Source organism: Chionomys nivalis, chromosome 8 (assembly GCF_950005125.1).
Source record: "Chionomys nivalis chromosome 8, mChiNiv1.1, whole genome shotgun sequence".
NCBI classification, from domain to species: domain Eukaryota; kingdom Metazoa; phylum Chordata; class Mammalia; order Rodentia; family Cricetidae; genus Chionomys; species Chionomys nivalis.
The window spans coordinates 55,829,835-56,090,688 of record NC_080093.1 but is presented as its reverse complement, the minus strand read 5'-3'; the positions used below and the strand labels follow the sequence as shown (position 1 = coordinate 56,090,688).

Sequence of the window (260,854 nt, the reverse complement as noted above, 5' to 3'; positions counted from 1 at the left end):
GCGTATGTGTATGTGTGCATCACAGAAGAGCCTGAGGCCAGAAGATGGCATTGGATCCTCTGGAACTGTAGTTAAGAAATTGTGGAGGGTCAGCATAGGAGTGCTGGGAACTGACCCTAGATCCTCTCGAGAACAACAAGTGCTCTTAATCTCAGAGCCATCTCTCCAGCACCATGCACTTGTCTCTCATTGCCATAACAGCTGCTTTCAACAAGGTAAGGTGACATCTTACTTGTTGGTTGTGTGTGTGTTTGCTTTTTGGTTTGGTTGAGACAGGGTTTCTCTCTGTAGCCCTGGCTGTCCTAGAACTCACTCTGTAGACCAGGCTGACCTGGAACTCAAGAGATCCCACCTGCCTCTGCCTCCCAAGTGTTGGAATTAAAGGTATATGCCACCACTGCCAGGCATCTTACTGGTTTTGATTTGCATTTCCCACGTGACCAATTATAATGGACATTTTTCCTTCTTGGTTTTTTTAAAGTTATGTCTGCTTAGATGTACTGCTCATTTTTAATCAGGTTATTTATAAATTCTGATTAAAATGGCAAAAATTAGTGGACATGGTGGTTCATGCCTATGATCCTAGCACTTCAGGCAATTTAGGCAGAACTGCTATAACTTTAGGGCCAGCCTGGGTTACAGTGGGAGACTGGGTTACTGCTGCTTTATTGATATTCTTGATGTTAACCCTTGGGTTGCAGCTGGTACACATTTGCCACTGGTACACACGTACAAGTAAATATAATTTTAGCTGGGCATGGCAGCACCTTAAGGATGCAGAAGGGGGTTGATCTCTTCAGAGGCCAACCAGGGAAAACATAAAGAACCTATCTTTTAAAAAAAGAAAAGTAATTTGGGGGCTGGAGAAATGAGTGAACAGTTACGAGCATTTACTCTTGCGGAGTACCCAGGTCCAGTCCCAGCACCCACGTGGTTAGAACTCAGTTCCAGAGTACCACTTTCTTCTAGCTTCCGTAGGCATGCACATAGTGCAGACATACGTACTGGAAAACATCCATACACATAAAAATAAGTTTGCCACATGGAGACACACACTTTTAATCCCTGCACTTGGGAGGCAAAAGCACACAGATCTCTGTGAATTCAAGGCCAGCCTGTTCTATTTAGCAAGTTTGAAGTCAGCTAATATGTAGTGAGAACCTTTTTTAAAAATAATAATAATAAAGTAAAAATAATTTTTAAGTAATTTATTTGTATTTTATGTACATTGGTGTTTTGCTTGCGTGTATGTCTCTGTGATGGTGTTGTATCCCCTGGAACAGAAGTTACAGCTGTAGCCGGGCGGTGGTGGCGCACGCCTTTAATCCCAGCACTTGGGAGGCAGAGGCAGGCGGATCTCTGTGAGTTCGAGACCAGCCTGGTCTACAAGAGCTAGTTCCAGGACAGGCTCCAAAACCACAGAGAAACCCTGTCTCGAAAAACCAAAAAAAAAAAAAAGTTACAGCTGTGAGCTGTGATATGGGTGCTGAAAATTGAACCCAGATCATCTGAAAGAACAGCCAGTGCTCCTTACCACGGAGCTATCTCTCCAGCCCCAATAAAAGTAAATTTTAGTGGGGTTGTGGTGCACACCTTTAATCTCAGTACTCACAAGGCACAGGCAGGAGTCTAGAAAAACCCTGTCTAGAAAAAAGAAACAGAAAAGAAAAAAATTTAAAAGTAATTTAAAAAATAAGTCAGGAAGCTAGGTATGCTAGTGCACACTTTTAATCCCAGTATTGGGAAGGCAGAGGCAAGCAAATACCTGGGAGTGCGAGGCCAGCCTGGTCTATATGACAAGTTCAGGTAAGCCAAAGCTGCAATAGGAAACCCTGTCTCAAAAATCCTTCAGAGGTGGCTCAGTGGTTCAGAGGAGTAGCTGCTCCTGCAGAGGGCCTGGGTTTGGGTCTCAGCATCCACTGGCGGTTCACTGCTATCACTTATGCTACGTAAAGACAAATCTTACAAATAGCCGGATGCTGCTGATGCTCAGGAGGCAGAGGCAGGCAGATCTCTTGAGTTCTAGGACACAGGAACCCTGTCACTAAACACCAAAATAACTAAGTCCCTGGCTTTTCTATTTGCCGTGTCACATAGCCAGTCTCTCCTCTAGAATTTGACCAGCCACCCTTTTCTCATAAGCACGTTTAGTCATGATAATTATTGGCAATTTCACTTTGAAGATTTACCTTTTATAATTTGAAGATTTTAGATTTCAGAGATTTTGATCTCTTGGGATTTGTTTTCAACCCTTTTTGTATTAGGAAGAGCTCCACCACTGAGTCTTACCCATCTCTGGGATTTCAGGTATGGGAAATGAGTTTTCCTAAGTCATGCTTGACCACTGCAAGCAGAGGTCATCCTCGCTTATACTACCAGTGTAGGCAGGGAGAAGATCCAGCTTTGAAGGTCCCTTTAAGACCTGCCTTGGAGCAAAGTGTAATGGCGTACATCTGGAATCCCTTCTACAATGCCTGTAGTCCCAACACAGAGACAGTAGAGTATGCCCAAGGTTCAAGGCTGTCCAAGTTTTTTTTAAGAAAGGCCATATTGGAGATTAAGGGCCCACTGCTGGGGTGAGCACATGAATAAACTACCCCACACACAGGAAGCAGTCATAGATAGCATCATGGGTCCATAGCACAACTACACCGGTTCACAAAGAATGACGAGGACCTTCCTTGTCAACAAAGTGTTTTAATAGTTATAAAGTGTCTAAAGTTTTCTGCTAAAATAAGATTACAATGCTAGAACACCCAGAGCCAGAGTTCTGCTGGCTGGCCCTGGGGCTGGGTTAACATCATGTCCAGAGAGGTGCACATCTCAGGAGATGATCCTCAAGGATGGTCTTTCCTCCTCCAGGGCCCGCAGCTGCTCTTCCACCTCCTCCGTCCAGTAAATGTCATACAGGCTGTGCATGGGCAAGCAGGAGTGAGTTGGAATGAATCCCTGAGCCCAGGCAGCCCGTGTCCCACCACCTTCACCAAGAACATCCACTTACACTAGCTGCTGAAGGGTACAGCTGGGCTGTTTGAGGCTTTCCATCAGTTGCAGGACACCCAAGTCCCCCATGCAGTTGTTACTGAGGTCCAGCTCCTGCAGGCTGCGGTTAGCCAGCAGAACTGCGGCAAGGCTGCTGCAGGCATTGTCTGTCACATCACAGTCCCCCAGCCTGGGTAGAGAGGGCAGAGTTGTTCCACTTTGGCAGGAAGGCAACCCCTTGGTGCTTCAACTGCAGCTAGGTTTCCCTCAGCTGGATACAATAGCAAGAACCCTAGCTCCCCCTGGCAGGGGCAGTGTGCACCGCTGCAGACCACCAAGAGCCTGGCTAGATCAGAACCCTGCACATCAGGTGCCTATAGAAAGTGACAGGGCAGACAGGTTCCAGATGGAGGAAGATTAGGGTACAGGCCAAAGGAAGAACAAGTGAGCAGGGCCATTACTCATCCCCATCAGATGGGACCTGGGGAAGCCAGAGGTACTGGGGAGGTGACATTAAGAAGCTGCTATGGCTTGCCTCCCCAAGGTGGGCCTGAAATCTACAGGACCCATGTCTCCTGACCTCCTTTCCCTTAGACTACAGAGTGTCCTACAACTGTGGCACACGTATAGTGCCCTGGTCCACCCTTCAAAATGTCCAGAAATGACCAGCAGTCAAGATGCAGCATCACAGAGGGCAAGGCTGAGATAAATGGGAAGAAAACGAGGACAGGAACTGAATTGCCCTTAAAACTCAAGTGCTGACTCCTGCGCACTGCAGAGAAGGGAAAAGGAAAAAGATGAGGAAAGCACACAACTTCTCGGGACCAAGACCCACATAAAGGCAAATCAGTAGCCCAGAGCACAATGGGTAGAAAATTTTAGAAGCTGCCAAAGAGAGCTGGGCCTACTTGCTACTAAGTTTAACAACCTGAGTTCCATACTTGGAACCCCATGGTAGAAGAACCAGCTCCTGAATTATCTTCTGATCTCCACATGGCACATGGGTTTGGGGGCATGCACACACAAACAAATGTAAAATAACAAAAACCTGCCAAAGAGAACAAGCAGACATATAGGAAATTTGGGGTGGCAGAGACCTCCCTGGAACCAGAAAGAGATGGGAAAAAAATGAGTGGCTCAGATTCCACATCTAGCTCAATGACCAGGATACACAAGGTTCTGTACAAGATGAGTTTCTAGTACTCTTGGAAGCTGCTAGAATGTGACTAAGGATCCAGGCTTGGTGCATGCTTTACCTACAACACTCAACAGACAGATCTCTGTGAGTTTGAGCCCAGCCTGGTCTACATAGTACCTGGGATACACAGACTATCCAGAGGGAGATGGGATGGGGGAAACCTTAGGACGTTCCTAACTATGGTTCCTCACAGGAGGAAGGTAGCCAGACCTGAACTGTCCCGACCTCCCAGCACATTTCCCACCCCTGCACACTCACCAAAGCACACGCAGCACAGTGTCTGGTTGGCCCAGGGCCTTGCAAAGCTCCAGTACTCCCGAGTCCCCCAGTGGGTTGCTGCTCATTTGCAGCTCCAGCAGAGAACGATTCTTGGTCAACACGGAGCAGATGTGGGAACAGCAGGCAGCTGTGAGGCTACAGGTCTTTATCCTGTAGGAACAGCAAGGCTGGAGCCAGTAGCTCCAACTAGCCCTTCCCTTGGAGGTCTGTAAGGAACCCAGGGGCTCACTCACTCCCTTTCCCATCCCTCAACCTCTGTACCACCACCTCAGCCAGCACTGGCCTCTTCCTGCCATCCCAACTTCCAGAGTCCAACAGCAGCTCCCAGCCATCACTCCACCCTAGCTTTTTGCATTTCTGCTCAGGCCCCCTCACCACAGTGACTCCAGCTGACAGCCAGGCTCCAGCAGGCTCTCGCACAACAGCTGGGCACCTTCATCCCTCAGCTCATTGCCAGCAAGGCTGAGTTCCTTCAGGCTCTGCTTGGCCCTGAGGACACGGCACAGGTCCTTGCAGCCCTCTGCAGTGATGTCACACTCCCACAGCCTGTGGGACACCAACATTCTCGAAGGATGTCCCTCACTCACCTCCATGTCCTCCATCCCCACGGAAAGAGGCTGGGAGCTGACTCACCACAGAGTCTTGAGCCGACAGCTGGGGAGCAGCAGTCCCGAGCACAGGGCTGCGATGCCTGCATTGCCCAGCTTGTTGCTGCCCAGGTCCAGGTGCTGCAGTGAGGCTTTGGAGGCCAGGACATCGCACAGATCCCTGCAGTTGGCTGATGTGAGACCACAGTTCTCCAGCCTGGAGACACAGGATATAGTAAGAGGAGCCCTGGTGCCTGCTTCTACCCCTCAGCCTCTGTGGCCTGGTACATACTTGAGTGACTCCAGTTGACAGGCAGAGTCCTTCAAGCCCTGGCACAGCGTCTGGACACCAGCCTCATGGAGGTCGTTGTTGCTCAACACTAACTCCTTAAAGTCGGCTTTTGCCCTGAGCACTGAAGCCAGGGGCTCACAGCTGGTAGCTGTGAGGTTACAGTATTCCAGTCTGTGGGGAGACAGGTCTCAGGCAAATCAAAAGGATCAAGGATGGGCCTAGACTGTGTCAGGGGAACATAAGGGATTCCTGGTATCTCATTTTTCCCATTGCCTCCTTAAGCTTTATCTGGTGAGGCTCATGTGGATACCAACATCGCTTAGGGAACCTTTCCTGAAAAGAGCAATCCCAAGGTTCTCCCAGAATCAGCAGAAAGAAAACAATCTCCTACCAGAGAGTAGCTTCAGCTCATCTGAGGTCACACTACAGAATCAAACCAGACTCCACCAGTATCAGTTCCCACTCTCAGAGGCTAGGTCAGCTGCCAGTCCCTAGCAAATCCCAGGAGTTCCCTCCAAAGTTGTTTGGTTGGTTTTTTTGTTTTTGTTTTTGTTTTTTTTGTTTTCTGAGACAAGGTTTCTCTGTAGCTTTGGGGCCTGTCCTGGGACTAGCTCTTGTAGATCAGGCTGGCCTCGAACTCACAGAGATTCACCTGCCTATGCCTCCCGAGTGCTGGGATTAAAGGCGTGCGCCACCACTGCCCGGTGTTTGTTTCAAGACAGGGTTTCTTTGTGTAGTTTTGGTGCCTGTCCTGGAATTCATTCTATAGACCAGGCTGGCCTCAAATTCACAGTGATCCACCTGCTTCTGCCTCCCGAGTGCTTGGGCAGCTGGCTGGCTGGGCTTTGGGTCAGGGGCAGCAAAGATCTCGGGGATCCTGACAAGATATACACTCACTGAAGCTTCTCAAGGCGGCACTGGGGGTCCAGAAGTCCTTCACAGAGCAGCTTCAGGCCTGCATCCCCCAGAGGGTTATCACTGAGATGTAGTTCACGCAGGGTAGGCAAAGACCGCAGCACGTCAGGCAGGGCCCGACAGCCAGCCTCTGTCAAGCTGCAGTTCTGAAGGCTGAAGCACACACCATCAGCAGCAATCAGGAACAGACCCAGCCCATACCATGAGCCCATGCCAGAGCTCCCAAGACACTTCACAGGGTTCCTTCTAGATGGGGCTCCAGGCCAAAGGAGGACACCAGTGTGGCTCAGCCAGATTCTTGGGGATGGAACCTGGAACAGCGCCACAGTGTGGCCTGTCCCAGTACTGCACACTTCACCTGTGTTCTGGATGAAGCTGGGAGTGCCTATTACCACAGCCTGCCCCTTCCTACCTCACCCCCTCTCGGTGGCTTTCTACATCACAGGCTGGGCTGAGCCCCTGAACTTACCTCAGCTTCTGAATCTTACAGGTGGGATTCCGCAGGCCCTGGAGCACCAGGCACACACCAGCGTCTCCCAGCTCATTGGTGCATAGGCTGAGCTCTGTTAAGGTAGGGTTGGCCTGGATCGCTGAGCTGAGGTCTTTGCATCGCACCTCAGTGACACCACAGTCATCCAGCCTGTAGACAGGACCCCTGGGTCAGCATGGCGCTGGCCTCAGATCCAACAACTATCTCACACAACCCACCAGGAGCCAAGAAATCCAAATATGGATAATAGCTATCATGTTTAAACTTGAAATAGGCATTTGTGGTGGCAGGTAGATACCAAGCCCCAACTCAGTCTGGGCTAGAAAACTTTCTCAGAAAACAAGAACTAGCGCTGCCTGCCTAGCAGCACTGAGAATGGGGGTGGGAAGAGAGTAGGAAGGGATGTTGATAGCAGGCAGAGGAACTCAGACCTGGTCAGAGCTCCAGCAGCATGAGTACATGATGAACCATAGCAAGTTATGACTCAGTTATGTCCACACTAGGAGAGGCCACACCTATAATTTCTCCACACTCTTCAAAAACACATGACCACCATGAAAAGCCCTCAGACTAGCCAAGGGAACACGTGCAGGCTATCTAGACTCAAAAGCCAGGGTACTAGGAGAGGAAGTGAAACCCTACAGAAAGGGCTAAGGGGATGATCAGTCAAAGTCACATGGGATCCTAAGCAACTGAGAGTGGGGAAAAATCACAGGGCAAGGCTGGAACCCATATCTGACTAGAGTTGTAGGCGGCAGGAGAATCTTGGGACATGGACATGGAAGCTGACAGAGGGCTACAGGTGCCTGAATGACTTTTGGATTCTGTGGCAAACCTAAAACTATCTCAGGGAAAATGAGGATGAAGCAGGTGCCTATCTCTTTCCTGGGAACTGGTACCACTCCCTTTCTCAGTCAGAGATGCACGTGGACAGGCACCACCACCTATTCCGTCTAGACTAGAAGGAAAAGCTGAATCATAAGGGTCCACGCTGCCAGACTTGAGGTGTCCACCACCTGCCACTGCCATCAGTCTCCACACCAAGCCTGCCCGCTCCACCTGAGCCTGCAGTGGTTCACATATGCTTCTCTTTTTTTTTTTTTTTTTTTTTTTTTTTTGATTTTTCGAGACAGGGTTTCTCTGTGGTTTTGGAGCCTGTCCTGGAACTAGCTCTTGTAGATCAGGCTGGTCTCGAACTCACAGAGATCCGCCTGCCTCTGCCTCCTGAGTGCTGGGATTAAAGGCGTGTGCCACCACCGCCCGGCTCACATATGCTTCTCATACCTGCTACAGGCCTGGCTCTCAGCTGTTTTCAGGCCCCTGTATCTCAGGCTAACTTACACTAATTATGTAGCAGAAAATGCCGTTGGGCTTCTGATCCTCCTGCTTCCCCGTCCCCGGTGCTGGGATAACAGGCTTGTACCATCAAGCTCATTTATATTTGGGGAAATCAACTGAACCCAAGGCCCTGGGCATGCTAGGCAAGTGCCCAATTATTGAGCCATGTCTCTAGAGCCCAATTCCTGGCCAATATGGGCTACCGAGTGAGACCCTGTCTCACAATGCACAAACAAAAAGGTTGAAGTAACACCTCATGAAAATTATGCAAGACATTTTCGTGTCCATGAGTAGCATCCTTTTGAAACACAGCAAACCCTTGTCAGGTGGCCACCAAGCTGCAAGAACCACCCACCTCCACAACAGAGTTCTGCCCTCCCAGCCAAACCCAATGGTACCCACAAGGTCCCCAAGGCTGCCTCTACCTGACCACTTGGTATTGCTGGATCAGGGGAAGGACCTCTGTCCATCTGGCATCACTCAGTTGCTCACACTGGATGTCAAGACTCATGGTAGGTGCACAGTGTAATCTGGGCAGAATAAGAAAGAGAACTCTTGAAATTTCCACAGCTTGACAGGATAGAATTTGCAACAGAAAGAGTCCAAAAGCAGAAAGAGTACATTTTCTTTTCAGTAGGGGCCCAGTCTCCCCCCAGCAAGTGTCTTCAGAAATAAACAAGGTGTCAGGAGAGGAGGCCACTTACAGGTACCCCAGCAAATACCACTAAAAGCAGCAGAACATAAGGGCCAGCACCAGGGCAATTAGAAGGAGCCCAGTCAGAAGCAAGCACCACCTCGCTGAAGACAGCATCAGCACCGAATCCGGCCTGGAACTCTCCTGCCTCTTTTTTATTTATTTGTATACAATATTCTGTCTGTGTCTATGCCTGCAGGCCAGAAGAGGGCACTAGACCCCCATTACAGATGGTTGTGAGCCACCATGTGGTTGCTGGGAATTGAACTCAGGACCTTTGGTAGAGCAGGCAATGCTCTTAACCTCTGAGCCATCTCTCCAGCCCTCTCCTGCCTCTTATGTGCCTGAGCATAGCTGTGTCTGGAAACGCCAGCAGGGGGGTTTCCTGCTCACTCAGCCCATGTCCCGAGAACAAGTTGGTTGGCAAGCAGCACCACCCTACTGTTGCCAAGTCATCCACAAAGTCAGATGCCAGGGCGCCAGGTTCCTGGGCATAAGCAACTACCTGAAAGGTGGGGGTGGGAAGGCACAGGGCTCTGGGCTCTTTCATGGCTTCCTTCTGAGGCTAGGAGCTCAGCCAGGACAGGATTATCTTCTGCAAAATCCCTCAGCCAGGACAGACCCAGCCCACAAAGGATCCAGGCTGTCCATCAGGCTGAGAAAAAAAGAGACCTATATCCAGGAAAGCCGGGACAAACAGGTCACAGGCTCTGACAGGGATGGGCACAGAACCTGAATAAACAAGGCTGGCACTGGGGCACAGACATCCATGGCCCCGTATCTCCTGAGCCTGTCAAGCAGGCCAGTCTGGATAGCATGTGGGGTCCTGGAGGACTCCTTGGAAGAAGTGGTCTCTGCTTTGCTACTAGCACAGAGATTGAGGAGGGGGTACTGGGTTCTGTTTACGAGCAACAGAAACACTCCAGCCGCCCTCTAGGATGGTCACAATGACCACAATTCTATGTGAGTTTACAGTGCCTGAAGGGTGCCTTCCCTTTCCTTCTCAGAGCTGGAAGAATGCCGCACCCTTAATGCCAGCCAGGGAAAAAGATTCACTTTGCACATCTTGACACGAGGGTTAGTGGTGGGGAAACGGAAGCAAGGGAGTAGATAACTCACTGTGGTCACAACAGCCACCGCGGAGCAACCAGTTATCCCCACCCACAACGAGCCAGTGACTAGAACCAGCAACGACTGGATGCCAGGGTGCGTCATCCAAACAGCTGTTGCTGGGGTACTCCAGGTGGGGTGGGGCTGCTCCAGGACTCTCTCAGCAGCCCTGGCCCATAAGGCTTGTCCTCCTGTGCACTACAGACCAAGGGGTCCTAGAGTGTCTGCCTTATGGGAAAGCACAGGGCTGGGCTCTGAGGCAGGGTGTCAGCCAGTTCCGTGATCATCTGAGGTCAGGGACAAGGGATGTGAAAGTAACCGGCAGCTGGCTCTCCTCCCACGCTCCTCCCCTTGCTTAGCCTTGGGACCAGGCCCTTGGTTTCTCTGGACCCTTGATCCTTTGGAAGGAACACAGGTGACCAGGCTGGAGGCCCTACAAGGCTGGTTTACAGGCATTATTCTGACCTCGGCTTAACTCGGGGGGGGGGGGGGGGGGGGGCCGCTAGCTAGCGCCTCCTAGCTGTAGCCCAGTTTGGTTAATTCTGGGATCTGAAGACAGCCCCCTTTGGGTCTTTAAGTAAGCCAAGAGGCCGCTGGCGGACGGAGACATGAGCTCAGCCTTTAAGCAGAAAGAAAGGCGACCCTAGGGCACATCTGTGCCACCCTAGGAAGGAAAAGGCCTCAAAGGCTCACTGGGCCAGCGATCCCGCCCCCGCCCTATTTTTGGTCCCTCGAACCTTCTGGTCCAGACGCTCTGCCACGTATTAAGAGGGCCAGGAGGGGACTCGAGAAAAACCCTCAGAGCCAGCCGGGCGCCCAGAAGCATGGCCTAGCTCACCTGGCTCTGCTGCAAGAGGTCCCAGCCGCTCCGTTCCTTCCGCCTAGGGCGGGGCCTCGAGACTCAGGCCGTTCTTCACTCTCTGGCCCCACGGCTTTCACTTTTTGCCTTCAGGAAACCTCCCACCAGGTCTGCCCCGCCCACATGCAAACTGCACTTTGGAAACAGAACTAAACAAACCTGAGTCACTTCTTTTGGGCCTGACTAAATGACTAAAAATATGTAAAATGACCCACAGCTGACGCGAAGTGGGTGCGACTGCGACGAGAGATCTGGTACGAACAGCACACACCCGCGTCTCCTACGAGTCAACCGGGCGTGGTGGCGCGCACGCCTTTAATCTCAGCGCTCGGGAAGGAAGACCGATCTCTGTGGGTTCGAGGCCAGCCTGGTCTACAAAGAGAGTCCTGAACAGCCAGGTCTTTGTCACACAGGAAAAAAAGAAAAAAAACCCTGTCTCAAAACACGACCCCCCTCAAAAAAACCCTTTATGGCTCGGGATGTGGCTGAGGGTGGTAAACAGAGAGCCTCTTATGCATGAAGCTCTCAACACTCCGAAAGGGCAAGCATTTTGTCACTGTTTAATCATGAATGTTTCGTTTGCATATGTCTGTGCATCGTGCCCAGGGAAGCCAGAAGAGGGTATCAGATTCCCTGGGACTGGAGTGATAGGTGGCTGTGAGTCACCATTCAGATGCTGGGAATTGAACTGGGTTAAGCAGCAGCCAATGCTCTTAACTGCTAAACCATCTCTTCAGCCCATGTTTAAACTTTGTAACATACTCCCAAGTTACAGAATTTTGCCTTTTGAAACAGGTCTTGATGGACAGCTGGCCTCGATCGCAGATTTGCCGCCTGAGTGCTGGAATTCTAGCACTTGGAAAAGGTCAGCAAAGAGTTTGAATGTCACTAAAGAGCCCCGTTCTCCTGCACAGAGAGCCACACTTGTCAAGAAACCAGCATTTATCCACCTATTTTTTGCACACCTACTGTGTGCCAGAGTTCCGCCATCTTTACTGAGGTATTCCCTGCCTAGTTCCCCAGTGTTAACTCTGTTACATGAGTGACCTTACCACCATCTTAACTGAGATCAGGTGACTTCACCGCCATCTTAACTGAGAGCCAGGTCAGGTGACCAAGTTCTGCCATCTTTACTGAGGTATTCCCTGCCTGGTCCCAGTTTATTTATGTTTATGTCTCTAAATTCCTCTTGCTGACTCTGTTGCGTATGTGTTTTACGCAGTGCCATGCTTTGGTAGGGCCCACCAAGAGCATCCACTTCACCCAATTCCTGTTCACTCCATGTGTATGTGTGTTCATACATGTAACTTAAATGCACCTATGTTTACTGTTAAATGTTATAATTGTCTATTCATTGTATCTCATTCCAGACTACAAATCAATAAGTCTCATGTTTTAAACTGGGATGTACTTTTGAGTCTCTTACAAAAATACTTTATATTTAATCCAAGCCTCATTTAAAATATATTAAGATGTTCTCTACTGTTGTCAGTTCTGCCGTTAACCTTCTATTGCAAGCAGTTTTTTCTTCTTTCTGTCTTTTTATGAGTGCAAATCTTACCTGTTAAGAGCCAGTACAGTGAAGCTCAGACCCAGTTCTCCAGGCAGATTCTATACTGTAGTCACACCTAATAATCAGCCCTCAACTGCTTAGGGATCTGGGGAATATGGCATTTAAATATTTAATTATTTAAAAAAAAACTTTTCATAACAAAAAGAGACAGGTTGGCTCCTAGCAGCAGCACTCTATTTCCTCCAAAGAAGACAGAAGACAAACGGGCACAGTTTGTCCATATGCAGTTTGCTTCAACTGCCAGGCGCTGACCACTGGGAAAAACTGCCTTTCATCTAAACTGAAGCTCTCCAGACGTGGACAGAATCAATGGAATCGACAGCCTAGCTGCACAGGTCAAGGTAGGCTTGTCTTCCTATAGGTTTCTTAGCCCACAGGCCTTGCACTAAACAGTAGAAGGCAAATAAGACCTTCAGCAACCATGGAGGGCCCTGAGGAGTAGCTCTAGGTGCCAGCTAAGTAAGTTCTCTGTCATTTTTTAATCAATAACTCAAGTAAAATTTTATCCTTATCAAAGATCTCTGATGTAGTTTGACACCTGAAAGGTTTTGTCAGTTTAAAAGGACAACCTCACCATACAAATTTCACAAAACACAAATACAATTTATTAAGATGTGTGCCTGCAAGTTATAAAGGTATGAGGACAGATACAAGTTAACAAAATTCTCTCTCATGCTGCCTTCCATAGTTTTTAAAATACTTTTCATTGTACAAAAACATCTGTCACAGTCATTCTGATATAAATATGCTACTGTTTAAAACTTAAGCATTCATAAACCCAAAGAATTTTTGTGAGTTCCAGGGAGCTGAATTAAAGGATCCACCTTAAACAGGTCAGATACACCTCTCTCAATTCCCTAAAATATTTTTTTTTCCTAAACTTAACTTTGTCCTCTGTTTTGCCAATACCTTAAACAGGTGTAAGAGACCAGACATTTCCATACCACAAACAGTGGACAGGAGCAAAGAAACTAGCTATGCCAAGATGTGACCAGCACCCAGCTTTCTCAGGTTCCCCCCAAAGATGACATCCACAAATAAGCAGGAAGCAGTCTTGAGAATCTGCCACCCCAATTCCTTTAACCTGTGGTGCCTAGCCTCCCACCTTTTTATTATAAAAAAAAAGAGATGCGAATGTAATGATGTCCTGTTCCTTTAAGAGACAAGCCCTGCCCACCCCCTCCCCCATCCATCACTGAGGCAGGCATATCTTCCTTTCTGCCTGCAGCCCAAGTCTCTTCCTTTTCTGTCTCTCTTGAAGAGGCAGCTTCTGAATCTCTCCCTTCTCCCCATTTTCCCCTTCTCACCTTTCTGTCTCTGCTCTTCCCCCTTCTCCCCTTCCCCCTCCATAACCCACTAAATAAATATCCAACCTCACTCTGTATGGCATGCCTATCCATGTCTCTGTCTCTCGCCCACCAGGTAGCTCCCTGCCTGGGACTTGTGGCCCGATGCAGCCACTCAGGGAACTGTGCCTTCTCTGCCTGGGCCTGGCAGCTCTCAGGACCCCACTGCCCACTGCCTGCCACCATTTTGGAGACCTGCAGCTTGGTCTCATGGCCCGCAGCCTGCTGCAGCCACTTGGGGATTGGCAGCATTTTACTTAATCCATTACACCAGCCTTCCTGGGGTTTAAGTAACACAAGAAAAGGAGACTCCAGCACAGCAGCGTGGGAGGTAGGGATTGTTGTCCCAAAAAGTCCTGGTACAGGGGTCCCTGAAGAGGGAGAGGGAGAAAAGTGAGGCAGGCAAGAAGGTAGCCTGGAAATCAGCTTCCTAACATCCTGCACAGTGGTCGCTACAGACCTAGCTTAATATTCCGGGCTGCAGGAGCCATGAGAACTCAAGACACCAGCAAGTATGAGTGAGGGGAAGGTAAAGGCTGCCAACTGGAAGGGAAGCTTTGGTCAGGTCAGTCCATTCTTGGTGATGGTGTGAAGAGTTCCTGATAAGAAGCTGTATCGTATCTACAGAAACTGATCCAAGTTTCAGTGCTGCCGGGGGACTGGAATGGTGCAGTTCCAGAGCCTAATCACCTTATCTTGGGCTGGTTCTAGCCCTCCCAGACAGCCCTTCCTTGCCCATCTCTGTGCTGGAACTAACATCCTGTGACTAATAGAAACCTTCTAGAATCTATCAACTTAGCAGACCAACGGCTTCCACTAGCCCAAAAGCTAGGCGTGTCATCAGATAGCATCTTGGGCCCATAGAAAGCTCCCTCCATCTTGCTGTAACCACCTCTCTGCTGTACCTGCGGCTGCCAGTGTCTTTTAAACTTCCCTTGATTTATGTCTTTGTCCTGTAAAACTACAAAATTCCATGAAACTGCTTCCATATTGGAACATGGAATTTGGGGCAACCTAAATCTGTGTTCCCAGGCCATGGTTGCTAAAATGACTCCAGAATAAATTATCTCTCATTCCCTTTAGGACAAGAGCTGTGGTTTTGCATGGGCACTCTGTACTCACAAAGGAAAGGGCACCAACTTGGGGTCCTGGGTTCCAGACAAGCCATGTGTCTGGCAGGTACAAAGTGTTTCTAGCACCCCACCGGCCCTCAGGACAAACTGTGAAGAGCACCTCTCTTCCTGCTGCTGGCATGCAAATGAGGGTTTCTACAGAGACCACTTCCACTGAGGGAGATTAAGAAGGGAGAGGAGGCCGGGCGGTGGTGGCGCACGCCTTTAATCCCAGCACTCGGGAGGCAGAGGCAGGCGGATCTCTGTGAGTTCGAGACCAGCCTGGTCTACAGAACTAGTTCCAGGATAGGCTCCAAAAGACCACAGAGAAACCCTGTCTCGAAAAACCAAAAAAAAAAAAAGAAGGGAGAGGAGGGAGCATGGGCTCACTGGATATGCTGCCTTTCCACCAGCTTTACTGGACCGCCGTATGGGAAAAGTACCACGGGTGGATCCGGTGTCTTAAGGAAGTGGCAGAGACAGTGGGGGGAAAGGACAGAGGCATTTGTCTTTTGGAGCCTCCAGGAGGAACAAGCCACAGACACTTGACTTCTAATGCCCTTGGACTTCTCTCCAGAAGTGTAAAGTAACAAACAGATTTGCAATTTGGTTACAGCAAATAGAAACTGGTATTTTTACAACTATTCCAATTCTGGGTGTTTCGTTTTCCTTCAAGACAGGGTCTCACTATGTAATGTAGTTCAGGCTGTCTTGGAACTCACTATGTAAACCACAGGCTGTCCTGTAATTTACAGAGATCCACCTGCCTCTGCTCCTGAGTGCTAGGGCTAAAGGCATGCACACTACACATGGCTCTGCTACATTCTTTTTTAATTTAAAAGAATTTTTTTTAAATGTCTTGCAGCAGGACATGGGCTGCCTTTAATCCCAGCATTCTACCCCAGAGGCCCAAGCAGGCAGATCTGAGTTCAAAGCCAGCCTGGTCTACATAGTGAGACCGTCTCAAAAAAGTAACAAAAACAAACGATACAGATAGCCCTGCTATGTAGTCCGGGCTTACCTTGAGCCACGTATGCAACCAGAGTTGGCCTCAACCTCATCCTCCTCCACAATAAGTTTGGAAGCCTATGTCACCACACACAACCTACTTTATCTGTGTACAACCACAGGAAGAAGCCCAACTTTACGTTAATCCCAGCACTTCATTCAAAAGGCTGAGCCAGAGAATCAGGATGAGTTCAAGATTACTTTGTGCTACATAGTGAGTTCCAGACTGGGCTGGGCTACAAAGTGAAACTTTGTCTTACGTTCAATTATCCGTTTATGCTACTGAATCAATCATCTCTACCGTGGGCTGTTTTCAGATTTTTCACTACCCTGTAAAGATAACTGCTTCTATCTCCCAAAATGACATAAATTGAGGCAGAAATCTGGCTGTCTGCAAAGCGACTCTCACGAGGAGTGGAACCAGTTACGTGCCCTCCCACGGGAGCTGCTTCCACTTTCCCTCGAGTCCGGGAGACCTAGGGCTCCCTGCTTCAGGCCCCACTGTGAGTCCGCAGTTCTCGGAGGACCTAGACGATCGAGCGACTGTCCACTTGAGTTCTCGCTCCACCGAGGTCCTCCACTACCCCTCGAATCCCGAGGAAGTGCTTTAGGGGGTGTGAAGGGCAACGCCGCTGATGTAAGGGAAGCAATTCTAACTGGGCGGACCCTTGTTTCGGTGCCCTCAAGAGAAGGCTACGCATGCGTACACCGACGTGCCAGGACCCCACCCCAGCCGACCGCAGGGATGACGTCATCCACGTGCGCAGACACCGCCTCATTCGTACCTCCTCGCCCCGAGTCCTGCCCGGGAGCGCCCGGCTCGCTCCAGCTCTTCCCCGGCCGAGCGGGGCACGGACAGCTGAGTAACCACGAACCTTAAGACAGAGAGTGAAACTGACCTTGCGATGACGAAGGCCTGGAGAACACGGCGTGATGGCGGCCTTCGGACTTGAGTGGGCGAGGCGGGGCGAGGCCCTACGAGGCGTGTCAGCATTGGGGGCGGGGTTTAGTGTGGAGGCGGGGCCTACCGCGTGGTACTTTTCGCTGGGGAAGAAGTCCATTTCCAGTGATGGGCTGTGTAGCAGTGCTGATCCACGGGTGGTTGACGCCTGCGCTGGAGCTTACGCCTTCCCTGTGACAGATGGTGCTGGCCGATTCCGGAAGCGGCTCTTTGCCCACACGATAAATCTTGACGGAATTCTGTTAAAATGTGTTGGAGAGTTTTTTGGTTTGTTTGTTTGCGTGCATGCTTGCTTGTTTCGGAACCAAGGTCTCGTTATACAGGCTCTTGATGAACTGAAACAATTCTAAGTAGCCAGGGTGGTCTCGAAGTCAAGTCGATCTTGCCTCAGCTTCCCTGGGTTCTGAGATTACTATGCCTAGTTTGCTTGATATATTTTTGAACAAACCTCATGTGTCCGGCACGCCTGGCCTCTGGGTTGTATTATTATTAACTTGTGTGCGTGGTATATGTAGACTTGTCCAGTGCCCTGCACTATCACATTCCACCCTATTGCCATCCGACAAGGTCTCTCACTGTCTTTCTACTGCTGTGAGACTCCATGTCCAACTTTTGTGCTCCAAAGGTGAATTCATAGGGGAGCATGGTAGCAGGCAGGCTGGCCCGACTGTGGAGCAGTGGCTAAGAGCTTATATCGTCTTCTGCAAATAGGGGGCAGAGAGACCTAACTAGAAACGGTGTGGTGGGGTGTAGAAACCTCAAAGCCCACAGGCGGTGGTGACAGATGACTTTAATCCCAGCACTTGGGAGGCAGAGGCAAGCAGATCTCTGAGTTTGATAGAGTGAATTCCAGGACAGCCAGGACTACACAGACAAACGTCTCAAAAATAAAAAAGCAACCTCAAAGCCCACTCCCAGTGACACTTTCTCCAACAAGGCCATATGTTCTAACCTTCCAAAGAGTCCCCTCTCCTCCCCAGCCCCGGGCTGGAGCGATGACTCAGGTTAAGAGCATTGGTTGCTGCTCTTCTAGAGGTCCTGAATTCAGTTCCCAGCAACCACATGGTGGCTCATCCATAATGAGATCTGATGCCTCACGTGTATGTTATACAGGCAAACATACAAACAGAATACTGTTTAAAAAAAAAGTTTCCCCAACTGGGGACCAAGAATTAAAACTTAAGAACTTATGGGGATCCAATCTCATCCAAACCACCACACTCACCCAACCTGAAGCTAAGCTGGAAAGAAAAAAAAAGACAACCCAACAATCCTCCTGTCTCTGCTCCTCACCACTATAGGGTTCCAAGTGCAGATGTGCTGAGTGACCTGACAGCCTCAGCAAATCCGTAAGTCCACCCCCCCACACACACACAGTAAGGCTTTCAGGCACAATCCTAGAAAAATCCTACCCACTGTGTAAGAGCCGGAAATTGATTTTCTTTATCTTACAAGAAATTATTATAGACAAAGCCACATAAGCCAAATAGTATCAATCTTGTGATCTAGATGAAAACATTGGCATTTTGACTGCTGTTCCTGGGATTTGTTGTAGACCAAAATGGTCTAAAGAAATGCATTGTGCCCACGAATGTGATGGAACAGGACCTAACAGCAGGAAGATTTTATGAGAAAAGACTTCAGCAGAAACAGGTGACGGCTCAATTGGTAAAGCCACTTATTCTCAAGTCTGACACCTTAGTTCTATTCTGGGAACCCACATGATGGAGGGAAGAAACCAACTCCCCTCGGTAATTAGTATTTTATAAATTAAATTGAATATGCTTGTTCACATTCTTTAACGCTCAGTACTTGAGGTCCTATGGTGATTTTGTCCATGGACATCTCAGTTCAGGTGAGCCCTATTTCCGGTGCTCAAAGTCTCAGAACTTTTTTCTTTCTTTCTGGTCTCCCCCTCCCCCCCCCCCCCCGGTCCTTCTAGACGGGGTTTCTATCCCTGGCTGTCCTGAACTCACTCTATAGACCAGGCTGGCCTCAACTCAGATCTGTCTGCCTCTGCCTCCTTAGTGCGGAGATTAAAGGCCTGTGCCACTACTGCATGGCCAACTTTTTCCTTTGTGTGTGCGTGTGTGTATTCATCTCACACACAGAAAAACGCCTATTTTTAAAATTTGTATCATCTATTACATTCTCATCATTTGAGGAAGTAGATGTGTGTAGGCTGTTATAACAGGTAGAATGCAGAGATTGAACAGGCTGCCGGGTGGTAGTGGCGCATGCTTTTAATCCCAGCACTCAAGAGGCAGGGGCAGGTGGATCTCTGTGAGTTTGAGGCTAGCCTGGTCTACAAGAGCTAGTTTCAGGGCTGGAGAGATGGCTCAGTGGTTAAGAGCACTGACTGCTCTTCCAGAGGTCCTGAGTTCAATTCCCAGCAACCACATGATGGCTCACAGTCATCTATAATGAGACCTGGTGCCCCCTTCTGGCCTGCAGGCACACATGGAAGGAATGTTGTACACATAATAAATAAATAAATAAATAAATAAATAAATAAATAAATAAATAAAAAGCTTTTTAAAAAAAAAAAAGAGCTAGCTAGTTTCAGGACAGGCTACAAAGCTATAGAGAAACCTTGTTTCGAAAACCCAAAAAGAAAAAAAAAGAAAACAGAAAAGAAATAAAACAGGCTGCTCCTCCCTGATCACTGCTCTTTGGGATTAGTGAAACCATGGCACAGGCAGGGCCAGCTGCGCAGGGTTCTTGCTCCCTCTAGTGGCAACGTTTAAGGAAGGTGTGTCCTGAATTTGAGGTTCCTAGGTCCTATCCTGAAGCAGCAGAATATGAGAACAGGTTGGGGCACATCTCTGAAACCCACCTCGACACCCAGGGAGCTGGGACTGCTAGGAAGAATTGATGAAGTTCCCTCCACTGATTCATCAAAGCCACAGAGGATCCACAGCCTGACGTGTGAGTGGTGCACAGAGGCCCAGGCAGCACGTACCAGCTGCTCCACAGACGGCTGAGCCTGAGTGCTGAGTGATGTTTCTATAGAGGGAGTGTGGAATTATGGGAATGAGGAAAGATTTCCTTCAGGAAGCCAGAACATACCTGCCCTCCCCTCAGCACTGTGGGGCTATTGCCTATCCCCTGAACAACTTTTAACTTTTTTTTTTTTTTTTTTTTTGGTTTTTCTAGACAGGGTTTCTCTATATAACAGCCCTAACTGTCCTGGAACTAGCTCCGTAGACCAGGTTGGCCTTGAACTCACAGAGGCCTGCCTGCCTCTGTCTCCCAAGTGCTGGGATTAAAGGTGCGTGGCCTTAAAATGACTTTCTTAAAAACAATTTTAATGTTTCTTTGTATAGCCATGACTGTTCTGGAATTCAGTCTGTAGACCAGGCTGGGCTCGAACTCAGATATGTGCCTGCTGCTGCTGGGATTAAAGGTGTGTGCCACCACCGTTCAGCTCCTTAAAAACCAGTTTTATAATCTTTTTGCTTAGGTAGGAATGACACACGTGCTGGAATAAATCTTAGAGCTTACAAGTACAAATAATTAAAATGGGGCTGGAGAATAAAAGTGGGGTGGCTCGGCCGTCGAGCGATTCCTTCTCATGCAGAGGTTTCAGTCCCCAGCACCGACTGGGGGCAGCTCACAGACATCTGTACCTCCAGCTCAGCTGCCCCATACCGTCTTCTGATTCCAAGCACATGTGTGGCATACATTCATACAGGCACAAACACACACACACAAATAGAAATAAAAATAAGGGATTAGAGAGATGACTCAGTGGTTCAAAGTGCTTACTGCTTTTCCAGAGAACTCAAGTTGGTTCCCGGCACCCATGTCAGACCACCCACAACTGCCTAAAAGCCTAGCTCCAGGGAACCTGACACTGGTGGGCTTCTTCAGATACCCACACCCATGTGCACAAACCCACATGCGTACACATATTTACAAAGAATAGAAATAAATCTTATTTTTCCCGAGACAGGGTTTCTCTGTGTAATAGCTCTGACTGTCCTGGAACTTGCTTTGTAGACCACGCTGGTCTCACAGAAATCCACCTGCCCCTGCTTCCTAAATGCTGGGATTATAGGCATGAGCCACTACCGTGCAGCTAGAAATAAATCTTTAAAAGTTAAGGGCTGGAGAGGTGGCTCGGGGGTTAGGAGTACTGTTTGCTCTTCCAGAGGTTGACGGTTTGATGGTGGGTCACAGTCACAACCATTTGTAACTCCAGTCCCAGGGGATCCTATGCCCTCTTCTGACCTCAGGCACCAAGCATGCATGTGAAATAGATATATCATGGAAAAACAACCATAAACATAAAATAAATCTAAAAATATTTTTTGAAAAATGAATAAATTTTTTAAATAAATAATTTTTAAAAAATCAACCCTAGTCTCATTATTCCATAGAATACCTCCTTCTCTTCTTCCTTCTTCTCATACCCTGACTGTCCTGGAACTCACTATGTAGACCAGGCTGGCCTCCAACTCACAGAGATCCACCTGCCTCTGTCTCCCGAGTGCTGGGATTAAAGGCGTGCGCCATCCCACCACCATGCATGGCTCCATAGGTTTGGTGCATTAAGGCCAATCATGGTGATGCAGGCCTTGAATATCACCATTGGGAGGCAAGAGACAGGCAAATTTCTGTGAGTTCAAGACAAGCCAAAGCTATGTAGGGAGATCCTGACTCGAAGATATTTTTTTTTTTAGGAAAAAAAAATGGTGAGTGGGCAGACACACGCATGAGCTTTGTTGCATATTTCAAACATGTAAGACCTAAAAATGTTTGTGTGTTTATGCGAACATGTATGTTTCTGTACTTGTGAAACCGGGGTCAGCCTTGGTGTCATCCTCAGGAACACCACCAATCCTGGGTCCTTGCATTAATAAAGACAACCACCCCACCAGCCCAGTGAACTGTGTGTGTGTGTGTTATTTATTGATTTACTTTGGGTTTTTGGTTTGTTGTTGTTGTTGTATTTGCCTGGGTGTGGGGTCAGGGTCTCTTTATGTAGCCCTGTCCTGGAACTTGATATTGGATCAGGTTGGCCTCAGACCTACAGAGATCGGCCTGCCACCACACCTGGCTCTAATATGTTTTCATGTATATTGTGCATCCTCCTGCAGGCTACTTATTCTGAACAATAAAATTTGGGATGAGATCTGTCCCGGTTAATAAAAGTTTATTCATTTTAACAGCTGTAAGGTATTCTGCTGCATAAATATGCCAACATTTAGTCATTTCTACTCCAGGCTTATCTGATTTTTTTTTCTGCTACAGCAAATACACTTTACATTTCTTCGTATCCTTGTTGGGTCAGGCATGGATGATCGGTCTCATCCTGTCACCCAAAGATGGCATAAGAATCCACCTTCCCAGAACTGAAGTGACGGCACAGGGGTTAAGAGCACTTGCTCTTCTTCACGACCTGCGTTCACTTCCCAGCACCCACACGGTGGTTCACAACTGCCGGTAACTAAGTTCCAGGAGAACTTACACCCTCATCTGGGCTCTGTGGGAACCAGGCATGCTTTGGCACAAATACATACATGCAGGCAAACAGTCCCACACATTAAATAAATAAATAAAATCTTTTATAATCCACCTTCCTAAGAACATTCAAGGATCCTCCACTGAGGTAGACCTTCACCAGTAATTGGCTGCCAGTCTCAGTCTTCAAACAGCTGAGCATGGAGCACACACCTGCAGTCCCAGAATTTGGGAGTAGGAGACAGCCTGGGCTATATGGTGAGTCCCAGGCTAGTCTGAGATATGATGTAAGCATCTGTTTCAAAAAAAAGAATAAAGGGCCCGGGCGGTGGTGGCACACGCCTTTAATCCCAGCACTTGGGAGGCAGAGGCAGGTGAATCTCTGTGAGTTCGAGACCAGCCTGGTCTACAAGAGCTAGTTCCAGGACAGGCTCCAAAGCCACAGAGAAACCCTGTCTCGAAAAACCAAAAAAAAAAAAAAGAATAAAGAGGATGGTAAGCTAGCTCGGTGGGTAACGGCTCTTGCAGTCAAATCAGATGATCTGAATTTGGCACCCTGAACCCACATGGTGAAAGAAGAAAACAGCCCTAAGTCAGCCTCTAGGCTCCCACATGCCACCACCACCCACACACAAATATAATAAAAGAATGATGGAGGAAGGTCATTGGCTAATAAAGAAACTGCCTTGGCCCATTTGATTGTCCAGCCTTTAGGTGGGTGGAGTAAACAGAATAGAATGCTGGGAAGAAGGGAAGTGAGCTCAGACGCCCTGCCGCTCCAGTCCAGGGCAGACGTGATGAAGCTCTGACCCAGGATGGACATAGGCTAGAATCTTCCTGGTAAGCGCACCTTGGGGTGCTACACATATTAATAGAAATAGGTAATCAAGATGTAAGAATTAGCCATTAAGAAGCTAGAGCTAATGGGCCAGGCAGTGTTTAAATGAATACAATTTGTGTGTTGTTATTTTGGGGCAAAGCTAGCCAGGCGGCCGGGAGCTGGGTGGCAGAACGCAGCCCACTGTTCCTACAACAGAATGGCGCCCAACGTGGGCACCAGATGATGAAGGCGTAAATCACAAACAATCCCACACCAGTTTGGAATTATAATTAATAGAATGGTTATTTATTTAAAGGGGAAAAAACTTACAGATCACCGTCCCAGACAACAGCCCTCTGAGCAATCAGGAAGGGAGTCTAGTCGCCGAAAGCAGAGCAGGAAGTAAGAGAGAGCGAGGAGGGAAGTGGCTGCTTTTTTTTTTTATTTATTATGTGTACAATATTCTGTCTGTGTGTATGCCTCATTACAGATGGTTGTGAGCCACCATGTGGTTGCTGGGATTTGAACTCAGGACCTTTGGAAGAGCAGACAGTGCTCTTAACCACTGAGCCATCTCTCCAGCCCAAGTGGCCGCTTTATTAAAGAGAGAGACCACGCCCCAATGGGCTGGTATCTCAGCAGCTATTGGCTGGAGGAGCGGAAGGATCTCCCGCAACACCATAATATAAGGCCATCTCTCCCTGTGGCTCTAGCTGGCTTTTCAGCATGTACCAGTGAGAGAGGTAGAAGCTATGTTCGTCTGCTTTCATACATGTACTGGCCATCCCTATTTCCTTTATGTTCATGTTCTTACATAGAGTCTCATGTGGCCTAGGTGCACCTAAAGCCAAGGATGACCTTGAATTCTTTTTTATTTTACATTATTATTATTATTACTATTTTGGTTTTTCAAGGCAGGGTTTCTCTGTGTCCTGGCTGTCCTGGAGCCTTGAACTCTCTAAGATCAGCCTGCCTCTGCCTCCCAAGTGCTGGGATTAAAGGCGTGCACCACCACCGACTGCCTGGCTCTTTTTTTTTATTTTTATGGATGCTTCACAAATCTGTATGTCATCCTTGTGCAGGGCCCATGCTAATCTTCTCTGTCCCCTTCCAGTTTTAATATATGTGCTGCCAAAGTGAACAAGGCCTTTAACTATTGATCCTTCTGCCTAACCCTTCCAAATACTGGGATTAAAAGTGTGTTTCACTAACCAACACGGTGGTGCGTGCCTTTAATCCCAGCACTCGGGATGCAGAGGTGGGTGGATCTCTGTGAATTAGAGACCATCTTGGTCTACAAAGTCAGTTCTAAGGCAACTGAGGATACACAGAGAAACCCTGTCTTGAAAAGCTAAAAAATAAAAGCTAAAGTGTGTGTCACCATGCTCACTTTTTGTGATGACAGGAACTGAACCAACGGCTTCAAACATGCTAGTCAAGCACTCTACCCACTTAACAGTATCCTCAGTCATTTTTGCCAATATTTATTGTCTTGTTTAGAAAATCCCTACTAAGGAATTTCCCCCAATTTTCATGTATGTATGTATGAGTGAAATGTTCATAGGTATGCATGGTTTTGCATGTGTGAGAGCCCACATGCGTGCATGTGTGTGCACATGCGTGTATGTGCATGTGGAAGCCTGAGATTGCTGTCAGGAATCATCCTCCATTGCTCTTCCACCTTATTCCTTGGAGGCAGGCTCTCGGAGCAAACCCAGAGAGATCTTGGCTATAGCTAGTATCACTGGCCATCTTGCTCTGGGAAATCCATCTCTGGCTTCTGAGGCTGGAATTAGAGCAGAGATGCCACAGCCACCTAGAATTTAGGCAAGGTCTGGGGATTTAAATTCCAGTCCTCACACTTGAGCAACAAAGGCTTTAACTGATGAGCCATCTCTCTAGGCCCAAAAAGATACTCTCATTCCAGGCCGGGCAGTGGTGGCACACGCCTTTAATCCCAATACTCAGGAGCCAGAGGCAGGTGGATCTCTGTGAGTTCGAGGCCAGCCTAGACTACAGAGCAAGTTCCAGGACAGACTCCAAAGCTATAGAAAACCCTGTCAGGCCGGGCGGTGGTGGCGCACGCCTTTAATCCCAGCACTCGGGAGGCAGAGACAGGCGGATCGCTGTGAGTTCGAGGCCAGCCTGGTCTACAAGAGCTAGTTCCAGGACAGGAACCAAAAACTACGGAGAAACCCTGTCTCGAAAATAAATAAATAAATAAATAAATAAATAAATAAATAAATAAATAAATAAATAAATAAAAGAGGGCTGGAGAGATGGCTCAGTGGTTAAGAGCATTGCCTGCTCTTCCAAAGGTCCTGAGTTCAACTCCCGGCAACCACATGGTGGCTTACAACCATCTGTAAAGAGGTCTGGTGCCCTCTTCTGGCCTGCAGACATACACACAGATAGAATATTGTATACATAACAAATAAATAAATAAATATTAAAAGAAAGAAACAAAGAAAGAAAGAAAGAAAGAAAGAAAGAAAGAAAGAAAGAAAGAAAGAAAGAAAGAAAGAAAGAAAACCCTGTCAGGGCACACAGACTTGAGTTTGGAAGGAATGACGGCAAATAGAGATGCAAAAATACAATTCCTAGGGTAACTGCTCTTTTTATGAAGTGTCAAAAATACAGCTTTGCTGGACTGGAAAGATGACTCGGTGGTTAAGAGCACTGACTGCTCTTCCAGAGGACCTGGATTCAATTCCCAGCACCAATATGGCAGCTCACAACTATCTGGTTTGTTTGTTTGTTTGTCTGTTTTGTTTTTCGAGGCAGGATTTTGGTGTAGTTTTGGAGCCTGTCCTGGAACTAGCTCTTCTAGACAAGGCTGACCTCAAACTCACAGAGATCCGCCTGACTCTGCCTCCCGAGGGCAAGGATTTAAAGGCGTGCGCCACCACTGCCCGGCTCTCACAACTGTCTGTAACTCTAGTCCTAGGGGATCTGATGCCCTCTTCTGACCTCCTCAGACACCATGAACACATGTAGTACACGTTCTTACATGCAGGCTAAACATCTATACACATAAAATAAAAAGAAATCCTTTTTGAAGATACAAGTTAGGGGGCTGGCAAGGTGGCTCAGCCAGTAAGAGTGCTTGCCAGGAAGCCTGATGACCTGCCCTTAATCCCTGGGTCCCAAACAGTAGAAGGGGAGAACTGACAACTGATTCCCAACACCTCCACACAAAATAAGTAAATGTAAAAAAAATAATAATTTTAATACAACTTGGAAGTGGCAGGATGACTCAGTGAGCAAAAATATTTGATGCCAAGTCTGACAACCTGAGTTCAATCCCTGGAACCCAGTGGAAAGAGGAAACCAATTCCCACAAGTTGCTCTTTGACCTTTATACATATACTGCCATATCACATACACAGAGCCCCAATGAACAAACAAATAATAAAATTAAAAGCATTAAAAAATGAAACAGAACATCCAAAATATTTTACATAACCCAAATGAGGGCAGGAGAGGGTGGTGAATCCAGCTTAATTTGAGCACAGGCATCTTCAGTTGTAACCACCATGATGCTCTGGGTAAGCCTAGTCTACTTTCCCAGTTTCCTAGAAAACTATAAACTCAAAAAATAAAAATAAATCCCAGCACTCAGGAGGCAGAGACAGGCAGATCTTTGTGAGTTTGAGGCCAGCCTGGTCTACAAAGTTCTAGAACAGGCTCCAAAGGAACAGAGAAACTGTCTCAAAAAACAAACAAAAATAAAACATGTACACACTAAAGTGGTGTACACTGCTTTCATCCTGGGCCCTGCTCCCATGATACATCTGACTTTGCTATCACCTTCATATAAATCAGACATATTCTAGCAAAATGAAGTCATCTCTTTCTAACCAATATGCACACTTGGCTTTGACCCTGAGTACAAGGAGCCAAGAGTCTGGCTGCTACCCAGCGCCACCCTTCTATCAGTGCTGCTTTGCAACAAAGGGAAAACAGAGAAATTAGAAACAGACAGCAGGAACAGAAAGCAGTAAGAATGTAACTAAAGGTTGACATCTCAATAGTTACATTAAATGAAAACAAATACAGCACATTAATTGTTGGGACCTAATGGAGTCCTGGCCTTCCCACTCACCTCCTGTTGGTGACCTTTCTTGCCCTTGCTGTTCTGGGTTTCTGAGAAACTTGCAAGATCCCTGCTCTCAGAGTTGTTTAGCAACCCTGCTTCCTGAGTACACATTGCCTTGGTCCTAACCCAAGGATCCGGCAATGAGGTCTCCATCCTGTTGGCCCACCTGTCTGGGTTAGGTATAAAACCACCTTGGTGATGTGGTGCGGGAAAATTGTCTGTATTCTGTCAATCATGTCTTAAATAAACGCTGATTGGCCAGGCAGGAAGTATAGGTGGGTCAACCAGACAGGAAGTAGAGGTAGGGCGATGAGAACAGGAGAATGCTAGGAAGGAGGAAGCCCATTCCTCCCAGTCCTGCCCAGACCATGGAAGAAGCTAGATGTAACCAACCGGGCGGAGAAAGGTACCAAGCCATGTGGCTAACACAGATAAGAACAATGGGTTAATATAAGCTATGAGAGCTAATAAAAAGCCTGAGCTAATGGACCAATCAGTTTTATAACTTATAGAGATCTCTGTGTGATTTTCTCTGGGACTAAACGTCTGGGGGATGGGGCAGGACAGAAACCCCAACAAGCAGCCTGGCCCTCATGTTACAGTGATGTACAATAAAGGCTTCCGATTCTGCAACATCCAGAGTGTGTGTTTTTTTTTTTTTTGGTTTTTCGAGACAGGGTTTCTCTGTGGTTTTGGAGCCTGTCCTGGAACTAGCTCTGTAGACCAGGCTGGTCTCGAACTCACAGAGATCCACCTGCCTCTGCCTCCCAAGTGCTGGGATTAAAGGCGTGCGCCACCACCGCCCGGCCAGAGTGTGTGTTTCATTAATCCTGGCATCTTTCCCTTGGACTCAGCATCTAGGCTGCACTGGTGTGGCAATTAATCAAAGGAAAGATTGGCAGGACGTCTCCAAAACTGTGTATTATCTGAGCATGGCGGCATGCACCTGCAATCTTAGCACTCAGGACACTGAGGCAGGGTGATTGCAAGTTCTGGGCATGGGTAGTTATTGGTGGGAGGGTCACTAAGCAGGATTCTATCCCTAAAGGCCATTTATACAGCTCAGGAGTTGCTGCCTGCTGCCTTCTAAGATCCTATGGCAGAATGTCCTGCCAGCTCTAGCGAGATAGCAAGCAACTCCCCTGGGCCATACTTGGTCTAGCTCTGTAGTTAGTACCTTTTGTTGCCCTCTGTATTCCCTAATCTTGTCCAAGAGTTTCCCATGGATTCAAAGCCTATGCAAAACTCGGTTAGGGGAAACCCCGGAAAACCATGGTACCTCATGAATTACACACACCCACGCCACATTACCTGTGACAAGATCCAGTTGGATCTCAAGATTCCATGGGCCGAGAAAGGTGCATCCCGTGCCATGAAATTAATCCACCAGCATGACCTGGCCAGGGTCTGCACCTTTCCTGCTTTTTTCTAGCTTGGTTGCCTCAGTGTTCTAAGTAAGAGGGCAAAGCTGCGTCCTAGAGCCACCCCAAGAAGGAACAACTCAGCTAATGCCGTCATTTCTCACGTTCTGGCAAAACTGACAGAAGTTGACACAAGCAGGTAGCTAAGAGCTGGAGTCAGTACAGGATGAGCACAGGGTGACGTGCTGAGCTGAGAGGCCCTGAGACCACCGGCTGCTCTCAGGTGCGTAGAAGGTTCCTCAGAAACGGAGTACACTGTTTTGACCCTGAGGACACAGGGCTTGGTTTCCAGGTTTCTACCATTCCTCCAATGTTACCTTGATGAGGAAGAACTTGATGCCAAAGCTTGGGCCACCCCAGTTCAAGGGTAGCAGTGCCACCTGGTGGAAAGGAGGAATCAAAGTTTGCAATCTGAGCCCTTGTTCACTCTTTAACCATGGAAGGCAAAGTCCACTTTGAGGAGGACTGACCTCTCCTGAGAGCTATAAGTCAATGTCCCCATACCCTGGTCCTCCCATGCTCAGCCTAGGCCTGCCACTCAGAATTATTATTCTCCCTACATACTCAAGACCCATTGAGGGTCCGGGGACAAATTCGATCTCCTCTGCCAGGAATCCAGAAAGCCAAGAACCAAGGGAAATACCAGACACTATGTTTGTATCCTAGCCAGGAACAGCATAAATAAGACAGGTTCAGTCAGGAGCCTAGGTCTCCCACTAACTGGGGAAGCAGACAAGGACATGGCCAATTCCATGCCCTGGACACTAGTCCTGCCCTAGTGGCAGCAATACCTGCTATGTCTCCACCTGATATCTCCCAGGCCCGTATTTCTCATTTTGTGAGAAGCTTGTCCCCAAGCCCATCCCACACTTAGGATAAGGAGCTGAGCCACACCTTTCCAAGGAAGAACATTAAGTGTCAGTGTTTGGGAAGAGCAGGAGCAGGGACAGCAGAATCCCAGGAGGTGTCATGAACAAACCATGTTAGCCTGGGTTAGCCTGGCTTTCTCCTCCCAGCACCAGGAACAGGATAGGCATGGCATGGGTACAGCCTTTTCTGCTAAACAGGGATAGTTCAAGGTAGCCCAACCCTGGCAACTACCTGGGTATCTGAATTTTAGGAAGAGGTTTATAAATGGAAAACAAAACAACAAAACCAACACACACACACCCAAAACAAACAAACAAACAAAAAAAAAACAGAAAAGAGAGAAACAAAAAGACTCTCTGGAAGGTCAACATTAAAACTGAGCTTCAACTATACATGGTGGCACATGCCTTTAATTCCAGGACTCAGGAGACAGAGGCGGATAGATCTCTGTGAGTTTAAGACCAGCCTGGTCTACATGGGGAGTCCTAGGCTCGCCAGAACTATGCAGTGAGATCGGCCTAAACAAACAAACAGGACTTCTTCCAGCCTGATTAACGGAAAAGAAGGTATGATGCAGATTTGGGGTGGGGGTAAGCAACAGGCCAAACATTCATAGGAAGTACAGCAGGGGGACCCAGAGTCACAGCCTGTGCCAGAAGGCCTGTAGGGAGAGGACAGGGGCAGGGTCCCAGGAGGACAGGCAGGAGTCTGAAGCAAGATTTAGGAGTCCAGAAGGAGGGGTGATACTACCAAGGGACCTTTCTTTATAGAAAGTAGCCACATCTGTCTGCTGGGTACCATAGGCATCAAACCCTAAACAGGAGGGGCTGGGACCTAGGTGGCACCCAAGGAAAATGATACTGGGAACAAACAATGGTGCATGGTGAAAAGCACTCTCCATGATGCCCTACAAAGAGGGCACCAGGACAAGGACTCCTGGGCCTCCACGTGCAAGTAAAGACCTATAAAGTGACAGAGCTGGCCTGCCAGTGGGGGTGCAAGGTTAAAGGGCGTGCACTGCCTGCTGTAAGAAGAAAGTACTCCTGAGGGGAGACAGGAACAGACTGGAGGTTGGGCAGGGACTCTAGCAGTGTGGAGGCCAGGTGCGTAGCTTCCCCATCAAACACCTACTAGGCCTCCTCCTTGGAAGACACTGTTTCTTACAGAGCCAAACCGATGACTAACACATGAAGGCTCTACATTCTGGCTCAAACCCATGGGACTATATATTCCAAAGACTAAAACCATATGCACCAACAACAAAATATATCAACCAGAATGAAACTTGAACTTCATCCACTGGGTCCCTGACATGGTTTACCCTCAAAAGTAGAAAAGAGCTGTGCCCAGAGAGGCTTGCTGCGTGCTTGGGGCATGGTCCCAACTCAGCTTGGGTTTCCTTGCTAGGGACTGACATAGTACCAGTGGGCACGGACACTTTCAGGCAGCAGCCTTACTACTGTGACATCTCCTATGGACAATACAGGGCCCTGTGACATGGGTCACACTGTGTGACCATGGGTAGGGTGTCCCATCACCACTGCTGCTTCCACAGTCTGTTTCCCCGTCTCCCTTGAGCAGTACTTTTCTTCCTCTTACAGGAAGTGGTTCATTTCCTCCCCCAGTCCTGCAGCGTCACCTCCAGGCCAGCTCTATCACTATGTAGGCAGGACACAGCAGTGAGGGTTAACCAATCACTGCGGTGTAGCAAGGAGCTAGGGCTTCCTGGTCTAGGACAGGGATTGAAAGGGTGTGGGGGTTCTAGCTTCTGGTTACCCCTGGACCTGACTCCTTCCTGAGTGTACCCCAGAACCCCACAAGCGTGGCAGTGCTGCAACATGCTATCCCAGAAGCAGCACGTGGCAGGCTACTGAAATACCCAATGGACACTACTGGTCCTCAAGCCCGGATCCTGAAAGTGCCATGTTACTATTCCAGCCGAGGAGACTCAGAGGTTTCTATGTGCCTGAACCCTGTAAGAGAACAAGACCAGGCCGGGTGGTGGTGGCACACACCTTTAATCCCAGTACTTGGGCGGAAGAGGCAGGTGGATTTCTGTGATTTCAAGGCCAGCACGGTCTACAGAGTGAGTTCTAGAATAGCCAGGACTGTTTCACAGAGAAACCCTGTCTTGAAAAAAACTAAACAAAGAGAACAAGTCCAGTAGGCAGTCCCCAAGGTGGCTGCTCCCCTCCCCAACCCACTTTCCAGACCTCCTTCCAGCCTCTGTCCCAGGCAGGGCTCCCTGTCCTCTGGCCAGAACCCTGGTGTGTGTGTGGAGTGGGGCGGGGGGGATGCAGAGGCTGCACATTCAACTTCCCTGGGACCTCTGGCAGCCTTCCAGGGATCACAACCCTCTTGGGTGATCTTCTCCCACAATGACTTGACTCCTGAAAGCAGGGACCACTGCCTGGGCATGGGCCAGGTTGTCACTGTCCTGATGATGGTCCTCAGTAAGGAAGATGCCTTTTGGGCATCGGCCCAGCTGCCAACCCACTAATGAGTGGCATACCGTCCAAGTTCAGTAGACAGCTTCCCGTGGCACCAAACAGCCAAGCTGGGTGACAGTCATACTGATTAATGATGGCAATTTACAGTCACAGTACCTTCCCTTCCCTACTTGTCCTGAACCACTAGACTGTCTGCTGTGGTCAAAGTACCCAGACCTGTCAAACGACTCCCTCAAGTCCCTCATCAGCCAAGAGCCCTCTATGCATAAGCAAACCAGGTGATGTGTTCCAGTCACTCATTCTGCATCTCTCACCATCTATGGCCAAATTCCAGGAGACAGCATCAGCCTAACCATGTTCTCTCCTCATCCTGAGCCCAAGAGACAGCCACAAACCTCCCACCCTGTCCTTGTTCCCTACTAGCTTCACGGGCCCAATAAGCTGCACAAAACCTATCGGCCATAGTCTGCCTCAAAGGCTACCCTGCCCTTCAGGAAACAGGACATAGGAAGGCAGCAAGTCCAGCTAGGACTTGTGTGGGTGTTCCTCCTTCCTTCTCTGAGGCTGCAGCTGCATAATGGGGATGCAGAGTACGATGAAGGGAAGCCTCAGGTTCCTGGGACACCTGCTACTGTCTCCAAGCCATGGCTCCACACCTCTGGAATAAGCTCTATTTGTCGGTTATAGGCTCTCAGGAATCTGCAAATAGTTCCAGCCACCACCTTTTGGCTCTCAGCTTATGAGAATGAGGTAAAAAAGCATTAGTGAGTGAAGAGACTTGCCTCATCCCCAGAGGTGCTGGGTTGGATCTGGAATAGAAAGGTTTGGGGACCATGAAGAGCAGGAGACCCTGAGGGACTCAGGACAGTAAGGAGATCCTAACTGTCCAGGGCTCCTGCAGTGTTACAGCAATGAAGAACAGATAGGCAGGGACCTTCCTTGCTCCACAGTGGCAGTTTCACAGTCCAGGGGTGTAGCTGTCCCAGGAGCTCCCCAGCTTCCAAGAAGGCCAGGAGAGTCTGTATCTAATAGGTGAACTAGGCCATAGACCTCCTGGCTTCCTGCCACACATCCCACAGCACAAGTCAGAGTTTGAGCAAGTGCTGTTGGCAGACCCGGCCAGGACAGAACCAGGGAGTCTCGGCAAGCCCCTTATCCCAGGGTCAGAGCTGCTAAGTCCAGCCCTGAGCAGCTACAAACCTGATAACAGCCTCATGGAATCACCTCTACAGAGAACCAGAGGTTGTGTGCAGGTCATTGGTCCCACCTGGACAGGTGACACCCTCACATGCCTGCTGTATTTGCAGACGTCAAGCCCCCTGCATGCCTGCTGCATTTACAGACATCAAGCCCCCTGCATGCCTGCTGCATTTGCAGACGTCAAGCCCCCTGCATGCCTGCTGTATTTGCAGACGTCAAGCCCCCTGCATGCCTGCTGCATTTGCAGACGTCAAGCCCCCTGAAGCTCTGGGATATCTACATTCTGGAGGATGAGGTTGTGGGTCATGACCATAGCAAAAAACCAGCCCTCAATATACATGGAAGTCACTTCTCAAGTATGCAAGACAGACCTTGGCTCGCTGTGGGCCACACTCAAACCAGTCATTTGTGTTACCTCTCCAGCCCTGAGTGAGCCAGCCACAAAGGGTGGGCCAGACCAGCTGTGGTCAGCTGGGTAGGGTGCAAGATATTGTCCCACGCCCTAAGCCCACCCCCAAACACAGATAAAAGAGTTGAGGCTATTTTCCTGGCAAGATCTCTCTTTGGCTGTGGTCTTATGTATACAACAAGACCAGAGTTAGAAACAAGGGGCACAGTAGCCTTTGCAAGATGGACCTGGGCTCAGGCAGGACATGGACGATGACCTTTCCCAGGGCCCAGCCCAGAACTGAACTCAGTACCTTTGAGAACCTCCCGAAGACTCTGTAGGACATGCTGCTTCAGGCTGAACCACACAATGCTAAAGCATCTTCAGGTCTCCACTGTGGAGTCTTGAAGGATGGAATATGACATTCTTCCCATATTAGCTCCAGTGTGAGGTCTCTTCCCAGGGCAGGCAAGTCTAGGCCTCACAAGCTCTATCCTATGTTCCCCACCCTACTGCTTCCAGCAGGAACACTAAGCTCCTGTCCACCCTTACAGTCATAGCCCAGAATGTGCCCAGCCTACTAAAACCCCCAAACAGGGCCAAAGACAACCACTAGCATAGCAGGCCCTGTCTCCAACCCACCTATGACCAACATAGCTTCAAAGGAGCCACTGAAGCTCCAGATACCTCAGGAGCCTCAAATATACATGGACGGAGAAGCCGAACATTTGGCTGTTGTGGAAGAGTACAAGTGGGGTGTCCCACTAACCAACTTACTCAGCAGCAGCCCCTACATCATGCTTATATGGGAGACCCCTTATATCCTAAGTGTTCTCCAAAAGAGGGAGTTCACCCAATTCCACCCAATTGAGAGGGTAAAGCGCACCCACCAAGGGCTCCAGCAGCCAGGATGAGGACCAGGATGAGGAGAGAGAGCCTCCTATAGCCATGACCAGTGCTAGAATGAGGCCCTGGGCATGGCACGCCCTTTAGGAGCAGGGAGAAGCTACCTGGCAGTCTTGTGCCTCTCAAGATCATACAGGTAGCTGGGCAGCAGTGGCGCACGCCTTTAATCCCAGCACCTGGGGGGCAAGGCAGGAGGATCTCTCTTAGAGGCCAGCCTGGTCTACAGAGCTAGTTCCAGGACAGCCAGGACTGTTACACAGAGAAACCCTATCACAAAAGACCAAAAAAAAAAAAGCCAGACAGGTGACTTGGAGAACATCTGTACACTTCAGAGAGGTGAGGCAGCTTTTACCCTCTCAGGGAGTTAAGATTGCCAGACTCTAGGCACTGATGGGACAGAGGCCTGAGGCCACATAGAAAACACTAGGGCCCTATTTCCAGAGTCCCCCATCATTGGTCAGAGAGATGCAGGATACTGGGGTAGGGCAGGTCTTATACTCTGCAATTCTTGGGGCTATATTTCATGGAACCCAGAATGCAGGAAATGTGTTTCCTGCTGAAGACAAGGAATACCATACCCTTTTACTCTTAAGCCCCCCTCCTCCCATTACTTAAAGGACAATGGGTCACTTTTCATATCACCTGACTATTCTTGTGTTGCCTAATGCTTTCTGCAGGGGCAGACAGAAGGAAAGGGCCGCCACAGTCCAGGGGCCCAGGCTGGCCACCCTAGCCTCTTCTCAGAAACAAGAACAAGGCAGATGATGAGGCCCAGGTTCCCAGTATCTTCTGTGAGGCCACAGGCACTACACCTCCTACTCCCAGCCAGAGACAAGTCAAGACCATCAAATAATTTACTGTGATTCAACCTGTGCCCCATAGGCACCCAGAGGGAACTGAAAGGGGTTGAGGGCTGGGGTGCCAGTGGCAATAGGGACAGTTCATGACAGTCAGTTCAAATTGTCCATGCGAAGGTCTTGGTCATCTCTGTCCACCATCCCTGGACTGGACTGGCTCCAGCATCGCTTCCTTCCTTCCTTCCCTCCTCTTTCCTTCCTTCCGTCTGCACCTCCTCCCTGCATCCGGCACCTCCACGTCCTGAGCCTGTGCCGAGATGATAGGCACAAAGGACACCACTGACCGCAGGCAGGGAGATTGGCAGGATGGGGGGGAGCAGGGACATCAGAATGGATATGAAGTTCATCTGGCTAGCTGGGGTCACTGCCCCAGACGTCTGCTGGTCCCTGCCTCACCTGGCGTCAGGACAGCACGCACTTGCAGCTCATGCAGCCGGGGCCACTCTCATCGGGAGGGTTCAGCTTCCGCAGTTTATGCTGCCGGATCTCACGTACTAGCGTATAGAAGGCATCCTCCACACCCTGGGAACAGAGGGGCTGGATCAGAGGGGACTCTGAGGATGAAATGGGTGCTATCTGGGTAAGAAACTCCCTGCCTGGATCAGGGAACACCCCGACCCTGGAAAACAACCCTTCCTCAGCTGCACAACCAAGACAAATAGGGAGCTGGGCTCTGCCCATCTAAAAGGGACAGGGTACTCTCCTTAAGCAGACTCACTCCAGAATATCCTTGAGAAGTCAGAGCCATTCAACTGAGGACTCTCCCAAGCTCCCAGTATGGCTCAGATATAAACACCCTGACGACACTTAAGGGCTCAAAACTAGCAGGTACCCATAGGACACTATGGGGACAGGAAGGACTAGGCCCCTGGGTCACCGCTCCGGCCTGGCTCAGGGCAGCTCTCTCCATGGACCCCCTCTTGCCCTGGTGCTGTGTCAACTCAGAACTGCAGGGCATAAGCCTAGATCCTGGCCCTTGCCTCCCTCACAGTCCTGCCATCTGGGAGACTTACAGCATGGGGGCCGCTGGGTCACATGGGTCCCGGGGGGGTCCCTGAGGGTCCCGGAGCTGGAGCCAGAGCCAGAGCGGCTGCCCTGTGTTGAGGGAGAGGGCGATGAGCTCTGCTCCCTGGCTGGGGTAGGGTGGGGTAAATCCCTGACTAGCTGCAGAGAGTGAGGAGCAAGCTCACCTGCCGGGTCTTAGCTGATGTCTCAATGTAGGGGATGCCGTAGCTGCGGGCAAGGTCCTGGGCCTGCCGAGACTCGACAGTACGAGCGGCCAGGTCACATTTGTTCCCCACAAGCACCATTGGCACATCGTCTGAGTCCTTCACCCGTTTGATCTGCTCCCTGGAAGGGGATGAGGAGTGTGTGAGCCAGCTAGCAGGCTACAGGAATGGCTGTATCCAGGACATTCAGGAGAAGACATAAAGCCTCAGTGTGCACACAGAACCTTCCTCACCTGTGGCATGGGTTCATGGGCTAGCCATAGGTGGCTTACCTGTACTGATGGATATCTTCAAAGGACTTGGTGTTGTTGATGGCAAATACACAGAGGAAGCCCTCCCCTGTGCGCATATACTGGTCCCGCATGGCACTATACTCCTCTTGACCTGCTGTGTCTAAGATGTCCAGCAGACACGTTTCCCCATCAATGACCACCTGCTTCCGATAGGAGTCCTGCAGAAGAACAGAGCTTAGGGGCTCCACCTCTCCTCAGACAGACAGGTCCACAGAACCTGGCCCACCCTTGCACCTCTCATGCCCTGACAGATCAGGCGGGAGCCAGACCTATACCACCTGCAAGCCTTGGCTGTGTGGGCCTGTCCCGACTCTTATCCATGACCCTGCCAGAGCCTAGGCAGGTAGCTAGAGCTCACCTCTATGGTGGGGTCATACTCGTCCACAAAATGGTTCTGAATCAGCTGGATGGTCAGGGCACTCTTTCCCACGCCTCCAGCGCCCACCACCACAAGCTTGTATTCTGTCATCGCTTCTATAGGGGCTGCCACTCCAGGAGCTCCTGCCCCACCTGCCAATGAGAACCATACTTAGCCAGGCCCGGGCCACTTGAGACTGCTAATAGGTGCCTGACCCAAAGGCCCTCTCCAGCATTGAGCAGACAGGCCAGCCACAATAGCGGCCCAGTCACTCACCTGTGGCACCTCCAGCTGGGACAGGGAGCCCCCCACCTCCTCCAGCAGCACTTAATGGCTGTGTGAGGAAGCAGGGAGAGGCCCCCAAGGCAGGGCTGACAGCTGAGAGCTTCTCCCAACCACGCACCCAAATTAGAAGTCGCTAGGTAGGCAGAAAGCCTCAACTGGAGGCGCCTGAGGGCTGAGGCCACCCCCCCAAAAAACAGGTCCTGCCACGGCGGCCTCAGCGTGCCCAGGCAGGCCAGTGCCAGCCTACAACCGGCTCTGGCCCGCCGGCATGTGGGTGCAACCGACAAGTATTTACTGAGCGCCTACTGCATGCCAGGCGCGGTCCTGGCAGCGGGGGAAGGGAAGGGACCCTGCCCTCCGCTGAGACAGACCTTCCACAAGGGGCCAGGGAGCCTTCAGCAAGCAGGGGGAAAAAGGCGGCTGAGGGTGTGAGAAGCAGGTGACTGCGGGAAAGACTCACAAGGGGCGCGAAGGGTAGCTGGGGAGCAGGAGGCCCTGACTGGGGCCAGGCGCGGGTGTCCTTGTAGCCCCGAGGCCGGAGCGTGATGGCCGCGGGGCACAGAGTCTCCGGAGGCCCGGGCGGCGCCTGGCCGGGAGGGCGGCCACAGGCGGGGCGGGCCGGGCCGCAGAGGCGGGCAGCCGGGCGCTAGGCACGCTGCCGGGCTACGAGGAGCGAGGAAGCACCGATCACCTGCGCCCCACGCCCCACCCCGCGCCCGAACTCACCGCTTGCTGGAGCGACTGCCCCCGGGGCCGGGGCCGGGGCAGGGCGGGGGCGCGGACCGGCGCCGGCTGGGCCCGCGCATGGGCTCCGTCCGCGGCGGGTGCGGCTCGGGCTGCGGGCGCCGGGCGCGGACGGCGGGGACTCGGCCGGGCCCGCGCTCGCCCCGCCCCGCTCCGCCCCGCGCCCGTCCGTCAACTCTAGACGACCGGTGATTGGTCGAGCTCTGCCTTACCGCGACCTGTCGTGGTTGGCTCAGCAACCCATCCGTCAGGAGCCGCAGCTAGGCGGGACTTCCTGGAGAGGCAGTGTAGCAACCTGGGTGCAGCACTCAAGGAGCGACGCCTAGTTCCGAGGTGCGGAAGAGAGTGAGGGAGCCCGTGCTCCGTGCTTAAGAGCCCGAGATTCCTCCGGAGAGAAACTGGCGTACGCTCGGATTGGGTCGCAGGGCCTGTCACAGAGCTCCCACCCTGCACCCTCACCAGAGCCCCAAAGGCCCAGGGAACGGAAAAGTCATTTCGGTGGGCACCTAGTGTCGGGGACAGTCAGCACCACGGACGCCGGATACCAGAGGAAGGCAGAGTCCGCCGGAACCCCGAGCTGCCTGTTCCCGTAGGCCGAGGTGGAGCGAAGGCCCCATCCCGGGGCAGCGTCGGCTCATTACACTGCGCTCCTTGTGCTTTGGAGAAGACCCCGCCCCCCCCCAAAAAAAATAAAACTCGAGGTCCCAATCCTGCAGCAGCTCATACTTGCTCCCATTTGAAGAAAGACCCAGAAAGTCAGAAAAGTTGGTATTAGGGCGAAATGAAGTGTTCCACCCACTCAAGTAAGTAGGGTACATCTGTGTCAGACGCAAACAATGTTTCCAATACTCTGAAATTTCAAAGAAACAAGTAAGCACGTCCTCAGAAAACCGACAGGGCTTTACTCAGGTGATGCAGGCCTGGGGGCGCGCGTTCAAGTGTCGTCCGGAGCGCGAGCTCGGCTGGGCCGATGCGGCCAACAGGCAGATAGCCCGCTCGGAGCCTGCCAGAGCCCCTCACGGGTGGCTCTCGGGACCACTGTGCGTGTCTTCACTGCGTCCAGCAATCCGGCTTGCCTCCCTTACTCTGGGGAGCCCTCCCACCGGATCTGCCGCGTGTCCCGGCAACCGTTGCTAGGGGGCGGGGCTCATCTTGCCGCGGCCCCGGATGCCCGCGGCTTACGAATATTTGGATATTCAAATGAGACCCCGCCCCCGTTGCCATGGCGCCAGGGCCGCAACCCCTCCGCGGTGGAAAAAAGAAAGCCCTCACTTAAGAGAGCGACCGCCGCGGTGGAGGGGCCCAGGGATGCGCCCAGGACTTGGGCACCCTGGCCCACCCCTCAGGTGAGAGCTAGGTACCGCTTCTCCATGTCCTTTGTGCTAGGGGAAACCTGGGCCGAAGAGTGGGGCTTACATCTTGTGGGGCAGACACACTGGACTGAGTAAGCAATAAGTCATGAAGTGCAGTGGAAGGAGACAACTCTTACTTCTAAGTAAAGACAGTAAAAAGTGAAGAAGTTTGGGGTCGGTCAAACCTGGATAGAGGTGTAGAGAGGCACCTGAAAAAACTCCATAGGTATGGAAAGGAGTTCAGGAGAGGTGGGCCTACAGAAGATTCTGAACCACACACCCAGCATCCCCTTTAGGAGTGGAAGAAGCAGCAGGATTTGGGTGAGGACCGTGTCTTAGTTTGCACTAGGTGACCCAGAGGGACCCTGACTGTCTTCCTCCTTGTCTGAGCCTCATCCACCACTAAAGTGGTCACAGGAGGTTCAAGATCAAGCCCCCAGCTAACAGCACTCCATTCTTCTACCTGTTTGCTTCTGAGCTGACTTTGGCCAGCTTAACCAGGTGCTACAGAGCACAGTGATATAACCAGGAAGCTAATCTAACTCTCTCTTACAGGTATTACATGTAGACACATGTGGCCCTCTTGCCCGGATGTTTGACCTACAACAGGAGCCAGGAACCTGCAGGTGGGGCCTCAGCCAGAGAAGTGGGTGGTTGGAGGGAATGTCTGCTATCTTGGTCCTGACCTTGACTCAAGAGACCATTAAGGAAGAAGGATTCACAGCCAGATCTGGAGTAGCCCAGGGAACTGTCAGTAACAGCTGCCTGCTGGTCCATATAGGCATCTTGCCCAGTATCCCTAGTCTTACAACCTTAAAACAATATTCTTTACCATATGTGTGTGTGTGTGTGTGTACCACAGAGGCCAGAAGAGGGCATCTGATCCCTTGGTTACAGGAATTTGTGAACCACCCACTATGGATGCTAGGAATCAAACACAGGTCCTCTGTACGAGCAGTCAAATGCTCTTAACCACTGAGCTATCTTTCCAGCCCCAACTCACAGCCTTTGTGAAGCCCAAGATGGCAGAGACTGGAGCCAGTACTCATTGCATGGACACTGTGGGAAACAAATACAGAACCAAAGAAAGGAATAGAGAAATCACTCAGACAGTAAATTGCTTGCTTTGTAAGCATGAAGACTTGAGCTTGATCCTCAGAATTCACATATAAAATGTCAGGCATGATAAAGTGATCCAGTAATTCCAGCACTGGGGAGGCAAAGACAGGCAGGTGCCTGGAATTTGCTGGCAAGCCAGCTTGGCCTATTTGGTGAGCCACATGCCAGTGGGAGACTTTCTCTCTCTCAAAAAAAAAAAAAAAAAAAAAAAAAAAAAAAAAGCCAGACGGTGGTGGTGCACACCTTTAATCCTAGCACTTGGGAGGTAGAGAAAAGTGGATCTCTGTGAGTTTGAGGCCAGTCTGGTCTACAAGAGCTAGTTCTAGGACAGGCTCTAAAGCTGCAGAGAAACCCTGTCTCAAAAAACTAGGAAAAAACAAGGAGGATGGCACCTGAGGAATGGCACCCAAGGTGTCCTCTGGCCTTCACATGCACACACACATATGCTCACACACATTTACACATACAAATTATAAAACAGTTAAATACATCTGTCCCCCAACATATAGAAGGAAAGGGAGAGAAGTTATTAGCACAAGCAGAAAGTTTGAGCTGAAAGTAGGGGAGCAGACATGTGCTGTCCAGTTATCTAGACTGCTAAAGTGGCACAGGCCAGGCCATGTCAGGCTGGGTTGTGGGGCTATGTGAGAGTTGACCTAATGGCTTTGTGGGCCATTGATGTGAACTAGAGCCTTGTAAACTAGGAGATTTGGCTCTCTGCCTCTCCTAACAGGTTGGATGTGGATGGACCCAGCCTGGGATGGATCCCAGGGACCTCGGCCAGGCACAGCTAGTATCCGGGTACGGGAGCTGAGCTGGCAGGGCCTAACCAACCCCTGCCCACAAAACAAGAGACGGGGCAGCCATGGGGATATCCACAGGGAGCGGCGGGTGGAAGAGCACCTTTCCCCTTCTCGGCTGGTAAGTGATTGGGGCCTGAGGCTCCACCATGGGTCTGCATGAGATGGCATCCTGGCACCCTTTCTGCTGGTATCCAGCTTTCCCTCTGCTAGGTATCTCTTACCTTTCCACCAGTAGGGTCCCTGCCAGCAGCCCAAGTGACACAAGCATCCCCAGGCATTGAGATCACAGATGGCACTGTTGGGGCAGGATTCCGTAACCATTGGCTGAGGCCTGTGCTCAAGCAGACAAGAAGCCTCTTATTCATGAGCTAATGTTGCAACAGGGAGAACTAGGAAGTGGCATATTGGGATGCTGAAAGGGCAGTTGGTCATGGCGCATGGCTCCCCTCCCAAGGCTAGAGTTCCTCAGTCTCCTCTCAACCTGCCTGAGGTAGGATCTGTCCTTGGTATGCTGGCTATATTGGCATCAGGTAAAGACTATTCTCCCCATCCAGTGTGAGAGCTTATGAGTCCTGAGGTTTTGTAGAGTCCATCTGGACAACCCTGAAGCTCCCAGGATTTAGAGTTTGCTATCCACTCGTGGCTGACCACTATGAAGGAGAGAATCATGGTAGTTGGTATCACCAGGGACCTCCTCAGAATAACTGTTTAGCCTGCTAGGCCAGAGCCTGCATGTGTTCTCCCAAGGTGTCCCTTGATGCCGTAGCAGGTGTGGCCCACGATCCTGAGAGATCATGCTTACATTTCACATACAAAAAGGTCTTGCCCATCTACAAGAACAGATAGACCAGTAGGGCCCCACCCCTTGACTTCCAGCTTGAGTGTTTTTGTGTGTTCTCTGGTTCAGGTATGCTGGGTGCTGCTTACCAGGGTTCTGGGCTCCAACTGCATTGTTGAATCTATATGAAGGTCTCACCTGGAGACTGGCACCTCAAGGGCAGGCCCTTCCCTGATAGTCAATTACAACCTCTGCTCGTGTCATGCCCACCAGCCAAACTGTTATTGCAAGCCCAACCTGGATGAGGCAGGGGAACATTTGCCACCTGCTCCAGTAGGCACCTTTACAGAGTCCTCAGCCAAAAGCATGGAGAAAACCGGAAGTGACACCTGATGATTTCTGCAGCAGGCCCTGGCCCAGGTAGATGACCTCCAACTGGTGAGGGTGCTGGAGATGTGTGTGGACACCCGTAAGAACAGCCTGGGGAACTTCGGTGAGAGCCACCAGTCACACCCATGCCCCTGTGACTGTCACAACTAGACCTTTCCATGAGCCAACTGTATTTTCTGGTTGTAAATGAAAGCTAGCCAACACTCCGGACAGGATGTCCCTTTCCTTAAGAATGGACCGTAGAAATAAGACATATACTCGACTTAGAAGTTTTAGCCCAGGGTATGTATTCTGAAAGGACTTTCCAAGGACCACACCCAAACACCAATACCAATATGGACAAATAGCAAAGGTACTATGCTCCCATGCAAGGTGCTCCCAGAACTTATCTGGAATGGATTTGGATTATAGACACATTGCACAAATGTTATATTAATCCCTTATGTACTCTTCCTCCAGAATCCCCTCTGCAATTGCTACAACAGAAATCTTTCCATTCTCTCTCTTTCATCCTTGTGCACACTCACGCGTGAGCACGCACGCACACACACACACACACATTACCTCTGAGACACTTGTTTTTTAAATCTGAGCAACCATTCTTCTTGTTCACTAATGCTTCAGTGCCTGCTACTTCCTAGGGAGAACATTATCTTAAATACTTTCAGTGTAATTATCTATGTCAGAAAAGAACACTGACCGAGCACTCTCATCTACGTCACAGACCTTGTTCAAATTTCACCAACCATCCCAACAGGAAGGATTCTTGCTGTGCAGGATAGTTGTGCATTTTCTTTACTTTTCTCTGATTACCAGTAAAGTTAAACACCTCCAATCCCGGTTAGCTTGTTTTTCAATTTTGCATTTTAAGTGTTTGACAGCTCAGTGCAGTATCTCTGTGCACCTGTGAGATCAGGGGGCACCAGCTCTTTGTTGGGGCCTTCTAGGACATCCTATACACCTCTTTACATCATTCAGGGATTCTGTGTCTAGGGCCAGAGTCTTACCCTAAGAAGCTTTAAGAATGGGAGCCTGGAGCTTTAGGCTGTGCAGGACACTGGCAGGGCATTCCTGAGACTTGTTACCTAATGTTGCATGTTGAAAGACCTCCAAAGGGGTACTTCAGGTCCTGGGATCGATGAGGGGATGTGCTCTGGGTTCACCTTATCCATGCCAACTTTGCTCCCCTTCTTCGAGTCAGGTCCTTGCCAGTGTGTTCACCTTTCTACACCTGTTTTACATGTGCTAGGCTGCACCCGGGTGGAAGGACATGCAATTCCTACATGGCGAGGGGAGAGAAGGCTCAGAACATCTGGGCCAGTTCCTGCACAGGCCCCACAGAAACGGCCCCTGTATGAGCCAGAAAAGGCCATGTGCCTGTAAACAACCCCTCTTGGGGGTGTGGGGAGAGCTGCAAAGAGGTGGGCAGGATTGTTGGGGCTGGGCCAACCTCTCCTTCCTGTGGCCCACAGGAGTGCACCTCCCTAACCTGATCCAACTGAAGCTGAACCACAGCTGCCTGGGCTCCCTCAGGTGAGAGCCTGGTCTTGGGCAAGCAGGGGCTGGGCCTGGAACTCAGCTGCTGCAGGCTGCCCCTACTGTCAAGATTCTGCTCCACCCTGTCGACCCTTGGAGGGTGAAGGCTGCCATCAAATGGTTTTAGAGACATTTCTTCAGGTGTGGGCTCCGTGGAAGGGAGGGAGGGGAGACTCCAGGGTAGGATCCTTTCTGGGTGGGTCCCATGTGTCCCGCCTTCAAAGTATCTTAGGGTCTCTGGCTCCTATTTTGACACCCTGCAGTGAGGCATGTTCCCCTTCTCATCCTCAGGGGGAAGTACCTACCATATGAGAGTGATACAAAAAAGCCAAAGCCAGGGTTCTAGTCAAGGTGGTCATAACCAGGTGCTGTGGCTGATAAGCCAAGTGTATGCTTCAACCTTCAGCAAAGTGAGGGGTTTCTGGCAGATAGCCCAAACCAGTCTATATTTGGAGGCTCCGGAGCTCCCTTACCTCATATTGCAACCCAGGCATCAACTATACCCTAAGGGCCAGGAGCTGAAGGAAGTGGCTAGTGCCCCCAGGAAGAAGAGAAGGTAGGAGCTGCCTCCAAGCCGACCCTCCACTAGAAACCAGACCCAGCAGAACATGTATCCCCTGGTCGAGAAAGCTTGGTGTTCTCAGAGTTCTTAGGAACTAGCTTAGAAGATGGCATTCAAAATGCAAGGCCACCTTGTGATTCTGTCCCACTGGACTAGAAAGAACAAAGGTGGGGCTGGAGAGATGGTTCAGCAGTTAAGAGCATTGCCTGCTCTTCCAAAGGTCCTGAGTTCAATTCCCAACAACCACATGGTGGCTCACAATCATAAGTAATGATGTCTGGTGCCTTCCTCTGACCTGCAGGCATATACACAGACAGAATATTATATACATAATAAATTTTAAAAATTAAAAAAATAAAAAGAACAAAGGTAAGAGAATGGCAGACTGTATCTGGTGGTTTGAACAAAGGTGCTTGTGAAGATGCTGCTGCCTCAAACCTAGAAGTGTAAGGCAGAGAAATTATAGTTAAAATTTTAGAAAGAAGCTAGGGATGTAGTTCAGTTAGTAGAGCAAAGTCCTGGATTCAATTCACCGTAACACACACACACACACACACACACACACACACACACACACACTGTCTCCTTCTCTCTTTCTCTTACGTTTTTAACTATCTGAATTGGACTCGAAGTGTAGCATCCAGTTGTTCCCAGTTGATTTCCTTACATTGCTGGTTAACAAATAAAACACTAAACAGAATTCAGCAAAGCAATGAAGATGCATGCACAAATGCAGGCAAAGACAAGAGAGCTGATGCTTCAGCAGCAGCCATGGAGGAACAGATGTCAAGGAGTCACCTGGTCCTGAAGCCCAACAGCCCTTTCTGGGGATGATATGGGACATAAGTTCCCAGCTGTGCACCTGGAGTCACATGATGTTCTAGCAGATGGCTCTTCCCCCAGATTAACAGAGAAGTTTTCTAGGTCTGAGTAAACAAATTTTCTCAAAGAACAATAAAGGTATGTTTTTAAAAGGCAGCTAAAATAAAATAAAGGATGCTGGGAATGGTGGCACATATCTTTAATCCAGCACTCAGGAAGCTAAGGTAGTTTGATTTATGTAAATTCAAGGGCAGCATGGTCTACAAAGTGAATTCCAAGCCAGCCAGGGCTACACAGTGAAACCCTGCAAACAAACAAATAAATGATGGAAAATATGACCGAGAAGCAAAGATACTATAAAACTAAGAAATAATGAGACTGGGTATAGTGGTACAGGCCTGTGACCTCACACTAAGTCATCCTCAGCTCCATAGATAGTGAGTTCAAGGCCAATCTGGAATACATGAGAGCCTGTCTCAAAACAATGAAAACCTTAAGAAACAAAAAATAATCCCAGAGGTGGTGGTACATGCCTTTTAGTCCCAGCACTAGGGAGGCAGAGACAAGCAGATCTCTCTGAGTACCAGTCTGGTCTACAGAGTGAGTTCCAGGACAGGCTCCAAAGCTACATAGAGAAACCCTGTCTTGAAATACAAAAAGAAAAAAAAGAACATAAAATAGTACTTAAAACAAAATAATTCTACAGGAAATACAGTCAGATCACAAATGTTTTGAAAAGACCCTCAGCAGTTTGATTACAGCAATGAAAAACAGCAGAATTTTGAGTTCTTTCAGTTATCTAATCCTGCAGCTAGGCTAGTTGGTGTTTACCACCCTGTAGTGATTAAAAATGAACAAACATTTGTAACAGGAAACTGAATAACAACATCCCATAAACTGCTCTTGTAACATAGATGGCTGCAAAGATGAGCATTAAATATTAAGATCACAGGCAGTGCTGTAAGAGATGGGAAATAATTTCAATGTAGTTTGTCATTTCACCCGAAGCTGGGATAATTTAGCCCCTGAAAATAACCACCACCATGCACACAAATGTTCTGAATACATGGGCTGGAACTGCCACCAAATGAATGGCTTCATGCTAGCAGGGCTGGGACAAGCATCTTTTACTCAGTGCCACTTATATGTTCTGATACTCCACAGATAACAGGGTACTGTTAAAAATTATTTGGATGCATCCATTTCATACACTCCATTGCTCATCATTCTGTCCTTGCTAGAGATGCTGGATTTCGATTCCTGTACCATGTGCTAATTTAAGGATGTATTCTCTTTTCTTGTTGATTAGCAGGAATTATCTGGTGCATTTTCAACTTTGCAGTATGTCCTTTCAGCCTAGAGATGGCCACCTGTGCAGAGCCCTTTGTTTAGGAACTCTGATCATTAGCTAGTCTCTTACCTCAGTGCCATCTTACCTGTATAACTTGAGTCTGAGCTAGCTCTCCTCTGCTGCCCTTACTCCAGGCTGACCCTGACTGTCCTGAGCACTTCCTCATCCTTGCGCTTCAATCTTATAACCTGGTCATGCTAGTGGGCTTCGGACACTCGTGCATGCAAATCTTTTGTGGTTTTAAACCTGGAATTTAGAAAGATTTATGTACTAGTTTTGGCATACTTGTTAAGTTAAATACATCCATGAATATGGCCTCTTTCCATTAGTATATTTTGTGTATTTAAATGGAGTTTTCAAGTTTGCTTTCTGTAGTGTGCCAGTGAGCATGCTCACAAAAGACTATATCAGCTTATTTCATATCAGCCTAAACTAGAGAAATTATTCCATACTACTCTAGAGCAAAGCCCAGGGACACACCAGTGAGAAGACATCACCATCCCCAGCTTGCTGTGGTGACAAGAAGTCCTGGGGTGGGTTAGCTCAGTAGTCAGACTCACAGCAAAGGCACGGGATCATATAGGTGAAATAAGACCCTTTGTCACTTTGCCTGTGCTATCACGGGGCAGTTACTACAGCCTTCAGTAGAGGTGACTAGGAGAGTATAACCATTTTTCCTGGGGCCACTTCGTAGGAACATAAACACAGGAACACAAATGGGCTTCAGCAGTACATTTGCCTAGGTTGGGCTGGATGCAGGTAGGGCAGGATGTTCCTTCCCAGGCTAGGGGGAAAATCTGCCCAGTTTGATCACCGTCTGCATGTACTGATCATTCTTGTCTTGTAGAGCTATCATCAACCTCCAACTTCATCTTCCCATGGTACCCTTCTGGTATGTCCATTTTTTCCCCATTTCACTTATAGGGTCTACTCTGCTCCAGTATGACCTCATTCCAACTAACTAGAGCCACAGTGACCTTGTTTCCAAATACAGCCATGCTCTGTGGTTCCAGGGGCCAAGGCTTCAATTGTGACCTGGGGGGCACCTTCATCTACAGCAGGGGCTTTTTACCCAAAACAGTATAGGTGATATCCCCAGAACCCCTTTCCACACCGCTGGTAAGAACTGTATCTGTCACAGTCTCTTCTTCCCTAGTTATTATCCAGGAGATCCACCTGCCTCTGCCTCCCTGAGTGCTGAGGTTAAAGGCAAGCGCCACCACTGCCTGACTGACAGAACCTTTTTAAACAGCAGCAGTGAGAGCAGCCATCCTTAGCTTAATCCGGATTCTGACTAACGTGTGCCCAGTGTCTCTCACAAGGATGATATAACTGGCATTCCTCCTTTAGTATTGTTAATGCTGTCTTCCTCCTTCATGAGTTTTTTTGTTAGTGATGGTGGTGGGTTTTTGTTTGTTTTATTTTTGGGTTTTTGGTTTTTCCAGACAGGGTTTCTCTGTGTAGCCTTGTCAGTCCTGGAACTCACTCTGTAGACCAGGCTGACCTTGAACTCACAGAGATCTGCCAGCCTCTGCCTCCCAAATGCTAGAAATAAAAACGTGCATCACCACACCTAACCCCCCTTTTTAAAATTTTATGTGCATTGGTGTTTTGCCTGCATGTGTGTCTGTATGAGAATGTTGGAACCCCAGGAACTGGAGTTACAGACAGTTGTGAGCTGTCATGTGGGTGCTGGGAATTGAATTCGAGTCCCCTGGAAGAATAGCCAATGCTCTTAGCCACTGAGCCATCTCTACAGCCCTTACAACTGACCCCTTAATGAGTTTTAATGATAATCTTTGCATCCCAATGTCAACACTACTGGTGGATTGTTCTTTGTTGATTTTGCTTTGTTTTGTTTTGTTTTTTTCTGAGACAGGGTTTCTCCGTGTAGTACCTGGAACTTGCTCTGTAGACTAGGCTGGCCTTGAACTCAGAAATCTGCCTACCTCTGCCTCTCAAGTGCTGGGATTTAAAGGTATGTGCCACCACCACCCCATCTGGATCATATTTTTATTTTTTCATTATTATTTATGTGGATGGGTATTTTGCCTGTATGTATGTCTGTGTACCAGGTATATGTCTATGTCTGGTGCCTGAGTAGGGGCAGAAAGAGGTATTTGCATCCCCTGGAACTAGAGTCACAGACAGTTGTGAGCTGCCATGTGGGTGCTGGAACCCAGGTCCTCTGGAAGAATAGCCAGTGCTCTTAACTTCTGAGTGTTCTCTTGAGTCCTGTCCTCCAACTTTGATCCTCCTGCACCTGCCTAAACCTCCCAGATGTTGGGATCATAGGCATGTGCTACATCAGGCTAGCCTAGAATTCTGTGTAACCTAGGCTATACTTAGACTCATGGTGATCCTCTTGCCTCTGCCTCACAAGTGCTGCGATTAAAGGCTTGTGCCACCACTGCCACCAGTTTTATAACATACTTTAAAACTTGGCTCAAACTAAGAGAGTCCTACTTTCAAATCAGGTTTTTGTTGTTGTTGTTGGTGGTGGTGGTGATGGTAGTATGGTAGGGCTGGCGTGTCTGTGTCTGTGCACATACATGTGTAGGTGCTCTTGCCCATGTATACACATATGGAGGCCAGAGTCAGCTCTAGATGTCTTCATATATCACTATTCACATTATTTTTTGAGAATGGGTCTGTTATTAAACCCAGCAATTGCAGTTTCAACTAGGTAAGCTGGCCAGTGAACCCCTGCCTGCTTCCTCCTAGTGCTTAGACTATGGGTTCAGGCTGCTATACCTAGCTTAAGTGATTGCAGGGGATTCAGACTCAGTTCCTCACTCTTGCAGAGCAAGCACTTTACTCACTTTGCTACCGCCCAGTCCTTGAGCCAAGTTTTCTGTTCTGTAAGTGCCGACCTTGTTAAGACTTAAAGCTGTTAATGCATGCTTTCTTCATACTGGTTTTTTATCATCTTACATTGCTGCTATGGTCACCTTGATTGTCTTTTCAGATGCATTATAATTTCAATCTGTCTGTCTGTCTATCCTTCTATCACCTGTCTGTCTCTTTATCAGTCTTGCCAGTTAGAAATCAACTCTGGGTTGTTATCCTTCTCTAATTGTAGCAGATTCATCCTTATCTTGACCTCACTCTTCCTCCTTGGCTTCTGTTACTGTTCCTTCTCCTTAAGCTAAGTGCTTGTCACAGTTGTTCTAATTGTCCAGCTTTTTTCTTTTTCCAGACAGTCTCGAGTAACCCAGGCTGACCTAAAACTTGCTATAACCAAGCCTGGCCTAGAATTCCTTTTCTATTATTGTATTATTTGTTTGTTTGTTTATGTTTGTAGGTATTTTGCCTGCATGTATGTCAGTGCACCATGTGCATGCCTGGTTCCCTCAGAGGCCAAAAGAGGGCATCACATCCCCTGGGGCTGGTGTTTTAGATGGTCAGGAGTTGCCATGTAGATGTTGGGCATTGAACTGTCATCCACTGGAAGAGCAGCCAGTGGTCTTACACTGAGCTTTCTCTCCAGACTGTGGTCTTGAGTTCTTCGTCTTCCTGTCTCTGCTTCTGCTTCTCAAGTGCTGAGAATACAGGCGTGAGCCACAGTGCTTGACTTGGTTTTATTTTGGGGAGGGGGGCAGAGCTTTTAGAGACAGGGTTTCTCTGTGTAGCCCTGGCTCTCCTGTACCTCAATTTATAGATCAGGCTATCCTTGAACCCAGAGATCCACCTGTATCTGGCTCCTCAGTGTTCGGATTAAAAGTATAATCCACCACACCCAGCTCATTTTGTTTTAAATGACGCGGATCTCACTAGGGTGCCCAAGCTAGCCTTGAGCTGAGGTCATGATGTTGTCTCCTTCAGCTTCCTGAACTTCAATACAGGTATGACACCACACCAGATATGGAAGTTTGAATGTAATTGGCCCCCATAAGCCTACAGGGAGTGGCACTATTAGGAGGTGTGATTTTGTTGGAATAGGTATGCCTTGTTGGAGGAAGTGTGTCACTGTGTGGGTAGGCTTTGCAATCTCCTTTGCTTAAGCTATGCTCAGTGTTACACTCAGTCCACTTCCTGTTGCTTCTGATTAACTACCAAGACATCACCATGTCTGCGTGCTTGCTACCATGCTCCCCACCATGATGATAATGGACTGAACCTCTGAACTATAAGCGAACCACCCCAATTAAATGTTTTTCTTCATAAGAGTTGCCATGACCATAGTGCGTCTTTACAGCAATAGAAACCCAAACTAAGACACCAGGCTAGTCTAACTTTTTGATAAGTTCATTTAAAACTGTAGACATTTCTTTGTGTCTGTTGTAAGACTCTACGAATGGTATATGCTTTACTTTTTGCATTTTTCCTATTATTACAAAGTATGGCAAACTCTAATTATTTCCTAATACTTATTCCTCTACAACAAGAAGAATCTATTTTCAGCTGGATATATGGTCCACAAAAAGACATGGAAGTTGCCTGACTCCCTTGAAGCTCAGTCCAGTCATGTTAACTCTTCTGAGCTACAGGTTGCAAGAAGAAAGAAGTGGGCAAGCTCTGAAAAGGAATAGGCCAAAACAACAAAAAACGCTTCAGGGACAAGACAAAGTGAAGGCGACCCCTCAGAAAACCAATGTGACCTACCACAGACAGCAATGATGAAAACTAAAATTAACTGCCCATGACAGTTTGAGAGAGAGAGAGAGAGAGAGAGAGAGAGAGAGAGAGAGAGAGAGAGAGAGAGAGGGAGGGAGAGAGAGAGCGTGCAATGAAGAACACTTGATGCTCTCCCAAAGAACCTGAATTTGGATCCCAGCACTCAAGTCAGGGGGTTCACAACCATCTCTAACTCCAGCTCCAGAGTAGAGGTCTAAGCCTCTCTGGCCTTCCAGGATACCTTCACACACATGCCATACACTCTGATGCACGTACACATAAATGAGTAAACTTTGTTTTAATAGGATCACGAAGGAAGGACAGAACCAGTTCTAACAAGTTGTCGAGAGAGAGAGAGAGAGAGAGAGAGAGAGAGAGAGAGAGAGAGAGAGAGATTGCTAGTATGGTGGTACACACCTGTATTGAGAGGCTGAAACAGGATAACTGTCTCAAGTTCCAGGTCAGCCTAGACTACAGTGTTAGATCATCTCAAACACTCAGGCAGGCTGGAGGGCTGGAGAGATGACCTGCTCTTCAGAGGACCTAGATTCAGTTCCCAATACCCATGTCAGGTGACTTGTCACCATCTGTTACTCTAACCCCAGGGGATCTGATATCGTCTTCTGGCCTCCATGAGCACCTGCACAAATGTGCTATATATTCACACACACACACACACAAATTTTAAAAAGAAAGCATGGTGATTTAAGGCAACTGATAGGGTAAATGCTGAATGAATCTTTGCAACTGAAGGACAAAGACTAAAGAAAATATATAGCCTAGAGCAACAGCAGTAAACAAGCCCCAGGCAGGCAACATGGTAGATGAGTCCTTACCAAAAAGACTTAGGGCCATGGAAAAATAGCGGCAGTTGATGAAGCCTGAGGTCAGGTGGCAATTGTACTATGAGGCAAAGAGCAGTTCGGTGATACAAGAAGAGCATCACAGCAGGCGAGAGCAAGGACAGGTCTTCAAACACACTATCTGTGTACACTGCAGGGAAAAGAGGCCCCATGGGTACAATAAGCCAGACAGGGATGGACAGCAACAAGTAGCCCATAGGGCTGCGTCAAGGCATCAGGTTGAAGGCAGCTCCTCATGGTCAATCTGGTATGCCTCAGGCTGGCCCCTCACCCTTCCAACAAGGTGTGGGTGCTGAACAAGTGTTTGAGAAGGGGCCTCCACATGCCAGGGACCTCTGTGCCCACAAACATAGGCTCTCCAGGGACACACTTTAATCTTGCCTGGGATGCTAGAGCAGGGAGAAGAATAGGAATCTCTGGAGCACATCAGCTGGAAGCTATCACAAGCAAAGGCACAACCATCCCTGCACCTGAGGGCAGCCTAAGTGGGTGGTAGTTTGGCATTGGTTTTTGTTGGCTAAAGACAGAACCCTCAACCCCATGACAGCACCGATCACTCATAGTAGTTACTTATTGCTGCTTCTATGGCTAAATACCTGACAAGAAACAATGTAATGGGAGAGAGGTTTCTTTGGCTTATGGTTTATGGGTTACAGCATCATGGCAGGGAAGACATGACAGCAGGAGCAGCTCATATCTGTGGACGTGGAAGCTTGCTCACATCTGAGCAGATTAGAAAACAGAGAAAAGGGAGTGCTAGCAATCAGCTGGCTTTCTCCTTTTCCCTATTTTTTCTTCAGGTTCCCTGCCCATGAGGAGATGCCACCCACATTCAGGGCGGATCTTTCCTCCTCAGTTAAACCTTTCTGGAAATGCCTTCACAGACACATGTTCCAAATGTGTCTCCTAAGTGATTCTAAATCCAGTCAAGTTGACCCTGAAGATTAACCATCACACCACTCTGCCTGCCTTCTGCAGAGACCTGGGCACTTCTCTGGGCCACCTGCAGGTGCTGTGGCTGGCTCGCTGTGGCCTGACTGACTTGGATGGCATTGGTTCCTTCTTGGCACTGAAGGTAAGTCTGTAGCACTTGGGGACAAGGAAGAGAGATCAAGTCAGACCCCAGCTAAGACTCCCCCATGTGGTCCTCAGGAACTCTATGTCTCCTACAACAACATCTCAGACCTGAGCCCACTGTGCCTGCTCGAGCAACTGGAGGTGCTGGACCTTGAGGGCAACAATGTGGAAGACCTGGGGCAGATGCGGTACCTGCAGCTGTGTCCACGGCTGGCCACGCTCACACTGGAGGGCAATCTGGTGTGCTTGAAGCCAGACCCTGGCCCTTCCAACAAGGTATGGGTGCTGAACACCCAGTCAACATATATTTGGGATGGATACCTCTACCCAGAATGGGAACCTCTGGGCCCACACGCGCCTTTTAGCTTGTTCTCCTTAAGAGCTATCCCTTCTGCCACTGGAGGCCTAAACAGCCTAACTGTTTGGCATCAGGCATATGCAAGCTCTGTTGCAGCAGGTAAATCTACTTGCACCCCCACAAAGGCCACGCATGCTCCATGTGCACTATCCACCTCAATAACTGCTGCTTGATGTTGACCCATAATCAGTTCCACATATTAGAAGGCATCCCTGAACCCTGGCTATGGGCTTGGAGGGTGAAGGTACCCATAGGCTCCAGTAGGATGAGGCAGTATCTACCCTGTCTCCTCTGTCCTGCACCATAGCAGTCTGGAAGAGGGAGCCCCAGCAACCAGCTGGCCTGCAGGGCCCACCAGACCCAACCTGCTGTCCCCCTCCCTCTACCTTTTAGGCACCCCAGGACTACAATTATAGGGCAGAGGTAAAGAAGCTTATCCCCCAGCTCCACATCCTAGATGAGATACCCACCACATGCACCAACCTGCCTGCTTCCCAGAAGCTGAATCAGGACTGGCTGATGGTGAAGGAGGCCATCAAGGAAGGCAGCGTGCTTGACATTCTCCTCCCTCGGCTGGGTATGCCAAACACTTACTATGGACCTTGATACTATGCCCCAGTCTCCGACTCCAGAGGAGACCTCCTCTAGCCCTCCAGGAAGACAGGCTTCTACCGGTCCCCTAAGAGGACAGGCTTCACTCAACCCCAGAGCAGAAGACCTCCACTAGTTCCCCAGGCCTCGCAGAGATGGGTGGCTGTATTTTGTTCCCTTTCCCAGCCTTAGCTCCTCGTCTGCAGAACCACGCAGACTGAACCCAGGTCAGGATACTCCCATTACAGCACCAGCTGGCTTCCCCTTTCCTATGTGGAAGAAGAGGAGGGTATAAGCCTGAGGGTCTTTCAGGAAGGAAAAGGAACCCTCACAGGCCAGTCCCTAGGTCACACAGCTTCTTGAGTGACAGGGCTGTGTTCTGTGGTCTGAATTTGAAACATGCTGTCTATAATGAGCCCAGTAATCTCTGGATCTGACCCTGGACAGATTGTTCCCATGGAACCACTATACGGAAACTTGACCCAATCTTGCCTGTGCCTGAGACCCAACCATGGGCTCTATCTTTGCTGGTCCCTGAGGGCCCCTTGCCTGAAGGTCTGCTTTCTGAGAATCCAGCCACAGAAGACCATTCCAGCAGCCTCACCCATGGTAACTAAACCTATTTGGCCCAGAGCTGACATGGCAAGTACCTTGACCCCAAACCAGGCATAGCCACATCCTCTTCTTCAGGTGCTTGTCAAGTTCTCTGTGGGAACCCCACCAAAGGCCTGAGGGAGCGTAGACACCAGTACCAGGTATGCCTTCCCCACATATGACTACAGCTCTCCTTCCCAAAGTAGTCCATCACCTATTGCCCTCACCCCATGGTAGACCATTCCCCAGAGCTCCCCCATCATACATCAGTGTTCAGGACTACTGGCATGTCCATGCTCTGGCCCTCCCACTCCGGGGGTCAGGGTCCCCACAGCAGCCTTTTCCCTCCCTAGGAATGGGCACCCCTGGAGCAGCTGCCCTCACATAGGCCAGATCTGGCCACCCACCCCTCTATCCCAAGGCCTGACCCTACAGAAAGCTGTGACCTGGCCATGATTGGGCTCCGGGCCTGGAGGGAGCCTGGCCTGCGGTTGGTGTCCCTTACCCTGCCAACCCTACCACCTTTTGCCCTCTCTTGAGGGGGGAGGGATCTGGGCTGGAAGTTTCCTTTGCTGAGCAGCCATTGGTCTCCCATGGTGGTCAAAGGGGCCAAAGGCTAGAGATCCATCCCAGTGTGATGGCCATTTGTCACTGGGTCTGAGACAGACACGGTTGCAGCTCTGCCTTCTCCTGCCTCAGTCCTCTCCTCCACAGGCAGGTGGAGTTCCAGCAGGAAAGGCTTGCTCCAGCTCCAGCTCAGGACCCACAGAAGGCTCCTGAAGAACAGGAAGACCAGACTGGACCCAAGCTTTCCCTAACCCCTCCACGCCTGGCCTCAGGTACTACCTCAGTGCCTGAGAGTAACCTGACCCCCCATCTGGGAACGGCTGTCCCCACTTCAGACTAGGATAATATAGTCAGCCCCCTCCTTTGCCAGGTTCTGGGAGGGCAGACAGTCTTCTTCTTGGAGGAGTAGGGGTGGGTAGGTTTCACAACCTAGAAAAGGTCAATCCCAGCTCCTCCTCCATATCATGACACTTTGAGGGCACCTGGGCTAAAGGAGAGAGGAAAGCATTCCACAAAAGAAGGCTACAGGGCAAGTCCAGAGGCAAGCATCTGTTGGGAGCCTCTGGTCGCCAAAGATATCCAGAAGCAGACACCAATTCTCAGGAGAAACTGACAGGAATCCAGGGGTGGGAAAGTGATGAACAAAACCACTAGGAGAGCAAGGCAGAGAGGGTTAGAAACTTTCAGTGGCTTCAACCCAGGCAGGACTGACCTGTGCTGGCATAGGGGTGCAGAATTAAGCCAGGCAAACCCTTTCTAAGGGAGCCAGAGTGACTGCTGCTTCATTGGAAAGACCCTTACTTAAAAAGGCACACTGTGGGCAGGGACAGACATTGAGGGTATAAAGGTGGTCAGTGGCCATTTCTGAAGGACCACACAACCACACTTTTGCCTCTCTGTAGACTGGCTGGTACCTGGGGCAGTGGGTGGGAAGAGGACCCTGAGAGTGAAGCAGGATCAACAGCTGGCCCCCCAGTGAACAAGAATTGCACAGGTTAAAGGGCAGTAGAAAGGTGACCAGCAGAAGGGTTGACTGGAATGGTGTCTAGCCCTCTTGCTACAGATGTCAGGCCTAGAAGGCACTGGTGACCCTAGCCATCTACCTTATACTATTACAGAAGCTTAAGAACTAGCCTGAAGCCACCAGGGCCTCAGGGATGAACACACACTCAAGAATGGAGGTCAGATGACCCAGGGCCAGTGCCCAATCACTTTGTTTGCCTTAGAGCAGTGGTTCTCAACCTTCCTAATGCTGCAACCCTTTAATATGGTTCCTCATGTTGTGGTGACCCCCCCCCAACCATAAATTATCTTTGTTGCTACTTCATAACTGTAATTTTGCTACTGTTAGGAATCATAATGTAAATATCTGATATGCAGGATGCCTTATATGTAACCCCTGTGGGGATGGTGACCCTCAGATTGAGAACCACTGCTCTAGGGGCTGGAGAGATGGCTCAGTGGTTAAGAGCACTACCTGCTCTTCCAAAGGTCCTGAGTTCAATTCCCGGCAACCACATGGTGGCTCACAACCATCTGTAATGAGGTCTGGTGCCCTCTTCTGGCCTGCAGGCACATACACTGACAGAATATTGTATACATAATAAATAAATAAATAAATAAATAAATAAATAAATAAATAAATATTTAAAAAAAAAAGAGAGAACCACTGCTCTAGAGGCAGCCACAGGGCTGAAGCTGTATTTTCTCTGGAATGCAGATGAAGCAGAGCATCTGTTTCACTGTAGGCTCCACAGTGAAACAGAAAAGGACACTGAAACCCTCTCCACTTGGGGTTGCACTGCCCCTAGCCTGCCATCATCTCCAGGCTGCAGCTAACTCTTCCCTCACCTCGTCTGACAGGTCCTCTCTAACATGCTGTTTTCTTGTTTTCTAGGACTTTCCAGGACACCAGGCTTTCACCTGATCCCTTCTCCCCCAAAGTACCCAATGCCACCTGAGTCAGGCAGCAGCTCCTCGGTGAGATCTGCAGACCTGCCCTTTAGAGGGCGTAGGCTTAGAGTCCTAGGTAGCTTGGGGCCTAGCCTGGGCGAGGGGTCTGGCCTGGGTGAGAGGTTGGCTGCAGTGACTGCCCTGAGAGCACTGGACCACCGAGTCCAGGGATGCCCAGACCCAAAGCCAGCACTAGGTCCAGCAGCTTGCCCTCCAGGCCTCCACCGCCTCCATCACCTGAACCCTATCCCTCCAGCCCACTCTCTCCCTTAATGTAACCCTCCCTTGTTGAGATCTCTTGGCCTGGATGGGGCCAAGGTTGAATGGCTGGAGCTGGAACTGAGCTCTTTAGATGCCCCAGGACCCTGGGTCACCTATGTGGTCCAAGTTCTAAGCCTGCTTGTCCTAGTCCGCAAAAGGGCGTAGTCATTCTGGGTGGATTTGCAGGTTTCCCTATGTGCGACTGGTCCTTTCTCTTGAGACACCAAATACTCTGTAAAAGCCAAGTGAATCATTTTCGACTCTCAGGTGTGCAGAAATGTGCTTTACTTTGTAAGCAACGGTTGGTTCAATAAATTATGCAGCTGGCACTGCCTGCATGGCCTGGCTGCTCTACAACCGCCGACACAAGTCCTCAGTGATGGGAGGGTAGCAGAGGAAGCGGAACCCATATCTGCTCTCAGCTGTGCTCTGTACTGACAGGGCCACCATGGGGCAACTTAGGTCCACGCTTTTCCGGCATACCTGCAGAAAACACTGGGGCCTAAGAGCTGCACGGACTGGCAGAGCAGAGAACCCGGGGCCAAAGCATCACACTCACCTGGACCTTGCGCTCCTGCCGACACAGCGAGTCTTCGAGGCACACTCTCGAGGGACACTCTGGGATTGCAGGCAGGAGCTCCACTGTCTCAGCCTTCACACCTTCCTGCTGTGCGGGAACTTCCCCGGGGTGAAGAAGCTTGCGGGTGCTCAGGAGCGGCAAGATATCCCGGGTCTCGGTGGGGCGAAGCGATCCCGAAGTCCTCAGTCTGCTAGTGCCAGTGCGGAAGTGCCTTTGCTGGTGAACACCTGGCCTGGAGATGTGGGAGGGGCCTGAGAAGTATCCTAGTCAATTCAGGGCAAGTGTAATGCAAGATAGTATGGGCCAGGGTAGTAGTCCTGTCCAAGGCGACATCTAAGGAAATAGGGGCGGGTTTTGCGAGGCAGAAAAAGGGGTTTGCACCTACCCGGGCTTCTTACGCCTGGCCCCAGAGTCCCGCACCCTGCCCTTGTGTGGCGATGAAGGACGACACTGCTCTTCACCAGAGTCAGCATTGGGCTCAGACTCTGAGAGAGGGAAGCGGTCAATGGACCAGTCAGTGTTGTTGGTGAACATCTTCGAGCCCAAGGTCACGCAGGGTGCAGCTTGATGTTCACTGAGGACCTGCAGGGCCATCGTGTTACTTACTCTGACCCTGTGAGGCTGGCCCCTGGGCTGCTCCTAGGCTGGGACCAGCACTGACCTGGCCGTGGGGGTTGACTAGCACTGTCACACAACCTAGGCTGGACTGGAAGTGGAAGGGTTTCTGGCCCGAGGACACTGGCAGCTGCTTCTTGGTCCTGCTGGTTCCTTCGCCCCACACCTAGGAAAAGGCTGGGTGCTAAGTGAAGAACAGTGTAGACCGGGGCAAGGCAGTATTTGCTGGCAGCAGGGCTCACCGTGATGTGGTGCTGTGGGGCTAGCAGAATACCAGGTGGGAAGCGGTACATGCACACAGGGTAGTCCCTCACAAGCTGCTGCACTACAAAGCCGCCCAGGTCCACAGTCTCTGCCTGAGACTGATTGAGGATACGGATGAACTTCTCTCGGTGGCTGACCGCAGCGATCTTCAAGCAGCAACCAAGTGGGCTGGAGCCAGAAAGGGATGCTGAGCAGGGAATAGGGGCCCCATCCACCCACGAAGCCCACCCATCATGCAGCCTCCCTGCTTTTCCTGGTGTGCTCATGGTTGGGCAGCCCTCACTTCAACTGGGGCCTTGTGTGTTGGTGGTGAAGGTCTGCACAGGGCTCCAGAACAGTCTTGCTAAGCGAGGGTGAGCGGCTTTTATGAAGATCTGGAAAAAGAAGTCCTTTAGAGGAGGGAGAACACAGAGAGTTCAGTGGGGAGGTTCCCCAGGAGGCCAGACCAGCGGTCTGCATAATAGGGAAACCTCAGTCGGGTTCAGATCTGGGCAGAAGCAACTGGACCGTGGGGGGCTGAAGGACCTGAGAGGACTTTGGGCAGAGGCTATAAGTTGCTAAAGGGTGAAAGGGAGAAGCAGCCAACTCCACCTTCTGTGTGTCTGCTGAAGCTCCTAGTGCATTCCTGCGTCTGCTCAGAAGCTAAGTCTGTTCCCTGGGGTGGGTGGCCTGTCACCTTCTTTGCTCCAGAATGCAGAGCTATCTGGCAGCTGCTGGAGTCAGAGTCGGCACCCTCTGAGCTGCTGGTGTTTGCCAAAGGCAAGGTGCCCCACCCCAGGATCTTGCTAGGCTTCTCCACATGCTTGAAGGTACACTCGGAGTCCCAGGTATCCATTTCAGAGGACTGGTGGGGCTGAGGCAGCCTGGAACCATGATACGTTTACTGACTGCTTTGGCTCTTAAACCCAGGACCCATGCCCCCACCCTAGCCAGCCTCCCCAAGGCAATGGGCACCCTGGTTTGTGCTCCAGGAACTCAAGAGTCAGACCCAGCTTGTGGAAAATTAATAAAGTTAATGATGACCTTGGAGCTCCTCCCCTTGTCTTGAACCCATTCCACATATTACATATCAGAGCTGAGGCTTTGAAGGGGTTACATGACTTGTTTGGGAACACTTAAGGATACAATGGGAACTGGTCCACCTCTGTCAAGCCAAGTCCTCCCTTCCCCTGATCCCTGGGGACTCCCTGTCCAACGCAGTTACTTTTCATCTGTGTGGAAACTCATGTTGGAGAAGAGGTTGGGATATCGGCGGGCAATGCTGTTCCAATCTACATCCTCCAAACGGAATTCCTGGCAGGAAATAAGAGCTGTGCAGCTCCCCGACCTTTCAGGGCTTCAGGGGCCTTGTCATATACATGGAATGCCTCCTGTGGCAAACCTTGCTTACCTCCCTAGAAGTGGGACCCTCAACAGAGTCAGTAGGGTCCCTTAGGACCTCTGCAGTGACCACCTACAAGAAAGAACCATAGAGAAGCTGACAGGGAGCTTGAGGAAGGACACCCTTCCCCCACGGGTTCTCTCACTTTTGACCTTAACAGTACTTGGTGTATACTAGATGAGGAGGCTGCTGGTCATATGAATCCTCCTTATGGAAACAGCCCAAGGGAGACAAGGTTTCTCAAGCAGGCCAGGACCTAAAGAAGCATGCTGGCTGCCCAAGGATTTTTTGTTTTGTTTTGTTTTTTTGGAGGGAGTGCTGCCTGACAGGTATTGAGCCAGGGAGGGGCACAAACTCACCTCCACACTGCCAGTCTGAGACCGAATCACGCGTCCTACCCAAGAGGAACGAGCCAGCTGTAGAAGGCACGACTTCTGGAAGGTCTGCAGCTCAGCCTCCATCTGCTGTATTGTACGGCGGTTCTGCCGCAGTTTCTCCTCCAAGCGTTCTTTCTCCTGATTGAGAGTGCCTGCTAGTACTAGTGAGAGAGGCCTCCAGCAACCCCACCTTTCCAGCCAACCTCAGGTGGGTAGCTACTGCTTGCCAAGGCATTGCCCCCTTCCCTGACCCTACCCCCTCACCAGCTGGGCTTGTTCTTTCTGCGTTTTCAGCTCCAGCGTAAGCTTCTGGACCTGGTTCTGCAGGAATCTGTCTTGACTTTTGGAGTTCCTGGTAGGAGGAGCAATCTCAGTGCTTCTGGGGCAGGCCAGGATTCCAGAGAGTAGGTCAGCAATAAAGGACACCCCACAGCCACCAAACCCTGAAGGCACACATTATAGCAGGCCAGGGCAGAGTAAACCCTAGCAGGTCTGGGCAGAGGTCTACATGCTCAGGGGTAGGGTTACATTTTCCGCACAGGAACTTATTCAAAAGTATGGTGGAGTGTCAAGTCTTGCAAAGACTAAAGTCTGAAGTAGGCAGGTATAGGGCTCAGTGCTTGAGATTGGTGTCACACAGAAACTTGGAGCTACGACAGGATAGGGCATGGGTTAGGCTGAAGGTTTCACTACTGACCGCTCAGGGGGAATCCCTGCCACCTCCTGCAGGATGTGGTAGTATCGGGCATTCTGGCCATTCTGGACAGCCCACCGAAGTGCCCGGATCTCTAGTTCTCTCTGTTCCCATAACAGCCTCAGGGTACGTGGGTCCATGGTTTCAGGGGCTAACCTGCAATTCCAGCCCCTTGTGGTTTGATCAGGCCTGGCTCTTTGGCTGGCCCAACCCAGGAGGCTGCCCCATCCCCTGCCTCCTTACTGCTGCTTGATAGAGCAGCCCACTGGGGTAGGTGCGCAGTAGGGCTTACTGCTCCGGGAACATGAAGGAGCCTCTGTGTCCATAGGTGTACCGACTGCAGACTCTAAGTCACTGCCGTCTGGCTTTGCACCTGCTGGAGCTGGGGATACCTGCTCATCTTCAGACTCCTGGCAAGACTTAGGGGCCATGCTCGATGTTGGTCAGGAGCTGGGATGGAAGGAGGCAGGATGGGGTCTGCTGAGTCCCAGGTATGAGAACCACATGGGACTCTCTTTGTGTGTCAGTGAAGTCCAGAAAGCGCTTGCCAATTCCCTCTGAGGAACACACATGTGTCCACCCAACAGGACATTAGGACTGCTGGTCATATGAGAGTATATTTCAGGCTAGGACAGCAGGTCACCTCCCAGGAAGCATGTCCCCAGTGTGTACATATATTCCCTGCTGTCTCCTCTTTGTCCCCTAGACCCCAGCCTAGAGCTAAGATGAGAGGTTCTAAACTTTTGCTTGTTACCCTGTTCATGTCCCTCCAACCCAGGAACTCTCCCGCACACTCACCTGAGGCCTAAACCCACAGAAGGTCTAGGGAGGAAAGTGTTCTATACTGTTGCCATGGATTTCTGCACCTGGGGGGAGGGTGTCTGTTACTAGGAGCCTCCAGGGAGACGATGCCCAGGGCCATGAGTGCATTCTGTGCCAGTGTGATTCGGATATGTTGGCTAGACCTCCCAGCTAAGCTGAGGAGGGCCATACTAATCAGGCCCCTGGAACCCGGCCCTAGCCAGTGATGATAGGCAGGTCCTGGGGAATGGTATCCTGTGAGTGAATTCAGTATCCATGTGTGCCTTAACTATGTAAACTGTCCTAGGGATCTGCGCTGATTAATGGAGCAGTTGAGGGTGATAAGATACTGGCGTGGCTGTGCTAACTCTAGCCACTAAGCCAGCCTGTGTCTGACAGCCTAACCTAACTCTTGGAACCCTTATCTCCATGACTCTGGGCTCCCAATGGTGGCTCCATTAGTGAACCCTGGGGGACATTGCTTCTGCTTCAGAAGTGAGCCCCCAGGAGAGGCTCCTTCTACTTTTTGTCTCTTCCACAGCCTCGTACTTCCAACATTTGCTGCCTTATGGCACAAGGGCATGGGAACCCCCCTCCCACAGCTCTCTGTGATTGGGACAGAGTACATGGAACTGGCCTGGCTTGATTTAGCCCACCGAGTCGCAGGCAAGATATGAAAGCAGGGGCCCGCTTTAGGGAGAGAAGGGCTGCTCTGGAGGGCACTGGGCCCATTGGGGGAGGGGAGAGGATGGCGCTTCAGACAAAGCCCCTAGGGTCTTTGTCCCAGGCAGACTCAGGGACGGTCCCCTCCCCCACCAGGGCTGCAGCGCCCACCAGGTCAGCCGGCCCCTCAACTCCACCTCCCTCGGATAGCGGGCGAGAGACGTTCACGGCCTCTCTTCTCGGTGTTCTCGAGTACAGATTTAAGGGAGCAGGGCTGAAGGGGCTTCGCCGACGGGGCTGCTGAAGGGAGGGCGAATGTCGCGCCCGGGTGCATGTCAGAGTTGCAGGGTTCCAGTCAGGAGCCCTCTCGGTGGGCGGAGACCAGTCAGTCACACTGCCAGCCTGTTGAGGAAGTCCGCTCCGCAGCTGGGAACACACCTCACCTGGGCCAACCAGCCCCGAGCGAGCGCAGCTGCAGACGCGCTTCCGCGTCGAGCATCAGCGGGTACCATCCCCGGCGCCCAGGCGCTGCCCCTACCCACTCCGGGCCCCGCCCACACCTGGATGCCTCCGGGGCGGGACGGAGTTAACGAGCCAATGGGGCGTGGTGGGAGGAAGGCCGCCAATGGGAGTGGGCAGGGGGCGGGAGGCACACGCCTCCGCTCTAATGGGGTGCCGGGGGGCGGGGCGCGCGGGCCGCGAGCCAATGAGACCGTGAGGTTGGGCGCGCCGCGGCGCTGGGACAGCAGGTTGAGGCGGCGCTGAAGCGCCCGAGTCCCGGAGGCCGGCGGGCGCCCAGGTGAGCTGTGCCGAGCTCTCGAGCCTCCTGAGCCCCGGGTGCGGCACCGGGGAGCCATCTCCGGCCAAGGAGGAGCGGATCTGGGCAAGAGGGCGCGCGGCGGCTGTGCTGCACCTGCGTCTGCCGGCTGCGGAGTGGGACGTCTGGATCCCGCGCGGCCGGAATCAGCCGTGAGGCGGGCTGTGCCCCCAGCGGGGCGGGACCACCGGAGCCCAGAGCGCTGGCCGGACGGGAGGGACTGCGGAGGCGGACTGGGGACTGGCGGGGGGCTGCTCAGATCTGGGGTCGGTTCGGAGATGGAGGTCTGTCTGGGTCGTAACTCTCAGCTCCTCCCGGCCCCAGACTGTTCCCTCCCTGGGGGGGCGTTCCCATGACTCTGGACGGCGTCGTATTTGCGTTTGGTCGGTGTTAGGTGCCAGGGGACAGCCGCCCCCGCTTGAAAAGGGTAGTGGCCTTTGAGCCAGGTGACCGGGGGACAGGAAAACCTGGCCCTGGTTAATGATTCGCCCTGTTCCTGGAGTGGGGTGGGTGGGGCAAGAGGAGGCTGGTGCAGGAGGGGGACGCCTCAAAATGCTCAAGAGGGCCAAACTAGTTCCCCAGCCACTCCAGGAATGTGTGGCCTGCGGGTGGGGCTGGGCACAGGAGGGCAGGGCCGAAGGGCCACAGTCCTGAGCCGGTTGTTGTGGCAAAGCCAAGAGAAGAGGAAGGCCAGGCTGTGGTGGAGGCAGGCCTGGCCTGATCTCATGGCCCGTGTCCTCCCCACAGGACAGGGATGGTCTTGGAGCTTGTGGTAATGGAGCTGAAGGTGTGGGTGGATGGCATCCAGCGCGTGGTCTGTGGGGTCTCGGAACACACCACCTGCCAAGAAGTAGTCATCGCGCTAGCCCAAGCTATAGGTGAGTTCCCTGGGGTCCCAGAAGCCCCATCTTCCCTGTCAAGGAGGGTGGGGTCGACTCCACCCTTGTATTGCTCTCTTCCTCAAGCCAGGGGCATAGAGGGGCGATAGAGACTGACTCTGTCTTTCCCCCACAGGCCAGACAGGCCGCTTTGTCCTTGTGCAGCGTCTTAGGGAGAAGGAACGGCAGCTGCTGCCGCAGGAGTGTCCAGTAGGAGCTCAGGCCACCTGTGGACAGTTTGCCAACGATGTCCAGTTTGTCCTGAGGCGGACAGGACCCAGCCTGTCTGGAAGGCCCTCCTCAGACAACTGTCCACCCCCGGAGCGATGCCCAGTTCGGGCCAGTCTTCCCCCAAAGCCATGGGCCGCACCAGGCCGAGAGCCACACAGAGCACTGACCTTTAACCTAGGATGTCCCAAGCTGGTCCCCAGCCCCTCGATCCCTGAACCTACAGCCCTGGTAGGACCCACGCCAGACTGCTTTGCAGACCTGCAGAGCCTGGAACTCAGGATACAGAGGAACGCTGAGGAGTTGGGCCATGAGGCCTTCTGGGAGCAGGAGCTTCGGCGAGAACAAGCCAGGGAGCGTGAGGGACTGGCGCGCCTGCAAGCGTTGAGTGCGGCTACTGCTGAGCATGCTGCCCAGCTGGAGGCCCTGGATGCCCAAGCCTGTGCCCTGGAGGCAGAGCTTCGGCTGGCTGCTGAGGCCCCTGGGCCTCCTTCAGCTACAGCATCTGCTACTGAGCGACTGCGCCAGGACCTGGCTGTCCAGGAGCGGCATAGTGTGGAGATGCAAGGCACTTTGGCCCTGGTGAGCCGGGCCCTGGAGGCTGCTGAGCACGCTCTGCAGGTGAGCCCAGGAGATCTAGCCCCTGTCAGCTCCCTGCTGCACAGCCAGTCTGTTAACACTCCACCTGCTGTATGGGCAGTTTGGGGGTTTGGATCAGACCAGGAAGCGTGCTTGGCCTGGGAAAGAAGGTCAAAGCCTTGTTCCTGAAGGTCCTGTGTGCCCCCAGGCTCAGGCTCAGGAGCTGGAGGAGTTGAACAGGGAACTCCGTCAGTGCAACCTGCAACAGTTCATCCAGCAGACAGGGGCTGCTCTGGCGCCACCTCCACAGCTGGACAGAACCATCCCTAGCACACAGGTCAGAGTAGTTCTGGGAAGAGGTGACTGGTGTCTGGGGCCACCCTAGTTCTCAACTGACCGTTGGCTTTCTCCACAGGACCTTCAGTCTCCAACCAGAGAAGAGCCCCTCCAGGGAGTCCCCGAGAGCCATATCCTAGTGTCCAGCCTGAGCCCCGAGGGTATGTTTGTCTCCCTACCCCTACCCCCAATCCATGGGAAGGGCCCAGCTCTGGTTTCAGCCCATTTAGCCTGTGTCTTTCTCACAGTTCCCCCCATGAGACAGAGCTCCTGGAGGTAGCAGTTCCTGCTCAAGTAGGGGACACTGAGGACAGATGAGCCAGCACAGCTGGAATGAGCCACCTGGACAATGGGAGAGTATGATCACAGGATTCTTCCCCTAAAGTGGGGAAAGCTATGACATCCCGGGGTTTCTGCGTCAAGGGGCGGGAGTGCTAGCCACCTGTTGTCCTAGTCTTTTTCAAGTCTCCCAAGCCCTCTGAAGAAACAATGGACACAGTTCGGAACTTAACCAGGCCCCAAAGGCCACTCCTTGTTGGAGGAGAGAGTAGTGTGGACAATGCATTCATCCTGTGGGTGTGTGCTTGCTCTTTGCTACACTGCATGTGTGCTGCCTTCCTTGCCCTAATAAACCTCAATAAACTACCTTTCAAAGGTGCTTAAGTATATTCTGAAGTTGTACCACTGGGCAGTGTCTGTGGTTCAGAAATTGTCCACATGGCGGTTCCTGAGAAAGTAGTGTTTTTAGAGGCCAGTACTCAGTAGGGTTCAAAGCTAGGGCTCCCAGGGCCCCGTGTCCTGACTGTTGTTCCTAGGGGTGTTTATTTGTAACCCCTAGCCCGGTGAGGCCTGCCAGCTCAGCCCTGGGCTGGGTTTTATCTGGACCCTTCTTCCCTGACTTTCCTTGTTTGGCCTGTGTGCCACCAGCAGCAGGAACTGAGGATGCCTGGACAAGCTAGACCCGCCCGTCAGGTTTGCTGAGAACTTGTGGGGGCGAGTCCTGAACTCTTGGGTCAAGTCTGTGACTTCTGGGTTGGCCAGGTCCAGGGAATTTTCCCTAGAAAACTTTGCCAGCCTCAAGGTGGATATGGGCATTGAATTGTAGGGGTTGTCCCTCTCCTCCCAGAGTGGGTGTGAAGCCTGTTTATGAGCCTCCAGCCTTGACATTGGGGCAGGGACACTTCTACAGCCCAGCCCAGCTGCTACTCTGGCTCTAGAGCTGATAGTGACCTCTTCCAAAATCCTGGTTACCCAGGCAGGCCAGGTGTTCCGAGCCCCTGGGACTAGAAATCTTTGTGAGGATCAGAACTTTGGGTAGAATTGAGTGACAAGTTGGGAACACTATAGAATATGAGGGTCTTTATACCATATTGAAGAGAACATTTGGGATGGGTTCAGCTTTCTCTCCTGCTGGCTCCTGAGCTACAGTCAGTGCTCCCTGTTTCTTCTGGGGCTGACTGAAAGGGACATGGAACTCCTGCGCTGGAGGAGCAAGGAAGACTTTTTGTTGTTGTTCTTTGTTCTTTTGGTTTTCAAAACAGGTTTCTCTGTATAGTATTGGCTGTCCTGGAACTTACTCTATAAACCAGGCTGGCCTCAAACTCAGAGGTCTGCCTGTCTCTACCTCCCAAGTGCTGGGATTAAAGGCCTGCATGGCCATCACCCAACAGACCATATTCTTCCCTGAAGCAGGAAACAGGGAAGGGGAGAGGTCAGGTAACAGAGGGAGGTTCCTGATCTGGTGTCAGCAGGCCGCAACTTCCTGCAGACTACTCCTGTCTGCATTCCAGACTGAGCCTGCTGCAGCCTAGACCTGCCTGACCCATGGCCGCAGACAGGCAGGGCCAAGGAAAAGGTCACGTAGATCCTAGAGTGCAGAAGCCACTAGGGCAGTATCCTTGTGGGAAGATGGGTCTGAGGAACCTGCTTCCTGAACCTAAAGCCCTGCCCACACTCAGGAGAGCCGAATGGACCTCTTGGCACTGGTCCTCAGCTCATCATGGTTCATCTCCCAGGCTAAGCACACAGTCTACTGGGTGCACAGAGACCACCTGACACAGGAAGCTAGGCAGGGGTAAGCCATAGCCTCCTCAGTTGAGTCTTTTCACATGTTTCCCGTGTCATGACAAGCACCCGTTTCTCCTGAGACCTCTGCCCAGGCCAGGTCCAGTTTGTAGTACACTGTTGCTGGTGGCACTGAAGAAGCTACCAAGCCCTCTTCTTCACGTAGCCATTTTGCTTTGACGGGGAAGGCTGGTAGAGATCCACTCCTCAATGGCTGTTTCAAATGGACAGACTTCCGTACTCCAAACAGTTGCTAGACTGCTTTGAATCACCAGACAAGCCTCTGAGTTAATGAAAAGTTTACTTTGGAATTTGCAACTTTACTTTGGAAACAATGGTGTGATGTGTGCTGAAACGAGAAACAGACAAGCTGCTCACAAATATCTGGTCCGTGACAGTGCAGGACCTACCTAAGTGAGCTACCCTACAAGGGTGATGTTAGGACCTTACCGGCTATCAGTGTGTGGTAGGCAATCTCCTTGTCTGGGCAGTCCAACCAGAAGTCACGGCCTACTAGGTATCCTCCTAGTTCTGAGGATCTCCCCAGTAAGTAGTTGTCCAGCAAGCAGTAAGAGTCAGCTTTGCAGTTTCTCAACCCAGAGGCCACATAAGCCTCCCCTCATCTGCAGAACACTGAGTTTGGTACCACTGTGATGACAAAACAGAGTCCCTTCCAGAAGCCAGTGTCAGTCCAGAGAGGTCTAGACTCAGCCTGCTCCTCCATCTCCAGGGACCGGACCTGCTACAGATATCCTAGGCCTGTAGCTTATAGCTTCCCTGGATGTCCTTTTCCGCTTCAGGGTGGACTTGAGGACACCTAGCAGGAGCATCCTGGCGAGAGGCTTGTCCCAGGAACCCACAGAGAGATCCATGGTACTCCCTCACTGAATGGCAGAAACAGGCAGAAGCACTCAAACTCGCTATCTTCCTGTAGGAAGTTCCAGAGGTGGCCCTCGGGAGGTGGGTCCTTAGGCTCTGGTCCTGTTGGCCAGAGATTCCTTGGATGACTTCGAAAGTGGCTGTTCTGAGGTCTGCACAGCCTCGAACCCAATACACATAAGAAAGTTTCTTCCAAAGGGTACCTGATCCAACCTCAGCCCCACACGTGAAGGGCAGAGAAGCCCCCAGAGTGCTCCCACACTCAGGCCTGTCTGTAGGTGCAAGCCTCTCCTAGTGGCCTGCTACCCTGCCTCTCTGAACCCAGGTGCTCCTCCTCCCCACAGTGCTGCCTGCCTGCCTGCCTGCCAGACCCGGGTCACTGAAGGGCCAGGGGTTCGCGCTGCCCAGGGACAGATCAGCCGCTGTCACACGCACAGTGGGTCCAGAGCAACGCAGTGTGCGGTGGGCAGTGGCTGTCCTGAGCCTGGAAGAACTGCCCCGGCTGGCGGGCAAGTGCCTTCTCCATCCCCGCCTCCGTCCCCTCCAACTTGGACAACAGAGCCACTCCTCTCTTGTCCCGCCCAATCCCCATATCCCCCAGGGAAAGGCAGCCTCGAAGATGCTCCCCCATCCGCCAACCTTGTAACCATCCTGTTTCACCTGCGACCCCGGCACAGGGCCATCGCCAGCTCTTGAATCAACTTCAGTGGCGGCTGAGGCCACTCTCACACCCAAGGCGGGCCCCAATCGGGCCCAGTTACCCCGCCCATATGCAAATAATCTATCCTGCAGCCAATGACCGGTCAAGTCGGGCCCACCCTGCAGGGATGCAGCCAGTGAACACGAGGGGGAGGCAGCACGCCCCGCCCACCGCCGCGCAACCCTTCGCGGGCGAGGCCGGCGCGTTCCTTTCTGCACGTCTGCTTGGGGAGGGGCCGCCACCTGCTGGGCGGGGCTTGCGGGACGGCCTCGCCGTAACCCCGTGGCTAGTTGTTGGTACAGTCCAAGGCATGTACCCTGTCCCTCAAGCGGTGGTACTGTCCGGGCTCACTTGCTACTGGGCCTGAAGTTGGGACCGCTGCTGACAGTGGAGTGCTTCATCGGCGCTGCGCGAGGAGACAGCTGGATAGACAAGGCGGACCGTTTGAGGCAAAGAAGAGGCTGCCCCGCCTTCCAGCCTGATGTTGGGGCGGACTGGTTATCCCTCGCCTAATCTAAGGACAGCCTCTCTTCGGGAACTCGCAACACTCCAGGCGCACGTAGTCCTGGCAGTGACCCAGGAGTGGCTTGGATGGCTAGGGACACCATGCCCTCGGGAGGCACGTACGCCCCTGCTTTTCTCCAGCGCCTGTAGATCATCAAAGATACGTAGGTCCGTCTGACAGTGAGCAAGGGACTGTTTCTGACTAACCTGCCCGGAGATTGCCTTTGCCACAACCTAAGCGACCAACTCTGGAGGGAGAGTCCCGCGGAGCGCTGAGCTCACGGAGGGCTTGCTTCTATGTTTTGAGAAATAAGCGAGCGTGCCTCCTAGGGAAACTGTCACCTTCCTTAGGATAAGCAAGGCCAGTTATCGGACTCCTGGGAAGAGATCCAACGAGATGGGATGAGGGTGCAGCCAAAAGAGACTCACTTCTCTCCCTCCACACCTCCCTCAACCCAGGTTGTTCCTGCGGTGGAATCATGGGGCCGCTGTTCTTTTGCTTATGAAGCAGAGATCCTTTTTTCTTTCTGCTTTCCTGTCTTCCTCAACCAATCTTCCATACCATCCTCATATCCTTACAACCTTTCCTTACTCTAGGCAACTCCAAAAGGCCCCTTTGTCTACCACAGATACCCTGGTCCTTGGCTCAGGGGTCAGTCTCCTCCTCATCTCAGCCTCCTGTCCTTCAACCCTCTGCCCTGCTTTTGTCCTCTCTGTTTCTTTGGCCTCCCTATATCCTGAATCTCATAAAGTCTAAGCTGGAGCCTGCCAGCTGCCAGAAACCAAGCCTAGGCATCTAAGTACTGAGGCCCTATCAGGGAGGTATCTGAGCCAGGCCAGAGCTCAAGGGCTTGGAGTCAGGGAACAAATTCAAATGCAGAATTTTGTGCATTGTGGCCATCTAGGGATGTAGCACAGAGAAGCCAGGAGCTGACTCAGTTTCCACAGAGGATCAGAAATTGAAGGATCAAGCTGGATATGTTGATGGCACCCCGTTAGCCCAGGAGAGAGATTATACCCCTGTAACCTTGATCAGAGGCAGAAGCAGAAGGATATGATGTAGGTTTCAGGCCACCCTTGGTGGGGGGGTGGTTGAAGGGTCAGCAAGACTTGGACCATGTGGATCCTGAAAAAATTCCTAAAAGTCATTGGGAATCCTGAAAAGGTTCATGTCTTGCGAGCAAGGTCTGGGTTCAGAGGACAGATGTCAGGGACTAGGAAGAGAGAGGGAGAAGCTTGGTTCCTTGCTGGCTTTGCCAGGATGTTTCCCCATGTGCCTCAGAACTTCCCATCTGAAATGTATTACTTATCATCCTGTGTGGTGGGTATATGGTACCATCCAAAATATGTGTCTAAGTCCTATTACTTATGGCCTATAAATGTGACTTTGCAAAAAAAAAAAAAAAGTGTATGTGTGTGGGATGTCTTTGTAGATGGTTAAGGGAAAGATTTTCCCACTTATTTTATTATTTTTAGACAGGGTCTCATTGTACCTGACTGACTTGGACCTCGCCATGTAGACTAGCTGTCCTCAGACTCACAGAGATCCACTTGCCTTTGACTCCCAAGTGCTAATATTAAAAGTGTATGCCAGGGGCTGGAGAGATGGCTCAGAGGTTAAGACCATTGCCTGCTCTACCAAAAGTCCTGAATTCAATTCCAAGCAACCACATGGAGGCTCACAACCATCTGTAATGGGGTCTGGTGCCCTCTTCTGGCCTGCAGGCGCACACACAGACAGAATATTGTATACATAATAAATAAATAAATAAATAAATAAATAAATAAATAAATAAATAAATGTGTACACCAGGGCTGGAGAGAAGGCCCAGTGGTCGAGAGGCATTGCTCTTCTCCCAGAGGACCTGGGTTTAGTTCCCAGCACTCACACAGTGGCTGCTCAAAATTGTCTATAACTACAATTCTAGTAGATCAAATATTCTTCTGGCCTCTGTGCTACATGCACGTGGTAAACAGACAAACTTGAAGGCAACACACACACACATATAACAAAGTATACTCCAGCATGCTAGGCCAAGGATGGATTTTTGAGACCATTATGAATGAACTGGGAGGCCCTCAATCCAACAACACTTACAAATGACAGCAGAGAGAACACCGACACAGAGGAAAGTCCACAAGGAAAAGTGATGTTGTCAGAGCCAAGGGAAGCCTGGAGCCCCCAACTCAGGAAAGCAGCCAAGATTTTCTCACACCCTGCCTGGCTTGAACTCCGACATCTGGTACCCAGAACTCTGAAAATAAATTGTTTCTTTTAGCCACCCGATTTGTAGTCAAAGAACACAACTGCTTCCTGGTCTGAGGAAGCAGCTCCTTGTCTCTTCATCATGGAGTTTCGAGACAGGGTTTCTCAGTAGCTTTGGAGCCTGTCCTGGAAATTAGCTCTTGTAGACCAGGCTGGCCTTGGACTCATAGAGATCTGCCTGCTTCTGCTTCCCAAGTGCTGGGATTAAAGGTGTGCGCCACCACTGCCTGGCCAAATCCCTTGTTCTCACCAGATCACACTCACCACTGCCCTTGCTTCAGCTTCCTTCAGAAATCCCTTGACTGCTCAGCATTCCTGTTGCCAGGGATTGGGTAAGGCAGATGGCAATGCCTAGGCTGTGTTCACCCAGCTCTGGCAATGCCTAGGCTCAGTGTTCACCCAGCTCTGGCAATGCCTAGGCTGTGTTCACCCAGCTCTGCATTACTTAGTATTCAGATGACAAGGGAAGGGCTAAACCCTCTGAGAGAGGCTGATTTGGACTGGGCAGAATAGGGGCAATACACAGCCCAGTTACATTCTTCTATGGATTCAAGAAAACGCATGCCATTTCTATGTCTATTTATGCAAGAGTTAGGAGCACTGTGTGCCAGCAAACATTAGGAATCCAGTAGGTATCTCCTGGCACAGGTCTAGATGAGCAAGTTGCATTCTGATGTGTGCACTGGCAGGAACATGTGAGAAGTGGCCAGTAGAAAATTCATGGCTACTAGGTAGCCATGTAGGTAGGTCATAGCATTGATGTTAGGGCAGGGTATGTATGACAGTCCACTATGCTGGCCGCCACCGTGTGTAGGGACAGGTGAGAAGTTGTTTTCTAACACCAGGGTTTTTTAGGGGGGCGGGGTGAGTATATCAGCAGGTAGGATGTAGAGATATTTGTCTGTGTTCTCAAGAAGTACTAGTGCTGGCCATGGTTGGTCCATACCTCTGTTACTTGCACTTTATAGGTAGAGGCAGAAGAATTGGGAGTTCAAGGCTGGCTTTGGCTACATGGCAAGTTTAAGGCCAGCTTGGACTACATGAGGCCCTGTCTCAAAACAAACCAATGAAAAAGGTACTATTTATGCTGGGTTTGGCCCAGTTTGACCATGGGCCACTCCCTACAGACACCTCTTCTCCCATTCTTGATGATAAGTGGATTGGCATGGCTGCAGAGGTTGCGTCCTGCTCAGAGATGCTGAGGAAGAGTTCTTTATGCCTTGCTATGGTTGCATTTGCTTATTTTAACAGTTTTTCTTTTTCTGCAGCTGCCTCCCCCAACAAAGGCAGCTGCAGAGGGAGGGAAAGGGAGTGGCTTTTGTCTAAGGGGGCTCTAGTTCTTTATAGGCTGCCTGTCTTCCCCCTTCTAGGAGATTCAGTGGGCGTTTAGAGGCATTCCTATATCTGATGATCTTCACCAGGTAGGCAATGTTTCTACAGAGAGACCAATATGTGTAGAGAGCCAAGCTGGGAGGGAGGAAGAGGTGTTTGGTTCAGGATGAGGGTGGCCTCCCAGGGCCCCCCCCCTTTTTTATCATGCTGGACCCCCAAATGAAGCTTTCTCCCAACCAGTCATCACAGTGGCCTCTATAGCAAGAATGATCAACATCCCTATCTTAGACACAAGGACATTAAGACACAAAGAGGGTAAGAAGCTCACCCAAGGCTACACAACTGATAGCCAGATGTACCTGAGTCCAGATCCTGTCCGTCTGGATACAACTGCATGGGTTTCTCCCACAGAAAGGAGAGGACTTGTTCTGAGGGGCCCTCTTTGACACCACCCTTCCTTCTTTGCACTCTGCCAGTAACAACATTTTTAATTTATTATTTTCAGTTGTGTGTGGCGGTATGTGGGTACATACACGTGAGTGCAGGTGCCCTCAGAGACCAGAGGCATTGAATCTCCTGGAGCTGGACTTGAAGCTGCACCACCACGTGGTTGCTGGGAATTGAACTCTGGTCCTCTGGAAGAGCTGCAAGTACTCTTAACCACTGAGCCATCTCTCCAGTCCCAGACAGTAGCACTATTGATGCTTCTCCCACTTTGAACTCCCTTGAGTTATCTCTTCTCAGATACTTCTACTTATCTCTCCCTTCCCAGCAAATCTACTGCAGTGACTGCCCTGGCTTTCCCTCCCTGTTCAGTCTCCCTAAGTTCTCTATTCTTCATTCAGACAGCCCCGCCCCTCGAGAGGGCTAATACTGTCAGTCTCAGTAGCCTCTACCTTACTCCCAGCACCATCTTTTTTGCACTAGCATCTCATGTGTAGCCAAGGATGTTTATGAGCGCCCTGTAGTGACCTTGAATTTCTAGATACTTCTGTGCCTATTTCCCAAGTGCTGGTGTTACAAGCACTCACCACCATGCCTGGTTTATTTTTTTTATTTTTTTTATTTTTTTTGGTTTTTCGAGACAGGGTTTCTCTGTGGTTTTGGAGCCTGTCCTGGAACTAGCTCTTGTAGACCAGGCTGGTCTCGAACTCACAGAGATCCACCTGCCTCTGCCTCCCAAGTGCTAGGATTAAAGGCGTGCGCCACCACCGCCCGGCTATGCCTGGTTTATTTTGTGCTGAGGATACAGTCATGGCTCTGGGTATGCTAGTCAAGGACCCTACCAATCTAACCACACCTCCAGTCTCCAAGTCCCTTATTTATTTATTTATTTATTTATTTATTTATTTAGAGACAGGGTCTCTTTGTAGCCATAACTGTCCTGGAACTTACTATGTACATCAGGCTATCTTTGAACTCACAGAGATCCACCTGTCTCTACCTGAGATTAAAGGTGTGTACCACCATGCCCTGTCCCGGGTCCCTTCTCGATGCATGGGTTTGCTTTTCCTCTCCTTGCTCTCTTCAGCTCCTCATCCTTGAATTCCTCTGCAGAATATGGCCTCACTCTTAGCACTGGAGGTATGAGGTGGTGCTGGTCCCCACTACCACATTTTATCCCCAAGGCGGCCTTTTGTCCCTCTGCGCTCTGGGGATACCCTAGCTGCCCATTTCCATATTCTTCCTCTTCTCCCTGCCCATTCCTGTCCACTTTCTCAGGAAATCCACAATCTCTGTCTTCTATTCCTATCAAAGGCCTTCCCTTCTAAATCACAGTGGTCCCTGAGCCACAAAATGGACAGTGGAGTCCAGTTAGCCAATACTGCCACCTGATCAGGACCCAGCCCTCTGAGTCCCTCAGTCTCTAGGTCAATCTCATTTTTGTGGTCCAAATTTTCCCCTCAGTCCTTCTTAGCTCTTTATTCACCCTGGTCAGTCCTCTCGTATTTCTGTCCCTAATCCTACTATGCGCCATACTTTCTCCCCTCTCCCATGGCTTTAGGCAAGCTAGGCAAGAAAGTGTTTTACTAGCGAGTAGAACACTCTAGTCCCATTCCGTCTATTAATCACCTCTACCATACAGTTAAGTTCTCTACAGTGTTTACGATTTACTGTGCCTCGTCTCGCGGGACTGAAGGAACGGCGGAGGCGGAGACCGTATATACAGAATTCATCCTGAGTTACAAGCCCCAAGAGATAACCAGAAGCTTTCCTCCGGAGTTCCCTTCGGCAGCCGCCGCCAGCGGCTAAGCACGACGTCCAGGAGACGGCGCTCACGGGAGGGCGGGACCGTCGGGGGCGGAGACGGCAGGGGGCGTGGCCCTGGTGCCACTCACATCCATCTGGGCGGTGGGCGGGGAGTCGGACCGTACCAATTGCCCAGGGTGGAGGGGACAGCTTGGCCCGGAACACTGTGATAGCTCGGACAGCAAATGTCCTGCGAGACACCGGTCTCCTCTCTCGGACAGTACTCCTGAGATAGTCACTGTTCCGAGGGGACGGGGCCGTCCCGACGTCTCGACATCCTCGGCGGCGGGTTCCTCCCCGTTTTGGCCTCAGTAGTTTCCACCAACGGGCGGAGCAGAAAGTTCCGGAAGAGTGTCCGTGTACTTCCGGGTCGGGGAGCGCGCGGCTGCTGCAGTCCGGCCTAGTTGCGGTCGCGTTCGGACAGAAGCGGGATCGTCTGGGAGCGTCTGGGAGACGCGAGGTTCCCGGGTACGTGAGTTAGCCGGTCCGGCCTGGTGTCCCCCGTCGCGTCTGTCCGCGCGGGAAACCTACGGTGGCCGTGCGCTTTGTCTGCGGCCTTCGGGGCGGGCGAGGCCTACGTCGCGTTGGCCGTGGGTCGGTCCGGAGGACGGGAGGGCGGCCGAGGCCTCGAGCAAAGCCCCGAGACGGCCGGCTGCGGTTGGGAGGTCCCTGGACGTGGTGCTGGCCACTTGTCTGGTGGTGCGAGAACCTGGCCTGGTGCATGAGAAAGGTGTGACCCCTAGCTACCTTGTTCTCTGTCTTGATGGCCCTCGTCCGGGTCAGCACCAAGTTGTGGTTGGTGTCACGGTTATCATATTCCTTAGTTCGAAGAGCCTTCGCAGCGGTCTCGAGTAGGCAGCGCTGTTTGCTGGGGTTTTACCGTCGGAGTTCCAGAGATGAAGTCAGTTGTCAGTGATATATTGCTGCAGAGTGGTAGAGTCAACATTGCTCTGTTAAACCTTCTATGTCCTCTGTTCTGTATCTGAGACCCGTGTTGCCCCATCGTATTTTCCAGAGTAGTACTCCACAACAAAAACAAAATCAGTAACGTGTCTGGTCATTTTGGCTCTGAGTTTGAGATTGGGCTTGACTTGCAGCTCAGCAGTTCTTTCTTTCCGTCGACCCCTCGGTTTTCACTCTTTTGGGAAGACTGTTGAGTGAAAACAGCAGCCTGTGGCTCTCAGCACTGAGAGAGAAGCCTAGAGTTGTATGCTGAGGTTCACAGAGTTAGTTAAATAGGTTCTCTTCTCTGAGAACTGGAGCCGTGCTCTGAGTCATCCCATAGGAAAGAGGCCACCGTCCTAGACGGGCCATAGCTCTGTATCTCTGTGTCTCAATCTGTCTTTTTATTTAAGAGGTGGTGTTTCGCAGGAGTCTGTGGCCAGGACTCCATTCCAACTTGATAAATTCACCAAGCATCAGGTAAAAGTAAGATAGTGTATCAAAACTCTTGTCGCTTTTCCTTTCACATCCAGTAGCAACGTGTGACCATTGGCGATCAAGTTAGCATGCCTTCATTGTTTAGAGAACATAAGCTTTCTACTGGGCCTTGGCAGTCCTGGCCCTGATCTGGCCTTTGTCCATGTAGAGAAGGGTTGCACTTTTCCCTGTACCTTTGAACGTACAGCCCATGTGTTCTCTTGAGGCTGATGGGACAAGTAAGCTTGGATCTGTAGGAACCAAGTGAGACCCGGATCTCAAGCCTGCATTTCAGCGTCTTTATGCTGTGTTTGGGGTTCTTTTTTTTTTTTTTCTCCTTCCCACTGTGGATACTAGGCTTGGAGGAAAGCACGTACCATGGCATAGGCTGGTGAATTCTTGAATGAATTCCCTGTGGGAAGTGCTTCCTCTGTAAGTGACTGGGGAAAGAGGTGAATATCATTGATGAGGAAAGACCATGTATATGGATAGGTTATTATTTGGGAAAACCAAAGTTTGAGAGCTTGGTACACAAGGAAGGTCATGTTAGTGACACTTACGAAGTCTTTTTTTTTTTTTTTTTTTTTTTTTTTTGGTTTTTCGAGATAGGGTTTCTCTGTGGTTTTGGAGCCTGTTCTGGAACTAGCTCTTGTAGACCAGGCTGGTCTCGAACTCACAGAGATCCGCCTGCCTCTGCCTCCCAAGTGCTGGGATTAAAGGCGTGCGCCACCACCGCCTGACTTTACGAAGTCTTTTATTGCAAGGGAGGACTAGTAGGTGTTCCCACAGACAGGTCAGGAGAGGGAAAGCCCCAGCATCTTCTGCCTTTCAGCCTGGGCCACCGCAATGCCGTAGTCCCAGGAACTTCATTTGAGTTTTATAATCTGATGGTAGCCAGCTAAGCAGAGGCCAGTGGGCCAGCATTGGCCAGTAGTGATGTGCCCACTTGGTGGCAGCAGGCAAATGGGCTACTCCTCACTGGAGTCCTTGTGATGGCCTGCTCTCAGTTGAAAAGCACTGCTCTGTCTCAGCTCAGAGGTCCATTTGACTCGTCTTTAGGACTCTCCAGGAATGCTCAAGTGAAAATATTGCTAGTCCTTAGGAATTAAAATCTTGTTTTGCATGTGGTTCTGGAAATGAGTCACTTTTCTTTGTATGAGGATATTAGTATCTTGTATTATAAAAACATTTTATATATTTGTTTTTCTTTTGTTTTTAGCTCTGCCCATCTTGGAACTCACTCTGTAAACCAGGCTGGCCTTGAACTCAAGAGATCCACCTACCTCTGCCTGCTGAATACTGGGATTAAAGACATACACCACCACTGCCCAGCTATATGCTTTTATTTTTTTATATTTGCAAATAGCTTTATGACTAGGATCCTGTGTATTACGTCTCACAGATAAAATTCCACATGTGTGGTGATGCTCGAGGCACCAGGGAAGTTACCTTTCAGAGGGGACTCTGTAGCCAAGGAAGTTGGGAGTTATTTGACTCTGGTCTCTTTCAGAGGTGAACTCCAATGTGTAGACATGGATGACGACAGTTTGGATGAGCATGTGGCTCACAGCCCTGGGCCAGATGGACCCTCACGAGTTGGCCTCTCAGAACTGACCAGTGATGCTGGTAAGTCCTCACTGCTGGCAGGGTATCTACAGAGGATTAGCACTTGGTACTTTCTGCAGGTTGCTTGCTCCCCTTGGAAGCTTGAATGTCAGCTTTCACTTTTAACCTTTACAAAAAAAATTTGAGGGGCTGGAGGAATGGCCTGGTGCTTAAGAGCACTTGACTGCTCTTCCAGAGGACCCGGATTCAATTCCCAGCACCCACTTGGCAACTCACAACTGTCTATAACTCCAGTGACAGGATACAACACTCTCACATAGACATGAATGCAGACAAAACGTGAAAATATAACTAAGATCTTTTTTTTCCAAAGACAGGGTTTTTATGTGTAGCTTTGGAGCCTGTCCTAGAATTTCCTCTGTAGATGAGGCTGGCCTCAAACTCACAGAGATCGCCTGCTTCTGCCTCCTTAGTTCCTGAGTGCTGGGATTAAAGACTTGCACCACAACTTCCCAGCTAAATTAAATAAAATCTTTTAAAAATAAATTCTTTTGTTTTTTTTGTTTTTTGTTTTTTTTTTTTGTTTTTCGAGACAGGGTTTCTCTGTGGCTTTGGAGCCTGTCCTGGAACTAGCTCTTGTAGACCAGGCTGGTCTCGAACTCACAGAGATCCGCCTGCCTAAAAATAAATTCTTAAGTTATAGAAGTGTACTACATTCATTCTTTTTGTCTTTTTTTTTTTTTTTTTTTTTTTTTTTTTTTGGTTTTTTGAGACAGGGTTTCTCTGTGGCTTTGGAGCCTGTCCTGGAACTAGCTCTGTAGACCAGGCTGGTCTCGAACTCACAGAGATCCGCCTGCCTCTGCCTCCCGAGTGCTGGGATTAAAGGCGTGCGCCACCATCGTCCGGCTCTTTTTGTCTTTTTGTTTGGCTTTTTTGTATTGTCTTGTTTTTGAAATGATGTCTGTGTGGTCCAGACTGTCCTTGAACTTTTTTTTTTTTTTTTTTTTTTTTTTGATTTTCGAGCTTTTTGGTTCCTGTCCTGGAACTAGCTCTTCTAGACCAGGCTGGCCTCGAACTCCCAGAGATCCGCCTGCCTCTGCCTCCCAAGTGCTGGGATTAAAGGCGTGCGCCACCACCGCCTGGCTTTTTTTTTGGATTTTCGAGACAGGGTTTCTCCATAGCTTTTTTTTGGTTCCTGTCCTGGAACTAGCTCTTCTAGACCAGGCTGGCCTCGAACTCCCAGAGATCCACCTGCCTCTGCCTCCTGAGTGCTGGGATTAAAGGCGTGCGCCACCACCGCCTGGGCTTGTCCTTGAACTCCTCCCCCGCCCCCCAATCAAAGCACTTTATTCAGAGGCTTGGGGAGGAAAAAGGCTGGAGAGTTTCACGCTGTCTGCTGTCCTCCACTGGGCAGAGCTCGCAGGTCTGCTGCCTAAGCTTATCCTTGAACTTTTTAAGACTTACTGTGATCAACCCACCTCAACCTCCCAAATGGCTTGTAGATTGTGGTAAGACCACAATCAAGTCATTGTTTTTTTTTGTTTTGTTTTTGTTTGTTTGTTTGTTTTTTTTGTTTTTTTTTTTGTGGGGGAGGAGGTATTAGGGATGGAACCTAAGGCCTTGTGCATGCTTGGTAAGAAAGAGTCTACTGCTGAGCTGTAATCTATGTTTTTTGAAATAGGGTCTTGCTGTGTAGCATAGGATGGCCTTGAACAGCAATCCTTCAGACTAAACCTCCAGACTGTAGGGATTACATTTTGTTTGTTTGTTTTTGTTTTTGATTGATTTCCTGTATCCCATTCTGGCCTTTGACTTGATGTATAGGTAAGAATAATCTTGAGCTTCTGATTCTTCTGCCTCTACCTCTCAAAGTGCTGGGGTAACAGATGTGTACCACTGTACCCAGTTTTGTGTGGTGCTGGAGATAGAAACCTGGGGCTTGATCATGCTAGGCATACTCTACCAGCTGAGCTGTATTCCAAGCCACGGTGTCTTATTTTTAATACAGACAGCATAAGTGCAGAGTAAGAGGACTCATTTTGCCCATCATATGCCTCTCTAACATCTCCACCCCGCTCTGGTAGCCTGACAGTCCTTATAGTTACCTGTCCATTCCTAGAACAGTTCTGGCCCTTTGATGCTTGGTTTGTGATGATGCCCTCACAGGCCTGTGCTTTTCACTTTGTGATCTAGAAGAAAGCAGCAATGGCCACAGTGGAGACTCTGAAGATGATACAGGTAGTGAGCATGAAGATGACACAGATGGGGAGGACACAGAGGGTCTGTCTGAGGAGGAAGACCCAGAAGATAGATCTGGTAAGATGGGTGGCATTTGAGCCAGTCCCCATGAATTTCTTAGTGAGGAGACAGCTTATGTTAGACCATCCACAGCTGTCTACAGTGGTTGTCACCACTGGAACAACTGACTCCTGCTACAGTTTTTAGTGCTTGTAGGGTTTCCCCCCCTTTTAATTTTCCAAGACAGGGTTTCTCTGTGTAGCCTTAGTTGTCCTGGAACTCTGTAGACCAGGCTGGGCTTGAACTCAAAGATTCTCACCTGCCTTTGTCTCCTGAGTGCTGGGATTAAAGGTGTGTGCCACCACCGCCCGTCTGTAGTTTTTAGTTTTGAAGTTTAGTTTAGTAATAGGATCCTGTGGGTATCTCTTCTGGGAGAGACAGAACATTGAGTGGCATAAACTGTGGGATGATGTGGATAGACTGGAGTTCTAAGGTGATGAGCAGGAGGTCTTGGTAGCCCCTGCTTATCTCACAAGGGCTAGTTACTAGCATTATCCATGTCTGGGACAGCTTAACATGCCATAAAGGGCGTACGGCCTGGGACCGCCTTTAGGACATAGCGTGTTAGTCCCCATCTTGTGGCTTGTTCTCTGCTCATTCAACAAGCTCATTGTGTAGCATTATTAAGAAATCCCAGGCTTATGTACACTGGTGAAAGTTTGTAACTTTTTAAACTTCTGCAAAGAACAGTGCTTGAATGGCACACCTCTGAAAAGCCTTCGTGGCCACCCTGACCAAGGGCAGCCTATGAGGACTCTGTGATTGGTTTGGCCCCACCCACCTATGGCCACCTTTTTCAAAGTGTCTTAGTTAGGGTTTCTTTTTTTTTTTTTTTTTTTTTTTTAATATTTATTTATTTATTATGTATACAATATTCTTTCTGCGTGTATGCCTGAAGTCCAGAAGAGGGCACCAGACCTCATTACAGATGGTTGTGAGCCACCATGTGGTTGCTGGGAATTGAACTCAGGACCTTTGGAAGAGCAGGCAATGCTCTTAACCGCTGAGCCATCTCTCCAGCCCCCTTAGTTAGGGTTTCTATTGCTGAAATAAAATACCATGTCCAAAAGCAACCTGGGTAGGAAACAGTTTAATTTCATCTTATGGTTTGTAATCTATCGTCTAAGGATGTCAGGTCAGAAACTCAAGTCAGTAGCTTATTTATAAAAGGGTATGGAGGAATGCTGTTTACTGGCTTGTTCCCTAGAGTTGGTTCAGTCTGCTTTCTTACAGCAAGCAGGACAACCAGCCCAGAGGTGACACTCCCCACAGTGAACTGAGCCCTTCCACATCATCAATAAAGAAAATGCCCCACAGTCTTCTCCATAGGACAGTCTGGTCAGACATTTTCTCAAATGAGGTTCTCTCTTCCCAAATGAATCTGGCTTGTGTCAAGTTGACATAAGACTAACCAACACACAAGCAAAGGGCTCAAATGGACTGGGATTCTGGTCTCTTCAGGTTTCCTTCTGACGTGGTCCTGAAGCTAGGAGGTCACAATCCCAAAGTACCTACTATCACCTGGATATCAGCCTTTGATTATATGCCTAAAGCTGTCAATGTTAGAATGTTCCAGAAAGGTAACCATTATAAGTGGGACAGTACTCATCATAAAGGAGTAGAACTGATTGGTAACTTTGTAATTATACTGACTGCCTCACTCTATAGCCAAAGCTGGCCTCAAATTCTTGGCAGTTTTTCTGTGTTAGCCTCCTAAACATGTTACTACCATGCCTGGCCGGTGGGTGGGTGGGGGTGTGTACACGTGTGTGTGCGTGCGCGCTATTCTAATTCTGAGTGTAGACTAGAGAGTATGTCTGTCCTTGGCTAAAGTCACAGATGTTCCTGTTTCCAGCACTGAGGTAGGCTTGTCCTATTCTCAGCTGGGCTGTCAAAGCAGGCGGCACCAGAAACTGATTATAGACGAGATTGGAGGCGGGACTCACTGAGCCAGGATTCCTGGTATTCCAGAGCTCATCATGTAGTGGAAGAGACCAGCTGTGGAGCAGCAATCAGGGATAGATGCCCAGAGTGTGATACTGGGGGTGTGAGGAACTTCAACAGCTGGATGTAAAAAGGTTTTAGAGAAAGACATATCTAAGCCACAGCTTAATGGCAGGAGCTAACCATATGTCTTTCTCACAGAAACAGAAAAGTAGCTAAAACAGTATCCAAGGGAGGTGCCAACAAGTGCTAGTACCAACAGTGTAGTAGACAGTTAGCCTGGAAACCAGGTGCTTCTAAAGATAGCATCTCCAAGAATGCCAGGGCTCAAATGCCAGTGTCCGTTCTGGAAAGAGATAGGATTGGTGAGCAGAGAACAGAAGGGCTGTCTTAGAATAGAATCTTTGGGCTGATTGGTAGTGGCGCACGCCTTTAATTCCAGCACTTGGGAGGCTGGCGGATCTCTGTGAGTTCAAGGTCAAGCTGGTCTACAAGAGCTAGTGCCAGGACAGGCCCCAAAGCTACAGAGAAACACTGTCTCGAAAAACCAAAAAAGAATAGAGAGAATCTCAATTGAGAAAAATGTCCCATCATTGTGGAGGTTGGGCTGGGAGCAGAGTATTGATTGGTAAGGAACAGATGATGTAGAGCCTGAAGCCTCAGCTGAGCATTGTGAAGGGTAGGAGAAGGCCTATGTGTTCCTAGTGCCAGTCTCTGGTTCCCACACTGTGTCCTGCTGCTAAGGTGGACCTGCTTTGCTTCTGTTGGTGTCTTTCCCAATTTACATAGTATTAATCTCTTAATATCTTACTCTGAGGAATGAGGATGACTGATGCCTCATACTCAGTACCCACGTTTTCTAGCTCTCCCAATGGTGTCAGTTATTGCAGCATGTGTGGATTGTTTTGAGTGAACAGAGCCTTCCACAGTTCCTCTGCTCACCAATCCTGTCTCTTCAGAATGGACACTATTTGGGCCCTGGCACTCCTGGAGACTGTCAGGCTAGCTGCCTACTGCACTGTTGATACTAATACGCACTAGCACTTTCCATGGATATTGTTTAATTATTTTTCTCAAGGCAGTTAATAGAAGACTTCGTTAATATTAATAGAAGTTGGGGCTTACAGTTCAGAGGGTTAGAGTCCAAGGTGGGGAGCAGGGTAGTAGGCAGGTAGGCATGGGACTGGAGCAGTAGCTGAGAGCTCACCTTTTGAAATATAACCATGAGGCAGAGAAAGACACTGGGTAATGATGGACGTCTTTTGAAATTTCAAAGCCTGCTCCCAGTAATGCACTTCTTCCACTGAGGACACACCTCCTAATCCTTCCCTAACAGTTCCACCAACTGGAGAACAAGTATTCAAATATATGATCCATTCTCTTTCAACAGCATATTTTAAGGGTGTTACTTGACAACCCAAATGAGAGTTCAGTGAGGGAAGCTGCTCAGGTCCTTGGCCGTTTGTACCCTTTTTTTCTTTACCTTCAAGTCAGTAAGGTCTGTAGTTCTCAGTGCACAAAACATTGCTTTGTAGACTGTGGAAATTGGTCAAAACAAGATGGCCAGCTCCCTACATTCAAATTGCATAAGAAGAATCAAATTACCTGTTTGGATTCTGCTGCCATGAGCTTTTAATTACACAGGAAAGCTGAAGTTATATATGTCATTCTGCTTTGTACTTAATATTTCAAAATGTTATGGACATCTCTTTCATCAATTTTCCTCTGTGGTATAACAAATGGCCACTAACTTAGCTAGGAACAGAGTGTTTATTGTTTGTGTGATTCCATGGATCAACTGGGTCTTTCTCTTTCCTCTCCTCTCTCCTTTTTCCTCTCTCTCTCCTCTCTTTCCTCTCTATGTCCTCTCTCTCTCTCCTGGTTTTTCAAGACAGGGTTTCTTCTGTGTAGCCCTGGCTGTTCTGGAACTTGTTTTGTATACCAGGCTAGTCTTGAACTCAGAGGTCCTTCTGCTCTGCTTTCCAAGTACTATGATTAAAGGTGTGCTCCACCACCACGTAGCTTCAACTGGCTTCTCTTATTCAGGTATCACTAAGTAGTTTCACGGTGTCAGACAGGCTATGCGTTCTTTCTGAACTTCAATCCTCTTCCAAGCCCCGTCTCTGCCTGCATGAAGCCCTATTTACTAGCTGATTGTTGACAGATCATTTTTAGCTACTGGTGTTGGCCCCTCCCTTGGGAGTGCATGAAAATGCTTGCCTGTGTCCTACCAGGTAGAGACAGAAGGATCACAAGTTTGGAGTCATCTTCATCTACATAGTCAGTTTGGGATATATGAGACCCTTTCTCAAAAAAAAAAAAAAAAAAAGGAGCTGGTGGATTAGAGTGTTTGCCACCAAGCCTGATAGCTTGAGTTCACATGGTAGGAGAGAAGCAATTCCTATAACTTACCCTCATCTTGCCCGATAAGTAAACAGTTTCTTCTCTCTCTCTCTCTCTCTCTCTCTCTCTCTCTCTCTCTCTTTCTTTCATCTTTTTAAAAGAGCTCACCTGGAGGGATTTCAACCAGCCAAAGATAGTTCTTTTTTGTGGATTGGCAGCAGGGCATGGAGAAGGGCAGCCTAGTACCTTTGCTAACCCACCCACCTACTCACAAAGAACTGAAGTGCACGCCCTTAATCCCAGCACTTGGGTGGCAGAGGTAGGCAGATCTCAGTGAGTTTGAGGCCAGCCTGATCTACAGCCAGGACAGTCAAAGGAACACAAAGAAACCCTGTCTCAAAAACACAAAACGGGGCTGGAGAGATGGCTCAGAGGTTAAGGATGCTGACTGTTCTTCCAGAGGTCCTGAGTTCAATTCCCAGCAACCACATGGTGGCTCTCAGCCATCTACAATGAGATCTGGTGCCCTCTTCTGGCCTGCAGTCATACGTCATACATGGAGGCTGAACACTGTAATGTATACATAATAAATAAAGTCTTAATCAAACAAACAAAAAAAGGAACCAAATTCTGAGGCCTAGTGAGAATCTGCTTCTCTGGTCCCTGTGATTTATGTGTTTAGTAGTTCACAGAGGGATGTTGCTAACTTTGTATTGAATGCATCTTCAGTGTTCCACTGGCTAGGCCTCTGCCTCATACTGCTGAAAAATTGACCACATCTTTTATAGCCATTGACCCAGTTAGGATCTTCCGGCTGTATTCTACAAAGGAGGAGAGGCCCAAGAAGGAGGTCTCATCTGATCACAGATATTTGTTGTCCTTGTTTTGAAAGACTTGTGCAGCCATGTAAGGGTTGTTGTTCCAAGGTGGCATTCTTAGAGGTTTAGTCAGTAGTTTGTCACGTGGTGTGTTCACCCCAATTCCCCCAAAGTTAAGAACTGAGGACTAAACCCAGGACCTTGCACTTGCTAGGCAAGTGCTCTAATGCTAAGTTAAATCCCCATCCCCTGGTGGCTTAGTTGCTAGCTCCATCTTCTCTGAAGTCTGTGCTAAGTCCTGACACCTAACTTCTTGGATGCTCTGTCTTTATTCTGAGGCTCAGGTGTTAGAACTTAGTGTAATTACTTAGCCAGTATCCCTGTCCCCTTAGCTCAAAGCAGCTTTGGTCAAAGAGTCTTTGGGTGAGGAGACATGGTTAGCTTTGCTATTCGGAGTGCGCACTTTGTGAGTGTGGCCTTGCAGGTAGATGGGAAGCATGTCCTGAGAGGAGCTGGAATTCTGACTAGAGGCTGACTTCCTGAGTACATCTTGAGTCCTTAAGTATGCACTCGTGCCTATACTTACTAAAAGTTTAATATTTCTCTTCACCCAAGGTTCTGAAGATTCAGAAGATGGCGTAGAAATGGCAGCGGCAGCAGTGGAGACTCAAAGGAAGCTCGAAGCTAGCAGTGTACCCAATTCTGATGATGATGCAGAGAGCTGCCCCATTTGCCTCAATGCATTCAGAGACCAGGCTGTGGGCACCCCAGAGACATGTGCCCACTATTTCTGCTTGGACTGCATCATTGAGTGGTCCAGGGTGAGCTGGCTTTACACTGTGCTACTACTACCTATAATAAGTAGGCCTGGGCTACTCCTACCTGTAATGACTAGGCCTGATTCTCTACAGTAAAGCTGAACATAGAACTGAGTCCTGGGCCCTCAGCGCTGTCTGGGAAGGCTTATTCTTGGGGTATGTCTATGGATGACAGAGCTCCTGAGGAGGACTCTGAATTTTCTGAGGATCGGGATACTAATCCTGAGACCACCTCACATAGTGTGAAACAGCCTCTTTAGATACTAAAATACTACTAAAATACTCAGTTCTGACAGTCAGTCAGTAATGAAGAGACAAAATTGTGTCAGCTGCCTATCTCCCCCATGAACTTTCAGGAGCATTGCCTGACTCTTCTCCCAGTGGCAAAGAGCTATATGTATGCATAGGTATGTGGTGTGTGCCTGTACTTACATGTAGTTGCTAAAGGATGCTATGTATTCTGCTCTGTCACTTTCTATCTTACTCCTTTTTTTTTTTTTTTTTTTTTTTTGCTTTTTCGAGACAGGGTTTCTCTGTGGTTTTGGAGCCTGTCCTGTAGCTCTTGTAGACCAGGCTGGCCTTGAGCTCACAGAGATCTGCCTGCCTCTGCCTCCCTAGTGCTGGGATTAAAGGTGTGCACCACCACTGCCCGGCTTATCTTATTCCTTTTGAGACAGGATGTATTACTGAAGTTAGAGCTAGATCAACAGGCAGTAAGCCCCAGAAGTTCTCTCATCCTCTATGGAACCAATAAGAGGAATTTTTAAATTTTTTTGAGACATACTCTCTGTAGATCAGGCTGGTCTCAAATTCACAATCCTCCTGCCTCCCAAATGCTGGATAATGGGTAGGTGCTCTAACATTTAGCTTGAAATTGCTGATTGTTAAATTCTTTATTTGAAGATAGTAATGATAAGTGAAGGTGATTCTGCAATATTCTGATGTAGTCTTTATTTCTTACAGAATGCCAACTCCTGTCCGGTTGATCGAACAATATTTAAATGTATTTGTATTCGAGCCCAGTTTAATGGTAAAATCTTAAAGAAGGTAAGTGTTGTTACTGCCTACTCCTGCCTGTGTCCTCGTAGGAAGGAACATGATCTTAAATGGTGATTTGCTTTTCTCAATGGGGAGGATGTCAGTCAGTTTAATTAAGCTTTAAAAGAGTAACTGAAGCACACATTTTGGCCCTGAGCTTTGCTCAAGGCTAGTAGGGCTGTCCATATTTTCTGGGGCACAGGCGTCATGGTGGAGATGTTAAAGTTTCTGGGCTTCTATTCCTCACCCCCTCTTATTACAGAGCTTCTGTTGGCCTGTCTCCTTACGAGTTAAAGTCATGGTGTTGCACTAGGATAGGTCAAAGAACCATGGGAGCTAAAATGTAGAAAGTACTGTACGGATAGAAAGAGAGGTGTTTCCTCCTCTCACAGAAAGCCTTGGCATAGTTATTATTTATTGTCCTCTTCTATCGCCCCCCTTCTCTATCCTTTCCTTCTTTCTTCCTTCCCTCCCTTTCTTTTTCTTGTCTCTCTTTCCTTTCTGTCCCTTCCCTTTTTTTCTCTCCTCTTTCTTCTTCCCTCTATTCCTCCTTTCATCCTTTACGTGGATCTCTGTAACCCTGGCTGTCCTGGAACTCACTATGTAGACCAAACTAACCTCAAACTCAGATTTGCCTGCCTCTCTTGGAGCTCTTTTATCTGCCCTGCAATGGAGAGAAAACAAGTCACCATGTGTCTTAGTTAGGGTTTCTGTTGCTGCGACAAAATGTGACCAAAACACAAGTTGGGGAAGAAAAGCTTTATTTGGCTTATACTTCCACATCACTGTTCATTATTGAAGGAGGTCAGGACAGGAACTCAAACAGGCGGGAACCTGAAGCAGAAGCTGATGCACAGGCCATGGAGGAGTGCTGCCTACTGACTTGTTTTTCATGGCTTGCCCAGACTGTTTTCTTTTTCTTTTTTTTTTTTTTTTTTGGTTTTTCAAGACAGGGTTTCTCTGTAGCTTTGGAGCCTGTCCTGAAACTAGCTCTTGTAGACCAGGCTGGCCTCGAACTCACAGAGATCCGCCTGCCTCTGCCTCCCGAGTGCTGGGATTAAAGGCGTGCGCCACTACTGCCTGGCCAGATTGTTTTCTTACAGAACCCAGGACCACCAACCCAGGGGTGGCACACTACCTACTACAGTGGGTTGGCAAGAAGATGCCATCCAGTCTTTGCTCATAGGCCTATCTGGTAGGGATACTTTCTCAGTTGAGATTTCCTTTTCTAAAATGATGCTATCTTAAGTCAAGTTGCCATAAAACTAGCCAGCCTAGAGCCCAAGTAGATCTTGGACCAGTGGTTTTACTCTAGATTAGGAACATGTTGTCCTTTGAATTGACCACTCAGATTCTGAGGGTACAACATTCAGTGACCAGCAGTTCTGTCTTCAGATTCCAGTGGAGAACACTAGAGCCTGTGAGGATGAAGAGGCTGATGAGGAAGACCCCACCTTTTGTGAGGTGTGTGGCAGGAGTGACCGTGAGGACCGACTTCTGCTCTGTGATGGCTGTGATGCTGGGTAAGGGCGATGGTGCCTTCTACCTGCTTTGCAGGCTGTTAAATTGGTCAGAAGAGCAGGGTGGAAAGTACTGAGGATTCCACTGTGGTATAGAGTTCTAGTAGGTCACTGGCTCTTCTGTGGTGACCCTGATGCCTCTCATGACTCTTGTATATATTGAGGCTGCTCAAAGGCCATACATGATATCAAAACCAAAGAAAAGAAAGACAGGAGAGTGGGCTTGCCTTAGGAGAGAGGGCAGGCAGGCTAAAGGGTTGCTTTGGGGACTGCCTCATCTTGCATCTTTTTTTACTATTATTATTCTTTTCAGTATGTGTGTGGTCTGCATGTGAATGTGTGTATGTGAGTGCAAGTATCTGTGGAAGCCACAGGTTTTGGATCACCCTGGAGCTGGAATTATAGATGGGTGTAAGTTGCCTGAAGTGGGAGTCTTGTACCCTGCAAGAGCAATATATAGTTTTAACTGCTGAGTTCTCTCTCCATCCTCCTTTTCTGTATACTTGAAGTCGCTCTGTCATTCACAACACTGTAGGAGAGTTAAGAATTTCTACTGAGCCACCTCTCCAGCCCCAGCACTGTACCTCTTGTTCCCATAGGTACCACATGGAGTGTTTGGACCCTCCTCTACTGTGTGTGGGCTTATGACCCTGCCTTCTGGGGCCCTGCTGGTGTTCTTTGCTCGCTATTTGATCTCTTTGAGTTAAGATGGAACTGGCCTCCTCAGATCTTGCTGGATCTTTGTCTGTTGGTTAAAAAGGATTTTCTGCTATAAAATCGTGACCAAGAGTTAATAGAAAGAATACTCTTCCCCAATGATGAGGCTGGTCAATCTGAACGTTCCCTAGGGCAGGAAATAGCAGTGCCAAGGTTTGTGCAAGAGGCTTTCTACCGTCCAGGCTGGAAGCTGGGGGCTGTTTTCTGAGCTTGCCTTCACTCTGCTTTCATGGGAGTTCTGTGCTGTCATTTGTACTGACTCCACTGGCTATGCCTTCGTGTGTGGTGTTTACCACAGGAACTGAGTTACAGCATCTCAAAGCATGAAGGCACAGGGAACTCCTGCTCCCTCCCATGCCTGTGGAAATGTGGATGGTGCACTGGATACTTCACAGCAGTACTTGGGCCTTCCTGCCCCACATTGCTAACACGCTGTGGACTTGGTCTCCCTCCTTCAGTGCTGGTGCTCCATGCACTTGATGTCCCTCCTTCTGGAATTGTTTGAATGCATGTTTTGCTACAACTTCCTGAATGTCTCTTCGAGAGTCCTGCAAGCATCCACAGCCTCTTCCCTCTTAGTTTTTGTATTTATTTATTTAGTTTGAGACAAGGTCTGACTATATAGCTGTGGCTGGCCTGGAATTGGCTATGTAGACCGGGTTTGCCTGCCTCTGCCTTTGAGTCCTGGAATTAAAAGCATCTTGACTGGCTTGTTTTATTTATGAGAGAGTCCTGTTGCCCAGATTAGGTTCCAACTACTATACTAAGCTAGAACCTTCCACGCTGACTTTTTTTCCCCCCTCGTTTTTTGAGACCGGGTTTCTCTATAGCTTTGGAGCCTGTCCTGGAACTAGCTCTTGTAGACCAGGCTGGCCTCACAGAGATCCACCTGCCTCTGCCTCCTGAGTGCTGGGATTAAAGGCGTGTGCCACAACCGCCTGGCCCACACCAGCTCTAGTGCTGAGATTACAAGTGTGTGCACTCCCACACCTAGCTCTGTTAACTTTTTTTTTGAGATAGGGATTTAAACTGGCCATAAACTGCAGGCCAAGTTGTGTAACAGTTTTCTTCTATGCTGCAGGAACAGTAGGTGTGAAGTACTGTGCCTGAGTCTGTTCATTCTGTAAATCTGTTTGTTTCTAGTCACAGTAACTTCGATCAGGAGTTTCTGGGGATTTTTCTATCTTCATTAAGATTCTTTTTTTAACAAGAGTTATCCTTGTAAATCTCATTGATTTATGTATTTCACTTAACATATACAACAGTACAAGCATTAAAGTAGTGTTAGATCTAAAATTAACACACATTAGTAATTCTCATACTTCGAAGCACCTAAATACTATTGACTTTTACAGTTCTCTGTATCTTTTTGTTTTGTTTTTTGTTTGTTTTGTTTTTCGAGACAGGGTTTCTCTGTAGCTTTGGGGCCTGTCCTGGAACTAGCTCTTGTAGACCAGGTTGGCCTTGAACTCACAGAGATCTGCCTGCCTCTGAGTTCTCTGTATCTTAATAGTTGAGTTTCAATTCACAAGTCTAAAATTTCTCATTCATTTTGACATGGAATCACAAGGCTTTCTACAGATGCTTTGGTTTATGAGCATGTGTATATGCTTTGATACTTTGCAAAATAAAGATTGTTTTTGAGTTTAAAGAATTATGGCTCACTTTAAAGGTCCATGTTCACAGGGAGATAGGAGAAAGTGGGGGAAGATCGTAGGATAGAACTTACTTGGGTTTCCTTATGACTTTTTAGGCTTTGTGTTTTTATATGATGTATTCTGGAGAAGTAGGCCACCTCTCTTATGTGTGATAACCCAGTGAGTGCCACATGCGTGACTATTCCTTGTGGAGTTGGGTTTTCTCTGGTTCAGTCCTGTGGTCATGACAGGGTAGTTACGTCAAATTGAATTCATGGTTGGAATTTTAGAAAACAGCTTTGATTGGCTTGTGTATCCGTGCTTACTTGTGTATTCTTCTGTGTAGAAAAGTAAAAGGTTAGGACTAAGAGTTGGTTCAGGCCTTAAGAGTGCTTATTCCTCTTGCAGAGGACCTGTGTTTGTTTGGTTCCCAGGTTTATAACCACCCGTGTAGTTTACAACCACCCATAACTCCCAGGCATTTTGTACATAATATAAATCTTAAAAAAAAGAAAATATTTTTTTAAAAGGAAAGAAAGGTAGAAGGTGCCAGCACAGCACTCCCCAAAGTTTATTTATAGAAATTTGATGGAAACAATTTAAGAAAAAGACCTGAAGCTAGGCGTGGTGGCTCACACCTTTCATCAAACACTCTGAGTTTTAGAACAGCCAGGGCTACTTAGTATGATCCTGTCTGAAAAAAATCAAAGGACAGGGACAGAGAAAAGCATAGGATGAGGTAGAGGTAAGAGGGCTTCTTCTGGTGTCGTCTTGAAAAACCTGTAGCTTAGCTCTTGGAAGCCCTCCATGCCTTGTCCTTGAGGATCCCCCCCCCCCCAAAGGTTTATTTGTATACAATGTTCTGCCTGCAGGCCAGAAGAGGGCACCAGATCACATTATAGATGTTTGTGAGCCACCACGTGGTTGCTGGGAATTGAACTCAGGACCTCTGAAAGAGCAGCCAGTGTTCTTAACCTCTGAGCCACCTCTCCAGCCCCAGCACTGTACCTCTTGTTCCCATAGGTACCACATGGAGTGTTTGGACCCTCCTCTCCAGGAGGTACCTGTGGATGAATGGTTCTGCCCAGAGTGTGCGGCCCCTGGTGTTGCTCCTACTCATGGTAATGTGCTGTCCTTTATTTGGGTCTCTCTTATTGTCGGTTTTAGAGAAGGACTGTGGAGAAAATCTGGACTTGTTATAAGGAGAACCTCTATCAGGGAGAGGGCTTTCTGTGGACCCGTAGGTAGGAACTTTGGAGGCCATGGCAGGTTGTCTTTTTATTTTATTTTTTACTGGTTTTGTGGGGGTTTGTTTTGTTTTGTTTTTTTCTTTGTATTTTAAAGTATTGTTTGTTTGTTTTGTTGTTATTTGGTTTAGTTTTGTTTTAAGACAGAGTCTCTCTGTATAGCTGTGACTGCCCTGGAACTTTATTCTGTAGACCAAGCTGGCCTTGAACTCTCAAAGATCCTCCTGCTTCTGCCTCCTAAATGCTGGAATTAACAGATTGTTAACTGGGGGCTTTCAGTTCTAAAGGTCTGTGAGGGAAAGCCTACACATGACCCAGAAGCCTGTGACTCTCTTCCAAGATGCAGCTCCTGTGAGTGATGAGGAGGTCTCCCTGCTACTGGCTGACGTAGTGCCTACTACCAGCAGGCTTCGGCCTCGAGTAGGCAGGACCCGGGCCATCGCTAGGACACGGCAGAGTGAGAGAGTGAGGGCAACTGTGAACCGGAACCGGATCTCCTCTGCCAGAAGGGTCCAGGTAGGTGGCTGGCGCTAGGCTGGGGCAATGCAGGGTGGTCTCTGGACTTGGGAGCTGGACTGAAGAGGTTCCGCTGGCAAAGAGCCCATAGCATTCTCATACGCCAGGTATAGCTAGCATGCATGCACTCAGTCTGCCAAGAAAGCAGGTGAGTGTATTGAAGACACTGCACTTCACCTATGTGCCAGCAGGACCAGTGGGGCTGCCTTATTAGACGCTTTGATGGATGGGATGATGATTTGGGGAAATTCATTGTAGTGTGAAGACCAATCACTGGCTCTTCCTCATGTCTGGCTCCTGGCACTCAATGTTAGATGTCTGTGGCCTCATTTCTGGGTACTGAGGAAGCTTAGAAGTTCTCTCTATGGGCCAGGTGGTAGTGGCGCACGCCTTTAATCCCAGCACTCGGGAGGCAAAGGCAGGTGACTCCCTGTGAGTTCGAGGCCAGCTTGGTCTACAAGAGCTAGTTCCAGGACAGCTAGGACTGTTACACAGGAAAACCCTGTCTCGGAAAATCAAGAAAAATAAAGTTCTCTATGAAGTCATATTCCCATGGTCAGTATAGTGACATCATGGTCCAAGTTCTAAATGGGTTGCAGGACTGGGAACTATCTCCTGTCCCATGCCCTGACTCTGTAATCTCTACTTTTGCACTTAAGTCTCCTCTCATGCTTGCCGTTCCTCTTTTGCTTGTGCTCTAGATGCAGGGTAGTGTTGGGGGCTGCTATTTCTCACTCACCTCTTTTTTTTCTATCTGCTGGCGCTTTGCCTGTTCCCTGCTAGGCGCTCATCACCGTACACCTGCCTCATTTGGGGCTCTCATCTTAGATCATACCTGCCCCCTTTCTTCTTCCTGCTTGGACCTCCATTTGCTCCTTGATAGCGGCTGAATGCCCTAGTCCATTCTTGCCCTGACTTTTTCCCTCCTAGAAACTCTTCCAGGAACTACTGTCATTGTGACCATGCTGTCCATTCTTGGTAGGAGTGGAGGGAGGTGGTTTCAGTGCCAATCTGTTCTGCCTCTCTAGTCAGTTTGAGCCACATTCAGGGACTGAGAGGGAGTCTGCACTGACACTGTCTACTCACATGGCCCGGCTCAGTGTCCCATCCATGGAAAGGGTGGTCATCCACTGAGTGGCACTGTCCCTTGTATGCAGCATGTGCCAAGGTACCTCATGTCTTCTCTGCTGGATGAAACTATCGAGGCTGTCGCCACTGGTCTGAGCACTGCTGTATACCAGCGTCCCTTGACACCTCGTGTCCCTGCAAAACGGAAAAGGAAGGCAGGTAAGCTGGCATGATGGGCTTGCCTCCCACCATCAGCTCTGTTCTGGGGTCCAGTTGTGTGGTCATTTCTGATTGGTCCTGTAACTTTCTCAACTGTCACATATGTGGGTTCCACGCTGACAAGACCATTTAGACTTAGCTAGAGAACACTAGGGAAGAAGAAGCACATCTGGACTGATGGGGACAGATGTGCTAATGTTAATCCCTGATTGAAGTTATATTTAGTGCTGATATGGCTTTTGCATTTTCCTAAACCTATATGTACCTGGAGCTAGTATATAAACTGTAAGCAAACATTGTGACACATTACAGAGGAGACCTAGAACCCCGACACCACCTCTGCATCCTGATCTTACCGTACTGACCTGACCCACTGTTTCTGAATATTGTTTGATGCTCCTAGTGGGTGCAACTCAGTGTGTACTTAGGGATTTCTGCCTCGCTAGGTGGGCCATAATTAATCTTGTAGCCTCCTAAAAATATACTCTATTGGGTTGGCAAAATGGCTCAGCGGGTAAAGGTGCTTGCTGCCAAGCCCAACGACACAAGCAGGTTCCTGGAATCTACCTGATGGAAAGAGAACTGGAACATACAAGTTGTTCTTGATAGGCTAAGTGTATGGTACACACACACATAAATAAATTTTAATTAAATTTACTTTCTTGACATCTGTGCACAGGAAAGTGAATGCACCCACTCCCACTCTAAGTGCATAGTTACAGGTTTGACAAATGATGTCCTTGCCAGTGTACAGGATACTTGGAAGAGAACATGCCCTCCCACTCCACCCAGCGCTTGTGGTGTCATTTTCATCATTGGCCATCAGTCTGGGTTCTCACAGGATTCAGCCGAAGTCTCTGGACTTGTTTTGTTTGCTTGCGCAGAGCCTTTAGAACATGTGCAATATGTGTGTCTTTTCATTACCAGAGAGTCTGTTAATGTGCCAGTTTGTTTACTTTTTTGTTTTGTTTTTCAAGACAGGCTTTCACTGTGTAACAACCCTACCTGTCTTGGAGCTTGCATATTCTTTTTTTTTTTTTTTTTTTTTTTTTAAGATTTTATTTATTTATTATGTATACAACATTCTGCCTCCATGGATGCCTGTAGGCCAGAGGACTCCAGATCTCATTACAGATGGTTGTGAGCCACCATGTGGTTGCTGGGAATTGAACTCAGGTCCTCCGGAAGAACAGTCACTGCTCTTAACCGCTGAGCCATCTCTCCAGCCCCTTGCATATTCTTTTTTTAAAGATTTATTATATATACAATATTCTGCCTGCATCTCATTCATTACAGATGGTTGTGAGCCACCATGTAGTTGCTGGGAATTGAACTCAGGACCTCTGGAAGAGCAGTCAGTGCTCTTATCCTCTGAGCCATCTCTCCAGCCCTGGAGCTTGCATTTTAAACCAGGCTGACCTCAGACTCACACAGATCTGTCTGCCTCTGCCTCCCCAGTGCTGGAATTAAAGGTGTGCCCCATCACACCTGGCTCAGTTTGTTTCCTTCTAACTTGTTGCTGGTCTCATTTTGGTTATTTCTAATTTAGGTGACCTAAGGAGAAATCTGTATCTGGGTATCATGCTGCATGCCTTTGGTCCCAGCACATAGGAGATAGAGGCAAGTGGGTCTCTAGGAATTTGAGGACTGCCTGATCTACATAGTGAATTTCAGGCTAGCTATCATTACATAGTGAGACACTGTCTCAAAAAATAAATAAATAAAGTAAAATAAAAAAACAATAAAACTGCAGAAAAGTAAGTGATTCACAACCCCATAGCCTTAGCTTAGGAATTATCAGGTGGCTTCTGGCAGAAGAGAGTCAGACAGAGTCAGGTCAGTCAGGTCAGATCAGGATGCACAGGTGGCCTCTGAGAGATAGCTGCTCTAGTGGATAACCCCACACTCATGCAACTCCAGTTGGACTTGGTGGTTTATTTAAAAAAAAAAAAAAAAAAAAGTTTCTTATGATGTTGAGAGGGGTTGGGAGATGGATTGGATCTGGGAGGAGGAGGAGAAGGTGTGAATTTTATCAAAATTATTATAGACATACAAAATTCTGAAAGAACAATATATACATTGAACAAGAATAAAGTTGCTGGAAACTTCATGCATGCAGGTAATTTTGTGAACAGATGTTTTCATTTTTTTCCTGGTAGTATGGAAGAGTGAAGAGATTAGATCACCTGCTTGATCCTATGTTTAACTTTAGAAAAAAAAATACCAAACTTTCCAACTCAAAATAGTATCTCTTATGTATATTTGAAAGACCTAGTTACTCTGCATATTATGAATGCATTCTCAGCAGCATTCAAATTGGGTTTCAGTTTTGCTCACCAGAGGGTGTGTGTGTGTGTGCTTGCCTATTTGCCTGTCTGTCTTTAGAATCCTCTTCGAGAAGCCCCTCCTTTCATCAAGAGCCGAGTTTAGAATCCGGAGTCGTCTCTGTATTCTGAGCAAGCATCTGGTCATTGTCTAGGTCAGTGACATGGCTCTTCTTAAGGTCTCCCACCTGCAGCTGAGGTTGATGGTCAGGCTTTCACTTCTGTGTTGCACATCTGTGTCTCCTACTTGTCATATCACATCCTGCTTCTCGGCCCCGATTGCTAACTCATTTGCTTCATCAAATTATGTAGATTGTGACCAACATTTGATTGAAGGTAGGAGTTTGTTTCCTCTTCAGTCCCGGTAAGGACAGTCAGGCACCCCTCCTTAAGGTTTTTTAGTTTCTGTGTGTATGAGTGTTTTATCTCTGTGCACCACATGCATGCCTATTGCCTACAAAGGCCAGAAAAAGATGTTAGGTCTCTTGGAACTGGAGTTACAGTTGTGAGCCCCATGTGGGTACTGGGAACTTAACATGGGTCCTCTGCAAGAACAGCCAGTGCTTTTAACAATGAACCACCTCTTCAGCCTTGGTTGTAGTTTTATTTCTGTGAATTTGTTTCCATATCCCCCTCCCTTTCTTTTTGTAAAACAAATTCTGTCTTTATAGCTCAAGCTGGCCTTGAAACTCACAGCATAGTCTTCCTGCCTTAGCTTCCTGAGTGCTAGGATAGTTTATTTAGAGCACTTGGGGGTGGGGGAGCTAAGAGGCAGAAGCTTAAGGTCATCCTCAGCTACATTGTGATTTTTGAGTCCAGCCTAGCCTACAAATGAAATTCTGTCTCTAACTAAAAATGAAAGTGCTTATTTGAATTAAGACCAAGTCAGATTCGTGTTGGGCTGTGTTTGTTACCCCCTTCTCTTTGCTCTTCACTGTCTCCTGTCTGAAGACTATGCTTGAGCTTAGCCACCTGTCAGGCCTGGGTAGGAGGTCAATGTGTTATATTTTTGTGTTGCAAGAGCATTCTGGTTCTGTGCCTTTAATCCCAATACGTGGGAGGCAGAAGCAAGCATATCTCTTGAATTTGAGACCAGCCTGATGTATATAGTTTCATGGTAGTCAGGTTATGTATTTAACAGTCATGGCACTGCCCTGTAATATAAGTTAGTTGAGCCCATTCTCCTTCCAAGTGTCTTCCTGTAGTACTGGTGTCCCTTCCACTGTGATGCTGGGAGATAGTGAGTTCAGTCCTATAAGAAGAGAGACAGTGTATGGCCCAAGTGTCTAGGCTACTTCATAAGGGTCACATGAACTAAATAACTTAATAACCACAAAGTGAGAAATAGGGATTCATCCATACCACATATACACTTCAGGAAAAGATTGATTCCTGACCTGGACAGTGTAGGTTAGGATAGCCTGAGATTTCATCACATTATTCCAAATAGTACAGTTTAAAATTAATGGATTTCTGGGCTGGAGAGATGGCTCAGTGGTTAAGAGCATTGCCTGCTCTTCCAAAGGTCCTGAGTTCAATTCCCGGCAACCACATGGTGGCTCACAACCATCTATCTGTAATGAGGTCTGGTCCCCTCTTCTGGCCTGCAGACACAGACAGAATATTGTGTGCATAATAAATAAATAAATATTTAAAAAAAAAAAAAAATAAAATAAAATTAATGGATTTCTTTCTTCTTGAAGTTCCCACTTGGTACTTTTATTTACCGTTTTATTTTCCGTTGACCATGGGTTATGGGAGCCACATAAAGAGCAACTAGGGGAGAGAGGGTGCTGTATTTTCTGCTACTGTGGGTTTCTGCAGAAGATAACTAACTGCCCTGGTTCTGCAGGGGCAGCAGCACCAAGCAGCCTTTCCTTAATTATCACCTCAAAAATGAAGGGGCTTCTAATACCTGGTATTCCCTTCATACCCTGCTACATCCTGGTGAGTTCATTCCTAGCTTATCAGAGTCAGAGAATGAAGAATCATAGCAGCACCTTCGAGATTGGGTTTAAATCCTTTTGCAATAGACTTCTGTTTTTAGAGTGTGTGTCTACAGAAGTGTTCAGAGCACTTGTCTTCCAGTCTCTAGGGGGAGCTCTCTCTGTTTGGATCTTGAATGGTCATGTTATACTCATTGTTGTCTTCAGCACTTGGTTATCATGTGGGCTTTTTGTTTGTATTTTGTTTTTGTTCCTTTTTTTTTTTTAGGATTTATGTAGTTTATATTGATGGTTCTTCAAGTCTGATCTACTCAGTAGTGAAAGCCCAGCCTTGCTTGCTATTTGGATCCTCCTCCTTCCCCTCCAGGAACACATCACTTTAAAATTTCACAGGTTTATTTTTCTGGTTAAACAAGCCTAGCCAGGGGCACACACCTTTAATCCCAGCACTCGGGAGGCAGAGGCAGGTAGATCTCTGGGTTTAAGGCCAGCCTGGTCTACAGATCAAGTTCCAGGACAGCCAAGGCTGTTACTCAGAGAAATGCTGTCTCAAAAAAAGAAAACAAACACAAACAAAAATGATAATGGTAATGATGATAATCAAAGCAAAGCCAGTAGTTGTAGCCCAGGGTACACACAAATTGGTACATGTCTAATTCCAGTATTCTGCAGGTGAAGGCAGGAAGGTCAAGTGTTCAAGGTTATTTTCCACTACACAGTAAGAACATACCTCAAAAAATGATGGGTGAGATATCTTAGCAGAAAGAGATGCTAGCTAACAAGCTTGATTTCAATTTCCAGATCCCATGTGGTGGAAAGAAAAAGCCAATTCTTGCAAGTTGTCCTCTGATTTCTATAACACATACACATGCAATTAAAGGGGTGGGGTTGTGGTTTGAAGAAAAATGGCTCCCAAAGGGAGTGACATTATTAGGAGGTGTGGCCTTGCTGGAGTAGGTGTGGCCTTGTTGGAGGAAGTGTGTCACTGGGGGTGGGGGGTTGAGCTTTGAGGTCTCCTATGCTCAAGCTACTCCCAGTAAAACAGTCCACTTCCTGTTGCCTTCTGATCAAGCTGTAGCCAATATGATGTCTGCCTACATACTGCCATGCTCCCTGCCATGACAATAATGGACAAAGCCTCTGAAACTGTAAACTGCCACCTCAAATATTTTCCTTTGTAAAAGTTGCTGTGGTGCGGGGGGGGGTTGGGGGGGTTGGGGGGGGCTTTAATCCCAGCACTCGGGAGGCAGAGTCAGGCGGATCTCTGAGTTTGAGGCCAGCTTGGTCTAGAAGAGCTAGTTCCAGGACAGGAACCAAAAAGGCTATGGAGAAACCCTGTCTAGAAAATTAAAAAAAAAAAAAAAAAAAAAGTTGCTGTGGTTATAATGTCTCTTCACAGCAATAAAAACCCTAACTAAAATGGGTGCTGGGAGATGGATGAGTAGGTTAAGAAAGGGCACTTGTTGGGGCAGGAGAGATGGCTCAGTGGTTAAGAGCATTGCCTGCTCTTCCAGAAGTCCTGAGTTCAATTCCCAGCAACCACATGGTGGCTCACAACCATCTGTAATGAGGTCTGGTGCCCTCTTCTGGCCTGCAGACATACACACAGACAGAATATTGTATACATAATAAGTAAATATTTAAAAAAAAAGGGGGGGGGCACGCACTTTTTGCTCTTACAGGAAACCTGGGATTGGGTCCCAGAACCCATAGGGCTGCTCGCTGCCTGTTACTCCAGTTCCAGTGGTTCAACACCCTCTTGTGAATGCCCGGGTGTTGTACCCGTGTGTGCACATGTAGACCAAGTAGATACACACATAAAATAAAAATCTTAAAAAGATTTTTAAGCAATGCATGTGCCACATCTGTAATCCTTGAGAAGCTAGATAGAAGAATTGCCATGAGTTCTAAACCAGCTGCAGACTGAGACGAGCAATAAGACAAAAGTAAATAGGAGCTGGAAAGATAGCTTTGCAGTCAAGATCACTGACTCTTCCTCCAGAGAACTTGAATTCAGTTCCCAGAGCTCACAACTATCCATAACCCCACTTCCAGGGACCCTAGCACCCTCACACAGACATACATACAAATAAAACAACAGTGCACTTAGAACAATAAATTAATTAAAAATCCTGCAAGAAAGAAGTCTTTTAAAAAAGAAAATAAATACATTTAAGTTAAAAAGTAGCAAGCCAGGCATATAGTACATGTGGAACAGCAGTAGGAAGATTAAGAGTTCAGGGTCAGGCTGGAGAGGTGGCTCAGCAGTTAAGAGCATTGCCTGCTCTTCAGAGGACTCGGGGTTCAAATCCCAACACTCACATGACAGCTCACAACTGTCTGTAACTCCCAATTCCAGGGGTTCTGACACCTTCACATAAAATAAAGTTCAATAAATTATTCAAAAAAATAGTTTAGGGCCGGGCGATGGTGGCGCACGCCTTTAATCCCAGCACTCGGGAGGCAGAGGCAGGTGGATCTCTGTGAGTTCGAGACCAGCCTGGTCTACAGAGCTAGTTCCAGGACAGGCTCCAAAGCCACAGAGAAACCCTGTCTCAAAAAACAAACAAACAAAAAAAAATAGTTTAAGGTCATCTGTAACTACATACTGAGTTCTGTGCCAGCCTGGGTTACATAAGACTGGAGTTTGTTTCAAAAAATAAAGTTAAATTGGCTTGAGAGTTGGCTCAGCTCTGGACCTGAGTTCAGTTCCCAGGACCTACATTGAGCAACCCACAGCTACCTACAACTCTAGTTCCAGGGGTTCTGATGCCCACTTTAGTCCTTCAAGTTCACACATGCAAGCACACACAAATAAAAAAATAAACTGTGTGTTGTGTGTAAAGCTCAAGCCAGCACACAGTCCTGAGGTGCCCAGACCCTCTCCCTAGCTTCTTGAGCTCTGTTCCAACAGAACTCAGAGGACCTGGTCACCCTGGTCAGGAAGGGCCCTGTGGATCCTGAATCATAGACACTGAATGTTGTCTTTTTAGGGAGACGGAAGAAAGTGCTGGGAAGAAAGAAAACCCGGTCCCGCTCATCTGTAAAAAGTAAGAGTGGAGGTACAAGAGCCAAGAAAAGGCAGCACCGCGTGAGGAAGACAAAGGGGAGGAAGCTGAAGGTGAGGCTTCAATAGTGTCCAGCTTAGTTAGCCTCTATGTTCCCCCTGAAACATAGAGGAGGACTAGCAGAGCTCAGGGCCAAATCACTTTCTTGTGGTCAGTGGTTATTCAGATCAAAAGGCTTTCAGTCCTGTGCTAGGAGCAGGTGTAGATAGCCTGGGGAGGTATATACAGTTGTTAACCTGACATAGTCACAGTCTTTGTTCTGGAGAGTCTCCTATGTGTGAGAAGCCAGTCTCCAGTGGATCCATCTCCGGTCCTGTGTTGTCACTCAGCCCTGCGGCCATGAGACAAATTTGGTTCTTAAAGACATAGGAAGCTCACACAAACAAACACACACCTTGGCCATCCATGTGTTTCCTGTGTTTTTATGTGAATTTATGCTTGTTCCCCATAGCCTGATAAATGTTCTATAGTGTATGCTTGTATATGAAGATGTGTATAGCCAGTAATTTGAACATCCATCTGGAGAGTCAGAACAGATTCTTGTCGCTGTGACTAAGTATGAGCAATTTAGGTAGATACTGCTGGTCACTAGCACTCAGTTTGTGTCCTGAGGGCATGGCAATGTCAGTTTCTCCTTTCTGATTTTTAGAGAATGCTAGATTCCATTCTAAGCTCACTTTGTTCATCTGCAATTACTGTGATTCCTTTTCCCCCTAAGAGAACATCTGGGGCCATGGTCCATGGCGGAGGTATGGAGAGATTCAGTCCTTGGGGAGAGATCCTAGCTGAGTGTGTTCTGTCCCACCCATACTCAGAATCTAGAGGAAGTGGCATGTGGCCCCTTGATTGTCTTAGGAATAATTTACAATTGTGATGTTAAAAGTCCACAACTGTTCCTTACATGGCTGCTAACATGCACAATGCCAGTCATTCATTGAAATTTTTTCTGTCACTTTGGTTTAGAATGAGATCACAGCTCATTCTCGCATTGCACGAACTCTAGGCCTCCGCAGGCCTGTCCATGGCACCAGCATGCCATCAGTGTACAAGCCAGTGGATCCATCTCTGGGGCTGATGAGAGCAGATATTGGAGCAGCTTCTCTGTCTCTGTTTGGAGATCCATATGAGCTGGACCCTTTTGACAGGTGACTACAGTGGTGACTGTCCTGGTGCCCCAGCTCACCCTCAGATTTGGTTAGGCTGCTTGTGAACTTATGGCGTGGTCTGCTTTGTTAGTGTCCCCTCCAGTAATGAAGAACCGTCTGCAGATCCTCCTTCCCCTCTGAGTGCCAAGAGGAGAGTGCTGTCCCGCTCGGCCCTGCAGTCACACCAGCCTGTGGCCAGACCTGTTGCCATGGGGCTTTCTAGGTATGGGGCAGCAAGAGCATCTGGGATAGATAAGGACACTGAATTGCTTATCCTTTCTGTTTTGTTTTTGTTTTTTTAATTTTATGATTTATTTATCTTTATGTGCATTGGTGTGAAGGTGTCAGATCCCCTGGAACTAGATTTTCAGACAGTTGTGAGCTGCCATGTGGGTGCTGGGAATTGAACGCGGGTCCTCTGGAAGAGCAGTCAGTGCTCTTAACTGCTGAGCCATCCCTCCAGCCCCCTGCTTATCCTTTCTTTGTGGCTGAGCAACTCCTCTTGCTGTGATGTGCTTAAGGTTGTCTCTGAGTGCTGCATCAAAACTAGTTGTCTCTAAGCAAGCAGCACAGATCCTGGCCACACTGACCTCAGTCTCTGAGAGAAAAAGGGACCTTAGGCAGGGCAGAGTCCTGGTCCACAGTTACAACAGGTAGAAATAATCTCTTCCCAGCTCTTACTTTGTGGTAGAATGGGCAGACATACGACGTCCCCATATTCCTGGTCACCTCAAGTTGGGGCTGATGGGTGTGGGTTCGAACCAGAGGAATACAGAGGGACCAAGCTTGCAGACCGCTCTGGTCTGTGTTTGCAGGAGGCAGCTCCCGGCCGTGGCCCCAGAGCCCAGCGTGGAAGAGGCCCCTGTTCCTGACCTGTTGGGGAGCATCTTGTCTGACCAGAGCCTTCTGATGATGAGCAGTGCTGATGTTGTCATCCACCGAGATGGCTCTCTCAGTGCCAAGAGGGCAGGTGAGCACCCATGAACTGCTGGCCTTCCTTATGGGTTTCCTGGAAATGGATGAGTTGGACAGGCTCTCTCTCGGGCTTTGCCCTGAGTTGGGTGAGGCACTGCTAACAGCATAACCAGTGTGAGTTTCTGTCAGGGTCCTTCCATGTCTGAGTACAGTTAGGTGAGTGTGACATTTCCAGGACAGTTCACAGTACCCATGAAGCAGTATGGTCAAGAGTGGGCAGAGCCTCCATCTGCTGCTTCTTGTCTGTGTCACACTAGATGGGACACATCTAAACCATAGTTGTGTCTGAAAAGAGAAAAACTACGTGGCAGTGAGGGCATTTATGATCCCACAGGATGGGCAGTGGTACAGCTGAGCCCATGACACTCCAGTTGTGGCGTAGCAAGAAGTGTCACTCTGTAAACAGAGCAGTTTCAGTGTCGCTTCTGGTCAGGCATGACAAAGCATTGAACTGCACACAGGAGGTGGGAAGGGTTGCTATCTGACTTTTGTTTTTTAGCTCCTGTTTCTCTTCAGCGAAATTCTGTGACTCAATCCAGAGAAGAGTCCAGGCCCAGAGACAACCTGCAGCCTGGGGCACTACCCTCAGGGAGCGCATCCACTGGACTCATGGGAGCCAGGCGACAGAGCTCAGGGCTGAGCTGTGGGGACAGAGCAGCCCTACACTGTATCCCTGGCCGCACAGTGGAGACACCTGTAAAGTTGGACTCATCAGTGACCCCACGTTCAAGTCAGGCTGGGAACCTTTCGAAAGAGAGCAGGCCTACCTTGAAACAGAATAACAGTCCCAGGCTTAATGGTTCCAACACACAGGCATTGCCTCTTAGTTCTGCCTCTTCTAAGATGACTGTCCATTCTAACTTTCCATCCAGAAATATAGCTCTTGGGCATCCCCAGAAAACAGATCCCAGGAGACCTGATTTCTCAAAGCTACCCAGGATACCAAAGATCCACAGAGACCGCAGTGACAGCACACAGGACCAGGCCCCCGCCAGTGGGCAGACTGTGGAGCTCCCTAGCACTTGCATTAGCCGCCTGACTGGCAGGGAAGGCCCTGGGCAGCCAGGGCGAGGCCGGGCTGAGAATGAGCCCAGCAGCAGGGGTCCCCAGGAGACTGGCTCGCACACAGGTGGTTCTCGTCCTTCCGCCCCCAGCTCCCATGTCAGCATAGCCACGCTAGGGCCCTCAAGAGGAAAGGGCATTGGGTCTACCTTTGAAAGCTTCAGGATCAACATCCCTGGGAACACGGCACATTGCAGCCAGATGTCCAGTCCTGGCTTCTGTAACACATTCCGGCCAGTAGATAGCAAGGTCCAAAGGAAGGAGAACCCTTCACCCCTCTTCTCTATCAAGAAGCCAAAACAACTCAAGAGTGAAATCTATGACCCCTTTGACCCCACTGGCTCAGACTCCAGCCCTCCTAGCAGCAGCCCTGAGAGCCTTGGCCAAGGCCTCTTGCCCTCTGAGATCACCAGAACTATCTCCATCAACAGCCCAAAGGCCCCAGCCTCCCAGACTGTGCGCTGTGTTACCTCCTACAGGGTAGAAAACATCTTTGAGACTGACACAGAACCTGAGCCCCAGCCCACTGGTGAGCCTGTGTCTGGCATGCTGGAGTTCCTGGGCAAGGAACTTGCTGAGGGAACCTCTGATATGGAGCAAGAAGGACTCAGGGAAACAGAGCTTACAGAGATCCAGGGCTCCGCAGCCCATTCTCAGCGGCCATCCCCACCAGCCCCTTGGGATGATGAGGACGGAGTGTCTTGTACACCCTTCTTTGGCTCTGAGGAACGGACAGTGACATGTGTGACTGTCGTGGAACCAGGTGTTCCACAGATGACCACGCACAGGATTGTGGAGCTCAGGGCCCCATCCCGTTCCCGCTCCACCTCCAGCTCCCGCAGCAGGAAGAAAACTAAAAAGGTTTCCAGAGAGCACCAGAGGACACGTTCCAGCACTCGTTCTGGTTCCAGGGACAGGACCTCACGCTCAGCATCTCCAGTGGCTGAGGACCACACCAAGAGGCACAGAGCCAAGGCTAAGAGCCGGAGGTCTTCCAGTGACCGTGCCAGCAGCCAGGACAGAGCAAAGAGGAGGAGGAGGGAAAGGGACAGGGAGCGGAGGCATGGTCCCTGGGGTCATGGCAGGTGCTGGAGGAAGTCCAGGTCTCGCTCAGGGAGTCCTGGCAGTTCTTCCTGTGAGCGCCATGAGAGTCGGAGACGGAAGAGGCGTCATTCAGGGTCTCGGTCTCGAGGCAGGGATTGTTCACCCCACAGCAGCCTGGAGAGGGACCGGAAACACAAGCATCGGGAGCGGAGCCGAGAGCGGATGGATAAGAAGGAGAGTGTGACTCGGTCTCGGGAGAGAAGGAGGCGGTGGTCTCGGTCACCCAGCCTGGAGCATAGGCCACAGAGGCCACGTTCCCATGAGAAGCGGCCCCATTCCCCAGAGAAGAAGGGGGCTGTGAGGGAGGTTTCCCCAGTCCCCACTCCACAGGAGGAACCAAGGCAAGATGGAAACCACCCTGCCAAGCCTCCAGTCTCAGAAATAAGTGTCCTGCCAGAGGTGGTTGTGGCTGACCCGAACCCTCCAGAAGTCCCTCCTGTCCTGGCAGAGTCGGTTGAGTGTGTACCTGAGGACCTAGACTATGGTGATTCTGTGGAGGCAGGCCACGTCTTTGAGGATTTTTCAAATGAAGCCATCTTCATTCAACTTGATGATATGAGCTCACCTCCTTCCCCTGAGAGTACAGACTCCTCCCCTGAGCGAGACTTCCCAGCAAATCCCACAGTGCCCCCAGTCAGCCTTCCACAGGACACTTTACCTACCAGCCAGCGGGAAGTGTTACTGGTTCACAGTGAAGATATCTCAAAGCCTGCACCCCAGGCATCGATCCCTTCAGACCAGTGCCTGCTCAGACAGGACACTGTAGAGACCATTACTACGACTCTTAGCACCTCAGGTGTGGTGCCCATGGGAAAGGACAGTCCTTTGCTAAGTGGGAGAGGATGTGAAGCAGTCAGGCCCAAGGATCCTGTGGCCCAGGTGCCCCTGCTGCGGTCCAGAAACCTGGTGAAGAGAGTCACCTGGAACCTGCAGGAAGCAGAGGACAGCACCCCAGCCCTGGACAGAGTTCCAAGTGAGTTGGCCCTGCCAGTGGCTGAGCTCCTAGTGGTCGTTGTCCTTGTGGGTCAGGGGTGTGGAGCAGGCAGGGAGACAGCCACCCCAAGAGTCTCTTCTGACTCTTTGGGGCCCCCAAGTGTGTCCAGCCTCTTAGAGATAGATCTGCAGTTTGGCCTTGGTTCCCATTGCTGATTCTCTGAAAGTGTTTTGGCCAGAGTTGACCACAAGGCACCCACTTTCTTTGTCTCTTGGGTCCTCAGGGATGCCACTTGAGAGGCCACAGAGGCCCCAGGAAGGAGACTGGGATGCAGAGGACAGGGACCTCCTAGGCGTTCAACAGGCACCATTCTCCGACCTGCCCCCTCCCATCCACGTGCTCCAGGAGACTGGGTTACCTGATGCAGATCCCTCTCAGGTGGGTGCTGGGCTAGAGGAGCATGGTCCTTGTGCTGGGTATTTTGGGCTGCCCTGGTTAGAGCTAAGAACTCATGGCACTGCTTCCTTTCTATACAGCCCCCTGGTGCTTCCAGGGCAGAAGGGCTGCCAGCTGCTGGGACTCTACACTCAGCAGGGGGTATTCTTGCCCAGGTTTACAGCTCCAACATGCCACCACCCCTGGCTCAGCCCTCAGGCATCCTGCCCTATGCACTGGTCAGCCAGCCCTCAGTCCAGATGATCCTGCAGGGGACCCTCCCCCTAGCAGGGTGCGGTGCAGCACAGAGCCTGGCCCCAGTGCCCACTGTGCCAGCCACAACCTCACAGCTAGTTATTCCGACCACCAACAACAACTTAGAAGAAAAGACTGCTACTCCCAAGTCAGCTGCTGAGAAGACCAAAAAGGAGGAGGTGAGTGCTGCCTGTCCTTCTGCAGCCTGTTTCTATCGGGCCTGATTTTAGCTATAATATCCAGGCCTTGGGGGCTTGGTCAGGGTGGTAGGAGAGCAGCGAACCCATTACCTTTAGTGTTCTTGGGGAAAGGGACTTCCCACCAAGGGGCCCAGAGGCCAGTTTTGGCCATCTTGCCGCAGGGTCACACATGTCCTCACTCCTAGTACATGAAGAAGCTGCACATGCAGGAGCGGGCTGTGGAGGAGGTGAAGCTGGCTATTAAGCCCTTCTACCAGAAGAGAGAAGTGACCAAGGAGGAATACAAGGATATCCTGCGCAAAGCTGTGCAGAAGGTAGGCTGCAAGTAGACAGACACCTGCCTCTTGGGCAGCCTTGAAGTTGACACGGGATAGCTAGATCTGCCTGTGACAGAAAGTTGCCGTTGGTTGTTTGCATGGACTCCTGGGTCTGTAAATGTGGAGTCAGCCTGCTGGGCCAAGTGGCTGAAGCCTTAGATCAGCCCTGTTTCCTAGTAAGTGCTTCCTCACGTAGTGTTTGCCAAAGCTAAAATAACAGATGATGAATTTAAAATTCCCCAATCCAGCCGGGCGATGGTGGCGCACGCCTTTAATCCCAGCACTCGGGAGGCAGAGGCAGGCGGATCTCTGTGAGTTCGAGATCAGCCTGGTCTACTGAGCTAGTTCCAGGACAGGCTCCAAAGCCACAGAGAAACCCTATCTCGAAAAACCAAAAAAAATAAATAAATAAAAAATAAAATAAAAATAAAAAAATAAAATTCCCCAATCCAACCAGTTTCTTTGGAGGAACTAAGTCCCTGAGTGATGGGCAGATCTTTCTGTAGGAACAAGTCTCAGTTTCCTACTGACCTTTGACACATGTAGAGAAACGTCATCAGCTCTGTTTAGTTCTGGTGTGTGTGTGCATGGGGGTGGGGGATGTGTGTGCCCTTAACAAGACCAACGGCCCTGGTGGAGAGGGCCAGGGCAAGGACCCTTGGCTGGGTTGGTCTCTGATAGGCTGAGAGCATTTGGGTGATTGTGTTCTTTCTTCAGATCTGCCACAGCAGGAGTGGCGAAATCAACCCTGTGAAGGTGGCCAACCTGGTGAAGGCCTATGTGGACAAATACAGGCATATGCGCAGGCACAAGAAGACTGAGGCTGGGGAAGAGCCACCCACTCAGGGTGCTGAGACCTGAGACTGGCCACTGTGGGGAGGTGACCCCAGTAGGAAAGAAATGGCTACCAGCACTCCTGCCTCTGAGCTTCCCATGACACCTGTCTGCACCTGTCTTGCTTACAATTGAAAACTGGACTTTTTTTATATGTATATTATAGATACACTGTTTCCATTGTGTTCTAATTTATCAAAAATGGCTTATCTTTAGAAACTTTGCTGTGTACTCAGTGCTTGGAAGGTGAAGCTTTTGGTTTCAGAAACCCTGCTGGGCCGGGTGGTGGTGGCTCACGCCTTTAATCCCAGCACTTGGGAGGCAGAGACAGGCGGATCTTTGTGAGTTCGAGGCCAGCCTGGTCTACAAGAGCTAGTTCCAGGACAGGCTCCGTAGCTACAGAGAAACCCTGTCTCGAAAACCAAAAAAAAAAAAAAGAAAGAAACCCTGCTGGCCAGTGGGGAACCACCTGCGAACACTCGTGAACCTCTCTCCTATAGCAGTTTTCTTACTCTAGTTGCTTTTGCTTCTGCCAGGAGACAGGACATGGGGCTGTGGGTTTAGGGACTCAGACAGACATGTTCCCACCATTCCCAGTACACTTGGCAGTGTTAGCATGCTCCCCATGCGTGTCTTAGAACGTTTGGATCCAGTAAGGGGTTCATTATAAAGATGAGTGCTGCAAAGGAGGCTTAGGGTGCAGGGATGTGAGGTGTCACCTTTCCTTTGTGGAACCCCACCAGGTCCAGTAAAGATAGCATACAGCCAGGGAGTCAGTCTGACTCGGGGCGGCACTGGTTTTAGACTTTCTTTATTGGGATTTGCAGTTCTGGGCTAGTCACACTGTTCCAGGTCCATGAGGAAGTGTTCAATATCATCATAGAGGCTGTTGGTGCTAGACAGGCACAGGCCAAGACTGCTGCTGTCCAGGGAGGACACACCCTCACGCTGTACACCTTCCAGGTGTGCTTTGCATAGCCATGGCTCCAGCTGTGGGAGGGACATCTGTTAGGGCTCCCACCCAGCAGCCCACATCCACCTGTACTTGCCAACCCAGGCTCTACCTTCACCAGAATCAGGCTCTTCTCCTTGGGCCTCCCTGCTGACAAGTCTTGCCCAAAACCCAGGTAGATGGTGTAGTGTGGTGATCCTTGCCGCCTCCGGGCCCGGAACTCTTCCAACTCTGCTAGGAGGTAGCTCTGGTGAGCACGTTAAGAAAGGCTCCAGAGACCCTCAAGGACAGCACCCCAGACCTCACTGACCTCGGAAGAAAGTGCTGAAGTTGAAGATTGCGGTGTGGCAGTTGCGTTCCAACAGCTGGGCTGGGGTGGAGGGGTTGGTGGAGCCCATGGGGCTGCCCACCTCCCAGTACACCTTGCACTTGCCCATGCGCAGGGCATACAGTGACGGCCCCCGCAGCTCCAGCTGAAGGCCTGGCGACACATGCTGCAGAAGTGTCTCTGTGTAAAGCAACTGCTTCTGATCCGGGAGCTCAGCAGGGCTGGGAAAAATCACCGGCTGGGGCTCTGAGTTTCTTATCGCTGAGCTCATGGGGCTATACAGGAACACGCAGCTGGGGTGTCCCACCATTGCCTGGAGCACTGTGCGGCCCTTGTACATGATGGTCACATCCAGGGACCCTAGATTGCGCTCTGTGTACAGACCAAGCTATGAGTGGTGGGTGGGGCACATTGCTCTACACCCCAGGACCCTTTCCCCTCCCATTGAGGTACAGATGTGAGGGCTGAGTGGTGCAGTGTTCTGCCTGGGAGAAGAGGTGTGTACTGGGGAGACCTGTGCAAGCACCACAGCTCTAGCCCACACCAACAGGTCCCCAGGTCCTCACCAGTCATCAGAGTTGGGTGTTGAAGCCTGGGGCTGGGGACGGCGGCTTCTACCGGCCACGCTGCATGAAGCTCCTCAGAAGCATGTTCTGGCTCCTGGCCTGAGGACAAGGTGAAGCTGCCTGTCCATCTTGCCCCTCATGGTGCCCTAGCTTCCCACCCCTGTCTTTCGAGCAACCTTAGCTTTCCTCCTCTCCCTCATACAGCCTCAGGCAGATGGAGTTCTCTAGTCCAGCCCCAGCTCAGTAACAGTTCTTCCTGCCTCTCACCAGGATCCTGTGATGAGCCTGGGTCAGGCTCAGGTTCTAGTGGGTGGTCCTCCAGGAGGCTGTGCTGTAGAACCTGAAGCAAGAGGTCCCCAGCATCAGCAGAGAACAGAGGGCTTGGAGTCTGAAGCTCAGCATTTCCTCTTGCCAGGAAGGGTCCTAGGGACATAGCCTACAAGAGAACGCTTAGTGGTAGGCAGCTGCCCATCCCCCATACCTAGAAGGAGCGGACCAGACTGTACCTGTGCAGGTAAGGCATTGCGGAGGACCACTTCCCCATTTTCCATGGCCGGGCCTTCTGAAGAGAGGGGGGAATTTGGATCTAAGATTGACTAGTTAGGATGCTTGAGTAGTTTAAAAAAGTTCTCTTCCCCATACCCTTTGTCCTCAGACCACCAGACACCTCACTCAGCCCAAGGCTCTGACTTAGGAGGAAATGTGCCCACCCACCCATCCACCCACACCTTGGAAGGAGAACAACTGGTTGAGAAAAATCAGCCTTTTTCCAACCAGCTTTAAAAACTACAAATCCAATCATGAAGCCACCAAGACAAAGTAGTCCAAGTCCCTTCCTCCATAGTCCGTCCCTATTTATGGCATTCCTCACCAGTAGAGCCAAGCTCCAGGCTAAGTTCATACACTTTGTGTGGATCAGCAGGGTCCCCTGAATTGTCTTTACGCATGATAAAGCGACCTGTGCTGTTAAGTGCACAGCGGAAGTTGGTTTTCCAGCCTGCTCGCTCAGCAGCCTCAGCCTCTGGACGTGGTAGGTTACCTCCACTAGGTGGCCACCTCCCTCTGGCCACAGCCCAGGCCTGAAGGAGAGGACAGAGAACGTGGGTTGAGGAGAGACTCCCTGCGAATTCTGAGAGATTATACGGAGGGCAGGACTAGCACCACCTTGAAGATCCGGGCGTCAGCTTCATCCAGATCTTTGCGCCCGAAATGCTTCCAGGGCACACGGAAGACTGTGTGAGCCTCATCCAGCCACCGAAGGCCCTCATACTGGCCGCTACTGACCTCACCCAGTAGCCACTCTCCAAACAGTATGCGCTGGGACCCCCTGCAAGCAGGGCAGCAACGCTAGGATCAGGGCCAAGAGCAAGGCAAACAGGACCCAACACAACCAGCGTGGCCATGTTCTCACCTCTCTGTGGCCATTGCTCCTACAAAGGCAAGTCTGGGAGAATCAGAGTAGGTCCTACTCTGGGATGGGCTGCAATCACTGCTGCAGTCAGGTATTACAAATGAGATAAGAGTCCCTTGGGTGTCACTAAGGTTTGAGATTGTAGCCACGGATAGTGTGGCCAAGTGTCACAAATGTACTTATATGTGTTGGTCACAAGTGGGAATTTAAGTATCGCCAAGTGTGACCCAGGTGTAGGGTGTTAAGGGTCACAAATGCGGTTTGAGAACTTGTAGCCACCTAGGTTCCGAAACTGAGTGTGGATTCCTCGGCCAAGGTGGCTATGGATATGACTACAGATGTAGCGGGAGCGCACACGTGAAGTCACAGGTGTTGATCCAGCGTCCAAGCCTGGAAGGGCTGTCGCAGGCCGGACCCTGCAAAGACACAGCGGTAAAAGGGGGCGGGCCCAGGCCAGTAAAGCGAAACTGCATCCCGGGAAAATGAAACCTAAATAGCCGAAACAGCGTGTGGGCAGCTGCGGGCTTCCCTCTTGTCTCAGTGGCTACGGGTGCAGTCCTCGACTTCCATCCTACCCTCACACAGACGCCAACCCCACCTACAGATCTTTCGATCGCAGATCCTGCCGGCCCTCTGCCCTCATGTGTCCCCAGCCTCTCTGTACTGCCATTCCCCGACCGCTCGCTACTCCGCGGAGGAGACAAGAATTTCCTCCCGTGGCACTAGCTCGCTCCCTCCCCGCGTAGGATAAGGGCTCCTTCTACATACCTGGTACCGGAGCCGCCGGGACGGTTTTATCTTAGTGAGAAGGAGGCCGCCAGTGCATTTATAGGACCCGGGTCAGGGGCGGGTCAGGGCGGAGCGCAGCAGGGTGTGGCCTAAGGGCTCCCGATGCCATTGGGTGTCCCGTGCTGTGGCACTCCACTCCACTCTCACAGGCCCTTTGTAGATTCAGTGAGAGGCTGACCCTGTTTTGGACAGCACCGGAAAGTCTCAGAGGAACAGCTCCCCAAGTGGGAGTGTGGGAAAAGGGTTTCCCTCCACACCTCCTCAGGAAAATATGGCGGGAGAAGGCGGGGGTACCTACAATGATCCCAAACAAAATCAGCAGCTTTTTGTTTTGTTTTGCTCTGTTTAACTGGCAGGAAAGTATCAGGAAGTGTACTCTAAAGAGAGGCTACACGTTGAGAATGGTACAGATAAGAATACTCCAGCAGGCAGTGGTGGCACATACCTTTAATCCCAGTACTCAGGAAGCAGAAGCAGGCTAGTCTCTGAGTTTGAGGCCAGCCTGATCTGCACAGGAGTTTCAGTACAGCCAAGGCTACATAGTGAAACCCTGTATCAAAACACACACACACACAGCCGGGCGGTGGTGGCGCGCGCCTTTAATCCCAGCACTCGGGAGGCAGAGGCAGGCGGATCTCTGTGAGTTCGAGACCAGCGCCACAGAGAAACCCTGTCTCGAAAAACCAAACACACACACACACACACACACACACACACACAAGAATATCCCAAAGCCACTACCTGTAATACCATCTCAGGAGAGGTTGAAGCTTCAAGAGTAAGACCCTGTCTCAAATGTAAAATTTAACCACTGTGTTGTATCTAGCCTTCATTAGAGAAGCTTCCAGCTGGGGCTGGAGAGATGGCTCCGCGGTTGAGAGCACTGCCTGCTCTTCCAGAGGTCCTGGGTTCAATTCCCAGCAACCACATGGTGGCTCATGAGATCTGGTGCCCTGTTCTGGTCTGCAGGCATACATATATTCAGGCAGAACATTGTATACATGATAGATAAATAAATCTTTTTTAAAAAAAGAAAGAAGAAAGAAAGAAAAAAGAAAGAAAGGAAAAAGAAAGAAAGAAAGAAAGAAAGAAAGAAAGGAAGAAAAGCTTCCAGCTGCAATGAGCAGAATCCTGTAAGTGGCTTGAGAACAGAAAATGAGGGACGGTAGGGTGTGTATCCAGAATGAGCCATCTCTATCACCCCCTCCAAGGCCCAGGGAATAGCTCCCTTCCATGTTCAAATCCCAGCACCCACATGGCAGGTAACAACTGTAACTCCAAGATCTGACACCTTCACACAGACATACATGTAGGCAAAACACCAATGCACGTAAAATAAAATAAATTAGAAAGGAAGGAAGGCACCAGTTGAAATAAAACCAAAAAAAAATATATATTGTATAACGGGTAAAGCTGTATGTTTTCTAAAAAGCATTCAACTACTGGAAGAAATAAATTAAAAATGTTTGAAAAGGAATTCGGGATGACTTTTCATGGCTGCTTTGCAGGAAGAAGCCCAGATTGTAATGTACCCTCCCCCAGGCAGACCAGAGAGCTGTGTGTAACCTCCAGAGCCTCCACCTACTGACAGGATCTGTAGGCCCCTGTATCTCAGGGTTTCTGTACGGGACAGAGTGCGGTGTTCATTGCCAGAGCAGTCTTTTTATTTGTTTGGGTTTGTTGTTTTGTTTTGAAAAGGGGTTTCTCTACATAGCCTTGGCTGTCCTAGAACTTTCTCTGTAGACGGTGCTGGCCTCAGATTCACAGAGATCCGCCTGTCTCTGCTGGGATTAAACATGGATGCCACCATTCGCAGCCAGACTTTTGAACCGGGCTGTGACCCTCAGCAAGGTCCCAGAGGCCACCCTCTGCCAAATGAATGTACAATATGGCGCGAGCCCGGTTCTGGTTCTTTCACTCGCTCAAACGAAGCTGTCCACATCGGGCTAAGCGCTGAAGTCTCCAGGGAGGACTTCCCTCTTCCCCGCTGGCTACCGTGAGAGAGGAGCTTGGGGGCGGGGGAGGGAACATCCGGAAGCCAGCAGCTGGGTGCTCACAGCAGGTGTTTTACCCCAGCGCTCCCTCCCTCCTCCCGCACTTAGAACGGAGCTGGGGTGGGGACGGTTAGGAGGGATAACCCGGCTCCAGAAGAGGAGACATGAACGCTTGGGCTTTGTTGAACGACCTTCCCTGGCACTCGCTCCCGCACACCCTCCTTATGACTCCGGAATTCGAAAGTGCTGCTTTAATTTGCGGAGGAAAAGGGAATGTCTTGGAGTGGAGGTTGGGGGTGCTGCACTAGATATAAGTGTGGTCGATATCAGCGCCAAGGTGAAGACTCGTTTTCTGGTCAGGGTCGTCATCATCGCTGCCCTCACTTTCCGTGGCGCTGGCGCTGTCCATGTCTGCTGTGGGCTCGTTGAGGACCACCACGTCAGCATCCTCTCTGATATCCTTGCCGAACCACACGGCCTTGTAGCCACCCTCCCCCTCCGGCCGCCGCTCCTTAGTCAGAATAGACTTCACGGCTGAAGGACTGTCCCCAGCCTGGACGGTTTTAGGAGAGCCGGAAGCTCTGAACTCTGGGCTAGGAGGTGCAGAGCTGGGGGGCGTGGGGCTGGAAGACATAGGGCTATGGGACCCAGCGGGCGGCTGGGAGGGCTCAGGGTCTGGCTGTGGCTGCGGGTTGGAGGTGGACGACCAGCTGGTCTTGTGGTCCGGGAGGAAGGTCAGGTTGTCATAGTTATTCTGCGGAGGAGGCACCTATGGGCGGGCGCGGTGCAGCAAGTGCAGAAGAGCAGAGGCGTTACTCCCACCAGTGCCTTCCTAACCCTCCTCCCACTACTTGGCTCCCACCCTTCCCCTGCCCTCCCCACACACACACCAGGTATCAACACATCCAATCCAGCCTACCTCTGCTCCTTTCCCAGCTGTTCCCATTCATCCCTCCATGTCCCTTTTCTGTGACTCTTCAATCCTGGGTTAGTCCCCTTTCTGCTCTGCCTAGCCCAACACCGCACCGAGGCCCTTACCTTAGCCTTGCCTTTACAGCAGCAGTTGAACCGGTGACGGTAGTGCTTATGGATGAGGATGACCAGGCCGATGAGGGCCAGCAACAAGAGCGCACCTAGCACCCCGCCCAGCACTGCCATGTCCACCGTGGAAAATTTGTGGTCACCCATTGCACCTTCTCCTGCCAAAGAAACCAAGGCCACTTACTTTGGGGACATTCCCAAGCATCCCTTTCTAACCTGGGCCAGAATGAAGTACCACGAAAACAAGACAGGCATGGCTTGGCTCACCCTTTAGAGCTGAGGTTCTGACAATGGTGCTACTAACCCCGCAGGCAGGAAGGCCCCTGGGGACATGACTGCCAGCTTCTGACACACCAGGATGGCCTTCAAGGCCACCCTGTGCACAGTTGAATGAGAACTTTGCCTAGTGTGGCTTCGGCTCCAGTTTTGAATGCATGACACTTGACACAGTTTTTCAAGAACACTCGAGAAGTCTGCCTTGTAAAACTGCCTCTGGGGACCATTCCTGTGCGACACTAACCGTGTCTGGCCCCTTGTGATCCTGAACACTGTACACTGTGTGTGTACAGCTCAATGACCAGTATGAAAACCTTTCAGTGTGAACCTCGTGTGTGTGGTGTGTGCATGTGTGTGGTGTGTGTGTGTGTGTGCATGTTTTAAGTTTATGTAGTGTGTGTGTGTTGGTGCTGCATGTCATGGTGCATGCTGTGGTCAGAGGACAACTTGTAGAAGTCAGTATCCTGACACTACCTGTGAAGGACCCAGGTGTCTGCTCAGCTTGTCTGTCAGTCAGGCCCCAGGGGTCCACTCAACTTGTCTGTCAGGCCCCAGGGGTCCGCTCAACTTGTCTGTCAGGCCCCAGGGGTCTGCTCAGCTTGTCAGGCTGCTGACCATCTTGTCAGGCCCCATCTTTTTTGTTTCCTGGACAGAGTTTCTCTGTAGCTTTGGTGCCTGTCCTGGAACTTACTCTGTAGACCAGGCTGGTCTCAAACTCACTGAGATCTGCCTACCTCTGCCTCCCAAGTGCTGGGATTAAAGGGGTGGGTAACCACCACAAGTCACTCAGCTGTTTTTTGTGTGTTCTGGGACTGAATTCATGTCCTCATGCTTAGAAGGCAAATATGTTATGAATGAGTCATCTCCCCAGTCCTGACTTTGTGTGTGTGTGTGTGTGTGTGTGTGTGTGTGTGTGTGTGATTATTGTTTTGGTTTGGTTTTTAGCAGTATTGCCTCACTGTGTTGCCCAGGCTAGCTCTGAATTCCTAGGCTCAAGTGATCCTCCTGCCTCAGTCTTTCCATTAGCTGGGATCACAGGCATGCATCACTATATCCAGTTATAATTATCTATTATTATTATTATTATTGAGACAGGGTTTCTCTATATAGCTCTGGCTATCCTTGGACTCCCTCTGTAGATCAGGCTGGCCTCGAACTCAGAGATCTGCCAGTCTCTGCCTCCCAAGTGCTGGGATTAAAGGTGTGCACCACTACCACTGGCTCATAATTCTTCTTTTAAAGACAGGCTCTCTGTGTATAGCTGTGGCCAGACTGGAACTCACTGTATAGACTAGGCTGGCCTTGAACCTACAGCCTTTCACTACCTGTCTAGTGCTGGAATCAAAGGGATACATTAGCATACCCTGACAGCCATAAAACTGTCATTTTTATCTTGTACCTTCCTAATAGTGCCCCCACCTTAAGACCCTAAATACAGATTGTCCTGGGAATTATGTGACGTACTGGCTCCAAAAGCTGCCTCTGTATCCCCATACCTTCTTCAGCTCACCCCATCTGCCCCACTGGGACCATCTGTCTGGAACTAGACACAGACTCCTTGGAGGTGGTCAGTGTGGCCAGGCCAGGCCTGGGTGGACCTTGTGGTAGCACAGCCCTTGAACCCCTGTCTGAGTTAGGAGGGCGGTGATGGTGACTCCAGAGCAAACATGTGGACTACCTGAGGATGATGGGTTCCTGCTGGGCGTGGCGACTGTCGGCTGAGAGGCTCCTGGCTTGGGGGTCTGCGTTGGGTCCCCTCTGGATGTGCTTGGAATGAGGGAGGTACTTGTTCTTGAAGTAGGAGCTGTTGGCTGAGAGGTTCCTGGTTTGGGGGTCTGTGTGGAGCCCCCACTGGGTGTGACTGGCTGAGAAGTGGTACTTGTGCCTGTAATGGGGATCACTGGCTGAGGGGTTCCTGGCTTGGGGGTCAGTGTTGAGTCCCCACCAGGAGTGACTGTCTTGGGGGAGGTGCTGGTTCCAAGAGTAGGGATCCCCCCAGGTGTGGATGAGGTAGAGGCAGGTGGGCTTAGAGTTGTGCCTGAGGGCGGGACTGGGCCGGCACTTCCCCCAGAGCTGGTTGTGGCCGGTCCTTGAGAGGTCCCAGAGGTCGTGGGGGCTTCCAAAGTGGTGCTACTTGAAGACCCAGTTGTTCCTCCAGCTTCTGGGGGCTTGGGGGACTCTGGGGGAGGCATGGACAGAATTTGGGTTTGCCTCTGTCCCCAAATACGCCTGTTCCAGAGGAGGAGTCATCTTGCTTGGGGGCCCTCAGGCTCACCTGTGGAGGGGGCCTCGGGCTCTGACACTTGGATCTCAACGACAGTGGTGGCTGTATCATTAGTCACAGTACTGGTAGCTTCTACCTGGGGCAGGAAAGGGGCTTGTTCCTCTCGGGTCCCTCTTTACCCCACACCTTTGGTCCCCCGTATTCCCCACTGTACCTGTACATAGAAGACGCCTGTTTCTTTCATAACCACATTGGTCAGCATGACATCCTCGTCCATCCTGAAATCTGAGGAGTTGGTGATTTGATACGTGATGTCCGAGTTGAGGTCCTGGGTGAGAATGCAGTGAGGCCTGGGCCTGGATGTCCTACCATCCATCCCAAGCTGCCCACACAGAGAACCAGAGTCTGGGCACACTCAGAGAGTTCGTAGACGATCAGGAAGGGACTGCATACCGGGAAGACTGAGTACTGAGCCTGGATCCTCAGGGTCTCAAAAGGGGAGGTCCTGTCCTTCACTGCTGTGCCAGCCTCAGAGCCAAGCACCACTGTACCATGGTACAGGCTCTGAGAGAACTGGAGTGGGTTCCCAGAGACATCACGAGCCTCCACAATGGCCTGGGTCATTGAGTAGCGGGCCATATCATCCTGATCGGCCTGGGGAGTCAGGGGAAACAGGAGTAAGCAATGGGACTTGTTGGAGCTGGGCTGCAGCTGGGGCTCAAGGGAACACAGGAGCCCCATCTGTTGTACTCACTCTGACCAGCAGGGTGAAGGTCATGGGGCTGGGGATACTTTTCTTCATCGTGAGGTTGCCAGACTTTTCGTCGATGATGAATGTGTCATTCGTGTTTCCTGGGAGAATTCAGGGTGGGGTTTGGTGTCTGGTCCCTCTGTTGTAGGGCCCAGGTGCTATAGGGCTAGCGCTCACTCACCCGCCGTAATGCTGTAGATGATGGGCCGGTTAATCCCCTGATCTCCGTCCACAGCATAGATGGGACCAGGACTCAAGATGAGGGGGGATGACTGTGGGGATAGGGATAGCCTGAGATTGAAGGACCCCAGTTCTTACTCTTTTGTTGTCCCTCAAAGCTTGGAACATGAATTGGAGCATGGGGGCAGGGGACAGTTCCTGCTTGAGACAGAGCTGCAACCACAGCAGGATTCAAGGGGCAGCAAGAACTTAAGAAGGAAGACTTGCAGCCTCCGTGTGTCCTCTGCACCATGGAGGTTACGGTAGCCTTAGCTGGCCCCCACCTGCCCAGCTGACCCTCTGGCCCCAGAGGAGACTGTCTACTGGGCAAGGACACAGCAGACCCTTATTAGCGTCAGCCCAGCCCCTGAAGTCCTCACACCCCAGCTGACATCACAGGGTCTGTGCTCATCACTGATTTTTGTCTGTATGTCCCCGACCTGAGGCTGGGATAGTTAATGAATGATTATTCATCCATATTAGTTTCCAAAAAAAAATTACAAAATTGCCTAAACCTCTTGGGGAGCACAGGACCACCGCTGGGTCCCTACCCTGACTTGGCTCTGGATTCAAGTTAGACCCTGGGCTTTCTTACTCCCTATTACCAGTAGGAGCCCCGTGGGGACCACTCCATGGTACTGGGCCTGGATGCAGAAGTAGCCATCTGAGAAGAAGCAAGGCAGGAACCAGGGGGTCCGTAGGTCAGCAGGAAGCACGTTTATGATCAGGGTGGCAGTGGCCGTGTGGCTGGGCTCTGTGCTGTTTGCATTCCAAGTATCCTGTAGTCACAGCCAGCCCTGACAGGTCAGGCCCACAAGGACTTGGACAAGGCCTAGAACATCCAGGACTCAGGTAGCTGTGATCTGTTTACCTGTGCCAACAGCCTGAAGGTCATTTTCTGATTCTTATAGAAATCCAGGGTCCGGCTCAGAGTCAGAGCAGGGTTGCTTAACCCCGCCAGAGAGAAGAAGCTGCTGGCATTCTGAGAAGGCAGAAGAGGTCACAACCTGAGCCTCTGAGGCCTGGAGGCATCAGAAGGAAGGGGTCAGTAATACGTGGGGACAGGGGAAGCACTGACAGGGGTCACTTCCTGCAGAGTGTAATAGAGCGTGTCATCTACGTCAGCATCTTTGGCTGCCAGTTCTGTCGCAGGGATGACAATTGTACCCACTCTGGTGTCCTGGGGATAGAGAAGAAGTTGATCCAGCCATGCTGTGGTTTCTATATCTATCTATCTGCCTGATGGCGTCCCCCAGACACTCCTCTGTCCCCATTCCTTCTCCACACTCAGAAGACACCTGCTGTGATGCCACTGGACTCACCTCTGGTACGTTGTATTCCTTGGTTGTAAAGGGAAACTCTGGGGGATTGTCATTGACATCCAGGATAATCACAGGCACAAACAACCCTGTCACCTGCAAGAAAGTCACTAAAGTCAACCCCTGCCGAGGAGGGATGCTCGGGTGCCAGCATTCGGTCCTTTCTTCTCTATCAGTTCATTCGTTCAGTCTTTCGCTCTTTCACTCAACAGACATTGGTGGCATCAACGATGTAGTGGCCTATGGGCTCCTGTTCGAGGAAGAACTCAGACTAGAAAAACAAAACTAAACAACATTTCAGAGTGTGGCAGCCAGTACGAGGAGAGTGTGCTGAAGAGACATAAGGGCAATCCTGGGGACACAACCAGCAAAATATCAAAGGAAGAAAGCAGCAGTCTAAAAACAAGTCTTCAAAAGAATAGCAGAGAAAGGAGCCTTCAGGTTAAACTCACTGGCTGTGCCCCCTCCCCCAAAGAGACCTTCCTGGGACCCAGGAGGAGAGAGAGGTTGAGGACAGAGAGGAAGAAAAGGTGTTCTTCTCCAGTGACAGATGTCAAGGCCATGGTCATTCTGTGTGTGTGTGTGTGTGTGTGTGTGTGTGTGTGTGTGTGGTGTGTGTGTGTGTGTGAAGTGTATTTGTGTGTTGAGAGTGGAGCTCAGGGTCTCAACCACACACTAGGCAGGTGCTCTACCACTAAACTATACTTAAAAATGAACTTTTAAAAAATTATTATCTGCCGGGAGGTGGTGGCGCACGCCTTTAATCCCAGCACTCGGGAGGCAGAGGCAGGCGGATCTCTGTGAGTTCGAGACCAGCCTGGTCTACAAGAGCTAGTTCCAGGACAGGCTCCAAAACCACAGAGAAACCCTGTCTCAAAAAAAAACAACAAAAAAAATTATTATCTATTAGAGACATGGGCTGAGATATGTGTGGGTAACATGTCATGGTACAGGGTAGGAGGGCAGGGTGTGAGAGTTGTTCTTGGTGGGGCAGGAAGTGTGTGGAGCCTGTCATATCTGGAAGCATCCTTTAGCAAAAGGCTGAAAATGTGGTGTGGGCTGAGGCTGAGGGCGAAGATGTCTGGGGTTGGGCAGGTGAACAGTGTGGACGAGGAAGGCGAGGCGTCCCCTGAGATGATGTGTCCATGCTGGTGTGAGCAGACTTAAGGAGTGTCTACACTAGGCCAGTGTCTGCACAGCCTAGCCTTGCCCGCCCAGCTGGGAAATTAAGTTTGAGTCCCAGTAAGAAAAAGTGGAAGTTTCTGTGTGAGGCTAGGCAGGGTCTGGTTATGACTCTTTGGGGACTCACTGCACGGAGAAGGGATGGAGGAGGACCAGGGACAAGAAAGTAGCAAGGGGCCGGGCGGTGGTGGTGCACGCCTTTAATCCCAGCACTTGGGAGGCAGAGGCAGGCGGATCTCTGTGAGTTCGAGACCAGCCTGGTCTACAAGAGCTAGTTCCAGGACAGGCTCCAAAACCACAGAGAAACTCTGTCTCGAAAAACCAAAAAAAAAAAAAAAAAAAGTAGCAAGGGGATCCGCTAGAAGGGTCAGAGAGGTGCTCTATCGACCAAAGCCCCTGTGGGACTCAGGTAGGAAGAGCAGGGCTGACTTTAAAGAAGGCCCAGCCAACAGAGTCCCTGGGAGTGTGTGGGGGTAACAAAAACAAAAACAACAAAAGTGGGGTAAGGGGCTGGCCAGTGAAGGTGTCTCCCAGGTGAGGGGTGGGGGGCAGACTTGGGGTCTCAGGTGCTGACACATACATGGCCCTAAGTTAGCAGCGTTTGAGTCTAGAGCTCAGGGCAGAGTCTGGGCTAAGCAAAGTGTGGGAGTGGCCAATAGAATGCTTATACTCAGACTCCCTGGGGTGAGGTCATGGAGGAATGGTCTTGGGGTATTCTGACTGGTCAGGGGTGGTCAGATAATGGGGTTGTCTTACCACTGTATTTCCTCTCTTGCACTCCAGGGCTGCCTCCAGCATAGAGTTTTTCTGAGGATAATGAAGCCAGTACCCTATGAGTCACCGGGCCCCATAGGAAGTACAGTGCCCTAGGCTAGGGGAGTGCGGCAGGAAGGCCTGTACTTCTCCAGGGCCCCTGTCATCGGTGGTAAATCCTGCGTGTAGGGGGCTTCTGGCAACTGTGTCCCCCAAGGGTCCTACCCCCCCCCAGTACCAACCAACCTCACTACCTGGGGGACATAGAGCCATTAACCCCTCCTCCTAGGGTGTCTTTTCCAGGCTAGGGGAATGGATGCTCATGTATGTCCCCATGGGGGCACATTCCACCCTACAGACTGTACCTCATAATCTGGAGTCACGTTGAGAAACAGCTGGTTGTCCACAATAATAAATGCAAAAGGAGTGGACCCGGACCCCAGGGTCACATGCATGTCATCTGAGACCGAAATGTTCAACAGCGGCTTGGAAATATCACTGTTCTCCTTAATTTGAACAACCGGCTGGTCCACAGAGCAGACTGGAAAGTTGCAAAGGAGAAGTTGGTACAATCCACCCACTCTGCTGTCTACCCCATCCTGCCCTTGTCCAGCACATACCTTGGTCCTGGGCCGAGGTCCCCGGAGGTTGGCCAAACAGCACTAAGAGCAATGGCAGCAGCAGCGGGGGCCACAGGAGGGCCGGAGCCCCCATGGTGGCAGCTGTCAGTTGGAAGAAGAGTCCAGCTGCGTTCTTGTTTCAGGGCTGGTACAGTTCCTGCCTGGGCGACCTTCGCCCCTGCCAGGTACCGCCTCATTTTATGACCCTTTACTGACGGCCTCTACCAAGGGGGCTCCCGCTGGCCGGCGCTTAGAGGGGACATGAGGTCATGTTTCAGCCTGGACTTCTAGGAAGTTAAGTGGGGATTCAACCCACAGACATTACACGAGGTGTAAAAAGCATGAGAACCACAGGGAGTGGGGAATAGGCCTGGTAAAGTTAAGACAAGGCTGGGGCCATCGGTTTAAGGAGGCTGAGTCAGGGCTGAAGAGCTGAAGCAGGTCTGGGAGCTGAGGCAGGACTGGGGGCTGAAGCAGCCCTCTGGGGGTGGAAATATAGGTCTGGGGAGCTGGGACAAGGCTGGGGGGAGCTGGGGCAGGACTGGGGGGGAGCTGGAGGGATCTAGTGCGAAGGAGCCGGAGCAGGGCTGGGGAGCTGGGGACAAGGACAGGGATGTGGGCTGAGCCATTGGCCTTGGGTCCACCGTGACCCGCAGCAGGATAGCCCTCATCTTGTCTCTTTCTCTTCAATGTCTTTAGCAAAATTCCCGAAGCCACATTATGTCACTTCCCTCGCCTGTTCCACTCTCAGAGCAAGAGTGTCCCAGCATGCTCCTGCCTGTGTGGGAAGCACAGCAGTCCCCCCAGGGCTGGGCCTGGCAGGGCTTGGCAGGGCCTTGGTAATAGGATGCAAATGAAACCTTCCAGCCACAGCTGGGAGCGGGACTGGGGGGGAACCAGTATCTGTGGACCACAGAAATCCTGGTCTCCATTAGACTTGCTCCAGTCTCCCCTACAAGCCCTCAGAAACGGGGAGAGGCGTCTAGGTGGAGGCAGGAGGGTGGTAGGGGTGCTGTGTTGAAAGGGCCCACAGAGCCCTCACCATCTGGGCCTTTGCTGCTCTGGATGCTTGGAAACCTTCCTGCAGCTCCAGGCCACTGTCAGGACTGAGCGATTTGTCTCTCGACAGCTCTGTTGTCACACAGCTGTCTGCTGGGAGATGACATCACTATCCAGGCTTCAGGGATGTGCCAAGACCACATAGACATGTAGAGCCAGGATGTACACAGGTCCTTTCACTCATGAGGCACCCCTATCTGTCCTGCCTGTGCCTCCTCACCGCTCCATGCACCCTGACCACAAGGCTGGACCAGGGCTGGGATCTCTGATCCCTGGAAATTTTCCTAAGTGGACCACAGGACAGGGTGGAACACTGGGGAACTCAACTGGGAAAAGAGGAATCCAGTTGATACCAGAGATAAGGAAGAAATGTCCGAGCTGACCTCCCAGGTTCAAAGGGCAACTGGGTGTGGTCCTAGTCATTGAATGAGGTGGCTGGACCTGTCCACACTCAGTCTTACTGAGCAGGGACTGCCTTGATTTTATCAGACATCACACACTGTGAGCTACAGGCCAGGGTCTAAATTCCTTCTTTATTGATGCCAGTGACAACCAAACCCTAGCCCCAGCCAGGCTCCTGGAGACTCCCCTTCCTCCCTCATCGGGGCCGCCTGGTTGCTTCAGTCCACTCTGAAACTTCGACAGCTGGCTTTGGTCCAGGAGGCAGCCACAGAGACCGGGACCCATCCAGGGAAAGCCTAAGGAGGAGCCTGTGGAGGGAGATAGGTGGTTAGGGTACTGGGGCTGACCATTAGAGCGCTCACACCCACATGGCAAGGGAATAGGAAGGATGCTTTAGGAGTCCAGCTGAGGATGGACCGCTCACCAGTCCTGTAGGGCCTGAGTGTTCGACCACAGCAAGCAGAGCTGGTCCTCTGAGGGCTTGGACCCGGTCATGCTGTTCTCTGGGATATTTTCTGCGTCCTGCTCACTGCCCCCCCGACCCCAAATTAGAATTAGTGGTAGTACTGGAATGTGGCAGGTTGCTGAAAGGGGACTATACCAGGCCTGCTCCATACCAGGAAAAGTCTGGAGAGTTCTAACTACGCCTGCTCACCTGCGCTTCCCCACCAGACCCTGCAGCAGGCGCTGCAGCCTGGCGCTGTCCTGCAGGCGGCTGAGCTCGCTAGTGAACGTCCCGTCTGAATGTCTTGAGATCCTGAGGAGGGGAGGGGCGAGGAGGGTCAGAGTTCGCCGGTGCGGGCATGTGGGCGTGGCCGTGGTTAAGTGACCCCCCCAACACACACACACACACACACACAAACACACACGCCCCGCTCACCTGGGGAGCGCCGGGAGCGCAGTGGAACCAGCGAGCAGCAGCAGCAGCAACAGCAACGGCGGAGGCCTGGGCAGTAGATGCTCCATGGTCGGGCTCTGTGTGTGCTGAGCGGTGCAGCTGCAGCCTGAGCCCCCGCGCCCCGCTTTATAGCTGCCCCGGCGGCAGGTGGGGGGCTCCAGCACCGCCCCGGCTCCGCGCGGCCGGCCGCGCCCCATCGATTGCGGGAAGGTCAGGGCCACCCCCACAGCTGTCGTCCGGCCACCTCCCGTCCCGTTGGCGCCCCTCAGCTGACTGGGAGGGAGAGTAGAGGGGTTAGTGCTACCAGGTAGCGAAATAGACACCTCCATCTGGGACCACGGGCAAGGAACAGGGTATGGCGGTTCAGGATAGGCAGAAAAAATCACAATGCCAGGCCCCTCCAGCCTCAGTTCATCTTGGCGCCAGCCCTAGACCCTGGAACACTCTTCTCAGAAAGTGGCAGTAGGTGTCTTGAGAAGCCTAGGAAGGGCCAGTAGATGACTGGGGGCGGGGGATGAGACCAGAGTCCGAACGCCCAGGGCAGAGGATGGGGACGGATGCAGAGAAACCACCTGTAAGGGCAGACGGGCACCCGAAACAAAAATGGAACTCCTCTTAGGCCCTGAGGCTGCATTTTTGGATGGGAGCAAACAGCCTATTCGTATTGGAATCAGGAGGTAAAACTGGGTTAGAATAAGAGAAAAGCAGGCCTTAGAGGTTGTAGGGGAGAGGGGAGGGAGAACCATGGATGGGAATTGACTTGCAAAGGATCTCCATCCCTGGCATCCCGGACAAGCGGTAGGACACTTGTCTAGCGTGCACCAGGACCTCCGTTCCACTCAGCTCCGAAACCCAAACCAAAAGACAATCCTTAGAATCAAATTACAAAACTAGCAAACTGTGATGAACTAGCTCTTGAGTAAAAGTCATGTAGTGTTTTTTGTTGTTGTTGTTGTTTGCTTGTTTGTTTGTTTGTTTGAGACAGGGTTTCTCTGTGTAGCTTTGGTGCCTGTCCTGGAACTCACTCTGTAGACCAGGCCGGCCTCAAACTCAGAGATCACCATACCACGGCCAGGCTTTTTTCTTTTCTTTTCTTTTTCTTTTTCTTTTTCTTTTTTTTTTTTTTTTTCGTTCTTTATTTTATTGCTTGTTTGTTTGTTATGGGAATGGTTTGTTTTGTTTTGGAGGCAGAGTATATAGCTCAGGCTGCCTTTGAACTCCATCATCTAGCCCACCTTGGCCTGAAACCCTCAGCAATCTTCTTGCCTCATCCTCTCAAAAGCAGAGATTGCAGTCACCAGTCACCAAATCCAGCTCCACTTGCATTTGCGGGGAAGGGGATTAGGTTTTGAGCTTTGGAGTTCTTTGCTTTGAATCTTTGAGACAAGGTTTATATACACCAGGCTGGCCTGGAATTTGTTACATTGTTTAGGATAGCTTTGAATTGCAGATCTTCCTGCCATGGTATCTCTGGAGCCCTGGTACTGCAGGTGGGACAAGGCTGTTCTTTTGCAGTGCTAAGAATGGAACTGAAGGCTTCACACATGCTAAGGTAGCACTGGGTAAAGGAGCTCCCCACCCCTAGCCCTCCACAGGAGGCTTTAAAAACAATTAGTGGGCTTCACATTTTAGAGAAGTTTTCCGTTTACAGAAAAACTGAACCGAAAGCGTGGCATTCAGTTCCCTAATGCCCTCACATACTCCCTCCACCCAGAATCCCCTTCTACTAAGAAGCAGGGAGTAGAGGGTATTATTGGCTTTGTGGTTAAGAGAGCCTGCTGCTCTTACAGAGGACCTCAGTTCAGTTCCCACACCCACACAGGGTGGCTCTCAACTGCCTGTAACTCCAGCTGGGGGCATCTGATACCTTCTAGCCTCTATGGACAGTGCGGTCCTGCTCCCCACAGACACTCGAGTGGACAGAGAAACAGAAACAGACTTTTTTTTTTTTCTTTCTAGAGACAGGGTTTCTCTGTGTAGCCCTGGTTGTCCTGAAATTCATTCTATAGACCAGGCTGGCCTCAATCTCAGAAATCCACTTGCCTCCGCCTCCTGAGTGCTGGGATTAAAGGTGTGTGGCACCACCGGTGGCCCAGCTATTTTAAGAAAGGGAGGGGGGAACGGTGTGGCACACAGCCAGATCCCAGCACTTAGGAAACAGAAGCTGGCAGATCTTTGAGTTTGAGGTCAGTCTGATTGACAAAGTGAGTTACAGGACAGCCAGAGCTACACGGGAACACTGTTTGGAATAAACAACAAGGGTAGGGGACGTGGGGGAGGAACGCTAGTGACACATACTTATAGCCTAGCTTTTGGGAGGCAGAGGCAGGAAGATTGCAAGCTTCAAGCCAACAAGGGCGACTTGATAAGAACCCTTCAACGTAAACAAAACACCCTGGCACTGGAGAGGTGGCTTTGTCACAGGTTCTGTGTAGCCTTGGCTGTCCTGGAACTAGCTCCGTAGACTGGGCTGGCCTCAAACTCACAGAGCTCAACCTGCCTCTGCCACCACCGCCTGGCTTGAACCATGGTCAACACAGCATTATCCTCAAGGCCTGCAGTCCTCACCAGGGGCCACTTTGGGGGCTGAACATCCTGTCGGTTTGGACATCGTAAACTGGCACGGATCCAGCTCCATAGCATCGAAGACAGCAGTGTTACAGCCCTGAGAGCTCCTCCTGCCCCCAGACCCCCGATCTTGTCGTTGACACTGGTAATAACTGCTTGTTCCAGAGTGTCGGGGTTGGCTTCTAAATTTTAAAGATCGCGTTTGCTTATTTGTGTGGGTGGGTAGGTGGGTGGGTGCATGGAAGTCAGGGCACAGCTTGTTGGAGCTGGCTTTCTTCTTCTTCCCTGTGGGTTCCAGGCTTCAAACTCGGGGGACAAGCATGGCAGCAGGGACCTTTACCCACCGAGCCACGTTGCTAGTTCCACACTGGCTTCTGTCATTTGGCAATATTCCTCTACACCTCCTTTGAGTCTTTTCGTGGCTCAGCAGCTCAATTCTTCCTAGGGCTTAGCAAATGTTCCCCTGTCTGAATGGACCAGTGCATTAAGCCACTCACCCAGTGAAGGTCGTTTGTGTTGTTCCCAAGTTCAGGCAACTATAAATAAAGCTGCCATAAAATGTGTGTGTGTGTGTGTGTGCATGTGTGTGTGTGGTGCATGTGTGTGTGGTGCATGTGTGTGTGCATGTGTGTGGTGCATGTGTGTGCATGTGTGTGCGTGTGTGTGCATGTGTGTGTGTGTGTGCGGGTGTGCGGGTGTGTGCTAGAGCCACAGACACAGCTCAGTGGTAAAGTGCTTGCCTGTATGCATGAAGCCTAGGTTCAATACTGAAGACTGCAGGGGGGAAGAAGCATATGTCAGTCCTGACCAATGGAACCATAGAAATTACGCTAGAATCAAATCCCTGAGTAAATAAGCAGAAGGGAGGAGACAGGTGGTTAGTGAGCAGTGACCTACAGGAACGGGGGCGGGCAGGCGGTAGTCCTCTGCCAGCCAGCCAGTCTAATGTGCACACGGCCTCATCAGGGAGTTAGTTAGGCCAGGGGAGAGTGTAGGATAATGGTTACTAACGGCTACTACCCTGTGACAGGGACCACTCCACACTGAGGTCAGAGGAGGGTGACAGGGGCCACTGTACTCTGTGATCAGAGGAGGGTGACAGGGCCACCACCATACACTGAGATCAGAGGAGAGTTACAGGGGCCACTGCACACTGAGGTCAGAGGAGGGTCACATAGCTGGCTGAGGCTATGTTCAGAAAGGGCTTAAGAAAGACCCTGAGAGCTAGGCATGGTGGCATATGCTTCTAATCCCAGCACTTGGGAGGCAGAGGCAGGAGGATCTCTGTGAGTCTGAGGCCAGCCTGCTCTATATAGAGTTCCAAGTCAGTCAGGGCTACAAGAAGGAACTCTGTCTTGAAAAACCAACTAACCAACCAGCCAGCCAGCCAGCCAGCCAAACAAACAAACAGAAAAGCCGGTTCCTGAGAGATTGCTTTGTCAATGTCCTTTCGAGGCTGGGAGCCAAGCTAAACTTATGTGCTCTAGTTGAGTGGCAGTTCACTAGCGACGGATTACAATGACTTGGATTTTATAAAGTTCCTGCCTGCAGGTTCCTGCAGGCATCTCTCAATAAGCTATAACCTGTAAACTAAATAAACTGTTTCCTCCCCAAGCTGTTTTCCGTCGTGGTGTTTACAGCAACATAGAGAAGGCAGCCTACCTAGTGGGACCATGTTTCAAAACCAAGCAAGCAAACAAATAAACAAATGAAACCAGAAAGGAACCTACCGTGGCCTGGCGTAGTGGTACTTGATTTTAATCCCAGCATTCAGGAGACAGGCATGTGACTCTCTGTGAGATCAAGGCCAGCCTGGTCTATACAGAGAGCTCCAGGTCAGCCAGAGCTACATAGAGAGACTTTCTCAACAAAAACAAAGAACAACAAAAGGGGCAAGGGATACCTTGGGTATTTTCTTCTACGTTCCTGACAGACTGACTCAATTACCAGAGGGAGTGATTACCTTCTCCAATGTTTCTGTTTCCAGGTGGCCTTTGGCAGCAGCCGATGACAGAGCAGTCCTCGCCAGGCACTGGAGTCTGAAGCCTGCAAGGATGAAGAGCAGAGGTGAGGTCCATGCTTCCCGAAGACCCTTGCCTAGGAAGGCACACAGATGCTCGTAGCAATTAGCCTCCCGGGGCAGAACAAAGACCTAGAAAAATAACTGTGATCTCAAGACACCCCTCAAGAAGGGCCAGGTGACCAGGTGGCCAGGTGTGGTGACGCAGTACCTATAAACCCAGAGCCTGAGAGACAGAGGAAAAGATCTCTGCAAGTCCAAGACCAGCCTAGCCTACATATCCAACCTCGTGTGAAAGAGTAAAGGACAGGCTAAGTGGTGGGAACCTTGAGGGAGACTTTCTATGAATGAGCTACCAAGGCTCTGTGCGGAGCCCTTGGCCCTAGGCCTGGTCTTGAATTGGGCCACAGCCACCTGCAGGTCCTGCTTGAGCATGCCAGTCTCGGCCCACACTGAGCCAGGGTACACTCTGGGCCATGTCGTTGGAGTTATCTCAGTTCAGTAGCACTGGGGATGGTCAGTGCGGTGCTCATGGCACAAGCCCCTCACGCTGGCCAGCAGTGTCTAGCAATGTGCAAGGGCTGCACGACCTTGAAGCTGAAGTCCACAGGTGGCAGTCACAGGTGTCCGAAACTTGCTCATCACCCGAAAACCAGCGTTCAGGTAGACTCTCTTACTAAGTTAGCTTCCCGTGTCTCCTGCAGGTAAAGACGGGCATTTCTCACGTGGGCTTATGAAGCCTCAGAGTTCCCAGGCATCAACCCAGTGTCCTTCCTGAGGCCAGTCCCAGGTTTGCTTCCTGTCTGCAGCTTACAGTTTGATTCTTGTCCACTTCAAAGCAGCTCAGAGTGCAGGGGGACCAAGCCCTGGTACAGAAAGTGCACAGAACGTCTGCTTCCCTACTCCCTGTTGTCAGGAAGGCCACACCTGTGTTTTCCCCTAATTGCTTCCACAGTATTCAGATGCACCAGGCGACAATGCAAGGCTGACCAGAACCTCTTTTCCTCTGGTTAAGGGTTGTGATGGGTGTATTGTTCTTTAGGGACAAGCGTGATGACACCGACATATAGTGATATTTTGTTTATAATTTAGCAAATAGGGGCTGGAGAGATGGCTCAGAGGTTAAGAGCATTGCCTGCTCTTCCAAAGGTTCTGAGTTCAATTCCCAGCAACCACATGGTGGCTCACAACCATCTGTAATGGGGTCTGGTGCCCTCTTCTGGCCTGCAGGCATACACACAGACAGAATATTGTATACATAATAAATAAATATAAAAAAAATAATTTAGCAAATAAAGCTTGCCTGAAGATTAGAGTGCAGAACTAAGGCACTAGTTACCCATAAAGACCTGGCAGTGGTGGCACACACCTTTAATCCCAGTACTCGGGAGACAGAGGCAGGTGGATCTCTGTGAGTTCAAGGCCACCCTGAGCTACGGGCAAGATTGAATCTGTCTAAAAGGGAAAGAGAGCTCAAAGATCAAAGGTGGTCCCAGAAGCTGGGATCACATGCCTTTAATCCCAGCACTAGAGAGGTGGAGACAGGAGTGATATGGCTGGACAGGGAGAGGAATATGAGGCAGAAGGAGACAGGAGCTCAGTGTAGTCTGAGCATGCAGTCTGAGCTTTTGTAGGGACAGGATCGCCCCTTCTGCCTGAGCATTGGTAAAGGTAAGAACTTTCTAGTAATTGGCTGCTCTGCTCCTCTGATCTTTCAGCATTAACCCCTATACCTGGCTTCAGTTTTTTATTATTAAGAACAATTAGAATTTTTGCTATACTGGTGTTATTTTTTTTTCATTCTTTTTTTCTTTTTTTGAGATAAGATTTTCCTGTGTAGCATTGACTGTCCTGGAACTAGCTCTATAGAACAGGGTCAGCCACGGCCTGGGTCGGAAGCATTGCTCACGTCTGCCCATGTAGGATGAAGAGTGAATTCTATGTGCCTAAGGGTAAGGGGCAGTCCCAGAACCACGAGAGAAAGAGGTGAGGCGCCCACAGCCTGTTGTAGAAACCAGAACTGGTGTCTTCCTACTTGGTAAGGACACTGTCCCCATGCAGGAGTTCAGCCACATCCTCCAAGGCTTCTTGGAGAGGAGCTCCTGGCAGGTAATTTGGTGGCCTGAAAGGTCCTAAGTGTCTCCTGGCGGAGAAGGCTGGCTCTCTCGAGTCTGGTCCCGACAACCTGCCCTTCGCGTAGGTTCTTCGAAGCACAAATTAGCCCGAATCAAGCAAAACACCAGCCGTTGCTGGGCCTGTTTATGTTAGTCACTTCACTCAATTCTCTTCTGTTGAAATGAAGCATTCCTCCCTCGGCCAGTTTCCTAGAGTGCAGAAATCCAAGCCGGGACGGGGCGGGGCTGACGTGCTGGGGGCGGGACTCCGGGCAGCAACTGCCTGCAAATCCCGGGGCTCAGCGATTTGCGGGAGCGGGTTCAGCTGTCGAGCCATGGGGAACAACAACACGGACGACGACGGTGGGCTGTTGGCCGGGCGTGGGTCAGAACCCCTGGGACCGGGCGCCGGGCTTGGGGGCGCGGGTGTGGCGGCGCTGGTTGGGGGCGTGCTGCTCATCGGCTTGGTGTTGGCGGGGAACTCGCTCGTGTGCGTGAGCGTGGCCTCCGAGCGCACCCTGCAGACACCCACCAACTACTTCATCGTGAGCCTGGCGGCCGCCGACCTCCTTCTTGCAATACTTGTGCTACCACTCTTTGTCTACTCCGAGGTGAGCCTCCATGCCCCAGCTCCACTCTCCTCCGTCCCTTCCGCCTTCCTCCCCTCCCTTTGCCCGACCCTGGCGCAGTTCGGCTGCACGGACCTTCAGCAACCTTGAGCCAGGGTGCTTGAAGGGGCTCCAAGCCTCCTCACTCCTGACTGCCTACCGTCTCCCGCTCTTGAGAATCCAGCGTCAGTTTTGCGTCTGTCGGGTCACCCTACCATCCTCCGACCCCTTCCTATTCTCTGTGTGTGATCTGCTGACCCAGAGAAGGCTTGTGTCCCTGGAAGCAAGGATCGCAGATACTGTCTTTCCCATTTAAGTCCTGGCTCCCACTCCAGAAATACTGCATCCCTAATCCCTGCAAAAAGCCAGCTAGAGCGACAGACAAGTGTGCAGACACGCCTCACTGCCTATGGCCATTGCCTTTTGGGACTACGAGCACACACACACACACACACACACACACACACACACACACACACGAGAGAGAGAGAGAGAGAGAGAGAGAGAGAGAGAGAGAGAGAGAGAGAGAGCCTGCCACCACTCAACTGCCAGCAGCTTGGAGAATCAAAAGTGTAGTCAGAGAGGCCTGGGCAGGATAGTGAACCTGGGGGCAGCTAAGAGTCAGAACCTTCTGGAGACTTCTGGGACAGAGTCACCCCAGACCAGGTCTGGCTCTTAGGTGTGTCTTCTATGGTGGAAACTTCTCTCTGCCTGAGGTTTGGCCAGAGAAGAGCTGCTTAGGACAGGAATGGGGAGGGACATAGTGACCTTACTCTGGGGGTTGGGCTGCATGGGATTTTTAAGGAAGACACCGAGTTCTGGAGCTAGGGCAGAGGCCAGCAGCCGTGCTGGACCTCAGGTCCTCCCCAGGGACAGACGTCACTGTGATGGTTCTTAAGCTCCTAATCGTCCCAGATCAGTATGAAGGGATTTGGGGTGAGTGGGTTGAGCTGGCTGTATGCTCCTTTGCCCTTGGAGAGCACTCCCTGCAGACTCCCTGAGAGCCCTAGACCACATTTGTCCTCAGGACAGTCACGTGTACCCTGTCTAGCAAGTGAAGGGACCCATCCAAAGTCCCACAGCAGTGACAGTTGAAGCAGGCAGGATAACTCTAGGTGAGTCATGGAGGTGGTAGGATTTGTGTTCAGTGGGCAGAGGGTCAGGCCTCTGCCCCTATGGGCTTCCCTCCAACAGATGGTATCAGTCTCCCTTGGGTCTTCCCCAAAGAAAGGAGACCCGAGTCAAAGGCAGATCTGTCTGCCCCCTTTGTCTCCTCTAACACAAGTGTCCCCAATTGTCTCAGACTTGCATTGGGTGTGCACACCCCCATTCCGACTAATACACAGCCATTGCCTCTCTTCAACAAGAATGGGGGTCGGGAAGTTAGCGTCTGAAATGTCAAGTTTTGTGTTTCTTTCCTGCAACCTCTGTATGGCTAGGTTCAGGGTGGCGTGTGGCTGCTGAGTCCCCGCCTCTGTGACACCCTCATGGCCATGGATGTCATGCTATGCACTGCTTCCATTTTCAACCTGTGCGCCATCAGCGTGGACAGGTGGGTACCCCAGACAACTCCTCTCCCACCCCCACCTCCCAGTCATCCGCCCAACTCTGCACCCTTACCACGCCTGTGTCCCTCTAGGTTCGTGGCCGTGACGGTGCCGCTAAGCTACAACCGTCAGGGTCAGCGCCAGCAGCTGCTCATCGCCGCCACATGGCTGCTATCTGCCGCGGTGGCTGCGCCGGTGCTGTGCGGCCTCAACGACGTGCCTGGCCGCGATCCAGCCGTGTGCCGTCTAGAGGACCGCGACTACGTGGTCTACTCGTCCGTTTGCTCCTTCTTCCTGCCCTGTCCACTCATGCTGCTGCTTTACTGGGCTACTTTTCGCGGCCTGCGGCGCTGGGAGGCAGCCCGGCATACCAAGCTGCACAGCCGCGCGCCGCGCAGACCCAGCGGCCCCGGCCCGCCCGTGTCGGACAGTGCTCAGGGCCCCCTTTTTCCACAATGTCTGCCCCCTTCACCCAGCCTCCTGCAAAGCCCCAGCGGCTCCAGCCAGCCTGAGCCAGATCTCTCTCAGAGACCCTGCGGCCCTGAGTGTCCGCTCCCGGATGCAATGCTCCAGCAACCGCCGGCACTGCCTTCCTGCAGGAGGGGCGCCAAGATCACAGGAAGGGAGCGCAAGGCAATGAGAGTCTTGCCGGTGGTCGTCGGTGGGTTCCTGCCCTGGGGCAAGAGCTGATATGTAGAGCGGGGTCCCAGGTGGAGAGTTACGGGCTCCACGAGGTGGGAGGTGGGTGGAGTCTAGATTGGAAGGGTGAAAGGTGTGTGTGGGGGGGATCCCGGGAGATGGACCTCGAGTGCAGGAGTTCAGGCTCACGCCGCCCACCCCCAGGGGCCTTCCTGATGTGTTGGACGCCTTTCTTCGTGGTGCACATCACGCGGGCGCTGTGTCCAGCTTGTTTCGTGCCCCCTAGCCTGGTCAGTGCCGTCACCTGGCTGGGCTATGTCAACAGTGCCCTCAACCCTATCATCTACACCATCTTCAACGCCGAGTTCCGCAGCGTCTTCCGCAAGTCTCTCCGTCTCCGCTGCTGAAAAGGCCACTGCTGCTGTCCTGAGGTCAGGGAGAGCCAAGCCTGTGGGCGGAGTGCGCTGGCGCATCTGATTAAACGAATTATTTCCTAATCATTTATGAAGGCTGGGGGTTGGGGAGGAGCAAGCAAATGAGGAGGTATTTTGGCCTGTATGATGGGGCCTGGATACTACTGGCTCAGCTCCAGGAGGCTTCTGAAGTCTCTTCTGCCCCAGGAAGGATTGGAGAACTACTTCAGCTGGCTTTGTTTCCTCTCAACAGGTAAAGTGACCAAGCATCTATCTGGGAGAGGAGCTAGAGGAATTTCCTGGGGTTCCTGTCCAGGCCAGCTCAGTAGGGAGGGCTCTGCTGTCATTAAAAGGGGCATGGGCACCATTTTGGAAGCTTTCTTGAGTACAGGTCTATATTCTAGCTTCCCGCCAGCCTCTCTCCAGAAGATGCCGTGAATTTGCAAAGTTCCACTGGAGTTCCAATGAGTCACATTCGCAGCCGTCAGTACTTAGTACTCCTCTGAAAGGGAGCCCTACACTCAGGTCTACCCAGGCCGTCTACCCCATGGATATCCAGCAGCAGGGTTCAAGGCAGGACTGAGGGACCCGAGCAGCGCCTGTGCTCGGGCTCTTTGGCCAAGGCCCAGTGTAGCAAGAAGAGATGACTCCTGGCAGGGACAGCACACTCTAACATTTTTCCCTCCCCCATCCTGTCATGGGAGAGATGTAAGTCAGGACTGCAGAGGGGGGCCTTAGGTTGGGGCCCACATCAACAGGCACAGAACACCACACTGCTCTCAGTACTGAGAAACAATGAACTGAGTCCGACAGCAGTGTGCAAATCCTTCCGTGTTAAAATAGTCCCTGTTGGATAAGGGGCAATTCCCTAGTACTGAGGGTACTATGGCCTTACTGAGCTCCAAACACTCCAAAACTCCTGCTGGAGCCTCTGCTGACACCCCCGGGCTAGCATGCTGCTCGGTGTTAATGGAGTCATGGGTTCAAATCTGCCCCATATCATCTAATGTTAGTGGAACTGGGACACCCTTAAATTTTACCACTGGACAGGCTCCAGAGTTACAGGGGAACCCTGTCTTGAAAAAACAAATAAACAAACCAAAAAGAAAAAAAAAATTACCCCTGGAGACTCTAGGATACCAAGTGCGCCTGGCCTTTGCTGACTCCCACGGAAAAAATCTGCAGATCCAAACGTACAGCCAAAACTCACATGAGTGGGGCAGAAGTCATGGGAGGCTTGACACAGCTTGGGGAACTGAGCCCTAAGTGCCATGCCCTGAGACCCTTTGGGTTTCTTCCTCAGAAGAAAAGGAAAGAAAAAACTGAATCGATTCCAAGTTGCATGTGACAGCCACTGCTCTTGGCTGGTCACCCATCTTGGTGTTCTGGGGGCTTTCACACAGTGCCACTTCTTGGGGGTAGACACCCTGAATGCCCCCTGCAGGCTGTCCTGTGGTTAGCAGTCTGAGGAGCTCCTCGATACAGATGACTTTGCCAAGCACTTGTCTTTTTCCTGCTGTCAGTGTGCAAACTGAGCTATGCTGTGTAGCTTCGGCCTGCTCTGCATGGCCTGGGTGACTGGTTGGAGCTGAGAGCTACTCAGTCACCAGAAAGCACTTCTGGGAAGAATGGCAAGGTCCCTACTCAAAGGCTTGATTCCAGCAGAAATAAACAGGATGGTCGCGAAGACCTTATTTAGTGGGAAGGGCCTCAGGCCTGGAGCCTCCAGGTGCCTGACTCACTGATCAGCCTTAGGGAGAAGGCCCGGGGCCCCACAGAACTAGAATCTCCTGACTTACATACGTGCCCCTCCCTCAACTATCCCTGTGGTTCATGTTGAGGGACCTCGGGAATCTGCAAGGTGCAGGACCTTCTGATAGGAGGAACCACTTGTGGCCCAGGGCAGAGTAGTGGGATGATCTTTTTATACATACCAAGGTGTAAAGCTGGTGTGTATCTGGCAGGAACTATTTTAGAAGTAGGTGTAAGAATTGGTAAGTCTGAGAGACAGGTGGATCTCTGTGATTTCAAGGCCGGCCTGGTCTACAGGGCAAGTTCCAGGACAGCCAGGAGTACACAGGGATACCCTGTCTCAAAAAACAAACAAACCCCACAAAAACAAAAGAAAGAAAAAAGAAAAAGAATTGGTAAGTCTATAAGTTCACCCTAAACTTGAAGGCGCTCCCCTAGGTCCTGGTTGAGTCTGCACATTCCCTACACAGTGCAGGGGAGCAGGGGAGCCTCAGGACCCTGACCCTTATGAGTCGGAGTCTTAACCCTAAAGGGCATTTCTGAAAATTTAGAAACATCCAGAATGTGCTCCTCTGCCAGTGTTCCTTGTTAGCAGGAACATCAGGTCTCTGATCAGCCAAGTCCAGTACCTGAGTACGAGTCTCCCCCAGAGGTCCCTGCCTCTGGGATGGACCTGGGTGATGAGAAGGGAGAGTGAAGAAAAACAAAGACAACCAGGACTTCACATGCAGAAGCCCTGGCCACAGGCCAAACAAACATTTCAGTGTGCAGCCAACAGGACGTCCCTGGAGATTCATGAGTGTCCTTCAGCTGCTCATGGCATTGCCTGGACACAAGCAGAGCTGAGAGGCTACGGAGCCAAACCCTGCTAAGCAGTCTCAGGTTCTCCTGACACTACTTCCACTAGAGAAAGAAAAGTGGAAAACTCCTTGGCCACAAAGGTAGACCAACGAGAGGACAGTGGCAGGTCTACATCCCCACAGCAGGACACACAGGACACAGCAGAAACCCTCTGGCCATCTGAATACAAAGTGAGCTTTGTAACAGCGCCATCCGGGCGGGGGATGGGAGCTTTATTTACAACCTTATTAACAGATACGACAGATATGTACATGTGGCATAGGGTACCCCCAAGGGGAATGGGACACTCATGATCCAGGGGTGAAAGAGCACCGTGATAGGTCAAGGGCCCTGGGCTGTGGCGCAGTGCCCCATTCTGAAAGCCACCAGCATCCCTTGGTCTCTGGCAGGAGTTCATTTCCAAGGGCACAGTCTGTTTGTTAATAACTTGTCCGGCAAGTTTCCCGTGGCCCCACTTCTCAGCAGCCCCCACAGTCATCAGAGGGCCTTAGCCTGTGATGGCCTCAGAGCAGAGCAGGAAGTGGCCTGGCTCAAACAGCAACTTTTTCTATTACACTTTCTTCAACATGGACTTCATCAGCCTGGACAGTGACAGATGTTGACTGGCCACAGACGTGCTGATGGTCTTTCCAGTCCTGAAAGGAAAGACACCCATGTTAGCAGGAAGGACCACAGGGACCCACTGTGATCCAGACCACCACATCACCTGTGGATGGGCCCTGGACTTAACCGTGAGGGGCTGTGAGCTGTCAAGGGTGAGGCATTGTTCAGATAACAAAAGACACGCGCATAATAAGACAGGAGTAAGTTCATGTGTCCAGGTGTTCGTTGTTAGAATTACGAGGCTCTGGCTATCCTGGAACTCACTATGTAGAGCAGGCTAGCCTCAAACACACATGGACCTTCCTGAGTGCCGGAATTAAAGGTGTGGGCCACCACACCCTGGTGCTGCTAGAATTTAAATGAAAAGTTGGACAGTGGTTCACGCCTATAGGAGGCTGAAACATGAGAACAGACAGAGTCTGAGACCAGCCTAGACTAACAATATAAACAAACAAATAAATTTGACTATGATATAGCCACCCACAGTGGCATAACTAACTGTGAGGGTAATATTTGTAGAAAAGGTCACTGGCTATCCAGCCTGATGACTTGAATTCACTCTTCAGGATCTACATATGGAAGGGGAGAACTAACTCCTTCAGGTTGTCCTATGTGTGCCGTGGCATGTGTGTCCCCCATAGGGATATTAAATTAATAAATGTAATTTAAAACAACAAAAGACTGGGAATAACTCACTGGTAGAGCACTTGACATGCATAAGGCCTGACTTCAACCCCCAGTACCACAACAAAGCAGCAAATAGCGAGCCAAGGAGCTAGCTGCGTTAGGCCATGTACTGGGTGATTCCCTCACTATGAAATGTCTAGAACAAAATGTGCATAGATTAAGTTGATTATCCCCACCAGGGCCTGAGGAAGATGAGGGCAGTAGGGTTGAGGGAGGGATTCTTTCAAGGGATGTTTCAAAATGCACTGGGTTACCGTACTTCTCTAGAATTTACGAAAATTCACTGTATAGACCAGGTGAATTTTATGGCATGTAAATCAGAACCAGCTAAAGAGACCCTGGCAGCCGGGCAGTGGTGGCGCACGCCTTTAATCCCAGCACTCAGGAGGCAGAGGCAGGCGGATCTCTGTGAGTTCGAGGCCAGCCTGGTCTACAAGAGCTAGTTCCAGGACAGGAACCAAAAAAGCTACGGAGAAACCCTGTCTCGAAAATCAAAAAAAAAGAGACCCTGGCACATAGCTCACAGGGAATTTGAAAGAAATAAACACTGTGCAAGTTAAAAGCAAAACAGTCTATGACTGTTACCTAGCCGAAAAGAAAGCCAAAACCAGCCCCCTCTTCAGCTGACAGGGTGAGGGAGTTAATTACCCTCTTTACAAGTCACCACTGTTAGAGTGGCCTCCGGCTTCTGTTTCTTCCGTTCCCTGCTAGTGCTCCCTTTGAGGCCAATATGAGAAGTAAGGATAGTGACATTCAGGGTTTTTTGTTTGTTTGTTTGTTTTGAGATAGGGTTTCTCTGTAGCTTTTTGAGCCTATCCTGGAACTTGTTCTGCAGAACAGGCTGGCCTTGAACTCACAGAGTTCCGCCTGCCTCTACCTCTCTAGTGCTGGGATTAAAAGCACGTGCCACCACCGCCTGATTTGACATTCACTTTTTAAAAAGATTTATCATTCTTATTTTATGCATATGAGTGTTTTGCCTGCATATATGCCTGGTTTTCACGGAGGACAGAAAAGGGTGTCAGATCCCTGGTACTGGAGTTAGGATTGTTGTGAACCATCACGTGAGTGCTAGAAATTGAACCCAGGTCTTCTGCAAGAACAGAAGTACTCTTAACCACTGAGCCATCTCTCTAGTCCCCTGCATTCATTTTATATCAGTTCAAATGAAGAAGCTGCACACGCCTTTATTCCAGCCTTTGGGAGGCAGAGGCAGGTAGATTTCTGCAGGAACACACAAAGAAATGCTGTCCCACCCAAAACAAAACAGAAAGCTGGAGTGTTTGTCTTTAATGAGGATATCAAAAGAGAGCTGAAGTCAGAAGCAGGAGGAATCTCTGTGGGTTTGAGGCCAGTTTGGTCTCAGAAGCGAGTTTCAAGACAGCCGGAAGAACTGTTTCACAGAGAAACCCTGTCTCAAAAAAAAAAAAAAAAAAAAAAAGACGAAAAAGACCGACTTAGCTGGCAGCTCCAAGAAATGGAGTCTCTCACCCAGACTGTTCCTGGAATCAAAGTTCCCAGAACATGAAGCGAGGACAGAAGCCTGCATTGTGACACTGTTGAGCCTGTGCCAGCACTTCAGGGAGCTTCAGGCAGAGTGAGGTTCCTCAGTTACCTGTGCGCTATGATCTCTCTCCCATGCTCCTGGCTCATGTCCCAGCATCCCAAGTACCAGTGGAATAACTTGGCTGAACTTTTCTCAGTGCAAAAGTTTTTTAAGGGGCGTTAAGAAGATAAACTTCCAATTTTGCTCCCCAAATCTCTGGTACCCTGGAGACAAGTGGAGTCACAGAGAGGACCCTTCAAACCCTAGAGGCAATGGCTCCTGTGTACTCACCAGGGACACACAGGACTGCCAGGAGTCCATCAGGGTGACAGACTTTTCTTGAGCCATGTGAAGCTCTTTGAGTCACCTATGGACCTCGGGGTGGGGACATACATCCACTTCATAAGCTGTCCTTCATGGCGATCTTCCCAAATCCACACTTTTGTTAGCCTGCCAGGTTTCAGCAAAGCACCAGGCCGTGGGTCCTTGTGGGAGGTTCTGTCAGCAGACACAGCTTGAACCCGCAGTGGCTACTGCACATGTCTGAGACAGATCTGCTTCCATATTCACACACCCAAGGGGCCTAAGGCTACTCAGTATCCCCAGAACCGGGGCCATGGACTCCAGGTGACTGAGGACACTCTCCTCATCCCTGAGAACAAGGCGGCTCCTTCTGTTTGTGTTCCAGGCTAGGAAACAGGGCCCAGCGTCCTGTCATTCTGAGCCCTAGGTCAGAGGATACCCAGCAGGCTGCCAGCCTCTCACCCTATTTCACAGCAGCCCCAGGGAGTAAAACTGAGCATACACTGTCTTTTGAAGCATGGGCGTTCTTTAGAGAACTTCGTGAAGATCATGCGCACAGGACGGACAGCACAGGTTCAATCCTCCAGGAGGTCCAGGTCCACTCTCACATGTCCGGCCTCTACTTGGCCGGCACTGCTGAGTATCACAGACAAGATCCGTTTGCTCCACGGTGGAACTTAAGATTCCTACATCTTCAAAAATGGCACTAGGCAAAAAATAAGCCCCTAAGTCAGTAGGACACAAAGAACAGAATTCACCACATGAAGAGTGGTGAGGCCAGAATGGTGGCCACAACCAGCCAGGGTACCACATGCTTCACGGCACTTCCTGGGATAACTATGGGCTGATGACTTTGGAAAAAATAAACATGATGACGTTACTGTCTCAAAGCGGTCCTGGTAAGAAGTGCCAGGCGCATGACGTTCTAGGCGGTCAACTGACAGTCCACAGGCTGCTAGCGCCCTATGGTAACTATGGATGCAGCTCAACAGAAAACATAAGCTTATTTAAAGCATCATTCCCACTCTGGGAACTTGATTATACAGTTCCTGAGTGTGCACTTAGCTGACAATATCACGTCATAATATCAAAAAGTTAGATATCCAGGGCTGGAGAGATGGCTCAGTGGTTAAGAGCACTGCCTGTTCTTCCCAAGGTCCTGAGTTCAATTCTCAGCAACCACATGGTGGCTCACAACCATCTGTAATGAGGTCTGGTCAGCAGGCATACACACAGACAGAATACTGTATACATAATAAATAAATATTTTTTAAAAAATAAGTTAGATATCCAAAAAACCGCCTTTAATGCTAGCAGTGGTAGCATGCCCGCTGAAATCCAGGCACTAGAGAAAAGGAGGCAAGAGGATCAGGAGTTCAAGGGCATCCTAGGCTAGATGGAACCCTGTCTAAGAAGGAGAAGAGGACTGGGGCGCTGGAGGTATGGCTCAGCTGTGGAGTGCCTGCCTAATTTAAGGTCATTCTTGACGACACATGGAGTTCTAGGTCAGCCTGAAATACATGAGACTCCGTCTCAAAGAAAAAAAAAAAGAGCACTTGGGAGGCAGAAGCTAGCCTGGTCTACAAAGTTAGTTCCAGGACAGGCTCCAAAGCTACACAGAGAAACCCTGTCTTGAAAAACTAAAAAAACAAAAAAAACAAAACCCTACAAAACAAAACACAACAAAACAAAAAACCTCTTTAATGTTCCCAGAGCCAGTGGTTAAATCACATAAACAAAGATTCTCACAGTGCTCTGAGGCCTGCTGAACTAGGACATGGTGAGAGGCCCTGAGAACATGGAGTCCCTACCAGTGAGCAGGTCTAACTATGGGCACACAGATGCACATGTGTCTTCTCCCCTCACAGACCTAGCTGGAGCCTGCAGAAAGGGGAAGGGATAGTCCCAGACCCAACAAGGTATATGATGGGTGAGGGAGGGTGTTGGGGATTCTCTGAAGAAGCAAAGTCTCTTCTTCTTCAGAGAATCCAGCAGGTAGCTCCAGGCAGCCACTACCCTAGACACTCTAAACAGAAGGCAACTCTGAAGCCAGCATTCTGGCCCTTAGGGATCTGGAGTGAGTCCACCTGTCCAGGCCTTACAGCACAGCAGAGCAGAGGAAAGGCTGAGGCAATGCAGGCGTGTAAGCAGGCACACTACCTTGCGCTGGCAGAATGTAGAGCAGTAGTTCACCTTGTGGCATCCGGTACACTCACTCATGGCCTCCCGGCCACAGTTGACACAGGACTGCTGCAAGAAGGACAAACAAGAGTGAGCGTCACAGCGGGTGCTGGCCTCCATGGCAGCTCCCATGACTAAGAGACACTAGGCACGCCCTTCTGGACCGTGTCCACCTCCGCGTCATTCAGTTGTACGGACCTGGCCTCTCCCTTTGTCTGAGTTTACCCTGTGCCAAGCATCAGAACATCAGAGTCCAGGAATCAGACTGGGGAAGAAGACAGAGATCTGCATGCCTCTGCCTCCCGAGTGCTGGGATTAAAGATATGTCACCACTGCCCAGCATCGTGTATTTTTTTTAAAGCTATGTTAGTGGGGGGCAGTTAATAAACTGAGGTGCTGAACACAACTCTCAATGACTGATTATGAATGGCACTCAGCAACTGCAAGCTGGCTATCAACAAACCCTTTCCAAACCAGAAAACAGGAGACTCGGCTACAAGGTTTGGAAGGGCGTCTGTGTGTGTTGCTGGGTCACACTGGCTGAAGGGACCCGTGCTAGTAGGGCAACGGGCAGCAGCCTACTGTGAACAACATACACAATATACAGATGTGACTGCTGGGCTCGCAATGCTACTCAGGTCTGCTCGACCGCTGTTTTTGTGGGTGTGCTGGAAACACAATTACTTGTAGGCTCTTGTTCTCAGTTTCAGTTTTCTTCTGTGCTCTCCACTGTGACTACCATCTTCCCACCTGTGAAACATCAGCTACCTCATTCCCTTTAGAACTCATGAATTGGGTACTGAGTCAGCTCCCTAAGCCTCTAGCACGGAACCGAGCCTCGAGACTGTGCCTCTACTCTGAATGAATAAATACTGCAAAAAAAATCCATAGCCGTGTAGAGTTGGAAGACCAGAGTCGGGGAAGGCACCATCGGGAAGGGGAGGGGGTCCAGATGCGTGGAAGCTAAAAGGCAGCACTGGCTACAACCAGAGATCGCAAGACATCAGCATGTTCACCCTGCTAGAAATATGTGACCAGACATTTCAGTAGTGTGGGAGATAAACTGGTCGGAAGAGTCTTTGGTTACTCATGATTCCCATCCGGGAGAGCCCCAATCGAACTTGAGCAGTGACCCAGTCTGCAGAAAGAGAAGAGCAGACAATGGCAGACACCCCAGCCTAGGTTGCAAGGATTGCCACTAAATACAGGGATGTGGTAAGACAGAATGTGTTCTTCCTGCCCGAACATGTGCAGCGGATGACCTGCCAGACTCTTCAGAGAACAAGAGAGCAGGTCTACGCAGCTGCAGCTGGGGAGGACAGCCCTCCCCTCCTTGTGCTGGGGTAGCATGTGTGACAATGACTGTGGAGCTGGCAGCCATGTTCGGAGGCAGGAGAAGGGGCTGTGATTGACACGCTCATGGAGGACAGCCTGCGGTGGTCACAGGGACCCTCGGTACTAACTCCAGCTTTTCTGAAAAAATGGAAGATGACCCCAAGATCAGTCTGTTTTTTCAGAAACGACCTCCCTCCATGCCAGCAGAGGTGCAGTGACACCCATCTGTGCTGCCAGGATGACCTGAAGAAGCCCCTTCTGAACTTCCTAGAAAGCTATGGAAGCCTCGGAACCAGCGAGTGGCTTTCCATGAATGGGCCTCAGCAGACACTCACCACAGTGATCTTCAGCGGAGAGGCCATAGGACTGCCTCCGTGGCCTGTGTCCAAAGAGCAGGCTCAGATATGAGGCTGTCTCTAGGGCACCGTGGCCCCAGCACATGGATAACAACTGCCAACAGGCAGAGAGTCCTTGGCCTCTGCCTCAGAAGGAATGGGTACCTAAGCCCCGGGTCTCAGAAGATGTGAACTGTCCATTGCACGGCACCCAGGCCAGCTTCAGGGTCAACTTACAATGTGGCAAGAATATGAACAATGAGCAGCTACGCTACCCATTACTCTAGGCATACCCAATTCTAAATTATACAAATTACACATCACGGGTAACTGAGCCACTTCTCAGAAAAAAAATCCAAACTTAAGATGAAAAGACTACCTATAAAATGACCACTAACCTGAATCACTCAAGGAATAATCTCTATAATGTATTTGCCATCGGTTCAGCAAATGACTTTAAGTCTAACTTGAGCTTGGGAGCTGCACATGCTCCTGCACTGGGTCTGAGCCCCTCCTCATCAGTCTGAGCAGAGGGGCCTTCACCGGAGCCACCCCTGCACTTGTCCCTCTGAACTGCACAGCACATGGGCAAAGGCTCTTGGAAGCAGTGGTCGATATAAGACCCTAAGGCTACTCAGCCAGCTCAGCTTCTGCTGGACACAGCGCCCTTGACAGGCAAGGAGATGAGCTTTTCTGCCCTGTTTAGTCTCTGCAGATCTAATTAGACACACACATACATAAAATCCTGTAACGACTTGCTTCAGCTAAGCTAAATTTGCTTTCTTCTAAAACTCCAAATAAAACGTGAAAGCTGGAGGCAGGAGGATCATGAGATGGCTAGACTGGGTGAAATAGGAAGATCCTGACTCAAAAAACAAACAGCTAGGAACCTTGGGACTCCTCCTAAGGGTTACTCTGTGTTAGCGTTGCAGTCTCTCCCAAGAGGGCCCAGTGAGGCTTCTCAGCTTGTCCTAGTCCACACATCGCAAGTGGAAAGGGTCCCAGCATCATCTTTCCACTCAAACACAGGCACTGTTTGCCTTCTGAACTTCCACTTTCTGCCCTGGTATCAAACAGGACTACTAGCAAATAAAACTTGGATGAAGCCGGGCGGTGGTGGCTCACACCTTAAACCCCAGCACTCGGGAGGCAGAGGCAGGCGGATCTCTGTGAGTTCGAGGCCAGCCTGGTCTACAAGAGCTAGTTCCAGGACAGGCTCCAAAGCTACTCAGAGATATCCTGTGTCATAAAACATAAGAAAGAAAGAAAGAAAGAAAGAAAGAAAGAAAGAAAGAAAGAAAGAAAGAAAGAAAGAAAGAAAGAAAGAAAGAAAGAAAGAACTGATGGCATGGGACTGTGTTTTCAGAGTAGGGGCTCAGGGAATGCAAGCTCACTTTGATGCCAGTTGCTGTGTTTAGGGTTAGTGTTTCAGCCAATTTCCTTTCTATAGTTAAAAAGGAAGCCATCTGAGTTGTTGACCATGAGTGTATGCCTACTGAGTTGCTAACAAGGCCAGTCCTCAAAAGATTTGAGTTCTAGTTTAGAACCCAGCACTTCACAAAAACTCAGAGACCAGCTGCTGGGGCCAGTACGTTTATCAAAGCTGTCATCCAGTATGCCGGGCTGGACCAGGAGCAGGTGGTGAGGGGGCTCTTTACTTCCGTCTGGTTTGTTCCAACCAGTCATGTGACTCTGGCCACAAACCAGCAGTCAAGGTCTGCTCCTATGTCTCTAGGTTCCACACAAGACCAGCCACCTGAGCCAAATGATGGCTAATGGAGTCTTTTTGTTAATGTATTTTTAAAATCCTATGTGTATGAGTGTTTTAGTTTCATGTATGTAGCAGGCGGTGATGGCGCACACTTTTAATCCCAGCACTCAGGAGGCAGGGGCAGGCGGCTCTCTGTAAGTTGGAGGCCAGCTTGGTCTACAAGAGCTAGTTCCAGAACAGCTAAGGTTGTTCACAGAGAAATCCTATCTTGAAAAACAAACAAACGAGCCGGGCGATGGTGGCGCACGCCTTTAATCCCAGCACTCGGGAGGCAGAGGCAGGCGGATCTCTGTGAGTTCGAGGCCAGCCTGGTCTACAGAGCTAGTTCCAGGACAGGCTCCAAAGCCACAGAGAAACCCTGTCTCGAAAAAACAAAAAACAAAAAACAAAAAAAGAAAGAAAGAAAAACAAACAAACGAATGAACAAAAAAATTCATGTATATATGCTCCCCAGCTCACCATATGTATGCAGTACCCAGGGGACTCTTCAGGCTGAAAGAAAGCCTAAAGATTTAAATAGTGCCAAATTACTGTGGCCTAATAACGTGGCAGAGTACTGAAACTACTAACCCAGTGGTTAGCCATCAAGTTCAGAGCAGCACTCACCAAGACGGGAACATTGCAGCACAAAGGGATCCTAAAGATCTTAAGCAGGACGAGGCAGCACCGTCCTGAAAAGCAGCACTGAGGAAACTGAGGCAGGAGGATCATGAGATGGCTAGACTGGGCGAAATCGGAAGATCCTGACTCAACAACAGCTAGGTGTGGGAGTGGAGCACACCTTTGATCCCAGCACTGGCGAGGCAGAGGCAGGCGGATCTCTCAGTGAGTTCGAGGCCAGCCTGGTCTACAGAGCAAGTTCTAGGACAGCCAGGGCTACACACACACACACACACAAAAAACCCTGTCTAGAAAAAGCAAAACAAACAAAAACAAACCAGGCATGTTGTTTTATGTCTACAATCCCAGTACTTGGAGGTTAGAGGGAGAAGGATCCCAAGTTTGAGGCCAGCCTCATTTACACAACAAATTCAAGGCTAGCCTAGGCTACATGAGACCCTGTCTCAAAACACCAAGGTGGATGTGGTGGTACAACTTTTAATCCCAGTACTCAGCACTCAGGAGGTAAGAAGCAGGTGTAGCTCTGTGAGTTCCAGGCTAGCCAGGGATATACAGACTTTGTCTCAAAAACAAAACCTATTCAAAATCCACATTAAAACACTGCTAAAATCTCAGAGAACATTCTCCAGAGCCACACTGGAATACAGCCAACTGCCATAAGAAATACCGAAAATCCTCGGCTATTTGAGAATTACACATATTTCTAGATGATGTAGATTAAGTTCAAAAGTTGACCTACATCAAGCCATTAACTGGTTTTCAGCAGGTCTCTGAATGGGGAAAGGAAAGTCTTTTCCACAGTTGCTGCTGGAAGAAAAACGAACCTTGAAACCCACAAGTGCTCTGTTGAATAAAAGAAACAAAGACAGGAAGTAGGGACACACAGCTCACCCTCTGCACTGGTGTGGAGTTCCACAGGTCGGTACTGACCTCTGACAATGGAAATCAGGACAATTATAAGGGTAGGAAGGTCAGGGGAAGGCACTGGGAGCCACTGTGGTGGCCATCCTCAAAGTGCTGTTTGCCAAAGCTCGTGGACCCTGTACTAGGATATAGGCACTCTACTGGGTCTGAATTTTGCCCCCATTAAAAAAAAAGTCCAAAGCCCACAGAAAATGTTAACAGTCATTTGATTTTGAGAAACTGATGCTAAGGATGCATCGGGCCCGTGTGCTCAAGGAAGCTGCAGAAAACATGGTAGTCACAAGGTCACGCCACCCTCCATGGCTGACAGGAGACAGAGCATTGCAACAGCAGATGGAAACTGTGCTCAGGCATCAGAGCCACACCAAAGATAAAATGAGACATGTCTTCCTACATAAAGACAGCCTGAATGTAGAAACATATATGAATACCATTCATTCAAAAATAATGGTTGGTATATATAAAAATGTCTTCGCTGCTGAATACGCCAATCTTACCCAAAATGTTTTGACACCACCTTCGTTTGCATTATTTTCCAGATCTCCCTTCTCAGGACAGTGGGGCAGTGAGCATCGCGGGGCAGCAGAGGATCATACTATCCCGGGACTGGGGAGGATGATGGGTGCAGCAACAGGTCTGAGCTCACCTCTTTTCGCTCTGCATCAACTTGCATTCTCGCCTGTGTCACAGCAGCCTCCCTGCATGAGCTCGCCTGCTTGGCTTGTTCAAACAGCGTCTTCAGCTGCTGGGCTGTGCTGAGCAGGGAGTTGACCATCTCTTCCAGGTACAGCCAGTTCCGCTGTTCTGACATCTCCAGCCCGCTGACCACGGTGGGAGAGACAGCTTTGGTGGGGGTGGAGGGCGGCACGGCCAAGGCAGGCAGGGACGTCAGGACTAGAATGTGGAAGGGGACAAACCAAAGGTTAGTGACTCCCAAGCCCGACACACTCAGGTGTGAGGAGACACACTGGTGGTGAGCTGGGGAAGGAAAGGGGTGAAAAGGTCCGTCCCTGCTCCTTGTTCACATTCCCACATGTCTGTTGTCAGCCAAAAACTTTCCCCAAGGGCTGAGCACTTCCAACATGAGACCTAGAGTAGAAGCTCAGACAAGAGGTAAGTGACAGGCAAGACACCCAGAGACGGGGTAGCCATGAAACATAGAAGGAACCAGCCATAGGACAAGCACACCAAGGACAGGGAATGGAGACTCAACCTGTACCACATACGGGAGAACCAAGGCTCACCTGGAAAGCTCTCAAGACCTGCAGTCAAAACGGGGGTTATTAAGAAAGTGGGAGTCAGGATTCTCACAACTGGAGAAGTCACCAACAAAGACAGAACGGACCGGAACACACTGTGACTTTATACTCAGTAGACACCGTGAACTCCCCCTGCAGGAAGGTCTACAATAGACGTTTGTGTGTGTGTAGCTGCAAAAGCCTACTGAGTAGATCGGAGTCGACACATCCTAACAGCCATGAACACCCATCAACATGGCAGGGCTTCTGTGGGATGCTGTATCTACTGTACAAAGCCTCTTCCCAATGTTCACCGTGAACTGGATAAGGCACACAGTCACCACAGAGCCAGCACTCAACAATTCCAGGCCACTGTGACTTAGGCCCACAGCATGCAGAGGGGAAGCCCACATCACCACTGGCTTCTGAAAGGTGAGGGAATGCACAACTTGGGGTGACGGCTGGTAAGACTGCTCGGTAAGTAAGGCCCTTGCACACAAGCACAAAGACCTGAATTCAAATCCCAGGAACTCTGGAATGCAAGGTAGCCTGGCACAGGCAGTGGAGAAACAAGAGACCTTGTGTGAGGTGAGGACTGACACCCAAGGCTGGTTTCTGACCTCCATATGCACATACCATAGTGTACCAAGGAATCATATGTTCACACTTCCATACAAATATGTGTAAAAACACACATGACAGGTATGGTGGCACAGACTTTAACTCTAGCACTCAGAAGAGGCAGGTGGATCTCTGTGACTTCAAAGTTCTAGACCATGCCAGTCAGAGATATCCAGACCCCACCTCAAAACAACAACAACAAAAAGGGACACCTCCCAAATAGGCACACACACACACACACATACACACACGGGGAAAGAAAGAAAGAAAGAAAGAAAGAAAGAAAGAAAGAAAGAAAGAAAGAAAGAAAGAGAAAGAAAGAGAGAACTGAAAAGAAAACTCTCAAGTGTCCGGTTAAGGCTGAGAGTAAGAAAGTGCCTTCAATAAGGGGCAGGTCAACACAGAGGCCACTATGGGGCTCCTGCTGCCTCCTACAGGGCTCCAAGTCTGGGCGTATGAGCAGAAATCAGAAAAGCAACAATCGACCCACAGATTAAACCAGGAAGCCCTATGTTCAAGCTAGTGCAAAGTGTGATGAGGCACTGCAGACCTTTGTGGACTCAGGAACCTCCCAGGAGGTTCCCCACCCTCAATCAGGTGTCACGGTTAACCTCGGCAAGAGGAGGACAGGGCTCAGAAGACATAGCAGCCCTATCCCATCACTGACAAAGCCACAACAACGCATGCCACAAGAGTCAACATCACACTATTCTACATGACTGCTGTTGTTAACCCCCAACAAGGTAGGTAAAAGGCCAAGTGTCAAGGGGACAACGTTCAGGAAGGAAGTCACTGGGGACCACCAGTCACTGGCTCAAGGGTGGCTAGTAAATGCTTACTTACTTAATTCTTGAGTTTCATATCATCTTTTTTATTTCTTTTTGGTTTCTCAAGACAGGGGCTGGGACTAAAGGTATGGGCCATCATCCCAGCCTAGCCATACCATCTTCTCTCTCTCTCTCTCTCTCTCTCTCTCTCTCTCTCTCTCTCTCTCTCTCTGTGTGTGTGTGTGTGTGTGTGTAGGAAACAAAACACTAAAACATGCTGGGCGAAGCCTGCAACCACTCTTAAATATTTAGGAGATAAAGTTTTGCATTTATAACTTCTTTTTGAATATTTGATGTCATTCTCAAATTTTTGTTTTGTTTTTCAAGACAGGGTTTTTCTGTATAGCCTTGGCTGTCCTGGAACTTGCTCTGTGGATCGAACTCATAGAAATCTGCTTGGCTCTGGCGCCCAAGTGCAAATATTAAAGACATGTGCCACCACCACCCAGCCAAAAAAATTATTTTAATGTTATAAAATATCAGTCATCTTCTACAAGCTGAGTGCCAAGATGGAGCAAGCAGTAAAGGATACAGTCCACCCAGGGCGGGACAGGGTCCAGCGTGCAGCAGAGACAAGGGAGTGGCTGGAACCGCTGGAAGAAGTGGAGCCAGCGTGAGTCTAGTTCAGACAGACTGAAGGGAAGATAGTGTGGGCCAGGTACACACCCGGTGCCATAACCCTTTAATCCCAGCACTCAGGAGGCAGAGGCAGGTGGACATCGTGAGTTCAATGTCAGAGTCTACTAGTGCCAGGACAGCCAGGGCTGCACAGAGAAACCCTGTCTTTGGGGGGTGGGGGAGATAATGAAACAAACAAAAGAGGGGAAGGAATTTTAGTTTGATTCTCATGCTAGAGAACATGACAAATATAAAAACAAAAGCTCATCAGCAGGAGGAAGTTCAGGTAGTATTTTATCCATCGTATGTACTTTTAAAAAGTATACTGACAAAGAAATTTACCTAAAACGTGCTGCCAAGTGAAAACCCAAGGTCAAACTGCCCACACAGAGAGGGTCATTTCTGCTCTCAGCTACAGGGACACAGGGACGCAGTCTCTGTGATGGTTTGAAAGGGAGTGGCACTATTAGGTGGTGTGGCTTTGCTGGAGTGGGTATGGTCTTGTTGGAGGAAGTGTGTCACTATGGTGGCAGGCTTTGAGGTCTCATATATGCTTAAGCCATGCCCAGTGAGATGGCTCACTTCCCATTTCCTTTGGCTCAAGATGTGGAGGACTCCCAGCTCCAGCATCATGTATGGCTGCCTTCATGCTGCCATGCTCTCCACCATGACAATAATGGACGAAACCTCTGAACTCTAAGTGAGCCGCCCCATTAAATGTTTCCCTTGTAGCCGGCGGTGGTGGCGCACGCCTTTACTCCCAGCACTTGGAAGGCAGAGGCAGGTGGATCTCTGTGAATTCGAGGACAGCCTGATCTACAGAGAGAGTTCCAGGATAGGCTTCAAAACTACACAGAGAAAGCCCGTCTCACAAAAAAAAAAAAAAAAAAAAAAAAAAAAGGTTTCCCCTTATAAGAGCTGTCGTGGTCATGGTATCTCTTCACAGCAATAGAAGCCCTAACTAAGACAGTCTCTCACGCCACATACTTCTTGGTCCAGTCCCATGGTCTGCCAAGGCAAGGAGATGGTCTGCTCACACACTTCTGCTGGGGTGGACCTGACACTGGTGTAGGAGGCCCTTCTGTCTATGTGTTGTTTTCATTGGTTAATAAAGGAACTGCTTTGGGCCTGTAGCAGAGCTATAGGGGAATAGAGCTAGGCGGAGAAAACTAAACGGAATTCTGGGAGGAAGAAGGCAGAGTCGAGGGGACGCCATGGATTCGCCGCAGGAGATAGACATGTTGAAACTTTGATGGTAGGCCATGACCTCGTGGTGATGCATAGATTAATAGAAATGAGCTAAATTAAGATGTAAGAGTTAGCCAATAAGAAGCTAGAGCTAATGGGCCAAGCAGTGATTTAATTAATACAGTTTCTGAGTGATTATTTCGGGTATAAGCTACCCGGGCTGCGGGAAGAACAAGTGGTCCCCTCCCTCCAGCATGACATTAGCAGCATTAGGTCATTTCGGTCTCTATGGAAGTAGCCAGCTATAAACAAAAGCCTTACACATAACTGAACAGCATAGTTGGGCCCCAAAAGCTTTCTTTACAAACACCTGGACCTTGCCAGACCTAACCCAGCAAGCACTTCAAGAGAAAAAACAAGCACACCAGCACAAGCCCCATGAAGCAATTTTAAGGCTGTGGCATGGGTCAGAGGTAGAGCACTTGCCTAGCATGTGTGAGACCCTGGGTTCCAACCACAGCACTACAAAGAGTAAAAATCAAGCCAAAAAAAAAAAAAAAAATCAAGCCAAACCACAATTCTGAGGACAACAGCTTGAATACACATGTATTCTTTTATACTCACCAATTTTGGGATGTGATGTTGGCAATGCAGCTTCTGGAAACGGTGCAATCTGGCAGCTGTCCTGATAGCCAGGATAGTGGGGTTCAGGGTGGCCAACCCTGCAGGGGGGCTGCACACCTGCCTCTTGCACTGTTAGTGAGAGAGAAGAGAGAAGTAGACAGCCTCAGCACCTGCTATTGGCACAGCAGATTTAGCTCCTGAGAGAGAGGTGGACAGCTCAGCACCTTGCTATTGGCACAGCAGATTTAGTTCCACGTGCCTACAGCTACATACTCAATGCAAAGATACTGGCCACGGGAGGCGGCAGAGTGATCACTTTGAATTGATACATTGGGATTTGGGTGGTTGATGAAATAAAATTTATCACAAAAGATACTATCATGTACTTTGCTAACATGACTCTTAGAATATTTAAAACTACCTATTGTAGCCGGGCGGTGGTGGCGCACACCTTTAATCCCAGAATTTGGGAGGCAGAGGTAGGCGGATCTCTGTGAGTTCGAGGCCAGCCTGGTCTACAAGAGCTAGTTCCAGGACAGGAACCAATAACTACAGAGACACCCTGTCTCAAAAATCAAAACATAAAACAAAACAAAACAAAAACCCTACACATTGTTTCTAGGGGCTGGCATCAGCTCAAAGCAACATCAACAAATGCTATGTATCTCTATGCGCTGATCCCAGCGCTATTTCTCCAGAACCCACCAGGCTCCCACCAGGATCTGGCCCTGCTCGAGGCCCCTGCTGAGGAGTCAGGCGACAGAGGTGTTGGGGACATATCGGCAGATACTAAGACAACTTACCTGTGGCTCCTGCAAAGACATCACCTTGGGCTGGACTCTCAGAGATGACGGCAGTGGCCTCTACAGTGGATGCTCGGTCAAAGGTTAGTGCTCCAGAGGTAGTGATCTGTCCTGAGGGTGTCACAGTGACTGGAAAAGGCAAAAGGCATTTTACTCATGGACAGGCCAGGCACTGGGCCCAAAGCATACACTGCTCTTTGCAAAGATGCAGGCTTCAGAGAGGTCCCAGGAGCTGGCCAAAGCAGACACAGTGACATACCCCACACATGGTATGACATCAGGAAGCCTTGGCACCTAGGTGACAGAGCCAGGCAGGGCAGGACTCAGGCCTCTATCCACACTGCTGGGTCTGAGCGTAAATTAACTTTAAAATACTTTGCAGTTGGAGTCAGACTGTCTCAGAGACAGGAACCCCTCCACTGGGGTAAGGCAGGAAAGCAGGACCGCATCTCAGCAAAGCACTGCTCTGCTGTGCTGGCACTCACAGGTGGTGGCTGCTGTGGCAGGGAGCAGCGTGATGTTCTTGGGGGAATCCTTCTTAACTGGAGTTGTGGGCAGCTCATTCTCTTTCTTGCGTCTTTTGTAAGGGACGAAGAGCCTGACTGGGCCACTCTAGAGAGAAAAGTAAAGCTGACCAAGGGCAACAGTACTTGAGGGTGACAGTGCCTGCTTCCCACGCCTTATCAAACTAGTGAGTCTGTTAGTACTGCAGAGAGTAGAAGCCCTCCGGAGCCCTCAAAATGGCAGAGACGTTTTCAGAAGAAATCTATGAACAGCACTGCTGCTGCCAAGAAGAACACAACCTCAACATCTGGAACTTCGGATTCTTAGAAGAAAGGAAGTGGGACCAAGCAAAGGAGAACAAGGGAAACCACAGCCTTACTCAGAGCCATTTGCAGACACATTAGAGAACCACTGGGCGATTAGCACGGTACAGGCCTATAATCTCAGCAACCAAGAGGCAGAGGCAAGGTGACGACCATGAGTTCAAGTCCAGCCTGGGTTACAGACCTTATGACCAAAACAAAAAGCTCAGGGCCAGGAGTCGTGGCGCACGCCATTAATCCCAGCACTCAGGAGGCAGAGGCAGGTGGACCTGTGAGCTCAAGGCCAGCCTGGCCTATATAGTGAGTTCCACGACACCAAGAGCCTCATAGTGAGACCATGCCCCAAAAATAAACAAACAAACAAATAATCAAATAAATGAAAAATAAGTGCTGGGCTGTGGTGGTACATCTTTTTTGTTTGTTTGTTTTTTGTTTTTCGAGACAGGGTTTCTCTGTGGTTTTGGAGCCTGTTCTGGAACTAGCTCTTGTAGACCAGGCTGGTCTCAAACTCACAGAGATCTGCCTGCCTCTGCCTCCCAAGTGCTGGGATTAAAGGCGTGCGCCACCACCGCCCGGCTGTGGTGGTACATCTTAATCCCAGCATTTGGGAGGCAGAGGCAGGCCTATCTCTATGAGCTCAGGGCCAGCCTACAACAACAAGATCTACAGAGAGTTCCATGACAGCCAATGCTACACAGAGAAGCCCTGACTCAAAATAACCAAAACTAAATAAAATAAAAATAAATGAGAAGCTCAGCAGTAGATGACAGAACTTACCACCAAATCTACCAAGACTGAAAATCTGAGTTTGATCCCTGATCCCTCCCACATCAAACATTAACCTAGAAAATTCCCTACAGACATGCGCACAAGGCAATCTGGCCAAGGTAATTCCTCAAATGAGATTTACTCTTCTAGGTTAACAAAAATTACCCAACACATGCCTCTACTTGGTGAGTGTTGCCATCACAGTTGTGTGTGATTTATCTTACTGGTTTTTCGAGACAGGATTTCTTTGTGAAACAGTACTGGCTGCCCTGGAATTTGCTTTAATAGACCAGGCTGGCCTCAAACTCACAGAGATCCGCCTGCCTCTGCTTCCCGAGTCTGGGATTAAAGGCGTGCGCCACCACCGCCCAGCTGTGTGTGTAATTTATACTGTGCAAGGACTGAATCCAGAGGCGTTGTGTGTGTGGGGAGAATGTTCTACCAACTGAGCTGCAGCCCAGCCCTCCCTCCTTCTTTGTGTGTATGCAGGGCGAATGCCCTACCAACTGAGCTACAGCCCAGCCCTCCCCTCCTTTGTGTGGCTCTCTGGTTTCTGCACCTGCACCTCTCCTGGCTCCAGCTGCTGTTTGCTGTTGTGCTGTGTGGTCCATCTCTTGCTCATCTCCACATCTTTGTTTAGTTGAGAACCAGACCTTCCAGGCGACACACTGTGGCAGCAAAGGGTACTGACACCCACCATCCCTGGCCTTTTTGCTCTCCTGTTTGTGGGAGACCATCTTGTCTGGCTGAAGTGTCTCCTGCGGGACGTAATGATCTCTGAGAGCTCAGCCTGAGTGTGCAGTTGCCTCAAATAAAAGTAGGCCTCTGGCTGGGTCTGTTGGCTTCTCTGCTAAGCTGGTGCCTACTGGTAGAGCTACAGTGGGGCTCCAGAGTCCCTAGCAGACCCCTGGCATGTAAACTGCCATCCATTATCTGAGCAGGTTAATCTACGGCCTTCGAAGACAAACCTCTGCAGCCTGCTCTTAATCTGAGCAGGCTTTTCTTGGCTGCCGATTTTCTTGATTCTTTCTAGCTGAGGCAAGGCGGCATCTGCTCTGACGTAGTTACTACTTTTCCCATTGTTCCCAGAATATTTTTGGTCTTGGATATCCCTATAGTCTCTAAAACAGTCAGTTCATTAGAGGAGTCACAGTTCACTCTGTGAACAGGGGTTAAGGCAGGACCCATCACAATTTGGAAACTAGCCCTAGAAAGAAGCTCAGCTGAAGATACCAAGCAACAGGCTCAGCTAGACTGATACAGAGGGGCTGAGGTAAGGGGTTTCACCCTAGCACTGGTTGGGAAGTCACTGTAACCCACAGCGGTTAGGTGAGCAAGGCTATAGCCTAACCCTACAATGACGTAACCTGTCCCTGCATAGGGAGCTGCGGGAGGAGGACCAATCTCGAGAGGAGCCTTTTCCATCCTGAGCTGGAGGATACCTGGCCCTGCCTCTTGCAGTTGGTCTTTGCTCTGCACTTGGTGCTCGTCTAGGTCACTGACCTCAGGGGTCACCGGAGACAATCTCCAGAGATGCCAAGTAGTTGTCTTCCAGTTTCACCACTCACTCCTTTGGGGGACAGACTAGGGAGCATCTCACAGCCCCTAGTGCAGTGCTCCTCAACCTTCCTAAGGCTGCGACCCTCTAACACAGTTCCTCATGAACTGGCCGCTCTTCCTGAGGTCCTGAGTTCAATTCCCAGCAACCACATGGTGGTTCACAACCATCTGTAATGAGATCTAGTGCCCTCTCTCAGTGTGCAAGCAGAACACTGTCTACATAGTAAATAAATAAATCTTTTTTTTTAAAGATTTATTTATTTATTTATTTATTATGTATACAGTATTCTCAGTATTCTGTCTGCATGTATGTCTGCAGGTCAGAAGAGGGTACCAGATCTCATTACAGATGGTTGTGAGCCACCATGCGGTTGCTGGGAATTGAACTCAGGACCTTTGGAAGAGCAGGCAATGCTCTTAACCACTGAGCCATCTCTCCAGCCCTAAATAAATAAATCTTAAAAAAAAATTATTTCACTGCTACTTCATGACTATAACTTTCTTATAACAGTATTATGAGTCATAATCTGATATGTAGGATATCTGGTATGCGATCCCTGCGAAAGTACTAACACCCCTCAAAGGGGCTGTGATCCTCAGGTTGAGAACCGAAACTCTGACAGAGCCCAGCCTGCTGAGTGGTATTTAATGCCTTCGAAACTCTGGGTCCAGCCCCATGTCACAAGGATAGTCCATGTGATTCCTTCTAAAACGTCACGGCTTTTGCTCTCATGTTTACATCTTTGTTACAGTCTGACTTCACTTTTATCCACAGTGCAGTCTGGGTCAAAGCTCATTCCTTACCCAGGAACAGCCAATGGTTTGGCACCACATGTTGGAAGCTTGTGGCAGCAGCTGGACTCTGGTCAGTTCCCTAGAGGTCCCAGATCCTGCTGACACACTGTGCTGATGATTACCATAGCACACAGAGCTCTCACGAGCCCATGGAAGCCTTGGAGATTTCGGATTTGTGTCCTGGAGCTCTTGAAAGACTAATCCCTCATGCTGCAGTGTGACTGTACAGGCCTATCTTAGGTGTATAAGATCAAGACACATTGTATAAATGTAGCTATCTGTCAAAGAATTTTTTTTTTTTTTGGTTTTTGAGACAGGCCTGTCAAAGAATATTCTAAAAATATTCTTAAAATATTCTCTCTTAGAGCCACAGAGAAACCCTGTCTCGAAAAACCAAAAAAAAAGAAAGAAAAAAAAATATTCTCTCTTAGGAGCTGGGCAAATGGTTCAGAGGTTTACAGCACTTGCTGCCCTTGTAGAAGACTTCTGTTTGATTCCAGCCCCCACACGGTGGCTCACAACCATGTACAGTTCCAGTGCAACAGGATCCAAAGCCCTCTTCTGCTCATATACATACAAATAAAATAAAGAAATATTTTTAAAAAATTCTCTCTCTTTTTGGGGGAGGATCTCACCAAGTAGTGTTGGCTGGCCTGGAACTTGTTATGTAACCCAGACTGGTTTCCAGCTGTAGCAATTCACCCAACTCTGTCTCCTGAGTGTTGGTGCTGCAGTCATACGCCACTGTGCCTGGTCTAGATTTTCACTTCTGTCATCCAGTGATTTACCAGACTAGTAATGAAACTAACGCAAGGTACACAGAGAAACCTTGTCTCAAAAAACCAAAAAATAAAAAAGTATTTGGAATAAGGAGCCATTTCAAGGACATTTAAAGATCTATCCATAGTAAGGTAGGGGGTTTTGTTTCCTGGAGGCAAGTACGTTAAAAGATCTCCCATTTCGGTGTCCCTCCAGCTATCTTCTACCCAGCGAAAGCAGCAGCCGTCAGAGAGAAAAGAACCTGGGAAACGGAGGGACGGCGCTTCCGCAGAGGACACACACAACACCTGGTGACTTACTAGAGTCATGTCATCACAACAGGCAGCACAAGTACAGGAGGCAGCATGGGGGTTCAGAATACCATCCTGAAAGAGAACATGCTACAGATATTATAGATGCATAAATATGGGAGTATATAGATAGGAATACAGAAATTAGGGAGTCTGCCACTACCAGGAGTTGTTCAATGTTGACTGTAGCCCCACCACCAAGACAAAAAAATATGAGCATAAAACACAGTCACTTCTGGAAACTTCTTGTCTACACAATCTCCACTGTCAGTAGGCTTTATTCTCTCTTCCTAGTAATGAGACTCCACAGACACTGACCAGCCACAGCCAGGAGCTGACTTGGAGCAGGAATCAAGCCTTTTTCCTTAGACTGAAGAGTGGGTGTAGTGGTTAAGAGCACTTAATCGCTCTTGTAGAAGACCAAGCACCCAATGGCAGTTCACAGCTGTCTGTAATTCCAGTCCCAGGGGATCTGACACCACAGGTACCATGCATGTGGGACACATACACACATGCGGGCAAAACACCACTCACACACATACAATAATAAAACTGAAGAAAAAAACCCATTTTCGTCCTTGTGAGGAAAATGGGGCAAAAGGAAGGCAGATGTGGCCGGGTGCTGTCAGTCTGACTTCCTCTACCTTCATTCTCATGGGTCTGATGCTGCCCTTTTCTGTGCCTGCTGTGACCCCATCTGTTCCCCACAGCAGTTCCCTGAGTCAGCGCCAGCACACACCCAGCACACACCCATAACATCGGGAGGGCAGGTGAACTGTTCTGATTACACTGTGAGTACACATCATCAGATCCCGTCTGGTGCCATGTCCTGGGCACTTCCTACTGCTCATCCTGAGGCCGGCTGGTCCAGCACATACCTGGATGAGGCACTGCAGGGGTCTGCCTGCATAGCGGATGCTTCTCTTCCAGTCCTTGCTGCTGGCTCTTCCCGCCATGGCTTCAAACTCAGTTGGGCTGTACCAGTTTTCTCCCTGCTTGATACATCGGCCCCGCCCACCTGGAATGAAGGGGGCTGGTCTTTAGACATCATCAAGGTCTGTTGCTGGCTTATGCCTTTTTTGGTTTCTATGCCCTCCTGGCCTCTAAGCTCACTTACCCTATGGTCACCCAATAGGCTGCCTGGCAAGTCACAGCAAATCAACTGTGCATGGTTACTATAAGCTGCACTGGGCCCCTTCAGGAGCCCTGTGTCACCTAAGTTGTCTGAGATGACTGGGGAGTACTGGGGAATATGGCTAAGCTCTGCCGCTCTTCTGCTGCTTCTCCTATCTAGGGACAACTGTGACCCTGAACTTGTCCTTAGGTTTGTCCCTGCCTTGTGCCCTCCATGGCCTAGGCTCAGGGGACCAGGGCTGAAAGTCGCCCGCATACCCATTTCTTCTAACACATTTACATACGCCAAGTTTCCTTGGCTTCAGTTTACCAAGAGGGTCACACAGAAGAACAAAGCCCCAACATGGCCTGGCGGGAGCCAAGTGCCGCCTCACCTGAGCCAAGCCTGCTCTTGTACAGGGTGCCGCTGATGTTCCGACAGCGCACGGGCAGCTCGCTGTCATACACCGAAGGGTCCCAGTTGTACTTGGTGCCACCTTTCTCCTGGCCAGGTGCCAGTGGGGTAGGAGGAGACTGAGGACCTGGCAAAGAGAGGCTCAGCGGATTAGAGCAGAGCGACAGAACAGCCCAGGATGGTCCACCCTCAACCACAAAGCCCCTCACAGGTACAGAAGGATAGATAGCCCTGAGGGGTAGTGCCACCCCTTCAACTGTGGGTGGCATTCCTTCTCTGCCTGGAAATTTTTGCCTTTTCTACAAACATCTATTTTGTCTTAAAATTTACCACTGTGGGGGGGTGGGGGGGAGGAGGCCCAGGGTCAGGTGCTGCAGGTACCTGGGGTAAGAGGTGCTGCTGGGCCCTTCAGCCCCGTGGTCTCCACAATGCTCCCATCTGTGTGTACAACTATTAGTGTGGCTTTCTCAGTGTTCAGGCTGTCCCCGATCTGCAGGGCTGTCCTACCAGACTAGAAGGAAAGACACTCTTGTCAGCTCTAGGATAGCCAGCACATGACTTGACCCAGTGGAATGCGGCCCTACTGGAAGACTCTCACTAGTAATCAGCAAGATAGGGTGTTTACCTCAGCCCACACCCTCTCCACAGACATCCCCAAGGCACACAGGAAAGAACCGAGAAAAGCGCAAAGGCTACTGAGTGTCCACACACCTGTCAAAGCTGAAGTGATCATATACACAGTTTCTTTCTGGACACTGAGCACGTCTGCCTTGTCTAAGAAGACTGTGCCCAGTTTCTGAAGGCTTCAATAGAAAGCAGGATGGTGTGACCGACCACAGAAAGTCTGCTTATGGACACAGGTGCTACTGAAAGCATCCTGGATGCTAATGCCTTCATGAGTGAACGCGAGGAAAGAACTAATGGACTGTAAGCCTCGGAGACAGGGCAGAGAGTCGGATACAGGGACTCCTCGTGATTCCATAGATCTCAACAGAATGCACGCAAAGCCAGGCACTGAGAGGTAGCTCTATTGGGGGCCGAGAGCAGCCTGAACCTGGTAGAACACAAGCTGCAAAGCCAGCTGGCATGGAGGATGGCCTGATCTGAGCCTAAGGGTTCCTCACAGCTCTCTCTCTGCCTTTCTGGGTTTATACAGAACCTTTCATGTCGGGCACCCAAAGTGAGGATAAAGCCCTAACTCAAAATGGGTTACATGCCTTGCCTAGCCCGTCCCTGAGGCTCCTGAGAGCACAGGGAGGCACGCCACCCCTCCTGGCTCCCAGAACAGCAAGTGCTCACCCACACCTAAACCCTGAGAGGGTCTTGAGAATGAGTCAAAGGCTCTAAGGACAGTTCCAGGCACCCTGAACTACACCCACGAACAGCTTACCAGGACATGTCCTGATATGGATGCCGCGTTTGCCACTGATGTTGTGAAGACGTTATCTGCAGAGGACCCCACATTTGCCACGGTCACTGTAGTCACTTCTGCAACAGAATGGAACAGAACAGGGCTTCACTCATGGGAAAGGAAGAGCACAAAAGGCAAAGGTCTTTACAGTGCTCCACATGGGTAAACGCACTCCTCCCAGACATGTTAACACTAGTGTTGATGTTCAGCTGGCATCTCTCATCCAGTCTAAAGGACTTGCTTCTCCCAGAAAATGGGGCATCTACCCTTCCCCACCAAAGCTTTTCACATGCGGCAAAAGACTCACCATACCCTCCCATTCCTCCTTCGCCACTGGCCTTTCTCCCTTTGCAAAGAAGCTGCAAGTCTCATAGGCCTGGGACACCTCCTTGACGATCAAGACATGGCAAACTCCAGTTCTGCCTCACCCCTCTCCACTGTCATAGCTCAGGCCACCCAACAGCCTTGTGTCCATTGTCTGAGATCTCCATGTCATCTGTCCCCAGAAACTCTTCCTCCTGAAAAACACGTCAGCCTGCCATGCCACTCCTGTAATATGAACTCGACTCCTTGGGGCAGACAGGTCTATCAGCAGTAACTTCACAAAGCAGCTCCACAAAGGTATGCCAAGTCCCTGATGCTTCCGCCACACATGCCACTAGGTTCTTCTGTATCCTGCTGCCTGCTACTATGTATCCTTTTCAACTGGCCTTCCCAATCTCTACCACAGGTTCTGTCTGGCACCCAGCATTCTAAAATGCTCAACACCCAGAGAAACTTCTGGCATAGAAGTACCCAAAGATGTCAACTGGAGTCCTGCCAGCCTCATTAACCCAGCCCCGATCAACCTGCACCCTGTACCTGTCTAGTTCATATCCATATACCAATCCATACATGGGCATACCTAATTCATCAACTTAGCTAGCACTAAGCCACCTGGACAGTCTCTGACTTCAGAAACTTAGAACAAAAAAGTAGAAACACTCTGATACATAAATATACAACTAAAATTCTGATATACCAGAGATGCAATCCTCTCATGCTACCACAGACAACATCATATTTCTTTCCTGAACTCAAAAAATATGTGCAAAAAGGATAAAAACTTCATGACTCCAGATCCCCCTATCAGTCCAGAATTCATGGGTGAAAAAGAAGTATTAAAAGCTCTAAGAAGCCTGGCAGTGGTGGCGCACGTCGTTAATCCCAGCCCTGGGGAGGCAGAGGCAGGCGAATCTCTGTGAGTTCAAGGCCAGCCTGGTCTACGAGAGCTAGTTCCAGGACAGGAACCAAAGCTACAGAGAAACCCTGTCTAGAAAACAAAACAAAACAAAAGTCTAAGAAAAGCCAGGCAGTGGCAGTGTATACCTTTAATCCCAATACTTGGGACATAGAGACAGGTGGATCTCTGAATTCAAGCACACCGTGGTCTACAGAGTTTCAGGACACAGAGAAACCTCGTCTTGAAACAAACAAACAAAAAAGCTCTACAGAAGACCAGAGAGATGGCTCAGCAGTTAAGAGTACTGGCTGCTCTTCCAAAGGACCTGAGTTCTATTCCCAGAATCCACACAGTGGCTTACAAGGTCTGTCATTCCAGGCACAGACAGGTACAGAGATAATACATGTAGTCACACACACTAAATGAATTGACTTAATTTGTTTGTTTTTTTGAGACAGAGTTTCTTTGTGTAGTCCAGGATGTCCTGGAAGTAGCTCTGTAAGCCAGGCTGGCCTCAAACTTGCTGACATCTGTCTGCCTCTGCCTCCTGAATGATGGAGTTAAAAGCATACAGCCCAGCCAAAATTAACTTTAAAAAACAAACAAACGAAAACCTCTAGGAAGGGACCAGAGAGATAGCTTAGATGCTGAATGCATACAGTACTTGCAGAGAACCCAAGTTGAATTCCCATCACCCATGTTGGGTGCTCATAACCATGTATAACTCCAGCTCCTGGAGGAATCTGGTACCTCTAACTTCCACAGGTACCTGCAATCACATACCTATATCCACATACATGCCTAACAGGAAAAATATTATCTTAGAAAAAGAAAAGCTCCAGAAGCCTCCTTCACTTCCGTGACTCAATCTAGATTTCAGGTAGACAAGCAGAACCAAGACTTCTCCACAACTGTGCTCCAGACCTTATGCTCTGAACAAATACCCAGAGTTGATGCAGCTCAACTCTGTTGTACCCCCCAAAAGAATCCCAATGCTAAATTTGCTGAGCTTCATATTAGAAAACACCTAACCATACAAAAAGCATAGCAAAATGATGGTATTCCAAGAATCAATGTACAAGTATAAGACATTCAGGAGCGCCAATTGGTAGGGAGTTCAGCATTCAGGAAGGTCAAAGGTTGGGGGTTATGGTGGGACTGTAGGAGGTAGTGTGGTGTGGCATCACCTGTACAAGGTGATGCAGCTCAGCCTGAGGCTCCATTTGTCACAAAACATGAAAATTAGGGTACTCTATGTGTCAAGAAACCAGAAGGAGCAAACCAGAAAACTATGTAATGGAGAAGGAGGGAATATCTGCTCAGGAAAAGGCAGACCTAGAAGACCCTGCACAAGGACACTCATGTCACTATAAGGCAAGGCTGATCTGCATATTACCTTTGACAAGCTGCCTGCCTTGGAGGACTTTCCTGGCCCTCTGTGCTCAGGTCACACTTGAACTGGCCTTTGGGGCATTACCAGCAGTAATGCCGCTGATCAAACCTGGAGCACCTTCAGAACAAAATTCACATATCCAGGAAGCAGCAAGAGAGGACACCGCAAGTAGTAGGTATTGAGAAAGTTCCAAAAAGGTTAAAAAAAAATATTGCAGAGAGGTACATTCACACAAGGAAAAAAAATATGTATACAGTGCTGTGCCAGGCAGTGGAGTGTGCAAGATGGGTATGAGGAGCATTGGGAGGTGTGTGTGTGTGCAAGATGGGTATGCAGCAGAGCATTGTGAGGTGCAGGGCAGGGACAGAGCAAGTGTGCAAGACATTATTAAGTGCATGGGCAGGAGCAGAGTAGGTGTGCAGGGCACTGCGAGGTGCGTGGGCAGGTGTGAAGTGCGTAGGTAGGTGCAGAGCATGTGCACAGGGCAGATAGGAGGTGCAGAGACAGGAGTAGGGCAGGTGTGCAGGGCACTGTGAGGTGCACTGCACAGGTGCTGGGCAGATGTGCAGGACAGGTGGAAGAGAGCTTTCCTGTGAGACAGATGTGCATGACAGATGCATAAAGCATATGGGAAGCGGCCTGTACGTGGTGCATGTGTTCAGGGCTTGTACGCGGGAACCCAGTGAGGCGCGAGGCCGGCGGGCGCACTTGCCTGCGAAGGCGGCGGCGGCGGCGGCCTCATCGGGGCTGGGCAGAGCCTCGGTACCCATATCCATGTGCCCAGATTCGGCCGCCATCACCGCCACAGCCGTGACCCGCCGCGTCTCGCGCTCCGCCTCAGAGTCCGCGTCCTCCTCCGAGTCCTCGTCTCTGCTTAACACCGGCTCCTCCGCCTCGCTTTCCGCTGCGGCCGCGGCCGCCGCCGCTACAGCGGCCGCGGCCGCCACCGCTGCCGCCTCGGCCAGGCCCAGCTGTTTTGCCGCCGAGTCCGAGTCCTCCATACGGACTCCGCCGAGTCCGCCCGAAGGCGCCGTCCGGGACCGCCCGAAGCGCCAAGCGCCGAGCCCGAAGCGGGGCCCGAAGAGGCCGCCCGAGTTGGGCCGAGGCCGCCCGAAGCCACCGCCCGAGCAGCGACCGAAGAGGCCGTCTGACGTCCGCCGAACCGAGCCGAAGTCGCCCGCCGAGCAGGGACGACGTCCCGAGTGTAGTACCGAGAAGCTCCGAAGTTTCCCGAAGTGAAGAGTCGAGTCAGTACGAATGATTCCGAAGCTTCACGAAAGCTTACGAGCGTTTCTTCCTCGCTTCCTAGGAGGCTAGTCTGATTGTAGTCACCGGCCGATAGGGCTGGTCGGCTCTGGGTAGTATCTCGCCGACTTCTAACGAAGTCTGACTTCGCCGACCGACCCTGGAGCCACTCGATTTTTCCAACCCCCTCTGGAGGCGGCGGAAGCCGAGCTCACACGAGGTCTAGCCGAACTCCGCCGAATGTCTCCGAGCAGAGTTCTCCGGAGCCTCAGTGCCCGCCTCCTTCTGTCCGAAAGTTTCCGAGTGTTGCCGGACGGGAGAATCGGGCCTCGGCAGCGGTCGGACGCCCGCAGCACCGCGGGGCGGGAGGAGCGAAGATGGCGGGAGGGTGCGGCCAAGAGGCTGCTGGGATTGTGGCGGACCCAGCGGCAAAATGGCGGCTATGCGGCCAGGTGAGGCGGGCGGGGCTATACTGGCGCCGGGATAGTGTGATCGTGCTGTCGCGATGAGAGGCCGTTTGGACTGGCGCTGCAATTGTCACCCTTAATTGTCACCTCGCCATTCCGGGCCCTGATGACTGAAGCCCACTACTCCAGATTTCTGCAGCGGAGTTGGGGGGAGGGGCATGTCTTCCGGTTGGGTGTGGGCGTGGGGCTTCGGGGAGCCAGCGGCTTCCCTGAAGCTCGTTGGACATACCAGTGACATACCTGAGGTACACGCTGGGAGACCCCATATACAACTTACAACACCTTCTGTGCACCCACCGGAGACTCACGAAGGGTACACTACGGTGGCACACCGACACAACCATAGGTCACTAAAGTTGACATGCATGGCATACCTGCGGGACATCCTGAGCACACTCATTGCTCACCTCGTGTACACCCTTGATACACCCCGTTTCTCACCAGATGCTACACCCTTGGCACGCCGGACTAGGATATTGAGGTTACCCGGGACACAACCATAACACATTTTCAGCTCACCCCTGGCATAGCTGCAACTCACCCCAGGTATAAGGATAAGTAGGAATCAAGTGTGTGGGAAGAAGTAAAAGGTGATGATTTAGACTACCTCCAACAACTAGAGCAGGCTTGCGCCAGAGACATGGCTCTCAAGTTCTGGCCACGTGGTGGTCAGGGCACGGGATCCAATCACTCAATGACCAGAGTTCAAGACAACACATTACATACTTTCGGCTGGGTTTTTGTAGCTAAGGTTAGGTAGGGAAGGGGCGCTTGGTAAGTACATAATAGGTAAGTTAGCTGTTTTCCCTAGACAAACCGGTTTTGAACTTCAGGGTCTGCTATCCCTTTTTGCAACCGTGGAGTGTCTCGGGTAGGGCTCGACTGCTTTTCCTCTGGACTCCGCAGTCTGGAATCAGAGTCAGCTGCAAGTCTTCCTCTGCCGTGCTCAGAGAGCCGACTTCCTGGAACTCTGAGCTGTTTCAGGGCCTTGGCTTTTGGTAGGATTCTTTGACCAGGTGCAGCCATGACGCACCTGCTGTTTGCCCTGGGATACACCGTGGCACACGTCAAGTCACCGCAGATTTATTCATGGCATGCCTCTTGTGCTGGGACATACTCAAGATATTCATAGCTTACATTCAGCTCACTCCAAGCACATCTCTAGTTCTCCCCAGTGTAATATTAGGTTGGGGGCCTCATCCAAGCCCCGCCGTCCATCTTTGGAAGCCCCTCCCCTGGGAGTTGCCTTGGTCCAGACTCAACCTCCAGAAAACCCACCAAGCGCTGACCCCTTCCCAGGTAGGCTTGTCTTAAGAATATTTCTAACACCTGGTCCATCCATGGCATACCTGAGGTACACCTCTAGCATACCCGGTACATAACAGACACACCATGGCATACTGTCAGCTTACCCTGCGTGAATGCACACACACACACACACACACACACACACACATACACATGCATTCATGCCCCCGTGGCTTACTTGAGTTCTGGGCAGCCAGAGCTGCTGTAGCTCACATTTCACCATGTCAGAGTCCCAGGCCCAATGAGGATCCTCGGTGTGGGCCCAGATGATGGGTGGGCAGACAGGGCCAGGTGCCAGCAGTGTGGGTCAGAAGCTGGTCTCAGCCAACTCGGACCTGTGCCTGTCCATCCATCCTCCCAAATGTTCCTCAAGGGGACAAATTTCAGGAATGTGATTGTACTACACGTGCAGCCTAGAGTGCCTGGCACTTACTGCCGTGCGGCTCTGTGTGATATCTGCCCCGGACCTGGAAGCGCTATTCTTGTGTACTTGTTTATGGGAAAAAGTAACTCCTGGGTGAGAAAGCCGTCTTGGAATTAAGTCACATAAAAGGCCCAGTTACCAGGCTGGGCTGTTGGCCCACTCCACTAATGCAGCAGTGTGAGAGACTGAGTCAGGAAGATGGCTGTGAGTTCCAGACCGGCAGGTCAGAGCCACATAGTGAGGCCCTGTCTCAAATAAAAATAAAAAATATAATCCAAGCACTTGGGAGACTGAGGCAGGAGTACAAATTCTAGGTCAGCCTGAGCTACATAGAGACCTTGTCCCCAGAAAAGAAAAAAAATTCTACCAGAAGAGGGATATGCAGCCTTTGTCACACCAAGAAAACATGAATTTCTGCCTTGTATCTGTTGGTAACTAGCTGCACAGCGATTATCAAAAATCATCGATAAAGAAAATGTTAAATCCCAAAAGCCAGACAGATGAACTCCTGTAGGTTTGAATGTGTTAGAATTATTTTAATTAAATCAGTTATTTTAAAATGCTATTTAAGCTTGGTGTAGTGGAGCATGCCTTTAATTCAACCACTCAGGAGGCAGAGGCAAGCAGATCTCTGTGAGTTCAAGGCCAGCCTGGTCTACATAGTGAGTTGTGGGAAAGCCAGGCCATGTAGTGAGAGCCTGTCTCAGAAAATAAATAAACATGCTATTTGAGGGTGTGTTTTTTGTTCGTTTGTTTTTGTTGTTGTTTGTTTGGTTTGGTTTGGTTTTGGTTTTTCGAGACAGGGTTTCTCTGTGCAGCTTTGGAGCCTGTCTAGGAACTTACTCTATAGACCAGGCTGGTCTCTAACTCATGGAGATCCACCAGCCTCTGCCTCCGAGTGCTGGAATTAAAGGTGTGCTGCCACCACCGCTCAGTGCCATTTGAGGGTTTTATACAGTATTTTTTTTTTAATGTTTCATTATTTGTTTGTGGAAGGAAGCACTTGAGTGCAAGGTACCCACAGACGCCAGAAGAAGGCATTAGATTTCCTGGACCTAAAATTATAGACATTTGTGGCTGCCTGATGTGGGTGCTGGGAACCAAACTTGGGTCTTAGCAAGGGCAATATGTGCTTTTACCAGCTAAACCATACTGTAAAAATACAGTATTTTTCCCCAAGTCTCACAATTTCGATCATTAGCAATGAACACCCAGCAGATACAATTTAAATGTTCCTGCCACTTTCTAGGGGATGTTGGGAATGAGACCCAGGACTTTTACATGCTAGATAAGTCCTTATACTAGGACATACGCCTAGTCTTGATACTAGGTGTTATAAAAGGATCCAAAGGGAGGCTGGAACGATGACTCAGTTGTTAAGAGCTCTGGCTGCTCTTCCAGAGGACTCAGGTTTGATTCCCAGAACCCACATGGCAAGTCACAGCTATCGGTAACTCCAGTCCCAGGGGATCTGACACACTCTTCTCACCTCTGCTGGCACTTCATGCAGGAGGTGCACAGACATGCCTAGAAAAAAGCAGGAAATTTAAGAAATTGTAAAAGGATTCACTAGGTGGTTGTGACACACAACTTTAATCACAGCCCTTGGGAAGCAGAGACAGATGGGTTTCCGTGAGTTCGAGGCCAGCCTGATCTACAAAGTAAGTCCCAGGACAGGCCACAAAGCTACAGAGAAACTCTGTCTCGAAAAAAAAGAAAGAAAGAAGGAAGGAAGAAAAAGGATTCAAAGAGAAGAAACCCCCAATTAGTGTAAAGCCAGCCCAAATGATGACAGGTATCTAGGTAGCCTAGTTTAGCTGGGCCTGGAAAAGAACGGATCATGTTTACTAGCGCACCCTGTGGAAACTTGATGCCACTCCAGTCACACTTGGCTTCCTGCTCCCACATGTGTGCCTGCTAGGAAGCTGTCCAAAGGCTGTTACTAATGTCCTGTGTTTACCAGTTTATGACTAGCCCATGCAAGAGTCCACATCTCCAGAGTACACAGCTTCAAGCTGGCCTTCGAAGTCAAGTGACCCACAGAATCTCACCGAGGCACCATTTCCTTTTTTGCTGCAACCCCAGGGAGCACAGGGGACAGCGCAGAAGATGAACACACCTTGGGTTCAGGTGCTGCTCTGTAGTGCTCAGAAGGCAGCCTCTTTTATAGGCGGTTTTGGCCAAATTCGGAGATTTTATGGTATGCATTCACATGTAGAGACGTGCATGGCGTGAGCGTGCAGCTGTATGAGCCTCCAGACAGGCGGCCAGACCCAGGTCACATTCCATCGAGGGATGGGCCAGGCAGATTTTCATGTACAAAACTTCAGGCTCAGAGTCACAAGCGAGGCTCTATTACACCCTGGCGCTGACCCTCACAGGCCGAGGGAGGCTAACACCTGCACAGAGCATGAGCCATTCTAAGAGGCTGCAGAGTTACATGGATGGTTTAAAAAGTACCCCCTCCAGACAGCTGGCTTGGGGACGTGAATCAAATTCCATCAGAAAGCAGTGCCCTAGGAGGGAGAGATGCAGAGGTGATTGTAGACCCTAGCTGTGGCCATCGTTCACGTCCATCTATAAACATGGAATCAGAGAACTAAATGCCTGCCACGTTGCTGTTGATGTCTTACTGGCCGTCCTTTGTCTTCCAGGGAGAGGCTCCTTCAAGGTGGTATCCTGCTGCTGCTTCCCAAGACCTTGACCAAGCATAGCCCCTTTAGGGCAGCACCATGCTGATTTGCCAACCTGGCACCCTCAGCACTCTGCCTTTTTGTGTCTTTCATGCCCCCTCCCCCATTTTTATTTATTTATTTAATTTTTTTGTTAAATTCTGACTAGTAACTTGTAAGAAGGAGAGATGTTCCCTGGTGTGCTGGCTCTGTCACCCACCAGCTCAGCCCTCTTCCCTTTCCATAGGCCTGGTACATTAGGGGGATGCCCATTTGCTTGCCACCATCCAAACCTACATAGCAGGAGGTGAAAACCCCTTACTTTGAATGACCAAGTAATACATTTTCTCTAAAGAAAATGAAATGGGTCCTCTTTGTAACTCACGATACGAATCAAGATGAAGAAATCCCCGTCCTGCCTGCATCTGCTAAGGACTGGGGTACTTAGACCATGCACTACCAGGTTGGGAGGGATCCAGCATCACTCTTGTGACCACGAGGTGCCCTCAGGTGAGCACTCCAGGAGCCCATGTAGCAGTAGAAGCCCCAGGTAGGCAGGGGCCAGTGGCTGGAGTCCACCCTGTTGGAATTACCCAAACCTGCTGATCTGCAGCTCTGGGGGGCAGGATAGGCCCCTTTGTTGGCCACCTGAGTAGTTGTACCCCATTGGTGAGCTTGAGGATCCTTGATTACTCTCCAGCTCTCGTCAGTTCCTCTTCAGATGCTGTTTCACCTCAGTGGGCTGTACTATGCCCTGTACTTCCTAGCTACATTCCTGATGATTACATATAAAAGTAAGTTACGAGTGCTGGGCCCTTCAAAGGAATTGTGCCCCTGATACACTTATCTGAGTTCTGGCTCTGTGTGTGTTCCTAGGTCAGGTTTTCAGTTATCCTTTTAACTGTCTGGTCCTGGATCTGGTTCTCTTGCTTCTGATGGGGATTCTCGAAGTAGCTCGGCTATATCTAGGTGAGTTGACTGTGAAACCATAAAATGCTTGTAGTCCCATAGGTGTTCTTTCAAACTTTCTAAACCTTTAAATATTGATCATTTTATAGTGTGAATCTTGGAGACATTTCCATTCAAGCCACTTTACCAGGTGCTTCGCAGTGTCACCTTATGGAGTCATTAAAGTATTAAACATTTGTTCAGATGCTTTGCTCCAAGAATAACTGGCACTGGTGATGTCCTCCTGTCTGGAAGGATATGTATACTAAAGCTGTGCTCGGACCAGAAGCTCAGCCTAAAGCGAGGGCTTCACGATGCTCCCCTGAGCTCCCCTCATTCCTATTGGCTCAGCAGTCAGGGAGAACATCTGGTAGAGGGGGAGTCTGGAATAAGGACAGGGGACCCTGCCTCCCCAAGACCACTCAGTATCACATCAGCTCCCAATTTGGGTCCAGTCTTAGTCCATTGCCTCTATCTATCTATCTATCTATCTATCTATCTATCTATCTATCTATCTATCTATCTATCCATCCATCCATCCATCCATCCATCCATCCATCCATCCATCCATCCATCTTTCCATCTATCTATACAGTCCTATGTAACTAAGGCTGGTCTTTTTTTTTTTTTAAATATTTATTTATTTATTATGTGTACAATATTCTTTCTGCGTGTATGCCTGAAGGCCAGAAGAGGGCACCAGACCCCATTATAGATGGTTGTGAGCCACCATGTGGTTGCCGGGAATTGAACTCAGGACCTTTGGAAGAGCAGGCAATGCTCTTAACCACTGAGCCATCTCTCCAGCCCCTAAGGCTGGTCTTGACTCCTTCTGTCTTTTCCTCCTGAGTGTTGATTGTAGGCATGCATCATCATGTCCAGTTTTTATGCATTGGTAGGATCAAACCCAGGGCTCACACATGCTAGGCAAGCACTGTATCCCCATCCCTTCCTGTTTTTCTGAGTCACACAGTTCACTTAGATCAGGGTTACGGTCAGAAGAGGTAGGTTCTTCTGATAGACAAGGAGTGCAAAAGTAAGACCTGCAAGTCCTCCTCCCAGAGCTAGCTGCAGCCATGAGCACGCATCAAGGTCTCTAGCTCTGCCCCTGCTCTTCCCTGCACTCAGTGGCAGGCAATGTAAATGAGGCTCCTCACCCAGGTCCATTGCACTTTGAGGCTCTGATTGCTTTCCTTTGATTGGATCTGTTCCCTTCCCTCCCTGTCTGCTGGGAGTAGCAAGTATCCTGTCTGTGTCTCTTAGACAGAGCCCCAGTGTCTACTACTGTGGACTGTGCTGGAGTTTGCACTTCTTTTTCAGTAGGCAGTGCTGCCCATGGGCTGCAGAAAGGGGCATTGTGTCAATGAAGAGTCAGGCCAACCCCTGCAGTGCCCTCTCTAGGGGTCTGTCATCATTCGACTTCTCCGAGCACTTGGCACTCAGCAGGCCCCTCAGATGCCCAGGACTGGGGCCAGTGGGCCTTCAGTTCCCCAGCCACTGGGGTCAGCAGACCCCCAGCACCTCTAGCAGCTGGTCAGCTATTAGCAGCTCCAAGTTGGCATTTTCCATGACTGACTCAGTTGTTTGTAATGTTTTTCATAAGAACTCATGAAATTTTCCAGAACCAGCCTGCCTTAGCCCAGAGTAAAATATTTTTAGATATTTTAAACAAAATCCTTTTGATTCCACTCGGATTTAGAAAAGGTGGAGATGCCCACAGTTTTAAATCCACACTGTTTGTGTCTCAAGAGTACAGAATCTGAGATTTATCCATTTGGTACTTTCTGATACGGCGTGGCCCTGATGAACAGTTTTCCCAGATCCCATGAATTCATTGCCCCTTAGCAACCACAGTACCCAGAGCTCGGCAGATGGTGGGGTGTCCCGAAGCCCTGGCCTTAACCTCATGTTTGCTCTCTTTTCCAGGCACAAAAGGCAACCTGACAGAGGCTGAAGTGCCACTGGCTGCCAGCCTGGCATTTACAGCAGCCAGTGTCCTCCTTTCTGTTTACTTCCTGCTCTGGCAGACCTTGGTACTGTGGATGGACTCGGTCCTCAGCACCATTCTCCTGGTGCTACATGGGCTGGAGGCTGGCTTGCAGGTGGTGGTCATTGCTGACTTCATCAGGTAGACGGACCAGGATAACCTACACAGCAGTGCTCCTCAGCCTCCAGCCAACTCCTTTGCTCTCAGACACAATGGGTATCTTTTTTTTTATTGATTGTCTATAAATGGATTTAGGTGGTTTATAAACCTTTTTTAGTGAGTGGGAGTACAGGAACCAGGGAGAGGCAAACTGTTAGGAGTTTAGGTGTTGAAGATGGTTTCATGGAAATTAGTCAACCCCAGAGATGTCCACTCCTGTTGTATGGTTGGTGTCCTGGCTATAGCAGCAGGACCACCAGTGATCACCAGGCCATTGGAAGGCCAAGTCTTTCAGGAAGTCAACACTGGGGGCAGCCCAGCTGCTCCACCCTGTCTCAGCCCTATAAATGCAGCATCTTGGCAGGAGGACTTGGCTGTGTTGGTCTGTCACCGTGTGTTTTCTCACACAGGAATTACTGACTTCCGTGCTTCCCACACTGACCCTGCTTCTTGTTCTGAGAACCTGCTGTACTCTGTATCCAGGCCCTCTGAAGCTGTAGGATGGCAGGCTTTGTGTTCCAGGGTCCCTCCAGTTTGGCTCCCTGTAAGGCCAGTCCTGAATAAAACTGTTTGGTTTCCAAAAGGAAACAAAAGCAAATGTATGCTGGGTGGGGTGGCACACAACACCTTTAATCCCAGCACCCAGGAGGCAGAGGCAAGCATATCTTTGTAAGTTCAAAGCCAGCCTGATCTACATGGTGAATTGCAGGTCAGCCAGGGTTACATAGTGAAACTTTGTCTAAAAAAAAAAAAAAAAGAAAAAAAGAAAAAAAAAGGTGGAGGGGGCTGAAGAGATGGCTCAGCAGTTAAGAGCACTGGCTGATCTTCGAGAGAACCCAGGTTCAATTCCCAGCACCCACATGGCAGCTCACACTTGTCTATAATTCCAGTTCCAGTGGATCCAACATCATCACACAGACACATATGCAGGCAAAACACCAATGCACATAAAATAAAAATAGATTATTTTTTAAAAAGTGAACAGGACAGAAAGGCATATATTGTGATGTTCACTTCAGCCTCTTTTGGTGGGGTGGGCTCTAGGGGACAGAGACAGTGGAAGACCAGTCGCAGTCTAGGAAGTCTGTCAGAGTCCACTAAACTGCCGTTTTGTCAAGTGCCAAGTGAGTTCCATCTCATCTCTTGCTTCTCTAGTCCTAACCCATTTTTTCTTAAAAAGTATTTAAGCAGTTTTTTTTTACAGGTTCTTTCATTTGTGTCTGTTACATGTTTTCTGTTTGTGATACTATGTTCAAATATCTAGTTTCTCTTTTAAAAAAATAAATAACTATGCTGTCATGTTTTGTCTTAATTGTAACCACCTACCTTCTGTCCAGGTCCAGTATATAGGAGTCCATCCTGTTGTCACTTCTTAACCCTATCCTGGGACTTGCCCTCTACCTGTCTCCTCTCCACCCCAGTAACTATCCAGAAGCCTGCCTGTGAAGTGTGTTGAGAGTGGTAGATTGCTGGGCCATCAGAGCCTTCTCTGGGTTCTGCATAGGGAACCGTCTATGCCCGTGGGTCCTTGGCTGGTTTCCTTTAACCCACACCTCCTGGAGACCACGGTGAAGATCAGGATGGCCTGGAGACATTCTCTCCCTGTCCCACAGGCAGGCTTGGGAAGGACCAGTGACCTAGAAAGCCTAGGGGCACTTCCCTCCCCTTTGACCCTGTGGCTTGAGCAAATATCACCGCCTGGGTGTGCAAAATGGACAGGGGCTCGTGGCTCTGGGGGGCTCAGCCACTCCCCGCAGCTCAAGTCAGGACCTCTCTTGGGAAGGAAGCTTGCCAACTTCACATAGTAAGCCAGAGTTTCACGCCTTTAACACCTTTACTCTTGTGGTGCGCCTTTAACCCCAGCACTCAGGAGGCAGAGGCAGGCAGATCTCTGTGAGTTTGAGGCCAGCCTAGTCTACAGAGTTCCAGAGCAGCCAGGGCTGTTAGGTAGAGAAACCCTATCTCGATAAAACCAACAAAACAAAACAAACACCTCTACTCTTACTGGCCACACGGAGGTGGTGTTTCCAGTGGCCCAGAGAGGGCGTCAGCTACTACCACCAGCTTGGGCTGCCTCACAGCAAAGTCAGTGAGCACTGGTAGTAGCACCAGGGAATCCCACACTTCACCCATTTCCAGCTCTGCCCAGGAATGTCAGGGCCGACACAAACCCCTGCCCCTCCCTTTCCACGGCCAAGCACTTGACCTCTGCTTGCTGGGCGAGGGCAAGGTCACAGGCAGAGCAAGATTGGGCCAGTTCTGTGAGGTCAGCTGTAAGGGCTGGGAACCAGGAAGCATCTCTGGGGCTCATCAGTAGCCGGGCTTGGAGGACCAAGTCCACTTCTGCCACCCTTCTGTCCAGCCTACCTATGGTATCCCAGAGTGTGTCAGGTGTGTCAGACATGCTGCTGGCCCTGGAGGTGAGCACTCAATGCCCTAGGGAGGGCTGACTGCCCGCCCAGGACAAACATGCCAGGGCCCTGCCTTCTGAGACTGTAGCCTGGGACCCTGACTTCCTGGCAGCACCCATTTCCTCTGCCCCAACTCTGGGAACAATAGCCGGGGCCTTAGGGTCCCTTGTTCACATAAGGGCAGTACTCTTGGCTAGCAGGCCATAACTCCATTTTCCCCCCTAGTCAACTAGTTTCGGCTCTAAATTCACCCAACTCCGGCCCGAGCTGTCAGCAGAGTGGGCAGGGTATTCTGGGAGCTAACATGGTGAGGACAGGTAGCCAGATTCTCCATAAACAGCCCATCTCTCAGGGGTAGGTAGGTACTTTAGGAGCGCCTATATGTGAAGAAGGGAGAGGCCCGCACCCGGGAGTTAAAAGCTCCTAGACTCAAAAGCCTTAAACCCAAAATCCCAGGCCCCAGACTGAACCACTAAAGAGCTCTGTCCCAGGCAACTTGCGGGTGGAGGGCACCTGATAGGGCCTTGGTTGAGAGCTCCCGCATGACTGCAACCCTCATAGGCTTCATCCAGTACTGCCCCTGCAGGCCGGTCCAGGTCCCCACCTGCTACTGCAGCTTAGCCTGTTAGAGCAGCTGGGGCCGCACCCTGCACTTCAGGGCCAGCTGCGATGGGGCCCCAGGTGCTTTTAGGGACCGCTGGGAGGACAGATGAAGGCGAGGGAGGAGGAACTGTGCTGTGCAGGGAAGGGGGGTGGGGACGATGTAGGGAGGGGAGTGGTGCCCCAGGCCCGCCCCCTTCCTTCAGCCTCCCTGGTGCCTACTCCCGGGTGACTCGGTAACCTGTCGCTCAGGTTCCTCCTCTCACAGCCCCGCCCCGGCCTATCCGGCCCAGCAGAGGTCCCGCCTGTACGGGGAGAGGGAGCTCCACTGCCGGTGAGGCTCTGACAGACGGCCGGGCTGACAGACTGACCTAGGGGACTAGCCAAGCGCAGGCGCTGGCTGCCGGCGAACAGGTGAGCACTTCCGCCAGAGAGTTTGCCAATCTGGGCCTCAGTTTCCCAGAGTGGCCATGGGATATGGATCTCTGTCCCGAGACCCTGGGTCGGGCGCTGGGTTTGGAGGGCAACCCAGCACTGGAGCTGAGGACACCTGAGTGTGAGGTTTGGGATGATCTGGATCGCGGGACTCTGGGGACAGCTTAAGCCTAGGTTTGGGGGTTCCGGATGGGGAATGGGGCATAGAAACTTGGGAGAGAGGCTGGGCCTGAGCCTCCCTTGAACTTTTAGCTCAAGAACCGTTCGGCTGAGGCCCCGTCGGTCCAGCGGGCGGCGGCCAGTGTTCAGTGATATTTTTAAGCCGGTGGTGTGTGACTCACTCGCCCTGGTCCCGGCCCCCTCCCAGCCCTGGAGCGGATGAGGGGAACCTGGCAGTTGACAAGAGAGGTGGTGAGGAAGGGAGGGCCTTCAATTCCATCCAGCAGGCTGGACCTTCTTCAGGATCTGACTGTGGCGTGGACATACCACCCAAGTGCCTGAAGGTTGACTTTTCCTGCCTGTCTGAGCCCAAAAGAAACCCAGAGCCAGGGAAACATCAGGCTGGGTCAGTCTCCAGGCCAGAGTCGGGGTGTGGAGTCTCAGGGGAGCAGGGAGAAGCTATGGTGCAGGAGATCCTATGGTGGAGGGAGATCAGCTAGGGGGAGGCCCTGTGGACATCCACGGCTTGGCTGCCCAAGGTCCCTGGGAGTCACTAGTCTGTGCTACTACTACACAAAGGTTTCCCGGGAGGCAACGAAGGGGAAGGCACGGCCACAGACCATCTCTCTACCATCTCCCCCGTGCAACCTTCTTTGACTGTTGAGGGAGGCAGGGCACTGCTGGGGCCCCTCCCACACTAGACTCTGTGGTCCTACCTGTGCACAGACCTCGGCTAGTCCTGTCTATTGTCTAGCACTGGTCGGCCCATCCCTCCGAGCGGCCTGGGTCTCTTCAGGGGCACCCAGCCCCTCCCACCAATAGCTTTCCAGTTCGGCTCAGCCTCTACTGCCCCCACCTGAGGATTCCTGAACTTTGCTCCCCGAGTAGGACCCAGGCAGGACCCAAGGGACTCCCCCATGCCATTCCAGGGCCACACCCAGCTCCCACGAGGACAGCCAAGAACCCAGGTGACTAAGCTGACCCCTCCCCAAGGTCACTCAGCATGTGTAGCTGGAATTTGAACTTGGAGCCAGTTCTTCCGCCCTCCTTGCCCTGCCAGGGCCTCCTCCCCTTCCACTGCTGAACCTACCACGAGCTCTAACGTGCCGGGCCTCCCTTCAACCCGGAAAACAGTAAAACACCTACTGGGCCTGGGTGTTCCATCTTCACCAGCAATGGATTATATGGATTTCCTGCTCCCCGCCCCCCCTTCAACTGTAGAAGCCTCCTGGGAGTGAGTCTTCTGCAGGCTAGAGGTAGCCCCAGTGTCATCCCTAAGGTCCTGGCCTACTTTCCCCAAGGGCAGGCCCACGTGTCCAAGCCTGTTCAGAGTCTGTGTGCCTTCAGGCCTGGGTCTCTAGCAGTTTGTTTTGCCCTGGTGTGTGTATTCCTGGTCCCACGTGCCTGGTGCCCTTGGCTGAGCTAGCCAGGAATCCCATTAAGCAAACACCAGGGCTCACCTACTGAGGTCATGAGCATTCCGGACATTCTCCATGGATAGGTGGACCTAGAAATCTGGCCCAGCCTCTTCTCACAAGGCAGGACCTGGGGTGGGGGTAGGAGAGCAGTAGGAGAGCTGTCAAGGTAAGGCCCGCACCCCTCACCTCCTGGGAGCCCATCCCCCTCAAGACCAGGTCAAACCAGAAAGTACTAGAATATGGGAGGCCTGAACCTGAGCCCTCATACCAGCACCCTGGCTGGCGGCATTACCCTAGCATACCGAAAGGCTAAAGCTAGGAGAGATAGCAGCATTGCTAATAGCGTCAGACAGAGGTAGAAGGTATGTGGACCCAAGACCTCAGGGAAAGGTGGCCACAGAGCCCCAGAAGGACAGCCAGAAATGCTGCCTACCTGTCTCTCCAGGGGCATGAAGGCAGCCTATCGCTGAAGGTCTCTCCAGCTCTCATTTGCTTAGAGGCTACTCTCGGCCACCAGCTTCTGTTATGTTCAGAGAAGGGCCCAGGTCTAGGCTATAAGGAAAATTTGCTCACACTGATGGCCAGGCTTCAATTTCCCCAAAAGGTAGCTGGGGGAGGTCAGGGCTGGGAAGTCTACTCAGGGAGGAACCTTGCCTATGGTCACCTGGGTTTGAACTGAGGAGGCCAACCCCCCACCCCCCAACTTCTGCCCTACAGCAAGCCTGTTCAGGCTCTCCCAAGATGGAACTGGGGGCTGGCCTCCTTGCTGGATCTGGAGGAGCTAGCCCTGTGGGCAAGTCCACATGTATATGTAGGGGTCCCTCGGAGTGAAGCCTGGGATAGGGCAGTAGTGGGGTCCCTCTGTGCTTTGTGCCTTCTAGGTCTCCAGCCTTACCCTCTCCTGCTGTCCTCTCTCGTGGCCTCAGGGTTTTTGAAGGAGCTGTCTTCTCCTCAGGCAGCCCTTCCTTCAAAGCCTCCCTGACAGCTTCTAGGAGCGTCCCTGCAGAGAATCAAAAGTCTGAGGCCAGGTGGGGGTCTCCAATGCCACCAGCAATAGCATGGTCCTGGGGGGTCCCCTGAGGAGTCTGGCCAGGTACTGAGGTTCTAGTCCTGGACCAGGATCAAGAGAGAAGACCCAGGCCAGGAGAAAGTGTCAGTTGGGCTCCTCTGTCCTTAGGTGGAAGCCAGGTACTGGGCCCTAGATTCCAGTCAGACTAACATCTGTTCTCTTTGTTCTCCTTGACTCTAGCCACCACTGGGACACCATGAGCCAATCAGGGTCCATGAGCTGCTGCCCAGGAGCTGCCAAGTAAGTGTTGTCCTACCTCCCTTCAAGTCGGGTGTGCGTGCGTGCGTGCATGCGTGCGTGCGTGCGTGCGTGCGTGTGTGTGTGTGTGTGTGTGTGTGATGTGAGCCTTGCCCTCATCTGCCTCTTCCCCTCTAGTGGCAGCCTGGGCCGGTCTGATGGTGTGCCCAAGATGAGCGCAAAGGACTTATTTGGTGAGTGAAATTTAAGGATGGTATGAACTTAAGAAAGATGAATGTGACCCTGGTGGTCTCATCCCTGCTTGTCACAAGGCTGAGCTCTAGCCTGGAGTGGTTCAAAGTGCCCAGAGGAGGCCTTTGGACCCTAATCCACTGAGAACTTTGGATGTCTGTCTGCAAAGCTCCTGGCCACTGAAACGGCCTCTGCTATGCTGTAAGGAGAGAGGCCTTTACAAATAATTCAAGGAGCATTAATATTGATTCCACTGGGCAGCCCTGCAACCTGATCAAGTAGGTGGGGTCATATGGGACCCAGCTGCCAGGTATCTGCTCCAGGGGACCAGACTCCTTCTGCTCAGCCATGCCCCTCATTTGTGCCTCTGGATGCTAGATGCTGGAAGCTGGAGGCCTGGGAAGCAGGAGCTCCAGACAGCAGGAGTATTCCAGTGGTGGCTGGCAGGGTAGGAAGGCCCCAACCTAGACTCCTTCCATAGTGAAGTGGGCAGCCCCCATTACATAAGACTGAGTTTACTGCCCCCACACAAACAAACCCTCAGTGAGAGGCTGCTCCCCCCAGCACACTCTGAATAAGTCTCTGTCTTCTGGAGCCTCAGGTCCCCAGTGGGGCCTGTCATGGGACCAAGCCAGAGGTCCCCACAGGAGCGTCAATGCTACTTTCCAGCCTGCAGTCCTCCCTATTGGCTGTGCGGGGTTCAGAAAGCAGCACCCCCATCCCAACTCTCTTCTCCTCCGTGGCCCCTGGGGGTCAAGTCCCACTAGACTGGGTTCTTCTCTTTGGGGTGCATGACATCTGTCTCTCCATCCAGAGCAAAGGAAGAAGTACTCCAACTCCAACGTCATCATGCATGAGACGTCACAGTACCATGTCCAGGTGAGGATCAGGAAACTCCCCCTCTTCCCTTTGTTCCAGGGACTGATAGAGAAACTGAGGCTCAGGGAGAAGCGGGAAGGGAGAACGAAGGACGGCCCCATGCTGGTCTGGGCCCAGCCATAGTGGGGAAACAGTTTTCCTCGAGGCTGAGGGAGTTCATAGTGGGGCCTGAGCCTGCTCCAGAAGCTGTTGCCTGTGGCCATGTAGCTCAGAAAAGACCATGGAAGGAAGCTGTCATCTTGGCCCCAAAACAAGGAACTGCATCGGGAGGAATATGTTGGAACAAAGACATCCTTTATTGAGGGCTACAGGGAGCCTGGATGGCACTGTTGAGTCTAGACATAACCTGTGCCCTCTGGCCAGCTGCCAGCTTGAATGGCCGTTCTCCTAGTCACTTTTAATTTGCACTGAGAATTCAAAATTTTTCTTTTGAAATGTCCTCCTGGGGCTGACTGTGTTCCTAGTCATAGACTGGACTTGTAAGATAATGGTGAAGAATGATGGAAGTAGGAAGAGGAGCCCCCCTAGAAGCCAGCACTGGCAAGGGGTCCCCTGTATTCCTGTCTCCTCACCCCACACAAGATCCATACCCCAGAAGGGAGGCAGATAGCTGCCCTCAGAACTTGCCTGTGTCTGTAGAATGGACCACAAGAGCCATCAGGAATCCCCATGGCATCTTGATCCTGCTATCTTGACTGTTCAAGGTTCTGCTCACCCACCTGAGTCAATGGGTCATGACATGGTGACCACAGCAACTCAGTGTCCAAAGACAGGGCATGGAGGCACAGATGGGTCACCTCATGCCTCTTCCTTTGCAGACAGTGTGCCACCCTTCTCAGCGGTGGAACTTTGTCCTCCTTGGTGAGGAACTACCTGGGGCATCCAGCCTGGCTCCTGGACTTTGGTCCATACTGCTTAACTCTGCCCAACTGTTGTGGGGACTTTTCTGGCCTGCTCGGAGGCCAGGGGAGCAGGGGTATCATGAGGTTTTTTTGCTCCTCTCTGATAGAAAGACTGAGGCCCCGGGGGGTTGGGCTGAGAAACAATAGGGGGCACTGAAGTTGTGTTTGCTTCTTTTGACTTCTTATACAATAAATTAATGGGGGGTGCGGTTCTGTTGCCATCACAGTGGGTCATAGAAGAGTTCTACCATGCCTCGGCTTCTTTCAGACCTCCTCGTGCTCAAAGCCACCCCACCCTAATCCCTAGTCATACTGATCTGTCTTGCATCCCCAAAACTTGTCTTTTTGAGACTATTGTCCTATAAGGGAGATGTTATAGTTCAAACCACTTTTGCTTCTTGTTTCATGTGTTTATTTTAAGAAAACCATATGCAGAGGATGGGAGGGCTTTCCAATTATCCCTTCCACAGCACAATCCAGGTTTTCCTTCACTACTGCCCTGCTTCGGGTAGACAGGGGGTGCCCTGACTTTATAGAAGTATCTTGTGCATATGGTTAGACATGTAGATGAGAAATAGCTTCCTCTGTTCTGGGCATAGTGGCACATGCCTTTAATCCCAGTACTTGGGAGGAAGAGGATGATGTGGATTCCCCTCTGTATGCTATGAATATGTTTTATTACCATTGGTTAATAAAGAAGCTGCTTTGGTCAACGGCTAGGCATATTCCTAGCTAGTTCTTATATCTTAAATTAACCCATTTCTATTAATCTGTGTGTTGCCACGAGGTTGTGCATCTAGGCAGCTATATGGCATCTGCCTGACTCCACCTTCTTTCTCCATATGTGTGTGTGAATACATATATTCAGATTTCCTACCTGGCTTTACTCTGCTAAGCCATTGGCTAAAACAGCTTTGTTCATCAACCAATAGGAGCAACACATATAGAAGAACATCCCATATCATCTCCCCCCTTTTTTATCTAATTAAAAAGAGGCAGTCAGATTTCTGTGAGTTCAAGATCAGCCTGATCTACACAGAAAGTTTCAGAACAGGCAAGCTTACATAGAGACATTGTCTCAAATAAACAATAACAAAAATCTTTCTTCATTAGGTAATTTGTTAACTAATGTGTCGTTGTCTTTTGATAAGCAGACATATTTGATTTTAGAGACATCTAGTCATATGCCCATTTTTCCTCTCTGATTACTTTTTAATCTCCAAGGAGTTGTTACCTAACAGTGAAGAATTCTCCCTTTTTATTCATGGTAGGGTAGTCTCTTGCTTCTAGGCTCATGATCAGCTTTATTTAATTTTATTTTATTGAGACCCTGTCTCTAAATCAATAAGCACATTACTAACATTTGATTGACACTGAGTCAGATCTATTATCAGTTTAGAGAGAATTGGCATCTTAATATTTTGAATTCCCATCCATAAATATGGGATGTTTCTCCATTTATTAAGATATATATGTATATATATATATTTTTTTTCATTTTTCCAGGCAGGGTTTCTCTGTGTAACAGCCCTGGCTGTCCTGGAACTTGCTCTGTAGACCAGGCTGGCCTCAAACTCAGAGATCTGCCCACTTCTGCCTTTGAATGTGGGATTAAAGGCGTGCTACCCACAGCCTAGCAAGATTTCCTTAGTTTTCTTAACAATGTTTTCTTGTTTTCGTTGTGGCTGTCGTATTTATGTTTTTTGGTTTTTTTTTTTTTGTCGTATTTATGTTTAAGTTACTCTTTAGTGTACGAGTGGCATTTGAGAGGTTTCCCTAGTGCAGTGGTTATCACATCCTGTTCACCACATAAATCATCCCGTGGGGTTTCGTTGTTTTGGTTTTGGTTTGGAACGGTTTTACTGTGTAGTCCTGACTGATCTGGAGCTTGCTATTTAGACCAGGGTGGTTTTTATAGAGACCCACCTTCCCCAGCTCTCCCAGTGCTGGGACTGAAGGCATGAACCACGGCATCTGGCATAAATGGCGTTGCTTTTATTTTGTTTTTTGACTATTGTTGTTTTAATTTCTCAGATTTATTTATTTTATAGTATGTATGAGTGTTTTGCCTGTATGTATGGATGTGCAGCACATGTGTGTCTGGTACCCAGTGGAGGGCATCAGATCTCTGGGACTGTAGTTTCAGAGTTATGAGCTGCTATGTGGGGCTGGGAACTGAACCAGGGTCCTCTGCAAGAACAAAAGGTATTCTCAATAACTAAGCAATCTCTCCAGTCCGTTTTATTTTTTTAAATTATAAAAATTACATCATTTTCCCCTTTTCTTTCCTTCCTCCAAACCCTCCCATATATCCCTTCTAACTCTCTTTCAAATTCAGGGTCACTTTTTTACTAATTGTTTTATATATATATATATATGTGTGTGTGTGTGTGTGTGTGTGTGTGTGTGTGTATGTGTGTGTGTACATATATATTCATATATTCCTAAACCTGCTCAGTCTGTACAATGTCACATGTGTGTGTGTTTTTAGGGCTGACCATTTGGTATTGGATAACCAATTGTGGTGCTCTCCCCTGGGGAAGACCATTTCTCCTGCTCTCAGCAATCCTCAGCCGTCTGTAGTTCTTTGTGGGACAGAGGTTGAGGCTTCGGGGCCTTGCCCTGGTCCACCTTGGCCTGTCTCCTGTTGTCACCCTGTTCAGCTCATGGCAGGCAGTCATGTTGGTGAGACTTTGTGAGTGTGGCTTCCGACATTACTGGGAGACAATCTCATGGTAAACTCCCTGACCTCCCACTTACACAATCTTTCTCCCCCTTCTTCTGCAATGTCCCCGAGCTTTGGGTGTGGATTTCTCACCGGGACAGGGCTCCGCAGCTCTGCACTTTGGTTGGCTGTGGTTTTCTGTAATGGTCTCCTTTTGTTGCAAAGAGAACTTGCCTTGTTGAAGGGTGAGGACTGCACTTACCTGTGGGCATAAGGACAAATATTTAGAATGTAATTAGGGATTATGCTGACAGAATGAAGTGGCGGCTGTAGTTTCTCCTCCCAGATCCACAACTTTACTAATCCTGGGTAGAGGACTAGGTTTTCACTGCCAGGCATGATTTCCCTCATGCTAATAGGATCTTAAGCCCCAGTAGAGAGCTGTGGTGACCACCAAGGACATGTACCACAGTATTGTTTTTTAGACTTTGTCTTCCAATTACCTGCTGTCTATATATAGCTAAACAATGGAATTTTAGCATGGTTGTCAAGTGTCCTGAGACTTTGATGAATTTAGTGATTTCCTTGTAGACAAGATTTCTTTCTTTTCCTTTCTTGCTTCCTTCCTCCCTCCCTCCCTCCATCTTTCTTTCTTTTTTTCTTTCTTCTCTCTCTCTCTCTCTTTTTTTTTTTTTTTTTTTTTTTTTTTTAGTTTTTCGAGGTAGGGTTTCTCTGTAGCTTTGGAGCCTGTCCTGGAACTAGCTCTTGTAGACCAGGCTGGCCTAGAACTCTCAGAGATCCGCCTGCCTCTGCCTCCCTAGTGCTGGGATTAAAGGCGTGTGCCACCACCGCCTGGCTTTTTTTTGTTTTTCAAGACAAAATGGCATAAATAGTACTGTTTTTAGTTACTCAGAAACAGTTCCCAGCGCTTGGGAGGCAGAGGTAGGAGGATCTCTGCATTCAAGCCCAGCCTGGCCCACATAATGAGTCCAGGATAGCCAGGGCTGTACAGAAAGACCCTGTCTCTTTAAAAAAGAAGAAGCAGCAAACAAAATGTATTATCCTCAGGAAATGGAAGCTTAAGCCTGTAATCTCAGCACTTAGCCCACAGAAACAGGAGGAATAGGAATTCAAAGCCAGCTAACTAATTCCAGCCACACAGGCACCTGCTCACGCACACATAACCACACACAGGTACACACACCTACACATAATTTCAAAATTATTTATTTATTTATTTATTTATTATGTATACAATATTCTGTCTGTGCGTATGCCTGCAGGCCAGAAGAGGGCACCAGACCCCATTACAGATAGTTGTGAGCCACCATGTGGTTGCTGGGAATTGAACTCAGGATCTTTGGAAGAGCAGGCAATGCTCTTAACCCCTGAGCCATCTCTCCAGCCCTCAAAATAATTTAAAAAAATCTTTAAAAATGGTTTGGGACTGAAGTGATGGGTCGGTGGTTAAAACTATTTGCTGTTCTTGTAGAGGACATGGGTTCAATTCGCAGAACCACAAGCACTAGCAACTTCCGTCCCAAGAGATCTAGTGCCCTTTTCTGGCCTCTGTAGGCTGCTGCACGCACATGGCACAAAGGAACCACAAACACACACACATGCACAGGAAAATACATAAACAAATGGATGGATGAATTAATTAGTTAATTAAAACATTAAATTTTCTTTTGTCAGATTGGCTCAGGTTGTCTTGGACCTTACTATGTAGGCAATACTGGCCTTGAACGTAGAGATCTGCCTGCCTCTGTGAGTGCTAAGATTAAAAGAATGCACCGCCACGTCCTGGCCTGAAATAATAATTTTTAGTGGAACTGAATATATGGTTCAGTGGTAAAGTACTCGCCTACATCAGGCTGGGCTCGAACTCACAGAGATCCACCTGCCTCTGCCTCCTGAGTGCTGGGACTAAAGGCATATGCTACCACTGCCTGGATTTAACCCATATTTTTTTAATCTACACTTTTTTTGGTCTTTTGAGACAGGATTTCTCTGTAGCTTTGGAGCCTGTCCTGGATCTCACTCTTGTAGACCAGGCTGACCCCAAACTCAACAGAGATCCGCCTGCCTCTGCCTCCTGAGTGCTGGGATTAAAGGCGTGTGCCACCACCGCCCGGCTCTACATTTTTTTTAATGTGGCTCAGTTACCTTTACTCTGTACTCCCCAGGCTGCTTCCTCTCGGTCTAGCTGGCGATTCTGCCTTCTTCCCAGAGTTCTCTCTGCCCTGAAGTCTTGCCTACACCTCCTGCCTAGCTATTGGCCATTCAGCTCTTTTTAGACCAATCATAGTAACTCATTTTCATACAGTGCACAGGAATATTCCACAACATTTATGGGTGTGAACATGTGTCTGTGTGTGTGCCCAAGGAGGTCAGAGAGGGGTCGGCTCTTTGAGGCTAGCGTTCCAGGCAGTTGTGAGATGCCTGATGTAGGTGCTGGGAATTAGACTCGGTTCCTCTGCAAGAGCCCTATGTGCCCTTCATCTCTGAGCTATTTCCCCAGCCCTGAAGGCCTCCTCTTTTTAAAAACGGACGTCCCTTAGAGATGTTTATCTCGGTTTTCTATATGATAACCATGCAGGTTCGCATATCAGGGTTGTGCTGACCTCAGACAGTGGGGAAATCATCCTTTCCCTTCATTTCCAGAAAACTTGGAGCAGCATACCTGCGATTTCTTACTTAAATATTTATTAGGATTTACCAGAGGCTTCTGGATGCAAGAATTCCTTTGTTTGGGTTTTTAAATGTTGTTTATTGGATTTTTGTTTTGTTTTATTTTGGTCTTTTTGAGATGGGGCTTCTCTGTGTAGCCTTGGCAGTTCTGGAACTATAGACCAGGTCTCAAGAGATCCACCTGCCTCTGCCTCCTGAATGCTGGGATCAAAGGTCTGTGCCACTATGCCTGGCCTGCAATGTTCTCTCTCTGTGCAAGTTTCGTTCTCATGTCTGTTTTGTTTGTTTGTTTTTGTTTCTGTTTTGCTTTTTAACTATTGTTACAGTTGTTTCTTAGGGTTTTTTGTTCGTTGGTTTTGGCTTTGGGTATTTTTGTTTGTTTTTGTAGCAGGGTTTTTCAAGTTAGCCCAAGCTAGCCTAGATCCTGTTTCTCAGACCATGCTGGCTTTGAATTTGCAGTGACCCCTCCTGCTTCCTCTGCCTCTGCCTCTCCAAGTGGTGCTGTGTTTCTAGGCAGACACCACTGCCACGTCCTGCTGAGATATCAGTGTGGCCTCTAATAACCCTTGCTGAGGGGTTAACTTTGGGCTTTATTAAATTTTTAACTTAACTTTCTGTGTTGTTTACTTCTTTGTGGATTTTGTCCTTTTGCCCTTAATTTCCTTCTTGTATATACTTTGGGTCTTGTTTTATTGTGTTTTGCCAGCTTTGTTTGTTTAGTTTCAGTACTAGTGATGGAAACTAGGGCCTTGTACATGCTAGACGAGATTCTACCACTGAACCACACACCCAGCAGGTTTTTCTAGCTTATTAAGGTAAAAGCTTAGATAATTGATCTTAAGTGCTTTTTTAAATCTAATATATTCAGTGAAAGTTAAATTTTTTGCTGAAATGTTAGTTTATCTCACAAATTGTGATATATAAGTTTTTACTCAGCTCCAAATATTTTTTAATACTTTTACATTTTTTTTTGTGACCTCGTTTTTTGTTTTGTTTTTCTTTTTCTTTTTTTTTTTTTTTCTTTTTAAGACAAGGTCATACTATGTATCCCTGGCTGGCCTACAACTCATAGAGCAGGCTGGCCTGGAATTCATAGAGACCCACTTCCCTCTGCCTCTGAGTGCTGGGTCTAAAGGCACGAGCCATTGCCATTTGCCTGGTTGTGACTTCAATTTTGATCCATAAGTTATCTTTACTATATGTCATTCATGCGTGCATTCATTCATATGTTTTGAGGCAGGGTTTCACTTTGTAGCCCAGGCTAACCTGGAATTCCTCATCCCCTGCTTCCTCTTCCCAAGTGCAGTGATTACTCTGATCTGTCACTATACCCACCTTAGTTTAGTTATTTGATTGTCTTTGACACAGGGCCCCATAGCTCCCAGAGTAGCCAGCCTGGAACATTATGTGGATAAAGAGGACCTTGAACCCCTGGTTCTCCTGTCTCATACCTTCCAAGTGTTGAGATCGCAACTTTGCACCACCACAGCCTGCTGAAGTTTTTAGTACTGATTCCTACTCTCTACTCTCGTTCCCCTGAGGTCAACGCACTCTGTGACTTCCTGCGTCCTTCTTTGTCACCTAGCAGCCCGATTTTGTATGGCTAATTGTGTGGCATTTTGTTTCAGTGTTTACCTTGCCTCACAGAAATGGAAGACCTGTGCCCTCACTGTTCCTGCTTACTCATTGTTGAGTCTGTCTGCAGCCATCAACCTCCAGGAAATCTTGCATCTGTGCAAGATTTGGGAGGGACAATGCAAACATAAGCTTTTCAAGGTGTCACCATTTTGTCAGCAGAGAAGCTTGGCAAGATGAGAGCCCCTGCTTCTCTGTGTCTAAACACACAGTGTAGCTCACAGGGACTTTCTGCCCTGGTCAGTAGGATAAGTGAAAGAGTCAATATCTCATTCCTGAAATAATGGTCTCTTCAGAGTGTCAGTTTGCAATTTTTTTTTTTTCCGAGACAGGATTTCTCTGTAGCTTTGGTGCCCGTCCCGGAACTAGCTCTTGTAGACCAGGCTGGCTTCGAACTCCCAGAGATCCGCCTGCCTCTGCCTCCCGAGTGCTGGGATTAAAGGCGTGTGCCACCACCGCCCGGCTACAATTTTTTTTTTTTAAGTTGCATCAGGGACTGGACTGGAGAGACGGCTCAGAGTTAAGAGCATTTGCTCTTGTAGAGGACCTGGGTTTGATCCCCAGCATTCACATGGTGGCTTACAGCTGGCCCTAACTCTAGTCCTGGGGATCTGATAACTTTTTCTGAATTCCATGAGCAGCAGGCACTGGTGTACACTTACATATGCAGGCAAACAATTGTACACTATATATGTGTATACATACATACATATATATGTGTATACATACATATATATATATAGAGAGAGACAGACTGACAGACAAAGAGCGTCTTTAATACTATATGTGTGTATATGTGTATATATATATATACACACACGCACACATGTACACATAATAGTGTGTGTGTTGTGTCTCATGCCTGTAACTCCAGCAGCACTCAGAAGATAGAGACAAGACGACCACCACAAGTTCAAAGCCAGTCTGGGCTATATAGCAACACCCTGACAAAACAAACAAAGAGCTTACTCCTCCTTTAGAACCAGGATTTTTTCTCACTTTCCCTTAATAAAGCTCCATTCATTCTGCTGAAAAAAAATGAAAAACAAGGCCTGGCATAGTGGTGCGTACCTTTAATCCCAGAGTTCCATAGGCCGTAGCAGACAGATCTCTGTGAGTTCAAGGTCTATATAATGAGTTCCAGGAAAGCCAGAGCTACATATGAGACTCTTGTCTCCAAAACCAAATAAAATAATAAACTAAAACAGTTGGGTGTAGTGGCACAGGCCTTTCACTTCAGCACGCGGGAGGAAGAAGCAGGTGGGTCTCTGTGAGTTCCAGGCCAGCCAGGGCAAAAATGAGACCCTGTCTCAAAGGAAGCAAATAAAGTAATAAAAAAATAAAAAGTTTTTTTTTTTTTTTTTTTTTTTTTTTTTTTTTTTTTTTGGTTTTTCGAGACAGGGTTTCTCTGTGGTTTTGGAGCCTGTCCTGGAACTAGCTCTTGTAGACCAGGCTGGTCTCGAACTCCCAGAGATCCGCCTGCCTCTGCCTCCCGAGTGCTGGGATTAAAGGCGTGTGCCACCACCGCCCGGCTTATAAAAAGTTATTTATAACCCAGTGTGTGGCACACACACCTGTAACAGGAGACAGTGTCTCAAAACCTTTAACAGAACTCAGAAGTTGAGGAAGTTGCTTATTTTTCCACAGACTTTATGCTCCTGCCCTTCTTCAGTTTTTTGGTTGGGTGTTTTTTTGTTTTGTTTTGTGGGGGATAGGGTTTCTCTGTGTAACTGCTCTGGCTGTCCTGACACACAATCTGTAGACCAGGCTAGCTTCAAACTCACAGAGATTGCCTGCCTCTGCCTGCACTCTTTATGTCACCACTCTTTCTGTATATAAACCAAAACTAAGCAGGGGCTGCAGAAATGGCCTTTACAGAGGACCCAGGTTTGGTTCTCATCACCCACGTCAGACAGCACACAACTACCTATAACTCCAGTTCCAGGGGCTCTGACACTCTTGTCTCCTCTGACACCAGGCACACACAGAGTACACATACATACGTACATACATGTAGGCAAAACACTCATACACATAAAATGAAAATAAATTAAAGAAAATAAAAAGAAAACTAACCAAAAACAAGGAGAAGTGGCACAGGCTTGTAATCTCAGCACTTACTCGGGATGCTGAGGTATGAGAATTACTGGGAAAAAAAAGAAAAGGGGTGAGGAGCTTAGGGTGTGGTTTAGTGTGTAAAGTATTCACCTACTGTGCACGAAGCCTTAGGTTTGATCCTCAGTATCACAGATTGGTACAGAAATCTCACAGAGATCTCTCTGCCTCCCGAGTGCTGGGATTAAAGACGTGCATCACCACTACCTGGCTTTTTTTTTTTTGTCATTTATTTGTTTTTTGTTTGTTTATGTATATTTTTTGAGACAGGGTCTCACTGTGGGTGGACTGAAACTCGCTATATAGACCAGGCTGTCCTCAACTTCACAGAGCTCTATCTGCCTGCCTCTGCCTTCTGAGTACTAGGATTAAAAGCATGTACCGCCATATCCAGGCAGTCCGGAAAATGATTTAATTTTGTTTTTTCATGTGTGTGGGTGTTTTGCCTCATGCATGTGTCTGTACACCATGTGTTTGACTCGAGGCTATAGAAGTCCAAAGAGGGCATCAGAGCCCCTGGAACTGGTTGTGAGCAGCCATGTGGGTGCTGAGAACTGAACCCCAGTCTTCCGGAAGAGCAGTTCTTGTTCTTAACCTCTGAGCCACCTCTCCTGCCCCAGACTGAAAGTGTTTGAGGACTTTAGTCAGCGATCACTACCAACAAAGACACACACCAGAGCAGAAGGGCACTTTCTCCCACCTGAAGTGGAGCTGCGACTGGTCAGGATCCCTAATTGGCTGAGGCCTTCCCTTGTGCCCGGGGTTTAAGGAGTAGAAGAACTATGCCCAGCGGTGACCTCTGACCCCTCCCTTAGCACCTGGTCACGTTCATCATGGACAAGAGTGAGGCTATTGCCTCAGTGGATGATGCCATCCGGAAGCTGGTGCAGCTGAGCTCCAAGGAGAAGGTCTGGGCCCAGGAAATGCTGCTGCAGGTGAATGACAAATCATTGCGACTGCTGGACGTGGAGACTCAGGTAAGTGCAGCGAGCGGACGGGCAGAGACAGGGCCAGATGTCCAGTTCATTCAGATGCGTGTGGCCATGCTGGTCTGTGGACGGGAATGGAGCTGAGGGTGGGTGGGGAAAAGTGGATCTAGCTGAGAGTCTAGGCCCCTTTTGGCAACTTAGGCTGCCTTAGATCTGCACCTGCTAGATTGCCGAGCCCTGTTCTCTGCAAGAACCTGACTGGCTATGTCAAGTCAGCCCTGGCTGTGCCCCAGGGGGCTATGCTCTGGGCCACCCCTTTAGCGTCTATGTCCCTGCCTATGGGCCAAGTCTGGGCTGTGTTCCTGTTTGCACCTGTGAGTTACACACGTGTTCCTATCTGTGGAGCATGTTCTACTTGCAATGACCAGTAGCTATGTGTCCATGGGTTCCCGGCTGTCGGTCCCTTTCATACTGCATACATGGTCTTATCTATGCTCATGGTGGCAGCCTGCATCTACATCCGGGGCCCATCAGGCATGACTGATCCATCACATACCCTCCCCCAGGAGGAGCTGGAGAACTTCCCACTGTCCACCGTGCAGCACAGCCAGACAGTGCTTGACCAGCTTCGCTACCCCTCCGTGCTGCTGCTGGTGTGCCAGGACTTGGACCAGAACAAGCCCGACATCCATTTCTTCCACTGTGATGAGGTGGAGGTGAGACAGACAGCCAGGGGTGGGCATGATGCCAGCTAAACAAGCCGACTTGACACCCCTGTGTCCCCAGGCGGAGCTGATCCAGGAGGACATCGAGAGTGCCCTGGCTGACTGCCGACTGGGGAAGAAGATGCGGCCACAGACCCTAAAGTAGGGCCCTGCCCTAGGGATGTGGATAGTGAAGGATCTTGCCCTTTGGCTTGGGGCTCAGTAGCCTGGGTAGTGAGGGCTGCAGGGTGGCAGCACCCAGCAGGACCATGGCCAGGCTGAGCTGTACCTTCCTTTCACCTCTAGGGGACACCAGGAGAAGATCCGTCAGCGGCTGTCTATCCTGCCCCCTCCTCAGAGTCCAGCCCCCATTCCCTTTCAGCGATATGCTGGAGATTCCCCGCAGGCCAAGAACCGCGTGGGCCTGCCGTTGCCAGTGCCATTCAGTGAACCAGGTAGGCTGAGGGGTGGGTGGGAGCACCCCGGGTGGGTGGGAACGCCCCTTGAGGTTTATGAAGAACAACCCTTCAGCAGCTCTCTGTCCCCCAGCAGGTTATCGCCGTCGGGAATCCCAGGATGAGGAGCCACGGGCCGTGCTGGCTCAGAGAATAGAAAAGGAAACGGTGGGTGCCCAACTTTCCAGGACTCTTCCATCCTTGTCCACTTCCTGTTGGCAAGGAGCCCAGCTCATTCTGTTGCTGATGACAATGCAGACTGACCCCTGGTCCTTCTTCTAACCTCAGCAAATCCTCAACTGTGCCCTGGATGACATTGAATTGTTCGTGGCTCGGCTGCAGAAGGCAGCTGAGGCTTTCAAGCAATTAAACCAACGGAAGAAGGGAAAGAAGAAGAGCAAGAAGGCGCCAGCAGGTACTGACAGGAATAATAGGGATGGGATGGAAACTGGGGGCAAGACATGGCAGACGTACACCAAGCTGGAGGGTGTCAAGTCTGGATGGGGACAGTAGCCAGCAACAAGCAGGACTTGTCAGCCCCACAAGGGGGTCCAAGGCTCATAGCTTTCCGCCTTTTGCCAGAGGGTGTCCTCACACTTCGAGCGCGGCCCCCCTCAGAAGGAGAGTTTGTTGACTGTTTCCAGAAAATCAAGCTAGCCCTCAACCTGCTGGTGAGTCAGCCCCACCCCACACTGCTGGTGAGGGTGGGGTGTCACCCTGGCTCGCGCACGTGCACACACACACACACACACACACACACACACACGCCATCTGTCACCTGCTTGTGCTTCCCACCCCCAGGCAAAGCTGCAGAAGCATATCCAAAACCCCAGCGCGGCTGAACTGGTGCACTTCCTCTTCGGGCCTCTGGAACTGGTGACTAGGGTTGGGGCAGGGTGGGATCAGGGACAACAGGATGACACCATGGGCTTGGGGGGTGAAAGAAACTTAGCATATTCAGGCTGTGTCTAGGTTTCCAGGAGGCCACAGTCCCTCCCTGAGGGACAGCCTGCAGAACTGTGGTTGGTGGGTGGTAGGCTGGGGCTTGTGGGTTTGCTGGGCTGGGCCCACCAACTGACACTCTCTCTGTGTCCAGATTGTCAACACCTGTGGCGGCCCAGACATTGCACGCTCTGTCTCCAGCCCTTTGCTTTCCACTGAAGCTGTGGGCTTCCTGCGTGGCCACCTGGTCCCCAAAGAGATGACGCTGTGGGAATCATTGGGGGAGACCTGGATGAGACCTCGGTATGGAAGAGGGACAAGATATGAACCAAGATGGAGGTCTCTGGTGGGTTGATCCCAGCAGGGAACGTGACTGACCTTCTGGTCTGCCAACCACAGCTCTGAGTGGCCCCGGGAACCACAGGTGCCACTTTATGTGCCTAAGTTCCACAACGGCTGGGAACCACCCCTCGATGTCCTACAGGAGGCTCCCTGGGAAACAGAAGGACTAGCATCTCTGTCCAGTGATCAGGTCAGAACTCCAGTCCAGCCCCACGCCTCCCCAGAGCTCCCCGGCCCACCCCTGCTACCCCCCTCAAGACCCCGAAATCAACAATACAGTCCACTCCAGCCCCTGCAATGTCAGGCCAGCTTGGCTCGCCCGCGCAGGTGATCCTTTGTCCTCAATGGTGCTGGGTCATCAAGCCTCTCCCCTTTGCCCAACTCATCATGGTCTCTCTAGCCCAGCCTGTACCCCCTCAAGCCCAAGCTCCCCGCTTTCCCCACAGATGACCCCCATGAGCCGACTGTCCACACGGCACTCCCCGAAGCACAGCATCTCCTCTGATCCGCCCCCAGAAGACATTGCACCGCCAGGCAGCTCCCCACATACTAACAGGTAAGTCCCCACAGGGTGAGAGCCACATGCTGCTGCAAGCATGCCTGCCAGCATGTATGGCAAATGCCTGGCTCTGCTGTAAAAGCTTTAGTTTCCAAATGAGAATCCAACTTTATTCTTTTTTATATAATTTTAATTCTTATTGAAATATTTTTTCATATAATATATTCTGATCGTGGCTTCCCCTCCCCTAACTCCTCTCAGATCCTCCCCATGCACCCCAATCCACCCCTTTATTTCTCTCTCATAACAACAACAAAACACAAACGAACCAGAATAGGAAACAGCAAACAAACAAGCAGGAAAAAAGGGAGGCAAAGAAGAAGCACAAGAAGAAACATACAGAAATGCACACATTCACACACACACACACTCACACTCTCACAACACTCACACACTCATATACACACACACACACACACACACAGAAATCCCATAAAAACATGAAACCAGAAACCATAATACATAAGCAAAAGGCCTGTAAGGTTAAAAAAAAAAATTACGTTAAAAACCCTCTAAACCTCCAAAACTACCACTGGGTTTGTGTTAGCCACTAGTTTTCTTCTTAACTTTGTAACCTACACTTATACAACTTTAATTCACACCAGTCCTTTCTGTACTTTCTTGGTTTACAATCAAGGTTTTTTGTTTTTTTTTTTTTTTTTTTTTTTTTTTTTTTGGTTTTTCGAGACAGGGTTTCTCTGTGGTTTTGGAGCCTGTCCTGGAACTAGCTCTTGTAGACCAGGCTGGTCTCGAACTCACAGAGATCCGCCTGCCTCTGCCTCCCGAGTGCTAGGATTAAAGGCGTGCGCCACCACCGCCCGGCGGTACAATCAAGGTTAAAAAGGGATAGGAGCTGGGTATGGTGGTGCATGCCTTTAGTCCCAGCACTCAAGATGCAGAAGTGGGCAGATCTCTGAGTCTACATAGTGAGCTTCAGGCCAGCCAAGGCTACTTCGAGAGACCCTATCTCAAAAAACAAACAATAGCAAAAAAAAAAAACAAAAAAACAAAAAAACAAAAAACAGGTGTGCTGGCTGGCTTGTTTCCTAGCACTTGAGAGACTGAGGTAAGAGGGTTGCTCAGCTCCAAGGCCTGTTCTTTCCCCTCCTAAATGAGTCCTGGGCATAATGCTGCACACCTTCAACCCCAGCACTCAGAGGCAGAGGCATGTAGATCTCTGTGAGGCCCAGGCAGCCAATGGCTGCATAATGAGATTCTGTCTCAAAAAAATAATTAATTAAAATCAAGGTTAGAAACTTACTGAACCAAAAAAGGAAAGAAAGAAAGAAAGAAAGAAAGAAAGAAAGAAAGAAAGAAAGAAAGAGCTGGGCACCAGCAGCCCTACCAAGCCCTGGCCACTGTGGTGTTGCAGAGATACAGATTGGGGGTCCCATTGCCCCCTCCCCTGCTGTGCACCCTTCATCTCACAGTGAATAAAATACAAGCCCAAGAAATGGGGGTACCCTCCTGTCTCTCCCTCCTCTGCTTCTTACTCCTATCCAGGGTCCACCTGGTTATCCTGGGGCTCCCTTTCAAGGGCTAGACACAAGAATTTCCAGCATTAGCTTTCTTTAGTGTGGTATCCAGTGCCCCTTCTAGGACCACATATCAGGATCGTTCTCAGCCTGTCAGTACACAGGGCACACACCTAACCCCCCATTTCTCCTCCCTCTCAGGTGTTCTTGAATAGGGCATTACCCTGTATCAGGGCCACACTAACCCGGAATGTGACCTGGCTGGGGGGGATAAACCAATAGCCAGAGCTCGCCCCTGCTCCAGGGATGCGGGGGGCGGGGGGGCAGCATCCAGAGGACACATGGTTGCCTCTAAGGGACTATGACTGAAAATACCCTAGCCTTGTGGTCACCTGGCCAAGTGTGATGCTGTCACCCTCCCCAGGCACACCTCTCTGGTTCTAGTCCCTCTGCGGAGCAGGGCAAGTGATTCCCTGAGACAGTCTGGGCTGGGCCAGCCTCTTGGAGTCTGCTCTGCCCCCTCCTGCCTGCTGGGATGTCACAGTTTCCCTTCCCAGCTGATAAGCACAGCCTCTCTCCACTGCAACCTGGGCAGCAGCAGGAGAGGCCGCTACAGCTGGGAAGCGGGAAGAGACCCCAGTCTTCAACCCTTCCTGGTCCTGCAGGGGCTACCAGCCAACACCAGCCATGGCCAAGTATGTGAAGATCCTCTATGACTTCACAGCACACAATGCCAACGAGCTGTCCGTGCTCAAGGATGAGGTCCTGGAGGTGAGGATTTGGGCTATCCAGGGGTAGTGGACCGTGCTCTGGGGCTAGGTTGTGCAATTCACCCATCTTCCCAAGGTGCTTGACCTGGGTTCACAGGGCTTCTCTGACCCCCATCACAGTCTGGCTGGGCCACCGAGCTGCCTTCTGATGTCTGGGGGATCCCTGAAGGTCTACAGTGGTGGGTGGCCTTACAATAGAAGCCAGCAGGGTCTTGTCATTTATGCCCACCCAAGAGCACTACCCTAGACCAGCTTCCCTGTGACAAACCTGAATCCAGGCCACCCACTGAGGGACAGAAAGTGGAGCAGGATGAGGAAAGCTCTACATTCAGAATCAGGTTAAGAGGTACCCTATCCGCAGGACTGGGGAGGCCAGACAGGCACAGGGTAGCCTACTAGGCCAAGATGGTACCCAGAGGACGGAGAGCTGGGCTTGAAGAGACACCTGGAGGACTCTCTGCCCCTCTGTAAAGGGTTTGGCAGGTGATCCCAGCCTCCGGCTCTCACAGACTCTCTAGAGGTCTGTGCAGGGTGTTGCTGGGTGTCCAGACTCTCTAGAGGTCTGTGCAGGGTGTTACTGGGTGTCCCAGACACTTTATACCTTTGCAGGTGTTGGAGGATGGCCGGCAGTGGTGGAAGCTGCGGAATCGCAGTGGCCAGGCTGGCTATGTGCCCTGCAACATCCTGGCTGAGGTTCGGCAGGAGGACGTGGGTGCCACCTTGGAACAGGTGATCGCCTGCCATGGCTCCATTCTATCTACAACACAATCAGAGCCCCTAAGGTCAGGGGTGCAGCTGGTCTCAATGTGACATTTGAACCTGAACCCTGGAAATCTGCTGCCCCTAAGCTGGGCCCAGGGCTGGTGTGGGTTCCTGGGGTCTTATTCAAGGGGAGGGCTGGCCCACATACCTGGGGGTCCTGGGTAAGCCCTAATAGCCTCTCACCTTACCCCTCACCTCTTCTCTACCCTTTGCAGTCTGGTCAGAAATATTGGGGTCCTGCCAGCCCCACCCACAAAGTGCCCCCAATGTTTGCAGGGAACAAAGAAGGTAAGTAGAACCATTTTGGGGTCAGAAGTGCGGGGGTTGGGGAAAGGAGGAGAACTGGAGGGACTGAGAGCGTGCACCCTACAGAGCTAATCCAACATATGGACGAGGTCAATGAGGAGCTCATGAAAAAGATCAGCCACAACAGGGCACAGCCGCAGCGCCACTTCCGCGTGGAGCGCAGCCAGCCAGTGCACCTGCCACTTACCTTCCAGTCAGGTCCCAACGAAGTCCGAGCCTGGTTGGAAGCCAAGGCTTTCAGTAGCAGGTGAGCCCAGTGTGCACAGCTGGTGGGGCGGGGCCAGGATACCACCACGCCCACGGCCCTGCCCTCACGCCCACCTACCCCTAGGATCGTGGAGAGCCTGGGAATCTTGACTGGGCCCCAGCTCTTCTCCCTCAATAAGGAGGAGCTGAAGAAAGTGTGCGGGGAAGAGGGCAGTCGTGTGTACAGCCAGCTCATGGTTCAGAAGGCTTTCCTGCAGGTGAGCGGCTCCTGCCTGTTTCTGAGTTCCTTCTTTGGCACATGCACCTGCTCCTGGGGTCACTTGGAAAGCAGCCTATCCCCACACCTCCCTGCTGAGGTCCAATATTTCTTTCCTAAACACAGAAAAGTGGGTCGGAACTGGAGGAGGTCATAGACAAGATTAATCCCAAGAACCAGAGGAAGGCGGAGGACAGCTAGACCAACCTGCATACTTCGACAGAGGCAGAGGGGAGGCCGCATCTGTAGCAGGCCCAACCCTGATGCATGGAGTATTATTTTTATATGTGTTTTATTTTATACCAAGGACACAGATGGGCTGGGTGCAGATGGCTCACCTGCCTTCAGGCAGGGTCCTGTGCACCGGCCCAGCGACACATGTGGGTGGCTCCTTTGCCCCCACCCCCCAGCCCCAGCCCCAACCCATTTTCTTCTCTCCAAACCAAGGCTAGCCTCAGCCAAACCTGTACCTGGCAGTGCCAGTTCCCCCTCAATCTGCTGCCAAGGCCCCGGGACTCTCCAGGTGGGCAAGGCCTCTTTCCCTGTGTACATGGAAGCTCCTGTCCCTTCTGACACTGGGCCCCAAACTCCACACCTCTCCCTTCTGTTGCTTGCTCTAAATTCTCCTGCCCCCTCACCCACTGCGCTAACTGCACAATGGGCCTGAACTCCTGCTGGACAGCTTGATGACCTTGCCCGCTCCTTCACGCTGCTAGCACCCCAAGAACAACCCGGTCAGAGGCTCCGGGATAGGAGGCCTTGGGTGCCCTGCTGATATTGAGTATGCTGTATTCTCTATTCTTTCAAGATCTAAGAATGGACTAGACATAGGTACTGACTTCAGATGTCCGATCCCACCAAAGGGCCTGGGACAACAGCTGTCTCTGGCTGTTTCTACCAGCCTTTGTGCAGGTGGCTGGTGAGCTTCCCAGCACTGGATGGAGCCTCAGACCCAGAGATGAGAGTCGGGACTCCACAGCTATGTCAATAAACCAGTTGTCTTCTATCAACTTCCATGTCTGTCTCTCAGAGTAGCAGTACCCTGACCCCAGTCCTCACACCGCCTCTTCTTCCTCCTCCTTTTCCTCGGAGACAGGGTGAACTCTGAGTCACCCTACCCCAGCCTCCTGCACTGGGATTCCGTGTGCATATCAGCACCCCTGGCATTGCCCCTTCAAAGAGCTGTCCAGCAGAGAGCAGCCCCATGCACAGGTGGTGCTGTGACCACGCTAGGAGGCACCACTCACCTCCATGCCCATCCATCATGGCCCTAGGGCTATGCAGAGGTTGTCTAGATGGCCCAAAAGCCTTCCAATCAGCTGGCTTTCAAGGAGCCCATTCTGAACAGGAACTAAGCCCAACAGACCCAGGAGCATGAACCAGAGGGGAGGTAGAGGCACAATTTAGAGAACTTTGATCCAAGATAAAGGAGGTATCAAAAAAGAGGGCTTGGACCTGAAAGACCCCACTAACAAGTTGGCAGGGGACACCAAGCTTCTGGGGTATCTACTCTTTAAGGGCACTTGCCTGACTGGCCAGAGTGTCGCCTTTGGAGCAGGCCTTTGGTGCCATCTGCTGGCAGCTGTTTATGCATCTCTGGGTGACTGCTAGATGCCTGGCTCCTGGTATGGGGTCTGTCCTGCGTTCCAATATTGCAGGTGAATCCGATTCTGGCGAGAGGCGTCTGAGTCCTCAGCGTGCTGTATAGAGTCTGAGCAGTGGAGACTGCTCTCCAGTCAGCCCACCACCTGGCTAGGCTTGGCCCCAGGCCTCCCAGGCACCAGCCTCTCAACTCAGAGAAACTCTTGGACAGGCTTTCCAACAGTCTTGCCTCCAGGATGGCTGGAGTCACCCTTGGGGGTTTCCAGACCCTGTATGTGCTTCCTCAGCTAGCCCTACTCCCTCATCCGTGACACACCTCTCCTCCAACACTTAATGCTGCTTCTGGAGAGCTGAAGAGGATCCAGACCTCCAGAGCAGCCTCCCTTGCCCCAGAAGCTGCCAGCTCCTCACCCCCATGTGATCTGGCTCCAACTAGATAGTCTGCTCAGGCCAATGGGTTCTCAGAAGTTGTACCAGCTTTTCCCACCACTTCTAGAACCTTTAGAAAAGTAGAGAGCTGCCGGGCGGTGGTGGCGCACGCCTTTAATCCCAGCACTTGGGAGGCAGAGGCAGGCAGATCTTTGTGAGTTCGAGACCAGCCTGGTCTACAAGAGCTAGTTCCAGAACAGGCTCCAAAACCACGGAGAAACCCTGTCTCAAAAAACAAAACAAAACAAAACAAAAAAAGAAAAGTAGAGAGCTAGGTATGGTGGCATACACCATTAATCCTAGCAATTAGGATGCAGAGACAAGAGGATCTCTGGTCCACACAACAAGTTCCAGGCCAGCCAGGGTTCCATACGAAGATCTTGTCTCAAAAAACTAAGCTAAGGGCTGGCGAGATGGCTCAGCAGTTAGAGCATTGCCTGTTCTTCTGAAGGTCCTGAGTTCAATTCCCAGCAACCACATGATGGCTCACAACCATCTGTAATGAGATCTGGTGCCCTCTTCTGGCCTGCATGCATATATGCAGACAGAATATTGTATACTTAATAAATATTTAAAAAAAAACTAGTATGAAGGAGATGTGGATCTTTTTAAAAAAAAACTAAGCTAAACTAAACTGTAAAAATGCTTACTTTTAAATATCTTTTAGATTTTCTTGTTTTTATTTGGTGTGTATGAATGTTTGTCTGTACATGTAAGTATGTATACCAGATATATGACTGATGCCCACAACAACTAGAGAGGAGATCATATCCTCTGGAACTGGAGCTATAGATAGCCATGGGTGCTGGAAGCCAAACCGTGGTCCTCTGTAGCAGGAGAGTTCCTAAAGGCTGAAACAGCTCCCCTTTTTAATTCTTTTGAGACACAGTCTGAGATAGCACCTCAAACTTTTGATATGGCTGAGGATGGCCTTGAATTCCTAATGCCCTAGTGCCGGAATCATAGGCATGTACCCGGTTTATGTGGTGCTAGAGATAGAGGCATACTCTGCCAACAGAGCTCAACCCTCAGGGACTTAAAGGAAAACAGGAAAGGAGCACCAAGGCCAGCCACCTAGTGATGCTGGAAGAGCCGCAGCCTCAGGACAAGTCATCCCCGGACCTTCCTAAGCCATTTACGCTCCTCTCAGTTCTGAGGGGTCGCTGTTCATGGCCTGCTAGTGAGGGACAACAAATTCTAACCTTGCCCCAAGCACTGTCCTCAGCATCAGGAGGCTCAGTCACAACTTAAGATGCAGGCATGAACCAAGAAAGACACAAGCCAGGAGGTGTTGGCACACACCTTTTATCTCAGCACTTGGGAGGCAGAGGCAGGCAGACCTCAATGAGTTCGAGGTCAGCCTGGTCTACAAAGCAAGTTCCAGGACAATTAGGGCTGTTACACAGAGAAACCCTGTCTCAAAAAGTCAAAAAGAGAGAGAGAGAGAGGAGACCAGGTCACCTGGGCTGGGGTTCAAGTACAAGTCTCCGAATTGTAGCATGCCTCACACCCTGATCCCTATCCAACATGTCAGCAGGGGAGAGGGAAGGCTGGCACTCCCCAGAAGACCCCAGCTAAAGAGGGTCTGGCCATGTGTTGGGCGAATGACCTTTAAACCCTCAAACCCAAGGACGGTTTCCAAGCAGCTCAGCCAATAAACTATCTGTGTATGGGGCTGCTGGAACCGCTCTGTGCCTAGCTCTGCCACCAGCAAATATTTCCATGAACAAGGCCATCTCTGTCCAGGGATAAGCATGTCTTTGTGGACTGCCAACCCCCAGCCTCCCACAGCAGGCCATAGACGCCTGTGGCCACTCAAGGCATCCAAGACACAGGGTTTCCCACACCACTCAGAAAGGGCTTTCCCTGTCTCAAAAAAAAAAAAAAAAAAAAAAAGTTGCCTTCTGGAGATATTTGGGGAAATGACACAGACGGTGAGACACCCTTCGTGATCCAGCAAAGATGGACGTATTACCTAGGGAGAGTGACACTTAGCCAAAGTGAGCTACAAGTTCCAGGAAGGAACTCTTGGAGGGGGGGAGGGGAATGGTGCTGAGAAAATGCTTTGTGTGTGGAGGAGAGAAAAGGATCAACCCTGCTCCCTAAAGGTGAATGTACCCTTCAAAATGCTGGGTGTAACATGACAGGCAAAAACTGTCAAGTTCCTGGAAGAAAGTACAGAGCAGACCTGTGACGATGCGGTCAAAGATCAGTGCTCATGCAAGATGACACACGCCTTTCATCCCGGCACTCAGAGACAGGCGGATCTTTGTGAGTTGGAGGCCAACCTGGTCTACAAGAGCTAGTTTCATGAGAACCAGGGCGGTTACAGAGAAACCCTGTCTCAAAAAACAAAAAGAAAAAAAGAAAAAAAATAAAAAAGAAGAGATGACTTTGGTTTCAGAGACCATGTGTGATGCTACAGCTGTACAGCTCTCATTATGCAAACAGTAGAGAGAGGGTCCTTTACTGGGCATGGTGACTCAGGCCTGTCACTTTAGCTCTTGCCATGCTGAAGCAGGAGGCTTACTATGCGTTTGAGGCCAGCAAGGGCTTGTAGTGATACCTCCCTCAAAAACTGAGATTAAGATGTTATCCTACTGGCCTTCCGTCACCTGGGTACCCTGTCCCTCTAAGAGACAAGTCCCGCCCCTTCTCGCTGAGACAATCTCCCCCCTTCTAGCTGCCTTCTCTCTCTCTCTCTCTCTCTCTCTCTCTCTCTCTCTCTCTCTCTGTATGTGTGTCTGTCTCTTCTTTCCCCCTCCCCCTTCTCTCCTCTCTCTCTTTCTAATTCCTGCTTCCCTCCTCCCCTTCTCTCCTCTCATCTCCTCTTGTCTCCTCTCCCCTCTCCTCCCCTCCTCTCTCTCTCTCTCTCTCTCTCTCTCTCTCTCTCATTCCTGCTTCCCTCCTCCCCTTCTCTCCTCTCATCTCCTCTTGTCTCCTCTCCCCTCTCCTCCCCTCCTCTCTCTCTCTCTCTCTCTCTCTCTCTCTCTCTCTCTCTCTCTCATTCCTGCTTCCCTCCTCCCCTTCTCTCCTCTCATCTCCTCTTGTCTCCTCTCCCCTCTCCTCCCCTCCTCTCTCTCTCTCTCTCTCTCTCTCTCTCTCTCTCTCTCTCTCTCTCTCTCTCATTCCTGCTTCCCTCCTCCCCTTCTCTCCTCTCATCTCCTCTTGTCTCCTCTCCCCTCTCCTCCCCTCCTCTCTCTCTCTCTCTTCTTTCCCCTTCCCCTTCTCTCTTCTCTCCCTCTCTCCCTCTCTCTATATACTTCCTGCTTCCCTCCTCCCCCTTCTCTCCTCTCCTCTCTCTCCTTACCTCTTCCCTCCATAATCCCCTTACCCTTATACCCTTCCCAATACCCACTAAATAAACTATACCCAAGCTCTCCGCATGGCATTATCTGTCTGTTTCCCACCTGCCAGGTCTTCTTTCAAAGAAGACCAAGGTTCCATTCCCAGCATCCATGTGGCAGCTCGCAACTGTCTGTAACTCCAGTTCTAGGGGATCTGGTACCCTCACACAGATGTACATGCAGACAAAACACCAACGCACATGAAATAAATCCTTAAAAAACAACCAAAACCCTAACTTCTTTTGTTAATCACTTCTCAAAGTGCTATCAAGAGACAGGTCACGAGAAACCCTGTCTCGAAAAACCGAAAAAAAAAAAAAAAAAAAAAAGATACATACAGCATACAGGCCACAAACTTATTTGAGTGCATGAATATACTCTTCACCATGACTGGTATTTTGGGAATCACATCTACTTTCCCAGTTGGGCAGTGGTGGCTCATGCCTTTAATCCCAACACTTGGGAGGCAGAGATAAACGAATCTCTGTGAGTTCGAGGCCAGCTTGGTCTACTGTAAGGCCGGTGCCACTACAAGTCAGTATGCAAATCAGGAAAGGGCCTAGAGATTTAAAAACACAAGCACACAGACAGACAGAAACACAGGGATGCGGTTGTCCTTGATACAAGAATGCCAAGAATGCCCCCTTTATTGTGTTCAGGGGCAGCTTATATAGGGCTCTGGACACGCCCCAGCTCTTTCAGCTGCAGTCACCAGAAACCACTCCCCTGCCATTAAGGGTCTCCTGCTCAGAGCAGCTGCTGGCTGCTCAGAGCAGAGGAAAACAAGTTGTTTACAAGAAATTCAGGGTCTGGCAGTCTGCAGTCCCCAAAATATTCCCCCCTTTCTATATAATTAGCATTGGCATGGGCGTGGCACAAATACGAGCTGCTGCAGCTGCGGTGGTGACAATAGCAGCCACTACAGGCCACGGTGATCCCAAAGTCTCTCTGGCCGGGATGCTCAGCAGCAGCTGAGTAGCAGCAGTCGCAAACGCTGGCCTCCTGCCTCTGCCTCAGCAAACCCTTCGGGAAAGCCCACCGCTTGTGCCACAAACTCCTGGGGTACAGAGCTGGGGATTGCCGCCTTCTCACCCCACTCGTGGACAGGCAGCCCCGGCTGGGATCTGGGCAGCTCCTGATCACCTCGGCTTCAGCACTTGCTGCCAACGCGCTTTACTCCCTGCCGGGCTCCTGGCACCACCACTATCAGGGACTCCAAGAAGCGTACTCATGCTCCAGAATCATGGAAGGGGCCCAAGCTCGCGGCCTGCACCCCGCTCATCAGGCCCACAATGGCGGACAGGCTCTCAAATCCCACTTCCTCCAGTTAACAATCTTTCAGTGAATTTGGGTGTTGGTCTCTAGACTACTTCCTGCTGATTGCTGCGCTGTATCTTTGGGGGGAGGGGTTCACAGTGACATTTCAGGGGGTCTTGGTCCATCAAACCACATTAGTTTAGAATGAATTCATAAGTTCTCATCCTCTGTGGAACCAAAAGCAGAACCTCTTTTCCAGAGCGACATATCCTTAGACCCATATTTTAAAGTCAAGATACTTTTCTTGGCAGTTCCCAGTATCGAATGTCTCTCTCCAGCCAAAAAACTAAAAGAGAACACAGTATATGTAATCCAAATTCCTGTGCACATTCCATCCTTTCGTGGCTTATTATTTCTTTATTCCTTTTAACCTCACTGTCTATACTCTGTCTCTTTAAAAAACTTACTCTTTTATATTACATTTAATGTTTCTAAAAACTTTGTTTAATTCTGGTGCCCTGCTTCCCCAAAAGAACTACCAATTGACCAGTCAACACTTGCACAGAATGACTGGCACCCATCTTCAATCTGCCCTCACCATCAATCTCCTATTCACTTGCTGGCCAGCCTTCCGAGGGCGATCTCCCAACAGCTCCCCAATTCCCAATATCTCTGGGGGCCTCCACCTGTAGTGTTTGTGCCACTACACATCGGTATGCGAATTGGGAAAGGGGCCTGGAGATTTAAACACACACACAGAGACAGACAGAGACATGTGGACGAACACACACACAGACACGGGGACACGGGTCATCCTTGATACAAGAATGCCAAGAATGCCCACTTTATTGTGTTCAGGGACAGCTTATGTAGGGTTCTGGCTACACCCCGGCTCTTGGGATCTTTCAGCTGTGGGCCTCACCCAGAAATCACTCCCCTGGCTGGGCGGTGGTGGCGCACGCCTTTAATCCCAGCACTCGGAAGGCAGAGGCAGGCGGATCTCTGTGAGTTCGAGGCCAGCCTGGTCTACAAGAGCTAGTGCCAGGACAGGCTCCAAAGCCACAGAGAAACCCTGTCTTGAAAAACCAAAAAAAAAAAAAAAAAAAGAAAGAAAGAAAGAAAAAAAAGAAAGCAGGCTGACAGCACTTGGGATGCAGATCTCTCTTAGTTTGAGACCAGCCTGGTCGACACAGAGAGTTCCAGGACAGGTCAAATGTATAGACAGACCTTATCTCAAAATGGGGAAAGGGACTAGAGAGATACGTCAGAGGTTAAGAACACTTGTTATGACCTGGAGAGATGATTCAGAAGTTAAGAGCACTGGTTACTCTTCCAGAAGTCCTGAGTTCAGTTCCCAACAATCACATGGTGACTCACAAAGATCTATAATGAGATCTGGTGCCCTCTTCTGGCATGCAGGCATGTGTATAGGCAGAACACTATATAATAAATACATAAATAAATCTTTTTTAAAAGGTTTAAAAAAAGAACATTTGTTCTTGAAGAGGACCCAGGTTTGATTCCCAGCACCCACATGGTGGCATATAAATATCTTTAACCAGTTTTAAGGAATCCATCAGGTACAGATGTGGTAGGCAAAACATTCACATACAAAGTAAAATAAATAAATCTTAAAAGAAGAAGAAAGAAAGAAAGCTGAGCAAATCATGAAGAACAACAAGCCCTCAAGCAGCACTCCTCAGTGGTTTCTTTAGTTCCTGCTGTAGTGTAGTGGTTTGAATAAAAATTATTCGAGACCAGCCTGGTCTACAAGAGCTAGTTCCAGGACAGGCTCCAAAACCACAGAGAAACCCTGTCTCAAAAAAAAAAAAAAATACTCTGCAGGAGGATCTCTGTAAGTTCAAGGCCAGTTTGGTCTACTACAAGAGCTAGTTCTAAGACAGGCTCCAAAGCTGCAAAGAAACCCTGTCTTGGGAAAAAAAAATGGCTCCTATAGGTCTGTAGGGTGTGACACTATTAGGAGGTGTAGCCTTGTAGAAGTGGGTGTGGCTTTGTTGGAGGAAGTACATCAGTAAGGGGTGGGCTTTGTGATCTCAGATGCTCAAGCCTGGCCAGTGAGTCACTGTCACTACTATCTGTGAATCATTGCCTGTGAATCCAGATGTAGATCTCAGCTCCTTCTCCAGCACCATGTCTGCTAAGGGACTAGATTTCTGAAACTATAAGTCAGCCCAATTGAATGTTTTCCTTTAGAAGAATTGCTGTGGCAGGGCGTGGTGGCGCACACCTTTAGTCCCAGCACTCAGAAGGCAGAGGCAGGCGGATCTCTGTGAGTCTGAGGCCAGTCTGGTCTACAGCATGAGTTCCAGGACAGCCAGAGTTACACAGAGAAAGCCTGTCTAGAAAAACAAAACAAAACAAAACAAAAAAACAAGCAAAGAGTTGTGGTCATGGTGTATCTTCACAATGGTAGAAACCCTAGCTAAGACACTTAGCTACCCTGATCAGGGATCAGAACCTGGATGAGCCCTTTTCCTCCCAAAGTAGCCTTTGGTCATGTTTTATCACAGCGGTTAGAAACCAAAACCAGCCGGGCAGTGGTGGCGCACGCCTTTAATCCCAGCACTCGGGAAGCAGAGGCAGGCAGATCTCTGTGAGTTCGAGGCCAGCCTGGTCTACAAGAGCTAGTTCCAGGACAGGCTCCAAAACCACAGAGAAACCCTGTGTCAAAAAACCAAAAAAAAAAAAAAAAAAGAAAAAAGAAAAAAAGAAAAAAAAGAAACCAAAACCACTAATCCACACTCTACTACTGTGCGAGATCCCCAGACTTGTCCATCTTTTTTTTTTTTTAAGTTGGATCTCTCACTAAAATTGGACCTCGTTTTGTTGGCTACTGGCTGTGAGCGAGCTGGGATCCACTTGTCTCTGCATCTCCCTGATGGAGTTCCAGGTATGCCCTGGTTACAGATGCTTCACCTGCTCTGTTTTGGTTTGGTTTTTTGAGACAGGGTTTCTCTGTGTAACAGCCCTGGCTGTCCTGGAACTTGCTTTGTAGATCAGGCTGACCTCAAACTCACAGAGATCCACCTGCCTCTCTCTGCCTCTGAATGATGGAATTAAAGACCTGTGCCACCATGCCTGGTTGCCTCTCCCGGTTTTTACGTGGATGCTGAGAATCTGAACTCGGGTCCTCGTGGATTTTCTGAATTCTGAAGCTCAAACCCAAGGCATCCTGCATGTTATGCAAGCCCTCCACCAACTGAGTTACATCCTCAGCCTGGTCAGACCTCTCATCAGCATGCGGGCCCCTGTGCTCTCTTGGGCTTTTGAGGTTGGACACACCACCACCCTCTCACCTCCCCCACCCCACCTTGGCTGCCTGCCCACTAGGACAGTCCTCTCAACTGCTGAGGCTGCTCACCCTTACGGGACCTCCCAGCTGACCTCTGTGATAAGGCAGCCAGGGTTTTAGTTAAGGTGCCCTGGAGAAGACGCATGTGCAGGCTGAGCAGGGCATATTGCAGCATCTGTGATCAAGGGCACAGGTCAGGCAGGCAGCCAGTCCTCGGTTCTCCCTCCCAATACTAGCTCACAAGTATCCACGCTATTACTCACTATTATTATTATTATTATTAGTGTGAGTAAGCTCACACTAATCTATGTACTATCCCACTGACCTCCTTCCTCCTTAGCATAACTCCCATGCCTCCTACAGCCCCAGGCTTTACCTACCCCTCTTCCTCCTTGTAAACACAAGTTAGAAGAGGACAGTGATGGGGAAAAGTTCCTACACTGGGCTCCAAGAAACCAAGGTAAATATTCAAATGGGCCCACGCAGCTGAAGTTCACATTGGGCCTGTGGGGACCCAGGGTCAGAGAAAGTCACTTGCGCTACCAGTTGGGCCAGCTCTGTGACAGGAAGAGGAAGATGGTTCTTGTACAAAAGTAACCGAAGCCTCCAGTTTCTCCGTATGTTCTGCAGAGAAGGAATGCAAGTTCAAAACGTCTATTTAACTCTGGTCTACTTCCTCGTTACTGGGGTTTTTCAGGTCAAAGCCCGGGCCTTGGCCCCAACAAGCTGGGCCTGGTTGGGCCTAACTACACCAACTAAACAGACAGTACTACTTCAACAGCAGGAAAAAGAGATTTAATTCAATGAGGCCACATTAAGACTCCTAAATAAAGCAGACCAGAGACCCTCACATCCATCTTCATCTTCAGGGAGCCAACTGGCACATCCATCTTCATCTTCAGGGAGCCAACTGGAAGTTTACGTCCAAACTATGGTCTGAGAAATTGTCACAGCTGTAGAGATCTCTTCCTGGAAGACAAAGAACCCTCCTCCCCTCTGATTGACTCCAGGACTTCAGAGGTTTCCGTAGGTTCCCTTACACCGTGTTCTGGGTAGTCTTTCGTCCACTTGACACAAGGTAGTTATCTAAGAGGAGGGAGATGTGATGGAGAAAATACCTCCGTAGTATGGGGCTGGAGGCAAGCCTGTAGAGAGCATCTTCTTGGTTTTGATTTTTGTTTTGAAACAGAGTTTCTCAGAGTAACAGCCTTGACTGTCCTGGAACTCGCTCTGTAGACCAGGCTGGCTTAAAGCTCACAGAGATTCGCCTGCCTCTGTGTTGGGATTAAAGGCGTGCACCACCACCACCTAACCCTGGTGTTTTCTTCTAAGCTCTAATAAAATTATTCTTGAGCTTCTGTGTGAGTCCTTTCTTTTTGTTTTGTTTGGGTTTTGAGAGACAGGGTCTCTTTGTGTATCCCTGTATGTCCCAGAACTCACTTTGTAGATCAGGCTGCTCTCAGACTCACAGAAATCCGCCTGCCTCTGCCTTCCAAGTGCTGGAAGTAAAGGCGTGCACTGCTACTGCAGAAGAAGGAGGAGGAGGAGGAGAAAGAAGAAGAAGAAGAAGAAGAAGAAGAAGAAGAAGAAGAAGAAGAAGAAGAAGAAGAAGAAGAAGAAGAAGAAGAAGAAGAAGAAGAAGAAGAAAGGACCAGGCCAGGACAGGTGAGCTGCAAACCTCGGTGGCTGCCTGAAGGAAATGGAGGAGAGGGTCAGACACATGCCTGGGAGAGAGGCTTTAGAGGTTGTCAGGAAGCCCAGAGCATCAGAAAAAAAGCATATTTATGCTCTGGACAGCATATGAAAGAAAGACAGAAGAAAAAAGAAAAAGCCATGCCTTTTCCTGCCTCAGGTCTCATGTAGCCTAGGCTGCTTTGAACTCTATATCACCAAGTAACCTTGAATTCCTGATCCTCCTGCCTCATTTCCCAAGGGCTGGTGTTATACACAGGCACCAGAATGCGTGGCTTTATACATTGCTGTATCTCCACCTGCTCATATTCATTATATATGGGAGCCGGGCAGTGGTGGCGCATGCCTTTAATCCCAGCACTCGGGAGGCAGAGGCAGGCGGATCTCTGTGAGTTCGAGACCAGCCTGGTCTACAAGAGCTAGCTCCAGGACAGGCTCCAAAGCCACAGAGAAACCCTGTCTTGAAAAATCCAATAAATAAATAAATAAATAAAAATTAAAAAAATATATGGGAAACTAGCCTGACACGCATGCGCGCACGCGCGCGCGCGCGCGCGCGCACACACACACACACACACACATATATACACACACACACACACACACATACACAGACACCATCAGCCAGACTGTAACATGGATACATAGTAACCAAACCTACTGCTGATCCACAAGTCCTGCAATAAATACCAACGAGAAGAAATGTACTTCTTGGGGCTGGAGAGATGGCTCAGTGGTTAAGAGCATTGCCTGCTCTTCCAAAGGTCCTGAGTTCAATTCCCAGCAACCACATGGTGGCTCACAACCATCTGCAATAAGGTCTGGTGCCCTCTTTTGGCCTTCGGCATACACACAGATAGACTGTTGTATACATAATAAATAAATATTTTTTAAAAAAAGAAAAAAGAAATGCACTTCTCTTTCTGTCTCTGTCTCTCTGACTCTCTTCTGCCATTCCTGTCCCTGGAGTTCTGTCGCAGGCGTCTTTCTCTCAATGCTCCACTTTTTTCAAATTGCAGCGTTGGTTCCCTGCCCGGTAAAGCCTCTTCTGGCTCTTTCTCCTGCCCTCAGGCAGTTTAAGGCACGTCAGGATCCTGGAACCAGGTCCACATATGACAACCGCACTTCTCCAGATGGGAGGGGTGGTCCCTCCATCCAAAACCGGCACAATTCATGAGCTCTTCCCTCTTTCTTCTTTTTTTTAAATATTTTATTTATTTATTATATATACAATATTCTGTCTGTGTGTCTGCAAACCAGAAGAGGGCATCAGATCTCATTTCAGATGGTTGTGAGCCACTATGTGGTTGCTGGGAATTGAACTCAGGACCTTTGGAAGAGCAGGCAATGCTCTTAACCACTGAGCCATCTCTCCAACCCTCCGAGCTCTTCCCTTTTTCCCACCTCTGACTATTTCCTGAATGAGGACTCGTCTTGTGTCTTAAGCATGGTTTCTAGAAGAAGAAGAAGTAGAAGGAGGAGGAGGAGGAGGAGGAGGAGGAGGAGGAGGAGGAGGAGGAGGAGGAGGAGGAGGAGAAGGAGAAGAAGAAGAAGAAGGAGAAGAATTCAGCAGTCAGTGGTGGTGGTACACACCTTTAATCCCAACACTCAGGAGGCAGATCTCTATGAGTTCAAAGCCAGCCTGGTCTACAAAGTTAGTTTAGGACAGCTAAGGCTGTTACACAGAGAAATCCTGTCTTGAAAAACCAAAAAAAGAAAAAAAGAAAGAAAAAAAAGAAAAAAAGAAATGAGCTAAAAAAATATATGGTGGAGGCTGCAGAATATGCTAAAATTTTGATCAAGACAATGAAGGAAGCCATTACATCAGAAACAGTTCGACAAAAAACAGAAGTAGGCTGAGAGCTTCTACATCTAAATCCAATTACAAAAAAAAAGTCTTCAGCCGGGCGGTGGTGGTGCACGCCTTTAATCCCAGCACTTGGGAGGCAGAGGCAGGCGGATCTCTTGTGAGTTCGAGACCAGCCTGGTCTACAAGAGCTAGTTCCAGGACAGGCTCCAAAACCACAGAGAAACCCTGTCTCGAAAAACCAAAAAAAAAAAAAAAAAAAAAAAAAAAGTCTTCAGAGCCAGGCAGGTAGTGGCACACCTCTTTAATCCCAGCACGCACGCACTGGGCAGAGGCAGGCAGGCGGACCTCCACATATTCAAGGCCAGCCTGTTCTACTGAGGGAGTTCCAAGACAGCCAAGGTTACACAGAGAAACCTGCTTAGAAAAACAAACAAACAAACAAACAAAAAAGGTATTTATAAATAAAGAAGGAAAGGAATCTTCTTGTTTGGAGACAGGGTTTCTCTTTATATAGCCCTGCCTGTCCTGGAACTCCCTCTGTGGACCAGGCTGGGTCTAGAAATGAACAACTCAATCTGGACTAGAAAAGGATTTCTGGCGGTTCGATAAAAGCCAGCATTTCTCAGGAACTTGTGAAATGGTTTTTCATCTCCAGAAAGGAATCCTCCTCCCAAATACTGGTCCTTATTGCACAAACTAATGACACAACCACTCCACGGTATAGTTAGCGGGATATTTTTATTGTAGGCGTGAGAGAGAGAACAACCAGAGGAATCTGGAAAAGTCCAGAACACAGAACGAAAGGAGACAGAACATGGTCAGCGGGTTGGATATGGCCAGGGCTATCTGTGAGCGAGGGGAGAGTAGCAGGGGACAGAATTAGAGAAAACACAGCAGGAGAAGCATGAGCGGAGTAGGGGGTGGATAGCTTAGCTGAAACAGCAGGGTTATAGGGTGACTGGGTGGCTGGGGGCGGAGCCTAGGAGCTGGAGGGAGTTTAGGGGAGGGGAGGGGAGAATGGCTAGGATGCTGCATGGACATTGAAATGTGTAACATGGATTTGTGATACTGAGGAGCCAGCATGAGCTCTTATATGCCAATAGGACCGCATATGTCCCTTCTGCCAAAGGTAAGGGAAATGACTCCTGTTGGTAGATGGAAACCAGTTTCACAAATTGCTGAGGAATGCTGGCTTTTATATAAGCCCCAGAAGTCCTCCTATAGTCCAAACTGAGCTCATTTCTGGATATTTGGACTGTCTTTTAGAGTTTGTTTTTTTGTTTGTTTGTTTTTTAAGGTTTATTTACTTATTATGTATACAGCAGACCAGAAGAGGGTACCAGATCTCATTATGGATGGTTGTGAGCCACCGTGTGGTTGCTGGGAATTGAACTCAGGACATCTGGAAGACAAGTGCTCTTAACCTCTGAGCCATCTCTGCAGCCCCGCCTTTTGGAGTTTGGAGTTTCCTTTGTATCTGACACCTGGAATTGGCACGATTTGTCCACCCTGCATTCTCTAGCCGCTCTCACTGCCCCTCTCCTTTCTCACAGACGACCCTGACTACAACCAGTCCTCTTCCCGTTCTTTCTGCTCCGGACTCTTCCAGACGCCTCTGGACATTCTCTCTCTCTTTCCCACAGTAAAAACCTTCCCCTAAGGGAACAGTCAGGTTGCCAGCAGATTTTTGCTGCACCCCATCACATACAAAAGACACTCCAAACTGACCTCTGACCTCCACATACGTGCCTCCCTGCTCTCCTTGGCCTTCCTAAATAAAGAAAACCTAAAACACTAAGAAGGTGGGGTTTATGGATCCAAGCTCCTGGGTAGAACTTCCATCTTCTCTTTGTATCTGGCTTCTTAACTTTGACTCAGACTCCTGCTGGCCTCTGCACAGGCTTATTAGTCACAGGGGACTGTCCCTGACATGGCCCACCCACTGCGAAGTAGAAATCCTCAGTGCTTCCTCCTGAGTCACTCTGGATTTCAGGAACCAACTGACTGATAAAAAATCTCTGTGATTTGCATTTCTCTGTTGGCTAAGGATGTTGAACATTTCCTTAAGCGTCTTTTAGTCTCTCTGCTGAGAGTTCTCTGTTTAGGCCTAAAATACCCCCCCCTTTTTTTTTTACTGGATTATTTGTTCTTTTGATGATTAATTTCTTGAGTTCCTTGTATATTTTGGAGATCAGACCTCTGTCCGACGTGGGGTTGGTGAAGATCATTTCCCATTCTGTAGGCTGTCGTTTTATCTTGTTGACCGTGTCCTTTGCTTTACAGAAGCTTTTCAGTTTCAGGAGGTCCCATTTATTAATTGTTTCTCTCAGTGTCTGTGCTACCAGGGTTATATTTAGGAAGTGATCTTCTATGCCAATGCATTCAAGTGTACTTCCCACTTTCTCTTCTATGAGGTTCAGAGTGGTTGGCTTTATGTTGAGGTCTTTGATTCATCTGGACTTGAGTTTTGTGTATGGTGATAGATATGAGTCTATTTTCATTCTTTTACATGTTAATATCCAGTTATACCAGCACCACTTGTTGAATATGCTTTCTTTTTTTTCATTTTATATTTTTTGCTTCTTTGTCAAAAATCAGGGTTTGTAGGTGTGTGGATTAATATCTGGGACTTAGATTCAGTTCCATTGGTCCTCCTGTCTGTTTTTATGCTAATACCAGGCTGTTTTCAGTACTGTAGCTCCATAGTAGAGTTTGAAATTGGGAATTGTTATTCATTTTTTCAAGATTGGGTATCACAGCTCTGGCTGTCCTGGTACTCACTACATAGACCAGGCTGACGTCGAACTCACAGGGAAATTAATCTTTCTTATGTATGTGTCTGTCTGTGTGTAGTGAAGTCAGGAATTGTGATACCTCCAGAAGTTCCTTTACTGTACAGGATTGTTTTGGCTATCCCGCGTTTTTTGCCCTTCCATATAAAGTTGAATGCTGCATATCAAAACAAGTCTGAGATTCCATCTTACACGGGTAAGAATGGCTAAGATCAAAAACACTAATGACAACTCATGCTGGAAAGAATGTGGGATAAAGGGAATACTCCTGCTTTGCTGGTGGGAGTGCAAACTGGTACAACCCCTTTGGATATCAGTATGGCTATTTCTCAGAAAATTAGGAAACAACCTTCCTCAAGACCCAGCAATACCACTTTTGGGTATATGTCCAAAGGATGCTCAGTCATGCCACAAGGACATGTGCTCAACTATGTTCATAGCAGCATTGTTTGTCATAGCTAGAATCTGGAAACAATCTAATTACCTCTTGACCAAAGAATGGATAAGGAAAATGTGGTACATTTACACAATGGAGTACTACACAGCAGAAAAAAATAATGACATCGTGAGATTTGTGGGCAAATGGTTGGATCTAGAAAACATCATACCGCAGGGCGGTGGTGGCGCACGCCTTTAATCCCAGCACTTGGGAGGCAGAGGCAGGCGAATCTCTGTGAGTTCGAGACCAGCCTGGTCTACAAGAGCTGGTTCCAGGACAGGCTCCAAAACCACAGAGAAACCCTGTCTCGAAAAAACAACATACTGAGTGAGGTAACTCAGACCCAGAAAGACAAACATTATATGTACTCACTCATAAGTGGCTTTTAGACATAAAGCAAAGAAAACGAGCTTACAATTCACAATCCCAGAGAACCTAGACAACAATGAGGACTCTAAGACATACATGGATCTAATCTACATGGAAAATAGGAAAAGACACGATCTCCTAAGTAAATTGGGAGCATGAGGACCAAGGGAAAGGGTAGAAGGGAGGGGAGAGGAAGAGAGGGGAGCAGAGAAAAATGTATAGCTCAATAAAATCAATAAAAACAATCTCTACAATCAGGATGGAAACTATCTCTCAGGCAGCAGCCAGCCTGCAGAGCAATAAGCACAGGGGGGCAATTACTCAGGATGGCAAGGTCCATCCTGTGACAGACTTTCCTATAGGAACTTGACCAGTCCCCTCTGTGAATGGCAGTGACAGGTTAAAAACCTAAAGCTCCTCTCAGTGCTCTGAAGACAGACTAGGGACAGGGCGTGACCATCCTGGACAGAATGAAGACTGTAGAAAGATACCCGTGTCCACCCCCATTGTCTGCTGCTCTACTCAAACAGTGGGCTCCAAGAAACTGGCATTTCCACCAGGTGGTGGTGCACGCCTTTAATCTCAGCACTTGGGAGGAAAAGGCAGGCGGAACGCTGTGAGTTCGGGGCCAGTCTGGTCTACAGAGCGAGTTCCAGAAGAAAAACCGAAATAAATAAATAGATAGATAGATAGATAGATAGATAGATAGATAGATAGATAGATAGATAGATAGATAGATAGATAGATAGATAGATGATAGATAGATAAAATCTCTGTGTCAGCTTTTCCAAGTACACCCTCTTTCCGCTCCCCCTGGAACTTGCTCTGTAGACCAGGTTGGCCTACAAACTCATGAGATCCGCCTGTCTCTGCCTCCTGAGTGCCGGGATTAAAGGTGTGCACCACCACAGCCCAGATGCACTCTCTTGATTAAGGGTGACGTCTTCCTTTCTTCATTCTTTCTTTCCTTCCTTCCTTCCTTCCTTCCTTCCTTCCTTCCTTCCTTCCTTCTTTCCTTCCTTTCTTCCTTTGTTTCTAAGACAGAGTTTCTTTGTACAGCCCTGGCTGTCCTAGAACTCTGTAAACCATTTGAAAGAAAAGACTCACATTTAAGGGGATGGGAAGATTGCTCAGTGTTTAACAACACTGACTGCTCTTCCAGAGAAAAATGAAAATTGAAATTTATCTATGCCCTGGCTGAATTTATCTATGCTGAAGCATGCATGGGCAGCCCATATATGGCAGTTCTGTTGAACTTGTCCATATTGGGTTTCACGGTCTAAGTTGATGAAGACAACTGACCAAGTCTCGTCCTCAAGAGGGCACCAGATCTCATTACACATGCTTGTGAGCTACCATAATGTTGCTGGGGGTTGAACTCAGGACCTTTAGAAGAGGAGGCAGTGCTCTTAGCTGCTCAGCCATCTCTCCAGCCCTTCCAGAGGATTCAGGTGTAATTCCTAGTCACTTACATGGTGGCTTACAACTGTCCGTAATTTCAGTCTCAAGGGATCTGACACCCTTTTCTGGCTTCCCTGGGCACCAGGCATGAATGTGGTACATAGATATATATTCAGGCAAAAAATAAATAAATAAAAATAAATCCTGTTTATTTATTTATTTCAAATATTTATTTATTTATTATGTATACAATATTCTGTCTGTGTGTATGCCTGTAGGCCAGAAAAGGGCACCAAACCCCATTACAGATGGTTGTGAGCCACCATGTGGTTGCTGGGAATTGAACTCAGGACCTTTGGAAGAGTAGGCAATGCTCTTAACCTCTGAGTCATCTCTCTAGCCCCCATAAATCCTGTTTAAAAAGACATTTTTTATTTAATATTACATCTCCCGAAAAGAAATTTCACAATCATTTGTCAAACTACCTTACAAAAGAGCCTGGAAGCAAACAGTGATGGGCAGGACCACACCTTGAACAGGACTGCTTAGTTACACGTACCTCTGGGCCACTATTTAAACCTACCCCTCAGGTCAGGACCCTGAAGATGGATTTGGGAGGTCGCTGGACCTCTTTGTTCCTCTTGTCCACATGACCACATGGAATCAATCACTTTTTTTTTCTATTTCTTTGTCTCTTTAATTGACCTATTGAGGACTGGTTCTGGTTGCTGAGCCTAGCTTGTCAGAGTTGCCGAGACCCAGGCTCTGACACTATCAGTTCAGTAACGAGATGCCTCTGCTGCTCTTCCTGATGTGGTCACAGAGATGAAATCTCTTTCTGCTTCCCACCATATTTATTCTCTCCTTTTGATTCTTGTTTGTTTGTTTGTTTGTTTGTTTGTTTTGTTTCTCTGTGTAGTCCTGGCTGTCCTGGAACTCCCTCTGTTGACCAGGCTGGCCTCGAACTCATTTGCCTGCCTCTGTCTCCTGAGTTCTGGGACTAAAGCCATGGGCCACCATCGCCAGGCCATTATCTGTCTAACTGGCCCCGGGATATGCGGTCATTCCTTGCCTGTTAAAGTCACCGCTGCTTCTGTCCTAAAACTCCAGTTCCAGGTTGGCCGGGAAACTTTGAATACACGCTCGTCTCTGCTGGCTTTCATCCCGTGTTAGAGGTCACCGACTCAGCAATTCATTTCTGCTGTGTTGCTACAGACCACACCGCTGGCACATGGGATCCGCAGGTAACTGGTACCTTGGTACTGGCTGCCCATGTTGTTTCAGGAAGCTAGAGGTCACTCTTGTTTATCTCCAATAGAATGAAAGCATCCCCCTGCACAGGAGACTCGGTGACCTTTGGTAGCAGAGTGTCAAACTCCACCCTGGAAGGCCTTTAACCTGACTCAAGAGAAACTCGAAGCAGTAATATTGATGCTAGAGAGAGGATTTACTGCTATCTCACGTAGGAATACTAAGTTACACAAAGCAGAACTTAGCTAGAGGAGCGCTGTCTCCGATACGACTGGAAGCTGGTAGTGCACCGACCAGGCTTGTTAGAAAGTGTAGGGAAGAGCATTTGTGCCATGATTGTAGTTTAGGGTTGCTGAGAAAGTTTCTGCTAATGTTCCAAGACTGACCTCCAGTTAGGCCCCATCCCCGTAATGAAAGGAGACAACACTGACTTAAAACTAATAATTCTCTTATCTAAGAACAGGCCTCCAAGGGGCAGCTCAAGGGGACAGTGCAGGGTCACAACCACCTTTATTAAGTCCCTGAGCTGTTATCAGGAAGAACATAATTGTCCAGGTGGACAAGATGGACCTGGGTAATAACTCCCAAAAAAGCACAACCCAGGTGTACTTCAGACATAACCCTGGCGATATCTTTGCTGTGAAAATCTCCCATCTCCCAAGTGTCCAGACTTGCAGTCTCCTGTCTCTGTTTAAATCATTTAAAGCATGACTGGAGCAGGGACCTAAGAGATTTAAGGATGATGGTGTATGTGGAATGTATATACCAAGGCCTAGAGAAAGCTGCTAAAGCTTTTGTTCCGGAGGCTGAGTGTGGTGGTGTCCACCTTTAATCCCAGCAGTAGGTAGGCAGAGGTAGGTGGATTCCTGTGTGAGGCCAGCCTCATCTATACAGTGAGTTCAGGACAGCCAAAGCTACATAGTGAGACTTTGTCTCCAAAAAAAAAAAAAAAAAAAACCAAAACAACAACGACAACAACAAAAACCTTTCTGTTTCAGGCTGGTTCTTTTGCACATCAGCTGGAACCAGATATGTGCTATTATTTTGTTTTGTTTTTCGAGACAGGGTTTCTCTGTGGTTTTGGAGCCTGTCCTGGAACTAGCTCTTGCAGACCAGGCTGGTCTCGAACTTATGTGCTATTATTAAATGGCTCTTGCCTGGGGCTGGAGAGATGACTCAGGGGTTAAGAGCACTGGCTGCTCTTCCAGAGGTCCTGAGTTCAATTAACAGCAACCACATGGCCGGGCGGTGGTGGCGCACGCCTTTAATCCCAGCACTCGGGAGGCAGAGGCAGGCGGATCTCTGGGAGTTCGAGACCAGCCTGGTCTACAGAGCTAGTTCCAGGACAGGCTCCGAAGCCACAGAGAAACCCTGTCTCAAAAAACCAAAAAAAAAAAAAAAAAAAAAGAGCTAGTTCCGGGAAGGGCACCAAAGCTACAGAGAAACCCTGTCTCGAAAAAACAAAACAACAATAACAACAACAAAAAAATAGCAACCACATGGTGACTCACAACCATCTGTAATGAGATCTGGTGCCCTGGTACCCTCTTCTGGTGTGCAGGTATTCATGCACACAGAACACTGCATACATAATAAATAAATCTTTAAAAATAAAAAGCTCTTCCCTTTATTAATCTCCCTTTATTAATAATTAATTATTAAGTATGGAGTGATTTCTCACCGGGAAGTCCCATTAAGATTCGATACCAACCATCTTCAGAACACATTAGTAACTGGAGGTTTTAGGTTTAAGCCTCCTGTTCTGCTAACCCCAATAGGCTAGATTCTGCCAGAATCCCAATATGCAGGTCAGAGAGGGAACAATGGTGAAAAAGAGGGGCACACATTCAGGTAAGAAGAGGAACACAAAAAGGAGAGAGTGAAAAAAAAAAAAGGAGAGAGTGACCCCAAGTCCATCTTCCAGGCACTGAAGAGCTATAGATTTAAGTAGAAGGAAAAGAAGTGGGCGAGAGGCATCCATAATTTAGTAGTCCTGGTCTGCATGTGGTCCTGCCTCTCACTCTCAGCTCTGGCTTGGCCAAGGTAGCCTGAACAAGTCCTACTTAAGGAGATAAAGTGGTTCTCCCTCACTTCAGCTCCAGGGTGCAGCTTGGCCTTCAGGGACAATTGCTCTCAACTGTCTAGGCAGGTTTCCTTCTTCCTGGAAACCAGGGTGAATTCAATGGGCAATGAGGAATGAAGAAACCACACGCACACATGCGCATGCAGCTGGGATCAGGTAGACTGTATGCTTTGGTGGAGATACACCAGCTGCCTGAAAACTCAGCACTTTTATTATATATAGCTGAAGGAGGAAGCAGGTTAGCTAATAGTTCTACAGGGGTCTTCTGAAAGGGAACAGTCTCAGGCCCCAGGCATCAGGGAAGAGGAAGCTGTGGTTAGTTCTGCACACCGTCAACATCTTACTCAGACCAGAGGAAGGTCTTGCATCTGAGGTCTGAGGCATTTATTCACACAGGGTACCCTCACTCCCCACACTGTGGGTTTAGCAATGACTTATCTCTGGACCTTCTGTCTTGGGTTTTTAGTTGTTGTTTTTTTGTTTGTTTTTTTCGAGACAGGATTTCGCTGTAGTTTTAGAGCCTGTCCTGGAACTAGCTCTTGTAGACCAGGCTGGCCTTTAACTCACAGAAATCCACCTGCCTCTGCCTCCTGATGCACCACCACCGCCTGGGCAGTTTTTTTGTTTTTTGAGACAGAGTTTCGCTGTAGTTTTAGAGCCTGTCCTGGAACTAGCTCTTGTAGCTGGCGTGGGGCCTTCTGTCTTGAAGAGTCTGAGCTGGGTTAGATGGAGACTCCTGAGTGATTATGGGCTGACTGCAGAGGTAAGCAGGTTACTCATGGTAAAGGAGACAAACACAAGATGAAGGCAGAGGTGCCATCATTTCCTCTTCATCCTGCACTTACTAGTAATATAAAACCAAGCTCTCACCTCAGAGGGAATAAAAGAGAATTTACATTGAGCCATATAAGAGTGTTTTGGTTGGATTTTGTACCTACATACTTGCCTGCAGGGCAGAAGAGGGCACTAGATCTCAATACAGATGGTTGTAAGCCACCATGTGGTTGCTGGGAATTGAACTCAGGACCTCTGAAAGAGCAGGTGGTGCTCTTAACCACTGAGCCACCTCTTCAGCCCAAAATAAAATAAATCTTAAAGAGAAATGGAAGTCCACCAGGAGTCATTTTATAATATTGCTCATCTACTTCCTGTTAGGATTCAGGCTTTTTTGTTTTGTTTTGTTTTGTTTTTTGTTTTTCGAGACAGGGTTTCTCTGTAGCTTCGTAGCCTGTCCTGGGTCCTGGCACTCGCTCTGTAGAACCAGGCTGGCCTCGAACTCACAGAGATCCTCCTGCCCCTGCCTCCCAAGTGCTGCAATTAAAGGCGTGCGCCACCACCGCCAAGCAGGATTCAGGCATTATACTGGCCCCTGTCACCTGGCAGGATGCACTCAGGCAGTACCCTGGCCAGTTCACTGTCTTGTGTCTGCTACTTCACTATGTAGTCTGTACGCAGGTGCAGAAGGTCCCTTTAAGAGACAAGCTCCGCCTGGTTTCTACCTCTGCCACCTGAGTACAGTACGCTGTTCTTCCAAAAAGGCAAGCAGGTCTCTACCTCTGCCTCTCTCTCTCCCTTCCCTCTTCCCCACTTCTCTCAGTAAACTCCTTACTTAAGCTCTGTCTGCATGGCATATTTGTCTCTCGCCCGCCATGAGGCCTCTGACTCTCACCCACCAACGTCCCTCTCGAACAGAACTTCATTACGCTTCCCATTGGCAGTTTAAGTAGGGTTCAGTACTTTTCGGTCCAGCTACACTGTACTAGAGATACTCTGAAGGCGCAGTTCATTATTTTTAAACTTTTTAAAAAATTACATGTGTGTAATTTATTTTATTTATTTTTTTATTTTATTAAGTATACAGTGGTCTGCCTGCATATGTCCCTACAGGCCAGAAGAGAGCACCATATCTCATTACAGATGGTTGTGAGCCACAATGTGGTTGCTGGGAATTGAACTCAGGACCTTTGGAAGAGCAGCCAGTGCTCTTAACCTCTGAGCCTTCTCTCCAGCCTCATTTTTAAACTTCTTTCATTTACTTTTTATTAGCCTTATTTAATTATTATAATTATTTTGGCTTTTCTAGACAGGGATTTTCTGGGTAGCCCTGGCTATCCCGGAACTCACTGTGTAGACCAGGCTGGCCTCAAACTCAGAGATCCACCTGCCTCTGTTTCCTGAGTGCTGGGATTAAAGAAATGCATCAACATGCCTGTTTTTTGTTTGTTTGGTTGGTTGGTTTTGTTTGTTGGCGAATTAGGTCATTACGATAAGTAACCAGGCTAGCTCAAGAGTAACAGGAATACTTTAATGCTTAAAGAGGGGAAACTTACACTTTAAGAATGGGAGTTCCAAAATCGGATAGGTTCGGCGGGCATCTCCCGGTTTTTCCGACCTGGGCTCCAGGAGGCCACATCCTAACCTGATGTGATTGGCTGAGCTTCCCCATCATTTGTTTTTAATTTTATGTGCATTGGTGTTTTGCCATGGGTGTTGCACCCCCTGGAACTGGAGTTACAGACAGTTGTGAGCTGCCATGTAGGTGCTGGAATCGAATCCAGGTCCTCTGGAAGAACAGTCAGTGTTCTTAACCTCTAAGCCATTTCTCCAGCCCCCAACACCTGGCTTCCTTTTTTTGTATGTGTACATGGTGAGAGGATACCTGCTCCATGGCTTACGTGTGGAGGTCAGAGGACAAACTGAGAGTTAATTCTTTCCTTCGACCATGTGGATCCAGGAATTAATCTCAGGTCATCAGGCTTCATGGTGAGTCATCTTGTCAACTACTCTGTTTCAAGGGCTATTGTGTGTGTGCTGGTGTTGTGGTATAAATATGGAAGTCAAAAGAAAACTTGCAGCTGGGTGGTGCTGGCAGCGGTGCACGCCTTTAAATCCAGCTCTTAGGAGGCGGAGCCAGTCAGATCTCTGCATTTGAGGTCAGCTTGTGAGTTCCAGGAGAGCCAGGGATACACAGAGAAACAAAACAAAAAGAAACAAACAAACAAAAGGATAATGTGCAAGACTCTACCAACCAGCTCTCCCGGTTCCACACAGGCTGCCTGTGAACAGACTCTTTCTTCTCTACAATCATCTTTTCGGTGCCTGGCACTGTGTAGCAGGCAGTGTGGACTGCCAAGAGACAGGATCTATGCCAGGCAATGTGCTAAGTACGTAGGAAGCTCCCCTTCATTGTTTTAGGCAAGGGGTAAACCCAGGCATGTCACCTGCTCCAGAGTTCTAGGGAGTGTCAAGGTTCCTTCACGGGAGGCTGCACAGAAAGCAAGGATTCTGGTGGTACAAAGTCCAGAAGCGCTTTTCTCTCCTATCCAATCCAACCCTGACTGGGCAAGTTTCTGAGTGACAGGCCGGCTCACCCAGCAAGATCCTTCTTCCCTTTCTGACACAACACCTCAGCCTCCTGCAAAAGGGAACCAAGGGTCAAATGTGGTAGCACAAATTTGTGCAAGCATCTGGGAGGTGGAAGGACTGTGAGGAGGTCAAGGTCATCCTCAGCTTCACAAATTTGAGGCTTGCCTAGAATACCTGAGACCCTATCTCAAAAAGCAGGAGAGGGGGTGAGGGGAAACTGGGCTGGACGCATCCACTTGTTAGTTATGCTTGCCCCAAACTGATGGGAGAACAAGGTTCAGTAAGCCACAAAAGATCCCTTTTCCCCCTATCAATTGCTGTAAAATGGGGAGGGAGTCATTACTTATTTAGCTCTCTAGAGAACACAATTGTATCCTGATGTATGCTGCATCCTCACGCTGGAGCACTGTGCATCTTTCTGTCTTTGAGGGACCCAGCAGTGTGGGTTATTGCTGCTGGGGTCTGGCAGGGTGGAGTATTATTGCTGCTCTGTCTTGGGTAGTGTTCTGACCTGCTGCAACCACTCAGATTCCCTGAGTTTGACAAGCTCTGGTCAAGCACACTGTGAGTCACACAGGGCTACTAAAAGGACCCCAGGCTGAGCCAACAATCTCCAAGCCTGCGGAACAGAGGGACCAAGAATACTTGGGAGAGATAATGGTCCACCTTGAGGACAAACTCAGTTCTTTTCACCTGCACTGCTTCTATCTCCTTATCTGTCTACCTTTCCTCTTGCCCAGATATGCTGTGGGATAATGCTCTTGTACACTGTAAAGATTTGTCACTTGTATTAGTTTAATAAAATGCTGACTGACTAGTATATGCAGGGCAACCAGACTAAGAGAATTCTGGGAAGAGGAAAGGCAGAAAATCAGTCACCAGCCAGATGCAGAGGAAACAAGATGAGAATGCCTTTCTGAGAAAAGGTACCAAGTCTTGTGGCTAAACACAGACAAAAATTATGGGTTAATTTAAGTTGTAAGAGCCAGTTAATAATAAGCCTGAGCTAATAGGTCAAACAGTTTATAATTAATATAAGCCTCTGTGTGCTTTTTTTGTGACTGAACGGTTGTGGGACCAGGTGGAGCTGCAACTTCTGTCTACACAGATACTTCTGGAGTCTGCCAGGAACAGCCTCAGCATTTACCCAAATCTAAATAATCTGCACAATAATACATAACCAGAACATCTGCACCTTGACAGATGGCCTCTGGATGTCCTGCATGGTCCTAGCCTGCAGGTCACTTTGGCCACCCTCTTAGGAAAGCTGCTGGGACAGACCCACCCCACAGAGTGTTCCTCCACGGCAGTAGGCACAGCAGGAATCACCGACACATCTTTGGTGAAAGGTCATGAGCACAGCATTTGACTTCTGCCAACTTTTCCCCTAAGACTCTATCTCCACACAAACCTCCACACACTTGCTTTCATTGGACCTACACAGAAATCCTTACTTTCCCCCTTTATTTCATGTCCTGAGTTCTTTTTGTTTTTCTTTTTTTTGTTGTTGTTTTTTGTTTTTTTGAGACAGGGTTTCTCTGTAGCATTGGATCCTGTCCTGGAACTCCCTTTGTAGACCAGGCTGGCCTCGAACTCACAGAGATCCACCTGCCTCTGCCTCCCGAGTGCTGGGATTAAAGGCGAGCGCCACCACCGCCTGGCTATGTCCTGAGTTCTTTAGCACCACACAAAGCTGATTTATACGCTATTCTAAGACATTCAAATCCAACAGAGCCTTTCCTACCTGTAAAGATCATGTCCCACAATAGGGCTCTGTAGAGCCCCTAAATCCCCAGACTAGTCCCAAGGTCCCTGCTGAGTCAACTTCTTTCTTAACTCTCCAGTGAATAGAGTCCCATCTGGCCTGGTGAACTGCATTGCACACTACCCGGCTCTGACCTGGTGAACTACCCATGGCCACACCACCTCTCCCGTGCCTGATTTCCTCAATAACATCCTCCCTCTATTGTCCTCCCATCTCCTACACCGGGGGACCTCAGTCAGTGACGATTAAGGCAGTGATGACCATCCCCAATGACTTCTATACACCAGTCCTTCGGAAACTGATCATTCTCAACTGGTCTCAGATTCTGCAGCCTTTGTCTCAATGAGGGAAGAACAGAAGTGTCACTCAGTCCCTGCTTTCATGGCATTCAGTCTGGTCTCATTCCCACACCCAATACCCACACCCTTGCAAGTCAAACTGTGATGAGAGGCGCTTTCAAGACAGGGTTTCTCTGTGTCACCGCCCTGGCTGTCCTGGAACTCACTCTGTAGACCAGGCTGGCCTTGAACTCACAGAGATCCACCTGCCTCTGCCTCCCAAATGCTGGGATTAAAGGCGCATGTCACCACTGCCTGTTCTGTTTCATTGCTTTTTAATTTTTTTGATAATTTATTTTAAATTTAATTACATTTAAATTTTTATTTTACGTGTATGAATGTTTTGGCAGTATGTTTTTATGTTGTACCATATGTGTGCCTGGAGCCTGCAGAGGTCAGAAGAGGACATTGGATACCCTGGACCTGGAGTTACAGTTGTGAACCCCCAGGTGGGTGCTGGTAACCAAACCCTGGTCCTCTGCAAGAGCAATAAGTGTTCTTCACTGCTAATCCATCTCTCCAGCCCCTCTACTTTTTAAAAAAGTCCTCCTCGATTCAGGCATTTCAGATGCAGAATATTCCAAGTATAGGTTTTTCTGTATTGAACATAAGTAAGGACCCCCCAATCTAAATCCTGACTCATTGATTTTCCTTGGGTCTGAGGGGTGTCTTCTGTGACTTCTAGCTTGCCCTCTCCCTTCCCCACTAATTCTCCCAGGAGGAGCACTTTAGCAGAGTTAACTTGTACTGCTTTTCCATTGCGACACCCCCAGTCATATGAAGCAGAGCCAATGCCTTCGGCACATTTTATCTCCCCTACTCCCCACTTTTAGAGCAGCCCAGAGGCTAGTGTGGAAGATAGCATCCATGGATCTTTCCCATAATTCCTGCCTTACATAATCAAACTATTTCTGCACAGACCAATCAGTCTCCGTTTCATATCTTTTGTTTGTTTTATTTTCCGGGACATAGTTTCACTGCATAGCCCAGGCTGACCCCAAACTCACAGAGATCCTCCTGCCTCCACCTTCTGAGTGCTGGGATTAAGGGTGTACACCACCACTTCCTGGCTCTGTTTCGTATCTTATCAGTTCTACATCAAAGGCCACACAAGCAATGCCACAACTTGCTGTTTATTCTGCCCCCACGCCATGCAAAAGCAGTTTGGAGAAGAAAGGGTTTGTTTTGCTCACAAGTAGTCCACAGTTCATCATCAAAATCAGTGAGGTAAGGAATTCAATCAAGCATGGCAGAAACCTGGAGGTAGGAGCTGATGCAGAGGCCCTTGAGGGCTACTATTTACTGGTTTGTTCCCTCTGGCTTTCTCAGCCTGCTTTTTTATAGAACCCAGAACCACTGTAGCCACACCCACACTTCCTACATCAATCACTAAGAAAATGTCCTACAACCCAATCTTTTTTTTTTTTTTTTTTTTGATTTTTCGAGACAGGGTTTCTCAGTGACAGAGCCAGCCCTAGAACTAGCTCTTGTAGACCAGGCTGGCCTCGAACTCACAGAGATCCACCTGCCTCTGCCTCCCGAGTGCTGAGATTAAAAACGTGCAGCACCACTGCCTGGTTTACAGTCCAATTTTAAGGAGGTGTTTTTTTCAATTGAGGCTCCCTTCTCCCAGATGATTCTAGACTGTATCAAGCTGACTTAAAACTAGCCAGCATACTTACATACTATTTTAGAGACTACAATATAGCTTCTATTCCACCAGGAGTTTGGGAGCATCTTCACATTCATTAAGAAGGCATGCCCAGTGGTGGTGGTGGTACACATCTTTAATCCCAGCACTCAGGAGGCAGAGGCAGGTGGATTTTTGTGAGTTTGAGGCCAGCCTGGTCTTCAGAACAAGTTCCAGGACAGACAGGGCTATACAGAGAAACCCTGTCTTGAAAAACTCAAAAAAGAAAGAAAGAGAGAGAGAGAGAGAGAGAGAGAGAGAGAGAGAGAGAGAGAGAGAAAAGAAAAGAAAAGAAAAGAAAAGAAAAGAAAAGAAGAGAAGAGAAGAGAAGAGAAGAGAAAAGAAAAGAAAGACCGCTATCCTCACATTACAGTTTAGGCTGTCCAGAAATCCATATATATCACAGACTGGCCTTAAACCTGTGGTAATACTCCTGCCTTAGGGCCGGGCGGTGGTGGCGCACGCCTTTAATCCCAGCACTCGGGAGGCAGAGACAGGCGGATCTCTGTGAGTTCGAGACCAGCCTGGTCTACAAGAGCTAGTTCCAGGACAGGCTCCAAAACCACAGAGAAACCCTGTCTCAAAAAACCAAAAAAAAAAAAAAAAAAAAAAATACTCCTGCCTTAGCCTTCTAAGTATTGCGATTACAGGTGTGAGCCACCATGCCTAGCTTATCCTTTCTTTCTAGTTCAATGTTGTATCATCCCATAGCAGGTAAAGCAACCGCCACCGCAGCACAGAGGCAGGCTGCCCCATGCAACATAGAGTAAAATGACCCCCTCAGGATTGCTCCCCATTTCCCACAGTTCACTCTCAGATGGTTTAGGTTTAGTTATGTGTCTAACCCCTTCTTCCCCCTCTTGTGAGACTATTCCTGGGGAGATGTAAGCAAATGTCCACTCACCCCATATTTGGGAATGACAACAGATCAAGGTACAGACACCACCCAAGTCCAACTCGGTTTTATTGCGGTTACTCACAGGAGCAGAAATTACTCAAAAACAGCTGTATCTCTAAAGACACAAAATCTGAGGAACTGGGGGACACCACACAGCCTGCAAGGAGCTCAACAGGCCGGAGAACATCCTTTGCAGGTGGCTTGGTTGGTCTGAGCCTCTTCCAGGAAGCCCTCCTGGTCTTTGTGTCTTCTGGGTCTCTGCCTCTTCCAGGCAGCTGGGGTTGTGAGATGGACACAGTCTTCACTGCTGATAAACTTCCTCTCCGGAGGGAAACTGGTAGGTTTTGGGGACTTCTGAAGCTATTCTGAGTTGTTCGCCTAATGAGCTTCCCTGGAGGATGGAAAGATAGCATCCCCATAGCAAGAACTGCTTCCGTTCCTCCCAAACTCATTGTCGATGCTCTTCTGCCTAGGTGGACGGTAAGTGCTGTGTGATTTCTCTTTGACAGCACTATCCTCTGAGCCAAACTGCCCCCATCTTTACCAGCTCTAGTTATGCTTGTTGACTGCTGACGTTCCTTTATATAAGGAGGGGGTAGAGAGGATCATGAGACACTCACCTGAACAGCCAACCACTCTTCCCAACCAGATGTATGAATTCTCCAGCTACAGGAGGCCTGGGGTCTCAAAAGGGGTTAGGGTATAAGGATTGAAAAGGACAAGGGAGGGAATTCAATCTGTGCAAGCCATGGGAAAGCCATCACCCATGAGGGGGTGGGGTGCAGACTTTCCAGTGTGGCTGCTCTGGGTTCAGCTCATGCTCTTATCAGTAACCTCTTAGCCAGGCTCTGTAAGAAAACCCAATAATGCCAGGCGCTGGGGGCACACACCTTTAATCCCATTACTTGGGAGGCAGAGGCAGGCGGATCTCTGTGGGTTAGCATAGTCTACAGAGCAAGTTCCAGGAAAGCCAAAACTACACAGAGAAACCCTGTCTGGAAAAAAAAAAAAGAAGGAAGGAAAGGAAGGAAGAAAGGAAGCAGAATCAAACTAGTTTGTCCCTGGGACCTTAGAGGGGTGTGGGTAGATGCTGACTAGTGAGGGGGTGCCTGCGGGTGTCATGCAGGGGAGGGAACCACAGGACAAGATAAGATGAAAAGTCAGTGCATTTTTCATTAACTCAAGGTGATAATTCTCTCAACAGATGTGAGCAAACATCTACTTACCCCAAATAGGGCACTGAGATAACAGACCAAAGGGGCAATCCCATTCAAGTTCAACTTGGCAAACCAGTAAGTTATTGCTTTTCCACGAGCATGGGTGACTCAAACAGTTGATTCACCAACAATGCCCACCTCTGCATAGGTGACGACGGCCTGAAAGCCCCACAGGTGGAGTACCCCTTTAGTGAGCCTACCCCTCCAGCACAGTGGTTCTCAACCTTCCCCATGCTGGGATCCATTAGTACAGTTCCTCATGTTGTGGTACTCCGCAACCAAAAAATTATCTTCCTTTTTTGAGACAGGGTTTCTTTATAGCTTTGGAGCCTCTTCTGGAACTAGCTCTTGTGGACTAGGCTGGCCAAAAAATTATTTTCATTGCTACTTCATAACTGTAATTTTACTACTGTTTTGAATTGTAATGTAAATATCTGTGTTTTCTGATGGTCTTAGGTGACTCCCAGGAGGTCGTGACCCACAGGTTGAGAATTGCTGCTCTCATCCTTTCTGAGACAATGCAGCTGGCTGCTACAACCTATACAATCTACCTGCTTTAGTTCTGGCAGGTGGCTTCCCTGCCCTCCATCTCTGGGACTGCAGAACCCATCGGGAAGACGCTTTGTTCAAATAAACCTGTTGTTATACTTTTTCAATTGGGCTTGATCCGGCTTACGGCCTGGGTGGGGGTGGGGGGGAAGATTTATTACTCATGGCTTTCCCCTTAAAGTGGCTGTTAACAGTCATGGTCTTGTGAGAATCCTATGGGGAAAATCACTTTTCTGCCTTCTAAATGTAATGACCATTTCATGCTAGGAGGACTAAGTTCTAAGTCTGCCAGCTTCTAGCCAGGAGTATAAAAAAACAATGATGGTTACTGCTAAGCAGCTGTTAGGAATTGACATGTTTTGTTTGTTTATTTTTGTTAAATTTATGTGTAGTAGAATGTAGTTAGATGAGCCGGGCGGTAGTGGTGCATGTCTTTAATCCCAGCACTCGGGAGGCAGAGTCAGGAGGATCTCTGTGAGTTCGAAGCCAGCCTGGTCTACAGAGTGAGTTCCAGGATAGGCTCCAAAGCCACTGAGAAATCCTGTCTCAAAAAAAAAAATAGATAAATAGATAGAAAAGAATGTAGTTAGATGAGAGTGAGGGTAGACAGCTGCACCAGAGTGAACCTCTACCTCAGGAAGAAGAGCCAACACAGAACCTCCTAAACTCGTCTGCTCAGCAGGCTATAGTCAACTCACATGGAATTCTGGGAATGGTGGTGGGGTTGGGGATGGGGAAGAGGATGCTGCAAGCCAGAGTCTTTGATGTGAAGCCTGGATTCTGAACAATATCATCCCCAATTCTTTAGTTCCCCCTTTTCAGAGGGACTCAAGCATTGGGTGGCTGGTGACCCATTTCCTAATGCTGATGAAGAAAGTCTTCCTCTTTTCAGCAACACTTACCTCCTTAATTAGTGGGCTGGAACAGGTGATAGAGCACAGCCAGATGGGGCTGCTGCAGCCCAGGCCTTAAGACTCCGACTACAGTGCAGCAGAGAGCCACCACCAGGATTCACAGGGAAGCTGGGTTAGGTTGCTCCAAGCCCAATCGCTCCAGGCAATTGGCACCCACCCTGCAAGGTGAAGACAAGCCTCAAGCTCCTCTTGGTCACAAGCTGGAGCCCTGACTATGACTCCATACACCTGGTCAGTCAGGCCATAGAGCAGTGACCTTTCAAATGCTGCGACCCTTCAATACAGTTCTTCACATTGTATTGACCCCGGATCATAAAATTATTTTTGTTGCTACTTCATGGCTTTAATTTTCCTACTGTTATGAATTGGGGTTTTGTTTTTCGAGACAGGGTTTCTTTGTGTAACAGCCCTGGCTGTCCTGGAACTCACTTTGTAGGCCAGGCTAGCCTCAAACTCACAGAGATCCACTTGCGTCTGCCTTCCAAATGCTGGGATTAAAGGTGTGCACCACCACTGCCCGGCTACTGTTCTGAACTGTAATACTGTAATGTAAAGATCTGACATGCAGGATATGTGACCCCTGTGAAAGCGTCGTTTGACCCCCAAAAGGAGTCATCGTGATTCATAGGTTGAGAACCACTACCCTAAAGGCAGCTTCTGTGACCCCTAGTGTATTAACTCCATCTTCCAGTGAACTTAAATGGAGTCAGCTGAAGTCAAGTATGGTGGCCAATGCCCGAAATCTTAGTACTTAGGAGACAGGGGCAGGAAGATCAGGAGTTCAATGCCAGTCCCCTTACCTGGTCTTAACCCCACCCCCATTTTTAAAAGGATACTGAGAAAACTGGATGTGTGCTGGTTACTATTTTTGTCAACTTGACACAAGCTGGAGTTATCCAGGAAGAGGGAACCTCAGGTGAGAAAATGCTTCCTCCATCAGATTAGCCTGGAGGAACGTCTGTGAGGCACTTTCCCTATGGCAAATCTGGAACTCCCTGTGCAGGATGTGCTGGCCTTAAACTCACAGAGATCCACCCGACTGTGGATTAAAGGTATGAGCCACCACCAGCCCAATTTTCTTAGTTAATGACTGATATGGGAGGGCCAGACCCTGTGAGTACCAACTTTGATTGGTTCTGCACTGAACAAGAAAAGAGACTGATGGTTGGAGGGGTGGCTCAAGCCCACAACCAAAACAAGGAAGTAGCAAGGGAAGCAAGCTGGAAAGCAGTCTTTCTCCAGGTCCTTTCTTTCATTTTTTTTTTTTTTTTTTTTGGTTTTTCGAGACAGGGTTTCTTTGTGGCTTTGGAGCCTGTCCTGGAACTAGCTCTTGTAGACCAGGCTGGTCTCGAACTCACAGAGATCCGCCTGCCTCTGCCTCCCTAGTGCTGGGATTAAAGGCGTGCGCCACCATCGCCCAGCTGTTAGTGGAAGTGTTAAGATGCAATCAGCCTGCCAAGTTGCTTTTGCTGTGGTGCTCATCATAGCAATAAACAGCAAACTAGGCCAGAAGGTAAACAAAATCTCTAGAGAAAATACTCGACATATGTGTGTGTGTAATAACTTGAGCCAGTATATCAAAGAGCTGCAAATCAATAATGAGCGAGAACACCCTAAGAAGATTGTCCTGACGGTTCTTACTATTGACTGAAGAGACCGCTCCCATGCCCACCTTCTCAACCTGCAGTTACTTATTCATTCAGGGCAGATTTCCAGAAGAGATGTAGAATCAAGGGCAAGGAAGGAATCACCCGGCGGCCTAAGGTCACACCAGAAACACTCTATCTGGGAAGTGGGAACTGGTGGCTTTGCCAGAAGTAGGCCAGGCGGCCGCAAGCCTGTAGGATTCTCAGACTGCGAATCAGCTTGTCTGCTTGTAGGCAGGGGCTGCGCCGCGGCGGCCTTACCACGATCGGGTGGGCGCACGGAGGAGCGCACCTCCCAGTCCCTAAACTGGGAGTAGTAGAGCGCTTCGAGGTCCCATAGCTGAAGAGAGGGATGCACCTCGAGGTTCCATCGCTGAGGAGGGCGCACCTATAGGGGACAATCAGCTGGAAGCAAGAGTGGGCTCAGGGATTAGCATGACTCTGGAGCGTGGAGGACTTCAGAGTCTCATTCATCCGCAGTTTGGTGGGGTCTGAGGCTTAGAAGCACGCTGTCGGTTCATTCTATGCTTCCGAGCTCTAGAGGGCGACCGCACCTGGGGCGCACCAGGACTCCATCCGCCCTGAACCGGTGGAAAATAACCAAGAACTAGTGAGGAAGAAAGCAAGGACAGCGACACGGGGCGTGGCCTACAGCACTCGCCTCCAAGTACAAGGGCGGGGCTCGTCTCCAGGGGTGGGAACCTCACTTAGCTTTGCCACGATTGGCCAGGACACGCGGAGCATTGTGGGTCGCCGCGCTCCTGCTACCGCCTCAGCTGTACTCGCCATGTCGGGGTCCCCGGTAAAGCGCCAGAGGATGGAGTCCACCCTGGACCAGCTCAAGCAGTTCACCACCGTGGTGGCCGACACGGGTGACTTCAATGGTGAGAGGACGCAGCGCATGCGCTCTGAATGAGCTGCGGCGCCCCCAATTTTGGGATCAGGACCGGTGTGGGTGCCTGGGGCGGGGCCTCGCGGTCGCTGGAGCTGGGACTTACGGATCTGCTCAACTCAAGGTCCTAACCGGGCCTCCGGGCTATTGGTGACCCTGGGAGACCCTTGCGGGGGCTCGGTGGCTCGAGGCGGTCTAAGGAACAGTCCAGCCGACCCTGGGTGTCCAGCCTACGCTAACCCAGGCTCAGCTTTGGAGCCCGTGCAGTCTGCAGCCTGTTGCATTGGCCTTCCAAGGTGGCAGCTGGTTACTGTCTGGGAACCCAGTATGGCTGGATTCCGACCAGATGCACACACTAAATCAAATGGTTATTCTGTTGCCAAACCTCCTTTTATTCTGAGACAGGGTTTCACAGTGTAGTCCAGGCTGGCCTTCCTGGTGATCCTTCTGTTTTAGCCTCTTAGTGCTGGATCAGGCAGGGCCACCACGCCCAGCTCCAGTGCTCAGATTTTCCGGGTCTTGGAGAGAACTTGGAAGACTTGGGAAGAAAGGCTTGCCCTGCTAGTCTGCTCTCAGCCGTGTAGAGTGGAATAGCTGAGCTTGTTTCACATCTGCTTTGGGAATGAGACTTTCGGGAAATGCTCCGTGGGAGCCTGGTACTAAAGCGCCTTCTGCTCTTTTCTGCTTTCTCACGGTGACTTGAGAAACAGGCTTTAATTCCTCCTGAGTAAGTGCATTGTTTATCTCTCAGCGAGTCAGAGTGATTAGGCATATTTGGGCTGCTTAAATATAAAGGAAGGACAGACCTGTCATGGGCCTTGCAGCAGACCTGTCTGACTGAAGTGTTTGTCAGAGAGCTCCCAGAAATCCCGCTGGGAGTTTAACTGAGTGTAGTGAAGATCTCACAGCCTGATGTGTATGAAGAGTGCAGGAGCCAGGCATAGTGGCACATGCCTGCATGCGGGAAGCAGAGGTGGGCAAATCTATGTTTGAGGCCAGTTTGGTCTGCATAGTTCCAGGCCAGCCAGGCTCCATAGTGAGACCCTGTCTTAAACAAAAATAACAAAAGTACATTCGTAGACAGTGTAGCTAAATACAAGTTAAATAATCATAAACACTGCATTAGATTTGAGGTCTGTACTGTGTGGTGAAGGTTCTTAACTTCTTAGGTGTCCCAGGCCCCTGAAAATAGAGTCTGGACTCTCATGCCCAGAACATTTGCCCCCTTCATTTTCCACTGAACCTAAGGTTCTTTGGCCCTTAAAGCCCATCTGTAGGGGTGGGGTAGGGATCAAGCCCAGGGCATCCACTGAGCTGTGTGCCTCCAGCAGCCTCTGGGCCTGCGGTTTTCTCCTGTGCACCCTTCAGTGGGTTCACGCCTGAGCCAGCACCACTCCAGAGTGCATTTTCCCCTACTTGTTATTTTGAAATAATTACAGACTCCCGAGGTGTTGCAAAAGTAGCCCATGCACCCTTTGCCCAGTTTCCCCAGGGATGTCCAAATCAGGAAGCAGGCACCAGTGAGCCATGCATTGTGCTGTCCGCAGATCAGGCCTGCAGCAGTTTCATAACGTGGAGACTTAGATTAGCACTGTGAGAGTTAGCCTCTTCTTATCCTCAGAAGACTAATGGGCGTGGTGGTGTAGACCTGTAATGTAACCCCAGCACTGGGGAGGGGAGCTCAAGGCGGGAGTTTAAGATTTTTAAAAAGAGTTAAGCAAGTTCATGTCCTCTTGGCTTTGCATCTGCTGTTCATGTTCACTTGGGTAGCTGAGCTGACAGGGGCTCACTGGCTTTTCTAAATTCCTGGGTGGGAAAAACTAATATGTTAGAAGAGCTAATACAGTTTGGCATAATATACGCCCCCCCCCAAAAAAAAACCCAAAAAAAAAACCCAAACAAACAGGAGAGAAGAGCTAAAGCTAGTGTTGGTGTCCGCATGTCTGTCAGTGGGTTAGGATTAGTGCGCCTCCTGCTGGCTGTGGGACAGTAGGACAAACTTGGGCACGTGTTCCTCCAGTGTCCTCATATTTCCTTCCAAGTCATTACAAATCAGCTTTTATGGGGGAACTGATTGTTCTGGGTTGCCTAGTTTTGTTTGGTATTTGATGTTGTTGCTTGTTTTTTGTTTTGTTTCCAGATAGGGTATCAGTGTAGGCCTGGCTAGCCTGGAACTTACTATATAGACCAGGCTGGCCTCAAATTCTTGCTTATTGGTTTCGTTATACTTTACTATAAAAAAAGTTGCAATTTACAAAAAAGAATTACACACCAGTATGTTTTGATGGTTTGTTTTGCTTTGAGACAGAGTCTCACCATGAGCACCTAGTTGATCTGGAACTCGCTAAGTAGACCAAGCTGGCCCTAGACTCAGAGATCCTCCTGCGTCTGCTTCCAGGGTGCTGGAATTAAAGGCATATGCCACCACACCTAGCTTGTGCTCTGGACTTTTGAGACAGGGTCTTGCTCTGTAACCCAGCCTGTCCTTAGACTCTCATCATCTGAGCTAGTATCGTAGGCTGTGCCACTGTGCCCAGCTCACATGTGTGTGGTGTGGGTTACTGTCTTCACATGGAAGCCAGCCTCTCTGGAGCTGCTGTGAGCAGTCCCTGCGATCCACTTGGGCGCTCTTCCCCATCTCAGGTGAAAGCTGCTTCTGGTCACTATGACAAAATACCGGAGAGAAAGCTAGAGGGAGGGATGATGTTTGGACCCACAGTTTCTAAGGTTTCGGTCTGTTGTGTTGGAGAGGTCACAGGTAAAGCAGAACAGCTCCCCTCAGGGCAAACAAGAAGCAGGGAGACAATGCCTGTGCTAGCAGGCTGTCTCCTCTTATCCCATGGGCCCTCATGGGGCTATCTCCCTTGTTAAACCTCCTGGAAGCACAGACAAGCCAGAGGTAGTGTAGATCTAGATGCTTGGTCCAGTTCAGCTGACAACAAGATTAATCATGCCGCCTGCTTCTGGAATGTATTTACCTAGCCATTGATGAGTACAAGCCCCAGGATGCCACCACCAACCCATCCCTGATCCTGGCTGCAGCACAGATGCCTGCCTACCAAGAGCTGGTAGAGGAGGCCATCGCCTACGGCAAGAAGCTGGGTGGGTGAGTATGGGTGATGGAGAGCTGTGGCTCCCACTCGTCAAAGTGACCATGTTTCCTTCCCAGTCCAATACCATCTTTTGTTCACTGAGGTGATTTGCATGGAATAAATCACTCTCCCTGGCTATGTGGCTCCAGGGCTTGCCAGTGTGAACACCCCAGCTGAGATGTGGATCACTGCGGGCTTCCAGGCTCCTGTCTCTGATGGGCTCTGTAGCTCTACAGCTGTGCTGTGCCTGCTGGTTGTCATTACTTTCTTTCTATTTTTTGTTTGTTTGTTTGTTTTTTGTTTTTTTTTGAGACAAGGTTTCTACATAACTGTGGCTGTCTGGAACACACTATGTAGACCAGGCTAGCCTCACAGATTTACCTGCCTCTGCCTCTTGAGTGCTGATATTAAAGGAATGTACCACCTCACCCAGATGTCATTACTTTTTTCTTTTCTTTTTTTTTTTTCTTCTTTTTTTTTTTTTTCCGAGACAGGATTTCTCTGTATAACAGCCCTAGCTATTCTGGAACTCTCTGGCCTCAAACTCAAAGAGATCGCCTGCCTCTTCCTCCCAAGTGCTGGGATTAAAGGCATGTGCCACCATTGCCCGACTGTCGTTACCTTTTAACAACAGACTAATGAATTTTAATAAATTGTGCATTAGTGCAACCATCACTGCAGTCTCTGATCCTCCTCCTTCTACCTCCTTGTCTATGTCCTCAGCTTCTTTCTTGTTTGTATGAGACAAGGTATTCCTGTGTAGCCAGGCTGCTCTTCAGTGTGCCTGCCCTGTGCTCAGACAACATTGTGTGCCACTGTGCTGTCCTCCAATCTTCTAGTTCTTATAGTTTTACCTCTTCCACATTATCACACAGATCATAAATGTATAGTCCTTTTCTATATAGTAATTGTAATATTTTTTAAATTTATTTATTTATTATGTATACGATATTCTGTCTGTGTGTATACCTGCAGGCCAGAAAAGGGCACCAGATCTCATTACAGATGGTTGTGAGCCACCATGTGGTTGCTGGGAATTGAACTCAGGACCTTGGGAAGAGCAGGCAATGCTCTTAACCGCTGAGCCATCTCTCCAGCCCCAGTAATTGTAATATTTATGAGAGATATGGTGTGATAATTTTATAGTGTATGGTCACATCAGATTGATAGGCATCTAACTCTCCTTTTTTGGAGATATCCTTCCTTCCTTCCTTCCTTCCTTCCTTCCTTCCTTCCTTCCTTCCTCCTTCATTCTTTCTGGTTTTTTTTTTTGAGACAGAGTATCTCTGTAGCTTTGGAGCCTGTCCTGAAACTCTGTAGACCAGGCTGACCTCGAACTCACAGAGATCCACCCATCTCTTCCTCTCAAGTGCTGTGATTAAAGGCCTGTGTCTTCACTGCCTGGCTTGGGGGTATCATTTTTTGGGGTTGCATAAAAATTATTTTTATGCTGGGGGTGATAGTGTACACCTTTAATCCGAGCACTTGGGAAGCAGAGGCAGGTGGATCTCTGAGTTTGAGGCCAGCCTGGTTTACACAGTGAGTTCTATAACAGCCAGAGCTACACAAAGAAACTCTGTCTTGGAAAACTAAAAAAAGAAAAAGTTCTGAGATGGTGGTGGTGTGATTCCCAACAGTATAATTTAACACTGTTGAACTATAAACTTAAAATGGTAAAGATGGCATGTTTTATGGGTTTTTCATTGTAATATAAAATAGTGCCTGCCTGCCTCCCTCCCTCCCTCCCTCCCTCTCTTCCTCCCTCCCTCCCTTCCTGCCCCAAGCTGACCTCAAACTTGGAACCTTCCTGTTCTACCCTGCAGGCGCGCTGAAGTTAGTAGCTCTATGAGTTTGAGTCCAGACTGGTCTCTATAGTGAGTTTCAGGACAGTCTGGGCTTTATATAGAGACCCTGTCTCAAACGGAACAGAACAGAAACAAGTAGCATTTGCTCTCATGCCCGTGGTGGGGAGGATGAAGGGAAAGAAATTTGGCAAAAGAGTCAGAACTAGTCTCAGGTTCCCCAAAGCCTTCAAAAGTTTCTAACACAACTTCCCTGTGAATTTCAGGCCACAAGAGGAACAGATTAAAAATGCTATTGATAAACTTTTTGTGCTGTTTGGAGCAGAAATACTAAAGAAGATTCCAGGCCGTGTATCCACAGAAGTGGATGCAAGGTAGGTGGGGCTAGGGTAGGGAGGCAGCAGGTATCCTGGTGACGTCAGTGGCTGAAGAGGTAGTTTGCTCCTGGTATTCTCCACACTCATTCAGTGGTGTGTCATATGTTACACTGGAAGACTGTACAGAACTGGTGGCTCTCTCTCTGACTAATGGCTGATCTTGAGTCTTGTGAAAATTTATGTGACATTGGGCTTTGTGCATGATAGGCAAGGGCTCTGCCAACTCAGCAGAACTCTGATCCCCTTTTTTCTGTTTGGCTTGACTTTTTATTTATTTATTTTTAAGACCAAAGTTTCTTTTCTTTTTTTTTTTATTTTTATTTTTCGAGTCAAGGTTTCTCCGTAGTTTTTGGTTCCTGTCCTGGAACTAGCTCTTGTAGACCAGGCTGGCCTCGAACTCACGGAGATCCGCCTGCCTCTGCCTCCCGAGTGCTGGTATTAAAGGTGTGCGCCACCACCGCCCGGCTTCCAAAGTTTCTTTTTCAAAGATTTTTTTATTTTATTTTATGTGTATGAGTGTTTGCCTGTATGTATGTATACCACATATGTGTCTGTGGAGGCCAGAGGAGGGCGTCAGATCCTCTGGAACTGAAGTTACATAAGGTTGTGAGCTGCCATATTGGTGCTAGAAACCAAACCTGGGTCCTCTGCAAGAGCAGCAAGTGCTCTTAACGACTGAGCAGTCTCTTCAGCCTGAAGGCAGTGTCACTTATAGCACAGGCTGACCTTTAACTCCAAATTCTCCTGTCTCAGTCTTCTGGGTGCTGGTTACAGGGGTTTGCTGCCAGGACTGCTTCTGAAATTGGGTTTCAAGTTGCACTGAGTCCAGAGTAGGGGGTGGGACGAGTTTGTCCAGTGAGCCACATGGCTACAAAATGCCCTGCTTCTGATGTGCTCCCGTGGTGGATGTGCTGTGATCTGAGCACCTGCAATACCCTTGCTTTTACAGGCTTTCCTTTGATAAGGATGCAATGGTAGCCCGAGCCAGGCGCCTCATTGAGCTTTACAAAGAAGCTGGGATCAGCAAGGACAGAATTCTCATCAAGTTATCCTCAACCTGGGAGGGAATTCAGGCTGGAAAGTAAGTATTCCCTGCATGGAGGCAGCTTCTGATTCTGATTCTCTTCCTAAGCAACAGACACCAGTTTCTAGGGGTCAGAGTTGTTTTGCAACAGTGAAGCCAAAACTTACATAAGTTTTGAAGAAACTAATTGCAAAATGGTAAAAACAGTCACAGTCTTCTGTGGTGCCTCCTCTAGAAGTCGTCAGTCCTGACCATTCTAGGGAACCTGGCAGCAGATTCATTTCCTCTTTGTCCAGGTTTGCTCTTTCCCCACCTAGAACCACTGGTTTTTCTTCTGGATTTGCTTGCTCTGGACATCTCATATAAGTAGAGTCAGATCATGCATGAACTATTGTGTCTGACTCTTTCAACGTGTTCTGATGTCTATGCCTTGTTTCCTGACTGGACTTTCTTCTATTGGTGGGTGTATTGTGTCTTTGCTTTGTCTTGTGTTGGGCACTAGGGTCTGTTATCACTCTGGGTCTGTTGAGAATAATGGTATGAACACAGGCTTATATACATTTTGGTATGGGCATAGGTTTTTTGTTGAACCAGTCCTGCAGCTGTTCAGTCCCAAAGAAACACAGAGGTTTATATTAATTATAAACTGGTAGCTCAGGCTTCATATTAACTCTTACATCTTAAATTAACCCATAATTCTTTACTGTGTTAGCCATGTGGCTTGGTACCTTTTATCAGTGATGCGTTCTCATCTTGTGTGCTCTTACATCTAGGTGACGACAGCAGACTGAGCCTTTCCTCTTCACAGAGTTCTCCTATTCTGGTCACCCCGCCTATACTTCCTGCCTAGCTACTGGCCAATCAGAGTTTTATTAAACCAATACAAGTGACAAATCTTTTTTTTTTTTTTTTTTTTTTTTTTTTTAAGTTTTTCGAGACAGGGTTTCTCTGTAGCTTTGGAGCCTGTCCTGGCACTAGCTCTTGTAGACCAGGCTGGTCTTGAACTCCCAGAGATCCGCCTGCCTCTGCCTCCCGAGTGCTGGGATTAAAGGCGTGCGCCACCACCGCCCGGCTACAAGTGACAAATCTTTACAGGATACAAGACCATTGTCTATTTTTTTTTTTCAAAACAAGAACTCTGAATCTAATCTCCTTTGTTTAGCCTTTTTCCTGACCATTATCCATAACAATTTATAACCAATATTCTAAACAAAGACAAATCAAATATCCATAATCCATTTTTTTAGGAATGTGGGCATAGTTTTCTAGGTTACTTCCTGATGATTAAGGGTGCTGATAATCTTATGGGGACCTAAAGAAAATTTAGGATTATGGTCAAGTCCTGACTGGAATATTCTATGAGGCTTGATCATCTCAACCAACAGTCTTATGGCTGTTCTGGATGTAGAACTCAGAGGAAACTCCAACAGAGATCCTCTGGAACATTGGATCATGTGGGCCATCTGCTCCTTCCAGAGATTTTTTTTCAGGGGGTCTTCCTTGATCAAATCTGAGTTTTCTTAACCCGGAATGCAGCCTCTCATTTCCTGTGGAAACAAAAGCAAAACCTCTTCTCCAAAGTAACATATCTTTTGACTTAAATTTTGAAGTCAAGACATTTTCAAAATACATATGTTGGATTAATCCAGCAGCATTTATGATAAAATGCCTTTTAGCAGCTGTTGCTCCTTCCTCAGCCATGGAACAATTCAAAGACAACACAGTAACATACAGTATCCAGACTCTCTGTATTTTCCTTCTTTACATGGCTTCCTTTTAAACTTTTATTTTTGGTTGTTTTTTTTTTTTTTTTTTTGAGGCAGGGTTTCTCTGTCTATCTTTGGCTGTCCTGGAACTCACAGAGATCCGCCTGCCTCTGCCTCCCAAGTGCTGGGATTAAAGGCGTGCACCACCACCGCCCCGCTTAAGCTTGTTCTTAATGTACCGCCCTGCTCCTCCCCTGCTGTTAAGAAGCTGAAGACTCTTGGGGAGCAGCAGGTCCAGAGCTCAGCCTGAGGTGGCTCTCAGCATTGCCCCTGCCATCTTGTCCACAGGGAGCTGGAGGAGCAGCATGGCATCCACTGCAACATGACGCTGCTCTTCTCCTTCGCCCAGGCTGTGGCCTGCGCTGAAGCGGGTGTGACGCTCATCTCTCCCTTTGTGGGGCGCATCCTTGACTGGCATGTGGCGAACACAGACAAGAAATCCTATGAACCCCAGGAGGACCCTGGTGAGCTACATTTTAAGATCATGGGGCAGGGGACCTGCTGTGTTGCCTGGAGCAGGGCTGGAGACAAGGTCAGGGTGGGGTCAGACAGCAGCTCTGAGGAACATGCCTGTGTCTCCTCCAGGGGTAAAGAGTGTCACCAAAATCTATAACTACTACAAGAAGTTTGGCTACAAGACCATTGTCATGGGCGCCTCCTTCCGTAACACTGGTGAGATCAAAGCACTGGCAGGCTGTGATTTCCTCACCATCTCGCCCAAGCTCCTGGGGGAGCTGCTCAAGGATAACACCAAGCTGGCACCTGTGCTTTCCGTCAAAGCGGGTAAGGCCAAGGGGCCATAAGGACCTCTGTGTGGGCGGAGCTAAGGCCTGACCCTGTTGGGAGATACTCAGCCTAGGCTGAGGGACAGTTATGAGTCGAAGGGTAAGGCAGGCATGGAGAGCTGTGGTATCCTCCAGCCCAGACCAGTGACTTGGAGAAGATACATCTGGACGAGAAGGCCTTCCGTTGGCTTCACAATGAGGACCAAATGGCTGTGGAGAAGCTCTCTGACGGGATCCGAAAGTTTGCTGCTGATGCCATTAAGTTAGAGCGGATGCTCACGGTGAGTTCCTGTGTGGGTTGGGCCTTTTCTCCTTCACCCAGGGCAAAGTTGGAGCAGAGGTGAAACCTACTGCAGGAGCCCGGCATAGTTAACACACACCTATAGTCTCATTCTGGAGAGCGAGGCAAGAGGACCACAGACTCAATGGCCTGGGCCAGGAATGCTAGTACATGCCTTTAGTTCAAGCACTTAGAGACAGGCTATCTCAAGAAGCAAGGTAGAGATGGCACAGGCCTTTAATCCTAGCACTTGGGAGACCTAGGCAGATGGATGGATCTCTGTGAGTTCATATATAGGTTATACACACAATGCAATACAGATAGGTAAATATGTGTGTGTGTGTGTGTTTATTTTTCTGGGAGACTATGGGTCCCAGCTGGTTGCTGAAGCCATATTGGGACCTTGGTGGTTATATCGGGGACAGTCCAGACAGAGTGAGGGGCTGACATGACTCCACCTCTGGTCCCTTCCAGGAACGAATGTTCAGTGCTGAGAATGGAAAGTAGCACAGCACCTGAGGCTGGACCCCAGACCTGCACCGCTGTTCAACTGGGTCCTGATTGCACATGGCTTATGATGAATCTTACATTTTTCAGTGATTGGAGAAGGGATGGATCATAGGTTTCTGATTTTATGTGAAATTTTATCTAATTCATTAAAGCAATGGCTTTTCCTATGATGTGCTTCATTTTACCATCTTTGTCGCCCTCCACTTCAGTACCAGTGGCCCCAGTATTGGCTGTGACTGAGGCGGAGCTTGGAGATGAACCCCAGGCTATCAGCATGATCCAGGCAACTGTGGCCCTCACCCTCATCTTCTAAGCTCCACTGGACCACAGCTGGGATGCAAGATGGCAGAGGTCTCTGACTTTTGGTGGCATGATTATACAGTAACTCCCTCTGTACCCGGTGTCCCTGTGCCCTGCCTAGATTTTAGGGTGTGCTAGCACAGTCAGAAGACAAATGGTGGGCTCTGCTCCTAGGAGGTAGCAGCTGAACATAGTGTTCAGAGCCAGGTTTCCCACTGCCCAAGAGTAAGTCCAGCGGTTTATTTCTGCCATGTAGGTGCTCTGCCTGTGTAGCCAGGTTCTAAAGGGCACTGGTACCAACTTACGGGGACCGCATAGTATACAACACCAGCTTTGAAAGGGCACAGAAGCATATGCCTATAATCCTGGTACCTGGAGGGCAGCAACTAGGTTGTCCACATCTGAGGACAGCCTGAGCTACTTAGTGAGTTCTGGGACTACTTAGAAACTCTGTCTTCATCCAAAATAAAAGCTGAGTGGTGGCGGCCCATGCTTTTAATCCTGGCATTCAGGAGGCAGAGGCAGGTGGAAGCTCTGATGAGAAGGACCCCCATGGAGCAACTTCCCAGGTCCATTCCCCCAAATTCCCACCACGAGCAGCTCTTGGGCTAAGTACCTGCCTGGGCTTAACTCATCCTGGATGGTGAAATGGGGAGCAACTTCTGCAACCCAGCACAGCTAGGTTCACACTTTCACTGATCAAGACCCACAGTATTCTACCACTTCCAGCCAGAAGACTGGGCCTGAGGGAGCAATGCTGACCTCGAGGCTGACCTGCTTCAGGACGTAGTAGGCAGAGACTTGTGCCCATACCACACCAACCTCCTCACCCTTTGGGCTTGCAGTAGTGTGTCCTAAAAGGAGATCAGGGTTTTGAGTCTTTCCCACCTGGGGCTCCAGGGATACCGGCCAATCATGCATATTCCATAAGTCCTTTTTTGTGTTCTTTTGAAACAGGGTCTTTGTACATGGCCTGGCTGTCTTGTAACGAACTGTGCCTCTGCTGGGCAACCATCTGTAATGATATCTGGTGTGGAATGCAGGCAGAACACTGTATGCATAATCTTTACAAAAAACAAAAAACAGCTGGGCAGTGGTGGCACTTTAATCCCAGCTCTCAGGAGGCAGGGGCAGATAGATTTGTGAGTTTGAGGCCAGCCTGATCTACAGACTTGAGTTCCAAAAGCTACACAGGCTCCAAAGCTACACAGAGAAACCCTGTCTTTAAAAAGAAAATAAAAAGGATGCACCACCACATACAGCTTTGTATCAGAATTCATGGCCAATTACTTGACTGAACTGGTGATATTCCATTATAAAGAAATCACTAGCTCGGTATGGTGGTGGCAAACACCTTTAATCCCAGTCCTCAAGAGGCAGAAGCAGATGATCTGAGTTCAAGGCCAGCCTGGTCTACAAGCTCCAGGGTAGTCAGGACAGAGAAACCCTGTCTCGAATGAATGAATGTGTATGATGTGTGTGTGTGAGTGGATACGCACATCAGGGTAGCATAATTTCAAGTGTTCCTGCACTGTGGTACTTTCACTGGCTGAGCCACTTGGTCAGTCCCTTTTCATTCTTTGTTGTTTTTTTTTTTTTTCCAAGACAGAGTTTCTCTGTATAGATTTGGAGCCTGTTCTGGAACACAGTAGATCAGGCTGGCCTTGAACTCTGAAATCTGCTTGCCTCTGCTTCCCAAGTGCTGGGTTACCCGCCCGGCGGCCCCTTTTCAAATAATTCTGCTAGCAATATCAATATCTGTGTAAGGTTTTATTTATCTTGAGTAGTTATAAATGTGCTTATGAACATACCCTGAGCTCAGCTGCCACTTTTCCATGGATTTGTTCATTCTCTCTTCTCCATCTTCTCCAGCTTGCTGTCCCCTTCTCCACCTAGGACTGGGTACCCTTGGAACAGAGGTCTGGCACAACCAGAGCCCACCTCACCTGCTACAGCTATGTAGCCTCAGTATAGATACGGGTGGTGGCGGCATAAGCCTTTAATCCCAGCAGAGGCAGGCTGAGTTTGAGGATAGACAAGGGAACACAGAGAAACCCTGTCTAGAGAGAGGGAACAAACATGACACTCATAGAGAGCCAGCCAATTAGAAGAAACTCTCAACCCATCAGCATGGTATCTATCACCTCCCAGTGTCTGAAGCTGTCCCCTAATTCGTGCTAAAACATCGTCTTTGAGGTGATGGTGTTAAATGGGACTTTGGCTTCATGAAGCAATTAGTAACTTCTGAAAAGGTTCCAGAAAGCACCTACCTCTTCCGACCTGATAAGGAGCAAAGAGGTCTGAGCCAGGAAACCCTTACCAGACACACCTAGTTCACTATGCTTGGACTTCAAGCTTCAAAATGTGTGTGAAATATGTTGTTTACAGATCACCCAGCCTGTGACTGAACCAGCCAAGCCTAACGCACGGCCTCAGATTTTAAGGCTTTGTCCAGGAATATCTATCATTACATAGTGTTCATGGCAGATGAGGGCAGTGCATGGCCAGGGAGGATCCAGGACAGGTGGGCTCTCCTGCTGCTTTCTTCCACGTGTTCTGGACTTCCCCCATTAAAGGTTATTAACCGCCAAAAGGTATTCCTCCAGGTCTCTGGCACTGGTGCTACTCTGGGCAAAAGTTAAGTGGAGAGGGAAATTAAGAGGTCCAAGTTACTTGGAAGGCTCTCGTCTAAGGCTAGAAGGCTACTGACTGGAAGCTACCGTCCTGGCCAGGTGCCCCAGGATTGACCGCAAATAAGCATGTCCAGGAGGGAGATGGCCATATCAGGTCCTCAGCAAAAGCAGGGTCTGGAAGACAGGACTCATGGATGTTCCTGCTCCATATAGCCCAAACCCATCTACGGCCATTTCCTTCTAGGAATAGATGGAATACCTGGCCTGAGGCTTCTGTAAGCCAGGGGCAATTTGACAAACTGTGGGCTAACAGCAGTTTAAGGGTCTCCAGGTGTGGCACTAGTATTTTTTCTACGCCATATGAGGCAGGGTGACATCACTGTGTCCACTCCAAGGACCTAGGACCATGGCAGGCTGAGCTGGGGCCTGTTTTGCATTAAAAACCACAGGCCAGCTGGATAGTGGTACCACACGCCTTTAATCTCAGCACTCGGGAGTCAGAGGCAGGCAGATCTCTGAATCTGAGGCCAGCCCGTGCTGCCTCGAGTGGGTTCTAGGACAGGCTCCAAAGCTACAGAGAAACGCTATCTCAGGAAAAAAAAAAATCATAGGCAAGATTGCAAGATTTAAACATGGGCAGTCTTCTTCAGCAAGAATGCTGCCTGCTTAGGGCTAAGAAAATATCCACTGTTCACCTCTGGCAAGATGAATTCATAGCAAGTTCCAGTTTTTTGGTCCTTTCCCCATGGTTCTCACCAACAGCTAAAGGGATGAGAATAGCCAAAGGGCCATAGAAGAGCAGCATCCCATTCTGAGACCCCACAATTGCCTCTCCCAGGGACAATTCTTGGAGTGTTCACTTTGCAGTTCTCAGAGACTGCCTGGCCAGCCAAGATGCTCCCCACTGTGTTCTGGGGATAGAGGAGGAATGTTCAGTCTACACAAGAACTGATACTATCCAAGTCTTAACTCTTGGAGGCCTCCAGCATTCCACAGGGTCCAAACGGAGGCTTGAGGGCCCTGTCAGGTAAGGACCAACAGAAGAGGCCACAGTGAGTTCAGCTGTTGTCTCTAGGCCACCAGGATCAAGGACAGCATCCAAATTACTTCCTATAGGATGAACACATGGTCCACACTCAGCACCAGCAGGCAGGGCTTCGCAGACAAAACTGTCCAGCAGAGGGAGCCAGTCACAAAGCAGGAATCCACCCAAACCCCTTCCCAGGAGCCTCACCGGCTGCCACAGAGGAAGAGCAGGTTCTGGACAGCGGGAACAGTGGAGTTTGTATTCTGACCAGTGACCAGGTGGCGGTCCAGCACCACATGCACGGCGTCGGGCTCACTGGCTACGGCGGAGGACACAAACCTTAGGCCACAAGGCCTAGGCCCAGTCCCACTCCCACCCACTGAAAAGCTGCGAACACCAGGGGTCAGCAGGAAAGCCTGTCTGGGTGAAGCACAGGGGTTTGCAGGACCTAAAACACCAACCCAAGACACAGCAGGTAGCCCCACAAATCTAAGTGCAGGGGCACCAACTTGGGCTCACCACTGAAGCCAGCGCCAGAGTCCTTCACAAAGTCCTCCACAACCAGCGGCAGGCGGGCAAAGTCAGGTGCCCTGATGAGCTCATACACAGAAGGCTGCAAGGACAGGGCTGGAGTCAGACCAGCTAGTGGCTCTACCCTGCCCAGTGCCCTCTTTTCCCCAGGGGCCAGGCAGGGCAAATCAAAGCAGCAACCTCAGCTACCACTTGGGGGAGACAGGCAAAGGCAAAAACTCAGTCATCTTTTTGGAGACTAAGCCGGTATTGGCTTAGAGTGCCTGGCTCCCCCAGCATCAAGACGTAAGTGTGACCAAAATGAGATGGACTGGTATCCTTTGGAAGGAGTCCCTTCATGGGTTCCATGATGCTCTTCCTAGGCTGTGCACACACCACGTGGACAAGGAGAAAAGTGCTCTAGCAGTATGGGGACCGGCAGGTCACAGTGCCTGTAGGAATCTCTTTCTGGTTCAGGGAGGGGTAGGGAGACAGGAGGGAATGGCACACTGGCTTGAACACGAAATACTCACCCCTGTCAGGCTGTAGCCTTCGAACACCCAGGACCTGTTTTCATTGGTAGCACAGCACAGGGCAGCGACACCTTGGCCAATGGCACAGATGGGTTCTAAAAGTGACAAGGTACTCTCAGGTCCTGGATGCCGTCCTGGGTCGGGTCCCCACTCAAGTGTCCCCTCCCCCAAAGCAGATGCTTCAAGACTAGAGTTTACTTAGAGCCCACGCTGCTGGCTGCCACAGTTTTAAGACATGTGAAAACACCCAGAACTCGCAGTTCATGTACCAGCCGCTGCTTTAAACTGCAGAGAAGCCACTGCGCAGCTGGGGGTGGTACTCCTAGGGGCTACCCTGCTCTGCAATTCTGCAATGGGGCTACCCTGGCTCTTCCCCAAAGACAACTGTTTTTTTTTAAGGTTTTTTTTGTTTTTTCTTTTTGTTTTTGTTTTTTTTCACGAGACAAGGTTTCTCTGTAGCTTTGGTGGCTATCCTGGAACTAGTTCTTGTAGACCAGGCTGGCCTCGAACTCAAAGATCTACCTGCCTCTACCTCCCGAGTGCTGGGATTAAAGGCACCACCACTGCCTGGCTCCCCAAAGACAACTTAATGGCCAATGTGTTCCCATGGCTGAGGTAGCTGGGAAAAACTGCTTCTTATCTAAACCCAGAAGGCCAGCTCTCAACAGAGAGGACACTGATGGAGCCTGCATCTGGTCTCTGATGAGCATCCTGCCCCAGCCTACAGATGTGCTTAGCACGACATATGTTGCTTCCAGACAGCATCCTGATTAACCTACCAAGGAAAGGGCTAACAGGTCACAGTCAGCAGCCCTCTCTTGGCTGCCAGAGGCTCACACTGCAGAGACTAGCAGTGCACACATTATGTTAAGTGAGATCACTCTTTGTGCACGTGGACACAGAGCAAACTCACCTGTGTGCAGGTCAGAGTCACTGTGGCTCTCCACTCCCATCTGATGGGCTGATGAAATCACCAGGCATGCCCAGTCCTGAATCCTAAACCCTGTACTCAATATCCACTCCATATCTGCTTCCACACCTAGTCTCTAGTTCCCTGTCACCCACTGTTTTGATCACTCCCTCCTACTCCCCACCCAGGTGTCTGCTTGCCAGCCTGTCCTCCAGTTTCTTGTCACCCACTGCTCTCTGAGCGGAAGTGCTGCAGTATCCGAGCCAGGGACCCACTGCTGGCAAGGTCAGTCAGGGCGCCAGGACAGCTGGGAATCAGGAGAGCATGGTACCGGGCACCTGGGAGGAAACCACAGGTCAAATTAGGGCACGGCCAGACATAGAGGCCCTCCAGGGACCCACTAGCCACTTGTCACCTACCATCTATGGACTCAAGCTTAGCGGGGCTTGCGTAAGCTTTGAGACGGAAGTCTTGTACCCAGCGTGTATTGCTCTCGGTCACATCCACAAAGTCCATGGCCTTTCCCTAGAGAAGCAGAGCCTACGTGAAGGGTCACCACCAGGATCTTCCCCCACATTCGAGCGACAGAGGCTAACAGGTGTCAAGAGAGCCCCTGGGGCACAAACACCTGCCTGGATAGCCACTTTTACTGGCTGGCTCGGGCAGGGAGCCTCCAGTGACAAGAGAAAGAGAGAAATCAAGTACAAGGTAGTCTCAGAAAACCAAACTAGCAGCGTGTAGGGGCCCCGTACAACACAATGCTGAGGTCTTACCACAGGATCACCACACCCTGCTCCCCAGACTCATGATTATAAAGCAGCAGCAACTGTCCCACCCACCTTGTGACTTTGAAACATGCAAATACCCAACACACATTTGCTGTGATCCATTTATGACTGGATGTTCCCAGGGCCACAGTGCAAGAATCAAGGATCTCTCTATTAGGAGGATCTATGCAGCGCCCACACACTAGGACCAAGTCTTATCTTTCCCTTATAGACCTGCAAAAGTGCAGGCCACAGTGAAAAAGAGCTCCCTTGACACAGGAACGTCATAGTCCAGTGAACGGGAACCATGACTTAAGGATGCCACCAAGTTTGGTTGTAGATCCCCTTACCTGGAGGTTGCTCCTTCCTGGCCCTATCAACTACAGAGGACTCTACACTCTCCTAGCCTCAGCCCAGGAAAAGAGAGGACCTCAGGGGTTCCCTGGAGAAAGTGACTGTACTCACCCCAGGGGTGGCCACCTGTAGGTTGAAGGCAGCACTGGCCAATGTGAAGCAGTGGAAGAAGGACTGGGCTGACACACCTGCAAGAGAGGGTTTCAAAGCTGCAAGGGCATGACAGGGCCAGATGGCCCACCCCTACTCCTCAAAGACTGCTCCAGTGCTCCTGGGGACTCTCCTGGTCCCAGAACCAGCCGCAGGAGCAGTCCATTCCGCCCACCCAGGGTCCACGCCCTGCGGACAGGACAGCAGCATGTCAGGTTCAGGAAGATGTAACTCAGAGGTCCACAGCAGGCCTATTGCTCAGCCAGTTTTGGCTTCTGGCCCCAGAATGACCTGCAGGTTCCAGTGGTTCTGCAGCCTCCCAGAATAGGCTCTCTGCTCGACCTAATACCTCTGCCTTCAGGCCCCCAGCCCGCCTTAACTGTCTACCAACACCCCTACACCCTTGGCCGCATCCCATCCTTTCACCCTTACAGGTACTTCCAAAGGGCAAACATTTGGGTCATCTCTCAGACCCACCAATAGCCAAGGTCCCTATAGCACAGGGAGAGCAACAGTGAACATGTCACAGAAGCAGGAGAGCGTGGTGTTTAGGGCACTCCCCACACTCAGGACACCAGGTGGGTCCCCTCTTCCTAAGAGCATGAGATTCTGACCCCACCATGCACTCAGCACTCTTCTGCCCATCAAGAGTCCTTCAACAAGGAAAAAGGCTTGCTTAGTTCACTTGAGTCCAGACACAGGGTGCACAGGCCTTTAATCCTGGTATCCAGGAGGCAGAGCACCCATACTTAAAATATAAACAAATTTAAAAAGAAAAAACAAGACTCCAGACGATTTGTAGGCACAGCCTAGCCTCCCCTCACTAGGGAGTAGAGACTCACAACACCTCAAGTGCAGCAGTCTGCGCTGGTTTAATTTAAGGGCACAACCCTTAGCTTCATCTTTCCATCTTCCTTCTTTTTGAGACAGCATCTCACGTAGCCATTAACCAACCTCTTTATCGTCCTGCCTCCAACTCCTACGCTAGGCTTTTAGTTTGTGGGTTTTGTTATGATTTAGTTTTTGAGTTAGGGTCTCACTATTTAGCCCTGCTGACCTGGAACTGGCTATATACGTTCCAGATTTGGCTTCAAACTCCCAGAGACCCATCTGCTTCTGCCTCCTGAGTGTTGGAATTAAAGACACACACCATTAGGCCTAGTTTCTTTTACAATTTAATACATTTTCAAGGATCTACCCCAGATTATCCCCACCAGCTCCTCGATCCCTCACTCCCAAACTCTCTCTCAAGTAAAGCCTTCCTAGGAGCAACTGTGGATTCTCTGAACCCTCTCTTCCAGGGCGGAGAGCACCATCAGGGCCCACCCATTTCCACCTAGGAAGCTTAGTGGAACCCAGGGGTTCATCATTCAGGATTCCGCGGTACCTTCAAACTCATGCTCGCTTGAGATGCTCTATACGGCTCTATAGGAAAACCCTGGGCCGCCGCTCTGGGCCCCATCATCCCCACTTCCCTAAAGACCCGTGAAGTCACCATCTGCCCAGCTTCCTAGACACACACCGGGCAGATGGAAACCCATAGCCAGCAGACCCCCTTCTGTGTGCGGGTCCCTTATGTGCACCTCTTTCAAGCAAACCCTTTCAGGATCGCTTCCGGGAGGCGCGTGAAGATAGGCCCAGGATCAGGGGGACGGAAAGGCAGGAACGGTGGGGCAGAGTACCGAGCCCCTGCGGCTGACCTGGGGGCAGGGTCATCTCCGCAGTCGCTGGCCACCCTGCCTGCTGGCAGACAACACAGGCCTGCCCCGGGGAAACAGGTGCGGGGTCCCAGGATCCCAACTCTGCAGGCACAAACGTTGACCTGGAGTCAGAACGGCAGGCCATTGCGCCACACAGCTGCCCTGCGCGCCTCACCTTCAGAAGCGCCGCTGGCCACCAAGAGACAGGCAGGCCTGCTGGGCAGCCGCTCGGATGCCATGGCTGCAAACCCGGTTAAGTGTGCGGAGGGACGGGGTGTGGCGGGGCGGGGCGGGGCTCGCCAGCCGCGGGAGTGGAATGAGCGTGCGCGAGGTGCGGAGGGCGGGGCTAGCCTGCAGGAAGTGCCGAGTTGGGGGGCGGAACTTGCCTGCAGATGCAGCCTGCGCGTGCGTGAAGATTGGGGAGAAGGTATGCGCGTACGCGAGTGGCTGACTAGGAAGGAAACGCTATGGGTCCCTGAGTGTTTACCAGAGTCCGGGACAGGCTTGTGACCCTCAGGCACACATCAGTTGAGCGCAGCGGGCTGGGCAGACTTTACTCAGGGTCCGAGTTGGCCACATGGCTACCTCTCCTTGGGCCTTTGACTGCAATTGAGCCCTGCTATACTTGTCTGGGAGCAAAGACCCGTTAGCCCAACTGGCCGACTGGATGAGGGGCCCGGAGGTGGGTCGCTTGTACAAGACGGGTCTTCCTTTGCGTGTTTTGGAGGTTCCAAAGACGCCTCCGTCCCTGGAGTTTTGGATGAGCCCGAGGAGAATGATGGAATGTCACTTCCTGAGCTTTGAATGCTTCTGGGGCTTGCTGTTGAGTTTCTTAGGAAAAGCCAGATTGTCTAAGGAGGCCACCTATATGCATTGGTGTTTTTACCATGGGTGTCAGGCCCCCTGGAACTGAAATTACAGTTGTGAGCTGCCTTATGGGTGCTGGAAATTTTGCCAGAATCCTCTGAAAGAGCAGCCAGTGCTCTTAACCACTGAGCCCTCTCTCCAGCCCCTCCACACTGTTTCTAAAGGGATTGTTCCTTATGTTGTACCGCATGAGTATGGGGTTCCTGGTGGAGCCTAGGAAAAGGAGCCCGTAGCCCAGGGTCCTGTGCTGTCTGTGTGGTGATGTTTGGGGATTTGCAGGCCAGAGTTAGTCCACAAGCTGGACTTAGTCACGAGGAGAGCCTTCTGGATCTCTAGATTGCCCAATCCCTAAAAACCCATCTTTTGACATGAAGCCCCAAGGTGAAGAGGCCAGACTGAACATGGCTAGCGATCCACATGCTCACACGGCTCCACCTTTGTGCTGTCCCCAAAGCAATCTTGAGACACCAGAAATGGCAGAGCCAGCGATAGGCTTGAGTCTTGAGGAGGAAAGGTTTTAACTCACTGAAGTAAGTTTCGGGGTGTCTGGACAGTGTAAATTTTACTCTTAACCAGGAGAGTGTGCTCGAGGAGTGAACACACCAAGACAGGAAGTGCATTTGGTTCTTATTCTAACTCAGGTGGTGGCTGTGTCTTCCCCGTTGGCTGTGTCTGACCTCACAATATTATTCAATTGACTGGTCTGAAAAGAACCAATCAATGTATAAGAAATGGAGGAAGGGGAAAGGGATTCCTGACTGAAAGCCTGGGCTATTACATAGAGAATCCCTGTCAAGAAAAAAAGAAAATTGTGCCGGGGGGGCGGGGTGGTGGCACACGCCTTTAATCCCAGCACTCGGGAGGCAGAGGCAGGTGGATCTCTGGGAGTTCGAGGCCAGCCTGGTCTACAAGAGCAAGCTCCAGGAAGTGGGGATTCTGGGAGCCTGCTTTCCTACCAAGTTCTCCAAGTAATTCTGATGCCAATAAAACAGGAGAACTTTGTTTTTGAAAAAAAAAAAAAAAAAAAAGCAAGTTTCAGGACAGGCTCCAAAGCTACAGAGAAACCCTGTCTTGAAAAACCAAAAAAAAAAAAAAAAAAAAAGAAAGAAAATTGAATTCCTCATTCTAAACACAAATTTTAGTATTTGATAGAATATTTGATATTACTTGTCCAGGTCACAGTCCTGGGAGGTCAGGACAGGAACTTAAGTAGAGACCATGAAGGAACACTGCTTGCTGGCTTTTTAAGCTACCTTTCTTATGCACCCCAGGCCCACCTGGCCTGAAAAGGCACCTCACACATTGGGCTAACCCCACCCCCATCGATGAGCAATCAAGAAATGCCCCACAGACATGGCCACAGGCCAATCCGATACAAGCAACTCCTCAACTGAGGCTCCCTCTTTTCAGGTCATGGAGTTGACTCTTCACAGGGGGAGGGGGTTAACAGGGGAGGGGATATGTCTACTCTCATCCCCCAGCTTGCCTCCTCGAACACGTGGAGGAGGAAGCCGAGGCTCCATGTCTGACACGAGCAGCAAGGCTGTTGTGTGTGCGCTGTATCCAAGGGTGGTGCTGTGTACCTTGCCTGACAGATGATTCAGCATGGCTAGGAGGAAGCAATGACCTGTGTCCAGAGAGGCATGCTTGTGAGTGAGCAGAATGTCTGGCTTCCAGAAGAGCCTGTGAGACTGCTCGGGATCCACATGGAATTGACATTCAAGCCTAGATAGGCAGATATAACAGATGAGCAGTGCTTGGCTGGGAGCCGTGCTCTGTCAGGAGCTGACATTCCTAGACCAGGCCCTAAGGTGGAGCTACCCTGCCAAAGTGCCTGTTGCTGAGCAACATCCTAGATCCTATGTGCTTAGCAGGTATACTAGTACCAAGGCCTTCCTGCCACAGTGACTAGGCCCTGCCCCACCCACCAGGACTGACATCTGGGCCTGGACACCTGGACAAGATCAGCTCTACAGGGCAGGTTTTGCCACTTGAGACAGAGCACTGGAGGCTCCAGGATGTCCTTGAGCAAGACCAATGACAGCATCGTGAGGGAGGCCCAGTGTCCCATCCTGTCCTGTGGATCATTCTCTCGGTCTCCTTCATAGACACGTCAAAGGTCCTGTTTGTGAGGCTTACACACCTGAGCCCTGGACATGGTATGCTAGGACATAAGATCTATCAGCAAATGTCCATGTGGCAAAGGGGAGGGTTGAGGTCTACACATATAGGGTCTGCTCATGTGTAGAGATCCTAGGCCGTAGGAACTCTTGATATTCACGGCAAGTTGGGCATTCAGGAGGCAGAAACAAATGGATCTCTGAGCTCGAGGCCAGCCTGGTAAGCTACATAGCTACATAGTGAGACCTTATCTTGGGGGGTGGGGAAAGCCACTCATTTCTTTTTCATATCAAGAACCTTCTACTGGAATGTAAGGGCAGGGGAGAAGTCCTAGGAGACGTGTGCCCTGCTGGGCTGACTTGTGCAGCAAGTCCTGCCTCCTGTCACTCCTGCTGCCTCTGTGACTCCTGTTTTAGAGCAGGCTTGGGCCTTTTCCTGGCCTCTCTGCACATCTGGGATCTCCTTTCTGTCAGACTCCCAACCATCTCAAAGCCTAGGCCCCAGCTGCAGCAACTGCTACGAGCGAGAAGGTGTTGCCCTAAGTGCCCTTCTGCTAGTTCAGGTGACCATCAAGTGTACCTCAGAGGCATAAAGTTCTCTTGGGATTGGGGGACATATCTACCCTACAAACATTCTTCAGGGTGGGGGTGGGGAGCTGCCTAGAGGTGAGTGGTTGCCCTCAAGTAGCCTTCAAGATCCAGACGAAGCTGGTTGGTGGTGATGCATGCCTTTAATCCCAGCACTTGGGAGGTAGAGACAGGAGGATCTCTGAGTTTGAGGCTAGTCTGGTATATAGAGTGAGTTCCAGGACAGCCAGAGAGAAACCCTATTTTTCCCTTACACAGAGAAACCCTGTCTCAAAAAACAAAACAAAAAGACCCAGATGAAACCCTTTCCCCATTAGGGCTCAGTGGACCAGGTGAAGCCTGGAGCCTTCAAGGTAAGCCATGCAAGGCTATACAAAGCAAGCAGCACACAGCCAGTGACAGCCTTGCTGCCAGGTATGAGGTTGCGAAGGTTCCGTCACCTGAGGTGGGTCCTCTGCAATATTGGTGAGAATACTAAAGCAGCTGGCTGGCCAAAAAGTGTCTAATCTGTGGCCAGGTGATGGCATTGTGGCACAAAGTAGGGTGATGTGGCCCAGAAGCAGGCACAAAGTGTCCCTGTGAGTAACAAGGAAGGGGTAGTGTAAGACTTTAGACAATCCTGAAGCCATTTCTGACAACTCTGAATCCCCTCAGCCTCCGTGCCATGGTGCTTCCCCTCCTCCCCTGGGAACCAAGGACCTAACAGCTACACATGCAAGTACTCAGTTCCTGAACAATTACCCATATACGTATGTTTTGATTCGGTCCCCTGGGAAACAGGGTCAAAATGACCTCTTAACTCACCTGATCTGGCAACAGCTCTCCAGGCAATTATTGGTAATAGCCCTTTCGAATAAGCCAATCAGAATAGTCAAAGAACAACTCCCCTTGCTTCTGTGGCCCCTTTAAAAGTAGACTGTACCAGCTATTCGAGGTCTCTCAGCTTCCCGAATGCTGGGGGACCCTGTCATGACAGAATTAATAAAATCCTCATGCTTTTGCATCGGCTGTGGTGTGTGAGGTGTCTCTGGGGGCGACTCCTCCTCAGTGTTTGGACGCTAGAGTCCAACAGTAGCAGGACAGGTCTGGGAGTTTACTCAGACACCCTTAGTTCCATGGGGTTGGGGGAGCAGGGAAGAAGACTTAGCATAGGTGTGTACCCATCTATTGTTGAATAGTTTATCCAGGGAGACGAGAGCCACCTCGTCTGCCCTCTGAGGATTTGACTGCACTGTGTCCCTTTTCCTTCTTGGGATTGTAAGGCAAACAAATAAAATCAGTCACTGTGAAGCAGCAAAGAAGGTTCTGTTCTTAGCCAAAGAATAAGGGAAGCCTGAATAGAGCTCAAATGACTTCTCAGCCATGGCAGCTGGAGGTCATCGATATGGCTCAGGTAGAGCACAGGGGGATTGGTGGAGGGGGGTGTCTAAGCACAGGTAGCGATGTCTATCTTCTTACCTTTTTTTTTTTTTTTCGGTTTTTCAAGACAGATTTTCTCTGTGAAGCTTTGGAGCCTGTTCTGGAACTAGCTCTCGTAGACCAGGCTGGCCTTGAACTCACAGAAATCTGCCTGCCTCTACCTTTAATCCTCTGCTGGGATTAAAGGCGTGCGCCACCACCGCCTGGTTCCTTCCTTCCTTCCTTCCTTCCTTCCTTCCTTCCTTCCTTCCTTCCTTCCTTCCTTCCTTCCTTCTTTCTTTCCTTCCCAGCCTGAGTATTAAGTTTGAGAATTTTCTAAGAAGTGGGTGCTCTTTCTCTCTGATCCTCTTATAGTCTTTTCCAGCCATTGTCATGGTGCTTGTAAGTGTCATGGCATTAAAGGGCAAGGTCTTTACTGAGGATAAAGAGAGCATGGATGACAGGAGCTGAAGGTGAATGGCTGCTTACTATGCCTCTACTACAGCAGAAGCCTAGCTGGTCTGCTTTTTCTCCTGCTATTCCCGAAGGCTGAGTGTGCGGCTGACCCACTTCCTTATTTCTAGGACGCAGAAAGCACAAGCAGAGGCTTATTTGTTATTTAACTGGTTTCCTGAGACTGGCCTAGAACTCACCATAAAACCTTGAACTCTTTTTGCTGCTGTTGTTTTGTTTTTGTTTTCAAGACAGGATTTCTCTGTGTAACTTTATGTTAGACTAGGCTGGCCTCAAACTCAGAGTTCTACCTCCAGAGTGCTGAGATTAAAGGTGTGTACCACCACTACCCTGTTAACCTTGGACTTTTAAACCTCCTGATTGTCAAACCACCTTGCAGGACAGGCTGGAGCCAAAGACGGGTGAGGCCACATCTTGACCAGGACTGCTTAGTTCTGTGTGTCTCTTACCCTGTAAACCTAAACCTCTTGCTGGGACCCCAAAGATAGACTTGGAGAACTCTGAACACCATTGTTTAAATCCACATTGAAGAAATGTCTGTTTTCACTGTTTCTTTTTTTGTTTGGTTTTGAGACAGGATCTCACTCACTGTGTGGAACCAGACTGACTCAAATTTACAGAGATTCACCTGTGTGTGTGTGTGTGTTTGCAAGAACTAAACACTGGAACTGTTTGGTTTTTTGTTTGTTTGTTTGATTGATTTGGTTTTCTGAGAAAGGTTTCTTTATATTAACAGTCCTGGCTGTCTTGGAACTTTCTTTGTAGCCCAGGCTGGCCTCAAACTCACAGAGATCTGCAGGCCTCTGCCTCCCAAGTGCTGGAATTAAAGGTGTGCACCACTACCATCCAGCTTTATTTTTATTTTATGTGCATTGGTGTTTTATCCTGCATATATCTGTGTGAGGATGTCAGACAGATAGATCCCCTGAAACTGGAATTACAGAGCTGGAATTGGGTGCAGGGAATTAAACCCAGGTCCCCTTGAGCAGCCAGTGAGCCATCTCTCCATCCCTTGTTTTCTGTTTTTGTAAATGTGGGTTCTGGGGGTTGCACTCAGGGTCTCATGTTTTCAAGGAAAGTGCTTGTCCACTGAGCTCTCCCCCCAGTGCCTTACTTGCTTTTTACTTCTTTCTTTCTTTCTTTCTTTCTTTCTTTCTTTCTTTCTCTTCTTCTTCTTCTTGGTTTTTCTTTTTTTTTTTTTTTTTTTTTTTGGTTTTTTGAGACAGGGTTTCTCTGTGGTTTTGGAGCCTGTCCTGGAACTAGCTCTGTAGACCAGGCTGGTCTCGAACTCACAGAGATCCGCCTGCCTCTGCCTCCCGAGTGCTGGGATTAAAGGCGTGCGCCACCACCGCCCGGCTTTTTTTTTGGTTTTTCGAGACAGGTTTCTCTGTAGCTTTTTAAAGAGCCTGTCCTGGAACTAGCTCTTGTAGACTAGGCTGGTCTCGAACTCACAGAGATCCGCCTGCCTCTGCCTCCCAGGTGCTGGAATTAAAGGCGTGCATCACCACTGCGCAGCCCGCCTTTTACTTCTTTTTTTTTTTTTTTTTTTTTCGAGACAGGGTTTCTCTGTGGTTTTGGAGCCTGTCCTAGAACTAGCTCTTGTAGACCAGGCTGGTCTCGAACTCACAGAGATTCGCCTGCCTCTGCCTCCCAAGTGCTGGGATTAAAGGCGTGCGCCACCACCGCCCGGCGACATTT

At 49.6% G+C, this 260,854-nt stretch overlaps 15 protein-coding genes and 1 non-coding gene across 34 annotated transcripts; 7 read left to right on the top strand and 9 right to left on the bottom strand.

Moving 5' to 3' along the window:
• Window positions 1-2,683: 2,683 nt before the first annotated feature.
• Window positions 2,684-16,821, bottom strand: Rnh1 (ribonuclease/angiogenin inhibitor 1). 5 transcript variants are annotated; one of them, XM_057779322.1, is made up of 10 exons: window positions 16,683-16,821; window positions 8,507-8,611; window positions 6,723-6,893; window positions 6,236-6,406; window positions 5,339-5,509; window positions 5,093-5,263; window positions 4,835-5,005; window positions 4,439-4,609; window positions 3,002-3,172; window positions 2,684-2,911 (listed from the first exon to the last, which is right to left on the bottom strand). In XM_057779322.1, the coding sequence occupies exons 1-10, from the start codon at window positions 16,775-16,777 to the stop codon at window positions 2,824-2,826; spliced, it is 1,485 nt and encodes a 494-aa protein (XP_057635305.1). In that variant the 5' UTR covers window positions 16,778-16,821; the 3' UTR covers window positions 2,684-2,823. The 5 variants fall into 5 exon arrangements, with proteins under 5 accessions (XP_057635305.1, XP_057635309.1, XP_057635310.1 ...); XM_057779326.1 differs by lacking the exon at window positions 16,683-16,821 and adding an exon at window positions 16,569-16,676; XM_057779327.1 differs by lacking the exon at window positions 16,683-16,821 and adding an exon at window positions 15,797-16,380.
• Window positions 16,822-24,067: 7,246 nt separating this feature from the next.
• On the bottom strand, window positions 24,068-24,172 carry LOC130880871 (U6 spliceosomal RNA). Its single transcript, XR_009057666.1, has one exon. It is a non-coding gene; the product is annotated as a U6 spliceosomal RNA (small nuclear RNA).
• Window positions 24,173-35,200: 11,028 nt separating this feature from the next.
• Window positions 35,201-37,961, bottom strand: Hras (HRas proto-oncogene, GTPase). Of its 2 annotated transcripts, XM_057778024.1 has the most exons (6): window positions 37,847-37,959; window positions 37,102-37,253; window positions 36,723-36,901; window positions 36,412-36,571; window positions 35,618-35,743; window positions 35,201-35,468 (listed from the first exon to the last, which is right to left on the bottom strand). In XM_057778024.1, the coding sequence occupies exons 2-5, from the start codon at window positions 37,210-37,212 to the stop codon at window positions 35,624-35,626; spliced, it is 570 nt and encodes a 189-aa protein (XP_057634007.1). In that variant the 5' UTR covers window positions 37,213-37,253; window positions 37,847-37,959; the 3' UTR covers window positions 35,201-35,468; window positions 35,618-35,623. The 2 variants fall into 2 exon arrangements, with proteins under 2 accessions (XP_057634007.1, XP_057634008.1); XM_057778025.1 differs by having other exon boundaries at window positions 35,201-35,743; window positions 37,847-37,961.
• A 3,384-nt stretch (window positions 37,962-41,345) lies between these two features.
• Window positions 41,346-58,002, top strand: Lrrc56 (leucine rich repeat containing 56). Its single transcript, XM_057778891.1, has 11 exons — window positions 41,346-41,522; window positions 42,588-42,675; window positions 44,045-44,105; window positions 53,302-53,398; window positions 53,476-53,676; window positions 54,152-54,335; window positions 54,797-54,958; window positions 55,040-55,104; window positions 55,297-55,433; window positions 55,643-55,782; window positions 57,408-58,002. Exons 1-11 carry the CDS (start codon window positions 41,346-41,348, stop codon window positions 57,734-57,736), a joined length of 1,641 nt encoding a protein of 546 aa, XP_057634874.1. The 3' UTR covers window positions 57,737-58,002.
• Lmntd2 (lamin tail domain containing 2) lies at window positions 57,956-62,066 on the bottom strand. Its single transcript, XM_057778890.1, has 13 exons — window positions 61,879-62,066; window positions 61,639-61,791; window positions 61,206-61,293; window positions 60,924-61,079; window positions 60,574-60,636; window positions 60,388-60,476; window positions 59,775-60,046; window positions 59,467-59,557; window positions 59,162-59,351; window positions 58,966-59,085; window positions 58,690-58,886; window positions 58,284-58,536; window positions 57,956-58,207 (listed from the first exon to the last, which is right to left on the bottom strand). The coding sequence occupies exons 1-13, from the start codon at window positions 62,064-62,066 to the stop codon at window positions 58,076-58,078; spliced, it is 1,992 nt and encodes a 663-aa protein (XP_057634873.1). The 3' UTR covers window positions 57,956-58,075.
• A 1,735-nt stretch (window positions 62,067-63,801) lies between these two features.
• Window positions 63,802-66,619, top strand: Rassf7 (Ras association domain family member 7). Of its 3 annotated transcripts, none has more exons than XM_057778844.1 (6): window positions 63,802-63,898; window positions 64,664-64,794; window positions 64,931-65,643; window positions 65,810-65,938; window positions 66,017-66,098; window positions 66,186-66,619. In XM_057778844.1, the coding sequence occupies exons 2-6, from the start codon at window positions 64,671-64,673 to the stop codon at window positions 66,215-66,217; spliced, it is 1,080 nt and encodes a 359-aa protein (XP_057634827.1). In that variant the 5' UTR covers window positions 63,802-63,898; window positions 64,664-64,670; the 3' UTR covers window positions 66,218-66,619. The 3 variants fall into 3 exon arrangements, with proteins under 3 accessions (XP_057634827.1, XP_057634828.1, XP_057634829.1); XM_057778845.1 differs by lacking the exon at window positions 63,802-63,898 and adding an exon at window positions 63,909-64,068; XM_057778846.1 differs by lacking the exons at window positions 63,802-63,898; window positions 65,810-65,938 and having other exon boundaries at window positions 64,075-64,794.
• A 9,681-nt stretch (window positions 66,620-76,300) lies between these two features.
• On the top strand, window positions 76,301-109,912 carry Phrf1 (PHD and ring finger domains 1). 3 transcript variants are annotated; one of them, XM_057778285.1, is made up of 18 exons: window positions 76,301-76,400; window positions 78,862-78,977; window positions 81,114-81,233; window positions 86,936-87,141; window positions 88,102-88,185; window positions 89,572-89,699; window positions 93,074-93,171; window positions 93,638-93,813; window positions 94,971-95,100; window positions 102,364-102,491; window positions 103,402-103,583; window positions 103,675-103,806; window positions 104,399-104,553; window positions 105,058-107,697; window positions 107,942-108,096; window positions 108,195-108,527; window positions 108,734-108,862; window positions 109,583-109,912. In XM_057778285.1, the coding sequence occupies exons 2-18, from the start codon at window positions 78,884-78,886 to the stop codon at window positions 109,724-109,726; spliced, it is 5,034 nt and encodes a 1,677-aa protein (XP_057634268.1). In that variant the 5' UTR covers window positions 76,301-76,400; window positions 78,862-78,883; the 3' UTR covers window positions 109,727-109,912. The 3 variants fall into 3 exon arrangements, with proteins under 3 accessions (XP_057634268.1, XP_057634267.1, XP_057634269.1); XM_057778284.1 differs by having other exon boundaries at window positions 81,111-81,233; XM_057778286.1 differs by lacking the exon at window positions 103,675-103,806 and having other exon boundaries at window positions 81,111-81,233.
• A 589-nt stretch (window positions 109,913-110,501) lies between these two features.
• Irf7 (interferon regulatory factor 7) lies at window positions 110,502-113,779 on the bottom strand. 4 transcript variants are annotated; one of them, XM_057778827.1, is made up of 10 exons: window positions 113,725-113,779; window positions 112,957-113,372; window positions 112,710-112,872; window positions 112,417-112,624; window positions 112,052-112,107; window positions 111,813-111,981; window positions 111,546-111,644; window positions 110,962-111,351; window positions 110,764-110,882; window positions 110,502-110,689 (listed from the first exon to the last, which is right to left on the bottom strand). In XM_057778827.1, exons 2-10 carry the CDS (start codon window positions 112,968-112,970, stop codon window positions 110,534-110,536), a joined length of 1,374 nt encoding a protein of 457 aa, XP_057634810.1. In that variant the 5' UTR covers window positions 112,971-113,372; window positions 113,725-113,779; the 3' UTR covers window positions 110,502-110,533. The 4 variants fall into 4 exon arrangements, with proteins under 4 accessions (XP_057634810.1, XP_057634812.1, XP_057634811.1 ...); XM_057778829.1 differs by having other exon boundaries at window positions 111,813-111,885; XM_057778828.1 differs by having other exon boundaries at window positions 112,052-112,104.
• A 2,264-nt stretch (window positions 113,780-116,043) lies between these two features.
• Window positions 116,044-124,218, bottom strand: Cdhr5 (cadherin related family member 5). Of its 3 annotated transcripts, none has more exons than XM_057779455.1 (15): window positions 124,125-124,218; window positions 123,870-124,045; window positions 123,508-123,558; window positions 121,573-121,665; window positions 121,329-121,430; window positions 121,122-121,232; window positions 120,856-121,029; window positions 120,213-120,303; window positions 120,035-120,132; window positions 119,734-119,934; window positions 119,495-119,608; window positions 119,332-119,416; window positions 118,735-119,235; window positions 116,778-116,938; window positions 116,044-116,508 (listed from the first exon to the last, which is right to left on the bottom strand). In XM_057779455.1, exons 1-15 carry the CDS (start codon window positions 124,216-124,218, stop codon window positions 116,044-116,046), a joined length of 2,517 nt encoding a protein of 838 aa, XP_057635438.1. The 3 variants fall into 3 exon arrangements, with proteins under 3 accessions (XP_057635438.1, XP_057635439.1, XP_057635440.1); XM_057779456.1 differs by having other exon boundaries at window positions 116,778-116,935; XM_057779457.1 differs by lacking the exon at window positions 118,735-119,235.
• Window positions 124,219-125,740: 1,522 nt separating this feature from the next.
• Sct (secretin) lies at window positions 125,741-126,551 on the bottom strand. 2 transcript variants are annotated; one of them, XM_057779865.1, is made up of 4 exons: window positions 126,466-126,551; window positions 126,241-126,342; window positions 126,010-126,114; window positions 125,741-125,893 (listed from the first exon to the last, which is right to left on the bottom strand). In XM_057779865.1, exons 1-4 carry the CDS (start codon window positions 126,549-126,551, stop codon window positions 125,782-125,784), a joined length of 405 nt encoding a protein of 134 aa, XP_057635848.1. In that variant the 3' UTR covers window positions 125,741-125,781. The 2 variants fall into 2 exon arrangements, with proteins under 2 accessions (XP_057635848.1, XP_057635849.1); XM_057779866.1 differs by having other exon boundaries at window positions 125,741-125,912; window positions 126,011-126,114.
• A 6,955-nt stretch (window positions 126,552-133,506) lies between these two features.
• On the top strand, window positions 133,507-136,506 carry Drd4 (dopamine receptor D4). Its single transcript, XM_057779148.1, has 4 exons — window positions 133,507-133,796; window positions 135,233-135,345; window positions 135,433-136,001; window positions 136,184-136,506. The coding sequence occupies exons 1-4, from the start codon at window positions 133,521-133,523 to the stop codon at window positions 136,384-136,386; spliced, it is 1,161 nt and encodes a 386-aa protein (XP_057635131.1). The 5' UTR covers window positions 133,507-133,520; the 3' UTR covers window positions 136,387-136,506.
• Window positions 136,507-139,188: 2,682 nt separating this feature from the next.
• On the bottom strand, window positions 139,189-167,116 carry Deaf1 (DEAF1 transcription factor). Its single transcript, XM_057778054.1, has 12 exons — window positions 166,517-167,116; window positions 163,169-163,266; window positions 162,160-162,289; window positions 161,759-161,905; window positions 161,129-161,268; window positions 160,260-160,325; window positions 155,716-155,842; window positions 155,231-155,359; window positions 154,428-154,556; window positions 149,958-150,205; window positions 144,305-144,394; window positions 139,189-139,640 (listed from the first exon to the last, which is right to left on the bottom strand). The coding sequence occupies exons 1-12, from the start codon at window positions 166,803-166,805 to the stop codon at window positions 139,536-139,538; spliced, it is 1,698 nt and encodes a 565-aa protein (XP_057634037.1). The 5' UTR covers window positions 166,806-167,116; the 3' UTR covers window positions 139,189-139,535.
• A 167-nt stretch (window positions 167,117-167,283) lies between these two features.
• Window positions 167,284-176,290, top strand: Tmem80 (transmembrane protein 80). The gene is made up of 5 exons (XM_057778056.1): window positions 167,284-167,501; window positions 171,903-171,922; window positions 172,621-172,714; window positions 172,797-172,889; window positions 174,795-176,290. The coding sequence occupies exons 1-5, from the start codon at window positions 167,483-167,485 to the stop codon at window positions 174,998-175,000; spliced, it is 432 nt and encodes a 143-aa protein (XP_057634039.1). The 5' UTR covers window positions 167,284-167,482; the 3' UTR covers window positions 175,001-176,290.
• Window positions 176,291-178,323: 2,033 nt separating this feature from the next.
• Window positions 178,324-201,139, top strand: Eps8l2 (EPS8 like 2). Of its 2 annotated transcripts, none has more exons than XM_057778010.1 (21): window positions 178,324-178,439; window positions 181,287-181,346; window positions 181,482-181,537; window positions 182,350-182,414; window positions 193,238-193,399; window positions 193,918-194,067; window positions 194,138-194,217; window positions 194,362-194,510; window positions 194,608-194,678; window positions 194,799-194,925; window positions 195,093-195,181; window positions 195,312-195,386; window positions 195,607-195,755; window positions 195,852-195,984; window positions 196,241-196,350; window positions 198,494-198,599; window positions 199,208-199,327; window positions 199,576-199,648; window positions 199,733-199,913; window positions 199,998-200,130; window positions 200,256-201,139. In XM_057778010.1, the coding sequence occupies exons 2-21, from the start codon at window positions 181,303-181,305 to the stop codon at window positions 200,328-200,330; spliced, it is 2,148 nt and encodes a 715-aa protein (XP_057633993.1). In that variant the 5' UTR covers window positions 178,324-178,439; window positions 181,287-181,302; the 3' UTR covers window positions 200,331-201,139. The 2 variants fall into 2 exon arrangements, with proteins under 2 accessions (XP_057633993.1, XP_057633992.1); XM_057778009.1 differs by having other exon boundaries at window positions 194,605-194,678.
• A 33,888-nt stretch (window positions 201,140-235,027) lies between these two features.
• On the top strand, window positions 235,028-244,990 carry Taldo1 (transaldolase 1). The gene is made up of 8 exons (XM_057779006.1): window positions 235,028-235,181; window positions 238,172-238,295; window positions 240,350-240,457; window positions 241,410-241,541; window positions 243,539-243,714; window positions 243,836-244,033; window positions 244,171-244,316; window positions 244,790-244,990. The coding sequence occupies exons 1-8, from the start codon at window positions 235,085-235,087 to the stop codon at window positions 244,820-244,822; spliced, it is 1,014 nt and encodes a 337-aa protein (XP_057634989.1). The 5' UTR covers window positions 235,028-235,084; the 3' UTR covers window positions 244,823-244,990.
• Window positions 244,991-246,876: 1,886 nt separating this feature from the next.
• On the bottom strand, window positions 246,877-253,990 carry Gatd1 (glutamine amidotransferase class 1 domain containing 1). Of its 3 annotated transcripts, none has more exons than XM_057779892.1 (8): window positions 253,885-253,990; window positions 251,971-252,047; window positions 251,158-251,263; window positions 250,969-251,076; window positions 249,829-249,923; window positions 249,305-249,398; window positions 248,993-249,104; window positions 246,877-248,778 (listed from the first exon to the last, which is right to left on the bottom strand). In XM_057779892.1, exons 1-8 carry the CDS (start codon window positions 253,946-253,948, stop codon window positions 248,724-248,726), a joined length of 711 nt encoding a protein of 236 aa, XP_057635875.1. In that variant the 5' UTR covers window positions 253,949-253,990; the 3' UTR covers window positions 246,877-248,723. The 3 variants fall into 3 exon arrangements, with proteins under 3 accessions (XP_057635875.1, XP_057635876.1, XP_057635877.1); XM_057779893.1 differs by having other exon boundaries at window positions 246,877-248,868; window positions 253,885-253,980; XM_057779894.1 differs by lacking the exon at window positions 246,877-248,778 and having other exon boundaries at window positions 248,989-249,104; window positions 253,885-253,980.
• Window positions 253,991-260,854: the final 6,864 nt, after the last annotated feature.

Bases quoted from the DNA above. Each gene is read 5' to 3' on its own strand.
- Gatd1 (XM_057779892.1), bottom strand. From the start codon at position 253,948: ATGGCATCCGAGCGGCTGCCCAGCAGGCCTGCCTGTCTCTTGGTGGCC. The intron at 252,048-253,884 runs GTGAGGCGCGCA...CCTCTCTTGCAG, and splicing joins GGCCAGCGGCGCTTCTGAAG to GTGTGTCAGCCCAGTCCTTC. The intron at 249,399-249,828 runs GTGAGTATTTCG...CTGTCCTTGCAG, and splicing joins AAGGCTACAGCCTGACAGGG to CCTTCTGTGTATGAGCTCAT.
- Rassf7 (XM_057778844.1), top strand. From the start codon at position 64,671: ATGGTCTTGGAGCTTGTGGTAATGGAGCTGAAGGTGTGGGTGGATGGC. The intron at 65,644-65,809 runs GTGAGCCCAGGA...GTGTGCCCCCAG, and splicing joins CTGCTGAGCACGCTCTGCAG to GCTCAGGCTCAGGAGCTGGA. The intron at 65,939-66,016 runs GTCAGAGTAGTT...CTTTCTCCACAG, and splicing joins GAACCATCCCTAGCACACAG to GACCTTCAGTCTCCAACCAG.
- Irf7 (XM_057778827.1), bottom strand. The intron at 111,982-112,051 runs GTACAGTCTGGT...GTTCTCTTGTAG, and splicing joins GCAATGCCTTACCTGCACAG to GCTATGTCCCTAGGACCCTT. The intron at 111,645-111,812 runs GTGAGAGGCAGG...CCTTGTCCTCAG, and splicing joins AGGCTCATCACAGGATCCTG to GCCAGGAGCCAGAACATGCT.
- Taldo1 (XM_057779006.1), top strand. From the start codon at position 235,085: ATGTCGGGGTCCCCGGTAAAGCGCCAGAGGATGGAGTCCACCCTGGAC. The intron at 240,458-241,409 runs GTAGGTGGGGCT...TTGCTTTTACAG, and splicing joins TCCACAGAAGTGGATGCAAG to GCTTTCCTTTGATAAGGATG. The intron at 244,034-244,170 runs GTAAGGCCAAGG...GGTATCCTCCAG, and splicing joins TGTGCTTTCCGTCAAAGCGG to CCCAGACCAGTGACTTGGAG.
- Rnh1 (XM_057779322.1), bottom strand. From the start codon at position 16,777: ATGCTGACACGCCTCGTAGGGCCTCGCCCCGCCTCGCCCACTCAAGTC. The intron at 8,612-16,682 runs GTCAGTTTCACT...TATTCTGCCCAG, and splicing joins CAGGCCTTCGTCATCGCAAG to ATTACACTGTGCACCTACCA. The intron at 6,894-8,506 runs GTAGAGGCAGCC...TCCTGTCTACAG, and splicing joins CAGCAATACCAAGTGGTCAG to GCTGGATGACTGTGGTGTCA.
- Sct (XM_057779866.1), bottom strand. From the start codon at position 126,551: ATGGAGCATCTACTGCCCAGGCCTCCGCCGTTGCTGTTGCTGCTGCTG. The intron at 126,115-126,240 runs GTGAGCAGGCGT...TCGGGGGGGCAG, and splicing joins GGTCTGGTGGGGAAGCGCAG to TGAGCAGGACGCAGAAAATA. The intron at 125,913-126,010 runs GGTGAGCGGTCC...CAGTACCCTAAC, and splicing joins CACTCAGGCCCTACAGGACT to CACCTATCTCCCTCCACAGG.
- Tmem80 (XM_057778056.1), top strand. The intron at 171,923-172,620 runs GTATCCTGCTGC...ATTACTCTCCAG, and splicing joins GGAGAGGCTCCTTCAAGGTG to CTCTCGTCAGTTCCTCTTCA. The intron at 172,890-174,794 runs GTGAGTTGACTG...TCTCTTTTCCAG, and splicing joins AGTAGCTCGGCTATATCTAG to GCACAAAAGGCAACCTGACA.
- Lrrc56 (XM_057778891.1), top strand. From the start codon at position 41,346: ATGGACCCAGCCTGGGATGGATCCCAGGGACCTCGGCCAGGCACAGCT. The intron at 53,399-53,475 runs GTAAGTCTGTAG...TGTGGTCCTCAG, and splicing joins GTTCCTTCTTGGCACTGAAG to GAACTCTATGTCTCCTACAA. The intron at 54,959-55,039 runs GTAACTAAACCT...CCTCTTCTTCAG, and splicing joins TTCCAGCAGCCTCACCCATG to GTGCTTGTCAAGTTCTCTGT.
- Lmntd2 (XM_057778890.1), bottom strand. From the start codon at position 62,066: ATGGCCCCTAAGTCTTGCCAGGAGTCTGAAGATGAGCAGGTATCCCCA. The intron at 59,086-59,161 runs GTGAGCCCTGCT...GCCTTTTCCTAG, and splicing joins CCCCACAGCACCACATCACG to GTGTGGGGCGAAGGAACCAG. The intron at 58,208-58,283 runs GTGAGTGTGATG...TGTTTTCTGCAG, and splicing joins GGCAGGAGCGCAAGGTCCAG to GTATGCCGGAAAAGCGTGGA.
- Eps8l2 (XM_057778009.1), top strand. From the start codon at position 181,303: ATGAGCCAATCAGGGTCCATGAGCTGCTGCCCAGGAGCTGCCAA. The intron at 193,400-193,917 runs GTAAGTGCAGCG...ACCCTCCCCCAG, and splicing joins TGCTGGACGTGGAGACTCAG to GAGGAGCTGGAGAACTTCCC. The intron at 195,985-196,240 runs GTCAGAACTCCA...CTTTCCCCACAG, and splicing joins CATCTCTGTCCAGTGATCAG to ATGACCCCCATGAGCCGACT.
- Deaf1 (XM_057778054.1), bottom strand. From the start codon at position 166,805: ATGGAGGACTCGGACTCGGCGGCAAAACAGCTGGGCCTGGCCGAGGCG. The intron at 144,395-149,957 runs GTGAGCTCAGAC...TCCTTCTTGCAG, and splicing joins TTGATGCAGAGCGAAAAGAG to CAGTCCTGTGTCAACTGTGG. The intron at 139,641-144,304 runs GTAGTGTGCCTG...CTTTCCTTTCAG, and splicing joins CTACATTCTGCCAGCGCAAG to GACTGGAAAGACCATCAGCA.
- Phrf1 (XM_057778284.1), top strand. From the start codon at position 78,884: ATGGATGACGACAGTTTGGATGAGCATGTGGCTCACAGCCCTGGGCCA. The intron at 93,172-93,637 runs GTAATGTGCTGT...CTCTCTTCCAAG, and splicing joins TGGTGTTGCTCCTACTCATG to ATGCAGCTCCTGTGAGTGAT. The intron at 104,554-105,057 runs GTGAGCACCCAT...TTTGTTTTTTAG, and splicing joins TCTCAGTGCCAAGAGGGCAG to CTCCTGTTTCTCTTCAGCGA.
- Cdhr5 (XM_057779455.1), bottom strand. From the start codon at position 124,218: ATGGGGGCTCCGGCCCTCCTGTGGCCCCCGCTGCTGCTGCCATTGCTC. The intron at 119,609-119,733 runs GTATGCAGTCCC...ATTCTCACCCAG, and splicing joins CTCAGTACTCAGTCTTCCCG to GACCTCAACTCGGACATCAC. The intron at 119,236-119,331 runs GTGAGCCTGAGG...TGCCTCCCCCAG, and splicing joins GCCCGAGGCCCCCTCCACAG to AGTCCCCCAAGCCCCCAGAA.
- Hras (XM_057778025.1), bottom strand. From the start codon at position 37,212: ATGACAGAATACAAGCTTGTGGTGGTGGGCGCTGGAGGCGTGGGAAAG. The intron at 36,902-37,101 runs GTGAGCTCTAGC...GTTCTTCTGCAG, and splicing joins AGTATGACCCCACCATAGAG to GACTCCTATCGGAAGCAGGT. The intron at 36,572-36,722 runs GTAAGCCACCTA...ATCCCCTTCCAG, and splicing joins GAAGATATCCATCAGTACAG to GGAGCAGATCAAACGGGTGA.
- Drd4 (XM_057779148.1), top strand. From the start codon at position 133,521: ATGGGGAACAACAACACGGACGACGACGGTGGGCTGTTGGCCGGGCGT. The intron at 133,797-135,232 runs GTGAGCCTCCAT...CTGTATGGCTAG, and splicing joins CACTCTTTGTCTACTCCGAG to GTTCAGGGTGGCGTGTGGCT. The intron at 135,346-135,432 runs GTGGGTACCCCA...GTGTCCCTCTAG, and splicing joins TGCGCCATCAGCGTGGACAG to GTTCGTGGCCGTGACGGTGC.